Source organism: Girardinichthys multiradiatus, chromosome 13, assembly GCF_021462225.1.
Source record: "Girardinichthys multiradiatus isolate DD_20200921_A chromosome 13, DD_fGirMul_XY1, whole genome shotgun sequence".
Lineage (NCBI taxonomy): Eukaryota > Metazoa > Chordata > Actinopteri > Cyprinodontiformes > Goodeidae > Girardinichthys > Girardinichthys multiradiatus.
The window spans coordinates 10,818,488-11,106,845 of NC_061806.1; the positions used below are offsets into that span (position 1 = coordinate 10,818,488).

The following is a 288,358-nucleotide window of genomic DNA, read 5'->3' on the forward strand; positions in this document are numbered from 1 at the left end:
TAGCGTGTTTGGAGAGGCTTTGAAGACGGAGGCTCATCCATGCACCCGACGGGGATGTTTCTTCAGGGAACAACGAGTGATTTCTTGAAGGAAGGAAGATTAATCTTCAGTTTTCTTCCTCTAAGTGGACAGGCACTGATGCTTCAGGTCTCAATGGTCAAACAGGAATTTTGTTGTATTATGTCTCAGAAGACAGTTGCTTCCAGAGGCTGAAGACCTAAAGGAAACCCCAGAGGTATAAATGAGGTTGATTCAGGATTTCCAGAAGCCTGAAACCTCGAGCAGTCAGTTGTTCACCGATCAAGTTCACTTCTGTTGTCTGGTTAAAAAGGCCTTAGATGAAATCAGGTTCTTAATTTCGAGTCACAGTCCTTCCAGGGCACACAGGTTGATCCTCTTTTTAATGCAGTCGATCAGCTGGGCTGTGTCTCTGGTCCTTTGCTTTATCTGTGGCATCTTTCTCCATCCGATCTTGTTCGCTGGTCTTCTGCAAGGAAACAACCAACTAGTTCCTCTATTCTTGCCCATTTTATAGAGCATTTCTACCAAAGTCTTTGTGCTTATTGGCCAGTGGTTGTTGCCATGGCTGTCCCACTGGTCACCTGTGACATAAGGTGATCTTTTCTCTGGAATTTCCTGAGTGGTGTGCATATCAGACATGCCATCATCACCTCAGTCCTGAGCTGTTTGCTGACCTCTCCTTTGACCTGCGCCCTCGCCTCAGTCATCAGCCTTGTGCTGGAAGCTACAGCTCTCACTTCCCCAATTCCTGAACATCTGTTCTATTCCTGTCTCACTCAACATTACACTTCCTCTCAAACAGAGGATTTAGTTCGTACATCGGTGCTGCGCAAATGTTTAGTTACCGCCTTTAATTCATTTACAATTTAAAACAATTACTTCAACTTCATCCTTTATTACTCATACATCACAACTGATTAACATTATATCTCTTTCATATATAGCTGATTGAGAATTTCTAAACCTTAATATTTTTGTTAAATTATCAGTTCTCAATCATATTTCAATCATACGTGTTATAACTTGAAAAACAAAGATCACTCATTTCATTTAATACTTGTAGAAAATAGAAAATCATCATACTTAATTTATTTGATTACACTTTTTGTTCATACTTCTGCAAAAGATAAGGCACTTAATATGTGACTCCATACAGGCCTCTCCAGTCTCTCAGTCCCAGAATGTGAGAATCTGCTTGTTTCACTCTCTACTGCTTCAACTGTGTATTTTAATAATTGTTGCATGGATTACACAAAAAGATACCTATTTTAATTTTTATTGATTTAACTGTGAGCAGTTAATGAATGCTGCATGGATTACATGGAAAGATCTCACCTCATTATGACATACCATATTAGCAATGGTTTCTAATTCTTAATGAATTGTAAATAATGTACATAGTATTTAAACGTTCTGCAGTGCATTAGCAACATTTCAAATGGAATTATAACAAAAATAAATAATAACTATAAAATGTGTCTATAAATTCTACTGTGAACCTTTTTCTAACCTGTACCATTTAACCTATCACACCATTACTGCAGCTACTGTGCCATGCCTCACTGCACACAACCCTGCCCTTTAACAATCCTGGGGAAAGCTGAAAAGACCTACTCGAGACCAGGACCATTTACCCGTGACAGTAAGGCACCAGAAAAGTGAAATTACCCAAATAAATATGTATCGAAAAACGCTGTGGTCTGAATACTTTACCAGTACCACCAGTTTACCAGACAAGAGCTACACAGACATTTTTGACTTTGTTGACCGGAAACTAACCAGCAAAGATGCCAGACTGGGCCTGGTAGACATTCTGCACAAGGAATTTCAGGTCCAGGTTGTGAAGCTTGTGGCTGAGAACAAGATGCTGAAAGATGATGAAAGTGTACAAAAACTCACAGAAGGAATGAAACAGCTCTCCACTACAACAGGAAAATTGAAGGAGACCATACTGAATATTCAAGTGAAGAGCATTCTTCTCCCACATGCCCTGTTTTCTCCAGCACTCCTGAGTGGACAGAAGAAGACCCAGAGGCCACTGTGCGAGATTTCATCCAGCGACAGCTCAAGATCCCAAGTGGAGACCATCATGTTTGACAGTGTGCATTGTCCTCGAGCAAAGCAGCCAGACAACTGCCAGCGGAGACCCATTGTAGCAAAATAAGAACAAATCAAACAGAAAGAACAAGTACAAAGCTGTGGTATGGAACTTTGTGATACGAACTAAAGTGTACATGATCAGTTTCCAAAGGAGATCCTTGACTGCAAGCATGGTCTTTTCCCTTTGGGGAAGAAGCCCATCGCAGAGGGAACACGTGCCATAGTCACGGTTGACAGGCTTTATGTAAGTGGACAGCTGTCCATTATCCAATTATCTCAGCAAAAACACTTATGGAATCCAGACAGCTGAGATAATCTACAAAATGTGTTTATATGCTGATGATGTTTTGCTCTTTCTGGAAAATGCAAACCCCTCTCTTACAGAGAAAATAACCTTAATAAATAGGTTTTCAAGTATTTCAGACGATTTAACTATTTCAGTCTATTAATTGGAACAAATCAAAGACCTTTCTTATCTCCTCCAATATTCATCTCTCTCCAACTATTCCTTTAAAGATTCTAAACAGCAGGTACCTGGGACATTGATTAATCCAACAGTACAGATTTTAATTTATGGAGTAAAATTTGGTCAAATGCTTTAGGAAAGGCCCAAAATGGCAAATCCTTCATCGAACCCACCTCTCGGGACAAAGGATGCCCCAAATGGGTTCCTCACTTAGTAACACATGTCCAAACTGCATGGGAGATTTACCTGATGAATATCTACATGGTCTCTGGCACTGTACTCCTGTCTATGGCTTTTGGTTAAAAGTATGTGAAGACCTATCAACATGCCTAGAGTACACAATTCCAGTCTGCCCCTCATTTTGCTCTCTTGGTGACATCCCAAAAGTGGATTTGAAAGTGAATAGATGCCACACCTTTCTTGCACCTCTAAGCCTTGCAAAAAAAACATACTTAAAAACTGGATGAAAAAACTTCAAGAAACACATTGTAACACATTTTAAAATATATTTAACAAATGTGTTACAAGATTTTGTTTCTATGGAGGGAATGTCTGCTTGTATGAAAAACCAAAATAATAAGTCTGAATTTGTTTGGTCTCCAATAATTAAACACATCACTTAGTGGTGTAGGAGGTATGGGCTTTGCCTCCTTTGTGTCGGGGGCGAGGGGTATGTGTATGCTGGCACAGGGGTGGTACTGACCCTAGGCGGACTGAGCATTTTTGGTGGTGCCCAGGGGTGGTGGTGGGTCTGGCATGTAGGTGTTGGTGGTAGGGCGGGGGTGCTGCGGGTGCTGCCACTGAGGCAGGGTTGGGCCATGGCCTATGACTTCTTGTCTGGTCTGCTGCCGCTCCTGGCTGGTGTGGGTGGGACTATGGTTTCCAGGATGCTTGGGGCCTTCTGGGGTGGCTGCCTGTGAGGAGTTCGGATGGTGCCTCCCTGGTGTACCTGGGCTGGTGGGTGGGCTGGAGGCTGTGGTGGCTGGGGGTTTGGGGCTAGGGTGGGGTAGAATAGGGTCTGGGGTCGGGAGGGCTGGAGGAATTGGGGTATTCCTGCTGTGCTGTGTTTTGCAGGCCTTCTGCAGGCCATTCTTGTCACTGTAAAGACTGTGCAGAACATGCACCAACCCCAAACAAATAGCTTAAGGTCATACACACACATTTACATCAATTACATTCTGTAATGCTTGATCCAGGCTTGAAGTTAATTATGCCATTAAGATATTGTCTTGAGATATCCCTTCTGTAGAGCAAAAACTACCCAGGTACATGTAGGCAACCAGCTTGGAAAAAAAAGTACAGAAACAATTCTCAAAGGACATGGTACCACTGGAATGGAACCTTGTTAAATGTGACTAATAAAAAAAAAACTCATATAGATCATTACCATTGTAATGTAATTGCGATGATATACTAAATATTTAAGTGCACTGTATAAAATGAAAGTATACAATGTTCTTTTTTACCAAATTACCTTAAATCAGATCTAAGGTTTCTTTTTTAGATTAAGTTAGGACTACCCAAATTATACATATTTGCCTATGTTATGAGAGACAATTCTTTAGATTATCCTTTTGACTTTCTTCTATTAAAGAAGTGTACATACAATGAACCTAAAACAATTTAGGAGACACCAGATGAAGATGCCATGGCTTTCCCAGCTTCTGCTTGGTCAGTTGAGAGCATCTGAAGTAAATGGAGCCACACTTGTGGATTTATTTTAAGGCAACAAAAATGTAAACATTTGTTAATAATGACCATCAATGCATTTGGAGGAAAAAGCAGGACGCTTACGAGACTGATAAATTCTTCCCAAGTGTTAAATATGGGGATAGCACTATCATGTTGTGTGGGTATTTTTCCACAGAATGGACTGGTCAATCTCACAAAATTAATGGTATCATGAGAAAAGAACAATGTTTAGAAAGTCAGTAAAAAAAAAACAGTCTACTAATAAGGACTATGTAAAGACTATGTAAATTCTATCTCATTGTTCTGACATTTAGCAAACTAATATTTTTGGTAATCCTAACCGACCTAGTATACACTTTGATGTGAGAAAGGGAGACATTTGTTTTTTTTTTTACAGTGTATGTAAATATTTATTTTTAATATGACTATCTCCATGAAGAACATTTGAAACAATGGATAAGCACTGCAGTATTTATGCATGTATTTGCAATCTTATTCATCCGGTCATTAGCTGCAGCTCCTGACCAAAGGCAATATTTGAAACATAGATTAACAGGAAACTTGACAGACACCAGTGAAAATAGGAACGTAGAGTGGTGCACCATCTAGAAAGAGAGTGCCTTTCATATTTGATTACCAAAGAATAAAGCTTCGGTACAACAGGAAACCGTTGGGATTTCTGTGCCAATTCAGTCCTATTTACAAGTTTACACACAGTCACTCTCTTTCATCTAAAAGATGGCACTCTTTTTTTTTTTCTTGTATTGAAGACTCACCCTTTCTGGTTCATCAGTGGAAACCAAAATGCAGAGTGTCTTCGCATTGACAGGGGAATTCTTAAATCATGAGTAGGTTGTGATCAGAGAGCCTGTGTGGGTACAAGAACATCGTATCTTCATTTTTTTATGAGTGTAAAAATAACCTTGAAGAAATAATTTTATGCATAACTGATTCCCGAATTCTGTAAAATTTAAATGGGATCTCTGCGACAACTCTGCAGCTATGAGGACGGGGGCTTATATCTTGACTTTACACATATGAAAATACTGAGTCAGAAACTTTCTCACTTGCTTAGATGTATCATATCTATGCACCTGAGGAGCTTGTTGAGGACAGTCATTCATCATCATCATCATTTCAGTCACAGCTCCTTGCCCTCTTGTCTGCACTCATTAAGTCCTCTGATCTTGAGAACATCCTCTGCTCACACCCAAAGGAGATTAAGGGGAGGCATTATAGTGTGCCGTCAAGGCATTAGAGAGGCGTGCATTAAAACTAGCCCTCTCACTCTAGCTCTTTCTGAATGTTTAAGTCTGTGAAAGCAAAGCCAGAAGTATTATGCATCACTGAACCGGGGCTGGTTAAGTCGTTTTAAATCCTGTGTCAGTCCATCAGGCATTATGGAGTTGCTGCATCTGCCAACTGGTTGATGCATTTTAAGACATCCTCTTGTTTTTTTACTTTAGTACCCAGGTACTTTTCTTTTTCTTCTTGTTTATTGTTTTTATAGTTGTACACGTCCATGCCACTTTTTTAGGTACACCTGTTTGATTTTTTGTTTACCCAAATAGTGAATCAGCCAATCACATGACAGCAAGTGCATGCATTTAGGGGTCTGGACGTGGAGAAGACGATTGGCTGAAGCTCAAACTGGTCCTAAGAACTGGTAAGAAGTGTCAAACATACCAGACGGTGCAAAGATAAATGAAGCTCAAATAAACAAAACAACCCTTGCACACAGAACACTATCTGTAAGTGCACAGCACATCCAACCTTGAAGCACATAACTTACAGCAGCAGAAGAACTGGCTGTCACTCCTGTCCGTTAAAACATGATACTGAGGCTACAATTCCAACAGGCTCTGCAAAATTTGACAAACATAATGGAAAGATATCTGGTCCAATAGGTCTCAATTTCAGCTGCGACATTCAGACAGTGAAAACATAATTAGGTATAAGCAACAAGTAATGATGGATCCATTATGCCTTTTTAAACTACTCAAGCTGCTGGCGGTAGTTTAATGGTGTGGACAATAACTTCAGTTTGCCTTCATTTGTACCAATTAAGCATGTTTTAGTATTGTTGCTGACCAACCCCTTCCCTTTATAACCACAGTGTACTCATCTTCTGATATCTTCCTTTAGCTAAGTAATGCACCAAGTCACAAAGCTCAAATGATCATTAGTACTCCAAAAGCCCCCACAGTCACCAAATATCAATCCAGTAGAGCACCTTTGGGATGTGGTGGTACAGATTAATCACGGATGTGTGGCACCGGGTCTCTAGCAACTGGCTGACAATATCATCATGACGCTTTTCCCCAGATCAAGAACATTTGTTCTGGCAACTCTTTGCCTTGACTGAAATAAGCTCACATGTAAATGTGTAATTATACACCTTTACTGTACAATATGCCTTTAATTTAGTAACCAAACTGTGATTCTTGTGTTATATCAGTTTACTCAACATGTCATGGAGTGAAGAGACTATTTATGACCTCAACTTAGAGAGCAGATCTCTGCTCCCATTGATGTTAAAATGCAAGTAAGGCATGAAGGTTTTTGTGTTAAACAGACAAGTGCTGTCTGGAGTGTGAACAGATCACAGTAGCACAAGCTGACTGCCTTAAATAGCTTGTTGTTTTATTTGTACCTAATTGCGTTAAATGTAATAGTACAAATTAAATTGTTTATTGCAGGTTTTGAAATCAAATAATTTTTGATGTCCTATCAACTTTTACTTTGTTAGGTTGATCAGTGTTTTCATTACAGACTGAAATCTTTCAATAAAACATATGAGGCTATTTAATGAAAGAACTGTGACATTTTTTAATCCAAAGAATTGCCTATTGAAAAGTTACATTTTCAATGAGCTTGTTGTAGAGTCACAGCTGCTCCAGCGACCTCGTACAAGCATAGTGAACTGCGTTTTTTCTTCTCTCTGTTGCATCACTCCAGTGATAAGCCAAGAGGTCAACAGTGCATTGCTATTGTGCCGATGGTACTTTGTCATGTCTATGTCTGAACATTTAGCCAAGAAGTAGTTTCTAGAGACCAAGTGGCAGCATTGTTCTACCAGCTTATAAATCTGCATGCTTCATGACTGTCAGGAAATCCAAAATGGGCTTTGAAATCTGAGGGGGTCTCTTCATTTTGTGCACCACTTGTGGCTGTTGGAAACAAAAATGTAATTTTAAAGATGCCATAGAGATGTTTGGTATTAACATGCAGTCATATTCAATAAATTAGAATATGTGCTCCGATAAGGGTTGGTTGTCAGATTAAAAGTACCTTTTGAAAATAATAACCTGTTGTGCCGCAGCCATGGGATGAAACATGTACTAAACTGTACATGAACAAAGAGCCTGAGCAAAACTCTGAATCCCTAAATGTACCAAATTAAGCTACTTTTAGTACAGCCCTGGAAGGACTGGAGGATGTCATGGAGTCACTAACAAGACACTTCTCCCAGCCACACCTCTTTCTCATTACCTGCGGCAGTGAGAGTCCGTAGATGTTCCTCCCCGCCATTTTAATAGTTCATTACTCCATGTGATGGCTAGTTAAAATAACATTAAGAACAACTGTCCAAACAATTATTGATTTCTAATTGGCAATTATATTGTTTTATTAAAATAATGGTTTACTTACCCTTCTTTTTTGCATTGTGTGTGATTGTTTGAACACATACTAATTGTTACCTAATTAGTTTTAGAACTAATTTAACTTTTTCCAAATGAAATAAACCTTGGTTCTCAAACAGAAATATCCACAATGAATTGTGATATCATTGCACCAATTTTGTTGTACATAGTTTATTAGTTTTCTTTCATTCTTTCATTTGGTTTGGTAGTTTTAGTCTAATTGTTCTAGCCTAGTAAAGAGTTTAATTGAAATATTTCAACTCGGCGTTAAATTGATTTTCATTAATAAATGCTAATATTTCGAAGAGATGTTGTTGTGAATGTATTACATATGTGTGCAGAGTTTTCTGTTTTCAGAATGCCATGCTCGAATCACTCTTTCATTTATTGTTCTAATACCACCACCAAATTGGGCTGGTATTCACAGGACAATACTTGACAAACAAAAAGTTATTTCATTAATATTTAACATTATTGCACAACATACAGGTCTTTCTCAAAATATTAGCATATTGTGATAAAGTTCATTATTTTCCATAATGTCATGATGAAAATTTAACATTCATATATTTTAGATTCATTGCACACTAACTGAAATATTTCAGGTCTTTTATTGTCTTAATACGGATGATTTTGGCATACAGCTCATGAAAACCCAAAATTCCTATCTCACAAAATTAGCATATTTCATCCGACCAATAAAAGAAAAGTGTTTTTAATACAAAAAACGTCAACCTTCAAATAATCATGTACAGTTATGCACTCAATACTTGGTCGGGAATCCTTTGGCAGAAATTACTGCTTCAATGCGGCGTGGCATGGAGGCAATCAGCCTGTGGCACTGCTGAGGTCTTATGGAGGCCCAGGATGCTTCGATAGCGGCCTTTAGCTCATCCAGAGTGTTGGGTCTTGAGTCTCTCAACGTTCTCTTCACAATATCCCACAGATTCTCTATGGGGTTCAGGTCAGGAAAGTTGGCAGGCCAATTGAGCACAGTGATACCATGGTCAGTAAACCATTTACCAGTGGTTTTGGCACTGTGAGCAGGTGCCAGGTCGTGCTGAAAAATGAAATATTCATCTCCATAAAGCTTTTCAGCAGATGGAAGCATGAAGTGCTCCAAAATCTCCTGATAGCTAGCTGCATTGACCCTGCCCTTGATAAAACACAGTGGACCAACACCAGCAGCTGACACGGCACCCCAGACCATCACTGACTGTGGGTACTTGACACTGGACTTCTGGCATTTTGGCATTTCCTTCTCCCCAGTCTTCCTCCAGACTCTGGCACCTTGATTTCTGAATGACATGCAGAATTTGCTTTCATCTGAAAAAAGTACTTTGGACCACTGAGCAACAGTCCAGTGCTGCTTCTCTGTAGCCCAGGTCTGGGGAATGCGGCACCTGTAGCCCATTTCCTGCACACACCTGTGCACGGTGGCTCTGGATGTTTCTACTCCAGACTCAGTCCACTGATTCCGCAGGTCCCCCAAGGTCTGGAATCGGCCCTTCTCCAAAATCTTCCTCAGGGTCCGGTCACCTCTTCTCGTTGTGCAGCGTTTTCTGCCACACGTTTTCATTCCCACAGACTTCCCACTGAGGTGCCTTGATACAGCACTCTGGGAACAGCCTATTCGTACAGAAATTTATTTCTGTGTCTTACCCTCTTGCTTGAGGGTGTCAATAGTGGACGTCTGGACAGCAGTCAGGTCGGCAGTCTTACCCATGATTGGGGTTTTGAGTGATGAACCAGGATGGGAGTTTTAAAGGCCCCAGGAATCTTTTGCAGGTGTTTAGAGTTAACTCGTTGATTCAGATGATTAGGTTCATGGCTCGTTTAGAGACCCTTTTAATGATATGCTAATTTTGTGAGATAGGACTTTTGGGTTTTCATGAGCTGTATGCCAAAATCATCCGTATTAAGACAATAAAAGACCTGAAATATTTCAGTTAGTGTGCAATAAATCTAAAATATCTGAATGTTAAATTTTCATCATGACATTATGGAAAATAATGAACTTTATCACAATATGCTAATATTTTGAGAAGGACCTGTACATTTAATCAGGTATTAAATATACTTTTCATTAAGTAATTTCTACATAAAAAATGTTTTGTATGAGTCTGATTTAATATTCTAATCTTAAATGTCATATTTTTATTAGCAAGTGAAAAATCATCATAATTAACAGATAAAAAGGCTTCTATATTGTGTGTTTTACTTATGAGTTACTGAAATAAATTAACTTTTCAATAATATTTTACTTGATCAAATATGAATTATAAATATCAATAAGTGCCATTATTAACTCTCTGTAGACCATTGTTGTTTTTGGGATTATGAATATTGATTCATGAATATTTATCAAGAATTATAATTTAAAATCATATTTTGAGAAAATTAATTTCTTAACCAAAAGTCCTCATTTATGAATCGAAACCAGAGCTGTCCTCTGGTGTTATAATGGTGGCTCAAAGCCCTTGATAATTACAATTATTAAATTTTCAGTAATAGTTGATAATTATTACTAGATGTCACTGTTTAATCAACTGTTTCAGCCAAAACGTGGGGAACTTTAACCTTATTATGACTGACAAATCACTCTTGCACAAAATAAACACAAACACTTTCTCGTTATCTTCGTGAATATTTATTAAATCAACAGCCCTGATACAACTCACTCTTCCAATTCAATAATCTTCACCTAATCAAACATGCAAAGTTCTACTCAAAAGGGGAAAAGTTATCTAACTAAACACAATGAAACAGCCTTGAGTGTGGATGAAATCAAACCAGCAGTTATGACAGTTATGGCAAAATACAAGAGGAATATTATGTTAAGCGAAGCTTTGAGTGTAACTTCCCCCATCAGGTGTCAAGGGTCGTAAAACTTTTGGCGGCAACCAATAAAACATGAAGTTGAAGACAAAGAAAATGGTTGATTTTCACCATAAGGTTATTATAGCAGCTCAGCTTTACAGCGCACCTGCGCTCAGGTGTTCACACAGTAAAACACAACTTGCGAAGCTCGGTGGCTTCAGAGTCCAGCGATCATCAAAATTCAATAACACTTGGCATGCAAATACACTTCGAACACGTTAGACTATAAGTGGTGATTCTAAATCGCCCTAAAATCCTACTCTATCCTGCCCAAGCTATTTCTAAAAAAGAAAATAAAACGGGATTACTTGGCTGTTGTCTCCTCTGAGCAGAGGGAGAGACGGAGGGGGAAAAGTTTCCATGCGTCCATGAATAATTCAGGACAGTGGTCAGTTTCGTCCTCTGTCCTTCTTGGCGAAAAGGAATGATATGACCGACCGTCAACAGTCGACTGGAACAAAAACAAGGGTGGTGATTTCGTCTCCTTGAACCCTCCGTGGGGTTTTTCTACTGTTACGCGTTAAACTCACGTCTTTGATCGGTAAAGTGAAATTTCTGGCCTTCCTATTCCAGAAACTTCTTTCATGAATTTCTTCTCGTTGGCCAAAGGCGGAGAATAAATGAAAATCCACGTGGTATTTCTTCTCCAGAGTGCTGCGCCCCAGATGCTAGTCCGGTATCCAACTTGGAAGCAAAGTGGAAAGGTCTCAGAGTATGTTATATAGCCCACTGTGACATCAGAAGTTCTTAGGTCATAGCTTATTCTGGTAATGTTCATTACATTGCATATTTGCGCAGATATGTTAAATACTGACCACAGGGTTGCTTGGTGAGCGCTGGTTTTTCCAGTCAGAATTCTGACTTTGTGGGGTATTACTGTTTATCCTTCTGGGAACTTGGGAAATCGGACTTCTGAGTACAAGAAGGAACGCACCAGTACTACCCATTTGAAAGATCATATTCAAAGCATTTTGCCACCAGTTAATCTTCATAGTGTGAACCACATTGGGCTGCAGTTTTGTTTGATTACATACAATGATTATGTAACGAGAAAAATTGTGAAGAAATGTCTTATAAATCAATTTCAGAACCCAGGTTTTGCGATTGTGGTAACAATAAAAGTATCTACTTACCTAAGATTGGAAGTATAGTTTAGTGTAGTTTATTATGCAAAATTACGCATAATGTTGCTAATTGACATCATAAATACATCCTTAATATCTATCCATCAATCTATTTATCTATCTATCATACCGTTCAAAAGTTTTAGAAAAATTTTCTCATTTACTGGTTTTCTTTATGTTTATGACTATGACTATTTACATTGTACGTAGATTCTCACTGAAGGCATCAAAAATGTAAATAAAGACATATAGAATTATGTAGCAAACTAAAATTGTAAAAGAACTTCAAATATGTTTTATATTTTAGATTCCTTAAAGTAGCCCTCCTTTGTTGTGATGACTGAAATATTAACCTTTGCCAAAGGTACACACACTGTTCTATTTAGCTCAAAGCTCAAAGGAAAAACAGCAGGAAAGATTAAAACTTAACCTCAAATTTAAACTACCTAGACATTTTTTTTTTTACCATTTGCATCAACACTGCAGAAGGTATGCTAAACTATTGCTCAAAAAACACAATCAGGGACCCAGGAGTGTTGATAAAGGCTTACTGCTAAAGGCTGGGATCTCCAGCTACGCTGGAACGCATCTCCATCTACCCTGCAAGACAATGCCACAGCTATTGTGATTTTTGAAAAGACAAATATCCTGTTACTTGTCCAGCTGGATAGTGGGTTTTCCACATCATGGAGCTTAGGTCGAATGAAACCATGGAAAACACTCTGACACATAGCTTTAATGTTTTGTAATACTCCCACCACTTGTAAAAGAATAATGGTTACTGCCAGATAGGGTTTTGTTTATTCCTTGTTGGCTTTTGTCATTGATAAAAGCATGTAGCAGTAAACCGAAGCTGTTACCTAGCAACCTGGTTGCAGTAACCCTAGGTGTGTAACCTGGATGCAGATTTTCAAATGCACAGTGGTTGGGTAGGTTTGGCACTTGGGTTGCTGAAGACTATAACAGCATCTTAGCTCTACGAAAAAAGTTTAAACCTGAAGAGATGAATATTTAAATACTAGAAGACCAGACGGAACAAAAAAAACATTTTCTTCTGGAATACTTGCAGAGCCCCTTTTGACACAGTTTCACAGCTGGAGGTGTGATGTGGGTAGCGATTCTAGGGAACTGTTGACTACACATTTTCACTTGTTTAAACTAAAGAAAATAATTTCTTTTGGTTGTACCAGTTTCTTTAAATTGGCAGACTGCACAGTATGTTGATTTTTACAGTACTGCTATCACTAAGGCTCACCTCAACAGCATGAAAAAAAATTGTCTTTTGGATGCGCTTTCTCTATTTTTTTTGTCTTTGTCAATTTTTTTTTTTTTTTTGCTTTAGGCAGCTCATATTTACATTCCCAACCATTTTCTTCCCTCCAAACAACCCAATGTACACTGCTCAAAAAAATAAAGGGAACATTCAAATACATCCTAGATCTGAATGAATGAAATATTCTCATTGAATAGTTTGTTCTGTACAAAATTGAATGCGCTGACAACAAAATCACAAAAAATCATCAATGGAAATCAAATTTATTAACCAATGGAGGCCTGGATTTGGAGTCACACACAAAATTAAAGTGGATAAACACACTACAGGCTGATCCAACTTTGATGTAATGTCCTTAAAACAAGTCAAAATGAGGCTCAGTATTGTGTGTGGCTTCCACGTGCCTGTATGACCTCCCTACAGCGCCTGGGCGTGCTCCTGATGAGACGGCGGATGGTCTCCTGAGGGATCTCCTCCCAGACCTGGACTAAAGCATTCGCCAACTCCTGGACAGTCTGTGGTGCATCGTGACGTTGGTGGATGGAGCGAGACATGATGTCCCAGATGTGCTCAATCAGATTCAGGTCTGGGGAACGGGCGGGCCAGTCCATAGCTTCAATGTTTTCATCTTGCAGGAACTGCTGACACACTCCAGCCACATGAGGTCTAGCATTGTCCTGCATTAGGAGGAACCCATGCGGCCCTCCAAAGAAATGCCATCCCACAATATTATTGACCCACTGCCAAACCGGTCATGCTGAAGGATGTTGTAGGCAGCAGATCGCTCTCCACGGTGTCTCCAGACTCTGTCACATCTGTCACATGTGCTCAGTGTAAACCTGCTTTCATCTCTGAAGAGCACAGGGCGCCAGTGGTGAATTTGTCAGTCCTGGTGTTCTCTGGCAAATGCCAAGCGTCCTGCACGGTGTTGGGCTGTGAGCACAACCCCCATTTGTGAGAGACAGCAAACCTTCTTGCCACAGCTCGCATTGATGTGCCATCCTGGATGAGCTGCACTACCTGAGCCACTTGTGTGGGTTGTAGAGTCCGTCTCATCCTACCACAAGTGTGAAAGTACCACCAACATTCAAAAGTGACCAAAACATCAGCCAGAAAGCATAGGTACTGAGAAGTGGTCTGTGGTCCCCATCTGCAGAACCACTCCTTTATTGAGGGTCTTGCTAATCTCCAAAGATTTCCCACTGTTGTCTATTCCATTTGAACAACAGCTGTGAAATTGATTGTCAATCAGTGTTGCTTCCTAAGTGGACAGTTTGATTTCACAGAAGTTTGATTCATTTGGAGTTATATTGTGTTGTTTAAGTGTTCCCTTTATTTTTTTGAGTAGTGTATAAATGTAAAATTAAACGTTTGAAAATGTTCATTTCTTTGATTTTATTTTTTTACAGTAAACATTTAGGGTTCAGTGATTTGGTTCTTGGTTTGAATTCCAGACGGGACTTTTCTGCATAGAGTTTGCAGGTTTTCCCTGTGGGTTTACTTGTTCTTTCCAGACATTCCAGCTTCCAACCCCACTCCAAATGCACTCGTTACATTAATTTGTCTTACTTTCTGAGATATAACTGAATATATGCAAAACATTATTGTTTGTAAGGTTGCTGGTGACTTTTAAAATGTGCTGTTGTCAGGTCATTATCTTTGCAGAAAGTCTTTTTAGACCGAAATAGAGAAAAGCAAAGGAAGAGAATTGATTTAGACGTTATTACCCATTGTCTGACGGTACTGTGATCGATGGCCAGGATCTTTTGGTTCTTTTCCACCTTGCTTTTTTTAGAGTTGACATTTTGATCTTATTGTAGCATATTTTAAGGCTACAGCGGGTACTATCTTTGTTTACAGTCACTATAGCTGCAGACATTATTACTTACTCTTATAGGGCAACTGAAAATGTCACACTCTGCATGACTTTTTTTAGCAGTGGTACACCATACTCAGTGGGAATATTTAAACTCTAGCAGTGTGAACAGAACCCAGTCCTTCTGTTATTAACTAGCTGTGGCATTGCTAATACTGCTGTTACCAATCGCTGACTTTAAGAGTTTAAACAAATACCAACATTTAAAAACATTTGTCAAGTTCTTGTTGTCAATTTATCCTCATGCTATACAGACTCTCATAACCCACGGATATTCAGACTTTGGATTATCAAATTTAGCTTACCTCAATCGGGAAGAACAAAATGACCCTAATCGAGTTTTGTGTTTTGCTAACAAAAAAGTCCTGATCCATAGAGGCATGGATTACACTGGACCCCAGAAAGTGTGATATGTCACCTGGCACCAATATATTAGCAGCAGATATTTTAAATCCTGTAAGTGGTGAGGTCTCAATTGAGCCAACTCATTTATCCACAGAGGGTTGATTGGATTGAGATATAGGAAATACGTAGTTATGCTTCTCAAACCAAATTTGATCCATTTTTGCCTTCTGGCAGGGTGGTTTAACCTGCTGAAAGAGGCGACAGACAGGAGAGACATGAAAGGGTATACATGGTAAAAATGGTAAATGGCCTGCACTTGTATAGTGCTTTATCAAGTCAGACGACTCCAAAATGCTTTACACTACAATCAGTCATCCGCCCATACATACACATATTCAAACACTGACAGGGGTAAGCCACATTGTAGCCACAGCTACCCTGGGACAAACTGAAAGAAATGAGGTTGCCATAAACAGGCGCCACTTAGCCCTCTGACCATCATCAGCAGGCAAGACAGGTGAAGTGTCTTACCAAAGGACCTGGTGACTGAGACGGAAGAAGCGGGGGCTCAAAACGGCCACGCACTGGTTACAGGACAAACTCCTAGCCACTGTTGTACTATATATGTCTATAACAATGCTTAGATTGGTGGACCCATGGATTCAGACAAACAACTCTTCTATTAGATCAGACCACACTGGCTAACCTTCACTCCCTACACATCAAGGACTCATAGCCACAACTCTTGATTCATCATTGGTCCCTCGTTGAAACACCTTTTGTAAATACTGACCACTGCAGACAGGAAATGCCCTACAAGAGCTCCAGTTTTGGACTTGCTCATTTCCTTACCCTTGCCCATTTTTTCTGCTTATAACACATCAGCCCTGTGTAGAAAATGTGCTCAGGTATGGAAGCAAATCGTTACCATATTTCAAATGAAAAAGCATTTTCAGAAATGCTTTTTCATTTTAAGAATGTGGCTGCATTGTTTGACTCATAAATGAAATTAGTGATCAATTATCCTATTTGCATTTTAATTTTCTTCTTCAAGACTGCTCATTCTTTAACTTAATTAAAATGAAAAAGAAAAATACATTTGAGATTTATTTTTCAAAATGTACCCCAGCAAATAGATACCAAAATTCAATTTGAAATGTAAAATTTGAAAATGAAAAAGCATTTCTGGAAATGCTTTTTCATTTTAAGAATGTGGCTGCATTATTTGACATAAATAAAATTAGTAATCAATCATCCTATTTACATTTGCATTCTCTTCTTCAAGACTGCTCATTCTTTCACTTAATTAAAATGAAAAAGAAAAAGACATTTGAGATTTATTTTTCAAAATATGCCCCAGCAAATAGATACCAAAATTCAATTTGAAATGTAAAATTTGTAAATGAAAATGTATTTGCTGAAATGCTTTTTAATTTTTTTTTTCCCCTCCCTCCTTGAACCGTCACCTTAACGTGGTGGAGGGGTTTGAGTGCTCAAATGATCCTAGAGGCTATGTTGTCTGGGGCCTAAATGCCCCTGGTAGGGTCTCCCATGGCAAACAGGTTCTAGGTGATGGGTCAGACAAAGAATGGTTCAAGAACCCCTCATGAAGAACACAATATCGAGGCACGTGACGTCGCCCGGTACGGCGGAGCCGGGGTCCCACCCTGGAGCCAGGCCTGGGGTCGGGACTCGTCGGAGAGCGCCTGGTGGCCGGGTTGCTCCTCGCGGGACCCGGCCGGGCCAAGCCCGAACGAGAGACGCGAGGCCATCCTCCAGTGGGCCCACCACCTGCAGGGGGAACCGTGAGGGACCGGTGCAAAGAGGATTGGGTGGCGGACGAAGGTGGAGACCTCAACGGCCCGATCCCCGGATGCTTAGGCTGGCTCTAGGGACGTGGAATGTCACCTCGCTGGGGGGGAAGGAGTCTGAGCTTGTGCGGGAGGTCGAGAGATATCGACTAGCAATAGTCGGGCTCGCCTCCACGCACAGCGTGGGCTCTGGAACCCATCTCCTTGAGAGGGGTTGGACTCTCTTCTACTCTGGAGTGGCCCACGGGGAGAGGCGGCGGGCTGGTGTGGGTTTGCTTGTTGCCCCCCAGCTCAGCCGTCTCGTGTTGGGGTTTACCCCAGTGGATGAGAGGGTTGTATCCCTGCGCCTTCGGGTTGGGGAGAGGTCTCTGACTATCATTTCAGCCTACGGGCCGAGTGGTAGTGCAGAGTACCCTGCCTTCTTGGCGTCCCTGTCGGGGGTGCTGGATAGTGCCCCTCCCGGGGACTCCATTATTCTGCTGGGGGACTTCAACGCCCACGTGGGGAACGACAGTCACACCTGGAGAGGCGTGATCGGGAGGAATGGCCTCCCCGATCTGAATCCGAGTGGTGTTTTGTTATTGGACTTCTGTGCTAGTCACGGATTGTCCATAACGAACACCATGTTCAAACATAAGGGTGTCCATCAGTGCACTTGGCACCAGGACACCCTAGGCAGGAGGTCGATGATCGACTTTGTTGTCGTATCATCAGACCTTCGGCCGCATGTTTTGGACACTCGGGTGAAGAGAGGGGCTGAGCTGTCCACTGATCATCACCTGGTGGTGAGTTGGATCCGCTGGAGGAGGAGAAAGCCGGACAGACTCGGCAGGCCCAAGCGCATAGTGAGGGTCTGCTGGGAACGCCTGGCGGAGCCCTCGGCCAGGGATGTATTCAACTCCCACCTCCGGGAGAGCTTCGACCAGATCCCGGGGGATGTTGGAGACATAGAGTCAGAGTGGACCATGTTCTCTGCATCTATTGTCGATGCTGCTGCCCATAGCTGCGGCCGTAAGGTCTGCGGTGCCTTTCGTGGCGGCAATCCCAGAACCCGGTGGTGGACACCGGCAGTAAGGGATGCTGTTAAGCTGAAGAAGGAGTCCTATCGGCTGTGGTTGGCTTGTGGGACTCCTGAGGCGGCTGACGGGTACCATGAGGCCAAGCGTGCTGCGGCCCGGCCTGTGGCAGAGGCAAAAACTCGGGCCTGGGAAGAGTTCGGTGAGGCCATGGAGAAGGACTACCGGTTGGCCTCGAAGCGATTCTGGCAAACCGTCCGACGTCTCAAGAGGGGGAAGCAGTGCTCTGCCAACACTGTTTATAGTGGGGGCGGGAGACTGCTGACCTCGACTGAGGACATTATCGGGCGGTGGAAGGAGATCTCCTCAATCCTGCCATCACGCATTCCGTGGTGGAAACAGAGGCTGGGGACTCGGGGTTGGACTCTTTCATCACCCAGGCTGAAGTCACCGAGGTCGTTAAAAAGCTCCGCGGTGGCAAGGCTTCGGGGGTGGATGAGATCCGCCCTGAGTACCTCAAGTCTCTGGATGTTGTAGGGCTGTCATGGTTGACACGCCTCTTCAACATTGCGTGGCGGTCGGGGACAGTGCCTCTGGACTGGCAGACTGGGGTGGTGGTCCCCCTTTATAAGAAGGGGGACCGGAGGGTGTGTTCCAACTACAGGGGGATCACACTCCTCAGCCTCCCTGGTAAGGCCTACGCCAGGGTATTGGAGAGGAGAGTCCGACCGATAGTCGAACCTCGGCTTCAGGAGGAACAGTGTGGTTTTCGTCCCAGCCGTGGAACACTGGACCAGCTCTATACCCTCTACAGGGTGCTCGAGGGTTCATGGGAGTTTGCCCAACCGGTTCACATGTGTTTTGTGGACCTGGAGAGGGCATTCGACTGTGTCCCTCGTGATGCCCTGTGGGGGGTGCTCCAGGAGTATGGAATCGGGGGCCCTTTATTAGGGGCCATCCGGTCCCTGTACGAGCGGAGCAGGAGTTTGGTCCGCATTGCTGGCACTAAGTCGGACCTGTTCCCAGTGCATGTTGGACTCCGGCAGGGCTGCCCTTTGTCGCCGGTCCTGTTCATAACTTTTATGGACAGGATTTCTAGACGCAGCCAAGGGCCGGAGGGGGTCTGGTTTGGGGACCAGTGGATTTCGTCTCTTCTTTTTGCGGATGACGTGGTCCTGCTGGCCCCCTCTAGCCAAGACCTACAGCATGTGCTGTGGCGGTTCGCAGCCGAGTGTGAAGCGGCTGGGATGAGGATCAGCTCCTCCAAGTCCGAGGCCATGGTACTCGACCGGAAAAGGGTGGCTTGTCCTCTTCAGGTTGGACGGGAGTTCCTGCCTCAAGTGGAGGAGTTTAAGTATCTCGGGGTCTTGTTCACGAGTGAGGGAAGAATGGAGCGGGAGATCGACAGACGGATCGGTGCAGCTGCCACAGTAATGGGGGCGCTGTGCCGGTCCATTGTGGTGAAGAGAGAGCTGAGCCGAAAAGCAAAGCTCTCAATTTACTGGTCGGTCTACGTTCCTACCCTCACCTATGGCCATGAACTTTGGGTCATGACCGAAAGAACGAGATCACGGATACAAGCGGCTGAAATGAGCTTCCTCCGTAGGGTGGCCGGGCACTCCCTTAGAGATAGGGTGAGGGTTATCGGGCATCTATACCGGATGCCTCCTGGACGCCTTCCTCGGGAGGTGTTCCAGGCACGTCCCACCGGGAGGAGGCCCAGGCGACGGCCCAGGACACGCTGGAGGGACTATGTCTCTCGGCTGGCCTGGGAACGCCTTGGGCTCCCCCTGGAGGAACTGGAGGAGGTGTCTGGAGAGAGGGACGTCTGGGCGTCTCTGCTGAGTCTGCTGCCCCCGCGACCCGGTCCTGGATAAGCGGAAGACGACGAACAAACGAACGAACTTTTTCATTTTAAGAATGTGGCTGCATTATTTGACCCATAAATAAAATTAGTAATCAATCATCCTATTTGCATTTGCATTTTCTTCTTCACAACTGCACATTTTATGCCATAATCAAAAAGAAAACAAAGCAGACATTGCTTTTTCGTTTTTGTGGTCAGCCCGCAAAGTACTGCCCAGAACTCGAAAACGAAAAAGTATTCCAAGCGGCGGGCACAGCAGTGACGTCAGCAGCTGCTCTTCCTCAGCTCCCTGCTGACCGAGCTACCCATCTTGTTCGGTAGGGGGCGCTGTGCACGTCTGCATTGCATTACATTGCAAACGTGCCGAGAAATTGATTGAATTGCAGCAGGGCCGAGCTCAATTTGTGGCAGTGGCAGGCAGAACTGGCAGTTCCGGTGGCAGGCTGTGGCATCCTCGTGACAGCCTTATGGCCTGGGACATCCAGCGTGTTTTTAAGCATTTATTTATAATTTTCTGTGAGTGACAATTCAGAATAGCCGCTCGTGCTCTATAATAAACCGGCTGTTTGTGCAATAAATCTTTGTCATCCTTTCAACACGTCACACATACACATAGTGCTATTTATTTTCCATGTCAAGTAAATACAATGACCTTATGTTATGGGTCTAAAGTTGTTTATTAAATAATAATCGATAATGAAATCATTATTTAAAGGTAACAGGCTATAACAACAATGACATCCCGTTTGCCGATAATCAGCATCAGATTCCACAAAAACAGCAGCAACCGCATTGGCAAGCTTTTACGGCCAGTCTGGCACCTTCTGGCATCCTTGCGGAATCCCCTGCCACCCTGCGGCAGGCTGTGGCGGAACTGCCACAGCCAATGGAGACGTGCACATCGCCCCCTAACGAACAAGCTGGGTAGCTCGGTCAGCAAGGAGCTGAGGAAGAGCAGCTGCTGACGTCACTCTGCTGCGCCTGCCGCTCGGAATGCTTTTTCGTATTCAAGTTCTGGGCAGTACTTTGCGGGCAGACCACGAAAACAAAAAAGCAATGTCTGCTTTGTTTTCTTTTTGATTATGGCATATAATGTGCAGTCTTGTAGAATAAAATGCAAATAGGATGATTGATTACTAATTTTATTTATGGGTCAAATAATGGAGCCACATTCTTAAAATGAAAAAGCATTTCAGCAAATGCGTTTTCATTTTCAAATGGAAATGCTTTTTCATTTTCAAATTTTACATTTCAAATTGAATTTTGGTATCTATTTGCTGGGGTATATTTTGAAAAATAAATCTCAAATGTCTTTTTCATTTTAATTAAGTGAAAAAATGAGCAGTCTTGAAGAAGAAAATTAAAATGTAAATAGGATTATTGATTACTAATTTCATTTATGAGTCAAACAATGCAGCCACATTCTTAAAATGAAAAAGCATTTCTGAAAATGCTTTTTCATTTGAAATATGGTAACAATTTGCTTCCATATTCAGGTGCCATGAGAAACAGTCTATCAGGGGTATTCACTTTGTAATGTTATGCCTAATCTCTAGTGACACATCTAGAAGTAATAAAGCAGATTTTACTTTTTTTTTTACAAGCAGCAGGGCTGCTATAAACAGACTTAGATGGGTAAAATTAGTTCCACTTTAATAATCCAGTTCATGGACCTATAGAATAACGGCCCTGGGTATTTTGTTTCATGCTGGTATAATTCTCTAATGAATTATTTACCCATGTGAAAGAATGAATACACACTTCTAGACGTCTTCAGCTTATAAAAAGTTATACTTTTCATTCCATGGCGTGTGAGAAGTATGGCTTGTTGTGAGAAGAACAACTTTCTATTTATCCTTTCAGTTGCTGAATTTAACTACCCCTGGTTCTCTCTGTGGTGAATGACACTGAGAACGGCAGAAAGCTGAAGCACTTGCATCAATAAATAATGAAATAAACTCATTGTTTCCGAGTCATTTAAGAGCACCGGTCTTTGTCTAAAGCGAGAACCCGGTACGTTATCCTACTTCAGCGAAGGTCAAACAGGTCTGATGATGCTCTCCTGGTGGGAGCTGAACTGTTTTTCTACAATCCTGGAATATGAAGGTCAGATTTCTGGGCCGCCGTTTCCCTCGGTGCCCATCCCACCAAGGAAAGAGGAGATGGAGGATGCAAAGCAACACGACCGCTGCGCAGTTACGCAAGGCCAGAGAAAGTGCAACAACAGCACTGAAACCTGGCTCAGAGTAGGGAAAGTGCAAACGGTACACAAAGAAAATCTGAGGGAAAGAAGGGGAGAGGAGGAGTTGGGTAATTCAATCACATGAGTGTCCTCATTTACAGGACAGAGAGCCAGAGTTAAGAAGAACTAATGAGCAAAAAGCTGAGTCAGATGTTAACCTCACACCAAAAGAAAACAACAGTGAGAGGGATGGAGGTGAGACCAGTGCTGAGAAGTACTCTCCTGTAGGTGTTTTTCAGTTTTTTCAGCTTAAGTAATCAAGGACAGTGCAAGAGAAACACTTAAGCATTCACCACAGTTTCCATGATATGAAGAAATAGCCTGAAAAAAAGTATTGTGGTTAATCTGATGCTGAATTTTTTACCAGTGGTAGCTAGTTAAGAGCAAAACCTAATAATTTTGTATTTAATTTAACTGTACTGATCTGTTTCTGTGATTGCCTAACTGAACTTGGCACAAACAGTAAGGTAATTTTGTGTTTGCGTATTTCTAAATTGTAAGGGTGCTTCATGATAATAAATCTTAAAAAGTCTTTCTATGTCAGCATAAATTGTGCCAGATTTGTTACGAAAATACTTTTGTGGGTTGAGAGGAGAGATATTAAGGAGAAATTCTGCAATGGTTGGTGTGTTCTCTTCAGTTTTAGAGATCAAACTCTGTGCCCCAAAATGTCAATGGTCCATCCCACAATGAAGGGTTTATCAGAGACTATTTCCAGTATTTGGAATGGATGCATTGGCCTGCCTGCATTTCTAATCTAAATACAACCAAACCCATGTTGGATCCGCCTGGGTGTGCTTTTCGTGCAAGGGTGATCATTACAACCACATAGGCTGACCTGTAACACATTCTGGTTGAGAATCAGATGCCATCCAACAGAACTTTGACACCAAGCTGGTGACTATGATGAGGAGGTCCCAGGCTGTGGCAGTAAGGTACTGTCCTCCTATCCACCACTGAGGTACTTGTTTGTTAAAGGAACACAGCAAAAGTGCCAGTGTTAATTTTAACACCTACAAAGTGTCTATATGTGTACACACTGGCTAGTGTTAAAAGTAACATTTATGAAAGTGTTGAAAGATTGACACCAATTTTTTTGTTAAACACCAGCCATTGCTGAGTATGCAACACTACTGGGTGTCACATTAACTTAACAATAGTGTTAGTGTTAAAATATGTTATCACCAGTTCAGTGTTTATGGCAAAACCTAATGTGGTGTTTGAAAGGTAAATAACTGTCAATACCAAACAAATCCAGTGGAAAAAATACCCCGACTCGAATATCTAATACTCAAAACATTACACAGAAATGGAAAGTTTAACTTTCATTAAACCCATTTCAGTACCAATGTCCTCAGTGCACAGCTCATACAAAACAGCAGTGGGGCCCAAAAATGTTCTTTCTTCATTGTTGAAAACATAAGGCTGATAATATATCAGGTCAGAGACACAGATATCAGCAAACACATAATCGACAATCTCTATTCTGAAAGCACTCAGATCATCATCAAAATACTCTGTAATGACTTTCGTAGTCAAAAGAAATGCTTCATCATCCTTGATTATGATGTTAATAATTTTCTAAAAAACAGGCATTTAATTTTCAGTACTTGTACCGACAAACATTGCAATGTGGTATTGTGTTTCAAAGTTTTTCACCCATGATGTTGTGGACACACAAGGAACATTCAGTTTGGGACAAGACCTTAAGACCTCACTCCAATCAAGTTCATTTGTTAGGAAATCTTTAAGAGGGCCAAACTGAAACCTATGAAAATAATAATTCTTCCAATGAAAGGCCAACTGCCTCTGTTGCTTTTTTACCAGTGTTCTAGTTATGTTCTTAAAGTTTTTCACAGATTTCTTGAAGAAATTGTGTTTACCTTCAAATCGCATACACCACACATGGATGAGTGGTCCTATTTTTCTGATACATCCGGGATAATGAACCTTTAGACGATGTTTTGGGATCAGCTTCTTATCTGTAAATACAGACTTAAAGAGTTTATGATGGTCAGAAATCAAATGTTTTAGGAAATAAGTCATACCATCTGTGATTACTGGTGAGAACACAATATTGACACAAAGAAGAATTACTCTCCAGTAACTGTTGTCCCTGTCAATTAGATCTCCAAAAATCAAGGGTGTATTATGTAAGAGGCACTACGACTGGATAGCCTTGAGGCCAAGGTAATTTCTACCATCAAGTTTGACCGCACTAGGTCTGTTGTTTCTCTCAAGGTATCCATAGTTAAAGATCTGTATCCTTTCTGAAAGGGTGCTTAAATCTATGGATGTCCTAACATGTACTGAAAATGAAGCTGAAGTTCATATTGCATAACACCCTCTAAAAGGTCATGCATAATATCAACTAAATAGTTGTTGGAACAATGAAAATACTGAAGTGCATTAAGAGGACACACTCTTTTTACACCAAAACAGAGAACTAGCATGGGACTTTGTGCCATGGCATTGCAATGCTCTAAATAGAGTTCTTTTGTGCGAGAAATTAGGTCTCGGTAATCCTCACTGAATACTGATTGGAACTTTGTAACAATATGTTGCACTAAAAGATTCAACCATGCCAAAAAGGCCATATAATGCCAAATTATCAACATTAACCTGAATGACTGAACCCCTCAATGGCATGTCACAAAATGGCTCCTTAATACTGTCTGTTTCGAGACATTTCAAATCATTAAGAAGAGGCTGCAAGACTGGACCAAAACCGTACTTTTTTAAGTCCTCGGAATGGAATAAAGACATTAGACGACTGTTCATCAAAACTGAATTTAGCTTAGTTGGCATATTTCTTAAAATAAAGTAAATGCAGCCATGTTTGTTTGAACCCCTTTTTGGTCCCAGTGGATTTGTAGTCTCAATCATCGTAGCACAGCTGTATCTGGAGTGCATGTTCTTGCTCTGAAAACAAATGGTTTCTGAGGTAGGACCCATCACTGATGTCTATATATGCCATCTTCATGACACTTTACTTGTTGAAAGCAGGTACTGAGTTCTTGGTCGGTAAACAATGACTCAAGAGTTCCTAAAAAAGATACATACATAAATTTGTTGTTGACAGGAATCTGACTGTGTACACCTGTGGTTTTATCAAAACATGCATCATAACGTACTCTAAGAACATACTCTACTGGTTCAACGATTTTCCATTTTTTTACAAAATACCTTTGTCTCTTTGTTTCTGTATTAAGGTGCACAAATGGATTTTCTAAGTTCTCAAAACACTCTTTGTGTCACAGTGTGGTTTTGGGTTGGACCAAAGCGCAGACAAGAGCTTGGCAGCAGCATAATCTGAATAATCTTCAGCTTTATTCAAGGGTACAAGCGTAACAAAATCACTGCAGGTAAACTAGAGATCCAAAACTTACATCTGCAGGAACATGGTAAACATGGCAGTAGCGGGTAGACCCGAGTTGTGCAACGAGCAGGCAGAACAGAGTGTAAACAAACAGAGGAACCAGCAGGGAACAAAGAGCACAGACCAACTAATATACAGAGATAGAACAAAGGCAGGTAATTAAAGGAACTAAGGACAGGTGATGCAAGGAGGCAGGAAGGCAGAGGGAACAGGTGAACCTAATACAACTAATTAACAAGACAATGAGCAGACCTAAAACAAAACCATAAACCAAGATAAATAATACATAAGAATCAAGAATAAACATGAACTAAAGGAAACTGAGAACCTTGAGGGAACACAACAACCTAAGGCCTAAAGACTAAGCAAAAAGAAACCATAAAGAAACCATTCTAAGTAAATAGGGAAGCAACACTAAGGGAACAAGGGCGAGAGGAGAACACACTGGGAGGGAGAAGGAAACCAGAACAGCCAGGAAAACAAAATACCCAAACACGAATACAAACCAAAAACTTCTAGCTAAAGTGAACAAAAACCCAAAACAAGGTCCAAAATGTCACATCGTGACACTTTGACATTGTTTAAGATCTGTTCATTCAACTTAGATGAAAGGCATTTAAGAACAGCATTCTGTGCTTGAACTTGGGCCTCATTAACAACTTCCACTTTTGAACATGTTAAGACTGCACAATACTTTCATAAACTCCAGCTGCTTGAACTTGAGCAATAACAGAGCTTAACATGTCCATTAACTGCCTTTTTTCCAGAAGAGTTTGTGGACTAACAGAAGAGCTACTTGATCGGTCATTAGCAGAAACATCAGCTATCTCAACACTATCCATACCGACATTGTCCATATGAACAGAATCTGTGACAAAAAGGACTCCATGTGCTTTCAGCAAGTGTCTCTTGAACCCGGAATACAGGTCCTTCTCAAAATATTAGCATATTGTGATAAAGTTCATTATTTTCCATAATGTCATGATGAAAATTTAACATTCATATATTTTAGATTCATTGCACACTAACTGAAATATTTCAGGTCTTTTATTGTCTTAATATGGATGATTTTGGCATACAGCTCATGAAAACCCAAAATTCCTATCTCACAAAATTAGCATATCATTAAAAGGGTCTCTAAACGAGCTATGAACCTAATCATCTGAATCAACGAGTTAACTCTAAACATCTGCAAAAGATTCCTGAGGCCTTTAAAACTCCCAGTCTGGTTCATCACTCAAAACCCCAATCATGGGTAAGACTGCCGACCTGACTGCTGTCCAGAAGGCCACTATTGACACCCTCAAGCAACAGGGTAAGACACAGAAAGAAATTTCTGAATGAATAGGTTGTTCCCAGAGTGCTGTATCAAGGCACCTCAGTGGGAAGTCTGTGGGAAGGAAAAAGTGTGGCAGAAAACGCTGCACATACGAGAAGAGGTGACCGGACCCTGAGGAAGATTGTGGAGAAGGGCTGATTCCAGACCTTGGGGGACCTGTGGAAGCAGTGGACTGAGTCTGGAGTAGAAACATCCAGAGCCACCGTGCACAGGTGTGTGCAGGAAATGGGCTACAGGTGCCGCATTCCCCAGACCTGGGCTACAGAGAAGCAGCACTGGACTGTTGCTCAGTGGTCCAAAGTACTTTTTTCGAATGAAAGCAAATTCTGCATGTCATTTGGAAATCAAGGTGCCAGAGTCTGGAGGAAGACTGGGGAGAAGGAAATGCCAAAATGCCAGAAGTCCAGTGCCAAGTACCCACAGTCAGTGATGGTCTGGGTTGCCGTGTCAGCTGCTGGTGTTGGTCCACTGTGTTTTATCAAGGGCAGGGTCAATGCAGCTAGCTATCAGGAGATTTTGGAGCAGTTCATGCTTCCATCTGCTGAAAAGCTTTATGGAGATGAAGATTTCATTTTTCAGCACGACCTGGCACCTGCTCACAGTGCCAAAACCACTGGTAAATGGTTTACTGACCATGGTATCACTGTGCTCAATTGGCCTGCCAACTCTCCTGACCTGAACCCCATAGAGAATCTGTGGGATATTGTGAAGAGAACGTTGAGAAACTCAAGACCCAACACTCTGGATGAGCTAAAGGCTGCTATCGAAGCATCCTGGGCCTCCATAAGACCTCAGCAGTGCCACAGGCTGATTGCCTCCATGCCACGCCGCATTGAAGCAGTCATTTCTGCAAAAGGATTCCCGACCAAGTATTGAGTGCATAACTGTACATGATTATTTGAAGGTTGACATTTTTTGTATTAAAAACAGTTTTCTTTTATTGGTCGGATGAAATATGCTAATTTTGTGAGATAGGAATTTTGGGTTTTCATGAGCTGTATGCCAAAATCATCTGTATTAAGACAATAAAAGACCTGAAATATTTCAGTTAGTGTGCAATGAATCTAAAATATATGAATGTTAAATTTTCATCATTACATTATGGAAAATAATGAACTTTATCACAATATGCTAATATTTTGAGAAGGACCTGTATGTGTAAAAAAAAGATGAACAGCCATGTTCCCCACATCTCAAACCCAGTTTGCTTCCTGTATTCAAGGCATGACTAAATTTCAAATGCTGGAAAAGACTTGAAAATATTCTGTGCTGAACCTTACAAATGTAACAGGTTAGCATGTTCAAATGTTGTTCATTCTCACTCTGATTTCCTTGATTGTGACTCTCCTGTGCTGTGTCCACATCAATGCCATAAACTGTTGTTTGGATGAACGTGTAGAAGTTGAGGAGGGTTGGATCATAGGACACAGCAAACACAAAGTCTGCCTTAAACAGTTCGTCGAAGGCAGCCACTGCCATCTGTGCCACACAGGGGATGGGCTTCTGATCCACGATGACGTAAAACGTCTGTATACTGCTCTTCTTTTCTCCAACGCAAAGGAGAAAGGGCTGTGCAGATCTAACTCTGGAAAGGAATGTCATCATGCTTGTCCCCACCTAAGATTGAGAGACTGAGCATTAGAGAAACTGATTGCTTTAGTCCCTTACAAGTGACAGGAACAAAATGTTCCACCTTCCTTTAGTTGTAAATATGACAGAAAAAGAGGGTGATGTGATATAGTCAGAAACACTTTGGTGGGTTTATGTGAAAAAGTCAGTTATATTTGTACCGTTATTTATACCGACGTTATTTTCCCATAACCTACTGGGTTCTATTTAGTCATCAAATTTGCTTGCCTCACCCCCCAAAAATAACACTAAATCATAACAATACATTAAATAACAGCTAACAAAATGATCAACTCAACATTATGTATTTAGTTTTGGAAAACTAAGACTGATTTATTGTAAATGAAGCAAAATATTTATTCATTTCAAAAACATAACTTCATGAACTTAACCTGGTCAGCTGCCTCAGATGCACTAATTTTCCCCTGTCTCTTTCCCTTTGCAGTTGGAGGCAAGAGGTGCACCAGCAGGAGAATGGCTGCCAAGTCTTTATTCCATTCTAATCAAATCATAGCACGCAAATACAAATACAATCAGAACATGCAAATGCATATGTAGAGAAGACTGTTAGACATATTGATCCATTAACACCCACCATAGTCACTTGATTCCTCCTGAGTGAACAGGTCATCCAGATGAGCACTCTGTCGAAGACATTTGCTGACAGTGATGACCCTCAGTTTGTAGAATGTTGGCCATCTTGTAATGAACTTTACTAAGATGTCTTCCCCAAAGAGCATGAGGAAGTCCTGCTCAATCTGACAGACAAAACAAATCCCATCAAAATACAATTACTAAGCCCAGTGTATCCAAAAATCTTGGGAAGTGATCCAAGATGAGCGATGACTGTTCCAGATCATGTAACATATTCTGTCTATGCTGAAATGTTGGCCTCATTTTCTCTTTGACAGCTTCCTGGTTTGACGAATGCTTCATTATGGACATTGCTTCTTTGCATTCATCATCGAACAGATGTTCAGATGTGAAGGTCTCCCTCTGAGTTTTTGGGCCGCCTTGATAGGCCGACGTAGAGTTCCTCTTGACCTTGCTTGCGGTGTTACACTGAACACTTTTTAGCCAATAGGCCAGGTAGCCCTGCCCACTTCGAGGGGCATATTAATGCTCCTATCACAAACAGAAAAAACAAGACAAAATGTATTACATTCCATCCAAAGGACATTCACAGTACAGCTGCAACATTTAGTCAACATTGTTGGAAAAATTCTGGTTGACGAATCAGATGCCATCCAACAGAACTGTGCCACCAATCTGGTGACTATGATGTGGAGGTCCCAGGCTGTGGCGGTAAGGTACTGTCCTCTTATCCACCACTGAGGGCCCTGTTTGTTAAATATGTCTTGTTTCCTTAAGCCTCAATCATCTAATCTGATAAGCAACAATGAACAGGAGCCAATAGCAGAATAAGCTGTTTGGAATTTGCAGACAGGATTTGGCCAGTTTTCTTTCTTTGGTTGCAGCCCAAGCACTGATTTTTGACCCACAAATAAATTTGTTTGTATACTTACAAACAGGCCAAATTAAACAGACTTTCCTACACAGAAATAATCAACCAAGCACAAATTCTTAATTTTTGAGCTATGTTTATTTGTCAAAAACCAAGAAAGTACAAATGCTTACTGACTCAAGCCTTGCACACTTAACTAGTTCATGGATTATACCCCCGTAGCACTGTTGCTTATGCGCTTCACATTATGGTGTCATAAAATGATGTGCAACTTAGATTAATGAACAGTTTACTCACTAACTCACATGTAAAATTCTGCCAAATGTATGTCACAACTCTGAGACATCATACATACCACCAGTGCTTTACCAGTGTCACTAAAATGACCCAGTAATGATGCAGTAATGACATTGTGTTCTGCTACTCTATGCAGACTCTCTGCCTACTTCAAGACACTCTTCATCTCGACACACACACACACACACACACACATGCACACACACACACACACACACACACACACACACACACACACACACAATAAAAACCAACACATATACTCCATAACTGTTTTACCAAATGCACTTCATTTAGTCAGGTTTGGACTAATGTCTCATGTTTGTCAATACGTCATGATACACGGCAAGATGACAAACACTGTGACAGCAGCTTACACATTTGCTAGGTCCTTTGACAAGTAAGTTCTGGTGTCAGCATGCATGGGGTTACCTGACATACTGCCTCTTCACATGCATGACACTCAGTCCAGTCCCACTTTTAAACAGTACACAAAACATCTCCCTCTATGCCACCGGTTGAAGCAGAAGAAGAGTATAGACGAAGTACATGCCAGGAATGTCTTCTTTAGCTATGCTCAGGATCTTCCTCCTTTGAATTTGAATGTTGTTAATGTAGACAAATTATTACCATCAGCATTTTGACTGGAATGCAACACACACCATATAGAAGCAGGGGAAAATGTGTGTTTAAAGAAATGTCCAGAGTAGTGTAGCTCTTTCCTTTGCCAGTTCAGTATAACCACAGTACTTGTTTTTTTTTTAAGATTTTTTTTGCAGCACTAGTGGCTTTTATTTTTGTTATTTTTCAAAAGTAAGCAGACAGGAGACAGGTCTCCAGGGTCAGGACTCAAACCCGGGATAGCTGAGTCAAGGCGTAAAGCCTTCATATATGGGTCGCACGCTCTACTCATTCACCACACGCTGCGCCCCATAACCATAGTACTGTTGTGGTTATATTCAGCCGCACAAATCCTTGTAAAAATAGAAAACCAGAGCTGTGAACGTCAGGCTAAAACAAAAGACAGAACTCATTGTTCATGAGGCCAAAAACGACCATCCTAAAATCCTCTTGTTTGGGTGTGCATAAAATGTGCTGACATCCTTTAGAACTTTATAATTCATCTGGCAGCTTCTGTCTTCAGTTAAAAACACAATATCTCTAAGTGGTTTACAGCTTATGTGCTCGGCCATAAATCTTTTCTTTCTTGCCGTTATAATAATGTTTGTTTCAACTGCCCAAACAAAAATTATCAGGAACTTACCTGGATTTTCAACGTGCTCTTTGTGATTAATGCATTGTATTTGCTTTTTTAAGGCTTTTAATTAAGATATATAATTTGGATAATAGTATGCCTACAGCATTGAGAGATGTTTTTCCCCTCTGAGCGGCTGGGAATTTATTTTTTTTAACAATCGAAAGGCCCTAGATCATTAATCTGCATTCTCTGCCTAAGACATCTAATTTTCCTACTATCTCTTTGATGAATGAAGTGACCTAAATGGATGTGCATCGCAAAACTATTTATAGTTATTGAACTGTTTGACATGATGTTACATTGCAGCCACCATTTTTATTTATTTTATTGAGATTTAATATGATAGAAAATACAGACAATTCAGTCGTTTTTGTAATGTGGATATAGTGGAAGCCAGGGTTTCAGTTTTTTACAAATAAAATCTCAAAAGTGTGGCATGTGTTTGTGTGCAGCCTCCTTTACTCTGACACCCTGAAATAAAATCCAGTGCAACTAATTGCCTTAAGAAATCACCTAATAAGTGAACTCCTCCAGTTTGAAACTGGATCTCAATACAAAGTTAGCACAAAACGTGTTAGGGCTTGCGAGATAGAGGACCCCGGAATGCAGACTAGCAGGCAGCATGACGGTAAGTGCAAAACAATTTAATTAAAAAAACAAAACCTCACTCTCAGAAGAGGCAGGAACAAAGCAATAAACGGACTGGCAGGACAGGCTTGGCATGATCCACAAAACAAGAAATGAGCATGATCTGAGAATGTTTCCGCGAGGAATAAACAAGACAGGTGTGTATATATGACCAGGTGAAACAAGAAGACAGATTAACTAGGTGCAGGTGAACCGGATAACGTTAATTAACACACAGAACAAAACGTGGCTGGAGCAAAACAGAGACTCTTTAACACAAACTAACAGAAACTAGAAAAAACATGAAACAAAAGTATAACCAGATCCGAAAACCAAACTTGACAAAACATGAACAAGACGACAAAAGACGACTAAAGCATGACCAGAAAAACAAACAGAAACATGATTCAAAAATCTAAAAAGAACAATAATAATAGTAATAATAAACAGAAGAACAATTCAAAACCTTAACTGTTAAAAACATAAAGAAAAAACCCGAAACCAAGAAACCAAACAAGCCCAAATCATAACAAAACGTAGGAAAATGTGTGCTTGTTTGATTATTTTTCTGTTCTGACGATGCTTTTTGGCAATAACTCTTGATAGGATTGGAAAGCCTGGTAAATTCTCTTAAGCAGTAGAGTTGAGTATGAGGGTTTCACCCATCTAAAACTTGCAAAATTATCTTTACCAATGCTACGTCAATTTTGGTGAAGGCATTGGTGTGGCTGCATCTCTCTTACTGGAAAAAAACGTTTGTCGTCGTTGAAGGCATCTCAATGCAGATATCAGGGTGAAATTCCTCAACCAGTGACAATCCCTATATCTCTATTCTTAGCAACCAACGTTTATTTTCTAAGGTGTTCATTATTTCCACCACAAAGAGGGGTTTATCAGAGACTACCTTCAGAATGAGAACAGAGAGGATGGAATGGCCTGCGTGCATTCCTGATCTCAACCCCACTCTACACTTGTGGGATCAGCTTGGGTTCCCTGTTTGTTCCAGAGTGACTAGCAAAAAAAACACTTGCTGATTTCGAGCAAATACTGGTTGAAGAACGGGATGCAATCCCACGACAGTGTGTGACCAAACTGGTGACTGTTGCATGATTCTCCCATGCACTTACCTTTTTTAAAATCAATAAAAAATTTAAATGAAAATGTGTGTTGCTTCTTTTACCTTCGTCATCCAATCCAGTAAATAACACAAAACGAGTCAAAAACAGAATGATCAATTTGACACTGGCAGAAAGAACACTCAGCTCTGCTGCTCAACAAAGAGATGCATTTTCCTTACAAATGTGTCACCATTTAAGGTCAAAACAACAGGCTTTCCAGCAGTATAAGACTCATTGCAACAAAGAAATATTCAATGAAATTTCTGTATTTTTTATGTTCAATTTAGATGGAGCTGCTCTATGAAAGTCACTGATATTTGTGGTACCCTGTTCAGTCCATCATATGAACATAGAAGGAATACGGCACAACAAAAAATCTGGCATGACATAGCTGCATATGGTAGGTGATAGTCTAGACAAGGAGAGCATTATAAAGTTTAGATAGTAGAATCAGACGGGATAAATTGAGTTCAACCTTCACAGAACTACACCTAGCTTTACCTTTCACTGCCATCGAACAAACCTCTACTTTATAAATAACGCAAAAACTGATTTAAAACACCAAAGGTGGTAATTGTAACACATGACAGCATCAGTTGCTTCTAAATTCTGCAACTTACTTATCCTTACCACATGCTCTTCTCTTCGCTTTTATTTGTTCACAACTGACTGGTCAATCAGTGGTGATCAGTGATTAAATGCATCACTAATTTTACCGAGAGGTATAACTTCCAAGGTTTTGATTGTAATTTATTTCCTAGCTGCAAATTGACAATGTGCTCAGCTTCCCTTGTGAATAAATTAATTTCACAGCTTAGATCCTCACTGTAAAAAGGACTCGTCACACTTTAACAAGGTGAGTGGTGAACATAAGACACAGATTCTGTTAGGGGAATCTGTGGCCTAAAGTGAGATGAGCTTATGAGACTGAATCAAGAAGTCAATTCTCAAAGGCTTCCTCATGCAGTTTCAGTCTCAGTGTCTTTGTTGCTCCAATCCTGACATGCTCCTTTAAGGAATGTTAAAGGGTTTTTTTTTTCTGCAAAGGCTCATTATACAAGGCAGCTGTATCTTCAATGAGGAGCCAAATATTTCCCGGCGATACCACCGACTGTGACTCATCACTCACCTTTGGAGTTCATAAAACTTTCCTCCAGCTCTCTGATACTCTGTGAGGTGTGACAAAGTGTGTCTGATGTCTGGATCAGATGGCAGACCTCTGAATGTGCATGTATGTGTTTGTGTTCCACCTATTGGAAAAAGAGAGCTCACCATGCAGTTATACAGACCAGCCAATTTGTTAAGGCCCATCTGTCATGAGTTTTAAACTTTTAATATAGAAATTACAAAGGTAATAAAATGCCTTCTAAAACTGGTACTTCATTTTACTAGCGGCATTAAAAATTCTGACAGCAGAGAACATCAACACTCAGAAAAGGAACCAGGAAAAAGGCCATGTTTGGGGTGCTTGCAAAAAGAGCGTGCTAAAATGAGCATCAAGAAGCTATAGTAAAGTCGTTACACCTTTTATTACAACTACAGATGATTCCACAAAACTATGCAAAGTATGTTCGTTTAATTTTTTTTCACAATGTTTAACATTAGATCATACTAAACATGTTAGGTCAGTTTGCTAAATGGAAGGAAAATGAGCAAGACATTTTTTAAAAAGACTTCTTTATTGATTTCCACAAAATTTAGAAGTTTACACACACTTATGTTACTGTGCCTTTAAATAAATTGGGATTGTCCGGATGATGATGTCATGACTGTTAGAGCGTTTGAAAGGAGTCACACCTGTCGGTGTTTCTTCAAGACAACACCTCAACCACCCTGCGCCTCTAATCTGTTCATAGAATTATATGCAAGTATAAACACCGTTGCAATGTGTAGCAATGATACCATTCAGGAACAAGACGGCTTCTTTGCTCAACAATTGAATGTTTTGTCTCTAAGATGCTGGCTGAAACTGGCAAGAGAGTATCATTATCCACTGTAAAACAAGTCCTGCACCAACATGGGCTGATAGACCACTTAACAAGCAAGAAGCAATGACTCCAATATCAACATCAGAATCAGAATCAGAAAAGCTTTATTGCCAAGTACGTTTTTGGACATACAAGGAATTTGTTTTGGCGTAGTCGGTGCAATACAGTACTCAAATTAAACAGAATAAATATAGTTACAATATAAATATAAATATATGTGCACAGTTTTAAGTGGGTGAGAGTAAATACTGCTCTATAATGTAGAGCAGTATAAGATGCGAGAGCGGTACAACAGTGCAAGTGATCAGTGTTCATGTATGCCAGTGCAAGTAAAGCAGAAGTCCAAGCTGAGCGTTAATGTAACGCATAGAGTTGCAGCAAAAAAGGGGGGGTGTGGGGGAAAGGGAGAGTGTCAGGGTGGTTTCCAGGCTTTGTTAACAAGGCTGATGGCAGATGGGAAAAAAACTGTTCTTCAATTTAATTCAAAGATACTTTATTGATCCCCGAGGGGAAATTAGAATTCCAGTACAACCCATCCAAACACATCATGACACAAGACAATGGGGGACGGGTCACCGAGGCTTTGCTGCCCGCTCACAGGCGCTGCCCTTGCTAGATGAGAAAAGAGGCCACATTAGGTACGTAGAGGGGAAAAATCATATTTCACACTTTATCCTTAGCAGGATACAGTTTGAGATTGCAAAAAACCTCAGCACAAAGAAGCAACAAGTTTACAAAACAACATCATGCTGGGAACGGTGAAGGTGGTGTGAGGGGGTGCATATGTTTATCTTGAGCATGTGTATGTGTGCAAGTGAGTGTGTGCAAGTAAGTCCATGAAGCACTGTCCCAGAGGGCATTGTCCTTGATGGTACGTTGGAATGTTCATCAACCGGCCACAAAGTTCTGAGCAGGTCCTCAGATGTCCTCAGGGAAGGGAGGGGGAGGAGGGAGCAGAGCGTCATGTTTACATAACTTCCAGGTGAGGTTTTGGTCCAGATGGACCGCAACCTCCTGCCAGAGGGGAGAGTCTCAAAGAGTCTGTGACCGGGGTGGGAGGGATCAGCCAGAATCTTCCCTGCCCGCTTCAGGTTCCTGGAGGTGTACAGTTCCTGGAGCGACAGTAGACTGCAGCCAATCACCTTCTCAGCAGACCGAATGACACGCTGCAGCCTGCCCTTATCCTTGGCTGTAGCAGCGGCGTACCAGATGGTGATGGAGGAGGTGAGGATGGACTCAATGATGGCTGTGTAGAAGTGCACCATCATAGTCTTTGGCAGGTTGAATTTCTTCAGGTGCCGCAGGAAGAACATCCTCTGCTGGGCTTTCTTGATGAGGGAGCTGACGTTTGGCTCCCACTTGAGATCCCGGGAGATGATGGTTCCCAGGAAGCGGAAAGATTCCACAATGTCAATTGTGGAGTCACAGAGGGTGATGGGGGCAGGTGGGGCTGGATTCTGCCTGAAGTCCACAACCATCTCCACTGTCTTTAGAGCGTTGAGCTCAAGGTTGTTCTGGCTGCACCAGTCCAACAGATGGTCCATCTCCCATGTGTATGCATCACCATAAGAGATGAGTCCGATCAGAGTGGTGTCGTCCGCAAACTTCAGAAGCTTGACAGACTGGTGACTGGAGGTGCAGCTGTTGGTGTACAGGGAGAAGAGCAGAGGAGAGAGAACACAGCCTTGGGGGGAACCGGTGCTGATGGACAGGGAGTCAGAGACGTGCTTCCCCAGCCTCACGCGCTGCTTCCTGTCAGACAGGAAGTCAGTGATCCACCTGCAGGTGGAGTCGGGCACACTCAGCTGGGAGAGCTTCTCCTGGAGCAGAGCTGGGACGATGGTGTTAAAGGCAGAGCTGAAATCCACAAACAGAATCCTGGCGTAGGTTCCTGTGGAGTCCAGGTGCCGGAGAATGGAGTGAAGGGCTAGGTTGACTGCATCATCTACAGACCTGTTGGCTCTGTAGGCAAACTGCAGGGGGTCCAGGAGGGGGTCGGTGATGTCTTTTAGGTGTGAGAGCACAAGGCGCTCAAAGGACTTCATCACCACAGAGGTCAGGGCGACAGCTCTGAAGTCATTAAGCCCTGTGGTCCTTGGCTTCTTGGGAACAGGGACGATGGTGGAGGACTTGAAGCAGGCTGGCACATGACATGTCTCCAGTGAAGTGTTAAAAATGTCTGTGAAGACTGGAGACAGCTGATCACCGCTGTGCTTCAGGCTGGCTTGTGAGACAGAATCCGGTCCAGCAGCTTTCCGGGGGTTCTGACTCCTGAAGAGTTTGTTGACGTCCCTCTCCTGGATAGAAAGAGCCGTCCTCGGGGTGGGTAGGGGGCTGGTGGTGGTGGGGGGGGGGGGGGGGGGGGGGGACTTCAGGGTGGGGGTTGGAGGTGCCCAGGCCCCTCTTGAGGTTCGGGAGGTGGGGGTGGTGAATTGTGGCTGCAGCTGTTGGGGGGTGTCGTGGGGATGGTTACAGGACTGTCCCTTTGTCTTTCAAAGCTGCAGTATAACTCGTTCAGGTCATTGGCGAGACCTGAACGAGTTCTAACATAAATTGCTAGAATAGAGTTTGGCTGAATTTCTTTGAGACATGTCATGCAATCTAATGTATCTGAAATTTAAATGTTTGGCCATAATGACAACTGTTACATTTGGAGGAAAACGGAGGAAGCTTGCACCCTTGAGAACATCTTCCTGAAATTAGAAGTACAACTGCATCTTGTTGTGTGGGTGTTTTGCTCCAGGAGAAAGTGGTGCACTTCCTCCCTCCTTCCAAATAGATGGCATTATGAGGAAAGAACATTGTGTGGAAATATTGAAGCAGCATCTCAGGACATCTGCTAGGAAGGTATTTGGAGATAGAAAAAAAATCTAATTATTTGGAAATACTAACTGATCCGAAACAGGAAATGTAGATTCTAAAGGTAATATATGTTTATATACAGTGAACGTAAATATCTAACAAACCGAAAACAATTTGAGATTTGAAAATTTGTCCAGCTAACGCCTGTGTGTAAAATTAAATTAAACCAGCATTAACTTAAATACTGATGTTATGGAAACGTTTTGGAAACATAAAATAACTACATAGACTATCCATTCAACTGAAATCTTTGCCATCAATCCTGACTTGATAATTTTAATGCATTTGTAACATATTTTATCCCAGATCATTAATGAAGGCATAAACACATTATGTACTGTTTATTACTGGACTTATACTTTCAGCATTTTACCTACTAAGCACTAGCATTGAGAATGTCTTCAGTGAGATCCACACTCCTGCATATTTGGATTCATACAAGGCTTGACATTTAATCATGGCCACTAGGGCAAACTTCCTTTATTTGAAAGGCTGACTGACAGACTTAAGTCAGGATTACAACAGGATAATTTAAATATCCAAGCACATTATTACCCCTCCCTATATTTTACAGATGCGTTTTCACAATCCTCTCAAGGCTACAGATTTCCTTGTGGCTCATGCATCTTTTTCTATCATAGTTTTTCCTTTCACTCAATTTTCCATTACTATGCTTGGATTCAGCACTCTGGAAATAGCTAGGTTTTTAGCAATGCCGTTTTGGTGCTAACCTTCTTTGTGGAGACTGTCAGTCCCTGTATGCTCTACAATTGCTAGATGAGCAGTTCCTCATAATTATCTAATAAGCCACCAATATGTATATATATATATATATATATATATATATACATATATATATATATATATATATATATATATATATATATATATTCAGAAAAACTGAATGAAAAAGTTTTAATAAGCTGCAAGAGGAAAATTTATTTTCTAGAATACTTTGGCTAATTCTATGAAAGACATCATTTGAAAACAATCAAGCAATAAATCTTGATCACATGCTGTATGTATTATATGTGACAAAGGAGAAACGTGAGAAAGCAGGTGCTACTATGGCTGTCCGCCATCTTTGATCAGTGATACTTTACTGATAACCTTTTTTAAGAGGAGTCTAAATACCGGGGTTGGACAATGAAACTGAAACACCTGTCATTTTAGTGTGGGAGGTTTCATGGCTAAATTGGACCAGCCTGGTAGCCAGTCTTCATTGATTGCACATTGCACCAGTAAGAGCAGAGTGTGAAGGTTCAATTAGCAGGGTAAGAGCACAGTTTTGCTCAAAATATTGAAATGCACACCACATTATGAGTGACATACCAGAGTTCAAAAGAGGACAAATTGTTGGTGCACGTCTTGCTGGCGCATTTTTGACCAAGACAGCAAGTCTTTGTGATGTATCAAGAGCCACGGTATCCTGGGTAATGTCAGCATACCATCAAGAAGGACGAACCACATCCAACAGGATTAACTGTGGACGCAAGAGGAAGCTGTCTGAAAGGGATGTTCGGGTGCTAACCCGGATTGTATCCAAAAAACATAAAACCACGGCTGCCCAAATCACGGCAAAATTAAATGTGCACCTCAACTCTCCTGTTTCCACCAGAACTGTCCGTCAGGAGCTCCACAGGGTCAATATACACAGCCGGGCTGCCATAGCCAAACCTTTGGTCACTCATGCCAATGCCAAACGTTGGTTTCAATGCTGCAAGGAGCGCAAATCTTGGGCTGTGGACAATGTGAAACATGTATTGTTCTCTGATGAGTCCACCTTTACTGTTTTCCCCACATCCGGGAGAGTTACGGTGTGGAGAAGCCCCAAAGAAGCGTACCACCCAGACTGTTGCATGCCCAGAGTGAAGCATGGGGGTGGATCAGTGATGGTTTGGGCTGCCATATCATGGCATTCCCTTGGCCCAATACTTGTGCTAGATGGGCGTGTCACTGCCAAGGACTACCGAACCATTCTTGAGGACCATGTGCATCCAATGGTTCAAACATTGTATCCTGAAGGCGGTGCGCCAATACACACAGCAAGACTGGTGAAAGATTGGTTTGATGAACACAAAAGTGAAGTTGAACATCTCCCATGGCCTGCACAGTCACCAGATCTAAGTATTTTGAGCCACTTTGGGGTGTTTTGGAGGAGCGAGTCAGGAAACGTTTTCCTCCACCAGTATCACATAGTGACATGGCCACTATCCTGCAAGAAGAATGGCTTAAAATCCCTCTGACCACTGTGCAGGACATGTACATGTCATTCCCAAGACAAATTGATGCTGTATTGGCTGCAAAAGGAGGCCCTACACCATACTAATAAATGATTGTGGTCTAAAATCAGGTGTTTCAGTTTCATTGTCCAACCCCTGCATGTAGTTTTAATGAACACAGATTAGCTCTTGGAAACTGACTAAATGTCAGGAAGAAATGTTTCAAAATAGTGTTTAAAGCTACAACGTGGCAAGAGATTCCATCTAGATGAAGACAGAGTTTGTTATGATCCTGAGATGGTTGAATGTCATTTGCATTTTCTCTTCCTGTTCTGCTCATCTCCTTTTTGGGTGGAGGTGTGCCCAAGGAGATGCTCACTCACCTCCAGCTGATCATCTCATTATCTTGCAGTATGAGAGGACCAGCAGGACTCTCCGGCGCAGATTTTACCATCTTGGCAGTGGTAATCAAGTCTTGTAGCTGTTGCTTCTTTCAGACAAGTGACTTATTCCTTGTTTCCCTGGGACTTACCTTGAGTTTCAATACGAGCATCCTCTAGATTCTCTTGTCTCTGCCAGGTTTAGGCCACAACAACAATACCTTGAATTAAATGTACTTTCACAATACAGGAAGCCATGATTAGACAGTAGGGTAGATTATGTCTTGCTTGCATGAAGAAATAACGTTTCTTTCTCCAATATATTCTACTAATGGTGTAATCTTCATCCATCTCCACTGTATTTTTCTTACCTGTATTCATATTTAGATGTTTAACCATGGCTTGAAAACTGGCTCAGAGTTCATCTGCTTAGCTGTCTTTCTCTCCTAGATGAAGCCACTAAAGAAGCTACAACCATTAATGTTTTACTTTTCTTTTCCATTGAAAGAACTCCTTGATCAGTGCTTCTGTGTTCTTTTTGTGTCACTGCTCTGTTCTCTCAAATCCCCAGTTGGTGGTGGCAGATGGACGCTCACACTGAGCCTGGGTTTGTGGGAGGTTTCTTCCTGTTAAAAGGGAGTTTTTCTCTCCACTGTCGCTACATGCATTCTCTGTATGAGGGATTGCTGCAAAGTCAATGCAAGCAACTGTCCACTGTCTCTACATGCTTATCCAGGAGTGAATACTGCAAGTCACTGACTTGATGCATACTGTTGGGTTTACTTAGATAGAAAAACGTTTTAACCAATTTGAATAATAAACTGAATCTAACTGCACTGTTTGATAGTTAGGATTAATAGGAATGTATGTACCTGACTTGAAATCTATTGACTTTGTAAAGTACCTTGAGACAACATGTGTTGTGAATTGGTGCTATATAAATGAAACTGAATTGAATTGAAGAATGTGCTCAGATTTTGTCAAAAATAGCTTAATGCTTCCGTAAAAATAAGAGGTTTAAAGGTAGCCCTGTGCTGCTAATGAAAAGCACTTAATTACCTGGTCTTCAGTAGGTATAAGCTCCTCTACAAAAGCAGGAATTTTGGCAGTTCACAGGTACTGAGCATTCATCTGTGAAGGTAACGCAATGTCAAGGAGGAAAAGATATCACCAGTGATCTTAGAAAAGCAATTACTGCTGTCAATCACGCAGGGAAATATTGTGGTTAATGTCAAGCTAGATGAAGAGAGAAAGCTTGTTCAAAAGGAGAAAGATTCAGCATGGTGCCCAATCTTCTCAGGAGTGGATACACCAGCAGGTTGTGCCTGAGGAAAGAATACAATGCAGAAAAGATTTGCCCCAAAACAACAACAAAAGTTATATCTGTAGCTCTGCAGGCCTCAGCATCTTAAAGTAAAGTTTTTGTTCTTTAAAGTTCTTTGCAGTATGAAATATGTCTCCTGGAGGTATGGAGCAAAAAAAAAAAAAAACACAGTCAGTAGGTTTCTAATGTGTGGTTTTGTTTATGCATCATGCTTCAAATACAACAGTTATTCATTTTACGTTTAAAATATTGCAAGGTTTTTTACCTTTCTTGTCAAGCACTGAAAAGAGGACAAATCGGCTCTCTGGAATGAACACATCAACATTAAATTTGGTTTTCCAAATAGGATTCAAACAAACTATAAGAACAAAGTTCTTTAGAGTTTACTGCAACTATCATAACAAATTTGTTGTGTATTAATGCCAGTGTCTAAAACATTCAACTATAAGCCATGGTGGTGGAGACCTTTTAATATAGGCTGTTTTATTGCCATTGGACATAATGAGTTTTTTTTTTTTTTCAGAAGTATTCATACCCCGTTTCCACATTTTGTCATGTTCAAACTATATGCTTAATTGTATTTTATTTAGATTTTATTTGATAGACAATCACCAAGTACTGCATATGATTGTGAAGTGATTGGGAAAATTCTGCATTGCTTTTTAGAAAATGCTTTTACAAATGGAGCTCCACAGACATCTGCGGCTCAAGTGGGAGAATCTGACATCAGTACAGCTCTTAGTGATGCACTCCACAAATTCAGGGTGGAGATCCTCCATATGCAGCCAATGCAAATACCTGTTTTTAGATTGTCCTTTGTAGTAAACTTAAAAACCATGTATCATGATACATGATTTTTCCTTTTTCACGGTTATGCAGCATTTTGAATTGATCAGTCTCATAAAAATCTAAATAAAATACTATAATGCAGCACTAATGCAGCACTGTATCCCAGACGCATATGGGAAAATAATATAATTTATAAAAAGGTTAATTTTTAACACCTGCTTCCCAATCAGCACAAAGAGAGAAGCGTAGTAAATAACTGTATAATATACAAGGCATAGTTTACTATGATTGTGCGCTGTGACACTCCGGTGCTAAGCATCCATCTGGAAAACGGAGACGTAGGTGGGAGGAGGAGAAGGAGGGCTGTGCGCATCGTCTGTGCCAATAGGCGCAGCGCTATCTAATTAAACCCCTACCACGTAATCCCAACGACACCATCCCCCCATTTAAATCCACTCCAACGGCGCACATCACTTAAACCAACAGTGCTTCTCTCCTCTACGTCCCCGCTCCTCTGCGCTGCTGTCCCGGTGTCTGCCTCTGGAGGAGAGCGAGCGCCCCAGCAGCTACAGCAGCACCATCACGGCTGCTTGCCTGTCCGCCTGCACGGTAACATGCTCTGCAGGCTTCGGCTGCTGTAGCTCCATATATATATATGTATATATATATATATACATATATATATACATATATATGTGTGTATATTTATATGCATATACTGGGACGTGTGTTTTAGTGCGTGTGTGAGTGTGTGTGCGTGTGTTTGTAAACAATAAGGGGATCTGGTCAGAGGTTTTTATTCAGCCCCGGAGGAAAGCGTCCAGTTCCAGCCGAGCATTCCCGCATCTCCCTCCACGCTGCAGGGGAGAACCTCCGCTCCAGAGCCCGTCGCTACAACCGGTAAGGAAAGCGCTTCACATCCATTCACATCTCATTTACCTAATCAGCCTTCAGTTGGTCACTATAATATAAGGAACAGGACAATGGAAACGGAGACGTTTTGTTTACCCGCGGGGAAATGTGCATCCTGCGTGAAGACAAAAAAAAAAAAAAACGCCCGCATGAGCTGAAAGCATCCCGTACGCCCTATCAGGGTCAGCTCACCACATTAATACACGCGCTTTGTGTATCACAGCAGTTTAAGATTAAATGGGGACCGCTCCTTTATTGGCAGAGCCAGTAACAGGGGAGCAGCGTGGGCCTGCAGTTTTTATGAATGATCTTAACATGGGACGAGAGGCAGGATGCTGCGGATCTGCCACCTTTCACTAATAGAATTGCATTTTTAGAGAGAGATAGAGTGTATGAGTTGGAACTTCCGGAACAGTATATTATTATTTTAAGAAGAAATAGTTAAGTAAATAATTAATATAAATAAATAGTTAATTACATCTTTGAGGCTAGTAACCGGGGGTCTCCGCACAGCATAAACCAAACCCAGGGCTGGACTAAAGGGGCCACGGCTACCTGGGCTGTTTCTAATTTAGGTCACCAACCCACACATGTTTCTTGTATGAAAGCATGAAACTCATTGATAGATAAGGACACAATCAACTTATATAGCTCACATTGACTCGCATTGATTTTAACCCGTATTGCTTTCTAAAACATTTCTTATAAACAAAAAATCACTTCTGAAATGTTGGCATCGGCACACAGGCGCACATACAAACAGACTTAAATATACTGTAGTAACCATTCCAGGCCTGTATGTGGCGCAGTCACTGAAGTGCACCATAAACACAGAAGGAGGCGTGGAGTGTTCTTGAAGTTTGTTGGAGCTGACCTGTTTCAGCGGTTCATGGTTAGGTTAGAGGTGGGGATATGACATAATTGTTTTCGGCTAGTTACTTACTACCTTATTCCACCTTAAACCTACAAATTAAAACACTTCTCCTGATATGAGGTTGTAACTTTTTTTCTGGAATCATCAATCATCAAGTTATTACAGACAAGGCATTTTATATTGTATCTTAAGTAGTCATGAGCCGGTTAGCGATATTAAGGTATCCCGAGGTTATCGAATGGAAAAATATTTGCTATATAGCCCTTGAAAAGTGGCAAAGTTACTAGAGATACCTTTTTTGCCACCTTCTGCTGCTCACTGCCCATCAGCTGGTTTAAAGAAGGCTACTACAGTTTTCCATTGCTTACAAGAACGAGAAATTGAGCTGTTTGGAAATATTTTTGGTTGCAAAGAAGAAATGGTCGGGAGATTCAAGGAGTGCCACCTTTCACTCCTATTAAGGTAATGCTGTTTTAGAACTCAGTTAACAAAGGAAAAATGAAAAGAAAAAAAGAACAGAAATAAAGAAAATGAAGGAGAGAAAACTAATAAAATTCAGTTACCAAACTATGATCTGCTTGGCAGCAGGCTGTCTTTCAGAGCAGATAACTTGACTGATTAATCTGGTCATTACAAATTGCCAAACTCCTAGGGTTACTCAATAAAGACCAAAACACCAAAGAAGGGCAATATTCTGCAAAATATGCATATTTAAGTGAAATCTACCACTCATTTTCTAATTGTAATAATAAATACATTACCGAGTTTTACCAACTGCAGCAGTTGAAAAAATAGTTTTTTGTTTGATTTAAAGTATTTACATTGTATTATTTTATTTAAATATGTTCACGTTATATCATAAAACATTGATTATTTTACTTAAGATCATTTTATGATAATCTCATGCCAGTCCATGCCTTTTATCTTCATATTATTTTCTTATCTGAACATTCTGAATGAAAAATTAGTCATTAACTGTAACCCAAATATTTCTAACAGTAATCCAGGTTATGTTTTTTTTTTTTTTCAAACCAGTCTTAACATTAGATACTATCCTTTGAGCAACTTGTTATTTGATAGACCTCAAGTTGAAAAGATGTCTATTGATTTTTAATTGTTGTTAAAAGGTAGTTGGGGCTTGAACAAATGGGCTAACCAAACCTAACCTCTTTGTTGAGGCTAAATTTGGATTGGACCTTTTGGCTAAAAAAATCAAAATTTTAGCATATTCTTTTTGGCTAAATATAGGCAAGGACTGGCCAACCTTAAAAAGTCATAGAAAGATGTCCATGAGCGTCCAGTGTTTGGAAGGTTTTCAATATAACCCATTTTTGTAGTTGAAAACCTAACTCAGGATGTTTGGTCAGACCCATAAGCCAACCATACTGTGTTCAATCAACATATGACTCAGGATTACGTTAGCCAAATTACCCAAATTGGGTTGTTCTAACAGCTGATTTTACAGTGTACGTATAGCTAGGGATGCTATCAGCATTATCGCAACCAGCCGATGTTAGTCATTTCTTACCATATCGGTATTGGTCTGATTAGTAAAAGTGGGCTAATATTAACAACAGATGTTTGTTTCAAATCTTGTTGCTGTTTGTAGGGAAACATATATAATGTATATAATAATATCGGTAAATATTGATATTAATACCAGATATTGACATCGGCCCACATTTTCATATTGATGCATCCCTGCTCATAGCTGCTCATCCTCTGCACGCACCCTGCTAGACATTTTATCCTCATTGTAGATAAGAGACATAAGAATCTAAAGTGATTGGCAGCACTGTTAGGAGCTAGGCATATAAGCTAAGAGTTAGGGGTTCCATGGCCCCCCTCTAAGACATATAACATTGCATCTTTGAATTACCAGCTGCCAGCAAGATGTTCACAACCTGTTCCCTGTATCTCTGCAACTTAACAAGCCTGCCTGTGCCTGACTCTACCTCTGCCATGTTATGTTGCTAGCATGATGATATATTTGCACATCTTCTTTTCCTAAATGCCACCCAGCTGTTGCACGCCTTCTCTGTATAATCCTCTGGGATTGAACAAGTTTCTGTCAGGCTTTGAGTCATGCGCAGACAAGTGGAATTAGTGCTGACAGTCATCTGTTAAGTCATTTTAAAAAGCAATCAAGAGTCTCATTTTGTCACTGATCAATCTCTAGAGCGGGTGATTGTGAAAAGAACAGCAAGTGGTGAAATAATGCGCCTGTTACTGTGTCTGACTCCAGGTTAATGGGAATGTCAAGGTGTGGCCCTCGGCACAAATTGATCCGTACTCCGGCATTGTGTGCTAAGGAGAGCTGCTGGAATCAGGCAGAATTTTGCCGCCTATGCTTCGCTGGGTCGTGGCATTATTGGGCCTGCATATCCTTATGCTCATCTAGTTGTTACATAAGAGGATAAATGTGCACTGGAGCACAACTCTCTGTGTCACTTAGACTCATAAGAACAAACATGCAAACCCTTCTTCTGCTTGTATGGTACACATCAGAAGAGGGTTTAACCCAGAGGCATCACACACCGAACACATGACAGATGTTGTGGTTAAGGTGAATTGAAGAGGGCAGGTATCGCTTGCAGAGCAAAGACTGAGGGACGTGGCTTGGATTCTCAGTTATCAGTGCATCTCTCCTGGGTGTACAATGCATTTCTATCTGTGTCCTGTTCTCTAGGCTGTCACATTAACAAGACCAATGCAGCGCTTCTCATATAAATGACCTTGGTTTCATATCAGGCTGCCAGAAATCTTGACCACTACTGGTATGCATCAAATACATGATTTAGTCACATGATCACAGCCTCTCTCTATCTCTTTCAAATGTAAATTATAATTGTTGTTTATTAAGAAGATTTTTGCTGCATTTGTGAAAATCCCTGTTTTTCCATATTTTTGAGATGGGTATATCTGCAGTCTGTAAGTGGATAGTTCGAAAGTGTAGTTTCATATTCACAAACACTAATTGGTCTGTTCAGTTGGTCCTGTTTCCCCTCTGTCATTTGCGCTTTTCCCTCCATTTCCTTACTTTCAACAGTTTCAGCAAGGTACGAAAATAATGAAGGTAATGTGAAGTTGGTGTTTCAGAACTATATTTAAAATGGAGTCAGTTATGTACATGTATAAATATATGTGGAAAAATAGCTAGTCAGATAAACAGATAAGTCCAACAAAACACATTAGGTTTTGAGACTGTGACCAACATGCAAAAAGTTTCAAAGTATCCAAACATCTATTGCACATCGCAGTAGATGTTTGGACCAATGGTGACACAGAACAGACAGGAAATGGAGGCGTTTCTTTTTCCACAGAGTTATATTACATTTTAATTAGCAAACAGTGATTTGACACATTCTCATTATAGTAACACAATTGCAGGGATAATATTTGCTGTTAGGCATTAATGTACAAGAGGCTTTCAACACCAGAAAATATGGAGTTGCTATTGTCAAAAAGGTTTGAACAGCTTAGCATGAAGCAGAGCTGCTATTAGGCTCTGAGATTTAAGCTGATGCTGTGGTTTGCATCCCATTTCCTCCCAACAATCAGTATTAGCTGTCCCCTTTACGTCTTCGGACCATTTTAGTCCTCTACATTTTACTACTATATATTTGTAAAACTGTCTGACCTGTAGAGTTGAAGCACTTTTTCCTGTCAATGAAACGATACTCATAAAGATGTTTTGTTTGTTCCTGCCAAGTGTAGTTCATTCATCTAAATCTGTCCCAGAGAAATTCTTTTTTTTTTTTGAAAGGCCTTATGAAATTAGCATAAAAAGTAACAAAATTTGTGTTAGGTCCATTATTCCTTTGATGTAAGAACGCGTTGTTCAAATAAATCTCTCGTTTTTCTTTAAATTGTGACACATTTGTAAGGAAAATTAGTTGAGCAGCAGGGTTGAGTATGAGAATATACTAAATGTTCTTTGTCAATGCTACATGGCTTTTGGTGAAAGCAGTGTGATGATGTGGGGCCATATCTTTACTGGAAAAAACATGGTTTGTCATTATTGGAGGCAACCTCAATACAAAGAGATATCTGGAGGAGATTCTGCAACCACTGACAATCCCACATCTCCACTCTTAGTAACTAAATGCCATCCCCCAAGATGGTGTTCACACAGTAGGGTTTCTCAGACACTACCTCCAGAATTCTAGGGGGGAGAGATTTAATGAACACTGGACCTCTGTTTCACTGAACACTCATGAGATTAGCTTGGGTGTACTTTTTGTGCCAGGATGACCAACACAGCCACATTGGCTGACTTGCAACAAATTCTGGTTGAAGTATGGGATGCCATCCTGCAGCAGGGTGTAACAAAGCTGGTGATCAGCATTAGAAGAAGGTGTCAGGCTGTTGTGGTTGTATATGGTTCTCCCACATACAACTGAGGCCCCTTTTTGTAAAAAAAAAATAAATTGCTTCTTTGAACTTTAATTGTCCAATTCCACAACACCAGGGAAATAAGGTGTTTTGCATTGGTACAATGGATTTCTTGGGCTCAACCTACACGCTCAACTCTGTTGCTCAACCCACAAATGCATTTTTCTTACAACTGTCGCACAATTTAAAGGGAAACTGAATACGATTTATTGCCAAGAAGCATTGTTACAACAAATAAATAGTTGTAGCAATCTAGTTTTGTAGTCAACCAAGGAAAAAATTTCTTATTTTTCATTAAAAGTATATTTACACTCCTTTAACCTCTTCTCTCTTTCTATACATTACAAAAAGATCAGCACACCTTCTGCCAAAATCTAAAATGCAGAAAATGTAGAGAGATAATGGGATTTGGCCAAATGGCACTGTTTTTAAAGAACATTTAAACTGTCTAGAAAATGAGCCAGTTTTTAATTAAAATAATTTTTAATTAAGACCATTAATATTCTGCGATGGACTGGCGACTTGTCCAGGGTGTACCCTGCCTCTCACCCATAGACTGCTGGAGATAGGCACCAGTTCCCCCGCGACCCACTATGGAATAAGTGGTAGAAAATGACTGACTGACTGACTGACCATTAATATTCTGCGATGGACTGGCGACCTGTCCAGGGTATACCCCGCCTCCCGCCCATAGTCTGCTGGAGATAGGCACCAGCTTCCCCGCAACCCACTTTGGAATAAGCAGTAGAAAATGACTGACTGACCATTAATATTTCCGATTAGCATTGTTATCTAACACAAGCAAACTGTGTTGTCATTCTAAATGTTTGTCTAGATGTGTTGTGATTCTAGAGGTTTCTAATCTTCGACTGGTGCAAATGGCACACTTTCAGAAATAAGCCCCACCGACTTTAAACCACTTAGAAGAGAACGCCTGAACTCACCTAAGTTCAGTTTATTTATGTAGTTTCAAATCATCATAAGGCATTTTACACAGAAACAAGTCAAATTCATATCTAGTAATGCATAATCAAATCAGTTATATCATATTGATTGATTCAAATTCAGTTACATAAATTCTAATTCAATCCAAGCAATGATAAAATGCTGTCAAATTCTGTTTATAATGGAAGTTGTTTAAAGCTCTAAACATTTAGTATGATTGAAATGGAAAGTTAGAAGAAATGCCAACTTTCATACTTACATTAATACAGCTGAAATGATCAGTTGGAACACAGTGGTTTTAGTACCGCATCATATATTTGGTTTTACTCTGTACACCATCTGCTCTTGTACATTAGTAATCCACCAGCTACTGTATAGTTTTTTGTCTTGATCCTTTAAGTAATCTGGATTAATGTTGCAGTTCAATGGTGAAGGTTGTGATGTGCTGACTAGGACTGTGCAGTTACTCAAATTTGTTTTTGAATTTTGGCTCCAAATCTTTAGAAAGCGACTTTTAAAAGTACCTTTCCACATTCCGCCCTCACTTTAATTACCGTGATGCGGAAAACACAAATGGAGGTGTTGGTATTATGAATATCAATATATTATTTAATATTTAGTATTAATACTTTAATATTTTATTAAATAATATTTCGGTCTGTTAAGGGTTGTCCTGTGAATACCAGCCCAATAAGGCGGTGGTATTAGAACAAAATTGAAAGGGATGAGACAAGCTCTGGAATTATTGAACAGCAAAACTCTGTACTCACACAGAATGAATTCACACAATTTCTTAAAATACAAGAATTTATCAACAAAAATAAGTCAACTCAAAGTCGATCATATTTCAATCAACAAACTCTTTACTATGCTAAAACATTCCAACTAAACTACCAAGCAGAATTAAAGAATAAGGAAGACTAATGGCCTATGTACAATATAAACAAGTGAATCAAAGAAGATTGAAAACCATGACCGATAGAGTGATGCAACATTACCATGCAATGTTATTTATGTTTGAGAACCAATGATTATCTTGAATCTGGAAATGAAGTGAAGTTAATTTTGGAACTAACTTAGGCAATAGTTGGCATACCTTCCAACAACCATTCACAATGCAAGATCAGATAAAAATATTATTTTAATAAAATAGTATTTTAAAGAATGATTTGCTGAATAAAACCAACCTTCTTGATGACTAATTCTCAATGGTGTTTAATTAGCTGCCTTTATTCAGTAAAATAATATTTAAAGAAATATTATTTTGAATAAGAACCAATCCTTTTGGATAAATGGGTCTTAATAGTGTTTAACTACCGTATTTTCTGCACTATAAGGCGCACTTAAAAACCATTAATTTTCTCAAAAAATGACAGTGCGCCTTGTAATCCGGAGCGCCTTATATATGGATCAATTGGTTAATTGGTTGATCCATACTGGTTGTACACGGCGCTCTGTCAAAATGTTTCAGTACGACTGGTAAACTACAAAGCCGCACCGCTTGCAGCATTACGGCTACCGTAGTCAGGGGTGTCGCCGAAGTAATAGCGGTAAACACCTGTACTGTGCTTACTCCTAGTCCAACACCACTTGTGTGTGTATAACGACCCCAAAATTGCACCTTTCAAGAGACACGCTTACGATGCTGAGTTCAAACTCAAGGCTGTCAGCTACGCAGTCAAACATGGGAATAGAGCAGCAGCGAAATAATTCAACAGTTAACGCTACTATATTGTGAATGTACTAACGTTTGATTTAGTGCATCAAACTGTTTCTTTTACGTGTTTACTGAATCAGGGAAAAGTTCCCTTTCACGTTTTAACTAACGTTTGATTTCAACTTCAACTTCATAGACTCCAATGCATTCCTAACGTGCGGTTGGCTCTATTCAATAGAATTCTATGTAGAGGAGACCTTACCATGAGAGTGAATGGAGTTATCAGAACGCTGGTTTGTAGTGTATTAATAAAGTTTGACTGACTTATCTGACTGTTTTGTTGACATTCTCTTTAGCACAGCTCCATCTAGTGGATGCATAACGCAACCCCAGTCAAACGTTTGACTGCAGTAGCTTCTATTCTATGCGCCTTATAATCCGGTGCGCCCTATATATGAAAAAAGTTCTAAAATAGCCCATTCATTGAAGGTGCGCCTTATAATCCGGTGCGCCTTATAGTGCAGAAAATACGGTAGTTTTCACTGGGCATTGAGGGAAACATCCACTTGTGGGTAAACAAAGGATTGGCTTGCAGCTAACCTCCGTAGCTGTGGGGAAGAGCTTTTAGCTGGCCCGTCCGAATTGTATGACAAAGGCATGTTTGGCTCCTTGAATGGCCGCGATGCAGCGGGTTACTCTTGCTACCTGGATGCGCACGCAGGAGGGCGTGCGATGCCGTCCCGGCCGTGGGAAAAATCCGCTTCGATTAGGGCTGCTTCTGGAGGCCTCAGAAGAAAAGTCAAGTCACGCTTGTCTCCTTACATCCTTTATATGAATGAATGTCGGATACTCGAACAGCAAGTCATTACTTAATTTTGTTGCATGTGATCGTAGTCACATTTGGATCCAAGTTAAAGAGTCATGTCTGCTTGCCAGCAAGGAGACACGCGTTTGATGCCTCTCCTGTCCGGTTCCCGTCTGGAATCCGCATGGAAAGAGGTCTGTTTGTTGGAACGTGGGGTTTTTATTCAAACAGTGACGTCACGGGAAGTCCGCTCTCCTTCTGTTCCTGGCTGTGCTGGAAGTAGGTTAATGCGATTTATTCTGAAAGTTCCAGAAAAGTTCTTACTGGCCTTTAATGTTGTAACTCATGGCTGGGGTCCCAACAGAGAAAACATAGTGGAATTTGTTTGTATGTTAAAACTTAGACTTAAAGAGTGTTTTTGACCAAAAAAAAAAAAAGGTTCATAAGCTCCTATACTGTATTTGATGAAACTGTTTTTTTTTTATTAACATAAACAGGAATATGACTATTTTCTATAATTGAGCAGCATCTAGACTTAGCCTTTACTTATTATATTTGTATTTTTAATGAAGTAAGAATACTTACAAGATTTACTTTTTCAAAACTGCACAAGGCATACTTGCTTATGTAATCTCTAAACAAAATTTACCATTACGAACACTGGATATGTGATCATGTGTAGAAGGTTACACTCTCCATCCATTTAAAGAAAATGAAAGAATTGGTGAATATTTTAACTGTTCAATTTAAAATGAGTGCTTATGAGAAATTATTGTTTTTTTGAACACTTTGAAACCAGTGTTGTATAGCTAACTCAGGTTCATCCGAGGTCTGTGTTTCCCAGTAATCTGGCCTGATCCTCCCTGTGAGGGGCCAACATCTGCCCTGTCAGACACCCAGTCCAGTTATTGTGTTGATAAAGCTGAGAGAGCGGCTGCTCTGCAGGAGGTGGAAGACTCAGAGCACAAAAACACTCCCAACCCTAAATTCTTCCAATCAGCCTGACGTGAGGCTTGGATTTGTACAAGTTTAGAGCCAGTGGAGGGTTTACAGAGCTGTGAAAAGTATTTCCCTTTACAGATTTATCCTGTTTTCACCATTTTACCAGGCCTAAATTAATTTGACTTCAGCTTTGCAAAACTACTTGATTACTGCGAGACCTGTATGATTCAGAAATCCCTAAATTAGTTACTGTTTGAGAACATGACATAGGCAAACATTTTACAAAAAGCAACACATCATGCCCCAATTTAAAGAGCCACGGAAAAAAATAACTCATGTCTATCAGCCTGGAGAGGGTTACAGGGTCACATTTAGGGCTGTGGGACTTCAGCAAAACACAGTGAGAGCCGTTATCCACATATGGAGAAACTTGGAACAGTGTCAACCTTCCCAGGAGTTGCAGGCCGGCCAAATTACTCCAAGAGCATATCAATGATTCTTCTTGGGGAAAACCAAATAACCCGGAAACAACTTCTAAACCACTGCAGCCCTCACTTGTCCTTGACAGTTAAGGTGTTGGCTAAGGGTTTATGATTAAATTTTTTTTAAAAAGATGCTGGGCAAATGGCCTCCATGAGAAAGTTCCAAGGCCAAGACCACTGGTGACCAAAAAGAACACAAAGAGCCATCCGTCTCAGGTTTGACAGAAAAATATCACAAAGAACCCAGAGGATTTTGGAAAATGTTCTGAGGACTGACAAGATAAAACCAGAATTGTTTTTGGAGCATCAGAAAAAGAACATGACCACAGTCAAACATGTTCTGTAATGTGTGGTTTGGTGCTACATTGCTTCTTCAGGACTTAAACCATGGAACCATGAATTCTGCTGTCTATCAGGAAATCCTGAAAGATAATATCTGACCTTCAGCTCAATAACAATTCTGTTATACAGCAGGACGATCTAAAATACACAGTAAGTCCAATTCTGAATGCCTACAAACCTTGGACAAAAATGAGGCCTAGTCAAAATCTGGACTAATTGAAATGTTGTGGCATGACCATAAACAGGCTGTTCATGCTTAAAAGCCCTCCAGTGAGGCCAAATTAAATCATTTCTGCATAGAAGAAAAGGACAAAATTCCTTCATAGCAATGTAAAAGACAATTACCAGTTACTGAGCTGCAAATGCTTGATAGGTGTTCTTGACATCAGTGGTGGTATAAACAGTTATTAGGTTCATGGGGTAATTATTTTTTCACTAATGGTCAGGTTATCTTGGCTTGATATTAACGTATGTTTGATGATCTGAAACATTTAGATGTTAAAAAAGGAAAAAGTGAAAAAAATCTGTCAGGAGGAAAATGCATTTTTTACAGCTCTGTAGTTCCTGTCAGAGAATTTGCTTCTGAGTGAATCATCCTGACAAAACCAGGTATTATTATTCAGACCCCAGTTCATGAACAGACTGCGGCTGTCTGCTGTTGCATGAAACAAATGAGACATGGAGGTTGAGCAACAAAGACCTCATCATAGGGAGGTCCAGCTTCTCTGTCTCCTGTGAATTCAGAGGAAAAGACGGTGGTCTGGAATAATTTGACAGAACAATTCATAGCAGCTCAAATCTTTTCGCTTAAACACAAAAACAGATAAGGGCTGAACAAGAAAGCACAGCAAAGGGCTGTGGAATGAATGCAAGCACTGAAAGGAGTGAAAGAAATAAAAAGAAAGGGAGTAATGAGTAGTTTTGAGAGAAGGATTTAATAGGTAACAGTAATCCTGCTAGTTTGCCTTCGGTCTTCTTCTCCCATAGCCATTAGAAGGCTGAGAGCCAATTACGCTCAGAGCTCTGCATGCACTGTGGTTAATGATGCCGTGGGGGGAAAAGGTGTGTATACGTGTGTGTTCTGTTGCATAAAAGGGCCAACACCTCTGTACGGATAAGGGCGTGGCTGAGAACACACTTCTACTGATAGCTCTGCTGAGATCACATCTCCCAAAGCGGTCTAATCCTCTCTTCCTTTGGCTATCTTTCACTTTTCCTCCCCTGTATCTCTTGCACTTAATCTTCACGTCTTCCCATTCCTCTAAAAGGTGCCTTTCTTCCTCCTATTTCTGACTTGGTGAGGCTGTTTCAGATGGCTCCCTGAGAAAGAAAAAGGGGCTTAATTAGTCCCTTTCTTATAAGAAGTTTCAACGTGATTTACAAAATACGTTTATTTTCTGTCCCACTGCCGTTTAACTTTTCAAGGGGATCTCTCTTGATTTAGATGGCTCCCACATACCTGAGCAGGATGCAAGAAATTCAGCAGTGCCTGGTAAAAGTATTTGTACCCCCCTTCAACTATTTTATTTTTTTTACATGCTGGGAATTTTTAGGATTATTTTCACAAACAAAACTTAATTTAAGAAAAAAAAAAAGTATGGTTTCCAAAATATTTACAAATAAAATCTGAAAAATATGAAGTGTATTTGTATTCAGCCTATCTGAAGCAATACTCATCAGGACCACCTTTTGCTACACATTTATTTTTATTTATTCTTTTTTTACAAAATAGCTAAAACAATTTTCAAGTATAGTCACAGATTTTTAATTGGATTCAGGTCTAGACTTTGACTGGTCCATTCTAACACATGATATGGTGTAACCACAATAGGTGTGCATAGGATCAAACATGGCATTGCCTTGTTATTATTAAATCTTCTGATGACAATATCGATTACAATAAACTCACTGCTCTCTCTTTTTCTTACTCCCACTAAGATTTCTGATCTTGGTCAATAAAATGTTGTCAGTTGTGGGCATAAAGAGTTACATCAAACTTGGAAATGTGTGATTAATATTTTGATGACAATAGTGATCCACTGTATTTTGCCCCATTCATCTTCCAGTCAAAGGTTTTAGCACGCCTTTCTCACTTAATGGGTCTCTTTATTTTCATGACTATTTAAATTGTATATTCTCACCACAGGCAACAAAACTATGAATTAAAACACATGGAATTATGTATTAACAAAAACTCTAAACATTATTATATTTTAGATTCTTCCAAATAGCCATCCTTTGCTTTGCTCTCTTGGCATTATCTCCATGAGCTTCATAAGTTGGTCACCTGGAAAGGTTTTTCAAAAAATCATGAAAGAACTTCCCAGAGGTTCAATGAGAGATGGCCAAAGATTAATATTTCAGTCATTATAACAAAGGGTGGCTACTTTAAGGAATTAAAAAAATAAAATTTTTAAATTCCTTTAACAATTTTTTGTTTGCCACATAAATGCATATGTGTTCGTTCACAGTTTTGATGCCTTCAGTGAGGTGTTCTAAAACTTTTGACCGGTAGTGTAATGTCTAAAGGCAACCGGTTGCACTGGTGGGTTTGAAGGTAAAATAAGTAAATAAAAATATACACCATAGTTTAAATTTCTTTTATTTGAAAAACATAAAAAAAAAAAACATCTATCAGGGTCCTTCAACTTCACTATTATGCGTGTTAAAATGTTGCTGTGGCACTGTATGGAACAACATCCACCAGCTATGATATATACACACTGCTATGGATGCTTTACTATTTATTTTATTCTATTTTTAACACAATATAGAGAAGGACAAGACAGAATGTTCCAGGTGAAAAAAAAATTAAACTAGTGACAGCACCAATTAGGCTCCGCTTTGCCCGCCCTACTTCCACTCCTCCCAGCCACTCCTCAGGCTGCCACCCTCTCAGGGTAATAACAGAGAGCCAATCAAAAATAGCAAAATCGATCTGGCGCCGGCTGGCTCGGATGCATTTACAAGCAGCCATAATGACTGCAGACTTATTTCTCCGGGCCGCTGCTGCAATCACACGGCCAACCCTTTTCTGCCGAGCTATGAGCAAAAGAGCAGCATTATTGTGTGGAGTCTGCTCAATTACTGTAAATGTGCAGTCTGCCTCTCAAGTCACAGCATGACACTCTTGTAATGTGAAGTGCAATAACGCTTTTGTGCTTTGGCCTTGCTTGTGAAGGAGACTTTTTTATTGCAAGTGTAGCAGTAAATATGACTTTGCAGCTGCTTTCATGCATACTGATTAAAGGCCAGTGTCATCAGGGAGAAGTCATTAATGATTCTGTTATGTGTTTGCTTTGGATAAAGTCAGATGTCTTTGAGGAGGGGGCTCATATTGATTGATGGTGGTCAGGGCAGAACAATTGCAATTTAAAGGCATAGATATGGCAGAATTTACCTTGCTGCAGCTCTTATACTGCTGATGGGCAGTGGTATGAAGGTTTTACTGAAACCTTTTATAACTACTGAACGTGAATGAGTGGATTGCATGAGGGGGAAAGGTACAGTCCACCTTGAACCAAAACCTCAATGTAGTTTATTTGTATTTTAATTCTGAGGTGGAAGAAAAATGATGCATGGTTTTAATTTTTTTATGATTCTTGTATGAATATTAATCTTTAAAGTGTGATATATTTATCCCCTTTATTCAGATTTCCCTAAATCAAATCCAGAGCAACTAACTGCCTCAAGAGTCTGTGTATTATGTAATCTCTATAAATCTAACGGTTCTATGAAGGCCTCAGAGGTGTGATAGAGAAGATTAGTGAACAAACAGCTTCATAAAGAGCAAGGAACACATGAGACAGGTCAGAGAGAAAGCTTTGGAAAATAATGGAAGAGTATAGCATAAGCCTATCAAGACATGGCCGACCTGAAGTGACAGGCCAGGCAATGAGTGCATTGATCAGATAATCAGCCAAGAGGCCCCTGTTAACTCTAGCTGCAGAGATTCACAGCTTAGAAGGGAGAACTACAAATAAGGCCTTTATGGAAGAGTCAAAGACAAAAGTAATTGTTAAAGGATATCTCTAAGAAGTCTAATTAGCTGTTTACCACAAGGCATGGATGCACTAAATGGAGTATTCATAATTCTTTGTGTGGTGGAAAACTAACACTCCACATCACCCAGAACACTATCTTAAAGGTGAAACTGATGCTGGCAGCATCACGCTGTGGGGATGCTTTTCCTTGTCAGGCACATGTGAGTTGGTCAGAGTTGATGAGAGGATGGATAGAACCAAATAATGGCCAGTAGTGGAAGAAAACCTTTTGGAAGCTTCAAAAAAAAAAAAAATTAAAAATGAATAGAATAGATCAGTTGAACCCCAGTCCTCGAGGGCAAGTGTCCTGTCACTTTAAGATGCCTCCTTGGTCCAATATACCTACGCAGGTCAATAAGAACCAACATTCTGAGAAATGTTACTGGCATCTTGTTGAATAGAAGCCACAAACAATGGCAAACAATAAGCCAGTTCTGATTGCAGAATTGGTTTAAACCCAGGTAATAGCAAAGTGTACCTAATAAAGTGTTTGATATTGAAGACATGGAAAAGAAAGAAATGAGTGAAGGAATTGTGAATTAACCCCAACCAATACTGTCATGACAATGTTTAACAATATTAAAATCAGACATTTCCTAAGATCATGCAGGCATATTTCTTGAAATCACAAAAATAAGGTACCAAATGGCAGGATGGACCTGCTATTGCTTAATATAGTGGATTAGCATTAGTTTTTATGAGAAACAAAACATGTTTTCATTTCTGAGTTAGTAATTGTTGCATCTGCTGCACTGATTGTTTCTGAGAATGCTTGACATCAACTGATGTAAAGAATCGCAGCTTTCCACCACAACCTTTATCTGCAAAGCAGCTGTTGTTTAGAATACAGCAGGCAACCAGCCAAATGGAGTGCTTTAACCAATTACCAAATGCATTCTACATGTCCTGTACAACATAGAATAAACTATTAACTGGTAAAAACACAACATTGGTACATAAATACTAAAGCACAAAAAGCTTTCTTCAATTGAATGAGTCAGCTAATTGCCTATTTCTGCGTAGGGGATTATTCTTACAGCTCAAGGCATTTTGAGCACGGTTAACATGCTTTCCTGAATCTTTATTTTGAAGGTACCAAATGTAGGATTTGATCACAAATAAAGAAGCTGGCCCCGAGTCATCTGTCCACTTGTCTTCTGCTACTTAGAAATGACAATAAAGGCCAAACTTTAAACTAGACGCATTTAAGCTTAACATGGATGCATACATTTTGGATCGAAAAATGTTTTACACACCCGACTAATGTTACCTATTTGCTAACGTGCATCGGCAGGAGGTGATCATTATTTTCCTGAAAACAACACTTCTAAGAAAATGCACTTAGCTAAAATGCTAAGTCACATGATCTCATGCAATATGGTTTGAAACACATTGTAATTGTGAAGTGAAAGGACAATGATACATGTGTTTAGGCTGTGTCTCAACCAGCTTTGCAGATCCAGAAACTGAGGTTTTTCTCCTTCCTCTTTGCAAATTAGCCCACCACAAGGTGCATCTATAGGTGGCTTTTTTTTATTTTTATAGATTCTCTATTTAAGCCTTTAGTTTGACTAGGCCATCTTAACATATGTATACTTTGTTCAAAACCAGGATATCAAACTTTGGTCCTAGGGGGGCTGTGGTCCTGCCACTTTTAGATGTGTCTCTACTTCAAAGCACCTGAATCACATAACTGGGTCATTAGCAAGACTCTGGAGAACCTGACTGAATGATGAGGAGACAATCTTACTGCTGTAATAACATAACACAGTTGTACTCTATTGGATTTAGAACTGGTGACTGTGGAGGCCATTGCGAGTACATCTTCAAGAAAGCAGTTTTGGGAGGATTGGAGTTTTGTTTCATGCATGATCCTGCTGGAGGTAGCCATCAGAAGATATGTACACTGTGGTCATAATAAAGTATGGACATGGTCAACAAAAATACTCAAGTAGGCTGTGGTAGTTTAGTTATACTCAAGTGGGGCTAAGGTCCCAAAGAATTGCCAAGAAAATATTTCTCACACCATTATCCCACCATTTAACACAGCAATGTTTTTCCAATCTGCTGTTTTCCTATTTTAGTGAGACTGTGTGAACTGTAGCCTCAGTTTCCTTTTTCTAGCTACAGTAACAGCAGTTGCAGCTGGTGTTGTCTTCTGACGCTGTAGCTCAACTGCTTCAAACATGTCACCATCTTAAACTTGTCAACATTTTAAACTGGTCTGACCAAGGCGTTGTCATCCACACAACTGCTGTTCTCTCTGTGAACCTGAGAGATGGTTTCACATGAAAATAATCCAGCTGTTCTGTGAAGGCTTCAAAGAAAATCAGTGAGTAAACAGTATCACAAAGACCAAATAAACCAGAGAGGTCAGGGATAAAGTTTCAATGCTGGATTAGATCATAAATCAATTTCCCAAGCTTTGAACATCTCTCAAAGCGGTCTTCAACTCATTTTCTAAAGATGGATGGCACAACTGCAATCATGCCAAGACATGGCCATCCACCAAAATCTTAACTAGACAAGACAAGCCCTGATCAGAGAGCTGCCATAAGGCCCATGGTAACTCTGGATGAGCTGCAGAGCATAAGGGCTGAATAAGGGCAATCCACCTCACAGTTATGTGCTGCTATGTCCTGGTCACATAAGGTCCAAGGGTTATCAAAACTTTTACAAGGTGTGTAGCATCCAATTACTTTCTTCAACTGTTTTTCAGCTTTTAATTGATGTTGCTGTTGATTGTTTCTGTTCCTCTCTTTTTGTCATAAAATGGATCCCAGCAATTAGGTCATATGAATCTCACCTTTCAAACAATGTGTTTTATTGTTCTTTTTTAAATGCACTCGCTATGTATATAGCTATTTTCGTTGTCCAATGAGCCAACCCCCTCCCTCCTACTTCCCTATGTCTAGGGGATTGTTCAATCCAGCTCTCCATCCAACGGGTCCGGACTTCCCTACACCTGAAAGGTCTTACTAAGCAGATTTACTGAAAGTTCTGTTTAAGCTGGTGTCGGGAAATGCCTAGCCTCTGACAGCCTTCATACAAAAGTCTCGCCCTTCTTCAACTGGAGGTCTGGACGACCGAGTAGCCTCTCGCAGTCATCCACACTTTCAACAGTCACTTTTGTTCACGGCTGCTCATTCCCTAATTTACAACTGGCTCTTGGTATATGGGCTAGGTTAAATTTAGTGGCTCGGCACGAGCCCCGAGGGCACTGTTTTAACAAACTTGGCTAAGGCAACCTATAAAAACCTCCTAAAATATCTTGGAACCAGGCAACAAGACTTTTTACCACCAATGAAAAACCAAAAATACGGTGACTCAAATAATTGAATGTCCACGATTTAACTAGAATTTGATATGCTTTCTTTAATTAGTAATGCTTTTGCAGGAGTCAGTGACAGCTTAAATTTGAAGACACAAAATAGTTTCAATAATAGAAATGAATGAATCAACTCAACCTGTCTTTCCCTGATGCTGAAACTAGTGAGTTTGGAGAGGCTTTGAAGACGGAGGCTCATCCATGCACCTAATGGAGACGGTTCCTCTGGTAACAACGAGTGATTTCTTGAAGGGAATACGACTTAATCTTCAGTTTTCTTCCTTTAAGTGGCAGGTACTGATGCTCCAGGCTTCAATGATTAAACAGGATCTTTGTTGTCATATGTCTCCGAAGACAGTAGTTTCCAGAGGCTGAAGAGTTTAAGGAAACCTGGAGACATAAATGAGGTTGATTCAGGACTTCCAGAAGCCTGAAACTTAGAGCAATCAGCTGTTCACCGATCAAGTTCACTTCTGTTGTCTTTATAAAAAGGCTTTAGATGAAATCAGAGTCTTAATCTTGAGGCACAGTCCTTTCTGGGCTCACGGGTTGATCCTCTTTTTAATGCAGTTGATCAGTGGGGCTGTGTCTCTGTTCCTTTTCCATCCAAGCTTATTTTCTCCATCCGATCTTGTTCGCTGGTCTTCTGCGAGGAAACAACCCCGTTCCCTCCTTCAGCATTGCTTTTATGGTGCTTGATGCTTTCACCGGTCAGCCCCTTATTAGGCTTCTCAGTTATTGCGCAACCTGTTCAGCTCAGCTTCTTGGTTATTGCTCAATACTTTAGTCATGGTCATCGTGACCTACTGATGCTGTTTCTCGGCTTTGGAGATGCCGGTAATAGCCACGCAGCTGGCTGTAGTCGCATCCTCCCTTCCTCCCGTTAGCCTTGAAAAGGTTCGCTGTCAGCATGCAGCCGGCTCTCGTCAGTCCTAGTCATCCTATAGTTCTTTCCCTAATCTTCTCAGTTTTAAACTTTACACAGTATTACTCATTCCATTCTTCAGCTTTCAGCATTTACTTTAAAACACAGTTACAAAACCATCACTTCATTCTTTTTATTCATGCTTCACAAATGATTAACGTTATATCTCTTTCATATATAGCTGATTGAGAATGTCAAACCTTAATGTTTTTTTTTTTTACTTTAATTCTCAGTTCTTACCCACATTTCAATCATATATCTTTTTAATGATCAAAGATTACTGATTGCATTTAATACTTGGAAAATCATCATACATCATTGGATACTTGTTGTTTATACTCCTGCAAAAGATAAGACAGATAATATGTGGATCCACACAGGCCTCTCCAGTCTCTCAGCTCCAGAATATGAGAACATGCTTGTTTCACTCCCCACTGCTTCAATTGTGTGTTTTAATCATTATTGCATGGATTACACATAAGGATATTTATTGTAACTTTTATGGAGTTAACTATGAGCAGTTGCTGAATGTTGCATGGATTACATTGAAAAATTTCACCTTATTTTGGCTCTATGCTTTGTACAATGTAGATGGTCTGAATAAGTGGCTTTAGACTGTGATCATATAAGCTTTAGATATCAAATATAACATCAGATACCGGAGGCTTTGGTCATAAAAAAAATGTATTTCTGGGATTTCCCAACATATTAAGATGCACCGTTAGGTTTCCTCAAACACTTAGTTCCACTGGAGTAGTCCACAGTTTCACGGTGAAAACAGGACACTGAAAGAAGGCGCTAACCTGTGAGGATGTGAAGTTATGCTCAGTAACAGCAGACTGATGTATGAACTTTACAAAAATAAAGTCAAGTGACAGAACAGAAGAGCCTGAGAGCAAAAGACAAAGAGCTGTTCAAGTGTGTGATCTCTGCATCAGAGCCAAATCTTCCACCACGATGCAAGACAGAGCACTGCATTGTGGGATATCTCCATTGCGCCTCTGTCAGTTCAACACGGGGAAATGTAGAAGGGGAATTTCTTGCTGGGTTGGTTCAATGCCTCCATGACAAAAGCCAGGGGTAGTTTCACTGTTCATTATTGGTTTCCAAAGCTTTACCCGACCTGCATATCAGTACTGTCTTAACTGAGCAGAGTAAGCACACATGCGTACATGTACTGATCCAGTTTTTTCATAAAGAGAGGTTGCATGAAATAAGCAATGCCGATCCTGTTTGTGAGAACATGAAAAGGAGGTTAAATCCTCTTTATGTAACCGATGTCCTTAGGTTTACTTTAAAATCATGACTTTCTGACAGCAGATTTTTCCTCACCCCTCCCGTCTGAACACACGCCATTTCTGCGACGAGGGATACAGATCAAAGTCCAAATTGATGTAATCGCCAAGTCTGACACACTGTAGGGATTTGTGGACCTGCTCAGGGCAGATTTGCATTTTGTTATGATAAGATGTTATCTAAAGACATGAAAAGTATATACAGTGCCTTACAACAGTAATCATACAGTTCCAGTTTTTTTATAACATTTTAAACGACAAACTTCAAGGTATTTGGTTGGGATTACATGTGATAAACTAAAACTAACTAGCACTTAACTGTAAAGTGGAAGGAAAAGAATACATGTTTTAAAACATAGTTTACAGATAAAACTCAAAAATGTGAGACTTGAATTTTAGTCCCTATTCTTTTGATAAACATAAAAAACTCCATTACAATCAGTTCAAAATTCAATTCAATTCAGTTTTATTTATATAGTGCCAATTCACAACACATGTTGTCTCAAGGCACTTAACAAATGGTTTGGAATTGTATAGGGTTGTTGAGGAGGTTAGAATAAACTACTGAGTGTTAGTTTGGCCATTTTAGAATGGGCTAAGGGGGGTACTAAGTAAAATAATAAATTGATCAAGTTTGTCCATCTAGAGCCCACTGGTGGCCATTGTTATACTAACTATAGATAGATAGATAGATAGATAGATAGATAGATAGATAGATAGATAGATAGATAGATAGATAGATAGATAGATATATAGATAGATAGATAGATAGATAGATAGATAGATAGATAGATAGATAGATAGATAGATAGATAGATAGATAGATAGATAGATAGATAGATAGATAGATAGATAGATAGATAGATAGATAGATAGATAGATAGATAGATAGATAGATAGATAGATAGATAGATAGATAGATAGATAGATAGATATCTTCAGATGGTGAATATACATACCATCTGAACAAATTCTGTGCTTGTAAGATGAGAGAATATGCAAAGCACTATATCTTTAGATAAAACGAAGCAATATGGCACAAGCTCTGCAAGTGACAGAACTGCCAGAATCAGATATATTTTTCCATTTGATTCAGTCATTACAGTCTCTTTTATGTGTCACACATTTCAGAAGGAGGTGTGATCACCATATGTCGGGTGCGTGGTGGTAGGCAGCCAATGCGTACATGGCAGCGGGGAAAATTAGATCGACATCCAGGAGTGCTGGTTTGCTTTACTGGATCATTAGCAGAAAGCGAGAACAAAGGAGAGGTCGCAAAAAATTAGAAGGAAAATGAAATGGAAAAGCATGAGGGTAGTGAGGATATCAACTGAAACAGGAGTCCTAACCTTGTGTTAGTGTTTGTGCCAGCAAGCAGCTGGAAAACAAGGATGCTTCTGTCTCACCCATCTGCCTCCCACTCATCAGCACCACCCAATCAGTCACTTTCTTCTATTAATTATGAAAACCTGTTGCCCCCTCACAGATTTGTTGTTGTTTGTGAATATTTGTTTTTTGTCACACTTAAATGTTTTGATCATACGGGATATTTTAACATCAAAGATACCCCGAGTAAATAATTAAAAGCATTTTTTGAAGGACTTTATCCATAAACAAACAAAAAAAAAGCTATCCAAACCAACCTTGCCTTATATACAAATATAACTGCCCCTTAGAGCTAATACTTGGAAAACGTTTGGCTCACACTTCTTTGTAGACTTTTGTTTTTTTTAAACAGCCACAGTGGAGGATTTTTAGGCACAAATTGCCTTTTAAAGGGTAAACTACATTTCAGTCTACAGTCATTTTATATGTGGGCATTCAGAGATTGACTTGCTAGTGTGGTCATTGTGGTGCTACATACAGGTCCTTCTCAAAATATTAGCATATTGTGATAAAGTTCATTATTTTCCATAATGTCATGATGAAAATTTAACATTCCTATATTTTAGATTCATTGCACACTAACTGAAATATTTCAGGTCTTTTATTGTCTTAATACGGATGATTTTGGCATACAGCTCATGAAAACCCAAAATTCCTATCTCACAAAATTAGCATATTTCATCCGACCAATAAAAGAAAAGTGTTTTTAATACAAAAAACGTCAACCTTCAAATAATCATGTACAGTTATGCTCTCAATACTTGGTCGGGAATCCTTTTGCAGAAATGACTGCTTCAATGCGGCGTGGCATGGAGGCAATCAGCCTGTGGCACTGCTGAGGTCTTATGGAGGCCCAGGATGCTTCGATAGCAGCCTTTAGCTCATCCAGAGTGTTGGGTCTTGAGTCTCTCAATGTTCTCTTCACAATATCCCACAGATTCTCTATGGGGTTCAGGTCAGGAGAGTTGGCAGGCCAATTGAGCACAGTGATACCATGGTCAGTAAACCATTTACCAGTGGTTTTGGCACTGTGAGCAGGTGCCAGGTCGTGCTGAGAAATGAAATCTTCATCTCCATAAAGCTTTTCAGCAGATGGAAGCATGAAGTGCTCCAAAATCTCCTGATAGCTAGCTGCATTGACCCTGCCCTTGATAAAACACAGTGGACCAACACCAGCAGCTGACACGGCACCCCAGACCATCACTGACTGTGGGTACTTGACACTGGACTTCTGGCATTTTGGCATTTCCTTCTCCCCAGTCTTCCTCCAGACTCTGGCACCTTGATTTCCGAATGACATGCAGAATTTGCTTTCATCCGAAAAAAGTACTTTGGACCACTGAGCAACAGTCCAGTGCTGCTTCTCTGTAGCCCAGGTCAGGCGCTTCTGCCGCTGTTTCTGGTTCAAAAGTGGCTTGACCTGGGGAATGCGGCACCTGTAGCCCATTTCCTGCACACACCTGTGCATGGTGGCTCTGGATGTTTCTACTCCAGACTCAGTCCACTGCTTCCGCAGGTCCCCCAAGGTCTGGAATCGGCCCTTCTCCACAATCTTCCTCAGGGTCCGGTCACCTCTTCTCGTTGTGCAGCGTTTTCTGCCACACTTTTTCCTTCCCACAGACTTCCCACTGAGGTGCCTTGATACAGCACTCTGGGAACAGCCTATTCATTCAGAAATTTCTTTCTGTGTCTTACCCTCTTGCTTGAGGGTGTCAATAGTGGCCTTCTGGACAGCAGTCAGGTCAGCAGTCTTACCCATGATTGGGGTTTTGAGTGATGAACCAGGCTGGGAGTTTTAAAGGCCTCAGGAATCTTTTGCAGGTGTTTAGAGTTAACTCGTTGATTCAGATGATTAGGTTCATAGCTCGTTTAGAGACCCTTTTAATAATATGCTAATTTTGTGAGATAGGAATTTTGGGTTTTCATGAGCTGTATGCCAAAATCATCCGTATTAAGACAATAAAAGACCTGAAATATTTCAGTTAGTGTGCAATGAATCTAAAATATATGAATGTTAAATTTTCATCATGACATTATGGAAAATAATGAACTTTATCACAATATGCTAATATTTTGAGAAGGACCTGTAATCCAAGTGTGGTTTCCTTTGTGTTTTTCTAGATTCTTGTGATGGTTTACCACTGTTTAATGGTTCTCCATTAGTAGATAATGGTTCTCACTGTGGTTCTCAGTGATTAGAAACAACTTTGTAACTATTTTCAGACTGATAAACGTCAGTATCAGTGAACAGAGGAATTGTTTTAATTCTACCCTTAATCCTTTCCACATTTTGACATCACAAAATGATTGAAAAAAACTTCCTCTAGTTGTCTGCATACTGTGCAAATCAAAATTTAATGCATCCCTTAACTATAAAAAATATCAGATACATAGATGTTTTCAACACCCAGAATGTTTATTTCATGCACCTTTTGTAACACCTTCTATTTGTATCTGAATTGGATTTTTGTAGTTACACACAAGATTTTTTTTCCTTTCTTTTAATCCTTTTTAACAATATGTTATTTATTTCAAACCACTACTATGTTTTACAATTTTCACCAAAGCCTAAGATATTTGTGTTATCTTCAAACAAAACAAATTTCAAGAAATTAGCCATTCTCCATTTATCATTGATGTAAATAATTGTGACGCAAACACAGACCCCTGTGGTACACCAACCACAATGTGCGAACATTCAGGCCTACATGCAGCCATTTTCACAAAGTGTCACATGTTAGCTAAATAACATTTAGTCATTTCCACTGTTAGGTCAGTTGTTGCTAAAGTTGATACTAGTTTTCCTTCCTTCTTGATCATTTGAAACTGGTTTGTCTTAGGTTTTTTTGAGAAATCTGAAAGCAGCACAGAAAAAAAGGCCCGTAATTTGTGAAGTAGTGTTTATTGATGTCAAGTTCAACACTTAAGTAGAGGTCCCAGAAAGCAGTATCGCTCAGCTCAAATTAGATTATTTATAAGAAAAATATGGGAAGGGTCACATCTTGCTGAACGCTGTGATGCCCAGATGCTCCGCTGTGTCTCTTTTCCCCACTCTCATCACAGAACAATCCTTGCCCTAAATAAGCCACTAATTGCCTTCAGCAACAAGAGAAGGAAGGCGATGCTGAGATAATAATTACCATCTAGATTTTCAATGGTGAGTCCTGCACATGGCTGTTACTGTGTCTTGGGGGCTCTTGCCCCCTGTGCCAGAGCACGTTGCTGCTCTGGGACACAAGCTAAAATTCGCTCTGGTGCCTCGAAAGCCCTTCACCCAGGAGGCCTCCTTCAGTAAGGGATGTCCCCTTTTTGAGAGCCCTTGGAGAGCTGAAATGCGGTGTAGTAACCCTTTAATTTCTCGGGGCCTGTGGGACAATTCACTTCCCTTGCAATGTGACACTGGCGGCAGGCTGGAAAGAAAGAGGTTTGATTGAGTGTCCTCTTAAACTTGCCCTTCCAATATCACTTACACTGGGGCTATAACTAAAGCTAACCTCAAGCTTTTCTGTCCGTGAGAGGTATTCAATGAATAACATTTGTCGCATGCAGGTTTGTGTTTGAATTCAATGTTAAAGCAATTTTAAATGTCCTTTCTTACTTCTGACTATAGTGAAGCAAAAGTACAAAGTATCTCTCCAACACAACATGGAGCATCTAAACCCACTTTGAGGCAGCAAAAATAATATTGGAAAGGTCAAATGTTGGTGTTCTAGTGGTCCAGCTGACATGAGTGGGACCAAAAAAATCTAGAACAGCGATACCAAGGGAGCGTAGGCAGCGGCAAGCTTGGCCCAAGGCGTTTAGCAAAGATCAGGGGCTGTTAAAAATGACAAATTGATGTTGGGACTGGTTCAGAGAGGACAGAAGGTGGATGGAGGTGGGAGGAAGAGGAAAGAAGGGAGGGTTAATGGCAGGATTGGGATAACTGCTGTTGTGTGTCAGCAGATCGATGGCTGCAAAGTATAGAAACTGTATCAGGATTCTCCTTCACCTCAGCTGCAGAAATAGCTGCTGTTGAGGTCCCCATTGGGAATCAGTGGATGCTATAGATTTCCTTGAAAGACAGTGTCACTGACACAGTATTTATTGTGTTGTATTGGAATCTTACAATTTTATTTTTTAAACTACCATATCTAATATGGTTAGTTTTACTTTGTTCATAACAAGTCCACATGAATGCCATACCACGGTGGTAATCACAGTCTGTAATTAAATTGTCTAAGGTGTCCCATATTTTAGGTTCTAAGGAAGCAGATAATAATAATAAAAACATTCGCTGTGTTTTGTATCAAGTGTTGTTTTATGTCTTTGCTTATTGCTTACTTACAAAACTGCATTTGCTTAAATGATAAAACCTATTTTTGATGGCATGCCCGTATGAAAATAAGAGCCCTGGGGCTAGAACCTTAAAATGGCCCCTACAGTCAACTGTTACTTCATCCAATCCACTTATACATTAGTTGCATTTTCTGTTTATTGCACTGTGTTAACAAATGTGGTATGCATTGTTTTTTGCAACAAAAAGTAGTTTGTAAGTTTATTTTTGGTTTCACTTTGCCAGCCACCTTATTCTACATGTTTGCTATGTCCTCTACATGTCCTTTGGCAAACTCTAAACATGACTTATTCTAATCTTTTGACAATGACTTTGTTTTGTCCCTCTTACATAAATGTCAAAGTTTTGGAGTTACCATGAACTTTCTAACTGCCTCTCTGATTAATGCTAATGTGACCATGTTTTGGTAGGTTTGCTGTTGTGTGATGCTCTTTCCATTTTCATATTCTGTGAAACGTTTAAAGCTTAGGATGTTGCTTTCTAACCTAACCCTGCTGGAAACTTCTCTATTACTTCCTCATTGACCCGTCTGCTGTGGTCCTTGGTCTTAATGATGCTGATTGTCCACACAATTCTCTAACAAACCTCTCAGACCTTCTCAGAACAGCTGTATTTATATTGCAGTCAGATTACAATTTTCCACCACTTCGTGTTTATAAGATACTTTGCCTTTGGTCTATCATATAAAAGCCCAATGAAATACACTGTGGTTGTAACAAAATGTGAAAAAAAGTGGAATAGGTGAAAATACTCTTGCAAGCCACTGTATTTAGGGCCTCCCTCCTTTCTGAATGGGCACGCTTTCCTTGATGATGTATATTTAATAGGGGCCTGTCTTCCTGACAATGAGTTCTCTCATTATGGGGTTATGTCTTAAATATTCCATTGGGCCAGGCTTAGCTGCTGAGGTCAATCTATCTCCAGCAGAAAGATGAGCAAACCTGTAGCCGTATGGGATTCTCATGGGAGCGTGTGGGCTGATGCTGTTATAATAGCATTCCTGTGGGGGGTTTGCACAGCAAGCAGCAAACCCTATGGATTTTCATATATCGTTTTGCCCTGTCTACATGCTAGAATTACACACTTGCTAAAGGTCATAGAGCTGCACAGAGCAGATACTGAAACGAACACAGAAGGAGGGGGGAAGGAAATTAAAGGAAGAGGAAAAAGTGGCATTAATTATCCATCAGTGCTCCTCTTGTTTTGTTTAATCTCTGGTTTGACTGCTCTTTTTTCCCTTCTCCATCTAAATACTGCACATTTACAACCCAAACCAACCCTACCAACATTTTCCACCTATGTTGCCTGTTATTCACCCAAATTATGTAATCAACATAAGTTTAAATACCCCTTGATAAGCCTGTTGTGGAGGCAATCTGCTCCTGGTGTCCTCAAAGGCCTTCCCACACAAGACACATGGTGCGCTGCAGTCAAGGAGCTCGCTGCAATACCCTTCCTTCCTCACTGTGAATTAATAGAAGAACTTGAGCTGAACACAGGTCTTTCTGAAACCAAGAGTTTAGACATCCAGCTGCACTTAACCAAATGCTTGGATCTTTGCAGCCATTTAAAACAATTTGAGTTACAATGTGGCCAAATCTAAGCCATTCAGTCAAACAAAGCAAACAAAAAGGTTGTTAATGCTTGCCACACTTTCCTGTTTGCGAGCACTCGACTTACTCTATTACTGTGCTCTTACACAAATTACTAGCAAAAACATCTAGGGGATGCATTAAAATATGTTTTTAATGCCTTGTTAAAGTCTTTAAAGTCTTGTTTGGTGTCAGAAGTGGGAACAGAGAAGTGTTGCAGTGCTACCTTGTTTCTATATTACTTTTGTCCTTAACTCATGACTTTTACATCCTGAATTCATAGATTGTCTTTTCAAATAATGCATGCAAATATCCAGTGTGAATCCAGTGTCCTTGGCACATAAAGAGAGGAGCAGCTTCAACCTGTTAATGAATGCACTCCTGCCATAGCACATTGAATTTGGTGTTACCAACCTGGGAGATGAGCTTTCCACTGTAAATATTTCATGAGGAACTGCTCAAAGAAGGCTTTCTACAAGTCTGCTTGTTGAAAAACGTTAGATGAATATTATATACATGATATCCCCTTGTGCTCATTTCTAGCGTGCAAGGCAAGATTTCCAGATGCTGACATACAGAGCTGTGAAAAAATATTTAGTTCCTTACAGATTTGTTCTGTTTTTAATTTTTTGTCACTCCTAAAATAATGTAGATAATGTAGATCAAAAATAATATCAGACAAAGACAACTTGAGTAAAGAATATAGTTTTCAAACCCAGATTTCCTTCATTAAGGGAAAAACAGCAATCCAAACCATCCTGGCCCTATGTAAAAATATATTTGTCCCCTTATTAAATCATTAGTGAAATTTTAATTTACCACATTTATTGGCTTGATTACAGCTAGACCTGTTGAATACATACTTCCTTTAAACATAACCTGTTATCAGGAAGTAGGAAAGACATCTCATTATGCAACATTTTATGCCCTGATTTAAAGAAATTCAAGAATAGGTCAGAAACAACAGCTCTAGGACTCCAGTGAACCCCAGTGATAGACATTGTCCACAAATGGAGAAAACATGGAACAGTGGTGAACCTTCCCAGGATTGGCTGACCGACCAAGGTTTCTACCAGAGCACACCAATTACTCATTCAGTGGGCCGGGAAATAACCTAGAACATAATCTAAAGCACTGTAGGTCTCACTTGCCTCAGTTAAGATTAGTAGTTATGATTCAACAATAAAATGAGAATGGGCTAAAATGGTATCTATGGAAAAGTTCCAAGGTGAAAATCACTGCTGACCAAAAAACAGCACAAGGCCTGTCTCACATTTGCTAAAATACAAAGATTCCCAAGACGTTTTGGACATTTTTCTGTGGACTAACAAGAGGAAACATTTTGAAAGGTGTGTTATACATCACATCAACATTTTACAGCATTTCAGAAAAAGAACCCCATACCGATATTGGTATGGTTGTTTGAGTGAGATGGTCTGGGACTCCTTTGCTTCCTCAGAATGACTGTTTTCTATTTGATAAATTCAAATATTCTGCTCTTTACCAGAAAATGGCGAAGGATAATGCCTGGCCGTCAGTTTGTGGCCTTAAGTTAACTTTGTTTATTCATCAGGACAGTAAATGGCCTAGTCAGAGTCTGCACGTAAATTTGATTGGCATGAATTGAAACAGGTGGTTAATGCTTAAAAACACTATGCAAAATTCCACCACAGTAAGGTAAACACTCCTTGGCAGTTATCAGAAGCACATGATGGTGGTTGTTGTTTCCAAGGGTGGCACAAGCAGTTATTAAGGTTAGGAGACTATTAATTTAATACACAGGGCTAAGTTGGTTTGGATAGCATTTTCCCTTAATTATAAATTCAATCATCATTTGAATTAACTCAGGTTATCTCTGTCTAAAATAAAAAAGTCGCTTGATTATAGAAAACATTAAAGAATGACAAAAAAAAAGCAGAAACATAAGAATCTGTAATGCAGAAAATGTTTTTCATCAGTGCAATATGTAGTCCTATGCACATTTGATTCATTTTGTGTTTCTGCTTAAATCTTTATCGGCATTAAAAGAAGGGAACGTTTAGAGATTTTGGTCATTAGAAAGCAGGATGTGACCTTTGAGCTTGGAAGGCTTTGCTGTGTTTATGTAACAAAGAAATCGTGTGTTCCTTGGGTTGTTTTTGCTCTTGGCAAAAGGTCCCCATGCATCCTGATGAGTTCCAAGCAGAACAGTGATCAGTGGATGGTTGCTCTGGATCCAAAATAATGAATGCCTGAAATATTCTAGCACTTATTGAGCCTCCTCGATGGAGGACGTTATGTTTTGCCTGCGAGTTCCTTCAGGAACAGAATTGTCCTAAAATGAATGTGTTGTTTGCGAAGTCAGCCTCATCTCAAAAAGAGGTGTATGTGAAAATCGTATGCATAAAAAGAGTCCCCAAAAATCTTTTTTTTGCCTAAGCTAAGAAATCTTAAGGAACAGCTTTACTTGTACCAATGTCCAGTTCTTTGAGGTCTGACCTGCAAATTCTGATTTTGACCAATTTTCTATTCTTTATTCTTAGTACTAAACGATAACAAAATGTGCTACCTGTTTCTTTGATAGATAAAGTAGTTTTAAATCACAAAAATTTATGATTTGTAAGACTAGCTCATATATGCATCAAAGACTATGTCTGTAATCTTTAAAAAATACCACAGTACATGGTGTTGTTCATATGTATGGAAAATGGTGGGAGTTCTCAGTTTTGATGGATTTTTATTATACTTTTATTTACTGGGCCTCGCAAAGGTTTTCATTCCCCTTCGCTTTTTTTTTATTTTTACATTCCATCCTGTAATTTAAAGTTTTTCTTTTATCTTTTTATGTGATCAGTCTGCACAAAATAGTCTAAGTTGGTAAAGTGAAATAAGAAAGATATATATAAAAATGAATTATTTAAAAAAAAAGTAAAAAAATGGCATGTGAAGATGTATTCAACTCCTTTGCAATGAGGCCCCGAAAGTTCTGGTGCAACCAATTACCTTCGGAAGTTACATAATTAGTGAAATGAAGTCCACCTGTCTGCAATCTAAGTGTCACATGATCTGTCAGTATAAACACACCTGTTCTGAAAGGCTCCAGAGCCTGCAACACAACTAGGCAAGATGCACCACACCATGAAGACCAAGGAGCTCTCCAAACATGTCAGGGACAAAGTTGTTGAGAAGTACAAGTCAGGGTAGGGTGATAAAAAAAATATCCAAATCTTTGATGCTCCCCTGGAGCACCATCAGCTCCATCATCTTCAAGAAAGCACAACAAACCTGCAAAACTTACAGACCAGGCAAAGAGGGCATTACTCAGAGATGCACCAAAGGTAACCCTGAAGGAGTTGCAGAGTTCCACGGCAGACACAAGAATATCTGTCCATAAGATCACAATAAGCCGTTCAGTCTATAGAGCTAAATTTTATGACAGAGTGGCCAGACAAAAGCCATTACTGAATGTTAAAAATAAGAAGGCAAGTGTTGAGTTTGCCAAACAGCATGTGGGTGACCCCATGTGAAGAGGAAGGTGCTCTGGTCAGATGAGACTAAAACTTAACCTTTCAGCCACCAAGGAAAACATTATTTCTGGCACAAACCCAATAAATCCTATCAACCCAAGAACACCCCCCATCCCCACAGTGAAACATGGTGGTGGCAGCATCACGCTGTGGGGATGTTTTTCAATAGCAGTGAAACTGGTCTGAGTTGAGGGAAAGATAGATGGTGCTAAATAAAGGGATATTCTTATGCAAAACCTGTGTCACTGCCTGTGATTTGAGACTGGGATAGAGGTTCACCATCCAGCAGGACAAAGACCTCAAGCATACTGCTAAAGCAAGACTCGAGTAGTTTAAGGGAAAACATTTAAATGTCTTGGAATGGCCTAGTCAAACTCAAACCAATTGAGAAGCTGTGGTTAGGCTTGAAGATTGCTGTTCACAAGCAAAAGATGATAAAGCCATGGAAAGGAAATTCATCCATCCGTCCATCCATCCATCCATCCATCCATCCATCACTTATTTGAAATCATGTTGCGAGGTGACAGGTCCATGAGGGGAAATCCCTCATAGACATCCTTCTCCCCAGCAACAGTCTCCAGCTCATTTTAGAGGAACCCAAGGTCAGCTGAGATATAATCCCTTTTCTGTATTGGCTCTCTGGGAGATATGCAACCTGTCCTCTCTGTGTACCCTGCTTTTTGACCGTGTTATGATATTGATGGATGGATGCTCTTCTTTCTGCCCTTGAAGTGAGTTGCAGAAATTCGTTTTATGCCTTTACTTATGTGACCTTAAATGTTCCCCCATAATATTATTCAAATTTTTCTGTCAATTTTAAAATAACCTTTTTTGACTGTAAGAAAGAAGATTGCAGACCAGACAGACTTATGACTTATGCCTGCACAGATTTATGTGAAGAGCAATAAATGCTTTTTATTTAATAGGAAGTTATTATCAGGATTTGCTCCGAAAACCCTCTGTGCAACAGAGGAGAGCTCCACACTAAGGACCAGCCCTCATTCTTATTTTTATCCATGCCATTAATGTCTTTTCTTTTGCTAACTCTATCTTCATCTGTCTTCCCTCTTTTCTCCTTAATTTTCTCATGTTTCTCAGTCACTGTTCTTCATCACTCTCAGATGATGACTTGATTCTTAGTGACCAGAAACAAGGACAGGTTAAGAATGTATAAAAGGGTTGTGCTGACAATTTGTCTTAAAAGTAAAATTTCTGTAAAAGAGAAAATGAGTAATACTGATCTATTTTCTTTTTGCATAGTCTAAGATATTAAAGCAATATTCATTATGATGTTTTCATGCTGTGAAAAAGTATTTCCCTTCATGTAGATTTCTTCTGTTTCTGTTTTTTTTTTTTTTGTCCCACCTAAATATTTTAGATTAGATTTAGATATAAGTATATGAGACCTGTTTTAACACAAAAACAGAAACCTGGTCATATTTAAAAAGTGACTGCCTCCTAAACGGTCAACTGGTTATGCCACACTTCATGGCAGGATACACTGCTATCGACCTTTTGCAATAACTGGCTGTGAGTCTTATGCATCGCTGTGGAGGAATTTTGGCTCACCCTTTTATTTAGAAGTGTGTTAATTCAGGCCATATTGTAGGGTTTTTGAGCATGCTGAGGATCACACCATGGTGTCCAGTCAAAGTCCGGACTTTGACTAGAACATTCCAAAAAGTAAAATTTGATTGTTTTTTTTTAAATCAAATAATATCCCTCGGGATTTTCCACTACTCATGATACCTTCATTACCATCAAGTCATTAAGTTCCTAAAGCAGCTAAAAATACCCCAAATAATCAAGCTAACCCCATCATGTTTGACTGTTGTTTTTCTAATATACTTTTATTTATGCCAGATGTAATAGAACATACATCTTTCAAAATGTTTTGTCCCATCAGTCCGTAGAAAGAGCTTTTTTGTCCGGCGGTGGTTTGCACTTTGACAGCCTCCTGCTTTTGGCAGCCTTAAGGCCATAGTGTGGCTAATGAAGTTGAACCAAAACGTAGTTAACCACAATTAATTCTTTATTTATCAAGGGGGCGGATATTTTTTCACAGAGGCCAGGTCAGTTTGAGTATTTGTTTTCCAATATATATAAAATTATGTCTTTTGTATTTACTCAGGTTACCTTTGTCTGATAATCTGAAACATTTAGATGTGACAAAAACAACAAAACAGAATAAATCTTTAAGGGGGGGAATTCTTTGTCAGTATTTGTAGCATTGTATATTCAGTTATGTATTAATCAATATGTCACTTAAGTTTCTGCATAGGACCCAGTCTGTCATTCAAAGCGCAAACTGGCATTTAACTAGCACATTTAATGAGGTGTTGAGTATACCATTTGTCTTTTTATTGGCCAACCCAAACAGTTTCATTGTTAATAAGGTGTGAAAAGAGCAGATAATATTGGAGACACCTTCTAGTGGGTGCAACCTAACCTCTAAGACTCTCTGTTAATGCCAATAATCACTTTTTTTAACAGTATTTGGGATTCCTTTCTTTTTTTTCATGGCAGAATGCACACCAAACTATTTTTGATCCATCAGTTTGCCTCCCGTTCAGTGAGTGTCCGCCAGATCATCAGAAGCCTTTTGCATGTAGCGGTTCTTCCATGCCCGATTACGATCTCCTATTTATTACCTAGTTTTGTTTCCCTTGGATTTTTGCCTCTCGTTTGGTCCCTTTTGGATTCCCCACTTGATTTTACTCCCTGGTTTCGGATCAGACTACCATCTCTGGTCTCCTACCTGCCCCTATCTGGTTTGTTGTTACCTGCTTCTGTGATACTTGACCTTCGCCCTGGACTAGATTTGTCAGCTTTGTGGATTTTTGTGTGCCGAACCTGGACTGGCCAGGATTGCCCAGTTAAGGCAACTCCCTCTCTGTGACAGGCGCTCCTCGAGGCTTCGCCGTTGGCCCAGCTGGCTGAAGCCTCCCACACACTCAGGACGGAAGCTCCCGTAACATCTTTTAAGAAGTTGGTGAATCTCTCCTCACCCAGGTTGAGGTCATCATCTTGTGATTATTTCAGTAACCCTCCACTCTCCAAGTCCCAACATCATACAATTTTTTATAAAATCAGTAAACCGTATTTTCCAATTACTTGTTTTTTCGGGTCCTTTTAATAAGACATTACAAAAACATATCTATGACAGTTGCTACATCCCACAAACAGTATAGAGAAAGCTAAAGTGTTTCACTGATTTATTAAAATTAAAAGTAAAAATAACTATCAGCTCACTGGTATTCGTTCTCTATCATGTTGTATTTTGTTTACACAATAGACACTCCCACTAAAAGGCAGTGTCCTAATTGTGTCACAGTGAAACCATGTTTTATTTTAGATGGAAAATCAAGGTTTTGAAGGCACTGATATCTTTTTTTGTTGACAGTATTTGTAGAGTTGCTTTGAAAAGAAGATCATTCAGATTCCCCAAGCAGGCTGGTGTCATCAACAAAGTACATGGATATTTTTGATTAAACATTATAAGGGTTATCACTTGATATTGCAGTGATTTTTATCAGTTTGTGAAGAGTCACACTTTTAAAAGATTGTAATCCAATCCAACATTTTAACTTTAAGAGCACTGCCTGAATGTTTAAACACTGATCACTATCGGTAGCAGACTGTCTCTGAGGTTTTACTTCATGCCTCGCCAAAGGTTGAAGATTTTCCATATCACTTTTTTAATTTACATTCCACAGTATGCTGTTTTGGATCGGCCTCACAGCTCTAATTCATCGTATTTTTCTGGGAAAGCAGACAGCTAAGCTAAAGCTACAAACTTAACAGCTGTAAGGCAGCTACAGTTGGTCATAAGATATTTGCCCCCTTACATTTTCTGTTTTGCCTTTTTTTGTCAGTTAAATGTTTCAGATCATCAGACAAAGATAAACCCAGGAAATAAAAAATGCAGTTTTCCACAACATGATTTCATTAATGAAGAGAACAGTAAGAGCACCAACTGTGCCACTGTGCACAGATAGTAGCACTATTGCCTTGCAGCAAGAAGACCCTGGGTTTGAATCCCGGCCTGGGGCCTTTCTGCATGGAGTTTGCATGTTCTTCCTCTGCATGCATGTGTTCTCTCTGGGTACTCTACTTCTTCCCACAGTAAAAAAAAAACATGACAGTTCGATTAATTAGTCTCTAAATTACCCATAGGTATGAAAATGTGTGTGCATGGTTGTTTGTCCTGTGTGTTTCTGTGTTGCCATTGTCAATCTTCCCTGGATGACTGATAGAGATAGGCACCAGTTCAATGTCTGGGGCTGCTTTGCTGCTTCAGGAGCTTCAGGATGGAATCAGAAATTCTGCTCTCTGTGAGGAAATCCTTAAGGAAAATGTCTAGCCAACAATCTGTGACCTTAAGCTGAATCGCAATTGGCTTATGCAGCAGAACCATGATTTGCTGCACACCAGTCCACCGGTATATAATTGGATGTTTGATATCAGGATTTCTGCTTTTTGGAGTTAGCGGTTACCTGGCATATCGGGAAATTCGGAGAATGTCAGCAGCTGTTCTGGCCATTGTAAGGCTGCCTGGCATGTGTGATGGGATCTTCAGAGCGATCAACACTCAGACTGAGATGTTACGTGAGCTGAATCGCAGACTGGATGTGATCCTTACACAGGATCGCAAGCGGGTTGCGGTTCCTGGACTCAGGGGTGAAATGGTATAAATCTTGGAGAAAGTTGTTCGCTTGGATCTGGCAGAAAGACCACGAATTTGTCTATTTGGATTCGCCTTTGAGAAGCACCAGTGAGACTCTCAAGGCTGATGGAAAATTAAGAGTCAGCCTAATCCAAATAATTATTGTTTTTCTGAATCTGGCTCCCCTGCGCGGCCTTGATGGCTGGCTATCTTCAACTTCTCCTGGAAGTTATGTAAACATGACGCTCTGCTCCCTCTGCCCCCTCCCTTCCCTGAGGACACCTGTGGACCTGCTCAGAACTTGGCCGGTTGATGTACATTCCAACGAACCATCAAGGACAATGGCCTCTGTGACAGTGCTTCATGGACTTACTTGCACACACTCACTCGCACACACACACATGCTCAAGATAAACATATGCACCCCTCACACCACCTTCACCGTTCCCAGCATGATGTTGTTTTGTAAATTTGTTGCTTCTTTGTGCTGAGGCTTTTTGCAATCTCAAACTGTATCCTGCTAAGGATAAAGTGTGAAATATGATTTTTTTTTCCTTCTACTTACCTAATGTGGCCTCTTTTCTCATCTAGCAAGGGCAGCGCCTGTGAGCGGGCAGCAAAGCCTCGGTGACCCGTCCCCCATTGTCTTGTGTCATGATGTGTTTGGATGGGTTGTACTGGAATTCTAATTTCCCCTCGGGGATCAATAAAGTATCTTTGAATTGAATTGAATTTGAATTGAAAAAGACCACAATTAAGGTTTTAGAGTGGCCTAGTCAAAGTCTGGACTTCTGATTATAATGCTGTGGTGTGGCCTTAAACAGGCCCTTCTTGCTGGAGTACCCACCAATGTGCCTGAATTAAAAGATTTCTGCAAAAAAGACTTCTGCAAAAAATAGAGGACCAAAATTTCTCAACAACAATGCAATACAACCATTGCCAATTATTGGAAAAACTTAATGGTACTTCTTGCTGACAAGGATGGGGCAAACAGCATTTAGCAGCTAGAACAAATGGTGGAAACTGAATAATGTCGAAATAAGATTAGATATCAGACATTAGTTTGATGGCCAAAACTCTGCTCTGCAGGAACTTTCACATGTTATTGTTAGTAAATTCACTAAATTAACACAGCGTTTCATAAACACACTGATGCAGAATTTAATTAGCGGATGACTTTTTCCTCATGTTGTGGATGCCTTCAGCCATGCTGCACAAAATGTTTTGTTCTCATGAATAATTTATTTTCCTTTTGGATGACTTGAAGAATTGTATAGCAGCATCAGAATCTAGATTAAAGCACATTGGAAAGAAGGAAGAAAGGCTGATTTGTGCCATATTTTCCTATAGAAATTAAATTTTCAGGAAGATCTGCTGGGTTTGAAACACATTTGCCCTCCAGAATCATGCTGACTTGGGAGATTCAAGCTAAGGTGGTCCCATAGATCAGTGGTTCCCAAAGGTGGGGTTGGGACACCATTAATACACCAAATGGGGAAAGGAGGGTAATGAGGTATCTTCACAAAATTTCCAGAAATGAAATAAAACTAAAAGGTACTTGCTAGAAGCATATTTTTCATATAATTGTTAAAAGAGAGAAAAGAATTACATTCCTAAATGAATACAAAAAATACAGTGGGTGTCGAGGTTGTTTGTGTACCTCGGACACTGATAATTGGGGTCACAGATCTTTCACAATTACGTTTGTAGGCAGAAAACTGGAAAGTTTGAGAAAAACTCCTGTAGAAACTGGGGCAGTCGTTATTAACCTTTTGTCTTTGAGCCTTTAGACCATGTTTTTGTTGATAATTACGGCACAGTACAGAGCCTGACGGAAAATCAGAAAATATTTATTTAATTCTTACCGCATTTTTATTTATTGTTATTAAACATGCTGAACAAAAAAGACAGAGGTGGGTTTCATAGATAAGATGTTTAGACAGGTCTGTTTGATTTAGTTTACTGTTCCCGCTACAGAAGGACATAAATCTGTTTTAGGGTTCTCTCTTGGGCTCAGAAATTATTTATTACCCACTGTGGCTAATTGCCCTATGACTCAATTAACCACATACAAAGTTGATTAGCAACAACCCGATTACAGCATTAGTTAAAAAAAGAAACTTCAATTTTTTAAACAGAATTAAAATGTAAATTATTACAAGCTTAGACAAAGAACTTTAATAAATTCAGCAGACTAAAACAAGCAGTAGTGTAGTGCTGGTTGTAAAAATAGTATAACTACTCAAATGTTCATGTCACTCGGTCTAGCTGCCGGTAACTAGGTCCTGCTTCCCACTGACCAGCAGCGTTCTCTAGAAGCCAGATGTTGGTTTGGTTTGGAAAAATATTACACTCCCTGATTTAACTGAGCAGAAGATCTCCCACAATGTACATGCGACGGTAGCTCCGTTGTCTTGCAATCCGAATGTTGTGGGGTCAATTCCAGCTTTCTCCGTGCATGTGTTGATGTGCAGGACATTTAAGTTAAAATTGTCCACTGATCTGCGTATTGGTGTGTGAATGTGGCTCTAGTTTAAAGGACTTTGAGTGGTCGGCATGACTGGAAAAGCGCTATATAAGATCAGTCCATTTACATTAAGTGCTGGTGTCTTAAAACCCAAATTATATATTTTCTATGAAATGACATAAACCAACATATTGCAGAACTTCCATTCACATTCTAGAAATCATAAGACCAAAATCTAGAACAACAGTTATTTTAGTTTTACTGTGTGTTTAGTGTTACTATTTGCACTCAGTCATACAGCATGTTAATTCTTTGTTTCTCCTTCCAGAAACAGGTGTTCTAATGAAATACCCTACCTGACCGATACACGTGGCTTGTCAAGGAGCACCAAAGTAGGAAAAGTTAATGACGTAGCTCAGTTCATCAGGACTCCCTCACCCTTAACAGTTTCTGTGGCAGCGGTTCATCACACATTAAAGACGCCAGCATTTTAGGATTAAGTTAAATCACAAGCAATCACTCACCAATGTGGCAAATTGCAGCCAAACTGAGCTTGCCACAGGGCACTTTTATTCCATGCATGATGTGATGAGCGCCATAACACCCCTGTTGTTTGATTAACACACCCTCATCTCACACTCTCCAGTGACCCAAACATTGATAATAACAACATACTGTAGGATTTACGACACAAAGACTCTTTGACTCTGTTGCTGGGCAGTTTTCTTAAATATCACATTTAGTTCAAATCACACCAAAACAGCTAGTGACAAAATAAGATGACTGTTAAGTTTGGTAACCTCCATGGTAATGTCTTTACAATGACCTTCTAAAGCAATCACACTCCTTAAACCTTTTTTACATTTTGTCACAGTACAACCAATATGTTTTATTATCCTCATCAAATCTGTCGTGCGTCCTTGTCCATAAGGAAAAACATCCCCACAGCATCATATGGCTACCACCATGTTTCACCATGGGGATGGTGCTCAGGGTGCAGCCTCTTACAAAATATGATTAAAAAGGACTCTGATTTGACTAATGAACAATGCTGAGGGACTTCCTTCTAATAGATAATATGGAGTTGATTATAGATAGTTACTTGAAATTGTCATTTGTCAAAGTTGGTACAAAACATTTCCCCTGGTGGATACGAATTGACGCATGGAAGGTACACACGTGACGTGACACACATGTTCAATTATTAGATGGCAACACAAAAATGAATAAAAGATATACAATAACAATGGATCAATATGACCAGGACCCTTGATAAGCACCACAGATAAAATTCAGATGAGACTTCCTTGTTTTCTTTTAACAATGGCTTTCTTCTTGTCATTTGTGGAAGCCACAGCTAATAGTTGTTCTCTTCTAGAGTTACTATGGGTCTCTTGGCTGATTCTCTAATTAATGTTTTCCTTGCTCATCCTGTCAGTTCCATGTATTGGTAGTTTTTGCACTTGTGCCAAATTCAGATGATGGACTGTGCTGTGCTCCATGAGATCTTTAAAGCTTAGCATGTTATTTTATACACAAACAGCGCTTTAAACTTCTCCACAACTTTCTCCCTCACCTGCCTGCTGTGTTCCTTGGTCTTCAGTAAGCTGTCCACTGATGTTCTTTGAGATTACGTTACACACAGCTGGACTGAAAATTACTGACGACTGAAGCTAATTTAGAGGTAACAAAGGAGTCTGAATAACAATGTGAGCCTTACCTTTCAGCCTTTTATTAGTAAAAAAAAGATTGAAAATGTATTTATTTTATTCGTTCCACTTTTCTAAGGTACTGTTAATTACTTTATATCTATGAACTACTTTTGGTTGAAAATAAATGCAGAATAAAATGCTATCTTGTACAATGAGCAAGCTTGGACCAGCAAAACATATAGTGACCTGCTGGGTTGACTATTTACTCCATGGCCATGCCCTCAGTTTCAGTAGGCTTGCATGTATGATCCAGTTGGTGAGACTGTAATCGGACAGAGCAATGAAAGATTTTATCTAACTGTAGAGGTGGATGTAACAAGCCTATCTGTGGGCCACAGAGCAGGGCAGATAAGTGGAAGAGGACCAGAAAAGGTCACACAATCTTCTACAAATCATCTCTGAGTACATTCAGAGTAATACAAGGCAGACAGTGAACGGCCATTCATTCTGTCCTGTGTGACAGAAAGAATCGGCAGGTCACCAGGAAGCTGCGAGGAAACAAAAGCCAAAAGTGACAGGAAACTGCGGGGGAGAGGGATGGGGGAGAAGAAGAAAGAAATGGGATAAAAATAAAGTAAAATGTATGAGCTGCCCTTCTTCTCAGGTGGGCTCTCAAAATGCTGCGCTTACAGGGCAACAGGAGGCAACAGGTTGAAAACACTCAAAGAAGACAAAAAAGAATCAATAGCACCCGCTAGTTTGTTCCTTTTTCTTATGTGGCCTTGTTGCTTTACTTCAGCCATGCATACAACTTCCAGACCCCCTCCTATTGCTGTTTGCCTTTTCTCTCGTCGTTCAGCCTTTTCTTTTCCTCTTTTCATCCCTGCTTCTCCATTATGTCTGAGGTGCTGGCGGGAGAAATGAATGCACCGTTTTATCCTCCTATGAGCACATTAAACAGCTGACTGAGAGGCTTTCTGAAGTCTTAAACTGTACTTTTGACTTATCTCTTCTCCAACTTTTCTCATTTTCATATTCCTCTTCCTGCCTCCTTTCTTCATTCCCCACCAAATCTACTGCTCTGTAGCTTTTTTTTTATAACATAGTACAACCTAAGCTGGGCAGGTGAGCCATATCAGTCTTTTTTCTTAAGCATCTGATATTGGCCAGCCTCGGTCATCCTACCCAATGGCAGTACCTCTCTGTTCACAGTTAGTCAATATGCCTGATGTTATTCTTTCACAGTGCGATCCAGAGAAATGATTTCAGCTGGTTGTGGGACGATTTCACTCAGTTGACTGGAATAATTTTCCTTGAAACCTGCCTCATGTCTCCTTAAGGAACAGCTTATGCAACTCCTGAAACTAAATTACTTTTTGTGTCCACTTTTGGGCTTTAGGCTTCTCTGGAGGGTTCCCAGGCAATAAAGTGGTTTCATCCAAAAAAAAATCTAATTATAAAGTTGCAAAAAAAAAAAAAATATCACAGCTACTGGTAGCTAAAATGAAAAATAAATTGCAAAGCTATTTGTCATTGCCTGCATTAAGATTTTCTGTTCTTGTCATGTGAGCCTTCACTAAAGTAAGTAAACTGTTTTAAACATAAACAGTTTCCCTGAATGGGCAAACATATGTAGACAATTACAAAAAAAGGTACTGGCCCAAAATTTTAATTGAATTAGGCATTATTTTGTTACAAAAAAGCTAATAAAGGTCTCCATACATTCCCAAACTCATCTGCCTTTCCTCTGACAATATAGGTCAGTTTCTCCAATATATTTAAACCTCTTCAATATCAAAGAGACACGGTTCTTTGGGTAGTTACCCAGTAGATGACGTTTTGCATAACATGAGCCCTGTACTCCAACAATGTCAGAAAAAGTATGCGCTACCACCTTCCAGTTTCTCTGGGGTTTGGGGCAGTCCCATACACAGTGAAATGATATGTAGTTAGTTAGGAAACGTTAGTTAATTAATAACAATAATTTAAAAAAAAAACATGTCCGGCCCCTAATTTAGTCAGAGTTAAAGGTCTTATTCAAAAACAAAACTGAGAAAAAAAAGTCTCTTCGGGCTAGTTTTATCGAAGCACGCCAAGGTTTCAAAATAAAAAGTTTCTGTCAAAATCCCTTCAATGAGATGCCAGAGAAGAGGTTACCGGACTTTTCTCTGTATGGAGCATACAGTAACACAGCACTGCCCCTTCCCCACTTGTTGCTGTGCACTGCTGGTGAGTTAGCCAGAAGAAAGCGCCTATATTTTTTCCTCGCTTACAACAAAGAAAAATTCAGCCACTCTTATCAGTGTTAGAAAATTATGTTTTTTTTTAAACCTAGAGTTAGCAAGCTAGAGCAACATGTCTGTTAAGCAGCTGAATGCGGGCCGGCTGCTACCTGAGCATATAGACTGACTAATTAGCCAGCTTATACAAACTGGTTATTCTTGTTTTACTCTATAAAGAGCACAACGTCAAACTAATATAGTGCGCAACACTAACATGAAGCACAATAATAAAAAGGTGGTGCAAATATAATCAATTTATTTAAAAAAATGAAATTATGACAATAATTGGATATATATATATATATATATATATATAAATTACTTTCCTTTCACTACACAATTCTTAATGGCTCTGCATCGATCTATCACATAAGATCCTAAAGAAAATACTTAATTTGTTGTTGTAATGTGACAAGATCTATGGGTATGAATGCTCTATGATGCCAGTTGTCTATCTAAGGAAGCCCAGCTGATTATAGTGCTCATTGTTTTAGAAATGATGCACAAACGACAGTCGTTAGTAAACTGCTGAAATAAAAAGTTACTACAGTACTTGAAAAATTGAGTAGCTAAAGAACACTTTTACCATCCTCACTGTCCATGATCTTTTGTTCTTAAATTATCTATCTGTATGTCCTTTTCTTTTTTTTCCTCTTCCTCCTTTTTCTCCCCTTTTTGTGGGAATCATCAGCCATAAGGTCACTGACCTGCTTAGCAGCTGTGGAGCACCATAACAGATGTTCAGAGTCTGCTTTTCTGTCGACTTACAACAGGGTTGAACACCAACAGCTGGGCACTCAGACGGGAAAGATGGATTAATGTTTTATGCGCTGCAGGATGGAAGGCTGGGGGAGAAAAGACCTGTTTCAAGAAACTGGAAGTAGGTTCTGGGGGCAACAGTGGGATTAAAACAAGTGTGACTGGTGAGGACAAAAGTGTTTTTACAATGCAATGATTGCCAGGCTTTCAGCTTCCACAGGTCAGAGCCAGTTTTAGAAAGATTAAAAACAATAAAAAACACAGGGGGTTTGAGGGAGGCAGCAGTGAGTACACTGAAAAGGTTGCTGTGTTTAAACAGTATTTGTTGTGTAGTTTTAGCTTGTGGACTTCTGGCAGACTGCCTGTCACTTTACACTCTGTTAATTCCTAAAATCTGTCTTTTGGGCTCTGTTGAGTCCGTTACAGAGCTTCAGGAGAGAGAGTCTATTTAATGTTTGAAAAGGATCACATGGACAATGAAAACAACCAAAAGCAATATTAATATTAAGGGTTAGAAATGTGTGATGAAATGTAATGTAAATTGGCTGATGGTTAGGTAACATTGTACCTAGATAAATAATAACCCACCATTAAATGCTTGCAATGTGATTTTTGTATTGTGCAGCCCTAGTTGTGATTAAAATGTATTAAATTTGTGGTGAACTTACTGTAAAAATTGCAGTGAGAAGGAGAGACGCACCGATCTGGATTTTCCTGGTCAATACCAATTTTCTGGTCTAAACCCGATTTTAAGGTCTGAACCCGATTTTGACTAACTCAAATATTTTATTTTTCAAGAGCATATAAAGTAAAAAAAAAAAAACATTAACTGCATGTTGTTTGATAGATTTAGTAGTTTTAAATGACCCAATATGTATACCTATATCTGATTATTCTTCAATTCAAAAAAACCTTACCAAACTACATCCTGTTAGCTGATGTACTATTCAATCCTAGTTCTAAAACAATGCATCCAAAATCAGTTCATTTTTCCAACTGGTAAGAAGCATTCTATCTAAGGAAACCCAAATAATTGCATCAAGTGACTGACATTGCAGCAGTCTCTCATACTGAGCAATGCTCAGTGTGAGAGATTTAATATGAAGAAACCTCCTGCAGAACTTGGCTCAGTGTGAGCGGTTATTTGCCCTGCAGAAGCTCTGGTCCAGGAGTACTTCTGCATCAAAGAAAATTTAAAGAGAAAACAAAAAAAGTAAAGTATTGAACAATATACCATGCTGTCAGCAATGCAAACCAACCAAGACATTGCTGCCCACCTAAACTGACAGGCAAGTAGAACATTACCTAAAGAGAAGCTCCAATAAACAACAGCTCAGATGGGAATAAAAGTTAAAAGGAAAACAACAGATTGTGCATTTATTGGATTGGCAGTTAGAAAGCTCATTGGTGAAAGAAAACAACAAGAAATTAATTTGCCACAAGCCATGTAGAGGACACAACAAATATATGGAACAAGGGGGTTTGGTCAGATGAGATCAAAATTGTAATTTCTGTCCAAATGTAAATGACTATATGCCAACTTACACTGAACATAATTGTCCCCATGGTAAAACATGGTGATGGCAGCATATTAATGTGGGGATGCTTTTTTTCAGAGGGGAGATGGGAGTTGAATGGAAGAGTAATGGAGTTAAATATAGGCCAAAACAGGGAGAAAACATGTGAGGCTGTGAAAGACTGGTGGCTGGAATGGAGGTTCGTCTTGTAAAATAGAAAGGTTTAGATGAAAACTTCGTGATGTGCTAGAATTGTCAGTCAGTCAGTCATTTTATACCACTTATTCCATAGTGGGTCGCGGGGGAGCTGGTGCCTATCTCCAGCAGTCTATGGGCGAGAGGCAGGGTACACCCTGGACAGATCGCCAGCCTATCGCTGGGGAACCCACAAACAACCAAGCACACACTGATTCATACACCTAAGGGCAATTTAGAGTGACCAATTAACAGGCATGTCTTGGACTGTGGGAGAAAGCCGGAGTACTCGGTGAGAACCCACGCATGCATGGGGAGAACATGCAAACTCCATGCAGAAAGATCCCTGGCCGGGAATTGAACCCAGGACCTTCTTGCTGCAAGGCAACAGTGCTACCAACTGCGCCACCATGCAGCACCATTTTTTCTTATTTTCCATATCCATGCACAATCTTCCTTCCATTTCTCACTTTTGAACTAGTTTGGTGTTGGTCTATTGCATAAAATCCAATTAAAACGGTGCATTTTTTAATTGTAACAAAAAGGGAAAACGATGAACAGGTAGGAATACTTTAGGAAGACCCTGTGTTTAGGAAAGTAAATCCAGAACGGAAGTCTCAAACACTGATTAAAGATCCTTAAAAGACTGTTTGGGATTTGTGGAACCTTTTTTTAGAATCAGTAGTTCTAGAGCTTAAAGTTTACCTAGAATATAATCATAACATCCTGCCTCGTCTCCTCTTGTTCTTATTAATCCATTATAATATATGATTTCCTGCCCTGACCTGAATGGGCAGAGAAGCTGTACTCGACATGGTTCAAAGCTAGTTTACATAGGATCTTAACATTGTTGTTATCCTGTTTCCTGAAACCTCTAAACAATGAGTGGGAAAGTTATCTCTTCCATTGCTTGAAAAACAACGGCTGAGAAACATTTGCTTTGTTGTGACATAATTCTTGTTATTTCAAACTACAATCATTACACTTTTCTATAGTATCCTCAATCCAAGCGTATTAATGTGGGTAAAATGCAGGCATGAGTTATGATTTCAGGCCACCTATAGTATAACTTTGAATGCCATAAAGAAGCTAGTTAGACTAACTAGGAAGCCTTAAATCAGTTATAATTCCTGTTACTTTATCAAGTGCAGAGTGGAAAAAAAAGTTTAACATTCTCAGTAGTGATTACTTGAAAACGTCTTCTACATTTAACAGCTCTTTATTCAATATATTTTACTCTAACAATAAATAAGCATTATTGATAACCTAAAGATGCACCAATCAGAGTTGATCAATGGAAAATTGGCCTATTCCGATCTCTGGCAGACAAAGCGGTTCTTTTCTAATTTTAAATGAAATAATCAACATAAGTGTGTTTCCACTGCAAGGACCTTAACCAGGAATGCAAATGCTACATCGAATGCTACATTTTAGATAGAAAAAATGTTGAGTCATACCATGAGAATCTCATACTGGCCCATAATTAGGGTTGACAATAAAAATAGAGCTCTATGATTGAGTTCCTATCTGAAACTTACCAAATAAAAAAGAGAAATCTGGATTGTAAAACGCAAAGTGTCAGAAATGAACCGGAGGGAACATATAGACCTGCGTATTTCAGGATTTTTATCATACACAATCCCACTGATGGATGTAAATAATTTTGTTACTTGTTTTGATCTTGTATTTCTTTAGACCAGAAGCAGGTTTTGTAGCTTGTTGAGGTATATTAGCCTACTTCATATTGTCAGACAGATTCTATTTGAGTAATTTGGCAGTGATCATGCCTGGGTGTGGCTCGTGAGAGAGGCAATTATATTTTCACTTATGCTCAGATTGGTTTGGATAGCTTTTTTCCATTAAACATTAAATCAATATTTTAAAACTTTTAGTATTTGCTCTGGTTATCTTTGGCAGTGATGCACAACATTAGGAAAACATGCGATATGTTAAAATATTGGTGAATGTTGTGAACGGTGTGACTTCCAAACTTTTTATGCTACATCAAACAATTGTCACCAAAATATATAACAGATATAGAGAGCCTGAATGTATGGTACTTTGATAATTAGCTTACATTTATTGCAGTCCAGGGAGTTCTTCGCGATGTGCAGATTGCATACAGATAGGTTGCATAACGATAAATATTTGGATCCCTAATCTTTGGAATTAAATATGGTTCAGGAAAAATCTAATATCCTTTTATTCTGTTTGCAAAAACTCCCTGTTGTCATTTGATCATGCTCAGTTTTTCCGTTATTAGGCCAAGATTCTAGTAACTTAGTTTACTCAAAGATTTTGTTCCTGGCAAACCCCTTTTGAGTTTTCCACAACTCCAAATCAGTTTAAAAATCAGGTGCTAACAACATATTTTGCCTGAAATTATGCAAAGGATTGTTGCTGTCCTTAGGATCTGCCTTAACTAACTAGATAATTTAATTCACATTTGACCACAATTAGCCCTTACATAAATTAAGTCGGTATCACAAAACTTATAAAAGGCAACAGACCTACTGGCTGTGTTGGAAAGATGAGATTGGGGTTTTAATGTCAGAAAGGATAAAACTCCACCAATGCTTAGACTAGACCAAAATGTCTTAGGAATGTTTCCAACACCTTGTTGAATCTAAACCATGAAGAATTAAAAATAGTTCTGAAGGGCTAAATTGGGTCCATCTGTTGGTGACAGTTCTCCCTGCAACAGCCTGAATATGCGCTCCTAGCAATCCTGTCAGTACACCTGCATTTAACTGTTATGCCTTTGGGATGAGCCTTTTAATATGAGTCTAATTTTATTACCCGGGCGAAGAGGCATAGGGACGTGTGGGTTTTGTTTCTTTCTGCGCACGAAGCGCCCGCCAGGCATCAGTAAACACTGGTACCACCCACACTGCAACCCTTATGTATTGCACATGATCTTTGACTTTTTTCTAAACATCTAGGGTTCCTATGTAGTCTGGAAAAGTCTGGAATTTAACTATTTTCATTTCCATCCATCCATCCATCTGTTACAGTCTGTGGTTTTTGCAGGTTCCTCATTCAATTCCTGACCTTTGTCAATAGATTTGCAGTAAACTCAGAGAGAGTATTTTTTGTATTAATCCTTCAAAAATAGGCTGAACAGGAAGGAACATCATAGAAACTTTATCTTGGAAAAGTATCAATGTTGACTTGAAAAAAGAAACAGTTTCTGTAATGACTTTCTGTCCCAGATTGAACTAAAACTGCTTGAGTTGGGGTGGTGAGATACCAATCATTGGCTTCCGGACCCACCGATGCTGTTTTAAAATGACCAGTTGCTTCTGGGTTGCAACATTTAGGTCAGTTTCCACCGTGTTTACTAGGATTCTTTATATTAATCAATTCAGAACCTCACTACAATAAAATACATATGAAATTCTTGGTCTGCCATTACAAATAAAAGACATTTTCTTTAGCTGTGTCATTGCATAATCAAATCACTGAAATCGCATTTTGTCCGACAGGTTGTGCTAAGATGAGGATTAAGAGACATGAACACAGCAGCTCTCGTGGCAGACAGCTGATTTACCAAACATACACTCAGCTGGCCAGATAAACCCTGTCCAAATGTGATCAGCGAGTTTGTGCTTGACGTCAGTGGGTGCAGGATTATTTAATGTTTTGTGCCAGCGAGGCAGCAATTCAGCACTTGCTGACTTGCATAATATCTGGTGTCATGAGGATTTTGAGATTTTCCTATAACAAAGCTTGGTTTGATTTCATTACAGCATAAAGGATGTCATTGTTTGATTAGTGGCTGTGCTTTATGAAACAGTTTTACAAGTTTACTGTGCACTTAAATTATTTATTTGCACAAATTTATGTCCAATGCAGCTAGATTAATCTTAAATTAATCTTTCTTAAATTAAACTATCTCCAACTATGCTTGCTCTAGGAATCGTCATCATCTTTATTCATTTGTAACACAAATATAATGGAATAGCTTTATTGACCAGAAGCTTTGTGTCTCTGACCTCCTGAGCTCCTCTGTTGTTATGTCTGACCAGCAGGTGTGGAACACTGCCTGGCTTTTGCGATAGACGGCGCCGTTGACAAGTGAAAGGACGATAAAAACTGTCCCATTGCCATGGGGAAACAAAACAGCAAGCTGCGGCCTGAGATGCTGCAGGACCTCCGGGAGAATACAGAGTTCTCTGACCACGAGCTGCAGGAGTGGTACAAGGTAGGGATGCTCTGTGTCACCAGCTGTTTGCAGATTTAGGAGCTACAACAATAGCATTTGTTTAAAAGCTTGATTCGCCCATGAGGAATATAAACTGTGTGATTATCTGTTTTTAGTTTTGTTTTGCACTCTGAAGGGAAAGGGAGGGGGTGCATTCTTTGCAAATCACCTCTAGCTTAGTCAGACTGAACGGAGAGCATCTAAAAATCTCAATTTCTATCCTCAGTTTTCCTCAATCCTCAATTTTCTTGCCACTAATTCTATATTAGATCTAGGTTTGGACTTTGACTGTGCCATTCTAACATGTTATTATGCTTGTGTCTAAACCATTGCATCATAGCTCGGTCTGTATGTTAATAGATGTTTTCCTACAGGAAGTTTGTAATCTTACAGCTTTAAACAGGTTTTCTTCCAGGACTGATTTCTATTTATCTCCACCACTTTTCCATTTTCCTGGTTCTGCTGGAGGTTTTTTCCTGTTAAAAGGGAGTTTTTCCTCTCCGCTGTCACCACATGCATTCTCAGTATGAGAGATTTCTGCAAAGTCAATGCAAGCAACTGTCCACTATCGCTACATGCTCATCCACAAGGAGTGAATGCTGCAAGAGACTGACTCAATGCAATCTGCTGGATTTCCTTAGATAGAAAATTTTTAAACCAACTTGAATAATAATCTGAATCTGACTGCACTGTTTGATAGTTAGGATTAAATGGAATGTATGTTCCCAACTTGAAATCTGTATGAATCGACTGAATTGACTTTGTAAAGTGTAAATAGCACAAGTGGGAGGATAAAGAAAAATTGCGAGCAGCAGTGTCTAAGGTTTAAAATACAGTTATACAATAGTCACAATGCAACTCATAAAAACCAGGCTTCATGGGACCAGCTAACCTTTACCATCAACACAGTTTTTGGATTTTGTGCGCATAATTCCGTCTGAGTGTACTGATGTGCAATGAAAATGGCTTGAAATTATTGAGCAGGATGGCATTGTCGACATTGTGCAGCAATCTCCAACAAAACCGCCATCACTTTGTTGGGGGTTATGATTATTGATTGATTAATCTTGATCAATAATTATAATTACAAATCATAATTTGACAAAATCAATTTCTTAACCAAAATCCTCATTTATGAATCGAGACCAGAGATGTTTCTGGTGCTCAATGCCTTTAACAATTACAACCGTTAACTACTCCGTAATAATTAATAACTATTGCCGGAGATGTCACTGTTTAATCGACCGTTTCTGCCGAAACGTGTGGAACTTTACCTTATCTTGACTGACAAATCACTTTTTGCACACAATGAGCACAAAACGCTCTCTCTTTAGCTATGTGAATATTTATTAATCTTCACCTACTTAACATGCAAAATTCTACAAACACAGGGGTAACACATCTAACTAAGCAAAATTCAACAAAAGGCAGTGGGTCTGTATTGAATCAACCAGCAGTTTATGGCAAAAACAGAAGAAGGAATGAGAATATGAAAAGGGGTGTGGTGGCGAGTGGGGGGGGTTGGAGCGCAGCTCCGACTGTATTCAGTGATGTCCGATCATAAAACTCCCCCCCCCCCAACTCCTGAACACAAAGGATTCTAACTTTTGGCGGCAAGCTAGCACAGTGAGGTTGAAGACAAAGGAAAATGGTAAAATTCACCACGAGGTTATTTTAACAGTCCAGTCTTGGGTTGCGTTGACTCTCAGATGGTGAAACACGAACAAAGCTAGGAACACAGCGGCTCCAGACATCAACACATCAAAGTTTCAATAACAAAGTTACATGCACATATCATTCAGAGCACATGAGATCCTAACTAGCGATTCTGATCGCTGTACAACCTCTGACCCTGCCCAGGCTTTCTAATAAAGAAATAAAAATAAGGATAGTTTTTACTCGTTGTCGGCTCTCCTCTGAGCGGGGTCGAGCAAACAAGGGGGAGTTGGTTAATTGCACGTCCACAGTTAACTTTAGGGAAAACGGTCAGACGTCGTCCTCCGGCTTCTTTGGCGGAAAGGAAGAATATGATCTGACCATCAAAAGTCGACTTGAGATGAAACACGGTGGCGGTTCGACTCCTCGAAACTCCGTGTTCTTAGTTACGTGTTAAGCTCAGGTCTTCGATCGGCAAAGTGAAATTCCTGGCCTTCTCATTCCAGAAACCTCAGTTATGAATTGTTCGTTGGCCAACGAGAGAGAGAGAAATAAATGAAGACTCCACGTGGGATCTCTTCTTCTCCAGAGGATGCTCCAGTTGCGTGGTAACCGTGTCAAGATTTCCAGCTGAAAGCGAGTTTTCAAAAATGTCCGCCTTCCTATATAGCGTCTCATGACGTCAGACTTGGGACGCCCCGTCATATCAGTCATGATGCTTGATGGGATATGGAGGAGTGGACTGTCCTGGATACAAAATGGCCGAAAGCATCAGGAGGCCTGGTGTCTGTGCAAGTAGTCCAATATTCAGCAACAAGTGGTCCAACAACTTGCCCCCCCTTAGTCGTTAATAAGTTGATGACAGTCCTGATGGCGGATTGTCCTTTTGAAGAGCCTGAAACTGATGGTGGACATGGGCAAACCTCCCATATATAAAGAGGGAAATTAGCCAGTCAGATAGGTAACATTGTGGTATAGACAACATGTCTGTCCTACTGTTATAGGGGCGATGAGTTGTGTACCTGTAGAGCGAGTGCACTGTATACATAAGCTATAAGTCTGGGATTCGATTCCCGACCTTGGGACCTTTACTGCATGTTTTCTCCCCTTCTGCCCATTCCTGTTTGGTAATTGTCAATAAAGGCCATTAGTGCCACAGTTTCTCAAAGTAATATTAATAATAATTTTAATGACCTTTGCAGTAACGTTAGATTTTCCAGGGATGTTTGAAATTATGTTCGATTATAGGATCATAGGGGCCTTATGTCATCAAGAAAGCTTTTTTCCACTAAATGTTTGATCCAATCTCTGTTGAATTCAGAATTTCTGCAGAGAAGGGAAACAGTTTATCTAGACAAATCACTGGATTAGACTTATTCTTGCAGGCAGATGTCTTAATACCACCTTAATTTAATCTTCTTTTATAGCATCTTTTAAACAAATCAGTGTTTTAGATGGCTCTCTAAAATCCATACCAGATTCTTATCTCTGGTTGATTTTTAGAAGCATCATTGCAAACAGCAGTTTATTAGCACCATCATGGCCATACCAAAGGACCTGCCAGTGTTTATGAACACAGTCCTAAATGCTGTTTATAGATTCAGCTGTAAATAGTGATTGTGCGTGCAGCTTCAAACAGTGCACTGACCTACATTTACGACACGACGGGATGATAAGAGACTGCTTAAGTTAGTCCAGCGCTAAAGCTCTAAAGATGATTGTTTTCATTGAATTTTCCATAAATTTGTAAATTTAAAAGGTTTCAACATGTCGCTCCCAAAATTAGAAGTAGTTGTTGGTGTCCATACACTGACATCCAGCTCCTTATAAAAGCAGATCTTTCCTTAGAGTTGGTGCCACGAAGGAATCAGTCTTTTCAGGACTGGACCCTAATGCTTTACTGGTTGAGAAAGAAACCAACTAAGCATTCACTAGTACCAGTATAGCACTGGAAATGGTCTGATACAAATTCCCTTAAAGTAACTGCACTATTATATGATTAATACTCCACTGTGTTCAGAACTAGTTATGCATGTCATCCTGACTCTGGTTTTATTTTTTCTTTCCTGTTTGTCCCCTCTGGAAGCAATCGCTGCTCAGAATGAATAAATCAAATTTGAATTAAATTTCTGTCATGTAAAATCTTACATGGTCAGCTTTATTCATGGTAAGAAGAAGGCACAGCAGGACACCAAGTGATTTTGGTCTTTTAAAAGTAAATTGTATGAAAAGTACAAAAACTATTAAAGAACAGATGCACTGACACATCATATAATGTGGTTGAAGTGGCAGTGAGAATGCTACAGTGAGTGTGCCTGGATGGCCTTGCTTCCTCTGAAGAGCCACAATTCATCAGTGATCCGGCAGCAGCCTTGAATTATTTGTCTCTGTCAGTGGCAGAGCAGCATCCTCTAGATTTACCCTTGGAATGACCAAGAGCCAGTGTAGCCAGGCTGATCACATCAGTTATCTCATTTTGTCCACATATTAGGTTTCTTTTTAAACATTCTTTCAGGCTCCTGACATATATTGTACAATAATTCAATATAGTACAAAACAACAGCATACAGATGTTGCATATGCACCTTTTTATTATATATGTGTATATTGTACATTGTAAATATTTATATTCTGTAATGCAAAAACAAAACCAAAGAGCAAAGTGTACCGGAGTCAAATTCCTTGTTTGTATGTACGAACTTGGCAATAAAGCTGATTCTGATAATATGCAAAAATATGTCAAGATTTGCATGGAACTAATTGGTCATCATCATCAAGTTACAGCAAAGCAGAAATCAGTTAATCACTCTCATAAATACCTTTAATAGGTGACCTTACTGGGAGAGTTTAACTTTTTTTTTTGGTTTTGTTTTTTAAGTAGGGTTGTGGTGAGTAGTTCTAAGTAGTCATGGGCCGGTATGATAACATTGGGTAAAACTAACTTGGTTTTATGGTGTCATTCACAGCTGCTGCTAAAATACTATAAAATACTGATTGTTATCTGTAATGGATGGTTGTTATTTGGAGTAAAAACATAGAACAAATTAAACCCAATATGTTGCTTTCTGTTTCTTTTTGCATGCCTCAGACAGCTCTTTGGATCTCACCATGGTCTTTATGTTTAGTCTCACTATAACAGTCAGAAGCACATCAAACAAAATGTCTGACACTGATACAGGGCAAACCTCCTTTAAAATGCTAAATAACCATGTTCTAAATGTGTGCACCTGTTTTTTATTGATTTCAATTGAGTTTCTTAGAATTGTTAAACTTAATACCAGTTAATACTAAATACCACTATATCCAAATATGTTAGAAAAACACAGGCCTTTTTCATATGGCTACATATTCAACAGGATGTTGAAGAATTGGAGTTTTCTGAGAATGTGTCCAGCTTGTCTTTTTTTGGAAGGGAAGTTCATTGGCTGTAAATCGGAGCCTCGGACCGGAAAGCCCATGCAAACACTGATGATCTTTTACAGCCCAGAAAATGTCACAGACACGGGCAATAAAAAAGACGGATTAACTGCGCAGCCACTGGGACTTTCAGCCATCACTCAAAAAAAATTCTTATATGATGTTCGGAACCTAATTCCAGGCTGCAAATGGAGACAATGAGTTTGTCACCTCATTGCTTTTATCCTGAAGGTCTGTTAAAAGAACGTCTCTAACGAAGACTGAGACTGACCTGACTTTTACTTCCCTTTGCTTCCAGAGCGCAATCAGGCTTTATTAAATGAGTTTACTTTTTGAAACAATGATAGAGCTTTTGCCCTCAGCTATTAAACTAAGCTAGGCTAAGCTCCTTTTCAAAGAGGTCTTCTGAAGTCTTTTCACATTTCTTACAACTTTTAGTGCTCAAACGCTTTTTACATCAAAATGGTTGTTGGAGTTCTTGTTCAAACTTAGAATATTAGCCTGTATTCCATTGCCCAGTAGAATAACAGAATGTGTTAAAGGTCTTGTTTGAACTGATGTCTGAAATAAAGGGTTAATCTCTTTACTCCAGGGTTTCTTGAAGGATTGCCCCAGTGGAACTTTGAACGTGGAGGAGTTTAAAAAGATCTATGCCAATTTCTTTCCCTACGGAGATGCCTCAAAGTTCGCCGAGCATGTCTTCCGGACTTTCGACACCAATGGTGACGGGACGATAGATTTCCGGGAGTTCATCATCGCCTTGAGCGTCACGTCGCGGGGGAAGCTGGAACAGAAGCTGAAATGGGCTTTCAGTATGTACGACCTGGATGGAAACGGATACATCAGCCGTGAGGAGATGCTGGAGATTGTACAGGTCAGCAGTCAAAGTTTGAAAGTAGTACTGAGTATTTTGGTTTATGCACTCAGGTGCTTTTAGAAATGTGTCACCTGTTGACTATCCCAGTTGTGACATTGGAATGTTTTGGGGAACATTTACTTCTGAATCATCACCAAATTTGAACCAAACCAACATAAATTTGTTTTTACTTTTTTTACATCTGGTGTCAATTTTGGTCGGTATATAGCTTTGTTAATACCGAGCTTTCAGGCAAAGAACAATGCAATATCTGAGTTCCTGTTTCCAAAACACAAATGTTTTCATACAGATATTTTCTGCTGTGTTTTCACTTTCAATTTATATTGAGTTTTGAAAAAAACATTTGGATGAAAATGCATTGCCAACTAAGGATTTTAAGGGTATCTGTCTGTATTCAACAAATAAAGATTTTAGGAAAACGACACAGTTGAAACCAGATATTGACCAAATATTTTATAAGCTTTTCTCCTTGTGTGAATTTAAATCAGACTAACATATTTCCTGTTAAAGGCCAGTTAGGATTACCGGTAAATGCCAGAACAATAAACAAGATATTTTTTCAAACCTTTTTAAAATTTAAACTTTCTTAAAGTTTAAATTCATTTCCCTAGTATTTTAGCATATTTCCCTTTAATCACTATCACTTGGGTCAAACCTTTCGGGTATTCTTCCACAGGTTTCCCACAGTACTTTGCTAGAATTTTGACCTATTCCTCCAGACAGAACTGAGTCAGGTTTTGCAGAGTCACCTTTTCAGTTCTGCTCACAAATTTCCTATTGGACTGAGATCAGTGCTTTGTGATGGCCACTCTAAAACATTGAATTTGTTGGTATTTAGCCACATTGTAAATAAAATCCTAATGTGCTTACAGTTATTGTCCATTTAGAAGACATATTTGCCCCCAGTTTTTAACTTCCAAGCTGATGTCTTGAGATGTTGCTTCAATATTTCCACAATACTTCCACCAGTCCCTCATGCATCAAAACACCAGCACATGATGCTGCCACTGCCATCCTTTACATTTGGAGTGGTGTTCGTTGCATAATTTCCCATTTTTCCTGCATATGTAACTGCATCGTTATACAACTTTAGTATCATCATGCCCCAAAAATTAGGGTCTTTGCCCCTGAGTGTATTTTCATCAAAGTGTAATCTGGCTTTGTATGTTGCTTTGGGTGCAATGACTTTGCTCAAATGTGAGTAAACCCCATCAAACCTATTGGGGTTGATACATTTCACACCAAAAAGTGTTCATCCCTGAGACACAGAACTTGCCTTGGAATAGACGTTCCTATGGTCTTTGTATTTGTCTATAATTGTTTGAGAAGATTAAAGGGACACCTTTAGGCATTTGGAAATTGTACCCTAGGAGGAACCAGGCTGGCGGAGGACCACAATGCACTTCCTAATATCTTGGCTGATTTAATTTGGTTTTCCCATGGTGCCACACAAGAACGCAGTGTGTTCGAGGTGTTGCCTTAAAATACATCCACAGCTGTGCCATTAGAAGCTTACGAGGCTATGACATCATCATCAGGGCTTTTCCAAATTACTTAAAGACGTAGTCATTTGAATATAAACCTCTGAATTTAAAGAAAGCCTTAAAAAGCAATACCAAAATTCTGTCTATCATTATTCTAGAATTTAGCAAATACAAATAGTTTTGGTGCTCCAATCTGCTCTGAAACAGTAAAGGTTTAATCAGACAAAGAGAAAAAAATGGTTTCTTTATACAGTGCATCTAAAAATCTTGTTTCAGCTGTATCACAATTACAGCTCTTAAACATGAGCTACAAAATCACAATTTTAACACATTTTGTATTATATTTATTTTTTACATCTGTCAAGAGTTTCTAAAATCTTGATTTATATTTGGATGTGTGCCGTGAACATTAATTTCGAGTAGACAAGAAAGGGTGTTGTAAGCCTTTATTCAAAGTAAAATATAGGTATTTTTGACAATAAACATTTTATTTAAATGACAGGATTCTGTGGTGTGATTACCATAGCACATTAACCATGTTTTAAAAAATGCTTTTCACTTTTCATTCATTCACTTTTCCTCATTTTTCTGATGTACTCAATAGAATATTTAGCCTGATTTATTTATAAACGTATAGGTAACCTCCAATAGGGAAACAATATTCTGTTTGATCATCTGTGGCTGCAAATGAGCCCAAACCATCACTCCTATACCACCATGTTTTATAACCGGTATAATATAATTTGCTAATATGTTTATTTTTTAACAAACAAGTATATTTGATTAACAGCAACGTAGCAAAGGGCTTACTTATTTATCCCACCACCGTAAAGACAGTCATAGAAACGTTTCCTATGAGTATCCATTTTTCACAAGGCCATCTAACTGTACTGTAAGGCTGTAGTCCTTCTTAATGCTTTTATTAATCAACTGACTATTACATAAACTCTGTGTAGACGTTGCAAAAATAGTTTCATAGATCTTCTTGCTTCCAATATTAAATTTGCTATAACCAATCATATGATGAAGCCCAATAAAGTGTGAAAAAGCACACCTAAGAATGGTTTGTATGCCATTTCTATAAAGGCTTGGAAAAATGTCCTCTCACACTTCTTTGTAATATTAAACTGCCTAAATTGTATCAATCTTAGACTATAGGACATATTGTTTTGTTACCTCTGTGATATCTATTGAGACAATGTGTTGTGTGTGTCTGTGTGTCTGTTTTATGGTTCTCATGGATTAGCAAGTTAAATTTAACCAGTGTTTATCCCTGAGTGTGCAGAATACCAGGATTATCCCCGAGCTCATAGAGGTTATGTTATATAGAGAGGAGGGAGGAGAGGGGCCATTGTGTTATTGTGGGCCAACAAAGAGTGAAAATGCTCCCACTAACCTGTCTGGCTGCTCATTAGCCACCCACCTTTTCACATCCTAACCTTACTTAGTGTGATCAACAGACACATCTAGGCTATGATCTAATCACTTCATTGCCATGCTGCTCAACATCTCATGGAGAGGTGAGCTCATCTCTATCCCCACAACATGTCTTCCGCATGGCAGGAATTTAGAAGAGGGTATTGGCCCTCAGATCCGAAGGGGATGATGGGGTGGCGGAGGGGCTGAAGGCAACCAAGCAGAAGTTGGCTACAGCAGCAGAAAGCAGACAGGCAGCAGTAGCACAGAAAATGCAGAGTGCAGCTGGAGATTTTGCAGCTTAAATGGTCAACTCAAATCATCAGGGTATGCTAGATATTTTCTGTAAACTGTGAGAAAAATCACATGTGAAGCTTGCAGGCGTTGCCTCATTTAGGTCTTGACTTTGACTGATTTACTCTAGTCATTCTTATGTGGCTCTGGCTGTATGTTTGGGGACACTGTTCTGATTCAAAGATGAACTTCCACCCTAGCCTCAAGTCCATTGCAGACTCTACTAGGTTTTCTTCCAAGATTGTCCTTTGCTACCTCAATCCTAACAAGTCCGAACAGCTTGCCTATCCCTTCCGAAGAAAAGCATTCCCACAGCATCATGTGATATCCAGTGTTAGTTTTCAGCCACTCATAAAATTTTCCATGTACGCCGAAAGGTTTAGTTTAAGAACCAGTGCTCCTTAATTCACACGTGTTCTGTGTCCCCTACATGGCTTCTGGCAAACTTTAAACAGGGCTTTCTTTCAAATAATTACGTCATTCAAGCCAAACTTCCATAAAGACCACATTTGTGGAGAGGACTGCTAATAACTGTCCTTTTAACAGTTTCTCCCACCTGAGCTGTGGGTCTCCACAACTCCTCTAGAGTTTCAATTAGCCTCTTGGCTGCTTCCCTCATTAACGCTCTCCTGTCACGTTAGGTGGGCGGCCATGTCTTAAAAGGTTGACGGCTGTGCTGTTCGCTAATTTTCTCTGACAAACCTCTGGGGCTTTCACAGAACAGCTAGATTTATTCTGGATTCTGCTTAACAGTTGGGGGACTATGAATGCATTCAGTTGAACTGGATTTTATTTGGTGGTATCACACTTTCTGATTTTTGTAGAAACCTTTAAAACTCATCTATCAGTATCCTTCTACTTGATAATTATGAAGTACTTTGTGTTGGTAAAAGATGGGGAATGATGGGAAATACCTACAGAATCTTGGTATGACATTTTTCATATTTTCAGTTTTCTATTTGGAAATCTCGTACTTATAAATGTGTTTTCTTGCAAGCTTCCCTCTTCTCTGAGGATGCTGTGACACTGATCTACGGTCTGTTTTACACCCTACCCTCCCAGAGGTGGAGTATTAATGGGCACGTAAACTGATTCTAAATCCGTTTGTGAGGCCAGCTGGTACTCTGGGCTTTTTCATGCCTCCATACAGAGTTTAATTTAATGCCAACAGGGGATGGGAGGCGGTCAACAGACAAAGATGTATTAGATCAATACTGTAAGCTCTGCTGGTAAGCCCCCAGCCTTTCATGGACACAGACATACACTCCATGCTTGCACATGTAATTTATGTAATCCTCCTGGTATGGTAGAACAAATATTCTCCTGATTGTTGCAGAGGCTCTAGGAGTTAAAAATGTGTTACAAGCGAATCTGTTGTTGTGGGGTTTGTTAGCACCCAGAGATCTGCATTGACCCTATTTTTCATCTCTGTTATGCTTCTGCTTAGTCTCTGTAATGGCTCCCTGCTGGCTCAAATTCACTCTGTTTTCTCCTCTCCTGCCATCACCCCCTCTGTCTCTCTCCTCCTCCACTCGCTCTGCCTTTCAGGCCATCTACAAGATGGTTTCATCTGTGATGAAGATGCCAGAGGATGAATCCACGCCAGAGAAGAGGACGGATAAGATCTTCAGACAAATGGACCTCAATAATGATGGTGAGGCCGGGAAATAGCACAGAGGCTTGGGTGAGAGATGAAGGATGGGAAACAAGAGTTTATTTTCAATTGGTTTTGTGAAATGAGCTCATTTTACTTAGAGCAAGAGCTTGTGCAACAGCGTATACTTCAGATTTCAGTCCACTATCCAACTATCCAAGGCTATTCATAAGAATAGATAAACGCACAACAAATCAAAGTAAAAAACTACATTATTTTCTTCTTCTTCTTCAACTTTTTCTAAGATGTTTATTTTTATTAAACAAAAAACAGAAACAGTTATTATGATCAAACATTTTTTCTGTCTTGGTTTCGTCAGTATAAACATTCAATAGAGCTGGGTTCACAACCACCGTTGGAATAAAAAAATCCAGGGTGTAGCCAGAAGCAGGTTTTATTTCAAATAATCAAAAACATGTTGAAGATTTCTTTGTTTTGAATTCATTAAACCTCTAATCTGAGAATTGAGGCCAATTAACTACGTTGTCTTTTTTTTATTAATAATCTGGCCTCAGCTTACCTTGTTGATGTTCATTTAGTTCATTCTATTTGGGTGTGAATGTCTGCTGCAAAATGAGACCTTTTCTGGAGAAGTTTCTCACTTTCTTTTTAAATATAAAGTAGATGCTATGCTGTAAGGGGAAAAATATTAATCCCCTGCTAATTTTGTAAGTTTGCTGACTTCCAAAGTAATAAACAATGTTTAATTTCTTTAGTAGTTTCAATGTATTGTGGTCAGACAAATCAGCCAAAATTTCAGAAAAACTGAAATAGACAAAAGTTGAAAAAAAACAATTTAACACTGACAACTTCTCTGGTAGGTTTACACACATCTTTGGCAAGATTTTGGCATTTCCCAGAAACTTTTAATCCTTTAGGTCACCTGGCTGCCTCTTAGGAACTTAAAGCCTCAGCTCCCTAAACAGATCTATAGGACTGAGATCTGGAGACTGGCCTCTGTCACTCCTTTGTTGCCCTGGTGTTGCATCTGTAATTATTGCCGTTATTGATTGAAGATCAATCCACAACCCACCTTTGGTGTTTTGGTTGAGGAATGAATGTTCTCCAAAATTTTACGTTACATGGCATCTACTACAGGCGCCTAAGTAAGATTAAGTAGGACTGTACCATTAGCAGAGTTTACCATCCACACTATTATTGACATGAAATTCACTCCAGATGTTGGTTAAAGTTAAAGTTATCCATACTAAGAGATCAAAATATATTAGTGCAAAACCTATGTATAATAAGGTGGAATTACACAGGGAACAAGTACACCGGCACCTGGAATAATTCCACCCCTCAAGGATTTTACCCACATTTAACACTAAATACTACTTTTTCTAACCACAGTGTCAAACTAATCTACCCTTTGAGTAGATTTCTTTAGAGAATAAAACACTTGTGATTCAGGTGTGACCTCAGGTAGACCTTATGCAACCAATCAAGAGCATGGTTGGTCACATCAGTTGTGCTTGACATAGAAAACCCCAAATATGTGGATGGTTGGCTTTTAATGTCTCATTGCATGTTAGAGATATGGCTTCTTCTTAAGAATTGTCCAGAAATTTCAGAGACAAGATCATTGCCTGGCAAAAGCAAGAAAGAAGAATGGAATCAGCTAGCAAAGGCCCTGATTGTTCCTTGAGATGCAGTGGGAAGCATAGTTCACAAGTTTACAGTGAAAGGAACAGTGGTTACACCACCTGTTTAGACCACTAAATGCTGAAGGCTCCATGCCTGGACCGCACCACTGACCCAAAAGCCAAAAACAGGTCAGCTCCAGCTGCTCACTATATAAGTAATGCAAATAGGTTTTGAGATTCTGTACTCTAGCTTTTTGGTAATCATTAACAGTATTTTCTTGAGGAGGAAGAATAAATCACACAGTGTAGAAAACACCATGCCCACAATGAAGTAGTAAATCCTGGGAGAAAATGTCATGTTGGATGTCAGGAGGCTGAAGCTTGTGCATCATTGGACCTTCAAACATGACCATAGTCATAATAATATCTCAAAGACCACCAGGATTAGGTTTTCAGAAGAGGTCCTGTAACATACTAGAGTGTCCATCATATGTCACCTTACTTGAACAGTGCTGAAAACATGTGCTGCAATCTGAAAAAGGTGGATGACGCACACAAATCCAAGAATAATAATGAATTCGATTTGAAGTGGAAATGAAGTGGCTAGGAACACTTCCAGGAGTAAGTAAGGAAAACGTTATTCATATAGGACCTTTCAAGATAAAAATCACTGCTTCAACAATCAGTGCTTCAACAAAAAAGAAATACATAAGATAAAATTAAACAAAAGCAGTTTAAAAAAAAGAAGTTTTTAGCTGGCCTTTAACAGAAACCCCTGAGTCTGCTGATCTCAGAGTCAGAGGAAGGGAGTTCCAAGGTTTTGGAGCCACAAAATAAAATAATCTGTCTCCTTTAGTTTAAAAGTTTGTATGGGGGACAATCAGCAGGTCCTGATCACAGGACCTTAGTGCCCTAGTAGGGGTGTAGGGATGAATTAGATCAGAGATATACACTGGTGCCTGTCCATGCAGCACTCTCCAAGTCAATACTAGGATCTTGAAATGCACTCGATAATGAACTGGGAGCCAATGAAGTCACATGACAAAATTTAGAGGATCTAATCAGGAGCCTAGCCACAGCATTCTGTACAGACTGCAACCAGTCTAGGGAGGTTTTTGTAAGACGTGTAGAAAGCACTGCAATAATACAAACGAGACAAAACGAAAGTATGAATTAAGATATTAATCTCAGGACGAGAAACAAAAGGGCTAAGTCTGGCAATATTTCGCGAATGGTGGAAACAGGATCGGACCAGAACTTTGACATGATTTTCAAGCATAAAGCCAAAGGTTATCCCAAGGTTTTTAACAGAAGATTTAGCCAAAAAACCAAGAGTCCCAAGGATTTGCTTTATCTTTCCAGTTATTTTTTCTGGTGCAAAAATGATTACTTCGGTTTTTTCTTCATTCAAATGAAGAAAACGTCCTGTCATCCATCATTTAATTGACTCCAGGCATTTTCATAATATGTGCAGTTTCCACACTTGACTTGGAAGAAAATAAATATACAACTGGATATCATCTGCATAGCAGTGATAGGAAATATCCTTAAAATATAACAGAATAGGACAAAGAGGAAGCAGATAAAGCAACAACAACAGTGGCCCAAAACAGAGCCCGGTGGAACACCAAATTGAACAGGACAGAAATGGGATCTGTAAATAAATGCAGCCAAAAATGTTGATCTATCAGAGGCATGACTGTGGCTGAGTGATGCTCTGGGGCTGCTTTGCGTCCACTTATGCCAGGAACTGTGCAGGAAAAATGTTGATCTATCAGAAGCAATATAAGAATAAGAACTTGCAATATTAGCTGTGTTGAGCTAGTTAAATTGTTATTGTGTGATTTGTTTCTTAGAAAAGATGCTAGTTTCAGACACACACTGGAAAATTATACAATTAAGTAAATAGACAGATAAAACTGATGACTATATTGACAATACAACAATTAAGAATTAAAAGTGAGAGAAAATCAATCAATTATAAACTATGAGAAACTGCAATCTCAATGGTGTAAATTAGCAAGGAAACACTGAAGATGTATGAATATTTTAGAAGTTATAAATAGATAAAATCCATAAAAACCTTATATAGTAAACACAAAACTTTTAATCAAAACAGTAGAGAACAATGTTTTCATATGACAGTACTTACTTAAACAAGATCAAATAATGAGATATTCATAGGTAATGCTTATATTTGAACAAAACAATACATTACAAGAGATACTCACCAACAGAAGACCGCTTTCCAGAAGACCTCAAGGGTCTGGAGGGGCTGTTTGACAGAAACAAGCCTGATGAATAGCGTTGGCTGAGACCATTAAATAGTAAGATGACCCTAAAATATTTTCTAACATGGAAAAGTAGCTGATGTAGAGACTTTCAAACCTGTGTGATGCGAGCTAACTTTCTGGACTAGACTATTAATTTAATTCAATTTAGTTTTATTTATATAGCGCCAATTCACAACACATGTTGTCTCAAGGCACTTCACAACAGTCAGGTACATACAGGGGTTGGACAATGAAACTGAAACACCTGGTTTTAGACCACAATAATTTATTAGTATGGTCTAGGGCCTCCTTTTGCGGCCAATACAGCGTCAATTCGTCTTGAGAATGACATATACAAGTCCTGCACAGTGGTCAGAGGGATTTTAAGCCATTCTTCTTGCAGGATACTGGCCAGGTCACTACGTGATACTGGTGGAGGAAAACGTTTCCTGACTCGCTCCTCCAAAACACCCCAAAGTGGCTCAATAATATTCAGATCTGGTGACTGTGCAGGCCATGGGAGATGTTCAACTTCACTTTCATGTTCATCAAACCAATCTTTCACCAGTCTTGCTGTGTGTATTGGTGCATCCTGATACACGGCACCGCCTTCAGGATACAATGTTTGAACCATTGGATGCACATGGTCCTCAAGAATGGTTCGGTAGTCCTTGGCAGTGACGCGCCCATCTAGCACAAGTATTGGGCCAAGAGAATGCCATGATATGGCAGCCCAAACCATCACTGATCCACCCCCATGTTTCACTCTGGGCATGCAACAGTCTGGGTGGTACGCTTCTTTGGGGCTTCTCCACACCGTAACTCTCCCGGATGTGGGGAAAACAGTAAAGGTGGACTCATCAGAGAACAATACATGTTTCACATTGTCCACCGCCCAAGATTTGCGTTCCTTGCACCATTGAAACCGACGTTTGGCATTGGCATGAGTGACCAAAGGTTTGGCTATAGCAGTCCGGCCGTGTATATTGACCCTGTGGAGCTCCCGACGGACAGTTCTGGTGGAAACAGGAGAGTTGAGGTGCACATTTAATTCTGCCGTGATTTGGGCAGCCGTGGTTTTATGTTTTTTGGATACAATCCGGGTTAGCAACTGAACAACCCTTTCAGACAGCTTCCTCTTGCGTCCACAGTTAATCCTGTTGGATGTGGTTCGTCCTTCTTGGTGGTATGCTGACATTACCCTGGATACCGTGGCTCTTGATACATCACAAAGACCTGCTGTCTTGGTCACAGATGCGCCAGCAAGACTTGCACCGACAATTTGTCCTCTTTTGAACTCTGGTATGTCACCCATAATGTTGTGTGCATTTCAATATTTTGAGCAAAACTGTGCTCTTACCCTGTTAATTGAACCTTCACACTCTGCTCTTACTGGTGCAATGTGCAATCAATGAAGACTGGCTACCAGGCTGGTCCAATTTAGCCATGAAACCCCCCACACTAAAATGACAGGTGTTTCAGTTTCATTGTCCAACCCCTGTACATTCCAATTAATCCTAACCATTTAACAGTGCAGTCGGAGTTAGCTTTTTATTAAAATTGGATAAAAAGTTTTTCTATCTAAGGAAACCCAGCAGATTGCAACCAGTCAGTGACTTGCAGCATTCCCTCCTCCCAGATGAGCATGTAGAGACAGTGGACAGTCACTGGCGTTGACTTTGCAGCAATCCCTCATACTGAGCATGCATGTAGACACAGCGGAGAGGAAAAACTCCCTTTTAACAGGAAGAAACCTCCAGCACAACCAGGCTCAGTGTGAGCAGCCATCTGCCACAACCGACTGGGGGTTTGAGAGAACAGAGCAGAGACACAAAAAGAACACAGAAGCACTGATCCAGGAGTACTTTCTATGGGAAGGAAAAGTAAATGTTAATGGATATAGCTCCTTTAGTTGTTTCACCTAGAAAGAAAGAACAGATAAACTCTGAGCCAGTTTTCAAGGTTAGAGTCTGAAAGAGAGCACATAGAGTTTGTTACAGTTAAGCTCAGTCATTCGCCATGTCTAGGAGAGAGAAAGGGTTAAACACTAAAAGACAGGGCTATGTGGATCATCGGTAGAGGGTGAGCATTAAGTTGTTGCCAGCAGAAGCTCGGACGATTCCCCTCTCCAGAATGGTGTCACAGGTAGACACAGAGCCAGGCCAGGTGTAGCTTCTAGGAAGAGAATAGAAAGAACAAGGTTAAAAGGTGAAATAACAGTCAATAATGCAAAATTGGAGTGTAGTGTGAGAATATAGCGAAGAGGGTGAAAGTGGTCGTTATGTCCTCCAGCAGCCTAAGCCTATAGCAGCATAATTACACAGATAGTTTCAGTTCAGATTATTTAGTTAAACGCCGCTTATTTATAACAATGTCATCTCAAGGAACCCCACAAAGGGTCCCACTGATGGTCATTGTTATACTAAAAACCACAAGGATTGGGATACCTTTCTCTGTCAGACTGATTATAACCATTGGAAAAGAGAAGGGGTCACACAGGTAGCAGAAATGGAGGGTGTGTTTGCACCTCAACCATAACTGAGCCGGTTTAGGCTAAACCTGACTCCCCTTTACTCCAACCAACAGGGAGGGAGGAAGGCTCCCTCCCTGATAAACTAAGCCACTCTAACTATAAGCTTTATCAAAAAGGAAAGTTTTAAGCCTAGCCTTAAAAGTAGACAGGGTGTCTGCCTCATGGACTAAAGCTGGGAGCTGGTTCCACAGGAGAGGAGCCTGATGACTAAAGGATCTGCCTCCCATTCTACTTCTAGAGACTCTAGGAACCACCAGTAAACCTGCTGTCTGAGAACGAAGTGCCCTGTTAGGAACATATGGAACCATCAGATCTCTGATGTATGATGGAGCTAGATCAATAAGGGCTTTATATGTGAGGAGGAGAATTTTAAATTCTATTCTAAATTTAACAGGGAGCCAATGAAGGGAAGCTAAAATAGGAGAAATATGATCTCTGTTTTTAATTTTCATCCGAACTCTTGCTGCAGCATTTTGAATCAGCTGAAGGCTATTAACTGCATTTTGTGGACATCCTGATAGTAAAGAATTACAATAGTCCAGCCTTGAAGTAACAAAAGCATGGACTAGTTTTTCAGCGTCACTCCTGGATAGGATATTTCTAATTTTGGCAATGTTCCGGAGGTGAAAGAAGGAAATCCTAGAAACCTGTTTAATATGAAACTTAAATGACATGTCCTGGTCAAAAATAACACCAAGGTTTTTTACTTTACTACCGGAGGTCAATTTAATGCCATCCAAGTTAAGTTATTGACTAAGCAGTTTCTTTTTTAAAGACTCCGGTCCAAAGACGACAACTTCTGTCTTGTTTGAAATTAGAAGGAAAAAATTTAAAGTCATCCAAGATTTTATATCTTCAAGACATGCTTGTAGTCTATCTAACTGGTTGGGCTCATCAGGATTTATGGATAAGTAAGCTGAGTATCATCAGTGTAACAGTGAAAATTTATCCCATGCTGCCTGATAATTTGACCTATTGGAAGCATATATATAGTAAAGCATATATATAGTAAAGATGGTTCTCCACAATTAACCCTGGAGTTTAAAGATGATTTATCATTTACATGAACAAACTGGAATCTGTCAGACAGATAAGATTTAAACCAGCCTAGCGCTGTTCCCCTGATCCCTACAGCATATTCCAGCCTTTTTAAGAGAATATTATGGTCGACTGTATCAAATGCAGCACTGAGATCTAACAGAACCAGAACAGACACAAGTCCATTATCTGAGGCCATAAGAATATCATTAGTGACTTTCAGCAGAGCTGTTTCAGTGCTATGATGAGCTCTGAAACCTGACTGAAACTCTTCAAACAGGTCATTGCTGTGTAAATGCTCACACATTTGATTAGCAACTATTTTCTCAAGAATTTTAGATAAGAATGGAAGATTGGATATAGGTCTGTAATTTTTCAAGTCATCTCGATCAAGCGAAGGTTTCTTAAGTAAAGGTTTAATTACAGCTAACTTAAAAGCCTGTGGTACATATCCATTTACTAAAGATAGATTAATCATATCTAAAATGGGGCTGGTAATCAGAGGGAACACTTCCTTAAATAATTTGGTTGGGATTGGGTCTAACATACAAGTTGAAGGTTTAGATGAAGCTAATATTTCTGATAACTCAGGAAGCTTCACAGGATCAAAACAGTCAAACACAAATCAGGTTCTGCAGTTATTTCCAATGTTGTCTCACTTGCTCAGGATGAAGTAATCATCTTCGGGAGTATGTCAAAGATTTTCTTTGTAATAGAATCAATTTTATTTAAGAAGAATCCCATAAACTCATGGCTGCTATGAGGTAAGGGAATGGATGAGATGAGAAATGATGAGAAATAAGCTGTTCTAGCTTGGCGAAGTGTCTTTTTATACAACAGTAGGCTATTTTTCCAGATTAAGTAGGAATCCTCTAGGTGTGTAGAGCACCATTTTCTCTCCAATTTTCTAACACTGTGCTTTAAAGTACGCAGCTCTGAATTAAACCAAGGAGCTAGCCTCCTATTAATGATTACCTTCTTTTTCAAGGGGGCTGCATTGTCTAATGCATCACGCAATGATGAAGAAACACTATGAACAAAATAATCAATTTGTGAAGGGGCAGAAACAGAATTATTGCCCTCCATTGTGCTTTTCAGTGATAATGAGGAAATTAAAAGTGGAACAGATTCTTTAAAGGTTGTTACAGCATCGCCTGATAATGATCTACTATAATGAAATTTTCTTTCAGGTGTGGAGTACTCGGTTAAATTAAACTCAAAGGTTATTGAGAAATGGTCAGACAGGACAGGGTTATGAGAGAATATTGTTATGTCTTTACACTCAATGCCATATGTCAGCACAAGGTCCAGAGAATAAAGACAAAGGTGGGTAGGTTTGTTAATGTTTTGAGCAAAGCCAATTGAGTCTAAGATAGCATTAAACACTATATTTAGGCTATCACATTCAGTGTCAACATGAATGTTAAAATCCCCCACTATAATAACTTTATCTGTATTTAACACTAAATCAATCTGATTGTCACAAATCAGGTCACTAACTAGCAATGTCTTTGAAGGGAGAGATCATATGTTCAGTAAGCCACATTTAATTGTTTTATTTTTCTTTTCGGTCTGAGTTGTGTTTATTTTTATGAGATTTTCCTGATTTCCTCCTTTTAGATTATTTTTTAACCTATTCAATTTTGGCCGTGGGCGAGACACTGTCTTAATAGGGTAATGGGTGGGTAGCAGTACAGAAGCTGCAGAGAGGAGTGTTAAACTACAACCCTGCTTCCTGGTCTGAACCCTGGGTTGTCAGAGTTTTGGAGAACTAATAAATTCGGCCAGATTCCTATTATCTCCCAATATTTCAAACTTACAAGAATTACAAACAAAAAAGCTACAACATGCTTTTTCTTCATCAGTGGAGTCTTGAAAGGTGAACAGACATTGAAGTCGTTGCCGTTGAGTGTCATACTTTTTGTTACTTTGGAAAAATAGACTAACTCCAGGTCTTTCTGAAGCCCTCCAAGTGGTCTTTGAGTTTTGCAAAACTCCTCTGATAAACCTTTTGAACCATCTCTCATGAATCTCTGAGGAGCTTCTGGTCGTGGCTGGTTTATGGTGAATGGATGTTCTTTTAAACTTTGGATTTTGGGACATTCTGAGGTTTAGACATACATTTGTATGCAGTGATATCAGTATGCTTTGCAAAAACAAGGTTATGAAGGTCTTGACTGAGGTCTTTGCTTTTACACATCAGGAGATGCTCCTTATGCGACAACTTGGTAATAAGAAACCTTTTTAGGCCATAAGTTTGACCTAATAAACTGATATTAAATAGCTTAGATAGGGCGCAGGATTATTTTCAAAATACTGACTTTCTTAGTTTTCTGCAGATTCTTTTGTTCATATTATTAAAATATTTATTTCCCTACATCGTTGATGAACTATGAATTGGATGGGATAAGTTTGTTTTTTCTGCATTCTGTAAAGCAAACTCTGGCGCACCCATGATTTCAAGCCATGACCTCAGATGTAAAATCTGCACAAACACAAAAAGCAATTTCAACACCATAGTGACTCATTCAAATTGGTCTTTTTTGTGGTCCTTTTGTTGTGAATTATACTTAATAGCATCATCAGTATCATAGAAAATAATGTCTGCATTCTTGTTCCTTTCTATCCGTATCTGTTTGCAGGCAAATTGTCCTTGGAGGAGTTTATCAAAGGTGCCAAAAGCGACCCCTCCATTGTCCGGCTACTCCAGTGTGACCCCAGCTCCGCCTCCCAGTTCTAAACCCATCCTGCTCCAACCCTGTTTTTATTCGCCCTGCTCTATTTCTGTTGCTACTCAGAACGTCCCTGAAATCAATGCATGATGGTTCACATTTCTCATGTGTTTAGTTCTTGTTTAGCCGAGAGGTTGAGGAGGGTAGGAATTTCACTTTACTTTTGTATTTGGGGAAAATGAAGGGACATGCTTTCGTACATTTAATGCTGGGTCCAGGAGGCACCTGTCATTGTTCCTGACTGTCTCCATCTGTATCTGGAACATGAGGCTGTTACGGAGCTTGGATGCTTTCTGCTGCATGGAGAGGCCCTCGGCTTCACCTCCAACGCATGTGTATATCATGTACATACTGTATGTGTATGTATATCATAAGTCAGTTTGTCTTCACTCACTGTGTGGCACACATTCTGTGGCATTGAACAGCAGTATTATGTAGCGTTGCTTCCTGTGCTGATCTCAGTGGGAGTTTTGGGGTTGGTGGGATTTTATCGCTGCATGATCTTTCGCTGTGAAAAAGAAGGCCTAAGATCCCTTTTGATTATTTGTGAATATCTACTGGTGATCTTTTTTTGTTTGTTTTGCTTTTTTGTAATTTGTACATAATTTTTTCCTTGTTTTTAATTTGATTTAATTTATTCATTTATACTCTAAATGTGCTTTTACTTTGATATGTTTGAGACGTCTATATTCCAGTTTACAATGGCTGAGTGAAAGGCGTGATTTTATGGATTTGGTCAAAATGAAGGATATGAATTTCCAGTGAAATAAGAGGATCTCATAATGCATTCGATCAACATCACCAGTAGAACATATCGGTATTTTGCTGCCATGTATTCACAGAGTATGGCTGTGCTTTCAGTCTGAATGCATGTGTGCACGTGTGAATTCCCACTGAATGCTTGAGGCTAACTTTTACAGTATTATGTTGTGTTCTATATGTACAGTACCTTGCAAAACTTATTCAGACCCCTTAAACCTTTTCACATCTTCTCATGTTTCAACCAAAAAAGGTAATGTGTTTCGTTGGTGTTTGATGTGGTACACCAACACATGGTAGTGCATAATTTGTGAAGTGTAGATAAAAAGAATATGTGATTTTCATATTTGTCATAAATAAATATCTGATAAGGGTGACACCCCTATTAATGAAATCTTTGTAGAACTACTGCACTTACGCTGCTATTACAGCAAGTCTTTTGTCTTTCTGACATCTCTGAACAGAAGTGCAAATGCTATAGATTTTTCTTCTGCTACCAGTTTTAGAATAGATGTACATTTGATCTGCAGCAACATCAACAGTTTTAAATAGGAACTGTAGTAAATGCTGGTGCCGCAAGAAAGCGCATGAAAGTCAGAGGCATTTGCCATTTTTCTCAAGACATCTAGGGCATGAAGCTATAACCCAGACTTTAGCTTTCCCGTTAACAGTTTTTCCCACCTGAGCTGTGGATTTCTGTGTTCTGAGTTACCATGGACTTCATGGCTGCTTCTCTGATTGAGGCTCTTCTTTAATTGTCAGTTTAGGTGAATGACAATGTGTTGCACAATGTACATATAGTGTTGCCACACTGTTTCCAAAAAGAGAAGCCTCCCACAGTATAATGCTGCCACCACCGTCTGTCAACGTAGGGATGATCTGTTCAAGGGTAATGAGTGTTCGTTTTCCTGCATACAGCGTTTTGCATATATGCTAAAATAATTGCTATTTTGTCCTCGTCCTACATTTTTTATCCACTCCACAATTGTGCACAACTTTGTCTTGATCTGTCACTTAAAATCCCAGTAAAGTACATTGAGGCTTGTGGTTTTATTGTGACAAAATGTAAAAATGTTCATCAGATATGAACAGTTTTGCAAGTTATTGTTAGTATCTTAGAATTCTTTAATATTGAGCAGTAAACTTAAGATAGTTGTAACCTGTCACTATAATGCATGATCCTACGAGCAAGACACAGGCAACTTTCACAACCACAGTTTACGCAAAGTGATACCTTTTTGGAGCTCTGCAGCCCTTTCAGAAATGAGCATGTCTCCAGCTGTGGAGCAACCCCACCATCCCTCCCTCAATCTTTTTTTTCTTCTGACAGAGAACTCACTAAGGGCTTGTTCATCACTCTTATGCAGAACGCTGCTTGCAGAGCAGTCACATGTAGAGGCATGCTTCATGAGAGAGCAACAAGGTCATACACTTGTTCAGATTTCATAGGGTGATACAGGGAATCAATTTCTATTGGCACTTTAAAGTCTATAATTAAAAGCACCTACTTTATTTGATGATAATAATTGGAGCACTATTGTCTGGTATTTAGAGAACTGTCTCTCATCAGAAGAAATAAAAACATATGTTTTGAGACAGTGGAGCCAGCACTACTCTGAAATGTCTCACAATAAATCCAGTTCACTGTTGCCCTCACCTGGTTTGTACACTTTTAAACCAACTGAAAGAGAAATTAAATAGAGCAAAAATGTATTTAAAGTCAATAAAATCAATTCATCCTTATTTGTTATAGTTTTACCCAATATCGAATTGGTCACACATTAAAAAAGATGGACACAAGTAAATAGCCCATGTATACCTGAGAGCTGTCCTGGAACCCCTGCATCCAACTACTCTGACATGGATCTAAAGAATAAATGTTGTGAACAGGAAATACCTATCCAGCAGCGTCTCTGCTTTGGGGATCCTTACGTATCACTGCCTTCTGCTGGTAGAATAAGAAACAGTCAGAATTTCCTGATTTACTAGTTTATTCCTTTTTCTATTATCACTGCCTCTTATGATAAACTGGTATCTTGTCTTAAAGAAATCAAACCCCCCTCCTTTATTTCTCCCTCCTTCCCCTGTTCCTGCACTATTTTTCTGTTGCATGAAAACCTCATGTGAGGATGCAATGTTTGTTCTGTTGAACCTGACAATAAAGTTATCAAAATATACCTATGTGTTTCAAAGCATGTGTCGACCACGTCCTCATTTCCACACAAAAGGATGCCAGCAAAATGTTATTATACCAAACTTAAAAGAATTAAGGACCTTATTAACAAACACCAGGCCGGACTAAATATAGCAATGTGTCAGCATTATTACCTGTCTGTCTGAGTCCAACCAGTCATACCTGTTAGGTCACCAGCCACTGTTTCAACAGTGCGCCAAAAGAAAACAAGGTTCAGACACTAATCACATGCAAGGGGAATCTGAATCCAAAAAAACATATTTACATAAGAAATAAATATTCAACACTTGCAGTATTGCTTTTAATTGATGAAAGAGCAGAAATAATAAACATACAAATATTAAATCACCTAAATCTCACAAGCAACAGAAAGTACAAGTTATTTTGGTTTAAAAGTGTAATTAACACATATTTGGAAAGTCATGTTTCAGTGCTTGTTTATAAGCTCAAATGTTATGGAAAAAACATTCATTATATTTGGGAATAACATTGGTGAGAATATAGGCTGTTCACATAACACTCAATGAGACAGTGGTAGCCAAACAGCACAACACTACTCATTTAAAACATGTATGCCTGAGACAACACAAATAAAAGTTAGAAAACACTCAAGTATGTTCACAAGTATGGTTCAGCACTGCTATCAGGCAGACTTTCTTTCCGTTTTGACTTAGTCTGACTGTTTGTGTATCCAGTTATGCTGAATAGCTCAGCTATCATATGTCAAGCATCAAAAAGCAATAAACACAACATAAAACTAGACAATGCTTCTGTGATGTAAAAATAAAAATCAAATGTTGCTTGTTGTAACACCTGTACATGCTCTGCATGAATAGAGAAATTTGTTCTTTTACTCAAGCTGGCAAGATCAAGAACAAAGCTTGCTTTCTAGTAAGGACATTTACAAGATCTCAAGTACAGAACTCTTAGTAATTCCTCATTGGTCCTTCCACTAGTAGCATTTGCCAGCATAGTATTCACATCCACTTCCAGTATCCGACCAATCACACAACAGTTGTTGACGCCACACAAGAAAAACGTTATGCTCAGAAAATGTGTTGAGAACAAGCCGCAAGAACAGAATGATGTTTTGTTCTCACAGCCCTGGGTAAGTGAACAAATTTTGTTTTTTTTTAAGATTTACTATCTACTAAAGCCTCCATTATCGGAGTTGGAGCCTACCATTTGCTCAGTTTGTTTAAAGCAGACATAGAAAGGCTTTTACAATTTTAATTCATGGTAAGAAAGTACAAGTTATACGTTGGCCGTTTATGCTTAGGACAGCAAAAAGTTACATACAACTATTAATAAAGTGCTTTAATCGCTTTAACTTTGGTGCTGTAAGACCGTTTTTATTGGGTCTGTACATGGTCCTCCAGAGCAGAAAATGTATTCCCTCTCCCAGAGCTTCCTGAAGACCCAGGTCCTGGTTCTGGAGTTCTGGCAGGTTGTTCTTGACATAAGGAGTTTTGCACCAAAAAAGTCTTCACCAGACAGAACTTTGCTCAGGTTCTTCCCACATCAAGGAAAATAACATATTTCTCCATTTTTTGCAGACCTTAGCCAGACTAGCTTTTTGTGCGTCTTGTTAAGCTAAGTTTAGTTGAGTACAGCTCAGCCATTTTTTAACAGCATTTGGTACAACTTTAAATAAACTTCAGAAAATGTTTCCATGATAAAAACAAATATGTTGCTGGTTATGTTCTTCCTTTGAAAGAGAACTAGCTTGCTAACATCTAACGTTAGCTTAGAGGCTTTACTGTCTGAAACCTTTTCAACTTCGAAAAACTGCTCGACATGCCCAATAAAATATAAAAGGTTCCATTCTCCAAGGATAAAGCTTTTGATAGCTGATTTACTACAGACACACTGAGACATCTTTGATCCTGGACTCTTTGAAGGCTACTGCAGTAACAAACAAAGTGTGTACTTCAAGAAGATTTTGCATTTGAAATGCAACTAGATCCAGAAGCTGGACCTGTTGGCTGTACCCCTCATCAGGTCGTGTTGCTTCTCACGTCCCCTTTGTTGATTGCCACTCGTTTCTTTACGTTTTATGTCTGGCAATTCTCTGTCAGACTGCTGAAGAGGCCGCCTCTCTGAGGTGGGAAGACACTGGCTGTGGCGAGGGAGATGCCACGGAGGAGCTTGGTGCTCCAGTCTTGGGGGCGCAGTGGTGTGCCTTGATGGTTTATAGTTGCTTCTTGGGGGCAGCGTATAAGGTTTGTTTGGTTTATTGTGGTTTCCCGGAGGGTTAGTGTAAAGTCGTGAATGTTCATCTTGCCGTCTTGAACGTTCATCTTGCAGTCTTCCACGTTCAGTATGACGTCTAGGCAGCATAGGAGGTTCAGTGTACACTCGTGAAGTGTCATGGTGCCTTCTTAGGGGCTCAGAGTAGTGAGGTTGGGAAGTTTCTATTGCTGGTTTCATCACATTGATCTAAACAAACAAAAGTTAGGAACACCGCCCAAATAAATGGTAAAAATGGTAAATGGCCTGTACTTGTATAGCGCTTTATCAAGTTCCCAGATACCTCCAAAGCGCTTTACACTACATTCAGTCATCCATCCATTCACACACTGACAGTGGTGAGCTACATTGTAGCCACAGCTGCCCTGGGGTGGGTGCACTGACAGAAGTGAGTCACCAAGCCCTCTGACCACCATCAGTAGGCAAGGCGGATGAAGTGTCTTGCCCAAGCACACAACCACTGAGACAGACATTGCGGGGATTCAAACCGGCAACCCCCTGGTTACAAGACGACCCTGCCACCATCGCCACAGTCGACCCTAATAAAACTCACTGAAGTATGACATTACCTCTGATGTTTACAAATTTAAACAAGCACATGTGGTAGAAAACTTACTGGTCTGGTGAGTCTCATTCTGTTGGGGCAACCAGGCAGTCCCAAGAAGGAAACACAGGCGGCGAGGCAACGGGCAGAAAACACCATCTGAATGCTACATGATAGAATCAGACCAATCCAAAGGGTCATAGTGGTACTCTGAAGAGAAAAGGAAAATACATTGGTGGGATAACACAACCTGGACCATTCAGAGTACAATCTAAGGAAAAGCACCGAAGCTGTCCGACATAAATGAGGATGCTGTTTGAATAATGGCGCTAAACAATGCCATCATCCAATTCATAGCTAGATAATGAAGCAGGAAAAAAACAAACAGCTTGCAAAGGCGAGCACGCATTGCGAGCTAAATATGTGCCAGACAATGCATCTTCAGAACGACGAACAGAGGGGATTATAAGCATAAAAGCAGCCTTTTATTGTTAGGCATGTTTTAAGAACTACAAAGAATATAAGAAGTTTTTTTATCTGCAAGTCTGGAGGGTTTTTTTTGAAAATCATGATGAAACATACAGGAACAGGAGAAAAATCTTGCACAATCATCACACCTACCCAAGAGTAAAATGTGTAAATCAGAAATTAAACCCCCAACAGACACTATCAGTGTCTGTTGGGGGTTTAGGAGGGATGATATCTAAATTACCAAGGATGTGTGCCTTAGGGCATCCTGTCAGAACTGTGATCCAGGATTAAAGTCACACCCAAGTTTATTTTCTTACAGCTGCAAGTCAGGAAACCAACAAGACTTAAGATAATTGTGCTCTGGAACCAGGCAAATGCCAACTAGCAAACAAACAGTGTGTTCCATTTGTCTCGGAAGTACATGTTAGATTTGGGAAATGACGCCACACCCGGGTTGAGAACATTCTAGTTAGAGGTCCAAAAACCAGACAGATTTGCTGTTTGTTTAGGTGCTACAGTCAGAAATATGAGCCAAAATCTGTATTTCTCTCCATTTTATGCATTCCACCACTAAAGAAACATGTTCCTTAAGGTAACACCAATAAGGTTTTTACTGTACTGTTTGTGCTGATGGTTAAATGAGACACAAACTGTCATAGGTGATGAGAAGTTGCACACCAGCAGAAATAATGTTTGGCATAACAGTGGCCATGTAATAAAAACTAAACCTTAATTTTTTTATTTAATTTCTTTTCTGACAGTTGTGTGTTGAACCTAATCTTTTAACGATATAAATAGTGACATAGTCATGTTCATAGGGCAGTAGCCTTGCAGTGTTTAATTGTCCTAAATTAGAATAGTAGAGTAGTATAGTCAATGTAGCGTTAAAAGCAAACCTTCAACTAGAGAACTCATGGATGCTTAGAGTGAGTAAAAATATCAGCAACAGAAGTCTGACCTGGGGGTACAACTGCAAAGGCAAGCATAAAAAAAACAAATAAAAAGGAAATTTAGACAAGCAGAAATAAAAACTGACCTGAGAGCCATAACAACCTATTAAAATCATGTAGGTATCTGGAGATTTACTCATTACAATGCTAGACATTACTACAGTGCTTCAACCAACTCCAACCTAGAGTCAAAATATTTTCTTCACCAAGTAATGAAAAAATCTGTTTTTAGTTGAGCCTATAAAGCTTTTATTTAATCCTCTGGAGAGTCAGATGGTCCAAACTTGATCAATATTTATTTGTTTTTGTCAGCTCAAACTGCAGAGCTGCTTCTGGTAATCTGGATCAGTCAGTGGGCTGCTCTTTGGAAATGGTGGCGGGGTAGGTATGTGCATGGCTGTGAAAAAATAATTTCTCTCTTACATTTTTCTTCTTTTGTCTTTTCTCACACTTAAATGTTTCAGATCAAACAAATGTTAATCATATGAGCATATGATGCAAAAATACAAAATGTGGTTTTATACAATGACTTCATTTATTAATGGAAAAAAGCTATCCAAACCAACCAATTTCTTGATTGGTCTAACAATCAGACCTTGGTGTGGATAGTGACACTTAACAGAGCATTCCAAAAACATGTGCTTGATCACAGTTAATCAAACAAGGAGGGGGGATTACTTTTTAACACAAGACACGTTTCCTTTGAATAGCTAAATAAAAAAATAAAACAACAGAAATAAAAAAACAGAAACAAATCTGTAACGGTGCAAAGATATTTTTCACAGCATCATATAAAAGTTCCAAGCAAGAAGTTCAACGCTCAAAAGTTCCAGCACTAAAAAGCAAACTAGATCTGGGGAGGACATCTGCACCGTGTCTTTAAACTGCATCATTTACTTCTATATTAATACGGAAGAGACTACATTCAACCTCAACCTTGAAATTGCTACTCTATCCCTAGATGAATGCCAGCTGTACAGTAAATACAGCTTTGGTGCAAGTAAAGCACTACAACTCAAAGTAGAAAAACACAATGGCTTTAGAGATTGTACATCTGTCCGGTTCTGGCCTTGAGCTATTAGCAGCTGAAATCCGACTGAGCTATAAAATGCTGTGTGAATCTACAGCTGCTCTGCCATTAACCACTACCACCAAGAATAAATCCAGCTTAAGACAAAGGTCCTATAACTGAAAACAAACTGTCAACACCATGTTTAAATGCCACAGTGCAGCTGATGTGTGTCTGCAGCTATGAAGCTGAGCAGGCCTGACACTCCATCTGTAGCACAAAGGAACAGGAAGCTGCCTGGAGAGCACCAACAGGGTCAGGTCAGCATTTCTGCCAGCAGTCCATCAGCTGCAAAGCATGACCGACTCGGTGACAGTGAGGATAGACATCAAACCTCCCACTCCGTTTTTACACATACAGTATACTCACAGAGAGAGAACACTGTTAACGTTCCTGCTGGAAGTCCAAGTATTGCCAAGTAAAATGTTTGCATGAAAAAGTATTTACTGCCTTACACATTCCTTCTGTTGTTTTTTTTTTTCTTCTTTTTTTTTAATCAGACACAGGCAATACAGAAAGTTGTTTTTAAAACAGAATTTCATTTTATCAAAAAAAATAATAATAATAATCTGTCCTAACCAATCTGGACCTATATAAAACCCTGGCAAATAATGACTGATAAGAAACATTGGTTCAGTCTCACAATCTAAACCAAGGCCGGACTATTGCCAGTCCCACCAGATCAAGAAATCACTTAAACAGAACCTGTCTGACAAAATAAAAAACACCAACAGATCTCCAGAAGCAAAACATCTTACTGCAGTCCTAAGAAATTAAAGATGGGTAAAAATCAATTTCATCCATCATCCTAGAAAGGGTTCTAAAGTCATTTCTAAGGCTTTGGGGCTCCAACAAACTGCAGTGAGAGCCATTTCCCACCCATAGAGAAATTGCTGACCTTTCCCAGGAGTGGCCGGCCTACCAAAATTTCAAGAGCACATTAATGACTCATCCGGTCAAGCGGACCCTTTTAGCAAGTGTTCAACCTGTTACATCTGGCATAAAATTGACATTGAATTTCTGAAAATAAACATCATACCAACAGTCAAACAAGGAACTACACCATTTGCTGCAACTGAGGAACCGTGAATTCTGCTCTCTACGAGAATATCCTGAAGGAAAATGTCTGGCCATCAGTTCAGGACCTTAAGCTAAAGCAGACTTGGGTTTTGCAGCAGGATAATGATATAAAGCACACTAATAAGGCCAAAAACGTAATAAAATAAAGGTTTAGGACTGGCCTAGTGAAAGTCCAAACCCAAATTTTATTTAGATGCTATGGCGTGACCTTAAACAGGACATTCAAGCTCAAAAAGCCTCCAGTGTGGCTGAAACATTTAAGTGTGACCAAACAAAAAAAAAACTGAAACCTGTGAGGGGACAAATGCTTTTTCAAGGCACTGTACATTGCCACACCTCAAACAAACTATGAGCACCTACCTCTCCAACGCAGCTTTACCTGTTCAAGCAGGATTTAAAACAAAATGAGCCTGTAATGGAGCTTAATATGGATTCTTTATGCAAGAGACAAAGGTCAGCAAACCAGTGACCCAGCTGCAGTTTTATTATTTTCAATCTGACTTAGCAACACACTCACGTAGACACGGGTGGGGTCAAAGGGGCACTTGTTGGTAATGCTGGAGAAGTCAATGGCATCGGGAAAGCGGCAGTGGGTCAGGAGCATCCGTCCACCGTTAACAATGGTATTCACTACGGACGCGAAGAGGCCAATGGTGGAACCTCCTGCCATGAGTGATGAAACCAGACTGATGGAGAATAAGGACCACGTCTGTTGAAAGAGAAGAGAGGCTCAGCTGAAATATCTCACACTAAAACTGTTCACTATTTTTTAAAATAAGGCTTACAGTGCTAGAAAGTATCCTACAATTATGAAGTGAAATGAATATAATGCAAGGGTGCAAAGATTTTTTATGTAGAAAAATTTGAACTGCCTGATTTCCACTTGTGTTCTGCTCCTTTATTCTGATATCTTAAAAAAAAACAATGCAGTCAGTTGCTTTCAGAAGTCCCTTAAGTAGTTTGTCTTTGTACTATTTAATCTCTGCATAAATGCAGCTGTTCTGTGAAGACCTTAGAGGTTTGTTAGAGAACATTAGTGAACAAACGGCATCAGCAAGACAAAGGAAATATTGACAGGTAGGGTGGGTTTAAAACAGGGTTGGGTTATATGCTTTAAATAAGTAATGCATCCTAAAAATCTGACCTTTACGGTAGTGACTACAGACGTGACTAGGTGAAAGCCACTGCTAGACGAAAACAAAAAAAAATATATTTTTTGCACTTGTGTTGCACACGTGTTTTATTTTAGATTCCTTAAAGTAGTCACCCTTTGCTGTGATGATTGAAATATTAACCTTTGGCCGTCTCTCAGTGAACCTCTGGTTCAAAGTCACTTAAATCTCCTTTCTTTCCCATTGTGATGCTCGGTTTGAACTGCAGCAGATCGTTCTGACCATGTCTACATGCCTAAATGCATTGAGTTGCTCCCATGTGTTTAGCTGATTAGAAATTTGCATTAAGTGAGAAGGTGTATCTACAACTTTTGACCGATAGTCTATATTTAAATTTGAGACGGATCCTGTCACAGTCCAGGTCTGAATGAGCTTAAGCTCTTTTGCAAAGAAGAATGGGCAAAAATAACTCCAAAAGACTAGCAGCTGGTTCTACAAAGTAGAGCGTCAAGCAGTCTAAGTATAATATAATAGATTTTAAACAGGTGCATTAATGATGGCAGCTGGTCAATGCTGACTCACTGTTGTGGCTCTCTGAAAGCTAACTGAAATTGCCATCATCATTTACCATCTTTTGTTCTGTTGTAGAGAGTCATGAAATTGGTAATCAGCACAAACAAGACATTTGGCATAATCAAGACCGTACTTTGAACAGGTAGGCACCAGTCAGAGCTTTGAAATATGGCTTGGACGTTTTACTTTTATTAAATAAAAATTTTAAAGTGTTAGAAAACAAGCTTCACAGCAGGTTTTTAAAAAAGCAGAATAAAACAGACGGACATAGCAACCTTGATATTCTTAACTGATTTGCAGACTGTCTAAAGGACAAAAAACATTTTGTTATATGATACAATAAGTGCTGTTTTCTTTAGTGTTGTTGTACTTAATGTTCTCAGTTAGAAATGTAGGAAAAGTTGTTTTTTTATTGCAAAGAGGTTTTAGGAAGTATACTATGTATGAAAGAGCAATCAACTGTTTCTACTTATAGAGGAAATAATATTGACACTGATATTGACATCAAAAAAGGTACAAATTAAATAAAAACACACCCACACACAAGATGCAGTATTGAGCTCGGGTGACTGGGGAACTTATATTTGACAATAAAACAAAATCAGTTTGTAATACAGACTTTAGAAATCTTTAGTAGAGCCAAAGATAATGCATACATTTGAGTAAGCTCCTAATATGCAACACAGAAAAGATTAAGTGAGATATTTTACTTTCCCCAAAGATCATCTATACAGGAACAGTGGGTAAGCTTTTTTTGAAAATAATTAGTGAAGAGTAACAGTTTCTTGAAGGACGGAGACGCATCACAGTACGTGCCATGACTGACAGAAAGCTCTAGCTGAGTAGTAAGCCACTTTATCAAGACAATCACAGGTGTTACAGAACACAAAGTTTCAAAAGATAAGGAAATCTGTTGCTTTCCTGGTTTTTTCACTTATGTCACAAGACATCTGCTGACTTCCACTGTTCACACTATTAAACAAATTAATAACCAAGCTCTACAGACATGTTTCCTCACGATAATTAGCTGCACCAGAAACTCGGTGTCCGAGCCAAATAAACAATCAATATTTTGAGTTTGTTTCTAACCACCATCTGTAGCATTAGCTTGAAATGACTTTTAGGACCAATTGACATGTCGTGTAGCCATGTTTGAGTGGTGTGACAGTGTCCACAGAATGACATGTTGAGAGCTCCTTTACTGTAAATTCTCATGAGTAAAATGCTGCCCATGAGTTAAAAAATGAAATTCTCAGCAGCATCCATTGAGTTCTACCACATTTAACATTGAATAAATATCTAATATAAAGTAGTTTGGTGACAAAGTTGTTGAGAGAAATGGGAGTGCTGGCACATTGCTGTGTACATCAAAGTACTGGGGCAGTAAATAAATGTACATGAATGATTCCAGAATTTAACTTTTTTTTATGTTTTTGGCACTAATGGTCTTTCATTACTCTGGTGTTTTACAAGCAGACTGAGCTCGCCTCAGAACCCTTTTAAATCTATGGATAGGGGACTGGTCTGTTAGGTCTCCCAGCTACCACTCTAATTATGAATGGCCATTGTGGTGTGCAAGGATGTCTGAGTTTAGTGTTCTACACGTAATGTAATCACTCTTTGGCAAATGTTGTTTGAGTCCTTAGGTGCTGTGTTCTTGTTTGCTTTCTTTTACAATATTTCTATTTTAATTAACTTTTAGTGAGTTTAGCACAAAACTGAAAAAAACAAAAATCAGGCTTTTTGTTTGCACAGTTTTTAAACAGGATAGATTGTCGCTCCTTAATGTTTAAGCATAAAAAGTTAACATTCTAAAATAACATTTAAAAAGTTTGATGGTCTTAATAGTGACTATGTACATAATACATAATAGATAACACACAGCCTAGGTTATCTTCTAAAAAAGTGTACACCAAGTGAGAATGCTATTAGCATTTTTTAAAGTTATGAGTCACACAAGGAGGAAAGCTGAGAAAATAAAGTAGCGCTGTAAAACATAAATTTGCGCATGCACACAACAGGAAATGAGCAATCTAAAGAAAGTAAGATTTCAGAATCTTCAAGGAAGGTGAATGCATACTCTGCATTCTTACCTGTAAGAACAAATAAAAGTTGAAGTAATACTAACCAGGTGTTTGCTCTTCTTGTTTTTCGACAGGATAATAGCTAGAATCCCAACAATGACACCCTGCAGGAAATGGACTGATGAGATTCAAGAAAATTACCAAGAGCACATGAAAAGCACATCATCTGCCAAGACCAGTGATGCATTTGTCACATTTATCACAAATAATGCTGATGTACCCCAAAAATCCATGGTTTCTTTTTCTTTCTCATGTTCCAACTCTCGTTTATCAACATTCACAGAAAGGTAGTTTGTAACTTGTAGATACTGCCAGTGGAAAAGAAAGTACACCCTTTTTCAATTTTAGTGGTTTAACCTACCGAGACATAAGACAAACATCTGGTTCAGTCATTCTCTAAAAATTCTTAAGATCTAAGTTCACATTCATACAACAGATTACACAAGGTAATTATTAATTAAATAAGGATGAAGCCTTAAGAACCCCAAATCATCACCAAAACACTATGCCTGACAGCTAACTGAAACTGAACAGGCTTTAACAAAGCAGCCTGAGAAAAGTCAAGATGGGTTCTCTTCACACCTTATCTGTAGAATTCCAACTTGTCTTTTATAACTCTAGATTTAGAGGAAAAGAAGTAAGAAGATTAGACCCAAAAATTAAAGAAACACCTAATAAGCCTTTTTCGGATCTACAAATTTCCTTATAAGACTTAAGAGGCTAAGAAATTATTATGTAAGCACAAGTTTATGTGTTGAAGAACCCGCAGACAGATAAATAAAGCAAAAGCGAAAAGTGGAGTTCAGCAAGTTGAGTCTAATTACATTTATTAACTATCAAAAAAAACAATTACATACACAACATGCAACATTCCAAAGGAAACATTTTTGCTGCTTCACTGTCTGCTCAGTACTCACCAACATCCCGGAGATTAGAGTGACCACGTTGGAGATGGCATACCCCATGCCTCGGGTCTTATCGTGCAGGTTGATTTGCCTGAGCACGATGCCGTGCACCAGCGCTCCCAGCAGGAAGTTAACATGACCGACGAGGATCACGCTCAGACCGATCTTCATCAAGGCCGGGGGTTCCTCTAGGTTGTCACAACACATTCCTAGAAGGGAGAGATTGGGTTGCACTCCAAGTGAGAGAAATACCAGAAAACACTACATCACATACATAAACATTGTCATATTGATCAGGGGCAAAGCAACTGGGTCAAAAGTAGAAGTCACTTGTGTTAATGATTGGCTGCTGAGCACATAACTACAGTACAGACTATGCAAACTGACAGTCCCTAACAAGACTATAGAATGTTCTAATAAGCTATCTTAAAGCAGCATGTTTTGGCTTGTACCATGAAAACCAGGTGCATATTTGGGACAGTAATGCAAGTTCTTAAAACATGTTCAAAGCTTCAGAAAACATTTGAAATATCACTCACAAAGAAACCACAGTGATCTCCAGGCATTTACACCATAAAAACTTTAGTAGGTTACTAAATACTAGCCATAAAAAACTACATATATTTTGATCAAGCATATTAGTTTGAAAAAGTAATGTTCGGTAATGGTAAATTCTGACATTAGCTATTTTGGGGATGAAATGCTACCTAAATATTTTGATAAGAATTTGACTGAAGTTGTTGGTTTAATCTACTTTTATGCTCTTTCATTAAATGTTAGCCGATATCTCTCTTTCGGTTGAATAACAAATGACTATATTAATCTCATAAAAATTAAAATAGTGTCCATGGTGAAGCTATTATTTAAATTCATATTAGGTTTAAGCTTGTCTAGTGATAGCGCTAATGCTAAAGTCAAACTTCCTGGCAAGCTGAAGATCCTCTACACCAGTTTTTAGCCCGATTTCTGCCCTTCCTACTTCCATTTCATACCTTTAAAGACAAAATTACTTATTGTAAATCATGGCATGTCAGTTTATTTAATTTTTATAGTCTTTTAATGAAATATAGATATGATTATAAAATGCTCCAATTTGATGTTTTATATAAATCATCTGTATACATTATTATCTGAAAGCTTTTACATTGTTGGTCTCTTTTACATTGGACCTCTTTTACATTGTTGGTCTCCTCCTCATATTCAGGATGTTCCAGAAACATTTCTGTAATATGCACAGGGCTAATGTGATAAGATCCCCTGCAGTGATTATTTCTAGAAAAGGCGGGGGTCCCCCATGAGAGAATGCTGTAATATCTCTTTGCTAATACTTCACAGAAATAACAAAGTTAATGAGATAAGAAACAGTCAGTCAGTCATTTTCTATACCGCTTCTTCCATAGTGGGTCACGGGGAAGCTGGTGCCTATCTCCAGCAGTCTATGGGCGGGAGGCAGGGTACACCCTGGTCAGTTCGCCAATCCGTCACAAGGCAACACACAAACAACGATACACACACTCATTCGCACACCAAGATAAGAAACCACAGACAGAAATTTTACTTATTTATTCCTTGTCAAGCGCAACTTGGCCTTGAAATAATACCAGCCACTAAGTCACTTAAACAGGCTCTAATAAACATTAGATCAATGTCGCAAAAGTAATTTTTAACCAATGACTTAAGTACTTAACATAATCTTGATGTTATGTTTTAGCAGAAACATGGTTAGATGAAAATAGTAAAACACATACAGTGATAGAGCCAACACCTCCTAATTACAATTTACTAGCTGAGAGCAGGGAGGATAAGAAAGGGGGAAGGGTGGCCACCTTGTTAAATGATTTTACATGTTAAACAGCCAACACACAAAAGAGGACATATTTTGGACCTAATCATCAGTAAGGGTCTGAAAATGTACAAAGGTATTTGTAACTGATTTTGCCCTATCCTGGCCCTTTCCATTATCTTTGAAAGCATCATTTTTATCGACTCGATTAGCCAAATAGATAAAGGAAAACGCTTTTTTAAAGTGCAATTGAAACCTTTAACCAAGTTTACTCCTTCATTTCAACTTTGTCCTGTGACTCAGTAGATGAGCTGGTAGATAACTTCCATTCTAAATTTATAGACATCATCCTCACGATCCTCACTAAAACTAAGAAAGTAGAGCAGATCACTCCAGTTTTAAAGTCCTTACACTGGCTCACTGTATCTCAGACAATAGACTTTGAAACACTTCTTAGTTTATAAGTCACTGAATGGCTTAGCACCAAATACATATTTATTGTTGTTACATCAACCTTCCAGACTACTCTGATCTTCTGGTTCAAGTCTACTCTGCATACCCAGCATTAGATTCAAACGTGGAGAAGCAGGATTCAGATCTTAAGCTCCACTAATCTGGAACACACTTCAAGAAAACTGCAAAAATGCTGAATTCTTTTAGATCAAGGTTAAGAACCCTTTTGTTTAGAGTTGTATTTGACTGTTCTATCTGAACTGTTAACTTTCAGCCTGTAGTGCAACGTTCCTTGACCACACAGACGAGGGCCTTCAGCCATGAGGGATGCCCGCTGCAACATGTCAACATTGCCAGCTGCTGTTTGAAGCCCTTGCACAACAACTAGACTTTTTTTGTGCCATAACCCTCAAGATCTTTTAAGAAATTCAAAATGACCGTCTTACTGTGTTCAACCTCAGCAGCGATGGCACGTTGTGAGAGGCCTTGTTTATGCTGATCAACAATCCCACCACGTTCAAAGACACTGAGCTTGTTTTCCTTTACCATGGTTCCCACAGTGTGAATAATTGACAGAAAATGACATGGAATAAAAATTTGTGCACAGATTTTGGCTTTTAAAACTGTGATCTTAAACTTTTGATCAGCTGACCAAAGCATGTTGAGTGTAAATGTAGTTGTCAATAATTGTCTGCTCAAAATATTTTGTCTCTTGCTCCCATTTCTTCTTTTAGTATTGTGAAGCTATTTTGGTTCTAATCCCCGTTTTTGAACCTCGACATTTACAGAACATGTTAATCAAACCAAAATAACTCTAACTCCTGGTAGATATTATTTATTAGTTATATAATCAAACTTCATTTTGGCAAACTATGGAATATAGACCATTAATTGAATTAGTCAGTTTTCAAATTAGGTATGAAACGCCCCCCTGGCAGGTATGAATTGTTAAACGGTCGGTGCGAAAAGTCCTGCGGTAGAAAGCACATACAAAAACTGGTGAAAACTGCAAAGGTACAAAATGGCCAAGGTAAGAAATGACCAGTTCCCATTCTTAACCCTGAAGTATTCATTGCCACTCAAAAACATGTGGTGAGGGCAAATGTCAACTTGCTGGAATACATTTACAATGTTTATTATTGTTAAAGTAATAACTTATGCCTAAATCACAAGCTTTTATTTTTATTTGTTTTATTTTAACACACTATTTAAAACCAGAGGAACAAATGATCTTGATAACTAAAATGAACTAATTTACACACTGCTTGGAATTCTCCCTTTTGTTTAGATATTCTTTAGCACATAAGATTTGTTAAATTGTACTCAGACATATTGAATGAATACAGATGAAAACAAATACTCAAATAAAGTGTTTGCACACTGTTGAGCACAAGGTTAAATTCTAACAATTCTTTCTATCAGTGTAAGTCATCAATCCAATCTGAGTCTGACTAAATATTTCTGACTACCTTTCCCATCTTGAAATGTTAGGAACACCAACTCACATTCTTTCTAAACTATGGCTAAGATGGTTAAAACAGCTTTAAGATGATTCATTAGTGTCAAAAAGTACTTTGAAAGGTGTCTGCCAAATATTTATATGTGTAAACCCACCACCAATATCTAAATAAACAGTGAAAGTGTTTCACACACACTGGTAGCTCAGCGGACAGGTGAGCCTTTAGTTACCTGCACAGCCCATCTCTCTGTTAGGTCACCATGCGGTTTGACTGACGCCGGATCCTGTGTGATCTGCTTGTCAGGGTGTTTTCAGCTTCTTTTCGCCCAAACGCCTCCTGAGTCCGGCCGGGCGGCAACCGCGACACTTGTGCTTGTGAGTGTTTTCAAAATAAAACAAACACCTGTGGAAGAGTTTCAGTTTTCTCGGTCCAGGAGAAAAAAAATGGCGTTAATTTTGTGGGATATAGAGCAACTAGTAGCTTTTCATTTCAAAGCACATACAGCATCGGCTCAGCTTTATTGAGAAGCACTGTGCTTTTATTTTGACAGTGTACCTGCTGATTAGCAGTCTTTTAAAAACTTTTTTGCTATGGTGTTATTTTTTGTTTATTTGAACTTTGGATATGTAGACATGCAGCTGTTAAAATAATAACCGTTAGTGTTTAAGAACATAAACTGGTCCAACAATTTATACATTTCTTTTTAGATGATTCTGTTAAGTCTAATAACAATATGACAAATAAATGAGTTAAATCCATATGTTTGTTTTTAAATGTATTTAATAGACAAAATTACTTTAAATCTAATAACTAATATGATTTTATTCTAGTTAATTTTGTTCAGTTACCCAAGGTTTTAACTATTCTGTTTTATGTTGACGTTAGACAGAATAGGCAATATTTGCCCATATACAGTACAGACCAAAAGTTTGGACACACCTTCTCATTCAAAGAGTTGTCTTTATTTTCATGACAATGAATATTGTAGCTTCACACTGAAGGCATCAAAACTATGAATTAACACATGTGGAATTTCAACAGGGCAATGACCCCAAACACACCTCCGGGCTGTGTAAGGGCTATTTGACCAAGAAGGAGAGTGATGGGGTGCTGCGCCAGATGACCTGGCCTCCACAGTCACCGGACCTGAACCCAATCGAGATGGTTTGGGGTGAGCTGGACCGCAGAGTGAAGGCAAAAGGGCCAACAAGTGCTAAGCATCTCTGGGAACTCCTTCAAGACTGTTGGAAAACCATTTCAGATGACTATATGTCAGGTTTAAACAACCTAACAATATTTATAACAACACAAAAAGAAGAGAGAGAGACAAAGTGTTAGTTATTTTCTCGTACAAGGAGAACGATCAGAGATATGTTCAGTTACAAGTCCCCAACCATTCTGAACAGCATCTGTCCGCCTCCTCTTTTTATTGTGTTTCGGGGGTCCCTAGTTTACAAAAACATTGTTCTCTAAAGGATGGGGGAAAACAACAGCTGCATCGTAAACAGGTCATAAACAGCTTTATACATTAACAACACATTTCCCACAGTCTCCTCCAACTGGTAGGGTCAGTTGTGACTTTTTGTCGAGTGTAATCAGCCTTCATCTTTATGACCTCCTTCATCTTTATGACCTCCTCAACTGGACTGCTTCCTTCTCTGCTAGTTCAGCTCCATTTATGATCTTTGCCTGCAGACAAACTCACACATCCTTTCTCACACATACATCATGAAAGGTTATATAATCAAATAGTTAAGTTAAAGAATAGGAGAAAATATAAGATAAATCTATATTCAATTATTCCAACACTATACATGTTGAGTTGTAACAGGAGGAGTACTCAAGTACAGGCAAAACCAGGACAATGAGGCAGAGACTGATGAAAAGTTTAAGTGAAGTATATTTTCAAAGGGTGGAAGTAGATTTGTCAGGCGTTGGGAGAGAGGTAAGCTTCGGAGGAAGCGGCAAAGGATATCCAGGAAGAAAGTGATTCCGTCTTTGAGGTAAGTTTGTGTTCCAGGTCCGCGAGGGAGAGTGAGAGTGGCAGGACGGAGGATTGTTGATCTCCAGGTGAGAGTTTCCAGGAGAGTGAGTCCACATCCACGAGTTCTTAAGCTCCAGCAACAGGTGAGTTCCAGACTCCACAAAGTGTCCTTCAGAAAAACAAAACACAAGGTTACTCGAGAAGATCTCCAGGGTGAATTGTCGGCTGTCTTATTCAGTACCAGTGTCAATGAATAATCCGGCGAGGAATGGATCACAACCCAGAGCTTAAATGCCAGCTGCACTCATCAGCAGGATCCAGGACAGGTGTGTGAGGAAGGCTCCGGCCTTGCCACTCTGACTCTGAAAGGTAAGGAAACAAAAACATATCCTCCAACAGAACACAATCCTAACAATACATAACAATGTAGATCACTTCAAGACATTTGTAGGCCATGTGTAGGATTCATCCACACATAGTGACTCTTGATGTGCTGACTTCAGCTTCAGTCTACTCTGTGTGAACCTCCCTCAAACTCTAGAATGGATTTTGCTTGACAATCCTCTCAAGGCTTTAGGTTTCCCTGTTGTTGGTGCACCTTTTCCTATCAGACTTTTTCCTTTCACTCAACTTTTTATGTACAGTACTGTGCAAACGTTTTGGGCAGATGTAAAAAAATGCTGTAAACAAAGAATAGGTTCAGAAATATAAATGATGATTGTTTTTTTTATCAATTTACAAAATGCTAAGTGAGCAAACCCAAACATACAGCCAAAGTCATTAAGAACTATCTTTAACATAAAGAAGAAAACTAATTACTGGAAGTGATGGTATAGCCCCCACAGAGCCCTGATCTCAACATCATCGAGTGTGTCTGGGATTACATGAAGAAACAGAAGGATGTGAGAAAGCCTACATCCACAAAAGGTCTGTGGTTAGTTCTCCAATATGTTTGGAACAACCTACCAGCCGAGTTCCTTCAAAAACTGTGTGCAAGTGTACCTAGACGTTTTGAAGGCAAAGGCTGATCACGCCAAATATTGATTGATTTAGATTTATCTTTTGTTCATTCACTGAATTTTGTTGATTGATGACAGTGAATGATTAACACTTCCATTTTTGAAAGCACCCTTTTGAAAGACTTTACAGCATTTTTTCACACCTGCCTAAAACTTTTGCACAGTACTGTATATACTTGGATACAGCACTCTGTGAACAATCAGTTTCTTTAGCAATGACCTTTTGTGGCTTACTCTCCATGTAGAGGGTGTTAATGACTGTCTTCTGGACATCTGTCCAGTCAGCAGTCCTCCCCATGATTGTGTAGCTTACTGACCCAGACTAATCTGTGTATAAATATGGGCGGCTGGGTGTATGTGGCTCTGGAGTAAAATGTATTTGAGTGTTCAGTATAACTGAAAAAGATCTAAATAAGAGGACGCCCTTTAAAGCATCATTTTACTCTAAATAACAATTTATTTTCTAAAAGAGAATCTACTAGAGAAGTGTTGAAGCCTATGATTTACACTGGAAATACTGGAAAACAAAAAAATCTATATTTTGAAATAAAAAATGTGTAAGAATTCTTGGGCTGTGTTTCCTACCTCTCAAGGATCAAATAATAATGACGTTTCTGCCACCAAGTGGAGAAATGAAGCTATGAGTTGGTGAAGCTGATCATCAGCATCAGAAAACACATTCTCTGGTTTTATATTGCCTTAACACCTTTATCTTGGGTACTCAGGTAGTTGGTTAGATTACAATTTAAGTGACACACTTTTTTAGGGTTGTCTTCAACAACTGATAAAGGTTTTTATGTGTGTAAAACCAACCAATAATTGGTCGATTTCCAAACTTACCTTTCAGCTCTGATGTAATGGATGACTTGCAACTACCAAAGTGCTCCCCCTTTCTTGACCTGCTGGTCCAGACACTGCGTAATATGTTTTTAGAATTTGCTAATCTGAAAGCTAACAGATAAAAACATATACATGCTTATCCTTGTCATTGGGGGTCTGAGGTCTCTCTCCAGCAGTTATTGGGTGAGAGGCACAGTCGTTATTAGGTGTTTTTAACTAAAATTAAGTTTATGAGTATTAGCAGCCCTCTATTCTGTTGTCACAGACTGGAGAGGCTAAAGCTGGCCCACCAATAGGTTGCAATGATTAATACATTTAATAAATGTGATCAACAATATTGAATAAAAAATTCTCAACATGACATTTTATTGTTGTCGCACAACATAAAACTACATCAATGTTTTTTTTTAGAACTGTAATACAATACAAGAAGTTGTGGCAACAGTGTTGTCTCCTTTATTAGAGCTAGAATTGCGCCGCTCAAGGTGGCAGCAGGTTGGAGTAGCTCTGTTACTTTTGATTCTGATTTATTCTTTTTTGGGAACTATTCCTCTTGTGGTGGATACAGTTGATTTTTTTTTGGATGACTGTCCACTCCAGTGTCGGATGCTATGCAGCTCGGAAGATTTTTCTTAATACTTTCTATTTTTGGACATTTGTTATGATGCATTGCCATGGCAACGGGGTTGTTTCTTACAACCGGGAGCAGCAGATTAATATCTCAAAAGCTCAAATAATACTTCAGCTACAACCCCAAATCCCTAATGAATTGAAAAGGAGACGCCGTGGATGCAGAGCAGGAGCTAAGAGAAGAGAGAGAAGGAGAAAGTTCAAACCATCTCTTCCGTCGATTTTGATGGGCAATGTGAGATCGTTGGGAAACAAGTTGGATGAACTCCAAGCCCTACAAAGGACCCAGCCAGAGTACCGGGCATACAGTATCATGTGTTTTACTGAGACATGGCTGCAGGATCATATCCCCGACTCCAGTGTCTCTGTGCCGGGCTTTTTAACCATACGAGCAGACAGATATTTAAGGAGGAGCGGCAAATGTAAAGGAGGTGGACTGGCAGTACTTGTGAACAACAGATGGTGTAATCCAGGACATGTTACTGTGAAGTGTCATCTCTGCAGTCCAGATATTGAACTGTTGGCAGTAAGTTTTCGTCCATATTTTTTACCCAGAGAGTTCACCAGTGTTATTTTGGCAACAGTTTACGTTCCACCTTCCGCTGTTGCCGACACTGCATGTGATGCCATCAGCTCAGTTATTGCTAAGCTACAGACACAAAACCCCAATGCTTTTGTGGCAATTTCTGGTGATTTTAACCATGCTTCACTTTCTGCTACACTTCCAACGTTTCAACAATTTGTCAGCTGCTCTACCAGAGAAAACAAAACATTGGATTTGTTTTATGCAAATGTGAAGGACTCATACATCTCTACAGCAAGACCTCCTCTGGGCAAATCAGATCACAATCTTGTTTTTCTTTGCTCGAAATATAAGCCCCTTGTTCAGAGGCAACCTGTAATAAAGAGGACTGTGAGGAAATGGTCACAGGAAGCTGAAGAAGCTCTGCAAGGTTGCTTTGAGGCTACAGACTGGGACGCACTGTGCCAGCCACATGGAGAGGACATCAATGCCATGACTGAGTGTGTAACCGACTATATAAACTTCTGTGTGGATAACATCATCCCCACCAGAACCATGAGATGCTTCCCCAATAACAAACCTTGGATCACCAGTGACCTGAAGAACCTGCTTAACAAGAAAAAAAGAGCCTTCAGAGAGGGAGACAGATAATTATTGAGGAGTATACAGAAGCAACTTAAAGTCAAAATAAGAGACAACAAGGAGGTGTACAAGAAGAAGCTGGAGAGCAAGCTCCAGCAAAACAATATCAGAGATGTGGAAAGGGATGAAGAAGATCACAGGCTTCAAGCAGAAGGATGATCAGACTGATGGAGGTCTGGACAGAGCCAATGAACTGAACACATTCTTCAATAGGTTCAGTTCAGAAACAAGCTTCGAATCCTCCTCTCCTGCTCACAGCCAAACAGACATTCCACCTTCCTTTGACCCACAGGACCCACAACTGTCCAGGAACACCTCACATTTTTTATCTTCCACCTCAGCCCTAGACCCTTCTGCTTCTACATGTTTGCCTTCAACCATATCAGAAGATGCTGATACTTCCTTTGCTTCCCCCTTCCACCTGTGTGTCTCAAGAAGTCAGGTGAAGAGACAACTGGAGAGACTGAATAGGAATAAGGCTGCAGGTCCAGATCATGTCAGCCCTAGAGTCCTGAAGGCCTGTGCAGAGCAGCTCTGTGGGATTCTGCAGCACTTCTTCAACCTTAGCCTGGCCCAGAAGAAGGTTCCGGTGTTGTGGAAGACCTCCTGTCTTGTTCCGGTACCAAAGAAAACTCACCTATCAGTCCTCAATGACTATAGACCTGTTACCCTGACATCTCACATCATGAAGGTCCTAGAGAGACTCCTGTTGGCCCACCTGAGTAAGCAAACAGTAAACCATCAGGACCCCCTTCAGTTTGCTTATCGCTGTGGAGTTGGAGTTGAAGATGCCATCATACACCTGCTTCAACAAACCCACTGTCATCTGGACAAAGCCAGTAGCACTGTGAGGATCATGTTCTTTGATTTATCCAGTACATTTAATACAATCCAACCTGATTTGCTTCATCAGAAACTCCAGAAGACTCAGGTGGAGGCCTCAACAATCTCCTGGATCAAAGACTACCTGACAAACAGACCACAGTTTGTGAGACTGAAGGGTTGTGAGTCTAACCAGGTAGTCAGCAGCACAGGAGCACCACAGGGGACTGTACTCTCACCATTCCTTTTCACTCTGTACACCTCAGACTTCCAGTACAAGACAGACTCCTGTCATCTGCAGAAATACTCGGATGATTCAGCACTCGTGGGGTGGATCAGAGATGGACAAGAAGCTGAGTACAGGAAGGTGGTGGACCGCTTTGTCGCATGGTGTGGAAACAATCATCTCATTTTGAACGTGACTAAAACAAAGGAGATGATTGTAGATTTTAAGAGAAACAGTCAAAAACTATTTCTATCATGGGAGAAGAAGTGGAGGTGGTGGAGGAGTATAAATACCTCGGTGTTCACCTGGACAACAGACTAGAGTGGAGATGCAACTGTGAAGCCATCTACAAGAAGGGACAGAGCAGACTGTACTTCTTGAGGACACTTAGGTCCTTTGGTGTTTGCAGCAAGATGCTGCATATCTTCTATAAGTCTGTTGTGGAGAGTGTGATCTCTTCTGCCATCATCTGCTGGGGAAGCAGCATCAGAGCCAGGGACTTAAAAAAGCTCAACAAGCTGATAAAAAAGGCTGGCTCTGTTCTGGGGACTCCTCTGGAACCTCTGGAGATCATTGTGGAAAGACAGATTCTTCATACAATAAAATGAAGAACATTATGGAGAACCCTGAGCATCCTCTTCATGAGACTGTCCTACAACAACAGAGTGACTTCAGTCAGAGGCTTCTTCAGATCTGCTGTAAGATGGAGCGCTACAAGAGATCCTTCCTGCCCACAGCCATCAGCATCTACAACGGCTCTTTGAGGAAACCTTCATAATATGAGCTATAACAACATTTAATTTCCCTTTGGGATTAATAAAGTATTTTCGAATTGAATTGAATTGAATTTACCCTGCACACTGTTTTCTGCTACAAAGCTAAATGCAGAGCTTAACTAACCTTAGTACAAGTATTTTACATGTATTTTCCAAGGCTATAGAGAAAGCTGTGCCCAATGTTTTACAGTTAGTTTAATAGTCATTGTTGGGACCCACAGCCATGGTTACAACGTGAAAGGCTAGTACAGACTTTCCAGGAACTTTCAAAATTAATTGCATTAACCTACTTCCGGCACAGCCAGGAAACGGGGTAACTGCGGACTTCCTGTGACATCACTGTCCAAATAAAAGTACCGCTCTTGCTACATCCTGCCTCTTCTACGCGGGTCACACAGGGACCTGGACAGAGAGATCCAGCGCGCGAATGTCTCTTTGCTGGCAAAAAGACATAAACTCTTCAAACTGGATCCAAGGGTGTCATAAGATCACGGGATCATATGCACAAGTTAAGTACTGATGAATTACTGTTGAAAGAATCTGGTATTCATTCATAAAAAGAGGAAATTACGGTATAAGCATTGCTTTACTTCTCTCTCTGAGGCCTGCAGAAGCAAACTGTGTTCCAGAGAAATCCCCAGTAGAGACGCTGTCTCTACAAGCCGAGTCTGAAGGAAGGACAATGGTTACGGTAATGTGCAGTTGGTTGGCGGACAGAACGAGCCGTCTTTCATCCACAGCTACGGAGGTTAGCTGGAAGCTAACACTTTGTTCACGGAGCTTTCTTCAAACTTCGTCGTCGCCCAGACAACTCCTAAGCACGGTTCATGAGGTTAGGTATTGGGCAGAGAGAAGGAGTTAGATTGGAATTATCTAAACGTTTTTCATTTTATGAAGTTTGGTTTTGTTTGTGTGAAACTCAGCTATCTTGGTGCTAGCAGGCTATCTGCAGCACATGTGCTCATCTTTGTGTTCTGTGTTTGTGTGTTTTTAAAGTTAAGACAAACTTTATTTAAAGGGTGATTTTAAACACAGAAGATCGGCCATAACGCGCTGTCCGCGCTTATGCATTTTAACCTTTTTATTGACAGTATTTTTAAAGGTGTGTGTTTGATTCTGGTGATAAGCTATCAGCTTCTTTGTTAGCTTTAACTGCTAACGGCTTAGGACACGTGCTTACCTGCTAAAGAATATTTAACAGAAAGGTTGTTAGTTTTCAAGCTAGTAAATAATAGTCCCTAAACATTATTTTACTAAATCTGATAACTAAGTAAACACCATTAAACCCCATTTATCCAGAAAGATTTGGCTCTTTCCAAAATTTTCCCTTAATAATATTTCTTTAAATATTATTTTAATAAATAAAGGCAGCTAATGAGACCCCCTTGAGAATTGGTCATCCAGAAGGTTGGTTTTATTCAGCAGATCATTCTTTAAAACATTATTTTATTGAAATAATACTTTATCTGATCCTGAATTGTGAATGGTTGTCTAAAGGTATGCTGATTATTCCCTAAGTTAGTTCCAAGACTAACTTAACTTCACTTCCATATTCTTCAAGATAATCCTTGGTTCTCAAACATAAACTTTGCATGGTAATGTTGCATCACTCTTTTGGTCATGGTTTTCAATCATCTTTAATCAACTTGTTTATATTGTACATAGCCCATTAGTCTTCGGAATTCTTTAATTCTGCTTGGTAGTTTAGTTGGATTGTTTTAGCATAGTAAAGAGTTTGTTGATTGAAATATGTTTGACTATGAGTTGACTTATTTTTGTTAATAAATTTTTGTATTTTAAGAAATGGTGTGAATTCATTCCATGTGTGTGCAGGGTTTATGCTGTTCAATGATGTCAGAGCTCATCTCACACCTTTCTATTTTGTCCTAATACCATCACTTTACTGGGCTGGTATTCACAGGACAACCCTTAACAGACCGAAATATTATTTGATAAAATATTAAAATATTAATATTAAATATTAAATAATATTCTGATTCATAATCACAATATCATGTTGTGGTTATGAATATGAATATATTGGCAATAATTGGCAATAATTGGAATGTCCAGTAGCAGAAGAAACATGAGAGTTCAGAGCATATTCAACCCATGGCAGGTATGAGCACCAGTCTGTTGGATTAGTAGAAATGAGACAGCGTAGTGGATTCAAGTCGTTGATTGAGTCTTTCTGTTTGTCCGTTGGATTGAGGGTGAAGGTTAGTGAAGGTTAGGTTAGTGAAACTCTAGCTCCCAAAGTTAAACAAAACTGCTTCCAGACCTGAGAGATGAATTGCAGACCTCGGTCAGACAGGATGTCATATGGTATGCCATGTAAACAAAAAATATGTTTGGTGAGAAGTTTGCGGTTTGCAAAGCTGACGGAAGTTTCCTGAGTGGAATGAGATGGCATGTTTTAGAGAATCGGTCAACAATTGTGAGGATAGTGATCATACCTGAAGATGACGGTAAACCAGAAACAAAGTCCAAAGCAATATGCGACCAGGGATGACCAGGGATACTGAGTGGTTGGAGGAGACCTGCGGGAGGTTGATTGCTGGTTTTGTTTCTGGCACATGTGGAACAAGCCTGAACAAAATCTTTAACATCCTTGTGGACTGAAGGCCACCAAAACCTTCTCTGTATGAGAGCTATTGTCCTGCTCACTCCGGGATGAGCAGAGAACTTAGCTGTGTGCAACCAATCAATGAGTCTATGACGAACCTGAAGTGGGACGTAGGTACAATTGGGTGGTCCTGTGCCATGGTCGGGTTCCTGTTGTTGTGCTCTGAGGTTTACGTCTTCCATCTCCCACCTGAGCGCCCCTACCGTCCAATTGGGCGGTAGAATGGGAGCTGGCTCCTTTTATAGAATCATCAACTGCAAACTGTCTGGAGAGTGCATCAGGTTTACTGTTCTTAGTTCCAGGTCTGAAAGAAATACAAAGATCAAAGCGTGAAAAGAACAAAGACCACCAGGACTGACGTGGGTTCAATCTTTTAGCAGACTGTATGTAAGCCAAGTTCTTATGGTCCGTCCAGACTTGAACTGGATGTTCCGCGCCCTCAAGCCAGTGGCGCCATTCCTCAAGAGCTAATTTAATAGCTAGTAGTTCTCTATCCCCGACGTCATAGTTTCTCTCTGCATTGTTCAATCTGCGTGAAAAGAAAGCACAAGGATGTAATCTCCCATCCTCAGAGTTCTGCCTTAATCTTCTCGGGGTTAGATTGTACCTGTCCACCCTCAAGAATGTATCCTAAAAAGGTGACTGAGGTTTGGTGAAACTCACACTTTTCACCCTTTACAAAGAGAGGGTTTTCCAGAAGTAGTTTAAGTACTTGGCGAACATGGTGGCTATGCTCCTCAATGTTCTTAGAATAGATCAGAATGTCGTCTAGATACACAAAAACAAAAATGTTCAAAAAGTCTCTAAGCATGTCGTTAACAAGGGCCTGAAAGACAGTAGGAGCATTGCATAGACCAAAAGGCATGACCAGGTATTCAAAGTGACCAAGTGGAGTCTTGAAGGCTGTCTTCCACTCATCCCCCTGTCGGATCCTAACAAGATGGTAAGCATTTCTCAGATCTAGTTTAGTAAATACTGTGGCACTATGAACCGGTTCAAAAGCTGAGGAAAGTCGTGGAAGAGGATACTTGTTTTTGACAGTGATTTGATTAAGACCCCTATAGTCAATAAAGGGTCTCAATGACCCATTCTTCTTCCCTACAAAAAAAAAAATCCGGCCCCAAGAGGTGAAGAAGATGGTCGGATTATACCTGCAGATAAGGATTTACTACTATAATTCTCCATAGATTTCTGTTCGGGATGAGAGATATTGTATAGTCTGCTAGATGGTAAGGGGGCGCCAGGGAGAAGGTCGATAGTGCAGTCATAAGGCCTATGGGGTGGTAAGGACAAAGCCTTGTTCTTACTAAAAAGTCCCTAGAGCAGAGGGGTTCAAGCTTAGGGAGTGAAGCATAGAGTCCAAAGTCATAAATTAGTGAAGGACAAGTAATCACCGATGGGGGAGAAGAAGACAGGGGAGAACAGGGCACAGAGAGGGCCACGTCATAAATTGGGGAAGGAGACAAGGCTGGAGCCAGACAGGATAAGTTTGTTAAAAGAGAAGAACTAGAAGTACTCCTTATTTGGATATGAGGATATTGTTGCTGGGGAGATATTCACAAATAAAATGATTGTGTATGTGTTCTGCATAGCAGCGAGGGGTATATAAAGGTATTGTGGCCCCTCCAAAACGGACAACACACCGACGTTTCCAGGTACCAGTGTAAGTGTGTGTCCCCTCTCTGAATTCAGATTGGTTTTTTATAAACTTGTGGAAACGTACAACTGATCTCGGACTGAGGATTGTCCTTTGGGTGCCAAATAAAAAGAGTCGGGGAGAGGTGAGGAGTAATGTAAGAGTTAACTGACGGCCAGTAAAGTTTTCCTACCTTAACACTTACTATACACACACACACACACACACACACACACACACACATCCATGTTTTACTATCTTTATGATGACTTTTCGGTTACTTCCATTGACTTCCATTCATTTTCCTTGATTTTTAGTGCCTAACCCTGACCCTAACACTAACCCTAACCCTAACCAGTTAATACCTAACCCTAACAATAACTCAATTCATACCCTAGTCCTAAACCTAACCCCTTTCCCAAGAACGGAATTTGAAAAAGCGAGGACCAGGAAAATGTCCTCACTTTGTCAACATTTCCTCACTTTGCGATAAAAATACGAAAAATGGTTCTCACTCAGCACCAAGTACAAGAACACACACACACACACAGACAGATTCAGACTCTGACACTCTCTGCCCAAAGCACAACCTCTTACGTGAACCGTGCTGAGGTTTAAAAAAAATCAGTGAACAATAAAACCAGTTCAGGCTTGAGTAAAGCATTTTAGGTTTAGAGTTAGAGCTACTCAAAAGTATTTCTGAATTCTGGTTTAATGTATCTAACACTAATTCCTTCTGAGAATTTATATAATCTACAGTACATACCTGAGTAGACTTGAGAAAGTTCAGTAAAACATGTACCATTACCTAGAACTGAAAGTGTTCTCACAGAAACTAGAGATAGAGTTAAAAAAAATAATTGACTATCTGACTATTCAGGAAAAAAAATTGAAGGATTAGCTGATTTTCGTAATAATCACTAGTTGCCACCGTAGCTGGTCACATAGCCATAACTATAGTTATTTTTATAACTATAGTCATTTCCAAATGTTTGTTGATCTCGAGACAGCACTTTCATAGTTTTGTACACGTCTTGGAATTGATTAGATTTTTACTTTGCCTTGTCTTGGTCTTGGACTTTCTGGACTCTGGATTTTTTGCCCAACACCAGTCAAGTTTACAGCTGCACAATTTTTTTTTTTTTACTGCAACTAGGAGTGAAACTCCTGGCTACACTCAAATGCTCCATGTTTTATACTCTGTAAATTTCCATGCTCCGTATGTGCAAGGAAGAGCGGGAAAAATTTCGTATGCAAGTATACTCACTGTTTTTCTTTTTGTACAACACAGAAAAGAAAGAATGCAGCATTATTTCAGCCTTTGGCATCCACCTGTTTCCTCCATTCCTCTGACTGCAGCTTGTACTATGTCATTTAGCCTTTAGCATGATGTATAATCATTTCCTTAAACTGCCTGTTTAAGTTGTTACCAGCTTTTCAGTTTTTTATGGCCTAGTGGTATGTAGAAGAGCAGGGTCTCTAACTTCGTTCCTTGAGGGTCAGTTTCCTGCAATCTTTAGATGTGTCCCTGGTTCTAGTCACCTGTTTTTGTATTTTGTCACATCTAAATGTTTTAGATAAACTATTTTAAAATCAGTAAAAAAGGAAACCTGCTAAATACAAAATTCATTTTTCAAATAATTGTTAAATGTAATTGCTTCACTTGTTAAATCACAAATTTACCATAATTAACAACATTTTTTGGTTCAATTAAGTAGCCACACCTAGCATGTAGAGTTAAGCAATTATTTTACACAGGATCTGTCTGACAACATGAAATTGGCTAAACAAATTTCTAAAGTCAGTACATCTTGACCTGCTTGTAAGAACAAATAACAAACAATGTTAATGACATTTATTAGACTTAATGAAGAAAACATGCAAATGAGGTGAGCTTTGCCAGCAGTGGCTGGCCAGCAATAATTACTCCAATGGTGCATCAACGACTCACACAGGAGGTCACAAAAGAATGTAGAACAACATCTAAAGAACTGCATATCTCATTTGTAGTAGATTAGTTTAAGAAGAATTTCAATCTTCATAATGTTCATATTTTCAGCTGAAAACCAAATATGTTGTTCTAAGCAGCTAAACGTTGGTGGTGTTGAAAGCTGACGTCCACAAACAGGAACTTGGCGTACGCCCGTGGGTGTTTGAGTTGGTGCTGTGTAGTTCAAAGTTACTGCATCATCTGCTGACCTGTTTGCTCAGTGAGCAAACTGCTGGGGGTCCAGCAGGGAGCCTGTGATGTCCTTCTGTCGCTCAAAGGATTTCATGACCACAAACATCAGGACGACAAGTCTGTAGTCATTTAACCCTGTAATGTGCATTTCTCTGAAAGGCTTAAAATCAGAGGGAACCTCACACAGCTCCAGAGACTTAAGAAGATCTGAGTAAAGATGGGGGTCAGTTGGTCAGCGCAGGCTCTCAGGCATGCGGGTGAGACATTGTCAGATTCTGGAGCTTCTTCAGCATCTTGTGACACTGAGAGAGCATATCTATATCTTCCTCAGACATCTTAAGTCCAGGCAACCTCACATCTCTCCTTAGAGAGACGTGAGGTTGGTGCATGGGAAGCTTTTGTGCCAGAGGTATGGATGAGTTAGTGGGAGGTGTGAACGGCTGATTTTCAAACCTGCAGTAGATGCCGTTGAGGTCATCTGACAAGGATTCTTCTCAGGGTGCTTTTAGCTAACTTGATCTCTTTGATCAGTTTGTTGTCGGCCTGTATGTTTGGGTTCGCTCACTTTGCATTTTGTAAATTGATTAAAATAAACAATTATCATTTATTCTTTGTTTACAGCATTTTTTCCACACCTGCCTAAGACTTTTGCACAGTTCTGTATATATACTTACCGGCCACTTTATTAGGTACACCTGTCCAACTGCTTGTTAACGCAAATTTCTAATCAGCCGATCACATGGCAGCAACTCAATACATTTAGGGATGTAGACATTGTCAAGACGATCTGCTGCAGTTCAAACTGAGCACCAGAATGGGGAAGAAAGGTGATTTAAGTGACTTTGAAGGTGGCATGGTTGTTGGTGCCAGACGGGCTGGTCTGAGTATTTCAGAAACTGCTGATTTACTGGGATTTTCACGCACTACCATCTCTAGGGTTTACACAGAATGTTCCGAAAAGAGAAAATATCCAGTGAGTGGCAGTTCTGTGGGCGCAAATTCCTTGTTGATGCCAGAGATCAGAGGAGAATGGCCAGACTGGTTTGAGCTGATAGAAAGGCAACAGTAACTCAACTAACCTCTCGTTACAAACAAGGCACGCAGAAGAGCATCTCTGAACGCACAACATGTGGAACCATGAGGTGGATGGGCTACAGCAGCAGAAGACCACACCGGGTGCCACTCCTGTCAGCTAAGAACAGGAAACTGAGGCTGCAATTCGCACAGGCTCACCCAAATTGGACAATAGAAGATAGGAAAAACGTTGCCTGGTCTGATAAGTCTCGATTTCTGCACGACGTTCGGATGGTAGGGTCAGAATTTGGCGTCAACAACATGAAAGCATGGATCCATCGTGCCTTGTATCAATTGTTCAGGCTGTTGGTGGTGGTGTAATGGTATGGGGGTTATTTTCTTGGCAAACTTTAAGCCCCTTTGTATCAATTGAGCATTGTGTCAACGCCACAGCCTACTTGAGTATTGTTGCTGACCATGTCCATCCCTTTATCACCACAGTGTACCCATCTTCTGATGGTTACTTCCAGCAGGATAACGCGCCATGTCATAAAGCACGAACCATCTCAGACTGCTTTCTTGAACATGACAATGAGTTCACTGTACTCAAATGGCCTCCACAGTCACCAGATCTCAATCTAATAGAGCACCTTTGGGATGTGGTGGAACGGGAAATTCGCATCCTGGATGTTAAGCCAACAAATCTGCAGCATCTGTGTGATGCTATCATGTCATTATGGACCAAACTCTCTGAGGAATGTTTCCAGTACCTTGTTGAATCTATGCCACAAAGGATTAAGGCAGTTCTGAAGGCAAAAGGGGGTCCAAGGTGTACCTAATAAAGTGGCCGGTGATTATATATATCCCCCATGGCCTCCAAAAGAAGGCCGGGACCGCATCGCGCGCCTTCCGGCGGGCATGTCCAGGTAGCAAGAGCCACTCAAGGAGCCGAACGTGCCTTTGTCGTATGGTTTGGCCGGGCCGGCTAAAAGCCAACCCCTTTACAGCAACTGAGATTAGTTGCAACACTAGTCCCTTTCAGTCACACGTGGATGACCGGACTTCCCTCATTTTGTCACCTGGGAACTTTTTCCTCAGCACAGTTCACGTAAGAGGTGGTGTTTGGGCAGAGAAAATTAGTATAGAATGAAATGATCTAAACAATGTTCTTTCATGATGTTTGGTTTTTGTTTGTGTTGAGAAATTCAGCTATCTTAGTGCCAGCAGATTTACTGCTCAGTTTACATGTTCTGTGTTGTGTTTTCAAAGTTAGGACAAACTTTATTTAAAGGGTGGTTTTAAACACAGAAGATCAACCATAATGTTCCGTATTAGTGGTATTTTAAAGGTACATGTTTGATTCTGGTAACTAGCTAAAAGTTTTTTTGTTAGCTCCAACTGCTAACATCTCAGAACACGTGCTCACCCATCTTATGAGCCACCCACAGATCATTTACACAGAAAGGTTGTTTCCAATCTAGGAAATAAGCATTCCCTAAATATTATTTTACTAAACGTAATAACTAACTAAATACCACTAAAGATCATTTACCCAGTAAGGTTGCTGGTCGTCATTCAGAATAATATTTTCTCAAATATTATTTTAACATTTCCTTAATGATATTTCCTTAAATACTATTTGTACTAGACAAAGCCAGCTAACTAAACACCATTGAGAGTTAGTCATCCAGCAGGTTGGTTTTCTTCAGCAGATCATTTTTTAAAATATTATTTTATTAAAATAATGCTTTATCTGATGTTGCCTTGTGATTTGTCATTTGAAGGTACCAATTATGACCTAATTTAGTTCCAAGACTAACTTAACCTCATTTCCAAACTCATCAAGATAATCCTTGGTTCTCAAACATAAATAACATTACATGGTAATGTTGCATCACTCTTTTGGTCACAGTTCTCAACCATCTTTGATTCACTTGTTTATATTGTACATAGCCCATTAGTCTTCCTTATTCTTTCATTTTGCTTGGTAGTTTAGTTGGGTTACCACCGCCTTATTGGACTAGTATTCACAGGACAACCCTTAACAGGCCAAATTATTATTTAATAAAATACTAAATATTAATATTAGATTTTAAATAATATATTCATATTCATAATCACAACAAGATAGTACAGAGAAAATTTAATAAAACTCATGAGCGACTACAACAATATTAAGCGGCAGCAATCAGGCAAACTAAAGATATGAAAGCCATGAAATGCATGAATATTGAACATAAAATCAGTCTTTATGTGGATGATGTATTACTTTTCTCCAGCATTCACAAACCTCTCTCTCTCAGGTAACTGGATTGATAAATTATTTCTTAAGAGTTTCAGATGACTATAAATTGGTTAAAATCTACAGTTCTTCCAATGTATTGTTCTTTCCACAATTCCCCTAATACACAACTACAGTCAATGAATATTCCGTATTTGGAAATTAATGTTTATCCTAGATTGGCAGATTTAACAAAACTAAACCATATCCTGCTTTTTAAAAAAAGTTGAAGATGATCTTGCTAGATAGAAATCTCTACCCATATCACTCATGAGCAGGGTTGCTTCAATAAAAATGATGGTCCTGCCAAAAATCAATTACTTATTTTCAGTGATCCCAAATAAACCGTCATCTGATCGGTTTAGATCTCTAGATTCCTCCATTACTAAATTTCTTTGCAAAAGGTTAGGGTATTAGCTTAAAATCACTACAGAGGACCAAAGATAAAGAAGGACTAGATCTGCCTAACTTTGACTATTTCTTGCTACAATACATCTTAAAGTGGTTTAAACACAGTCCTCTAGATGAACCCTGGCTTGATGTTAAACTGACATTTTGCAATAATATTAAGGTTTCAGATTTACCATTTATTAGCTCAAATATGAAACAACATGTATGCTTTAAAACCCTCAATATCAGCTCCTCTCCTGTCTTTGCTAGTCCATTGCAGACGTACACCCATCTGGAACACCTCTGACATCTTACAAAAAATAATATGATAAACATTCCAGATTGGAGGAGTAGAGGAATTGAATACCTGGAACATATATTTGAATGAATTCGGTTTATCCCACTTAACTAATTAATTATACAATATGGGATGGACAAGAATACATTTTTAGAATATCAACAAATTAAACCTATAATAAAAGTAGGTTTAGGCTTAATAAAGTTGGGTTACAAATGCCATCAAGTGTACAAGAGTTCCTTAATCTCAACCCCCCAAATTACTGTTTAAAATATACAGGACACTGTATATTTAGATTAATCAATATCCCTTTCTATTACGAAATGGAAGGTGGATTTATCAGTCAACTTTGACCAAACATTTTGGCCTCAGATATGTTTGAGAACTTTTAAAATGACTAGAAACCCCAGTTTACAATTTATACAATGTAAAATCCTTCTTAGAGTACACTAAACAGGTTGTTCAGGATGGGTTTTGCAACATCTAATATTTGCTTACAGTGCACAGGCAATATACCTGACCAGGGGCGTTTTTAGGGTGTCAAAACATTGTGGGCTTTAGCCCAAATCCAAAATACTTAGATTTCAATAAGACAATTTATAGGTAATTTAAAATGAAAATAATATACGACATATTGTACCAGTTTTCTGTCTTGGCCGGTTTTAGACTGAATGTAAATTATTGTGAATCAAACAAAAAAGGTTTGCAATAATTTTACTTTTTATTTTTTTTAGAAGCTGAATGAAGGACAAGGAGAAACAGAGTTTAGGCCTGATGAAAAACCATTTGGCTGAAGCAAATAATGATACATTTTGAGTTATTTAGAAAAGAACTTAATCAGAATTTTTGCTGACAAACGTTTTTCTTAAACTCAGAGATGTTTACTTTGGGCCAGATAAATTATTTTGTCATCTACAGAAATTACCTTTTTAAACGTTACATTCTCATCACAGTGTTCCACTCCTGAGGTTCCATTGTCTTTATTCTTATTTCAAAAAAGGAAAGTGGTATAAAGTTGATTTTCCTAAATCTTAGTCAAATGGTAAAATCCTAAAACACATTTATTTTATTATGCCAAGAGCTTTTGAAACATTTTATTAAAATTGTTCCTTCTTTTATGAACCTGTTCTCTTTTATCACCATCTTTTCAGTCCTTCATTCCACTTCTGAAGAAATTTGGCTGCCAAAATTAATAAAAGAAACATTTTACAACACAGTCTTTTGTTCTGCACTGAGCGTGTGAGACATTAGTGCAGTTCTTACTATTAAACACTTTGAAAGGAAAGGGTGTTAACTTGTGGTGTTTAAAATATAGCATAGAGCCTCATCCTGGACCGTATCAGTACTAATATTACAGTTATTAATAACTGTATAAATATGGTATGTATGCCTCACCTTCAGTAAAACTGTATCCTTGTTTAATTAGTTTAGTTTATATAATATTACATGTGTAATTCAGAAAAATAAAATAGTTAACTAATCAATGGTCACACCTAAAAGACATCACCGACCCCCTCCTTGACCCCCTGCAGTTTGCCTACAGAGCCAACAGGTCTGTAGATGATGCAGTCAACCTAGCCCTTCACTTCATCCTCCGGCACCTGGACTCCACAGGAACCTACGCCAGGATCCTGTTTGTGGATTTCAGCTCTGCCTTCAACACCATCGTCCCAGTTCTGCTACAGGAGAAGCTCTCCCAGCTGAGTGTGCCCGACTCCACCTGCAGGTGGATCACTGACTTCCTGTCTGACAGGAAGCAGCGCGTGAGGCTGGGGAAGCACGTCTCTGACTCCCTGACCATCAGCACCGGTTCCCTCCCACCCCGGTCACAGACTCTTTGAGACTCTCCCCTCTGGCAGGAGGCTGCGGTCCATCTGGACCAAAACCTCACGCCACAAGAACAGTTTTTTCCCATCTGCCACCAGCCTGGTTAACAAATCCCGGAAACCACCCTGACACTGTCCCTTTCCCCCACACCCCCCCTTTTTTTGCTGACAGGACACCTGTAACCTGTAACTCTATGTGTTGCATTAACGCTCAGCTTGGACTCCTGCTTTACTTGCACTGCTTTACTTGCACAATGATCACCTGCACTGTTGTATTGCTCTTGCATCTTATACTGCTCTATATTTACTCTCACTCACTTAAAACTGTGCACATATATTTATATTATATTGTAGATATGTTTATACTGTTTAATTTGTACTGTATTGCACCGACTACGCCAAAACAAATTCCTTGTATGTCCAAAAACGTACTTGGCAATAAAGCTTTTCTGATTCTGATTCTGATTCTGTGATTAATTGCTATGATTTATTTCTTAATTATACTGCATCTTTAAACCCAGAGCTGAATGTTTAGAATCAGCACAGAAGATATGAAAGAGAAGAGGGAGGCTTACTTTTGTACTTTCTACCACGTCTTACTGGAACCAGGAGATATTTTCCTGGTTTATTGAACAACACCTGGTTCTGTCTACATGTAGAACTAGACTGTAACACTGGCTGCTGCCATGAGACCAATGTGTTGAACTGAAGGACCTTTTAATGTGTTCAGCTACATTAGGATTGAATGCTTTTATTTTGTCTGAAGTAAAGGACCAGATATTTTCACATTATGATGCAAATCCCGCTAGAAGCCCACAGAGAAGGTTGCTACTGTTTTCTATCACAGACAGATCATTTAATTTCACCTGTAGCTCAGGTGAAAGTTCCTCATCATGACCCTGAAGATGCTCATTAGAGTGAATCTAGTTCCACCTCATGTCTTGCTGGGTGAATAAGTGATTAGCTGTAACTTACAATTAGCCCATTCGGAGTCAGCATTCAGGTTTTACCGTTATATCTTCTCCTGGTTTATACCACTCTGCTTCCACCTGTTCCTGAACACACACGCACCAGGCTCCCACTCTCTGGTTGGCTCCGCGGCTGCTCTGAAATGAGCCCTGTTTGAGGCGCTCAGTGTAACCTTTCAGGTAATGAAGGAGGCAGGTTGACCTGGAGTAAACTGCTGTTCTGGACTTCACCAGGATGGAGTCTGTCTCTGGCTGTGTGCGTGGTTGCGCATTAGCGGTGCCGCGAGTGCGCAAATAACTATTTTTTGTCTTCTCCTTTTAAGTCATTGTCAGGTTAGGTGGAGCAGGAGGTGATGATATGGAACAGAATTGAAAAAATCGGATTGTTTTTAAATAAAAATGTGAAGTCCAACACCATTTTGTGACTGCATCTTTTTAATACTTCTAAATTTCTTCCATCAAGAAGTCCAGGGCTATTCAGAAAACATCCTGGGCTTCTGCCCCGGAAGCCCAGGTCTAACTACGCACCTGTACCTGACCATTACATAAACGCACTATGGTAATGTACATCTGTTCGAAGGTTCTGGTGCTACATATGTGAAGACTTATCAAAGTATCTGAAATGTAATATTTCACCTTCCCTCTCAGTTTTTTTTTTTTTTGGGGGGGGGTGACATCTGGTGGCTGCATGTGATGCTTTTGGGGGGCCTGTGCCGGCGGACATAGGTTCCTAGCCTGGTGGCCTTGCTGCTCCTGGGTAGGTCTAGGGTGGGTTCGGGGGATCAGGGTTCCTGGGGCGTGTTGGTGGCTTAGGTGGGCTTAGGGGCCTTCTTACCTTAAGGAGTGCATTCTGCTGGCAGCACAGAAGGTCTATGGGAGGGGGTGGGCCGAAGTCAACCTGGGTGTCAAATGTCTTATGTGTTCTGTGAGTTGTTTGAATGTTTTTTTTCCTGGCGTGGGGGTGGGTGGTTGGCCTTGGGTAGGGATAGGCATCATTTGGATCTGGGTGGTTCCAGTTTGGATTCTGGTTCCTTGTCTTGGTTCCGGTTCCAGCTCTGTCTAGAGGAGAGGTCAGAAGGGTCTGCATGGTTTGGGCGGGATGGAGTGGTCTCGGCTTCTCGTGGGTTTTAGTATTGACTCTGTGGGCTCTTTGCCTTTTGTGGGCTTCTGTGTGGGTTTTTTCACAGGGACACTTCTGGCTGGTGTATGGGTGTCAGGCATGTGTTCTTGGGTTTGGATGCTGTGGGTCTTCTTTTTGCTGAGGTGCACTTTCATGGGGGGGTATTTTTGGGAGGCTGATGGGGGCGCATTTGCTCAGTGTGGGCTTTGTGCATGGATTTTGCTTTGGGTGCTCTTTGCTGCGTTATGTCCTCCTCTGTATGGCGTGCTGTGGTGGTGAAGTGATGGTCCTGTGCAGTGCGGCTCTGGCCATCATGTGTGGTTCCTGCTGGGTGGGCGTCGCTGCGCTTAGCGGTTGCATCTGGCTTCTTGGCCTTGTACTGGGGTGTGGTTTGCTTGTCTGCTGGGTGGTTCCTGGTGGGTGGTGTGTGCTTGGGATTGGTGGTTTTCACCATGTCCCAATGGACGTATGGAAGGATGTGTGGTGTAGCTGTTGCTGTGGCGTTGGGGGAACTGTGGCTTGGCGCTATTGTTTTTGCTTGGGTGGCCTACATGTTGGTGGTTCTGCATCTGGGGGTGGGATGCAGCCTCTTTGCGCTGTAGGCTGTGGCCTTTCTGTGGCGCCCTTCGGCTTGCTAGGCTGGCGTCTTTCCCTTGGGCATGGTGCGGTCGGGTTGTGTATCATGGTTTCTGCTCGACTGCTTGGCTGGCACTGGTGATTTCAGTTCATTTGTCTATGGGGTTGCATGTGCCTATGCTGGCTTTGGGTGGGCCTGCTGTTTTGGGTTGGGCGTGATCTATTGGCCTCCTTAGTGTTGGTGCGGGTGTGGTTGTGGCTGCGGTCCGGTGCCGGGGTGGGGGCCATCAGGAACTGGGTGCTCTGTTGGCTCTGCCCCGTGGGTTTGGGGGTGTTTGGGGATGTTGGTCGTGTGCCATCCTTTGTGTGGCATATTCTTGTTGCGCTGGACTGGCTGGTTTGCTCTTTTTCTTGGAGTGGAGCCACACTTTTGATCATCAATGCCCGCTTCTGGCTGGCTCCTCTTCATTGGGGTCGGTGGCTTCTTCGAGTGGGGGACTGGGTGTCAGGGCTGGGGATTGGGGTTTGAGTTGTTCCGAGGGGCCTGGGGGTGTTGGTCCTGGTTTTTGATCAGTTCACTGGGCCCGGTGCCTCCCCTAGCCTTGGGCCCATGAATGTGCCTGTGCCTCCCTCCTTTGTTGGAACTCAGCGAACAGGGGTGCCCTTTTGGGGTCATCCGGGGAGCCGGCTCCTTGCCAGACCATTTTGTCCCCTAGTCCTTCTCTCCACATGCCTAGACTCCTCCCTCTAACCCTAACCCCACTGACCCCACTTCATCACAATACCACTCTTGTACGGCCTTGGGGTGCGGGTGTGTCATTGGAGTTAGCACTGCAATCTGTGATCCTTACAATACTAAAGTCACATGGTAACATTACCAGCATATCTCTTTTCAAATTCAATTATTTCCTCTGGTTAGTTTGTGCGAGTATCCAGTCTATGTGCTGTGAGCCTAATCTGAAACACAGTCAGTGCATTTAGGATAGCAGATAGCAGCATCGTGATCAAGTCCGATAAAATCGGTCAGAAAGATCCAGAATAATATCATGTTACTCATGTAATATTGTAAAAGCATGTTTGTACAGTCGCAGTTAGTTAACAGTATTTTTTCATGGAGATCCAGATGTACCAAAATAATTGATGTATCCAAAAATATAAAATTTTTAAATGATTTTAAAAGATGATTTTAAAAGACTTGAACTTAACTCGGGACTCGACACAAGACTCAAAAAAAGTTGACGAGGTAAAGATTATACCAAAATACTGTTATGATGTCAAAGTTCCATGAAAGTGGAACTTCCTTTGATGATGTTCATACTCCACATACCACTGAGGCAAGAGGACGTTTGCAGACAGCTCTTAGCAAAACTGCTTGGAAAGTTCACAGATCGGCAAAAATTGTTTAATCTGCATTTGAGAAAAATGGACATTCAGACAAAACAATTACCCAAGGAGGCTCACTCCCAGGAAAGTGGATGGATGAAAACGGAAAATCAAGATGCCGTGATTTAGGCCAAAAATTCCCCATCTGGTAATTGTATTGATGAGGAAATTAACAGGCTCAAATCTCTTTTGGATGTGGAAAGAGCAAGATTTAATGAAGAAAAACAAAGAGCAAACAGTTTGGAAAAAGAATTGCCTGATACCAAACTCCAGCTACAAAAATCCAATGGGTTTAATAAAACGCACGTTGACACAGGCAACGAGACTAAAAGAGGATTGCAGGAAAGTGGGGACACGTTTTCTTCCAATGAGGAAAGTGAACAGGTAAACTCATATGAAGGAAAAGAGGCACTTTTACAGAGAGAGTTGGAGCAAATGAAGGTTTTGCATCAGGAAATTACCACTAGGCTTCAATTGGATGTTCTTACTCTGAGAGACCAGGAGGAAACATTGGAGAATGATCCGAAAATGGAAAGAAAAGCTAACTCTCACCCAGCCTTGAACTTTTTTTTTAAGAACCAGAACAAAGCTCAATGTGAAGAACTGAAGCAGGAGATCACATTGCTGAGAAAAACATCTAAAGAGGCTGAGATGCATTTACAGGAAGAGCTGAAGCAGATGAGGATATCATATCAGGAACTAAACACTCGTTACCAAACTGATGTTGAAGCCCTAATATTACATGCAGAAACACTAGACCAGGAGCTAAATGACAACAAAGAAGCTCACTCTCAGATGATAAAGATGAACAACATGCTTTTCGTTGATCTAGAAACTGAGAAAGGTGTCCTCCATGAAAAATTGGCCTCCCTGCAAAACGCCTATAAAGAGACAGAGACAAATCTCCAGAGAGATCTGGAGCAATTAAAAGGTGTGCACCTGGAAATCATGGGGAAGCATGAAACAGATATTTCAAACTTTATGAAACAGGTGGATACACTGGAGCAGGAGTTAAAGGATGAGAGATATGCTCATGCTGAGACAGACATAAGGGCCATCAATGATATAAAACGCCTAAAAGCAGAGAAGAAGATGCTACTGCGGGACATGGAGAAACTCAAAAACACAATCTACGAAAACCAATTGAAGTTTAAACAAGAGCTGGATGCTCTGAAACTTGAAAATGAAAAACAAATCGCACGTAATCATCAGTTCTCGGACGAACTAAAAGAGAGAGATAAGAAGACTGTTGAACATGAGGAGGCAATCCAACAGGTACAAAAGAAGAAGTCACTTTTTAAAAAGGTACGACATGCTCTCGGTTTGAGGAAACCAGACAAATGGAAGAAAAACAAGGCCACCCACAATGGAAAAACCTTTACTCCCCCAAAAATTGTTGACACTTTCTATTCGAAAGGGTAAAACTCCCACTCATTTAAATGTGACAAAAAGGTACATTTGAATATTTCTTTAAACTTTTACCACCCCAAATTTTTAAAAAAAGGTGCCATAGTGGAGCTGTAGTTAACTATCCAACTTCACAGAAAAACTCAGATTCAAATAACTGCTGGGAACGTCTTTCTGTGTGTGGAAGTTGCTAAATCTCCCTGTGCATTCTGGGTGCTCCAGTTCCCCACTCCAACAAAAATGTGAAAATAAAATGGAAACTAAAAACCAAATCACACATAATCATCAGCTCTCTGACAACAGCCCAACAGGTACAAAATACGTCACTTGCTCTTGGTTTGAGGACACCAGACAAATTGAAGAAAAACAAGGCGCCCTAAACCGGAAAAACCTTAACCCTTAAAAAATATGTAACACTTTCTATTCGAAAGGGCAAAACTACCACCTATATTTAAATGTGACCAAGAAGGTACATTTGAATATTTCTGTATAACTGTCAACATCCCAAAAAAATAAATGAATGTATAAAAAAAGGTGTCATAGTGGAGCAGTAGTTATCTCTCCAGCTTCACAGAAAAACTTAGATTCAAACAACTGCTGGGAACGTCTTTCAGTTTGTGGAAGATGATAAATCTCCCTGTGCCTCCGTGGGTTCTCCCTGGGCACTCCTGTTTCCTCACAGCAGCAAAATAATAATAATAATAATAATAATAGAAAAGTAAATAAAAAAGTAAATAAATAAAAGAAATAACCCTACATTATGTATACATAACTACATGTTACCAACTCTGACTGGTAAGTTCTTCTTGGAAAATAATGAAAGAAACACTAAAGTTTACATTTACCTAACTTTGTTGTATCGTTTAAATATTCAATAATGCATGTTGATTTACCCCTCCTTGAACCGCCACCTTAATGTGGTGGAGGAGTTTGAGTGCTCAAATGATCCTAGAGGCTATGTTGTCTGGGGCTTAAATGCCCCTGGTAGGGTCTCCCATGGCAAACAGGCTCTAGGTGACGGGTCAGACAAAGAGCGGTTCAAGAACCCCTCATGACAACTACAAATATACTTTTAGGGACCAGTGCAAAAAGGATTGGGCGGCGGATGAAGGTGGAGACCTCGGCAGCCCGATCCCCGGATGCTTAGGCTGGCTCTAAGGACGTGGAATGTCACATCGCTGGGGGAGAAGGAGCCTGAGCTGGTGCGGGAGGTCGAGAGATATCAACTAGAAATAGTCGGGCTCGCCTCCACGCACAGCGTGGGCTCTGGAACCCATCTCCTCAAGAGGGGCTGGACTCTCTTCTACTCTGGAGTGGCCCACGGGGAGAGGCGGCGGGCTGGAGTGGGTTTGCTTGTCGCCCCCCAGCTCAGCCGTCTCGTGTTGGGGTTTACCCCAGTGGATGAGAGGGTCGCATCCCTGCGCCTTCGGGTTGGGGAGAGGTCTCTGACTATCATTTCAGCCTACGGGCCGAGTGGTAGTGCGGAGTACCCGGCCTTCTTGGCGTCCCTGTCGGGGGTGCTGGATAGTGCTCCTCCTGGGGACTCCATTATTCTGCTGGGGGACTTCAACACCCATGTGGGAAACGACAGTGACACCTGGAGAGGCGTGATTGGGAGGAATGGCCTCCCCGATCTAAATCCGAGCGGTGTTTTGTTATTGGACTTCTGTGCTAGTCACGGATTGTCCATAATGAACACCATATTCAAACATAAGGGTGTCCATCAGTGCACTTGGCACCAGGATATCCTAGGCAGGAGGTCAATGATTGACTTTGTTGTCGTATGGTCAGACTTTCGGCCGCATGTTTCGGACACTCGGATGAAGAGAGGGGCTGAGCTGTCCATTGATCACCACCTGGTGGTGAGTTGGATCCGCTAGGGGAGGAGAAAGCCGGACAGACTTGGCAGGCCCAAGCGCATAGTGAGGGTCTGCTGGGAACGTCTGGCGGACCCCTTGGCCAGGGATGTATTCAACTCTCATCTCCGGGAGAGCTTTGACCTGATTCCGAGGGATGTTGGAGACATAGAGTCCGAGTGAACCATGTTCTCCGCATCTATTGTCGATGCTGCTGCCCGTAGCTGCGGCCGTAAGGTCTGCGGTCCCTGTCGCGGCGGCAATCCCCAAACCAGGTGGTGGACACCGGCAGTAAGGGACGCTGTCAAGCTGAAGAAGGAGTCCAATCGGCTGTGGTTGGCTTGTGGGACTCCTGAGGCTGAACCGCAGTTTTCTTCTGTACAGTTGATGTCTCCTCACTGAAGCGACGCTGCAAGCCGTGCAGTTCGAGCGGCCGCTTTAGTCATCGCTAACCAATAGGAAAACGTCTTACAGCGTTCGTCTTTAGGCCCCGCCCAGGATGTTCATGTTTCCAGCACTCACAATTTGTTGAGTTCAACCAAAAACAGAGAGCGTCAAAACCAAAAGAGCGAGAGTCGTAACCAAAGATTTATGACATGCGCAAATAAAAGTTTATGTTCTGCAAATAACTTTTTTCTCTTCGTGAGAAAAAATTTGTCATTTTAATCAAAAAAAGTTTTTCCAAACAATTTTTTTTTCTCCCCAAAATAAAATATTCCATTTAAAAAAAAACATTTTTACAACACCGAAAGTTTTGATCACAACTTAATATTTTTTGATTGAGATTAGTTTTTTTTTATTAAATATTCCAAAGGTTTTGACCACACTTTATTTTTTTGATTGACATTAGTTTTTGTTTTTTATTGAGATTAGTTTTTTGATTGAATGAATAATATTGAGACAAATTTACCTCCATAGGGACTCGGGGTTGGACTCTTTCATCTCCCAGGCTGAAGTCACCGAGGTGGTTAAAAAGCTCCGCGGTGGCAGGGCTTCGGGGTTGGATGAGATCCGCCCTGAGTACCTCAAGTCTTTGGATGTTGTGGGGCTGTCATGGGTGACACGCCTCTTCAACATTGCGTTGCGGACGGGGACAGTGCCTTTGGATTGGCAGACTGGGTTGGTGGTCCCCCTACATAAGAAGGGTGAGTTCCGACTACAGGGGATCACACTCCTCAGCCTCCCTGGTAAGGCCTACGCCAGGGTATTGGAGAGGAGAATCCGGGCGATAATCGAACCCCGGCTGCAGGAGGAGCAGTGTGGTTTTCGTCCCAGCCGTGGAACACTGGACCAGCTCTATACCCTCTACAGGGAACTCGAGGGTTCATGGGAGTTTGCCCAACTCATCTACATGTGTTTTGTGGACCTGGAGAAGGCATCCGACTGTGTCCCTCGTGATGCCCTGTGTGGGTGCTCCAGGATAATGGAATCAGGGGCCCTTTATTAGGGGCCATCCGGTCCCTGTACGAGCGGAGCAGGAGTTTGGTCCGCATTGCCGACACTATGTCGGACCTGTTCCCGGTGCATATTGGACTCCAGCAGGGCTGCCCTTTGTCACCGGTCCTGTTCATAACTTTTATGGACAGGATTTCTAGACGCTGCCAAGGGCCGGAGGGGGTCTGGTTTGGGGACCAGTGGATTTCGTCTCTTCTTTTTGCAGATGACGTGGTCCTGCTGGCCCCCTCTATCCAAGACCTACAGCATGTGCTGGGGCGGTTCGCAGCCAAGTGTGAAGCGGCTGGGATGAAGATCAGCTCCTCCAAGTCCGAGGCCATGGTACTCGACCGGAAAAGGGTGGCTTGTCCTCTTCAGGTTGGAGGGGAGTTCCTGCCTCAAGTGGAGGAGTTTAAGTATCTCGGGGTCTTGTTCACGAGTGCTCGTGAGGTGTTCCAGGCACGTCCCACCGGGAGGAGGCCCAGGGGACGGCCCAGGACATGCTGGAGGGACTATGTCTCTCGGCTGGCCTGGGAACGCCTTGGGCTCCACCCGGAGGAGCTGGAGGAGGTGTCTGGGGAGAGGGACGTCTGGGCGTCTCTGCTGAGCCTGCTGCCCCTGCAACCCGGTCCCGGATAAGTGGAAGACGACGAGTACGAGTACGAGCAGCGTTTGCTTGCATTTTTTATGTGGCTCCAGAGGTTCATGTGCATCACTTTATTACAAAATATAACTTCAACTTCTATCCATGCTGTCATAAACATTTATATATAGATATAAGTAAATATTCTTTAAAGATGTAAGAGGTCTTAAAAAAAGCATTCATCCATCACTTTTATAGTCATCAAGAAAATTTACAGTCTGTACAGGTTCATTAGGTATTCCCGGTAAGTTAATGCAAGCTGTGGTCTTCTGAGTTGCGATAGGATTTCACTCACTTCTAGTCTCTTGTCCCTAATTGTAAGCACAAACTATGAAGCATGATGTTCTAACTGTGCCACTTTTATAAGAAAAATTCATGTCTTCTAATATTCCTAACCATGGATTGGGCCTGCGAATTAGCCTTTGGCTAGAGGGCCTACAGACAGGACAACTAATTGTAACATTGTTTTATATTTTGTCCCCGCTCAGATACATTTGAAATAAATATATGAATAGGTTAAGCAGCAGAGTTGTGGGTTGTGCCCATAGAAAACTTCTCCCTGTCAATGCCAAAAAGCCTAATCTGCTTTTGACTCTCATTTGACTGGAATGCAGGGCTGGAGAACAAAAATTTGATCTAGGCAAAGGTGGCCCACTATAATTGGTCAGACGTGACCTCTCTGCAGTATGGGTAAAACCAAGTTTGGGTGCCTACATTGGTATTAAGATGTTGATTTTTTTTTAAAGTAAAGAAGACCTGTATAACTCTTTATGCACACTCTTTGAGAAATCAAAATAATGCCATTTGTTAGAACTAAAACATAAATAGTAAACTGTTTGTAAATACATACAGGAAAACTCCCTGCAAATTTAGTTTTAACAAACAGTATTAAACTGTACTTTATTTCTTTGTGCTATGGGTTTAAACATTGCTGTATTACTGACCTGCAGATTTTTCCTGTTTTTAGCGCTGCTTTTTTGCACCCCTCTTCCTATAGTTGTGGTTCCTGTCAGGGAAGATAAGATAATATGCTGCCTCTTCAGGATTTCTCACTTTAATAGGAATACATGTTTTCTGCATGTATAATTGTAATTAAATATAATAAAAATAAAATGTGGACTATTCAGGGACCTCAGGGACCCAGAACAGCATGGGATGTAGGTTACTCTTAAGACGTTCTTTTAATTGTATGGAGATCCTCTTTTCAGCTACTTTAGAGTCGAGAGGTGAGGTGTCTAATTCATATCAGCTTTATCATTTGACTTCATAAGAAAAGAATAGGCTTTCTAGTGGTTTAGGATTTCTTGCTGAGAAGCAATGTTATAACAAAGAAATATTCAACCAAACAGATATTGCCTTGTTTACAGACGTTTATTTTATTATTTATTATCCTATGTTTGTGCAGTTGTGAACCGGAAAATAACTGCCCACCTGAAACAGTTAGAGTCCTGCATGAACCGGAAAGGGTTTCAGACTGTGGGGCCTAACAGTGGTGTTGGGTCTGTTCTTGAGAGCCCTAGGTAGTGGGACAGCTACACACCGTCCCCGTTGCTAGCTACCGGCTAAAATTAGTCAGCTAGCAGGCTAAGTTATTATGAGTCGACTGCGTTTAAGCTCTTGGCAGGTATGCGAAGAGCTTAAATATATGGTTGCTTACAGCTAAGTATAGATATATAGATATGGGTTGCTATTAAAATATTTGTATTAATGCACTTTAATCCACAAGGCATAAGTTTTGGGTAGTTAGCTGAAATAAGTCAGTGTCAAGTTGTTTACAGACTAAATTGACATTTCCGTTCCCCTACAAAATAAAAGCATACCGTTAGGACCAAAACAAGTTTTATAGCGTTAACGTTAACAATGTGAAAGCACCTACACTGTATGCGCATCTAACCGATATCTGCGGTGCCAGGCTACATACGACGTACAATATTTTATTTTTTTTAAAGCTCGAAATCTCCATCAACACAGCGAAGCAACTATAGGAGGCTTGTTTTTGTCGCTCAGGGGAACCAACCATAGTTTGTGTCGCTAGCTTAGCTATCCCAGCCTGCTAGCGAGTGATTTACCAGCATGCTAATGGGGACAGTTTAACCGCAGCACACTGCAGTGAGTCTCTCCTGTCGTAGTCCGTAGAGGTTCCAGCAGAGCTGAAATCCGCCGAGCCATGCGACAGTGGTCTGTCCCCACTGCGACCCCCCGCGCCGAGCCACTCCCGGGGTGCCTGTCCGTGTCACCCCCTCCATCAGGTAAAGGGGGAACGTCGGAAAGGATGAGAGGGCTGTCTTGTAATTTTTACGCCAAACTCAGATTGTCGCTCATAGTTTTCTAGTGGAAAAACATATTTAGAGTACTAAGAACCTAATATACAGTCGCGGAGACTGGGCAAGCCAACACTGCCTTGTTTATTTACAAAGTTTTTCTTTTGTTTCAATCTTGAAGTTCACTCGTACGTGTTTGTTAAAGGTGATTTAGTTATGAATTGCGAGAGGCAGTGTCAAATTTCCAGATATACTCCAAACGAGTAGCATAATTTCAACTCATTTAGAGCCAAGCAGAAAGAAAATGACTGGCCACTATGTTGAGGACAGTTTATGATAATTTATGCATGCTGGGAGGATGTTACTTTAATTCTAGCCTGGACAAATTGACCAAGGTTAGTCTCAAGTGTCTGTGCCAAGTGTTTGAATAGCTGCCAGAACTTTGAGTGACCCACTGGTTCCACAGAGGTGAATGCGTCTATTTTGTGCATTTCCTTAAACCAGTGTTAAGTTTATCTTACAGAGCCTTGCAAAAGTCTTCCATCCCCTTGAACATTTTCCTCATTGTTACAGCCACAAACCTCAAGGCATTTTATTTAGGTTTTATGGGATAGACCTACACAAAGTGCTTATTGGCGTCACTCTGTTTATTCAAAGCTGTAAAAACAACACTTTGTAAACATAGGTGTAAGTCTTGCCAAAGATTATCAATTGGATTCAGACCTGGACTTATTGGGCTTTCATTGAAACCCATTTCGTTATAGCTCTGGTTGTATTTTTAGAGTCATTATCCCGCGTGGACGTGTTCCCTGTGCCTTAAGAAGAAAGGTATCTCCCCAGCATGATGCTGCCACAGCAATGTTCATGAAGTTACACAGAGCTGTGGTGTCCCCATGTGGTAAACTCCAAACAAGACTTCTTACAGTTTTCGTTCATCATTTGCTTTCTTCTTGCTATTCTTCAATAAAGCCCAGATTAATGGAGTACACGGCTCACAGATGTACTATCGCAGATTCTCCCACCTGAGCTGTACCTCTCTGCAACTCCTCCAGTGTTACCATAGCCCTCCTTGGGTGCTTATTCTTGCCCAGTTTTGTTGATGACCAGGCAAGCCTTGTCCTGATATGTGTTTATTTGGGCTGTTTTCCCAGTTGTTGAAAATCTTGGGTATTGTTTTATAACCTAACACTGCTTTAAACCTCTCCACAACTTTCTTTCTGACCAGTCTTCCATGTTCCTTCGTCTTCATGTTGCTGTTTGTCACCAATGTTCTCTAACAAAATATTAAACCCTTCACAGAATTGCTGAAATTTTACAGAGACAAAATAACGCATGGATAGACTTTACTTACTAATTAGGGGACTTCTGAAGGCAGTTTCTCACACTGGATTTAATTTGATATCAGGGTAGGGAGGCTGAATACAGATGTGTGCCACAGTTTTCTCATTTTATAAAAAAAGTTGAAAACCATAAATCCTTCGTCTTCCATTTCACAAAATTACACTACTTTTGTCTTTTACATAAAATCCCATTAAAATACTTCAACAAAGCTAGGAAGGTGTTTGAATTCAAATGAGCATGTCTTATCCATTTCATCTATTAATAATCCTTTGATCGATGGCCAGAGTGATGGAGCTAAATATAGCAGTGTATGTTTTGGTAACACTTTAGAAAGTCTTGTGTCGCTCATTTATATAGTAAGAAATCAACTCTGCTGTTTCACTCATTTGCGAGTCTCAAATTCACTGCACACCCTTGTTGTGTTTGCAGTCCCCAGGATGGAGGGAGGCGAGGTGGAGCCACGCTACACCATTGAGCAGATCGACCTCCTGCAGCGCCTACGCCTCTCCGGCATGACCAAGCCTCAGATCATCCACGCCTTGGAATCCCTGGAGAGGCTGGACCCGGAGCATCGCCTGCCACACTGCGACTCTCACCCAGCTCCGTCCAACAACGGCGCCCCCGCCACAGCAGCTCCGGCCCAGTCCTCGTCTTCGTCGTCCTCCTCTTCCTCCTCGCTCTCCCTGGCCTCTGCCACCACGCAGACCTCTGGCCTGGATGGCGCCGCCCTATCCCCCAGCAACAGCTACGAGGCCTCGCCGCCTCCCCTGTATCCCCCCAGTGTGGTGGTGCAGCGGGCGTTCAGCTACGACATCATGGGGGAGGAGGAGTGGGACCTGGAGGAGAAGGTGGAGGAGTACATGAGGTGAGGAGAGGACATCGATAGGATGTGCTGGAAAGACAGAGCAAAAGAAGAGAGCAAGAAAGACTATTATAACATCAGTTAATGACAGCTACTGTCTCCAGAGCTGCAGGCTTATTCTCCAGAACTGTAGTGGAGTTAATTCAGGTCAGGTGTTCAGGGATGGCTGAAAAAAGCACATTCTCAGTGAGTAAGGTTGGTTAGAGCAAAGGCTGGTGCTTCAACCACCGGGTAGTTTTTCAGTTAACTTGAGGAGCTTTTATTCCTTGTTTGCAGGAGAGACAGCAACCTGGTGAAAGAGGAGATCAAAACTTTCCTGAACAATCGGCGGATCTCTCAGGCAATCGTAGGCCAAGTTACAGGTATTTTTCCTTCCTAGTGTTCAACAGAAATGCTCCAGTGTATTTATCTGCTAATCCCAGCAGTTCATTGCCTCGTTAAGGTTTTCATACTCCTTGAACTTTTTCAAATTTTGTCCCCTTACAACCAGAATTTCATGGTGTTTTTCTGGGATTTTCTGTGATTTTCTCTGATAGACTAACAGAAACCAGAAGAAGGAAGATGATACATGCTCTCTCTCATTTTTTTTTTGTTTTTTTTGTTTGACAAATAAAGATCTGAACAGTGGATGTATACTTCTCTCCAGCTACCTGAGTCTGTGCTTTCTAGAACCACTTTTCAGTTGCAAGGTTTTTGCTGTATGTCTCTACCAATGCTCGGCGCATTTAGACTTTTAGACAGTTTCTTTAGCTTTTGCAGAATGGCTGAAACTCCATCAGATTGGATGGAACACATCTGAAGCCGTTTACCACTGGTGTTCTACTGGATTCTGTCTTTGACTGGGCCACATGAATATGCTTTTATCTAAAGCATTCCTTTTCAGCTCTTGCTGCATGTTTCTGTTCATTGTCGTGCTAGAAGGTGAACCTCCACCTCAGTCTTTTGCAGCCTTTTCTAGGATTGCCCTGTATGTAAGGTGTTGTTTGCCCCCTTACAGATTTCTTCTCTTTTTGCTTTACTGTCAGACTTAAACATTTCAGATCATCAAATGAATGTATATATATATATACAAAGAGCAGTTTTGAAATTATTATTTCATTCATGAAGGGAAAAAAGATATCTAAACTTTGACAGCACAGTACCACCACCCATCTTCCTACCAACTGACCATCTTTCCTGACCCTGCTGAAAAAGGCATTCCCACAGCATGATGCTTACACCACCATGTTTCACTAATCTCTGGGTGATGTGCAGTGCTAGCTTTCGGCCACATAGTTTTATATATAGGTCAAAACATTTAATTTTCCCCTCATCTGACCAGAAATGACCACATTGTTTGGATTGTGGTAAACTGAAATTCTCATGATGTTCTTTCAACGATGTCCTTCTTTTTGCTACTCTTCCATGAAAGCCAGATTTGTGATGTGCACAACTTCGAGTTGTGGTGTAAACAGATTACCCCACCTAATCTTTGGATCTCTGCAGCTCCTCCAGAGTAACCATGAATCCTCTTGGCTGCTCCTTCGAGTAATGCTCTCCTTGCCCAGCCTATCAGTTTACTTGGACGGCCATGTCTTGGTAGATTTGCAGTTCTGCCATACTTTTTTTTCACATTTTTAATCTATTGATAATTAAACTGTGCATCTTGGTGTTCAAAGTTTGGGACATTTTTTTATAACATAAACCTGCTTCAAGCGTTTCTACAACTTTCTCTCTGAACCGTCTGCTGTGTTCCTTGGTCCTTATGATGCTGATGGTTCACTAATGTTCTCTAACAAGCCTCGGAGGCCTTCAGAGAATGGCTAGGTAACCTCTAAAGGCAATTGGTTGGATTTCATTTGGAGAGACCCCAGTAAAGGGGGCTGAAAACACATGTTTTGTATAATTTTCCTTCCACTTCACAATTATATGCTTCTATGTGTCAGTCTGGCACATAAAATCCCAATAAAATACTTTGAATTACATTGTATTTGTGATGTAAAAACTGTTCAGTGTGGGTGTTGATTCCTTACGGGTGAACTAAATTCAATAGAATAGCTGCATCTACGAACTACCTTTAACACAATAGGTTTGGTTTGAAATCAGTCTGAAATGTGAAGACAGAACTGGGCATTTGCCACAAAATACTACAAATCTGGACAAAGAGGGATGTTTTGCTTCAAAAAAACACTAACTGTAAGCATAGCCGAACATTGGACAGTATCTTGACTGGCCATCGCAGTAGTTCTTAATATCAAATTGCTTTTATCGTTATTTAAAATTCCCAAAAAAACACTTTCCAGTTTGTTCCTGTTCTTAAGATATTAAGTCTGTATTTTAGTTTTTTTTTTTTTACCAATTAAAATATTTTTTATTTGTTCAAAGAGTAAAGAAAGCACTGGTATTGAATTCCAGCATCTGGTCATTTTGCCAGGTCCTGGAATTCAGTACCAGTAAATCTTTCCTTTTTCTGGCATTCTGTAAAAATCCAAGTGTATATGTAGATGTTGAACAGTTTTATTGCTAAACTAACCAGTGTTGCCATCTCTACCTGCAAAGACCAGTAACCAATCAAAATGTTGTAAAAAAAAAAAAAAAAAGTCCTGTAAACGCATGTTTAAAACTCCGGAGTTTTTCTTCTAGCCTGCCATTCAAAAAAAACTACTTAGCTTTATCTGGCTTCTCGTTGTCTTTAATATCACAAATCATGCAGTCGCTGTTTCTAATTTTTTAATTGAACTGGTTCTGTATTAGAGCTCACTTTTTATAAACACTCTTTGGTCTTTGAAGGCCTGCAGCTGGTGTCTATAAATCCTGTTCAAACGCTGTTTAAGAGACTATTTGTTTCAGAACAGAGTTTATAAATTAGACCGATTCTCAGCCATCTCTTTGCAGGGATAATAAGATATTTACAGGGAGTTTTCTAGATCAGCTTCCTGCACAAAATTGTCAGAAACTCACAATCTGAGGGAGGGGAGGAGGAGGAAGGCATAACAAACAAACACTGTACAGTTATTAAAATAGCATACTCAGATTAAAAGAAATCTGCAACTGAGTGGAGTGACAAGACATGCATTATATTTGCGCATAAAAAAACCAACAGACCATTTACAAGAAATGTGAAAACTGCAAATAACAGCAGGGATGTAAACACCTATTGAGACTGTTGGGAGCAGTGATGATTTGGACAGTAGAAGTAGTAGGTTAATAACATAAAAGTAAAAATTATGTTGACCGTCAGTATCTGTATAACCATTATTAGGGTATTAGGGTAAACATGATGAGAAACAAAACATGAAAGATGTTTTGTAAATATGCAGTACAAGAATAAATGAACCAGTGTTTCCCCAAAGTGTTTCACAAAAAGTACGATTTGCATTAATATCACCTTTAGGTCTCTGGAGGTAGTGGTTAGCTCGATAGAACATATAAAGCATTTGAATAGAAACTTTTTTACTTTGTCAGTCATTTTCTATCGCTTATTCCATAGTGGGTCGCGGGGGAGCTGGTGCCTATCTTCAGCAGTCTATGGGCGAGAGGCGGGGTACGCCCTGCACAGATCGCCAGTCCATCGCAGGGCAACACACAAACAACCAAGCACACACTCATTCACACACCTGAGGGCAATTTAGAGTTACCAATTAACCTAACAGGCATGTCTTTCGACTGTGGGAGGAAGCCGGAGTACCCGGTGAGAACCCACGCATGCACGGGGAGAAGATGCAAACTCCATGCAGAAAGACCCCCCCGGCTGGGAATTGAACCCAGGGCCTTCTTGCTGTAAGGCAACAGTGCTACCAACTGCGCCACCGTGCAGCCCGTTTTTTACTTTGTGCTATGCTTAATTACCAAAGAGACAGACATTGTACAGCGGTGTTGCTGTTCTACTGTTTTGTAGAGGTGGGTAATCCAGGTCCAGATAGTAAAAGCCTGTACAGAGATTAGTTCCAACCATTTGCATTTCCAGCACCACAACATATACAGGGACTAATCTGGTTAATTGAACAGAATGAAGGAAAACTAGGCTAGTTTTTACTTTCTGTACCTGGATTACCCACTTCTGCTGTTTTGCAGAGAAGTGAAACTTTTAAATTATAGTATAATGGTATCAATAAAGGCTAAATTGTTTCATACCTACTGGGTTAACCCTAATAAAGGAAGTTAAAATATTGTTATATATATATATATATATATATATATATAATTTATTTTTTTACTTAACTATAGAAAGAACCCTGTACCTTTTTGAAAAAATAAAAATGTTGCTGCATAGTGGAAGATGGTATAGAGTATTTTTCTAAGTATCAGTGTCAGGTTTGACATTTTAGTGTCGTGACAACACTATCTAGGCTGGAACTACTTTGGTTGAAAATACTCTATTTTGGTGATGATGGAAAAGGGGTAGGGAGTATTTCTTGGCAGTCAGGACCAAACACCATTTATGTTGCAACTGGAAACCAGAGAAATGCATCAATATCCAACAAACTATAAGAGCTTTTATTCTATAATAAAACACACTGCAGTCAGAGCTAGTTTTATGTCTTTTTAGCACCTGTTAGAGCTAACCTCCCTGACAGACAGAGTCTCACAAACACAAATGACTACTGCACAGTTTTCACCAGGCAAACTTACATCCCTAATTCCAATAATGTTTGGACATTGTGTAAAACTTAAATAAAAACAGAGTATAGTGATTTGCAAATCCTGTTAAACCCATATGCGATGGAATACACAACAAAAACAAGATATTTAATGTTCAAACTGGTAAACTTTTTTTTGCATTTTAAATTTGATGCTTGCAACATGTTCCAAAAAAGCTGGAAAAGGGGCACGTTTACCTGTTACACACAGGTTGACTGGCAGGTTCAAAAAAATCCTTTCTCAATCTATTTTTACCCGTCACTTAAATTGTTTAAAATGATAATAATAAAACATTCACTCGCATTTATTGTCATTCATTTTATTAATATTCAGTCCAAACAAGCTGAACAGAGAATCCACATCAACCAAATGAATGCATGTACCTTGTGACAAAAAACACTGACTGGTCCCAGTCACTACATATCAACAATGAAATTTAATGATTGCACTTAAAATATGAGCAGATCACCTACCATGGCCTGAACGCACAGTCTCACAACTTCCTCCTGGCCCTCATGGACCTGAATCGCGCAGCCGCTTATGGATAACCAAATGTCTGGAGTGGGATTGCTGCAGAGGATATTGTCATGAGGTTTTGGACTTTTGCTTCGGACAGATGACTTCTCGTGGCTGTTTTGATGTTGTTCTGGAGGCTGAATCCGCGCTCTGTCGCCACACTAGAGAACGGAATTACAAGCGCCGCTTCAGCCAAAGTTTTAAAATTTCTCCAAATGGAGTGATCAGAAGTCAGCAAGACTCTCAGAACGAGGGGCTTGTTCGGAGAGCCTGATCCCGGGAAGCACTCTGCTTCAGTACCCGGTGGGAGCAAACATCTAATTAAAATGTGAACTCCCAAGTGGTCATGGGTGTGAATTGCAGTCTATCAAAATGACCGATGGCCTTCAGATTTTTCTGTCACTGTTTCAAAAAAAAAAAAAAAGAAACGGTCAAAAACAGAAAATGTCTGACGCAACCACCTTTCCTTTTAACGGCACAGGTCAGGGAGACACTTACAGGGAGGTTTAAGCAGGGTTACCAATGATATACCAAGCTTTCAACGTCCCATGGAGCACTGTTCCATCAATCGTTCCTAAACCGAAGGGGCCGGGCAAGTAAAGCCTTTGATCAGAGTAGCAGCCAAGTGGTGTGCTCTGGAGGAGCTGCAAAGATGGTTAGATCCGCAGCTCAGGCAGGAGTATCTGTCGACAGGACAACTCTTAGTTGTACACTATTCACATCTGGACTTAAATACAAGGAGAAAGGTCCCATTTGTAGTTCGCCACAAGCCATTTAGGGGACACAATGAAAAGGTAGAAGAAAGTGCTCTGGTCAGATGAGACCCAAATTGAACATTTTGGCCTACATGCAAAACGCTATGGGTGGCAGAAAATTCGCACAACCCATGTGCCTGAACACACCATCCCTACAGCGAAGCATGATGCTGGAAGCATCGTGGTTTGGGTATACTTGTCCACAGAAGGGAGCCTTCCTCCCTGTTGGTTGGAGTAAGGGGGAGTCAGGTTTAGCCTAAACTGGCTCAGTTATGGTTGAGGTGCAAACACACCCTCCATTTCTGCTACCTGTGTGACCCCTGCTCTTTTCCAATGGTTACAGGTCCTTCTCAAAATATTAGCATATTGTGATAAAGTTCATTATTTTCCATAATGTCATGATGAAAATTTAACATTCATATATTTTAGATTCATTGCACACTAACTGAAATATTTCAGGTCTTTTATTGTCTTCATACGGATGATTTTGGCATACAGCTCATGAAAACCCAAAATTCCTATCTCACAAAATTAGCATATCATTAAAAGGGTCTCTAAACGAGCTAAGAACCTAATCATCTGAATCAACGAGTTAACTCTAAACACCTGCAAAAGATTCCCGAGGCCTTTAAAACTCCCAGCCTGGTCCATCACTCAAAACCCCAATCATGGGTAAGACTGCCGATCTGACTGCTGTCCAGAAGGCCACTATTGACACCCTCAAGCAAGAGGGTAAGACACAGAAAGACATTTCTGAACGAATAGGCTGTTCCCAGAGTGCTGTATCAAGGCACCTCAGTGGGAAGTCTGTGGGAAGGAAAAAGTGTGACAGAAAACGCTGCACAACGAGAAGAGGTGACCGGACCCTGAGGAAGATTGTGGAGAAGGGCCGATTCCAGACCTTGGGGGACCTGCGGAAGCAGTGGACTGAGTCTGGAGTAGAAACATCCAGAGCCACCGTGCACAGGCGTGTGCAGGAAATGGGCTACAGGTGCCGCATTCCCCAGGTCAAGCCACTTTTGAACCAGAAACAGCGGCAGAAGCACCTGACCTGGGCTACAGAGAAGCAGCACTGGACTGTTGCTCAGTGGTCCAAAGTACTTTTTTCGGATGAAAGCAAATTCTGCATGTCATTCGGAAATCAAGGTGCCAGAGTCTGGAGGAAGACTGGGGAGAAGGAAATGCCAAAATGCCAGAAGTCCAGTGTCAAGTACCCACAGTCAGTGATGGTCTGGGGTGCCGTGTCAGCTGCTGGTGTTGGTCCACTGTGTTTTATCAAGAGCAGGGTCAATGCAGCTAGCTATCAGGAGATTTTGGAGCACTTCATGCTTCCATCTGCTGAAAAGCTTTATGGAGATGAAGATTTCATTTTTCATCACGACCTGGCACCTGCTCACAGTGCCAAAACCACTGGTAAATGGTTTACTGACCATGGTATCACTGTGCTCAATTGGCCTGCCAACTCTCCTGACCTGAACCCCATAGAGAATCTGTGGAATATTGTGAAGAGAACGTTGAGAGACTCAAGACCCAACACTCTGGATGAGCTAAAGGCCGCTATCGAAGCATCCTGGGCCTCCATAAGACCTCAGCAGTGCCACAGGCTGATTGCCTCCATGCCACGCCGCATTGAAGCAGTCATTTCTGCAAAAGGATTCCCGACCAAGTATTGAGTGCATAACTGTACATGATTATTTGAAGGTTGACGTTTTTTGTATTAAAAACACTTTTCTTTTATTGGTCGGATGAAATATGCTAATTTTGTGAGATAGGAATTTTGGGTTTTCATGAGCTGTATGCCACAATCATCCGTATTAAGACAATAAAATACCTGAAATATTTCAGTTAGTGTGCAATGAATCTAAAAAATATGAATGTTAAATTTTCATCATGACATTATGGAAAATAATGAACTTTATCACAATATGCTAATATTTTGAGAAGGACCTGTATAATCAGTCTGACAGAGAGAGGTATCCCAATCCTTGTGGTTTTTAGTATAACAATGACCATCAGTGGGACCCTTTGTGGGGTGCCTTGAGACGACATTGTTGTAAATAAGCGTTGTTTAACTAAATAATCTGAACTGAAACTATGTGTGAAGTTATGCTGCTATAGGCTTAGGCTGCTGGAGGACATAATGACCACTTTCACCCTCTTCGCTACATTCTCACACTACTCTCTAATTTTGCATTATTGCTGTTATTTCAGCTTTTAACCTTGTTCTCTCTATTCTCTTCCTAGAAGCTACACCTGGCCTGACTCTGTGTCTACCTGTGACACCTTTCTGGAGGGGGGCACCGTCTGAGCTTCTGCTGGCAACAACGTAATGCTCACCCTCTACCAATGATCCACATAGCCCTGTCTTTTAGTGTTTAACCCTTTCTCTCTCCTAGACATGGCGATTGACTGAGCTTAACTGTAACAAACTATGTGCTCTCTTTCAGACTCTAACCTTGAAAACTGGCTCAGAGTTTATCTGTTCTTTCTTTCTAGGTGAAACAATTAAAGGAGCTATATCCATTAACATTTACTTTTCCTTCCCATAGAAAGTACTTCTGGATCAGTGCTTCTTTGTTCTTTTTGTGTCTCTGCTCTGTTCTCTCTAACCCCCAGTCGGTCGTGGCAGATGGCCGCTCACACTGAGCCTGGTTCTGCTGGAGGTTTCTTCCTGTTAAAAGGGAGTTTTTCCTCTCCGCTGTGTCTACATGCATGCTCAGTATGAGGGATTGCTGCAAAGTCAACGCCAGTGACTGTCCACTGTCTCTACATGCTCATCTGGGAGGAGTGAATGCTGCAAGTCACTGACTGGATACAATCTGCTGGGTTTCCTTAGATAGAACAACTTTTTATCCAATTTGAATAAAAAGCTAACTCCGACTGCACTGTTCAATGGTTAGGATTAATTAGAATGTATGTACCTGACTGTTGTAAAGTGCCTTGAGACAACGTGTTGTGAATTGGCGCTATATAAATAAACTGAATTGAATTGAACTGAATTGAAGATGAATGGAGCTAAATATGGCCCAACCCTTTAGCAGCTACAAAAGACTAGGGACCGGCACCTTCCAGCAGGACAATGACCATAAACATGTGCCCTGTGCTACCATGGAATGGTTTAGATGAAAGCATACAGTATTCCTGTGTTAGAATGGCCCAGTCAAATCCTACCAAGGTTCTGTGGCAAGACTTGAAAATGGCCATTCACTGATGGAGTTTGGCCTATTTTACAGGGAACTGCATGCTGTATTTTAAATATTTGATCATATTTTATCTATTAAGGGTAGTTGGGCTAAATTTGGGAAGCAATGAACAGGCAAATTGTAAACGACATGGAGAAAGCTGGCAGAAGAAGTGAGGAAACATTCCCATGATGTCAGTGTGAGTTTTAGCTTTGACAATGTTCAATTCTGCAACCTCTCACAATGCTAATACTCTTTTTATTTTAGTCTATTAATACTAACTCTAATAATAGATGTGAGAATGCTGGAGTTGCTTGTATGTGTTGTTAATGTATTAAAACGGAACAAGACATTCTTCGCAAGTCAAGCGGGCACACAGAACCACACATCTTTTAATAAAATGTCAACGTTGAGGTAGCTTCATTAAATGAACAGGGAGATCGTTGATCTGAAGCACTGCTCATGTTCACTGCACAGATGAAATAAAAGAAATAAAGGAGCGTGTGCTGTTTTGAAATGATTAGCTTGACCTCTGTGTGCAGGCATCAGCCAGAGCTACATCTCCCAGTGGCTGCTGCAGCAAGGGCTGGAGATGAGCGACTCCAAGCGCAGGGCCTTTTACCGCTGGTACCTGCTGGAGAGGAACAATCCAGGTGAGGCGGAGGAGGACTTTCACACACAGGAATAATCAACCCTAGCTACAGAAGGAATATGTATGTGCAGCTCTCTGGCCTAAGGCTAAATGTCAGGTTAATGGTGATAAATTGGATCATTCAAGACTTATTAAACAGAGGTAACACGCCTTGTGTTTTTGTGAATTTGACCCACTGCCTGCTCATCTTTTCCCATCCATCTGCCCCCTAACCCTCTCCTCATCCTCCTGCATGGCAAACCCTCCTGCCTCTAATTTCTTCCTGCTAGCTCCCAACCTGCTCCTCAAGGGCTGCGAGGTCAAGGAAGGACTTGGGACAGCTCTATAGTTTCAGAGATAAGACAAAATGATAAAGGTAGTCCCGTCACAGGAGATTCTAATCAATAAGCCCTCTGGTTTGGAAATGAAACTAATGTATGAAAGCGGTTTGTCCAGGCTGGCTACAGTAACAGCTTGGATCCATTCTGACCTCTCCATGTCCTACAAAGCAGCTACTTAAACACAGAAATCTGCATTCAGCTTGAACAGCTGGCCCCCGGGATGCTCACAGCTCTTCTTTGTGTTGGATTTAACAGCATGTTTCCACAATAAATCATGTTACACTTTATTTTAACGCTAAAAAGAAACAAGTTCTCAGACAGAGCATCTCCTGTCAGCCTCCATGTTACTGCTTGTTTTATTTATTTTATTTTTTTTACCAACCAGCCAAAGCTTTGCTTAAGCTCCTCTACAGTTTCCAGCCCCGATGCTGGAGGTACTCTGGTGCTGGTTTTCATCCCTACATGGCTAACAGTCTTTAACAGGAATTACTAACAAGAATGATGTTTTCTGTAGTGTTTCCTAGCCAAAGATGGCTGCTGTCCTTTGCTTCTCACAAACTCCTTTTGACCAGCCTGTCATCGATCAGTTTTCTTAGTTCAAAAACCTTCTAATCCGCCAACAGACTGAAGATTGTTGCACGCGTTTATTTTCAGATAAACAGGGAAAATTTTACGGCAGGTCTACAGGAGTATGTCAAAGAAACAAGCATAACATCTAACTCCACACCTGGTGTCTAACCCCAATCAGTGGCCTGCCTGACTATTGGTTTTGTCCCAATGAAGGCCTGAGGTGGAGTGAAAGCCAGCACAGCGTGAGTCCTATGCCCAGGGCCAGGGGAGGGGACAGAGATGGGACGGTAGCAGGGGCGAGCGGCAGCCTCCCCAACATCTTCCCCAACCCCAACACCAACCTGATGCCCAACCACAACCCATCGTGGAGCAGGCAGAGGGAGCTGCTGATGCACCTGTTGCCGTGGTACACAGCTGCTGCTGCAGCAGCTGCCCAGTCCCAGCCAGGTAACTCCCCCGGCCGCGGCTGCAAGCTGCAGAGGACACCTTTGTACACTGACAGCTGTAATCCTGAAAGTACTGCCATTGTTTCTGACAGGAAGTGGCTCCAAGGAGTTCATATTCTTCTGACTTTATTTATTGGTAAAATGCTGCTGTACAGTTTTGGCCAGTGGTTTAGAGATTGAAAGAATTGTTTTGCATAAACTTTACTGCTTCGGAGTTAGAAAAGAATGTATGGTATACAAAAATTCACTAATAAGCATTGTATAAGTTGCTTTTCTAGAGAAATGCAGCATACTTGTACAAAGTCTCAATAAGTTCTCAGTGGCATAAACATCAGTTTTTCCTGACCTATGAACATAAAATGTCAGTGTTTTGCTCAAGGACATGATGCTTCATTGTGATTGAAAAGCATTTTTCCTGTATTGTTAAGTTGCTAGTGGAGGATAAATTGATCTTTATCATTTTTTATTTATTTATTTAGGATTTGTTGGGTAACACACTCCGCAGTCATGTTTCCGAATGTCCCATACACTCTGAGGGGACTTCATCAAAGAAAATAGTACCTGGTACTACTAGCAGCATGTCAGTCTGTCCTCAATGTTTGTTTTTGGAGGAATGTTGTTTCTTTGCCACTCTGACACCAGGCTACCATTCAGAAACCACTGCCTCTGTGTGTGTTCAGAAACAACCATAGCTTCCTATTGCTATTTCTGAGCGAGCTTTGCTCTGGTGGTGATCCCTTGGTTGTAGCTTCTTCAGGGGAAGGTGCTGGCACTTACTGGGCTTTCTTAGTTCCCTGAAGCTTTCTTCACAACAGCTGAACCTTTCTCCCTGATGTTCTTGATGGGTCAGATGTGACATCCCTGCCTGTGAAGCCTTTTTGATGCAAACTGATGGTGATGGAATGTGTTTCCTTGGTGATAAAAAGGCTTGACAAAGAAGAAGGATTTCAAGCACCACCTCCTTTTGAATGCAACTTGTCCACTCTTCAAATTCAGTAAAAATGACAATGTGAAATTAGCTGCCAGGCCCTCTTTGTTAATGTTTTCCTCCTAGCTAACAATAAAACAATTCAAATGACAACATTTCAAATTGTGGCAGGACTAAAACACAGTGCAAATGAGATTTGTGTGATTATGTAAATTTTCAATAAGTTTTATAGACTTTGTAAGGAATCTCATTATGTCTGATCTCTGTTCACGGCAGCCTATAATCCAGGCAAATTTCCATCATCATACAATCAAGCAGTAAAGCAACCAAAGCAAACACAGTTTGGCCTATGGCTTTTGGCCATGACTGTGCATCAATTCAAACAGATCTGGTTATGATTGGGATTCAAAGTAAAAACATTTCAGTCAGCACCCTCATAGGGGAAATGCAAGCTTGTTCCACTGTTTCCAGCAGTACCAAGAACACCTAAAGAGAACATTTATAAATAAATGTATATTTTTGGATTGGCTGGTGGGTCCAATGAACCATTCTGCACCTGCCTTTAGTTCCGATCCTTGTACTCGTACTCTACTCGTCGTCTTCCGCTTATCCTGGACCGGGTCACGGGGGCAGCAGACTCAGGGCAGATCAGGGATCATTTAGTGGATTTTGTGCAGCTCTAACTGCAATTTAAGGCTGGTACAAAGTTGACCTGCCACCGCAGGACGTTACTGCAGTTTAGGTGAGAGAAAAACCCACAAATATACCTTTAGAAATAAATCAACATGTACTCGTACTCGTCGTCTTCCGCTTTATCCGGGACCGGGTCGCGGGGGCAGCACACTCAGCAGAGACGCCCAGACGTCCCTCTCCGCAGACACCTCCTCCAGCTCCTCCGGGGGGAACCCAAGGCGTTCCCAGGCCAGCCGAGAGACATAGTCCCTCCAGCGTGTCCTGGGCCGTCCCCGGGGCCTCCTCCCGGTGGGACGTGCCTGGAACACCTCCCGAGGAAGGCGTCCAGGAGGCATCCGGTATAGATGCCCGAGCCACCTCAACTGGCTCCTCTCGATGTGGAGAAGCAGCGGCTCTACTCCGAGCCCCTCCCGGATGGCCGAGCACCTCACCCTATCTCTAAGGGAGTGCCCGGCCACCTTACGGAGGAAGCTCATTTCAGCCGCTTGTATCCGGGATCTCGTTCTTTTGGTCATGACCCAAAGTTCATCGCCATAGGTGAGGGTAGGAATGTAGACCGACCGGTAAATTGAGAGCTTTGCTTTTCGGCTCAGCTCTCTCTTCACCACAACTGACCGGCACAGCGCCCCCATTACTACGGCAGCCGCACAAACCTGTCTGTCGATCTCCCGCTCCATTCTTCCCTCACTCGTGAACAAGATCCCAAGATACTTAAACTCCTCCACTTGAGGCAGGAACTCCCCTCCAACCTGAAGAGGACAAGCCACCCTTTTCCGGTCAAGAACCATGGCCTCGGACTTGGAGGAGCTGATCGTCATCCCAGCCGCTTCACACGCGGCTGCAAACCGCCCCAGTGCGTGCTGTAGGTCTTGGCTAGAGGGGGCCAGCAGGACCACGTCATCTACAAAAAGGAGACAAAATCCACTGGTCCCCAAACCAGACCCCCTCCGGCCCTTGGCTGCGCCTAGAAATCCTGTCCATAAAAGTTATGAACAGGACCGGTGACAAAGAGCAGCCCTGTGGGAGTCCAACATGCACTGGGAACAGGTGCGCCTTAGTGGCGGCTATGCGGACCAAACTCCTGCTCCGCTTGTACAGAGACCGGATGGCCCCTAATAAAGGGCCCCCGATTCCATGCTCCTGCAGCACCCCCCACAGGGCACTACGAGGGACACAGTCGAATGCTTTCTCCAGGTCCACAAAACACATGTGGACCGCTTGGGCAAACTCCCATGAACCATCAAGTACCCTGTAGAGGGTATAGAGCTGGTCCAGTGTTCCACGGCCGGGACGAAAACCACACTGCTCCTCCTGAAGCCGAGGTTCGACTCTCGGCCACTGGTCCCCAAACCAAATGGACTATCGTTCCGATCCTTTCTCGGTGAATTACCTGGAAAGCATGAAGATACATCTTGGCAATTATCGACTCATCAGTCCGTTGAAAGAATGATTTTCATTCAGAGATATTTGTCCCATTCTCCTTTATTCAAACATCCTGGAGGGGTGTGCATTATTTGCATTCCACTGCACTGCAGGGAGGAGTGTTGTTTTCATCAGCTTAAAAGTTAAATTTATTTTGTACTTGTGAACGTTGCTCTAATCAGGTTACAGTCACTGAGTTGTTTTAGAAGAAATGGCAGAAGATTGGAGAAGGAATTATTCACATGTAGCCAGCTCATAAGAACGAAACAAAGAAAACAATGTCCCGCTTCTGCAGCTAATCCTCCTCACCTGTAAAACTGTGCATATCTATTCAGCCCTCTTTCTGATACCCCTAAATAAAATCTCTGTGTATCGTTTGTGGTGGTAAACTGTGAAAAGGTCCAGGGGGCAGAATTATGGCCGCCTGGTTGTGGGTCTGCAGAAAGCAAAAGCACTGCAGCTGCAGCAGTCGTAAAAACTGTCTGAGGGCCAGTAATTACTGCTTGATGGAGCACCTTTAGAGAACATGCAGCTGCACACAGTTTAGGTGTAAAAGCAAGGAGTACAAAATAAAATCATCGGTGAAAAATGGATTTGTATGTTTCTCATTTTGTATAAAATAATTGAAATGCTTAGGAAGCAGGGTGGGTTAAATAATGAAGTAACAAGCAATATGCAGAAAGTAGTAAAAGATGACTTTACGCTTCAAATAAAACTGTCAGCCAGCAGGGTTCTTAACGTTTGCACAAGTGAAATTGATCTATGTTCTCTGTTCCTCAGGCGCGACCTTATCGATGCGCTCTTTGGTGAAGGAGGAACCTGACTGGAGAACGGGGATCATAGCCAGTGACAGAGTGGGGATCGTAGGCGGTCCTCTGAGGCTGCGTAGAGGAAGCAGGTTCACCTGGAGGAAGGAGTGCCAGTCGATCATGGAGAGGTGAGCATATTTTAAAGCAGAGTATTTTGCCAAGGGTTCTACATGCTGTCCATGGATACAGCATCTCCTACATAGATTTGTATAGGCCCCACTTAACTTTGGGTTTTCCAAAGTCCCTCTTCTTCTGTTTTTTCATTTTACCACTCACAAACCATGCCAAATACATGGTTTTAGTTGGAATGGCCACTAAAAGGAAAAATACTAAAGTATTAGTATCTGCTGTTGTCCTGTGAAGGATATGATCAACTAATACAAGCGATCTTCTTGAGCTGCTTCATAGTGACTGATGAACAGTTTGATACATCACCACCCCCTTGTTGCAAGGTTCTGGTGGATGTCTCATCCTGGAAAAAGGCCTTTGTTGCACTTCAATGTTTTCTTCTGCCCTTCTTTCCTTGTGTCCTTCCCTTCTTCCTGGCTTAAATTCTCCTTTCCTTGTTTTCTTCTGTCCTTTCTTCCTAGCTCAAAACCTTTCATGGTTAATTTCTTCCCTCTGTTCTTTATTCCTTAAGCCCTAACGTCATTCTTTCCTTGCTCAAATCTTTCTGTATTTTCTCAATTTCTGTCCTTCATTACTTGTCATAACTCCCTTACTTCTTTGTGTCATTCCTTCTTTTCTTAGTTACTTTCTTCCTTCCTATGGTTCCATGTTTCCTTTATCTGCCCATACTTCCTTCTTTTCATGACATTCATTCCTTTCCTAGTTTCTTTCTTCCTTCCTATATTCTAGGGTTCTTTCCTTCTTTCCCTTCTTCCTTCCTAGTCCAAGTCCTTAATGTTTCCTTCTTTAATTATATCATTTGTTCTGTCCTAGTATTTTCTTGTGACCTTCTTTCTTTTTTTCCCTTCCTTTCTTTCCTTTCTTGTTTTTCCCTTCTCAATCAGATCGTGTTTCTTTAACTCTTGTGTAGTTTTTTTTTTTTCATTCTTCCCTTCAGGTGTCTGTTTTTTTGCAGGTTCTGTATTTAAAACCTGTAGAAAAATATGCCTTACAGTGAGTTAGGAAAAGTGTGTTGTTTCACATCAATAATGTGTAGGAGCCCCGGCCTGTATGAACACAGCAGCGATACATTACAACTAGCTGCATGTAAAAGCAAGACTTTCATCATGCAAATATCATTTTTACGCCTAGAAGTCTTGAAAACTCCTCCCTGCCCTTCGCTCTTAGACCATGGTCATCTCACTCTGGACGCCTTCGTTAAAATAAAGTCACTTGAAATAAGTCAGAGTGAATCATTTATTTTTTTTACAGCTTTTTTATGTATTTTATTTTCTAAAGTTAGTGAGTCTGAAGGAAGAGGATGCTTTAGGGTGAGGAATGTAACGGCAATAATAAATACTGCCCATGTTTAAATTCTTTATGTAGATCTTTAAACTCTTTAACAAAGTCAGAAAGGGTTCCCCCTTTGTTCACTTCTCCATGTCAATGCAGCTCTTTCCCTCCATCCCCTTTCCACTACACATCCATTCGCCCTGCTTCTCTTTAACACATTCGCCCCAGCTAGTGTCGCTGACAGAAAGGAGCAAAGCACCGACCGTGTACAATTGATTTCTCTATGACTGTAAGTTAGTGCAGTCTGGTCTCTCTCTGTAATAAGAGCAACACAGACAACTCTCAGCAGCAGCTCTGTGGATTACGCAACTCAGCTGCAGTGCTGCTCCTTACAAGCTGGTTTAGACCCAAGGACGAAACAGCAGAGGTGAAGATGGTGTGTGTGTGTGTGTGTGAGAGAGAGAGATGAAGTGAGAGGATGTGGAGGACTGAGAAGCATTGATCCCTGTGTGTTTTGTAATGTGAGATGATTTAGCCATGCAGTGACAGAATGAATGCATGAATTTAGAGAGAACAGAGGAGGAAAGAAACACTTAGTCTTAATGTAGCTAAATACAGTTCAGCTTCTACTAAAAGATCTTTGTTTATAGGAATAATATAAGATTTGTTTTAAAAATCTAAATGAATCCACTAAATACACGTATTAATGTATTGGTTTCCTGTAAGGAGCCTTCCTTATGTTCTCTGTGTGAAAGAGACTAAAAAGTGATGAGGTGTAAAATGGGTAAAACTAGTCTTGTTATTGTCACATCTGCAATATGACATAATTCCCCCGTTTCTGGAACCACTGTGATGCTCTCTTACAGCTTCTTCATGGAGAATCAGTATCCAGATGAGGGAAAGCGTGAGGAGATTGCCAATGCCTGTAATTCTGTCATCCAGAAACCAGGTTGGAAGACCTTCATTTTCACCCAGATAATTTCTGATTTAGGTTTTACTCGGTGCATCTCGTCTTTATTTATTTCCTCACACGGCCGACAGAGCAGGAGATTCAGACACTTCACACTATATTATCAAGCTAGTGAGAATGAAAGCAAACATGGCTTTGATTAGATTTTGTTCCTATAATCTATGGAGACCATTGCTGCCTCTTATTGGAAAGAAAATACACTTCCTCCCATTTACTGCACAGATATATAGTTTATCGTCTAACTTGTAGGTGTGAATATTGTTTTCATTGTATCCTAAAGTACAAAGTTTGAGCACGGACTCTTGTGGGTTCTTGACATAACTTTGGTCCATAAGTGCTTTAACCATCTGGAGGGAATCCAGATACTTTTTCAACCTTTATATGGGAAACAGTGATGGTCAAAAGAAAGTACACTCAGTTTAAAATTCTAAGGTTTTACTCATTAGGACATAAAACTCATCTGGTCTTTGCAACACCTTCATTCTTTTCCTGTTCAGCAGTTCTGCTGCAGATTTACTGCCGGGTTTAGCATCATCGTTCTGTTGACCCATTTTGGGCTCCACTTCAGAGGAACTCATAATTGACTCTGGTACACTTTAGTATATAGAGGTCATTGTCTCTTCCAATGACCCTGTGGCTGCAGAGGGAAGCAAAGCAAACACTGGGTCTCTTAGGCAGGACAGACTAGTATCAGCCACTAGATGGCGTTTCATTCTAATACACAGATCTTTCCATTTAGATTTTATATGAATACACTTTTATCTTTTCTTGGCCCGGCAACTGTTTAAGCAAGTCTTTAAGCTTTTGGATTATTAGTTAAACTCATAAAGCAGTTTAATGACTGCAGTTGCTACGACAAAATCGTATGACTTCCTGTTGGTCTTTTATAACATTTAATGAGTTTATTAATTATTATAAAAAATAAATTCTGCCATTAAATAGCAGAAAACTGATTTCCATTTATTCACACATGTTCTTAGTGTGCAGTAAATATTGAACAGCTCCCATGTGTTCTTCATTCCTCGACCTCTTTCAGGCTGTAAACTCTCAGAGTTTGAACGGGTGACGGCGCTGAAGGTTTATAACTGGTTCGCCAACCGTCGGAAGGAGATGAAGAGAAGGGCAAACATAGGTGAGAGCAGTTGACCGGAACTGGCCGAGGGTTCACACAGAAACACATACACCCAGCGAGTAGTCAATCTCTGCTCTGTTCATCTCAACCAGAAGCTGCCATCTTGGAAAGCCATGGGATTGAGGTTCCAAGTCCAAGCTGCCACTCAAACGGTGAAGAGGGAGAGCTGCAAGAGTTTGTAGATCAGGTGAATCATCGGTTCTCAGAGAAGGTATGTGAATACTTTGGCAGAAAGGTGAAGCTATTTTACACACACAGAACCACCTGCATAGTCCCTTACCAACAGTGTCATGCAGAACCATTCCTTTCCCCTAAAAATGTTTACATTTTGTCACGTAACAACCAGAAACTTGTATTTTATTTGGATTTATTTGTATATATACCACTGTTGGACCTCAGGAGTTCCTGCTCTGCCCTTTGTGTAGATTTGTTGTGCCAGCCATGAGTTTGCTACTCTGTACAGATCTGTGGGAGTCACAGGGAGCAGCAGTGTGTCAACAGCAGCGACACATAAACACACGCAGCTTACAGCTGCTATGATGGTTTTAACAAGCCGGCCAAACCCAAAGCTGCCAGTAGGGGGCATATGCGTTTATAGCCTGAAACTTTCTGAGCTGCTGTGTAGACAGACAAACCCAACCTTGCCATCTAATTACCCTCTGCCTTTCACAGGAGGACACCACTTCCCAGAAAATCATTGACCAACAAGATCGTTGCTCACTGACCACTGGAGAGGCGTTGGCCCCGCCCAGTCCTCAGGGCGTGAAACAGAAGGATGATGATTCAGAAAGGAAATCTGTCGATGAGGAGTGACTAAACCCAGCCAAACTTTCAATCATCATATCTGATTTTTATTCAGCCTGAAACAGAACGGTAAATGCCTCCTGCTCCACCCATGTGGGACCTTTTGGGCCAATGGTTGGAGGGTGTTGACGCTCTCTTAGGTGCCTCAGAAAGTGAGGAGGCAACTGCATTTATCAACAGTATTCCTGCTTATAATAATGGCAATATACAGTTTATGTGTAGGTATATAAGGTCTACGGTATATAAATCAATATATATTGCATTCCAAGATGGTATCAAAATGCCTAAATCCTGTGAGAGGATCATATGTAAAGGATACCTCACAACATAAGCTTTTTCCTGTTTTCTTTGCTACTTGTTTAGTTTCTTCCAGTGTGTGGCTACTGAGTGGAACATGTTGAGCCTGCAGGTCAGGTTTTATTGGCTGTTGGAGAGGGTGTGGCTTCTGTCTTCTAATGAAACAGAAAAATGCCCCCTTCTTGCTGAGATGTTTATTCAATCAGCATGTGCTGTTGACACTAAATCTGTAAAACCTAGAGGGATAACTGGAATCTCAGGTAATCCCAAAGTGACAAGTTGCACCAGATTTCTTTTTTTTTTTGTCTCATTATGTGCATCCTTTATGAAAACTGTGTTTTAACGAACGCAGTGTTATTTATACTTTCTTTTGTTTTTAATGGTGTCCAGACTTGAGATGCTCCCAGGAAATCAACTGCTGACCATAATCAGGCATCTTTCAGCTTGGTTATCCCTTATAGGTGAACAGCCAGTCCAAAATTACCCCCACTACATGTACCATTGTACATACAATCATATGTAAGCATGTAGGGCTGAGAGCTACACTCTTCAGTGTGGACATTGTTATTGTGGGAAGTACTCAGTCAATTATATATATTATCAGTCAGGAAGTTAAAATGAAATCAGAGAAGGCTCTGAGATTTACGAAGCTTTTAAAAAGGAAATTTAAATTTTTTTAAAATGAAATCTTGAGACATATCTGCTGTTCATTCAGGCTACGAGAGAGAGCAAGACTTTCAGAACATAACAGGAAGGCTGAATAAACTGGTGAATTGAGCTGAATAGAGAGTAGGGCCTCACCCAGTCATCCCATCCTTCCCGTTTGACACTGTATCCCCCTAATTCAGCGAGGTTATGGAAGTTTTCTGGAAAGTGAAAGCAGCATCAGCCCCCTTCCCCACTGGATACCATTACACCTGTGCAACTATTGCCCAGGGGTCCTAAAACACATGTTGAACCTCTTGAGAGTGGCAAAGGAGGGTTTCAATCTTTATTTCCAAGGAGCTGAACTCCACTACTCTCAGCCAGTTCAAGAGCATTGCACTCCTTAATGTCAAAGGAAAGATCATCTTCTCCATCCTAGCCAAGAAATTGACTAGCTACCTCACGAGCAACGGGTGCATTAATGCCAGAAGGCTTCCCACGGTGCGCGGAACTCTCTGCAGTCGTCTTGGAGCAGATCCAGAGGGCGAAAGAGAGAGAGGTGACCTGAATATGGTGTGGCTTGATCTTGCCAATGCATATACAGGTCCTTCTCAAAATATTAGCATATTGTGATAAAGTTCATTATTTTCCATAATGTAATGATGAAAATTTAACATTCATATATTTTAGATTAATCGCACACTAACTGAAATATTTCAGGTCTTTTATTGTCTTACTACGGATGATTTTGGCATACAGCTCATGAAAACCTAGAATTCCTATCTCACAAAATTAGCATATCATTAAAAGGGTCTCTAAACGAGCTATGAACCTAATCATCTGAATCAACGAGTTAACTCTAAACACCTGCAAAAGATTCCTGAGGCCTTTAAAACTCCCAGCCTGGTTCATCACTCAAAACCTCAATCATGGGTAAGACTGCCGACCTGACTGCTGTCCAGAAGGCCACTATTGACACCCTCAAGCAAGAGGGTAAGACACAGAAAGAAATTTCTGAACGAATAGGCTGTTCCCAGAGTGCTGTATCAAGGCACCTCAGTGGGAAGTCTCTGGGAAGGAAAAAGTGTGGCAGAAAACGCTGCACAACGAGAAGAGGTGACCGGACCCTGAGGAAGATTGTGGAGAAGGGCCGATTCCAGACCTTGGGGGACCTGCGGAAGCAGTGGACTGAGTCTGGAGTAGAAACATCCAGAGCCACCGTGCACAGGCGTGTGCAGGAAATGGGCTACAGGTGCCGCATTCCCCAGGTCAAGACACTTTTGAACCAGAAACAGCAGCAGAAGCGCCTGACCTGGGCTACAGAGAAGCAGCACTGGACTGTTGCTCAGTGGTCCAAAGTACTTTTTTCGGATGAAAGCAAATTCTGCATGTCATCCGGAAATCAAGGTGCCAGAGTCTGGAGGAAGACTGGGGAGAAGGAAATGCCAAAATGCCTGAAGTCCAGTGTCAAGTACCCACAGTCAGTGATGGTCTGGGGTGCCGTGTCAGCTGCTGGTGTTGGTCCACTGTGTTTTATCAAGAGCAGGATCAATGCAGCTAGCTATCAGGAGATTTTGAAGCACTTCATGCTTCCATCTGCTGAAAAGCTTTATGGAGATGAAAATTTCATTTTTCAGCACGACCTGGTACCTGCTCACAGTGCCAAAACCACTGGTAAATGGTTTACTGACCATGGTATCACTGTGCTCAATTGGCCTGCCAACTCTCCTGACCTGAACCCCATAGAGAATCTGTGGGATATTGTGAAGAGAACGTTGAGAGACTCAAGAACCAACACTCTGGATGAGCTAAAGGCCACTATCGAAGCATCCTGGGCCTCCATAAGACCTCAGCAGTGCCACAGGCTGATTGCCTCCATGCCACGCCGCATTGAAGCAGTCATTTCTGCAAAAGGATTCCCGACCAAGTATTGAGTGCATAACTGTACATGATTATTTGAAGGTTGACGTTTTTTGTATTAAAAACACTTTTCTTTTATTGGTCGGATGAAATATGCTAATTTTGTGAGATAGGAATTTTGGGTTTTCATGAGCTGTATGCCACAATCATCCATATTAAGACAATAGAAGACCTGAAATATTTCAGTTAGTGTGCAATGAATCTAAAATATATGAATGTTAAATTTTCATCATTACATTATGGAAAATAATGAACTTTATCACAATATGCTAATATTTTGAGAAGGACCTGTAGGTTTGTTCCCCAGCAACTCACTGAGTATGCCTTGGATTTCTTCTACAGTTCTGCCTGTATTAGACTTCTGCTAGCCAACTACTTTAAAGACCTTCAGGCATCATAACAGGCTGGTAACATCTGGATGTAGGTATTGCCATGATTTGCTCAATCTCTCCCATCCTGTTTGTGGCAGCCTTTGAATTCAACATGATGGGGACAAGGAAGGTGGTAGGAGGAGTGCAGCCACCATCAGGTCAAAGGCTACCACCAGTGAGAGTCTATATGGATGATATTACCACCATTCTCCAGAGAGTAGCATGTACAACAAGACTGCTGAAGAGGATTGATGAGCTTGTAGGGCGGGCAAGGATAAAGATCAAAATGGCGAAGCCTGTTTCTCAGGAAAGGGGTCATAAACGAGCATACCTTTGTTGCAGGAGGTGAGAAGGTCCCATTGCTGGCAAGTCAACCTGTTCAGCTCGCAGACGGCCCGGCCAGAATTAATCAGAGCTAGTTCCCTGGCAAGTACACGCTACCAGGTCATACTTGACCCGAGGGTGTTGTGGCCTTTCAAGATGAGCAAAGTCCCCTCTTCAGTGGCAGACATAATGGACAGGCTGGCAAACATGTTCATCAGGAAGTGGCCGGGACTGCTGAGATGCCTGTCAGATTTAGTCCTTGTCGGCAGAAACGTACTGCAACTGCGTTCCTTCAAGCAGGAGAAGGCTCAAATGATGCTGGAGCTGATGGAATCCACCAACCAGTGGGTAAGAGCTGCTGGCCCTCAAATCCGAACAGGGAGAAAGTGGTTAGCCCAAGAAGAGGTTGACAGGGCACTTAGCAGGCTAAAACATCGTGAGGTAGTTGACAGAACCCAGGAGAGTTGAGCAGGCCTTCAGAGGAGCGAGACCTTCCAAGGAAGAGCGTAGAGCCATGGTAGTGGCAGAGATGGCAAGGAAAGAGCAGGAGCTCCTAATCATCAAAGCAGTGTCTTAGAACCAGCAAGTGTGCTAGATATCATGGATAGATGTCACAAACTGATCTGCCATGATCTGATCTGTGGAAGGTCACTCAAGCCAGGCTTGGCTTCTTGATTAGGTGTTCAGGCACCTTTTGGTTTAATTTCAGCCTCCAGTTTTCTTTAGACAGGATTCTATCAGCATGCCCCATATCTTGACTTGGTAATGTCTGTCCTCTCTGTCTTGCAAAAGCTGTCCAGGTTTGTCAGATTGTGAGGAGAGTTTGTGTTCGCTTTCTGGTGAAGGCATTGTTTTTGCTGATTTTAACAAATGTTTGGGCTCACTGTGATGCTGAAAAATGACATCCCTCTTCAGTTTTCCTGCAGACAGTTCATGGTTTTCTGCCAAAACAAACTGGCAGCTGTTCATGATTTCATCCACCTTGACAATAAATAGGTCCATCCGAAGAAAGGTAGCCCCCACACAGCATGATGCTGCCTGGCCTGTATGTTTTCTTTGGAAGAAAATGCTTCTGTCTGTCAGGCCTATCCTTCTTATTCTTAGAACAGACATACGGAGAAGACAGGAGATTGACCAGAAGTTCCTACAGCAATTCGGTGGATGTTGTTTTCTGTTCCTGATTGATACCTTTGTGCAATAAGATCATTTTGTGATCATTTCTCTGCCAACTCTGGCTTTAGCTGAAGGGTGCAGGCCTCAGAAATTTCCCAGGACAGCTGAAGTTTATTTCAGGTTATATATTCTCTATAATCAATCGCAGGTGAGAACCCAGATACATCTTTTTTTTTTTTTACATTTTTCCTTTTAACATTTTTGTTTTTCAACCAAATGATGGAGAATATATGCTGCATTAAGAGTGTAAAATGTTTGGGAATAATAGATTATGTTGAACATCTCAGAAACTTGGCATTTTGACAGGGATGTGTAGACTTTCTATCCACCGTTGTTGTTAAAACGTAATTGTTAAAATGGCTATCAGCAGGTAAAAGTAAAAAAAAAAAAACAGATTGTAAATTTGCCACAAATTTCTGATAGGTGCATCTTTAGGCCGTACATAACTAAGACAAAATATGTGTGTTTTTTGTTACACTCATTGGTGTCATTTGATGTCATATCAGAGTCTTGCCAAAGAGGCCAGGCTGGTTACACAATTGTAATAATTCTTCTTTTGATGTATCTATATATGTATATCGTTTCAGAAACGCTAAAACTTGCTTATTGTGTGACCAGGAAGGCTACGAACACCTTCTCTTTACTTGGATAAGCTAAAGCTGCTAAGCTCCTGTAAGTTTGTGTGAACGCAAAGCTGCACTTCAAAGTGAACCTCACTCTAACTGTAATCTCCCAGAACCTCACTGGGTTGCATTCTTTCAAAAATACTGTCACATGTCCATCCCCACGGCCGCTGGAGTTAAGTCTTTAAAATTGTTCATATAAAGAACACTAAAACGTTATTCTCAAAGGAAGCCACCATTGTTGCCTCCTGATGCCAAAGCTTTGCCAGATAGAGCTGATCTACAGATGCCCGGTGCAGGGAGTAGGTTTATTTGCTCCGTTCAACACTAGCCACCTCAAGCTTACCTCAGAATAACTGTGTTATGAGTGATTTCCTAGCTGACTGTCAGGGAACACTGACAGCAGTGTTATGTAGCATTTTTGGCAGTGGGCTTTGTCCTGTGTTCTCAGTATCCAATCACCTCCTCAGACAGTTCTTCTGTCCGGCTTTGGACAGGAATCCCCAAAGCTGCTGCAGTTTCTTATAACTACGCTCCTCTGTATAAGCTTTAATCTGATGAGGGAAAATGATAATAAAAGTATACACAGTATGTGTCGAGTTTCTCAAATCATTCTTGAACAATTAAAGGTTTGGAGTTTATTCAGCCAAGAGGCAGAATGTTGACTTTCAGTTGCTGAATGATTGAAGTAAGGAATTGGATTCGATAAATGCTGACAAAAAGTTGAGTTTGTGCTGTTGATGACTAGTTTTTCTTGTTGATACAAAATTCTCAGGCAGACAAGATAAATGGACCAAAGGTCCAATATTAGTTATGTCTATACATTCATGCTACTCTGTTGCCTAATGTCCAGCGGTCATGAATGTGTCACTTTCTCTCTCGCTCTCCTCAAAATGCTATACAGAAGTAGAGACCTACCAACTGTGATTAAGGATGGGTCACTACTAGCTAGAACTTCGCCCAGAAGTTGATATCCAGCTTGCAAGAGATACACAACTTAAATATTCATTCTTCATGTGAATTTAAAGAATTTGCTAACAAATTTAAACTAGTGAAATGTGTTCAATTCTTCAAGTAAAATCACAGAAAGCTATAAAACGCAACTCTTCAGGATATCGCTGCCAAAACTTTGGGTATTAACTCAGGCAGATGCAGGACGTCCTGTTGTATTTCACAGCTAAGAGTGTCGTTGCCACACAGCAAAGATTTGTACCTTCAATCAGAATAACAGTGGCACAGAATGAAACAGTTTGATTTGATTCAAGTCAGTTTTTCTATTTATTAAACAGTATTAAATGAAAGACGTACTTCAAAATTGCCTGGGCTAACTAAAGAGTCAGTGTGAATTCAAAGAGTAAACATTGTCACATTTTAGAGCCACTAAAGCTATAAATATTGAAAGTATAAAACAAATCAATTATAATCAGCCTCTTCTTTTTTCAAGGCAGATTTATTTTAAAAGCACTTTTTGAGAACAACAATAGCATGTGAAAGTACCATATAGATGAGGTGCTTTATGATTTGGGCATGAATTTCTGCTTTTTGAGATTTATTTAGGAGATTACTTAATTCTCCAGGTCCAGTGGTAATCAGGCTTAGGTGTGGCTTGTGAAAGTGAACTCAGCTTTGCCAAAAAAGTAAAGTTGTGATATAAGGGGAATTGATTACTTTTGGCATGGAGGTGGGTTTGTTAGGATAACTTCAATAAAATCATTTGAAAGCAGCATTTTGTTTTCACTTGGGATACCTTTGATATTAAAGTTTGTTTGAACTGAAATATTTAAGTGTGACAAAAAAAAAAAAAAGCAAAAATTTTATATGAAAATACCATAGGACAAGTACCAGTTATCTGCATGGGCTGGGTTTTGATTTATTGTAAATTACTGTGAATCAAACAAAAAAGGCTTTACAATAATTTTACTTGGTTGTAATTTTTTTGTTGGTAGTTGAAGTGAAGGATGAAGAGAAACCAAGTTCAGGTTTGATGGAACACAAGACATTTACTGAAGCAGGTAATAACATATTTTGTGATACTTAGAAAAAATTTACCCCGGATTTCTGCTCAGTCTGTTTGATAAAAGTTGTTCTTAAACTCAGATAAACAATGTTTACTGTGAGTCAAATAAATCTGCTTCTTTTCTCATCTACTAAATGACTTTTTTTTAATGTTTCCCTCATCAAAGTGTTCCACTCCTGAGGCTCCATGTTTGTAATTTCTTACATGTTAAAAAAGGAAGCTGAAATAAATTAGATTTTCCTAAATCTTAGTCAAATAGTAAGATCCTAAAAATACATTTATTTAATTTAATTATTATGAGAGCTTTCCAAACATTTGATTAAAATTAAATTTCTTAATATTCCTGCTTTCATGAACCTGTTCTGTTTTACTGCATCTTTCCAGCCCTTTATTCCACATACGAAGAAACTATTTTCATTTGGCCCTCCAAAAATAAAATATTTCACAACCCTGTTTGTTCTCCACTGAGCGTGTGAGTCTTCACTATTAAACACTTTCAGTAGAGAGATAGGTGTTTAAAATTTAGCATAGAGCCTCATCCTGGATTCTCATCTTTTGTCCTGTTATCAGCATTAATATTGCAGTAATTAATACCTCTATACATAAAATGGTATGTATGTATTACCTTGAGTAAAACTGTGTTCTTGTTTAATTACTTTATATAATCTTACATGTATTATTCAGAGAAATAAAACAGTTAACTAATTATTGGTACACCTGTGATTAATTTGTTATGAATACTGAACCTTTAAATAACCCAGGAACGTTATGTTTGGAATCAGCACAGAAGATGTGAAAGAGAAGAGTAAGACTTAGTTTTACACTTTCTACCGTGTCTTACTGGCACCTGGAGATGCATTAAAATCTAAAAAACATTGAACAATTTGACATGCACATAAGATCTCAATTGGAAAATATCCATACTCGTATGGAATGGGTAATGTATTCGGAACAAATGGATGCCATCTCATTTGATGAAGATGAGAATTCTCAGCCCACAGAAGGCTTAATCTGAAGTCAACAAGAAATTTAAACCGAAAAACTGATGCGGCAGGCTGGTCCAGTTTGCTGAAATGTCATTGCAGCAACTCAAAGTGCAACCTGGTGGTGTGGGGTGGAACTAAACATGAAGTCCCAGAGAAGTTCTATTGGATTTAGGTCAGGGGAGAGTGGAGGCCAGTCAATGGTATCAATCCATTCATCCTCCAGGAACTGCCTGCATACTCTTTAAAAGATGAGGCAGGGCGTTATCATGCACAAGGAGGAAGCCAGGACCCCCTGCACCTGCAAGGGTCCAACAATGGGTCTAGGGATTTCATCCAGATACCCAATAGCAGTCAGGGTCCATTGTTTATCCAGTACAGGTCTGTTCGTTCCTCCATGAATGTGTCTCCTGAGACCAACACTCACTTACCACCAAACTGATCATGCTGAACAATGTTGCAGGCAGCAAGACGTTCAACACAGCTTCTCCAGACCTTTTCACGTCTGTCATGAGCTCAGAGTGATCTTGCTCTTATCTGTGAAAATAACTGGGCTCTAGGGCTGAACCTGCCAATTCCGATAAATTCTGGCAAATACCAGTCAAGCTCCACGGTGCTGGGCAGTGAGCACAGGTCCTACTAGAGGATGTTGGCCCACAGGTCTCCCTCATAAAGTGTGTTTCTAATGGTTTGGTCAGAGACATTCACTCCAATGACCCACTGGAGTTCATTTTCTAGGGCTCTGGCAATACTAATCCTATTCCTCCTTGCACAAAGGAGCAGATACTGGTCCTGCTGATGGGTTAGGGACCCTCGACAACCCTGTCAAGCTCTCCTAGAGGAACTGCCTGTGCAAACTCTGTAGGGTCCAGGTACCTCCTCATGCTACCAATAGTGACACTGACCCTGGTCAAATGCAAAACTACTGAAAGGAGTCAAAAAATATGTGGCCTCCACCTGCAAAACCATTGCAGGTTTTTGGGGTTGTCTCATTGTTGCTCCTTTAGTTCACCAGTGGTTAATTTCATTAACACCAGAACAGCTGGCACTGATTAACAACCCCCATCTACTACTTCACTAACCCAATCAATATTCAGGTCAGGTTCAGTCAGTTTAACTGACTCCATATTATACTCTGATTAAAAAGAGTTGCTTTCATTTTGTTGACCAGTGTATTTTCCCGGTTTATTGAGCAACACTTTTTTTCTGTCTACATACTGAATTGGACTGGCTTCAGCAATGAGATGCGATGTGGTGGTCTCAAGGACCTTTTAATGAGCTTAACTACTTTATGATTAAACACTTTGATTTTAACTAAAATGAAATAGCTTTGTGAACTTCTAGCTGCAAATCCAGCTAGAAGCTCGCAGAGATGGTTCCCACTGTTTTCTATCACAGCCAGGCCATTTAACTTTACCTGTAGGTCAGGTCAAATCCCTCTACTCTCTGTCACTCAGCATGACCCTGATGATGCTCTTTAGAGTAAATGTCCAGCTCATGTCTCATGTCTGGGTGAATAGGTGATTAGCTGTAACTTACAATAAGCCCATTCTGAGTCAGCAATTAGGTTTTACCTGAATTCAGCCCTGGTTTAGCCGTTCTCCTTTCACCAGTTCCTGTGCACACACACACACCAGTCTCCTACTCTCCGTTTGGCTCCGTGGCTGCTCTGAAATGAGCCGTGTCCCGTATTGTAGCCCAGTTCGAGGTGTTTGATATAACTGTTTGATTAATGAATGACGTAGGCCGAATGTGGAAAATGTGTAAACTGATGTCATTTTGGGGCTTCATGCATCTTTTTAACAGATATGCACTTCTAAATGTGTTCTTTTGTGAGATCAGGGACTATTCAGAACATTTGGGGCCTCAACCCCGGACGCCCAGCTCTATCGACGCGCCTGCTCTAGAGGCTTTTTTGGTGACATTTATTAAGATGAACGTTCTGATCCACATCTTTGCACATCACAGTAATAATGCTGGTCAGAACAGAAACTGCAGCTCCCTAAATACTGTCAGAAATTTTAAGTTAAGAATTAGATTTTTTTAGTCACCAGCAGTCATTCCTGACTGCAGTGAATTCCAGGCAGACAAGGGTCATGATGCAGCTTTTAAATCCCTCTAATCCCCCCCTTAAAAATACTGCAGCGAGAGAAAAGTTCTCCTGACTTCCTCGGCTTAACTAGATAAATCGCCATAGTAATCGTCATCTTATGAACTCAAAATTGAGCTGGAGACTTTGCTATCACTAGTATTGTTTTAAGTGCCGTTGTGTTATGCACCGATCGCCACCGATCCCCTGGCATTCCAAGCTTAACCTTGGCAACTTTTGGCTGTCTTCTCAGCTTCCTTGTGTTCGCTTTTTTTGCTTTCACATTTCTTTATTTTACGCATTTCTCCATTTTGAATATATAAAAATATATAGATATGAGTTACATGCCTAAACACAGCTGAAAAGGAAATGTTGTGCAAATGACATGCACTTTAAAACATATTTTGATTACAACCAGGTACCAGTTTGTATGACACAAAGATCGTACATGAAGGGATAAAGTTAAAAATAAAGTTTTTTTTCTTTATGACAGTCCTATTGCAGTTCTAATGTGGTAGACAGTGGTAGAGGTCCTGTAACCAGTGGGTTGCCGATTCGAACCCCCGCTCTGTCTGTCTCAGTCGTTTTGTCCTTGGGCAAGACACTTCACCCTCCTTTCCTGCTGATGGCGGTCAGAGGGCTCGGTGGCAATGATGTAAAGCAGCCTCACTTCTGTCAGTCTGCCCCACTGTCAGTGTGTGTATGAATGGGTGGATGACTGATTGTAATGTAAAGCCCTTTGGGGTCTCTGGGGATAACGTGAAATAAAAGTGCAGGGCATTTACCTTTGACAAACCTGTTGGTTTGATGGTAAAAGGAAATGTTCCTTAAACCCCTATGATGATTGTTACTGTTTGAGCAGCAAGATGGTGTTGAGGCAGGAGGTTGGAAAAGTATCACATGTTTTAGTTCCTGCATGTTTCAATGATTTCAGTGTGTTTGCTCTACAGACCTAAAAACACCAAACTGTGGAGACCTGATGTAACATTTGTGACGTACTTCCTTTTACTGTTATTTCTCCTATACACCACACGAGGGAGACATTGTCTGCTGTTGACGGGTGAGCTCTTGAATGACATTTAACTCATTTTGTGTTTATCTGCAGTCATTTGTGGAACTGAGGAAGCAAATGAAAAGCAAAAATTAATATTCTGAATGCTAATATCACACATGGAAAGCAGAAGGGTTTCTTAACTTAAAGCGCAGTTCTTAAAGAATCTAAAAGGTTTTGCAGAATAAAACATGATAAATGTCACGCTGATGTATTTGCAAGAAAAATTCCCGCAGCTTCTTCTGGTTTTCCTCTCTTTCCGGCAATTTCCTGAATAATTGCTTCGCATCAGGCTCTCAGCCATCTGGTACCCTGAGCCTACTGAGGGTGCTCTGCATCTGTATATGCACTGACTTAATGCAACTTGTGACAGGGCTTCTCTGCTTTGTTCTGTGGTTTTATTAAGCTAATTAGTGTGATACAAAGGTGTAAAACTGCCACCCAGCTCAGACTCATAATGGCCCAACTCAAAACTACTTAAAAGGTGCATTAAGAGGATGTATAACAAATTTAGAAAATATTAGCATTTTACCGGGTGTTGTTTTAGAAGAGCATGTCTGGTCTTCCAGTCAAACGTCAGTTTTTAGTCTGGTTTCATTTCTGAATCTACATCCTTTTGTATTGAGAGATGCTCAGAATTAAAGTTTGCACTGATATACAGGTCCTTCTCAAAATATTAGCATATTGTGATAAAGTTCATTATTTTCCATAATGTCATGATGAAAATTTAACATTCATATATTTTAGATTCATTGCACACTAACTGAAATATTTCAGGTCTTTTATTGTCTTAATACGGATGATTGTGGCATACAGCTCATGAAAACCCAAAATTCCTATCTCACAAAATTAGCATATTTCATCCGACCAATAAAAGAAAAGTGTTTTTCATACAAAAAACGTCAACCTTCAAATAATCATGTACAGTTATGCACTCAATACTTGGTCGGGAATCCTTTTGCAGAAATGACTGCTTCAATGCGGCGTGGCATGGAGGCAATCAGCCTGTGGCACTGCTGAGGTCTTATGGAGGCCCAGGATGCTTCGATAGCGGCCTTTAGCTCATCCAGAGTGTTGGGTCTTGAGTCTCTCAACGTTCTCTTCACAATATCCCACAGATTCTCTATGGGGTTCAGGTCAGGAGAGTTGGCAGGCCAATTGAGCACAGTGATACCATGGTCAGTAAACCATTTACCAGTGGTTTTGGCACTGTGAGCAGGTGCCAGGTCGTGCTGAAAAATTAAATCTTCATCTCTATAAAGCTTTTCAGCAGATGGAAGCATGAAGTGCTCCAAAATCTCCTGATAGCTAGCTGCATTGACCCTGCCCTTGATAAAACACAGTGGACCAACACCAGCAGCTGACACGGCACCCCAGACCATCACTGACTGTGGGTACTTGACACTGGACTTCTGGCATTTTGGCATTTCCTTCTCCCCAGTCTTCCTCCAGACTCTGGCACCTTGATTTCCGATTGACATGCAGAATTTGCTTTCATCCGACAAAAAGTACTTTGGACCACTGAGCAACAGTCCAGTGCTGCTTTTCTGTAGCCCAGGTCAGGCGCTTCTGCCGCTGTTTCTGGTTCAAAAGTGGCTTGACCTGGGGAATGCGGCACCTGTAGCCCATTTCCTGCACACGCCTGTGCACGGTGGCTCTGGATGTTTCTACTCCAGACTCAGTCCACTGCTTCCGCAGGTCCCCCAAGGTCTGGAATCGGCCCTTCTCCACAATCTTCCTTAGGGTCCGGTCACCTCTTCTCGTTGTGCAGCGTTTTCTGCCACACTTTTTCCTTCCCACAGACTTCCCACTGAGGTGCCTTGATACAGCACTCTGGGAACAGCCTATTCATTCAGAAATTTATTTCTGTGTCTTACCCTCTTGCTTGAGGGTGTCAATATTGGCCTTCTGGACAGCAGTCAGGTCGGCAGTCTTACCCATGATTGGGGTTTTGAGTGATGAACCAAGCTGGGAGTTTTAAAGGCCTCAGGAATCTTTTGCAGGTGTTTAGAGTTAACTTGTTGATTCAGATGATTAGGTTCATAGCTCGTTTAGAGACCCTTTTAATGATATGCTAATTTTGTGAGATAGGAATTTTGGGTTTTCATGAGCTGTATGCCAAAATCATCCGTATTAAGACAATAAAAGACCTGAAATATTTCAGTTAGTGTGCAATGAATCTAAAATATATGAATGTTAAATTTTCATTATTACATTATGGAAAATAATGAACTTTATCACAATATGCTAATATTTTGAGAAGGACCCGTATCAGTCAGAGGTAAGCGTTCAAATAGATCACGTCACTATCCCCACTGTGACATGAGCTCTTTTGCAAAAAAGAATATGTGAAAATATCCGTCTTTGGGTGTGCAAAACTGGTAGGTGCATACATTAGTAGATTTCCAGCTGTAGTTGATGCAAAACGTGGTTCTACAAAGTATTCACTCTGAGTAGCTGAGGGGCCTTATTATGGATTGGACTCTGATTCTCAACTGATACTGTACAGTATACACACACCTAATAATACAGACAGCAACAAGAGCTGGGCATAAGAGCCCCTCTTTGTCACACACACTCACACACACAAAACCCATCTAGCATTGGGTTTTGGCAGCGTCAGGCTTTAAGACCATCATTGCTCTTCTATCATTCATTTCCTCAGAAGTGGTTTTCATCCTTTTCTTTTTTAGCAGCAACTTGCAAAACAGAATTCATGACCTGCCACTTTTTCTTTTTTTTTTTTTTTGCTGACTGCACGCAGCATCCTCTGGCTCGGTAAACGATTTTTTTGCCCAGCTATTTTAACTGCCTCACAAAACACTTGATGACACGAATGGCACGAGGAGGACGCAGCTCAATTTGTCAGAGATTGTTACCGTGCAGCGCAGACGCTTCCAGAAAGGTGTTGATTGTGGGCAGTTTGTGTCAAGCCGCCAACCTGTTCCTGAAGAAAAGCAGAGCCAAGGTGTTTACTTCTTTCCCCTCGGCGAGCCATTAAAGGCCCCCCCACCACCCCGTCTGATTAGATTCCATCTCGTCGCCAGGCATCACCTTTCAGCCAGCTGTCCTTTTGTTTGGCGAGAGAAAGGAGGTGAGAGGAACGACGACAGAGGAGAGGGGCCACACAGATGAAGATAAAGGAGACGAAGGGAAAGGTTACCTTCAGACTGAGAGGAAAATCCCAGTTACTCCTGTTTCTGCAGCACGACGCTGCAGGAGTGTGTCTGATCAAATAAAGCCCCCACTGCAGCCGAACAGATTATTTGGCCTTTTATGGAACGACACAGGAGCAGATGAAGAGAAATCTTTTTTTTTTTTTCCTCTTCTTACCATGTCCTATTTCACAGGACAAATGAAAGGAAAACAATGTCATGCTGTGCCCTGAATCTGTCATGGCCTTGGTTTCACTTCCACAAGTCAGATAAGAATTCCTCAAAGGTCTTGTTTGCTGTCGCACTGCGATGCTTTTTTCCTCTGCTGACTTTTCTTTCCAGAACTCTTCTCAAACAAACACAACCAGGTTCAGATGCATTATTTTTTTTATCCAGGTTCAACAATAACTCTAACTTTTAATGACTTCAACCCACTGAAAATAAATCTTCATTAGAACACATTTGCAATAAAATGTGGTCTCATGCAAACCTGATGCAACCAGTCACGATGGTTGATGGTTACTTCTCATTGTATGTTAGGTGTATGGCAAAGTCAAGAGAATTGTCTAAAAAATTCCGATGAGGCATGGATGCCTTGCGCATACAAGGAAAAGTTAAAGGATGTGACAGAAAGTGGCAGCTGTCAATGGCTGCCACCAGAGTCCTGAGAAGGCAGGTGGCCAGAAACTCTCGACTGTCTGCAAAAGACCTGCGGCAAGACTTGGTGGCATCAATCAATGAGGTGAGTTTCCACATTAAGGCGCATAATAGACACTGAATGGCTGCATGCCCTGGCTCCAAGACATTGCCCACTGCTGACCAAAAGTCATAAGAAAGGTTTGATCCAATTTACCTGAAACCAGACCGCAGTTGGGAAACCTGATATGATACCAGATTTGCAAGGAAAAGTGATATGAGTTGAGCAGCAGAGTTGAGTATATGGATTGTGCTCAAGAAAAACTTGCCTAATCGCCTTTGCTAATGCCAAACAGCTGATTTTGGTGGAAGTGTGAAGTGGGGCTGCAACTAATGATTAGTTTGCTGATCGATTAATCTGTCAATTATTTTTTCGAATTATTGATTAATAATCGGAAAGCAAAAGGTGCTTAATAGGAGATATTTTACAGAATTTGAACCAGGTGATGCTAGAGCTAGGCCACTTGAAGAGTTCTGGAAAGAACATATTTACAGACAAAGAAAGTTTTTCATCTTAAATGCAAAATGTATATATTTTTTATTACATTTTGGCCAATTATCGCTCTGAATGGTTTGTTCTTTGATTAAATGGCATGTTTTAGAGTCTGTAAACGCCATTTAACGATTATTTGATTACTAAAGTTTCAATAATTGATTATCACAATTAATCACATTAATTGTTTCAGGCCTAGTGTGATGGCATGGAGTGTTATCTTCCACACTTGACAAACAAGGCTTCTCATCACTGATGCCAATCTCAATACACCGAGATATTGAGATGAGATTCCACAACTAATGATATTTCCACACTTGGACAAAATTGTTGGTACCCCTCCGTTAATGAAAGAAAAACCCACAATGGTCACAGAAATGTCTCTAATCTGACAAAGGTAATAATGAATAAAAACTTCTATGAAAATGAACAAATGAAAGTCAGACATTGCTTTTCAAACATGCTTCAACAGAATTATTTAAAATAATTAACTCAAGAAACAGGCCAGGACAAAAATGATGGTACCCTTAACTTAATATTTTGTTGCACAACCTTTTGAGTCAATCACTGCAATCAAACTATTCCTATAACTGTCAGTGAGACTTCTGCACCTCTCAGCAGATATTTTGGTCCACTCCTCATGAGCAAACTGCTCCAGTTGTCTCAGGTTTGAAGGGTTCCTTTTCCAGACGGCATGTTTCAGCTCCTTCCAAAGATGCTCAATAGGATTTAGGTCAGGGCTCATAGAAGGCTACTTCAAAATAGTCCAATGTTTTCCTCTTAGCCATTCTTGGGTGTTTTTAGCTGTGTGTTTTGGGTCATTATCCTTTTGCAAGACCCATGACCTGCAACTGAGACCAAGCTTTCTGACACTGGGCAGCACATTTCTTTCTAGAATCTCTTGATAGTCTTGAGGTTTCATTATACCCTGCACAGATGCAGCAAAGCAGCCCCAGAACATAACAGAGCCTCCTCCATGTTTCACAGTAGTGACAGTGTTCTTTTCTTCATATGCTTCATTTTTCTGTCTGTGAACATAGAGCTGATGTGCCTTGCCAAAAAGTTCAATTGTTGTCTCATCTGACTGTAGGACGTTCTCCCAGAAGTTTTGTGGTTTGTCAACATGTAGTTTGGCAAATTCCAGTCTGGCTTTTTGTGATTTGTTTTCAACAATGGTCTCCTTGGTCGTCTCCCATTAAGTCCACTTTGCCTCGAACAGCATCGGATGGTGCGATCTGACACTGATATTCCTTGAGCTTGAAGTTCAACTTTAATCTCTTCAGAAGTTTTTCTGGGCTCTTTTGTTGCCATTCGTATTATCCGTCTCTTTGTTTTGTCATCAATTTTCCTCCTGCGGACACATCCAGGGAGGTTGGCTACAGTGGATCTTAAATTTCTGAATAATATGTGCAACTGTAGTCAAAGCAATATGAAGCTGCTTGGAGATGGTCTTATAACCTTTACCTTTAACATGCTTGTCTATAATTTTCTTTCTAATCTCCTGAGACAACTCTTTCCTTCGCTTCCTCTGGTCCATGTTGAGTGTGGTACACACCATGTCACCAAACAGCACAGTGACTACCTGTAGCCCTATATATAGGCCCACTGACTGATTACAAGAATGTAGACACCTGTGATGCTAATTAATGAACACACCTTGATTTAACATGACCCTTTGGTCACATTATTTTCAGGGGTACCATCATTTTTGTCCAGGCCTGTTTCATGAGTTTCTTTTTTTTATAATTCTGTTGAAGCATGTTTGAAAAGCAATGTCTGACTTTCATTTGTTCATTTTCATAGAATTTTACTCATTATTACCTTTGTCAGATTCAAGTTATTTCTGTGACCATTGTGGGTTTTTCTTTCATTAACCGAGGGGTACCAACGACTGCACAGATAGACGCTAGGTGGTGCTAGAGCACCTGCCCTTTTATCCTTTGGAGAAAAAAGTGCCCTCCTGAAATCTTTTTTTTAATTTTTTTTTTATGTTACAGTGTATAGTGTGGGGCCCAAGGTAAGATTTCTAAATTTAAAGGCCTATAATACCAGTGCCCCACGTTTTGAAATCCCACCCCCTTCACCAACACACATACGTGTCCCGCCTCGCGTGTCTCTCAACGAAGACGGGCTGCGTGCAGAGCGGAGAGTTGGACCTGCGCTGGTCCAGTTTACCTCTTCTCTCCTCCCCTCCGCCGTCAGATAGAGCCCTGCCCTGCCGACAGGCCGGCTAACCCATCCAGGAAACAAACAAAACGAATATACTTGCTTCCTAAACTTCAGATGAAAAAGTTAAAACTTCACCTGCCAACATTTTATCTAAACAGAAGAGGCCAATCAATGGCATACCTTTACCCGCAATGTCTTCTATGGCCGCCACCATGTGCCAGGAGAATGTCTACGACTTAACTCTTAGATTAAATTAGAAGAAAAAAATTCAAATCTATCTCATAGATGTCAGCATTACATTTGATATTATGGTCCCTGATGACTTCTGTTTGACTCATGTTTTTTTGTATTGCAAATACGTCCAAATGAGCTGGTTAACATTACAATTCATACACTACTAAAATACCTTTAATAAAGTTCAGTAAATGTGGGGCATGTAGGCTAAGTTGTATTTTCTACTTCTGTGTGTGTAAAAATGATGATGTGATCAGAGTATTTTAATTTCTAAATAGCAGACATCGTATCAGCTCTCAGGACTTGTAATCTCATTCATTTTTATTCTCTAAGAATAATTTCTGTCATATATCACTCTGGCTACATGCAGAAGTATAGAGGATTCTTATGATCATATTCTCTGATGTTGGTTTCATTTTGACTATCCAGATTTTATAACTCATTTTCTGGGAATAGTTGATTTACGCTGTAGAAAGGTCACTGGTTACTGAAGATAACTAATTTAGTGTGACCTACCTGGTATATTTTGTAGTGTAACCTGCTTTGCTACAACATAAGGTTATTTGGTGCAGAGGACATTTTGTGATAAAAGTACAGAATGATATAGTCAAGACAAACACGCTGTGTAAAAAGAAAAGAAATGAAGGATAACGTAAGTTTCAAATTTGATTCAGGAAGTTCAGGTTGTGAATCAGTAATCTAACTTTAAATCAGTCTATAATAATTTTGTTGCCTTATTAATTTAAAGAATTTTGTCAAATGCATTCTTGTTTTGAGTTTTTTTTTCTGGGTGGTCATTCCCCTTCAACCCACAGGACTGTTTTTTTTGGGGGTGCTTAGTAATACATATAAATTATGTTCATGTTGTGCCTGTAATAAATCTCACACTACAAAGGCAACCGACAGCTCCATGGGCCGCACAAGGTGCCCTTTTTTTCCACTTGAGCACCTGCCCCCAAAATGTCTGTGCACGCCACTGGGTACCAACAATTTTGTACACAGGTTGTATGTCCAATCGTAGGGGTCAAACTCTATCTTCTAAGATGCCAATGCTTGCCCCACAGAAAAGCATTTGTTAAAGACAAATTCCAGAATTTGCAAGTGAATAGGATGGAATGGCCTCTCAGCATTCTTGATCTCAATACCATCACACATTTTAAACTCAGCTTAAAGTGCTTTTCATGTCAGAGAAACAACACAACACCGGCCTACTTGCGAAAAATGCTGGTTGAGGAGCTGGGTGCCATCCCACAGCAGTGTGTGACCAACATATGAGCATATGTCTTGTTCCTTCAAACTTCAATCGTCCAATCCAGTAAACGACACCAAGCAGAAGTAAGTTGTAGATTTAAGGTGTTTAACTTTGCCAGACAGGATCTAGCAACATTCTCAACTCCGCTGCTCATTTCACCAATGCATATTCCTAACAAATGTGTCACCATTTAAAGGGAAATAAACAGGCTTTTTACCAGAATGAGATTTATTGCCAAAAAGCACTGTTTAAATGATGACATAATCAACCAAACACAAATTTCCTTTGTTTTTATGCTAAGTATATATATAAATAAGTCAAATAGTTTTGGGGATTCTGTTCTGTGGGGTGTTAAATCTTGAAATTTCTGGACCTATGGATCAGCAGTATATCTGGAAAAGGAATGAAGGGATTGCTGAAAAGAACACCATGTCTACACTGAAGCATGGCTGTGGCTCAGTGATCCTCTGGGACTGCTTTGCTTCCTCTGAAACTGGAAAGCTTGGATTTAAGCACAGTAACCCCATGGTCACTGAACCAGCTTTTGGTACCTTTGGTAGAGCGGACAAATACTGAGTCCTGTAGGAAATTGAAATCAGCATCCCCATTAAGCTCGACAGCAGAAGGAAGCATGAAGTGCTCTAACATTTCCAGATAGATGGCTGTGGTGACTCTGGAGACCAACACCAGCAGATGACATGGCATCCCAAACCATCACCGACTGTAAACATCACACTGGACTTTGTTGATGCTGTGCCTCTAAACTCTTCCTCCAGACTTTGATTTCCAATTAAATACAAACTTCACTTTGATCTGAAAAAAGGACTCTGGAAAACTGAGCACCAGTCCAGTTCTTTCTCTCCTTAGCCCTGGTAAGACGCTTATTACATTATCTGTGGTTCAGGAGTGGCTTGACTCAAGAAATTTGTGGCCCATGTGTAGGATTTGTCTCTAGCCTCAACCTAATTCTTGTGAAGCTCCCTCACATTCTTTAATGGATTTTGCTTGACAATCCTCTCAAGGCCGCGGTTGTCCTCGATGTTTGCGCACCTTTTTATATTTCAACCTGGAAAGATACACAAAGGAGGCAAACAACGAAATTATGATTAGCAGGTTTATTAATAACAAAATATATCTGTTTGGCGCTCAGACCCTGGAGGGAGACATATGCTCTGAGGATGAAGAGAGCTAGTAAGAGCATTAGGATTAGGATAAGGTATGTCTTCCCCCTGGGGAAACCGATCCTGGTGGTGGAGTGGCCTGAAGAAGTCTGAAGGAATTGGGGAGCCAGATGGAGGAGAAAGTGGAGGAGGAGGGTCGAAGCTTAACAACGAGCAGTGATTCCCGAGTTGAAGGTCTTTAAATATAATGTCTTGGTTGTTGATTGGACGAGGAGAAGAGTGGACCCGTCTCTGATTGGAGCGCTATGGCAGAGTCATCAGGTGGAGCGGAGGCGATGATGGTGAGTCTTCCACGTTGAATTTTCATTAAAACTAATTTCAACCTGGAAAGTCTCACAAAGGAGGGAAACAACGAGATCATAATTAGCAGGTTTATTAATATCAAAATATATCTGTTTGGTGCTCAGACCCTGGAGGGAGACATATGCTCTGAGGATGAAGAGAGCTAGTAAGAGCATTTTAGGATTAGAATTAGGTATGTCTTCCCCCAAAAGTCGAGGCCGAGCTGAGGCTGAGATTAGAGAGGGAGTTATGAACTCTAGAAATTACAAGCAGGATGAGGTGTTCAGTCCTAGGAATTTAGATAGTTAAACCATATAAAGGTTGTCTGACAAGGCGTAGTGGGAGTTGTCTGACAGGCAGATGAACATGATAACTAACTGAGATGCCTGCCGAGGTATGATGGAACGAGCCTGCCAATGGAGGTAAGAGTTTAATTATCTAGGTAGGAAAGCCTACCTACTGAGTAGAGATGCTTGTAAAGGCATGATTGAAAGCGCCTGCCAATGGCGGAGATCATGACGCTTAACATCTAAATGAGAATGCCTGCCATAGGATGATTGAAAGCGCCTGAAGATGGCAGAGATAGAAAAGCCTAACCATCTAAATGAGATGCCTGTCAAGGCATGATTGAAGCGCCTGGAGATGGCAGAGATAGAGAAGCCTGACCATCTAGATTGAGATACCTGTCAAGGCATGAATGAAAGCGCCTGTAGATGGCGGAGATAGAGAAAGCCTGACTATCTAAATAGATATGCCTGTCGAGGCATTAGAGAAAAGCGCCTGCCAATGGCGGAGATCATGAAAGCCTAACTAACTAAATGGAAATGCCTGCCAAGGCGTGATTGAAAGTGCCTGGAGATGGCGGAGATAGAGAGAACCTAACCAACAAGATTGAGATGCCTGTTAAGGCACTAATAAGAGCACCTGGAGATGGCAAAGGTAGAAAAGCCTTACTAACTGAACAGATATGCCTGTAAAGGCATGAATGAATGCGCTTGCCAATGGCGGAGATCATGAAAGCCTAACTATCTAAATGGAAATGCCTGCCAAGGCATGATGAAAGCGCCTGGAGATGGCGGAGATAGAGAAACATAACCATCGAAATAGGAATGCTGGCAAAGGCATACATGAAAGTGCCTGCTTATGGCTGAAAATAATGAAAACTTAACTACGAAATGGAAATGCCTGTCAGGCATGAATGGATGCACCTGGCAATGGCGGAGATAGTAAAGCATAACCGACTAAATTGAGATGCTTATTGAAGCATGCATGAATGCGCCTGCTAACGGCAGAGATAAAGATGAGTTTACTTTACTTGAAAGTAGCCTTGCCGTGGTTTAATGAACTTAAAGAAATTGAATAAATGAAGAGCAAATACGTGACAGGATGCAGCATCTAAGATGGAAATGAGAGAATGGAGCAATCGGAACTGAGTGATTGAGGATGAGAACCTGAGATGATGAAGGAGTCATGTTATAATGTTATTTACATTAAGAGATTTGAATAGAGGCCGACCACCACCAGTTGATGAGGGAGCTCTTACCTAAGAGCTAATGGATCATTGTGCAGATAAAACAGATTGAAGGTAAGGACGAATGTAGGAAACAAATGCTGCAGAAGACCAGCAACCTAATCTCTGGAGAGATGTTGTTGAATCTCCGTGGGAGGCTGCAGTAGTAGCAGCACCGATGCAAAAAGAATGACTTGAGAACTGATTTGGGGGAAGTTTACATGACGCTAAGCTTTGTCTCAGATAACTGAGGAACCAGGAAGCGGTCATGGGGATGCCTTCAGGCGTGAGTAAGAGGGGTAAACAAAATGGGAAGAGTTTGTGTCGTTTAAGAGCAAATTTAAACATGGCTTGAAAGGGGCAAAATGGGCCGTCCAGGCGAACGATGGAGATAATACAGGGACCTTTTTCTTTCGAATGTTTGAGATGGATTTTAAAGTGATCAGGATAAAATTTAAGGTCAGAAAAAGAGAGATCTCTAGCTGGATCGAATGAACTTGAAGGGGAATTTAATTCACTTATTCTTAGAAAGCCATAAAAGGCTAGAAGCCAAGTGTTAGGAAGAAGAGATTTTAGATCTGAGGAATAAGGACTTGAGAAGAGCGCTACAAGGAGTTTTTTTAAAATGGGAAGAGTAATTGGTCTCTTGGAATCAGACTGAGGGATGCTGTGATTTTTTAAACCTTTAAGTAAAAGCTTAATGGAAGGGTTTGAAAAGAGGCTTGGAGAGGGTTCGGAAAAAGAGTTTTTTTGAGAAGAAATGTATTCCGGCTAATAAGCTCTTAATATAAGGGAGGCTAAAACGGCGATGATCAAAACAGTAGGTGATGAATGCTACAACAGTAGGAATGAGCAGGGGGAAGATATGTGTATTATGGGCTGTACAGAATTTTGAGAAAGTTAGCCAGGCAAAAAAATAGGACCTGCGCGTGGAGGGAGCTAAACCTGAATTGCAATAAAATTTAGCAGATAGGAGCAAAGGAAAAAGATATTAATTTATTTGAGTTTCAGGTCTTCGAGAGGTGGTATGGAGTTGGATGAGGATTGGCAGATGGGCAGAGGCAACGGAAAACCTGAAATTTGGAACGAGAGAGAGCATCAGCTGCTGTGTTATGATGGCCAGGAATGTGACGAGCAGTAATAATAAAGTTGTGAATGACAGCTTGCCATGTAATACGCCGCAGAAAAGGCATGATGGATTTAGATGAGGAGCGACCTTTATTAATCGCGTCTACTACTGCTGAATTGTCACAGAAAAATGGAATTAGCCAGATCCAGTAAACGAGAAATGAAAGAACGGCCTTGGAGAATAATGCGCATAGCGAAATTCAGATGGCCGAGGAGGGACAGAAGTTGACGCTTGGAAACGACAGAGGAATAGAGAAAAGACTGGGAAACTTCACGAATACGGGACAGCTTATCTTCAGGCAGAGAGGCGACCATGACATGAGTGTCTAGGAAGATGCCGAGGAACTCAAATTTTTTAACCGGGCCTTCTGTTTTTTCCCCGGCAAGGGGGACACCGACTTGGTGAAACAGCTGAATAAGCTTTGGGAGAGAGGGGCCGGGGCGAGGGGTGGGGGGAACGATGAGGAGGAAATCGTCCAGGAGGTGGAGGACAGAAGGGAACTTGCAAATGTTTAGAAGGATCCAGCACAGTGCTTCAGACAGTTTATTAAAGAGGTAGGGGCTACGTCTGCAGCCGAAAGTGAGCCTAACTGTGAAGAAGAAACGGCGGTCCCATTTGACACCGAGGAGGTGCCATTGAGAGGGATGAACAAGTATGATTTTAAAAGCATTTGTGATGTCGGCTTTTGCTAGCCAGGCGCTGCGGCCCACGATTTTAATAAGTGAAATAGCATGATCAACCGTAGCATAATACAGGGCGAAAGGGGGCTTGGGAATGATTGAGTTAATGCTGAAATGGGGGCCTGAGTGAGGTGCTGAAAGATCAATGATGAGGCGCTTTTTTCTGGAATATTTTCTAGTAGCTATACCTAAAGGGCTAATGCGAAATGAAGAAAAGGGTAGAGTCTTAAAAGGACCTATCATATAACCTTTAGAAACCTCTTTTTCCAGAAGCTGAGATACGGACTGGAGAGCGGACTGGAGATTAATGCAAATGAATGAGGAAGGGGGCAGAAGTGGGACGCCAATGAAAAACCCTTGAGAAAGACCAGTGATAAGGAAATTAACAAAAGGACGATCTGGGTTAGACTGAAGAAGAGCAGCGAGTTTGGGAATGATGACAGGGGTGGAAAGATGACGGGATATTAACGTCTGCGACCTCGACGGGTCCTGCTGAGAGATGAGCGACAAGGACAAACAGACTTGGGTTGTGCATCCTTGCAGAAGCTGCAAACATGAAGGAAAGAACATGTCTGAAATGAACAAAAGCCTTCATTAAAGTTATTACAGATAGGAGTGTTGTTAAAAACCTCAATATTTCTCCCTTGGCGATCTTGATTTGGAGGGACTGAGGAAGGGAGAGGATGAGGATGAGAAGACGAGGCGGAGGAGAAAACGAGAGCAGGACAGAGAGAGCTTTGGTGGCCAACGGAACCACAGGAAAAACATGAAGAAGCCTGGGTGAGCATAATTAGAATTTCTGTATCTAGAATTGACCAGTCCAAGCGAGTTCCTGATTGAGCTAGAATAGTAGCTGCTTTTGAAGAAAACATTTTATGATATTGATAAAAAAGGGAACGGCTGTATTTCAGGTGTATGTCGGTGATGAGAGCTAAATATGTGTCTAGTTCAGTTCGTCTGTCTGGAAACAGAGCAAATGACGTTCCTGAAAATACCAAAGGCTGCCACAAATTCTCCGAAAGAGAGATCTTTAGAAAGGCAAGGGTCGGAAGATTTGAATATTGTTATGAACTCATCAGATGTTGCAATGCGGTGGTTGATTTCAGGGGACAGTAAAATGAGAGAGGGTAAATTAACAAGCTGACCCTGGAGGATTTTTCCCCGCAGCCTAGGTGACATGTTGGCGTGCATGGAAACGTAAGGCCTGCCTGAATAAAGAAGAAGTAAGAATACGAATTTAGAAATTTAATAATTACCTAAAAGAGAAAGAGAAGGAAAAGAAGGAATAAATATGTCTCACCTAGAGATGGGCCCGGCCGGGCATTGGCGAGAGTGAATGGAGAAGGTAGAGACCGAGTGACTGGCTGCGCAGTCAGCTGAGCATTGGGTGGGGCAGGAGGCAGGTGGAGCACCGGCGTGGCAGAGTCTGAAGAAACTTGAAGATGCTGAGTGAGCAAAGCGATAGACTGCTGAAGCGAATCCAATGAAGTCAAAAATGAGTCGGGAATCAGCGGAGCTGTAGAATATGAAGCCTGAGGTGTAGGGGAATCCAAGGGAGGGACCGAGACGGCCGCGGATGAGCAGGGAAGGGAGGAAGCAGGAAGTGTTGTGGACGGAAGGCGGCCACGGCGTCTCTTAGCAGGGGGATTTGCAGTTTTGCTGGAGCGTTTCCTTGAAGATGGAGGAGGAGGGGGTAAATTGGGAGGAGAATCGAGAGGAAGCAGATCAGTGAGCTGAACGAGCTGGGAAATATCCTGATCAGATCCAGGCGTTATTCCGCTCGCTATGAGCTGGGAAGACGGAGAAGGAGTAGCATGCCAGGAAGCCAAACGAGAGCTTCTTCTGGCAGAAACTAGAGCGGGAGGGCGAGGAGCTGACAAAAACTCTTGCGAGGAGCCAGCAGGATCGTCTGATTCGAAATCGGACATCTTGATCAAAGCTTAACAACGAGCAGTGATTTCCGAGTTGAAGGTCTTTAAATATAATGTCTTGGGAGTTGATTGGACAAGGAGATTCATTGCACACTAACTGAAATATTTCAGGTCTTTTATTGTCTTAATACGGATGATTGTGGCATACAGCTCATGAAAACCCAAAATTCCTATCTCACAAAATTAGCATATTTCATCCGACCAATAAAAGAAAAGTGTTTTAAATACAAAAAACGTCAACCTTCAAATAATCATGTACAGTTATGCACTCAATACTTGGTCGGGAATCCTTTTGCAGAAATGACTGCTTCAATGCGGCGTGGCATGGAGGCAATCAGCCTGTGGCACTGCTGAGGTCTTATGGAGGCCCAGGATGCTTCGATAGCGGCCTTTAGCTCATCCAGAATGTTTGGTCTTGAGTCTCTCAACGTTCTCTTCACAATATCCCACAGATTCTCTATGGGGTTCAGGTCAGGAGAGTTGGCAGGCCAATTGAGCACAGTGATACCATGGTCAGTAAACCATTTACCAGTGGTTTTGGCACTGTGAGCAGGTGCCAGGCCGTGCTGAAAAATGAAATCTTCATCTCCATAAAGCTTTTCAGCAGATGGAAGCATGAAGTGCTCCAAAATCTCCTGATAGCTAGCTGCATTGACCCTGCCCTTGATAAAACACAGTGGACCAACACCAGCAGCTGACACGGCACCCCAGACCATCACTGACTGTGGGTACTTGACACTGGACTTCTGGCATTTTGGCATTTCCTTCTCCCCAGTCTTCCTCCAGACTCTGGCACCTTGATTTCCGAATGACATGCAGAATTTGCTTTCATCCGAAAAAAGTACTTTGGACCACTGAGCAACAGTCCAGTGCTGCTTCTCTGTAGCCCAGGTCAGGTGCTTCTGCCGCTGTTTCTGGTTCAAAAGTGGCTTGACCTGGGGAATGCGGCACCTGTAGCCCATTTCCTGCACACGCCTGTGCATGGTGGCTCTGGATGTTTCTACTCCAGACTCAGTCCACTGCTTCCGCAGGTCCCCCAAGGTCTGGAATCGGCCCTTCTCCACAATCTTCCTCAGGGTCTGGTCACCTCTTCTCGTTGTGCAGCGTTTTCTGCCACACTTTTTCCTTCCCACAGACTTCCCACTGAGGTGCCTTGATACAGCACTCTGGGAACAGCCTATTCGTTCAGAAATATCTTTCTGTGTCTTACCCTCTTGCTTGAGGGTGTCAATAGTGGCCTTCTGGACAGCAGTCAGGTCGGCAGTCTTACCCATGATTGGGGTTTTGAGTGATGAACCAGGCTGGGAGTTTTAAAGGCCTCAGGAATCTTTGGCAGGTGTTTAGAGTTCACTCTTGATTCAGATGATTAGGTTCATAGCTTGTTTAGAGACCCTTTTAATGATATGCTAATTTTGTGAGATAGGAATTTTGGGTTTTCATGAGCTGTATGCCAAAATCATCCGTATTAAGGCAATAAAAGACCTGAAATACTTCAGTTAGTGTGCAATGAATCTCAAATATATGAATGTTAAATTTTCATCATGACATTATGGAAAATAGTGAACTTTATCACAATATGCTAATATTTTGAGAAGGACCTGTACTGGTCTTCCAATCCAGGTTTAGGTGAGTAGATCTAAGGCATAGGCAAACAACTTAAAGGACCATAGCAAGAGTTGAGTTAGATTACTGCACCTATGGTGAGACAATCTGCTGCTAATAGCAGCAGCTTCCAGGTAAGGAGAGAAGAAGAAAACACCACATATGCACACCGACATCCATTTCACTACGGTGTGTTCCTTTGCAGCCTTGATCATAGATCACCAGACTTTTTTTGTGCTATTTGACTTTTTTAGGTACAAAATTGTGCCATCCACTGCAAGATGTTTTGTGCCGACCATGTATGAATTCGTACCTGCCAGGAAGATCTTTTAACCCCACAAGTTTTTATATTTTTTTCATAGTCTGCTGTATGGAAATGTAGTCATGTGACTCCAAAACATTTTTCAAGCAGGCGGGCAGGGTTCATTCTCTTTTCTCTCAACATCCCCAAGCCCAAACAGGGATCAGAACCAAAATAAATGGGAATTCGGTGTAATCAGATAATAGCGCAAATGAATCAAATTATACATCAGATATAGGCATTTCTATAATAATTTATGCCCATATTTTTTTAAAATACTCAGCTAGAGTGAAAAATTAATTCATACACAATGCTTTATGTGCATGTGTACTAAATGGTTTCTTTACATGTATGAAATGGAGGAAAGAAAAGAAAGAATATCTACAAACTGGTGAAGGGGCAAATCAGGACCACCTAGAATCAGGACCAAAAGCAGAATTTTATTAATCAAGATTCTCTCACACAAAAGAATGTTAATAAAGATGTACAAATGTGGGATAAAGTGAACGGTGGCACAGCTGGCAGCACTGTTGCCTTGCAGCAAGAATGTCCTGGCTTTAAATTCCAGCCTTTCTGCATGGAGCTTGCATGTTCCTACCGTGCTTGCACGGGTTTTCTCCAGGTACTCCAGCTTCCTCCCACAGTCAGAAAACATGGCTGTTAGGTCATGAGTGTGTGTGTGTGTGTGTGTGTGTGTGTGTGTGTGTGTGCACATGATTGTTTGTCCTGTGTTGCCCTGTGATAGACTGATGACTTGTCCAGGGAATGCCCTGCCTCTTGCCCAATGATTGCTGGAGATAGGCACCAGCTCCCCGATGACCCTGTATAGAAGAAGCGGGTATAGAAAATGGATGGTTCCTCTGCTCTTTAAACAAAAACAAATGCAGAACTGCAACAGGAGGAGAGGGAATCAAATATCACACTGGAAAGATCACTTCTCTTATCAGCAGAACAGTCCTCCACTGCACCTTCAGAATGACACATTGCATATATCAAATATTTCTCCAGATCTAAAAATACTGACTGTCAGTCAAACACGCTGTCATAATTCATTGGTTTTTCCATTTTTCCCATTACGGTCTGTGCCCAAGGGCTTCTGATTATATGAGTTAATCTTTTTTCCCCTTTAATATTTTATGTTTTAAACAAATAGCCTGTCCTGGTACATTTGTGTAATAGGCCAAATTACGTTTTGTCAGTTAAGCAGCACCGACTCTTCTTCATCTAATTAAGCACAAAGATTTGTGGAGCTCTTTATTTTCTGGGCATCAAGTCAGAAAAAAGTTCCTGCCTACATTAAAGTTTTTTCCTCAATTGCTTAAATTCTATTTCCAGGCTTATGAGCTAGAAATTCCAAACCACTCTGCCATCTATCAAAAACACAGCTATTTCTCTAAAGTGCCGGCACTTTCCCCCCAGTTTTGACAAATGATTCAGATTCGTTGAACTGGTAGTGCAAAAAAACACAAATCCCTTCATTTATCATCGCCTGCACCAGGTCCTCATTTATGTCAGAAGGCAAAGCTTGCTGTTTTAGGAAAATTGTCTGATTGTAAGCAGAGGCTTTGGTTCTAAAAAGAAAACCGGAGATTTTTGGAGTTGGGTGTGCATCTGTGTGTTCATTTGTCAGCATACGCCTTTCATTTGTTCAGTACCAGACCATTATTGCCATGCTGTTATAAGTTCTTTGTACATGTTTTTTTATTTATTTCACTGTTTTGCTATTATTCGTCGGCCTTCCTGCTTCCGTTGTGCTTGGAAATTTGCTTTGACCAAGTAGTTATTACACATAAGCTATTTGTCACCTGTCGCCTTCTTTGTTCTGCGTTTGGATCCTCCACCTTCACCAGTGAAGGTGGAGGATCAGTTCTATATTAATGATGAGGACAAAATCAAAATCGAGTGCATTTTCATGTTTCATTTCAACCTTCAATGCACACGAAAACTACAACCATTTTTGACTGAAGCAAGTAGACTGTGAGTCAAAATTGAGCCTTGAGTCAGTTGATGACCCAGAACACGTTTATTGGTTTTCTTTCAAGTAACGCTCCGTGAGTTCAAAAAGGAAGTTCGTTTCCTCCATGTTTGCCTTCATTGTGCATGGAATAGCATGTGCTATTATATCTCACGCATTTTTGCACACGGTCAAACTGCAGGGTTTCAGTATTTTAGATAGGTATGACAAATGGTAAAATAGGTTATGAAAAATATTTTCCAGGGTTTATTTACTATCCAATTTCTAGTTTTTTATATGTTTATACTATACAGGATGAAGTATAATCAGTATAATGTCATAATTTGGCACTTAATGTTTGAACTAAAAGTATCTTAGTTTATGAGGTACAGTCTTGCCACATTTGCCACTGGGATTTTTGCCTATTCCTCATGGCAAAACTGCTCCAACCCCTTCATGTTGAATGGTTATTGCTTGTGAACCGCGATCATCAAGTTTAATGGCAGATTTTCAATTGGATTAAGGTCTGGACTTTGATTAGGCCACTCCAACAGATTTAAACAATTCCCCTTAAACCACCCAAGTGCTGCTTTAGCAGTAGGCTTGGGTCATAGTCTTTTAGAAAAGGTGTGTTTATACTGACAGATCATGTGATACTTAGATTTCACACAGGTGGAATTAATTTCACTAATTATGCAGCTTCTGAAGGTAATAGGTTGCACCAGAACCTTTTAGCAAAGGGTGTGAATACATATGCACAAGCCAATTTTCAGTTTTTTCTTTTTTAAATAAATATTTCTCATTTCACTTCACCAACTTAGACAATTTTTTGCAGATCCATCACATAAATAAGTAAAAAACACATAAATTACAGGTTGGAATGTAAAAATAGGTAAAAGCCAAGAAGGGGTGAATACTTTTACAAGGCACTGTACATAGTGTAACTGCGGTAGTAGGTATGCTTTACCTTTACTGGCAGAACACACGCAAATGTTATAAATTAATGTTAACGTCATTAGCAACAAGAGAGGCGGTTTAAAGCATTGACCTTTGAAATGAAAAATGTACAGCAAACCTGATGTTCATTCCTTTTTTATTACGTCATCAACACTCATCCAGTCTTCATGTTCATCTTGTTTCCAATCACATCATGAGTACCATGTCTCAGGCTATGTTGCCAAACTCAGCCCTATCAAGCATTTGGACTTTGGTCCAAATGCTCTGGTAGTTATAAAGAAAACTGGAAAATATTATCAAGTAATTTGGAGGACTTCTGGGATCTATGTCTGGTCTTCTGTTGTTTAGTTTGTATGGTAATAAACTTCCCTTTGTGTTTGAGTCTAAAAATGTTTTCATTTGTGGATTATTAGAAATATTATTATAAATATTGACTACAGAACTAATATTAATCAGATCTGAACAGACTTCAATTGAATACAAAAAGGGTCACCCACCCTAATTTGGCTCCCTTCGTTCACGTGGGACTTCGCTTTTCTGCCGTGCTTCAACAAATCAAAAGGAAATGAAATTAAAAGGTGTCTCAGCTCATCCTACTGGAAAGGAGAATCGAATCAATTAACTTTTTTCAAAAATGGCTCGCATTAAAAAATAACTACCAAAAACTGCCAAAATTTGCTTTGTGTTATCTCGGAGGCATGGACACAAGGAGACAACGCAGGCAGACACTCAGACCAACTCTGATACTGGAAAACAATCAGTGTCATCCTAAACACAGGAGGATAGGTTTCAGACATAAAATAACAAAACAATTGACATAATAAACTAATCACCGTTTATATAACCTCTAATTCTGTGCACAGATATAACTGGCACTGCCTTTTATTTCTCAAGGGTTTAAGCTTACCTGCAGAGGACACATAAAATTAATCAGCTGAGTGCATTTCAGGGAGTTCTTCTCTGCCCAACAATAGATAAGTCGCCGTTTCCTGCAGCTTCCTTCAATGCGTACTCAGCCCTCAGTGTAAAAGATTCAAATGGAAGATTTCTCAGTAAATTTCAAAGCAGCAAACAGGATCATCAGCTTAGGTGCCTTTTCGCTTCTCAGCAACTTCCACATGTCTGATGTCTTTGCTCTTGTGTATATTTTTTTCAAATGCAGTTTGTGTGTGTGTGTGTGTGTGTGTGTGTGTGTGGGTGTGTGTGTGCGTGTGTGTGTGTGTGTGTGTGTGTGTGTGTGTGTGTGTGTGTGTGTTTGCATGAGATGGGGTGGCCCAGTGTGGGAATTTATTCAGCTTGTGTACTGGTCTGTAAAAGATGCCAGATTGCTGTCTTTCAGTTCGCTGATTATGTGTAGCAGCCATGTGAACAGAGAAAGTGCCCTCACGCATGCAAACACACCCACTGTAACTCCTGGCTACATAAATACCTCATCTTTGTACATTATTTTTTTTTTAAAGCCTATTACACTCTGTCTTTTTTATGGCCACTGCTCAGTGATATGAATGCAAATGAGAGAGCAACAATCCAAAAGGCAGAGCAGACACTCAAACACCAGCAAGCTCAGGCTAGAAAGCTCCTAGCAACAAATGCCAAAAGCCTGGCGGGCATGTGCCTCTTCTTCCTGCTAGTAATTCCTCTGTGTCTGCATTGTTTGCTTGATAAAGTTGAAGGAGCTTAGCCGCTTTGCGGCTTCATAAAGGATTGAAGCGGCTTGCTAGATGGTCGATGTTTGTGCAGGATCTTTCCCTGAAAGTGGTAAATTCCTCTTTCTTGCCAGAGGCCAAAACTGGATCGATCAGAAGCAGAAGCATGCTAAAGAGAGGGATTAGGCACAGCCTCAATCCCAAATCAAATTAAGTTGTGGACAAACTAGAAGCCACGACTCAACTTGGAACAAATATTTCAACAAAGAGGCTTGCTGCAAAGATGCTAACCAGAAGACTCCTGTAAACAACCACAAAACTTGTTGCTTCCACAGCTAAGAAGGCTTTTACTGTATCTGTCTTCAAAACGTAGTTGCAGACTTTAAAGGGATAGTTTTAAATTTTTGAAGGTTATGGGCAGTTAATATCATAACTGTAGTACATCTTGGCGTCTTCATTCAGTTTAAATCTAGACTAGTTGAAACTGAAGGCTGAAGATAGTGAGTTGAAGAGGGTCCAAGACCTTAGAGGACTTCTACCATCTTAAAACAACTTGTACAAACACTGTTTTATGAACCTTTAAACCATCAATATGCTTGCACTTGATTAGTTAGACAGAAGATGATGATTATTTACATGTAAAAAATAAAGGTAAGAGGAGTTGCACCACCAAAATCTTCCTGCATGAACAGTGCATCATTCTTTAGATTTTCCTTACATCCTATTCAACCAACCACCACTGTTTCTTGTTAAGTTTTAAAGTTTATCTGTAGGCACAGTTTTATTTACTGGTTGTAATTTCTGTTTTTAAACCTAATCTGGGCTACTTGACAAGGTAAAATGGATCTGCCAGCACCTATGGATTCAACTGCGCACTCTTGTTTCCTGCACTGTAAACACCTTATTGTACTCTTACCTGTGTCTTAGTCTTTTTTGGATTTATTAGTGGTGGGCACACCAATTTACAGGTGCATTGTCACCAACTGGGTGTTGATTAGTACATTAGTTAGAAAGAAATTCAAAAGATGCTCTCCTCTATGGTTACACACGTGGACAAAATTGTTGGTACCCCTCGGTTAATGAAAGAAAACCCCACAATGGTCACAGAAATATCTTGAATCTGACAAATAATAATGGTAAAGGTAATAATGAATAAAAATTCTATGAAAATGAACAAATGAAAGTCAGACATTGCTTTTCAAACATGCTTCAACAGAATTATTTAAAAGAATTAACTCATGAAACAGGCCAAGACAAAATGATCGTACCCTTAACTTAATATTTTGTTGCTTTTTGAGTCAATCACTGCAATCAAACTATTCCTATAACTGTCAGTGAGACTTCTGCACCTCTCAGCAGATATTTTGATCCACTCCTCATGAGCAAACTGCTCCAGTTGTCTCAGGTTTGAAGGGTTCCTTTTCCAGACGGCATGTTTCAGCTCCTTCCAAAGATGCTCAATAGGATTTAGGTCAGGGCTCATAGAAGGCTACTTCAAAATAGTCCAATGTTTTCCTCTTAGCCATTCTTGGGTGTTTTTAGCTGTGTGTTTTGGGTCATTATCCTTTTGCAAGACCCATGACCTGCAACTGAGACCAAGCTTTCTGACACTGGGCAGCACATTTCTCTGTATAATCTCTTGATAGTCTTGAAGTTTCATTATACCCTGCACAGATTCAAGACACCCTGTGCCAGATGAGGCAAAGCAGCTCCAGAACATAACAGAGCCCCCTCCATGTTTCACAGTAGGGACAGTGTTCTTTTCTTCATATGCTTAATTTTTCTGTCTGCGAACATAGAGCTGATGTGCCTTGCCAAAAAGTTCAGTTTTTGTCTCATCTGACTGTAGGACGTTCTCCCAGAAGTTTGTGGTTTGTCAACATGTTGTTTGGCAAATTCCAGTCTGGCTTTTTGTGATTTGTTTTCAACAATGGTGTTCTCCTTGGTCGTCTCCCATTAAGTCCACTTTGCCTCAAACAACGTCGGATGGTGCGATCTGACACTGATATTCCTTGAGCTTAAAGTTCACCTTTAATCTCTTTAGAAGTTTTTCTGGGCTCTTTTGTTGCCATTCGTATTATCCGTCTCTTTGTTTTGTCATCAATTTTCCTCCTGCGGACACATCCAGGGAGGTTGGCTACAGTGGATCTTAAATTTCTGAATAATATGTGCAACTGTAGTCAAAGCAATATGAAGCTGCTTGGAGATGGTCTTATAACCTTTACCTTTAACATGCTTGTCTATAATTTTCTTTCTAAGCTCCTGAGACAACTCTTTCCTTCGCTTCCTCTGGTCCATGTTGAGTGTGGTACACACCATGTCACCAAACAGCACAGTGACTACCTGTAGCCCTATATATAGGCCCACTGACTGATTACAAGAATGTAGACACCTGTGATGCTAATTAATGGACACACCTTGATTTAACATGACCCTTTGGTCACATTATTTTCAGCGGTACCATCATTTTTGTCCAGGCCTGTTTCATGAGTTTATTTTTTTTAATAATTCTGTTGAAGCATGTTTGAAAAGCAATGTCTGACTTTCATTTGTTCATTTTCATAGAATTTTTACTCATTATTACCTTTGTCAGATTCAAGTTATTTCTGTGACCATTGTGAGTTTTTCTTTCATTAACTGAGGGGTACCAACAATTTTGTCTACGTGTGTATTTCTCTTTAGCAGCATACCTTAGCAGGCTTTGGGCCAGCAAGTACACCCCATTTCAAACCCATATGGTTCCCATTATATACTTGTAAACAAACCTTTTTGTACTCGTGTAGATAACCCTTGTGCATCAGTTTATGTATGCTGAATTATGAAGACAAATCTTCATTATGCAGAGTTTAATTTACTTGTATGCTGTTTTGTAAAGATTTTATTTAACACCCTATTTCCATTTATAATGGTTCTGATCCCCATCTGAGCCAGTCGACTCTTAAGAAAGATTATGACCCTTGATTCAATCAAAATAACAATAAACAACCTCTTGTCAGTATATGTTATTTATAGGAGACATAACCACACTCCCTTACACTAGACTGATAGATTAAATGAAATTACTTATTTGAACTGTCAAAGCAGGTTCAAAACATCGCTGCAACTTGTACTAATTGATGTACGATCAGTATGAAATGTAGTGGCTTGCCATGAAACGTTTTGTGCTGAAAATGTATCAATTTGTTCCATTCATCCATCCATCCATCCATTTACATCCAATCTGGGGTATCTTAAGGCACGCCGAGAAAAGAAGATATGTATGTGTCAGGTGCGGTGTAACGGAGGACCCCGGAATGCAGACGGACAGGAAGCATAGGTGGTGAGTAAATGGTTTAATAAATAAAACTTACTTCGGAGGGTGGTGGCAAAAAAAAAAAAAAGGCATAGAACGGCTTGGCATGAGCAGCGTGAACTGGCTGAACACAGAGTGAGATGATCCAAAATATTTTCGCGAAGAATTAACAGGATAAGGGTGTATATAAATGGCAAGACACAGGTAAAAAACAAAACTGATTAACATAGTGCAGGTGAGCCAAATAAAGCTGATTGATTAATAGAGACAGAGAGAACAAAACGTGACTGGAGCAAAACAGAAATTCTAGGATACAAACTAATTAGGAAAACATAATGTACAGAACATGAACTAGAGCACAAGAAACTATAGAACAGCCAGGAAAATAATAAACAGAAACAAGATCCAAAATGTAAACTGAAAAGAATAACTAGAACCCAAACAAAAACCCAAACACCCTCCAATCATGACAGTATGTATATATAAAGTCTTTTTCATTTTTTCATTTCAATGGTTTTCATTATGTTTATGATTATTTACATTGGACGTAGATTCTCACTAGACGCATCAAAACAGTGAATGAACACATATGGAATTATGTAGTAAACAAAAAATTGTAAAAGAACTTCCACTGCGACGAGTAGGAGTAATGAGCCAGTTTGGAAACTGTAAGCAGTAGAAAATGCAAATATTTGGGTTCAAACGGTGGGAGTAACAGTGAAAAGTCACTGAAAAATAAAAACTTGAGCAAACTACAGATTCCTGAAAAAGCTACTTAAGTATTTCTACTTTGTTACTTTCCATCTGCTGATAACAATAATTTGGTACAAAAAATAACAAAACTGAAAAGTAAAGTAAATGTTCCAAAAGGGACAAAAGGACCAGGACGTCCTTATTGTAGCATTCTCATTTAATTTTCAACTGAATGGAGTGGAAAATTTGACACAGAATATGAATTTAACAAACAATTGGATTAAATGTAACACAACTCATAGAAATTAGTAATTTCAGCAGCACTAGTAGCATTCATAGGAGAAAGACTGCATTAGAGAAAAAGAAAATCTGCAGTTTGTTTGACTTATTTGTGCTCTGGGGTGCTCCTGTGAGCTGGCCGGGGCTGACCTATTCTTCACACCGTGCACACTGAGCCACTGCTTCTCACATTTTCACGTTGGTCGCCTCAGTTGGAGCTCTCTGTTGGAAATCACTTCTCCCCGGCACGCTTGAAGCATCAGCTGCATACATGTTGAGATGTGTTGAAGATATCGCATTCATTGCACAGTGTGTGGAGGTGAGACTGACAGATGTGTGTGTCCTGACATACGGTCTAGCAAATTTATGAAATGTTCACACTTATCTTCCTGAGAATCCCAGTAATGTTGAAGAGTGAGGATACTTTCTGTGAAGCGTGTTTGCTGAAGATTCGACTCTCTGCTCCCTCTGTGTTTCCACGTCCTGAGCCGTCCTATGTGACATTGCATTATTCTAATTATTCTCATTATCGAGACTCTTTAGAGACTTCCAGCAGAAAGTACAGTGCTTATAGAAAGACCTCAGCTGACCTTGGAGATGGGGCTGATGGTGGCTGGGGGAGGTGTTGAATCATGGCTCGTTTAAAAACCATGGTGATGGGGATGTGTGGGAGGATAAGGGGAGGGAGAAAGGGCTGTTGGTTTTCCCCGGGTGCTGGTTTGCCATCCACACAGGTAATTAATACGCTTATTAACTCCTCAGCTCATATCACTCTCAAAACCACAAGACGAGAGTGGTAGGGGTGGAATAGCTTTTGCTCACAAGGTTGAACGTGATGGTAGAAGTAGGAAAAAGTTTGGAGGTAAGTGAACTTAACTGGATGCACTGTGTTTCTGGCAGCGGTGGGCATTGAAGCAGTTTTTGTATAATAAAGTGTGGGCAGTTGCCAGAAGGTAACCTATAAATGATCTGCGACCAAGAGGGGGCTGAGAGGAAAGCAGATATTGCCAAACAATTGACATGAGTACACTGGTGGGCTGATTTAAGCAACATAAGTCAATGCAGCTGAGATTTACAGGTTCATTTGTTGCGCCTCAAGCTTATTGTGGGAGTTCCAGTTGACATTGTAATGTTTTTTTCATAATTCTGTTGTATAGCACTGTGCTAAAGATTTAAAATACCTGATACCTTCCATGGCCAGACTTTCTTTAAATCCTCGAAAACTGTCTTTAGTAATAGTTCTCAGTTCTGTCTTACAGGTTTTTTTCTGGAGTTTGACTGCTTTTCCATCATTTTCTGTCAGGACCTTGGACCCATAAATCATTTTGTCTAGAATGTTCTTTAGACAAAAGAAAAGGACAAAATAAGTGACCTTTTCCAATAAATATATGGAAAGGTGTGCAAGAGAATCATCTGTGAAGGGTTACATTTGCATCATTATTCTACACAGTAATATAGTATCATCTCAAGTATGGCAAGTTTTCTAGTAATATCTTTTTAAGAAGCATCTTTGTACAAAAACACAATTTAACGTGTCAGACCATTGTTATGTTTGGTTTTTTTTATAGATTCAACAAAACAAATGAGAACAAATTGTGTCTTTGGCAAGCTACGTAATACTAACAAAGTGCATAAAGCTGGTGTCACATTGTTTCCTATTTTGCCATACATGCTGGCAGATTGAAAAACACATATTACACAGGTCTAAATGTGAAGAAATGATTGGGATTTTGTGGCGCATCAATTCTTGTGATGTGTAGGCTGTTTTTGAGGATTAGCATAAAGCTGCCAATAAACTGAGGAAGAAGTGACGTAATGGAACTCTCCTGCATTATGCTGCGGGAGTAGTATTACAAACGTATTGCCCTAAGTGATTTGCAGTTGAAAAAAGTTTTAAATGTGGACATCATTGCATGCTTGAGTATTTATTAACTAAAGAGAAGTCATGTAGCATGTGCAATCTAGTACAGAAATATTCAAGGTAAATGAACTAACAGCATCGCAAGCAGTTCAAGAAAGTATAAGAGCTTTCTGTTTTTTTGCATATTTTTACATGAACTTTATGTATTCTTTCCAATGCTTAGTTAGTGCTACTGCGCATATTTTAATGAAAGTGTTGTTCCATAAAAAATGTGGTTATGTTATGACATATTGAGCAGTACACAGTCAACTTTATTATCCTGTCAGTGCATAATACACAGAACTATGCAAGACAGTTGTAGCAAAAACACCAGCAGTACTTTTTTAAGCTTGGTTGCAGAGGTTGGATGAGCTTTCTGACCTCTATGCTGCAGGGTACACTTCAGGTGGCTGAGCAATAGCATCAAGGATGCAGAGCTGCAGACACATATCAGACCTCATCAGGCCAGCTGTCGGGATGCAGGTGTTGTTTGAGTCGAGAGGGCTCTCCCTCCACTTCGCCCACAGCTCGGGTTTGAGTATGTCTTTAATTCTGGTTCTGGTGGGCAGCGTTTGTGATGTTTGAGTGTGGAGGCTCTTAACAAAGGTCAAGTTGGACAAATCTGACCTGACAGCCAAGAAGGACCTCTTAACCTTGAAATGGGGAGGGGGGAGGGGGGGGGGAGGGGGGGGGGGGGGGGGTGAACCTGCCAAACTGAGCAGAGCTTTGAGGTACATAAGAAGACAAGATGATAGAAAAACTCTCTAACTGTAGTGATTGGTGGACTCTTTGTTATTTGCACTGGCTTCACTTAAAAAACAAATCATAAAAAGAATGTGAAGTTGAAAAGAAAAGATACATGGTTTTCAAAAAGTCATTTTTGTTCTATATATATTTTTATTTTCTGGCCTCCAACGTCAATAGTTAGTAGAACCACTGTCTTACAAACAGTCTTCTGGGACATGTCTCAGCATGCTCTTGAGACTGATTTTTCAGGTAATTTCAACACATGAATGTGCTTTGATCTAAATCCATTTATTGTAGCTTTGGCTGTATGTTAAGACTCATTGCCGTGTTGAAAGGTGAACCTCCACCCAAGTCTCCCAAGTCTTTTGCAGCAGCTAACAGATCCTCCCTGTCCCCACTGAAGAAATACATCCTTGCACCATGATGCTGCCACCACTATGTTTCATCAAGGATGATTTGGTGTGCAGTGTGAAGCCTAACTTATGTCAAGCAGTTCGGTCTACTGTCCTTCAAAGCCTGTGTGACGTAGATTTCATCATCCGTACCAGCACACAAAGGCCCGATAAGGCTCTAAGTGAGCATCCACATAAAGCATAGAATTGTTTGACAAAATTAAAAACAATAATAACACTCTTATTTAGAAGGTGTGACATAAACAAACAGCAGATAAAGAATTAAGGGTCAGATAAGAAGCAGCAGAACAATAAAAAGACCACTGAGAAAAGTTGCATCTCTGCATTTAAGTGCAACCTAATTGGAGTTAAGAAACTCAACAACACATTACTACACTGATTTCTACCAAAGAAATTGATTTATTCTGTTTTTTTGGTTCTACTCTTCTTCTTGCCAGTGTGATCCCAACCACTCGTGTTAATGGAAACAGGGAGATAAGTTGAGGCCTTTAGTTTTCTTAAACCTTCCTCTTCTGGAGATTTGTGCACAGAACCTTAGTTTAGGTGGGCATTACTATTTAGTTTTTTGATAAATGGATAAACTTAGATCATCATAATTTCAAAATCAAGCACAATTGTTAAATCTGGACTGGATTAATCTACAATAATGTCCAGCTAAAAACCATTGAAATGGGAATTTTTTTCTCAACTCAAAACCCCAATTGATTAATGAGTTGGAAAAAAAACGAATTTTGATGTGGCAAATGAAGACAAGAAAGTAATCTAAATATACATCAATGTAAAAAAAAAAAAAACCTTATTTATTAGAAATTCAGACTTTTCTTTTTCAAGCAATGGAAAAATTTATAAAGTCCAAATATTCAAGCATTTTTCTGACTGAATTTCCTTTTTTAGATACTTATCCAGAGTTTGATAATGGTCTAATTAAATTCTATACTTTTTTCTGACTTTTCAAAATTGCAATGGAGCCCTGCATTTCCTGCAATGATGCACTACTCTGCCTGTTAAACAGAATCTCAAAAAAATACATGATATTTGTGGCTGTAATGTGGCAAACTGTTTAGAAAAATTAAGGAGTAATTAAGGAGGTGGGACCAGAATTTTCTGCTGCAGGGTTTATTGGTCACTCAACTGAATGTACAATTATGAATAATAAAGGGTTAGAACAGAAGAAGGAGAAAGTAGATATACTCATGTCAGATGTGACTGTGATAAGCTTTGTGTTAGTGTAGAGTCGCAACATCTTCACATAATTAGTTTCCAGGAATCATTCTAAGTGATACGTGGAGCATTGAGGTTACAAATTGTGTCTCTGTGTTTAATGTATGCAATGAGCTATCTGAGCGAAAGGTAATGAGGCAGGGAGGGGTGGAGGGTGGGGGGTATTCTGATGGGGAGGTAGCTGAAGTGGCGCTTTCCATTTTTTCCCTCAAGTTTGCTTTCGAGTTCTGTCTGATCGTGTGAAAAGCTAAAGGGTGTCATTTCCACGACCCAGAGGCTTGCTTTTGATCACACATCTTGGGCTTTGAAGAACACACTGTTTTTGCTTACTGTGCATATGAACACATGTTCAATGACACAAACATAGGTACACATATGTGTGTTTGTATGCACACACCTTCACGTGCCCACTCCTCGATCAAAGACGACCCTGAAAACCAGCTCAAAGGCAGTATTCTTCTCCTCTCTTTACCGCTCCAATTTACCTTTTAAGAACAGAGGCTTTGAAGAAGCTCTGTGAAGAGAGGTGTATCATTTACAATCATTAAGAAGTAAATGTTGGATGAATTACGACTTTATTCACTTAAATGGGCTTAAAGGTAGACAGCAGGTGAAGAGGAATGAAAAAAAAAACCACCCACTTCGGCTGTCAATTTTTCTTCCCCGGAAGCTTTGAAAGCGAAAAAAGGCCAGTGGTTTCAATCGGCAGAGAGCCTTTGAAGGCCTAAATGCGTTTCAGATTATTAGAAGTCAAAAGCAAACGCTAAATCTTGTTTTGGTTTGGGGGATTATTTCGAGTATTTGGGCTATCTGTGCACTGTTCAGCTGAAAGCAACTGTAGGGACCGGAGACAGACAAATAATATGGGCTGTTAGCTGTGTTTGATGTTGCAGAATCACAGAGGCAGCAGAGAGGATGAGGTCTAACTGTGAGAAACCACCTGTTGTAATGGACAGAAGACAAAGGGAAAGCCAGAACTTTGATTGATTGGTTTAGAAGTGCGTGAATGGTGAGCGTTGGAAATAAAAGGGACATAAGGAATGTAAATGGTGCTATGACAGCTCCAAAGATTGTTTCATAATTCAATTTGCATTAACATTTGTGTTTGCACATGGGGTGTGATGGAACCATTGACAAAATCAAGTATGTCCTGCAAAGTGTTTCCCTCTTGCTGTCAGCTTTTACTTTGTCTCGTAAGGTAAGTTTAAGCTATTAATACGAGCCTTGGATATGAAGATGAGTGCTTCAAGATTGACAGCTGTTGTATCTACATTTGACACTCTTATTTTTAAGTAAGACAGGAAGTAATTCTTGAGTTGTCCTGTTTTGTTGACAGAGTGGGCTAAGAAAGACTTAGGCTAGAAGTCAACACTTTACAAAAGCATTATACAACCTTTACCTGGTTTTAAATAATCTGTGTGACAGTATTTTGGGTACTCAATAGAAAAAAGAAATGTTCATAATTGAGATATGAACTATTTCTAACAGTAAGAATGATGCCAGTGGCTAACGATTAGGTGCTACTGACCTGGGCTCTACTTTAGAGTTTTTAATTGCAAGGGCTAATTTGCAGTTTTTTTTTTACACTCAACAGAGATTTGAGGTTTATTCAACTTTAACTGTATTTGTGAAAACACAAAACCTTTTAAACAGTTGGACCACTTTAATATTGGACAATCATAAAAACTACTATGATATATAAGCTTGTTAAACTTGGACTGGAATATTCTACACTGATTGATGTCAATGAGACAAACAAAACCAAGAAGTCATACTTTTTCCAAAAGTCTTGCTTAAATCTTATTATTGTAAACCAATACCTGCTTTGGTTAAACCCCTAAGCTTTAAGACCTATTCATTTGCAATTTCTTCTAGATATGCTTCTAGATTAATTCTAGATATATCTTGCCTCCTTGCCTTTTATCCGTTCTTTAAGAAATAACAGTCTTCAAACTAGATAATAGATATTACTGCCGGGCTACAACATTAAAGCAGCTCCAATGAACAATTTTTGATTGATTTTTACACTTTATTATATTTAAATAAGATTAGCAAATAAGTAATTTCTTTGTCTTTTCATATGTAATTAACAGTAAACAGAATGAAACTACCTGCAACACTTATTGATGCTCAACAGTAGTAGGACCTTGGAAATCAATCCATGTTACTCCTCCAGGCTGCCTCCAGAGTCTCCATGGTAACCAACAGCTTTACTAGTCATTGGGTAGCTGTTCTCACCACTAGATTACTGCTTTCGGTTTTAGCTCAGATACGCACCATAGACCCAGAAGAAGTGTATGTTAGCTCCCTGCACTACTAGCTCATCAAGCTGCTTAAATGATGTTGCTAATAGAGACAGTCAAAAACAAAAACACTGCTGTCTCTTACTTGCAGGTGTACATGCTACATATACCACCGCAGCTGTTAGTAATTCAGAAATGATGGCTTCTGCCTAGTTATACATCACAAGCTCCATTTTGAAATGTGTTGTGTGCTCGCTTTACCTCAGAAGTAGGAACTCCAACCTGGATGTGAGGTCACACCCAACTGAACCGCCTTCCTAGTTGGAAAACCTGTTCGATTTACTTAGTTGTGCTTAGTGAACAAGATAACTACCATTAGTGATACAACCTAATAACAATAAATTTCTCTGCCTTTCTAAGCGAGAGTTTCTTGGAGATGTTGTGCTTCAACATGTGTGTGTGTGACTGGTAAAATAAAACTCAAATAGAAGTAAAAAAAGAGCAGTTCATTTCTGCATTAATCACTATGTTTCATAAGCGTGGAAGATATATTGGATTTGGAGGTGAGGGTTAGTTAGGAACCTTAAAAGTCAAAAATGGTTTTGCCACTGAAACTGAGAAATTGATTAAAAATATGATGCTTTGTTACCAAAGACTTACATATAAATAACCATTAAATGCCAAAGTAATGGCAGGGTAAAGGTTTTGAAAACAGTGTTGATGTGACATTTTTAATATTGAAGCCTTTTTAACAAAGCAGAAATCTGTTATGGTCTTGCACCAGCTCTGACCAGTCATTACCTTGTCTCGGAGGTCAGGACATTTTACATAATGAGATTTAGAGAATCCTCTGATGGAGATAAAATATTACATGACCATAGCTTCTCCACAGAATTCAACTTCAGTGTCAGGGTGTGGACATTTTGGACTTTGTGTTGGTTTTGTGTTTGTTTTTTCCTTCAATTATTTTGGTGATAGATTGGTTTCCTCTTGCCCTTGTTCCTTTAGTGTTGCTTTACTTAGAATAGTTTCATGATTATTGTGATTTTCATAGTTCTGTATCTTCCTTGGATTCTCTGTGTTTATTTATGTTAGGTCAGCTTTAGTTTTTGTTTACATCTTTGTTTGTCCTCACGTTCCCTGCCTGGTTCTAGTTTATTTAGTCAGTGTGGTTTTAGGCTTGTTCACTTTTGTATCTGGATTCCTCCAGTTTTTCTCTTTCCTTTAGTTCTTGGTTATTCTAGTTTTCTTATGCTTCTTTGATTATTTCATCTAGGTCTTTAGTTTGGCTTAGGTCTGTGTTTCTGTCTATTTGTTACCTTGCCCATGTTCAGTCTTTGTATTTGTTTTCACCTGGTCCTTCTGCCTTCTTGTCACACCTGTTCTCAGTTCCCTTGATTACCTGCCTTTGTCTTCCCCTTTATATTAGTTAGTTTTGTTCCATTGCGCTTTGCTGGTTTCTCCGATCACATTACCTGATTATGCTCAGTGTTTGCAACGTTCCTGCAGTAAGTTTCGATTGTACTCATGCCTTGCACCTGCGGTGAGTTCTGCTTTGTTTTGTTTGCTCATGACTTGTGAATAAAGCTGAAGATCATGATGAAAATGCAGCAGCCCAGCTCTTGTCTGTGCTTCGGTCCACCCCAAAACCCCACTGTGACATTCAAAACATCTTAACTGAACTTATAAGCTCTGGGTCCAGCACTTAAGAATGCATTAAATATCAGAGCTTTAAAAAAAGAAGAAGTAATAAAGTAAAGAATATCAAAAGAATCCAGAGAAGGTAAAGAATAAAACTTCTTGCAGTTTTAGTTAAATTCCTTTTTTATTCATAAGAGGAAGAAGTGACTACAGTTGGTAGTTATTTCAGACTCTAGAATATATGCAGTTTTAATGTAATCCTACTTAATTATAGGTAAGGTTTGAGATGTTTTTTATATGCAAGCTTAAGGGATTTATCAAGTGAATATTTACATTGGCTCCATCACACTTTGTTTTATAATTTGGCAGAATCTGCACAGATTGCACAGGGCTGTCATTGACTCTACATCTCAGGACAAATAACTGTGACAGGAGCAGAAGTGATATGATGTAGAGTGTTTTCCATCTCTCACTTTTTCTGTATCTCATTAACAAAAAATTAACATTTGTTTGTGTGTTACCCTGCAATGGACTGGTGACCTGTCCAGGGTGTACCCCGCCTCCTGCCCATAGACTGCTGGAGATAGGCACCAGTTTTCCCGCGACCCACTATGGAAGAAGCGGTAGAAATGACTGACTGACAAACACAGCCTAGATGAATACAAAAAAGAGAAAAACATTAAATGATCAAACAAAAGCAAACCACCCTGGCCTTTGAAAAAGAAATCCTCACACCCTTTGATAAATCAGGAGTTAATTGTGATTTACCACATTTTATTTTGGCTCCGTCACAGGGGAGCTGGTGCCTATCTCCTGCAGTCCACAGGCGGGAGGCGGGGTACACCCTGGACAGGTCGCCAGTCCATCGCAGGGCAACACAGAGACACACAGGACAAACAACCATGCACACACCAAATCACACCTAAGGGCAATTTAGAGAGACTAATTAACCTAACAGTCATGTTTTTGGACTGTGGGAGGATGCCGGAGTACCCAGTGAGATATCCCATGCATGCACGGGAGAGAAGATGCAAGCTCCATGCAGAAATACCGCAGGCCGGGAGTCAAACCCAGGACCTTCATGTTCAGGAGTGGTCACTATCCTGAAATTAAGCCAAGAGCTAATCAGTGACTCATCACATTTGTCAAAAAACATCTTGATAATCCCCAGGCATTTTGTTAGGATATTCTGTGCACTAGTGAGGCAAGAGTGGAACTTTTTGGAACGTGTTTATCCCATTATATCTGGTGTAAAACTAATGCAACTGTTAGGGTTTGAAAACTTTTGTATTGTTTATCACTCATGTCTGCTCTAAGTGTCTTTCCCTCCTTACATGTCACAGAAAGGGAGATGGGGAGAGGAATGAGTTATGCTTTTATCAGCAACATCTAGGGACTGGTACGAGTCCTCACTCACTCTCTCTCTCTGTTTAAAATCAAGACACATGAACCCTAACCTTTCTGACCCCACACACACACACACACACACACACACACACACACACCCTGAATGTTTGTTGAACGGTGTGTGAACCAGCATGTATAAATAAAGAGAGAGAGGTGCCAACACTTTGTAGATTTGCACTGCAAAGTGTGAGCTACCCTTGCTGCAAGTACATCTGACTCTGTGTCGTTCCTTGCCTCTGAGTTGACTAAATAATACCTAACAGCAACATTTCAAAAAAAGGATATCAAACTGACAGTTAAACATGGTGGTAGTAATGTAACGGTTTGGGGTAGCTTTAATTCTTTAACATCTGTAAAACATGCTGCAACTGAGGATCACAAAGTTTGCTCTGTATCAGAACATTTTTGGGAGAATGTCCAGCAATTAGCTTATAAACCTTAAGCTTAAGCACACTTAGGTTAGGCAGCAGGACAATGATCCTAATAAGATGAGCAGGTCTACCTCTGAATGTTTCCAAACCTCCAAAGTCCCCCCAAACCTAACCCCCACCTCGACCCAAAAAAGGGTTTTTGGAGTGGCCTAATCATAATCTTGCCTTAAATCTGATTGAAATGCTGTGGTGTGACCTTAGACGCACAGTTCATAATCAAATACCTCCAATGTGGCTTAATTAAAGGAATTTCCACCAGCAGAATGACCCAAATTTCCTCTACAGAAATACAAAACTGTATGTGATGGGAGTTGTGGTTACAACTGGTGGCAAATCAAAGTTTTGCCACCTGTTGCCACCAACGCAATTCAAACCTAGTTGGTTTTGAATTGCGTTTACTCTTAAGAAAGGAAATCATTTAAAAAGTGTGAACGAAAAAACAAAACAAAACAGGTGAAATCTGTAAAGAGGCAAGTGTCTTTTCACAGCACTGTATGTCAGAAACAAAAGATGGTGTAATCTTACCTGACATGCTCTCTAGACCCATGGTTTGGTAAAGAGATAAAATAATTTTTTTCACCTGCTGAGTCAGTTCTAGCATTCTACTACTCTTGAAACTAATACTTAGGAGCCTACACTAATTTGAAGTCTTCTAACAGGCAATCAATATAATGATCATCCAAAAGGAAATGAACTGAAAAGGTCTACAGGGTGTTGGGGCAGGCGTTGAAAGAGTGGGAGAGGGGAGGTGGTCAAGACCTAATCAGGTGTGACAGTTCTGAAAGCTTTCGAGTGGAATAAAAGGTTATCCTGGTCTTGTAGCGATGCTAAACTGAGCATAACCCTCATGCAGACCTCCAGTCATTCTAACCTGCTTGTTTTCACTTGCCTTCTTGCCTAAACCTCTAGAGTAAAGGAAAAGCAATTGCTGACACAGTGTAGAGAAGAAGATTTAAGCTTACGAATTTCTGTTCTTCTATTTGTCGCACCACTGGTTTCACCTTATCTCTATTTCCAAGCAACTGTTGACTGAGGGAATGCACTGCAGGAGAAAAAAACCTCTTTAAAGTTGACTATCATGAAAACTGCCATAGTTTCCTCTTCAGTTATATTCAGCCAATATATTTTCAAATCACTGCCTGCTAACCGATTGACTGCCAGGGTTACCAACGGTGTTAACACAAATTGCAAGCACTGCTGTGAAACTGTGTGGCAACATACCTTCATTTATCTATTTTATTCATATTAACATTTCCACCTTTGAAATCTCAACATCTAAACAGTGTCCTCATTACTTTGATCTTCTGACGTTTTCTCTAGCGCCACCTTCAGGCTGTCATTTGTTGTTTGTATTTGAAAAAAAAAAAACATTTTAAAAAATATTGGTTGATTTGTTGTGATATCTGGATCAGATGTTTGAGGTTGTCAGCAAATGATATTATTTTCATCGCAGGAAGCTGTAAAAACCCAAGATGTGCATTGGACCAGCTAGCTGCAGACTCAATCTGATCTATCCCATGTTTTTTTTTCCCACTGAGTGAGATTATTGTTTCACTTCTTCAAACTCTTAAAGATTTTTCTTTTAAAGAAAACATCTAAATCATTGGATTTAGATGATTTAGAAAACATCTAAATCCTCGCCAGCGCCTTTCTGCATGGCGTGTAAATGTTCTCGTAGTGCATAAATACTTGCTCCATCTCTGGGTACTCTAGCTTAATCTCACCATCCCAAAAATGCATGTTAGGTAAATTGGAACTTCTCTCAGTGTGTGTGCATGGCTGTTTTTTCTGTCTTGCCCTATGAATGACTGATGATTTCTCCAGTGTTAACTATGCCTCTTGCCCACTGGCCACTGGAGAACCCCCCGCACTGCAACGCTGCAAGGATAGAGCAGATATAGAAAATGCATGAATGGCTATGTTTGACATATAAAATAAATGACAGTACTATTTGACGTGTTACATTTTTCAGTTTGTGTCACAAATGCTATGTGAAGCAGCTAGAATTTCATTAGTTTTACTTCAGAGGGAGTTTCATGCTCTCGTGATGCTGTAAATGCTGCTCTAATGAGGGTGAGCTCTGTAGGCACATTGAATTCTTGCCTTTTTGTTGGAACCTAGGGAGCATGAGGAATGGTAATAAAGATCTGGAGCAGTGGTGGCTGCCTTCAAATGGAACCCCAGCTCCCTCCATCTGCCCTTGTTTACCCCAGACTGTGAACCTGTATGTTAGGGGACAGCAAAGATCCACAAAGGCAGAAGGCAAAAGTTCAAGCTATCAGGTTGGAACCTTTGCACCTGCCAAGAGACGTAAGTCTTCCTTTTATGAGCTAATTGAAATTCAGCTCACAGGCAATCCGTTCTGTCAATGACAAGAGGAGCTAGAACAACCTTGGAAACCCCCAAGCCCCCCCCCCCCAACACTACAACACTAATAACACTGTAATGGTCAGAGATAGATCAAGCTGAGCACTGATGGTTAGAATAGATCTTAGGTCTCTCATAAGTGTTTATTGCAGACAAGTTTTGCCTTCATTTGTTTTGAGCAGATGCACGCCCAGCAACACCTGCGGTCGATTGTAACAGTTTTCACTCCGGCAGCGGACTGACAAACGACCTGCAGTTTTCTGCTGTTTGCTCAAGGAGCAACCACCTGCACTAAATGCATACCGCTACTTATGCCAAAGGCTCAACATGCGCTAAAAAGAGGTCTTCTTTTGGTTTGTATGCCCAGGCCAGGTCTAACCTCTGACCCAGTGTGCTTCACTGAGCAGGAAGGCAAGTTCATTACAGGTGCCTGAGTGGTAGAAATCAATCATTAAAATGTGTTTCCCAGTTATTCTTCTCACAAAGCTTTTTACTCACAGGTAAGCATTTTTTAATCAATACAGTATGGGGAGAGGAAATTGTATGAGTAGGTTAAAAAACGACTGCCTCTGCTCATGGAGGAACCTTCAGTTGAATCCATCAATTGTTTTATGTTATGCTCACTGAATACCACTAAGGGGCAGTAGAGAGCCTCGATCAGAAGTGCAACACATACCATATAACATGTTATCTGGGGTTAAATTCACCATCATCATCTGACATTCTGCGGTTCACACCTTCTTAATAGTATGAGAAAAAGTCACATATAACAAAACATGCGGTTCAGGGAATATAAAAATCAACTTAAACTAATAACACTTGGAAAAATAATTTTCTAGTTTGGATATGTTCTACTAATTTGTTTTTACTGTATTAACAATTGATAAATACAGTATAATAAAAAACTACTTCTTTATAATACATGTATTTGTTAACTGTGTTTTACTATGCTATTGTTATATAGGTTAGGATATTCAAAGTGGCACACTATGAAAAACAAAATGTAAATAAGTAAAAATAATAAACTTATATTCTCCTGTTTAAAGTATATATTCATAAAAATGCCTAAAAGACTTAAAACTATGCGGATATAAGACTGTTTGTCCAGCAGTGATGTAACCAAGATGCAACATTTCTTTATTTGTTTACTATATGCTTGTGTAATTTATTTTTTATTTTATTTTCTGGTCCTAGACCCACTTCCCATCACCCACCTCCATATGCAATAAATGCAACAGCATAATTAGTACATTGAAAAACTGTTTTAGGCCAAAACAAATTGAATAATCTGCAAGAGCTTCTAAACAATCTGAAGTAATACAAGGATGACTAATATAGGTCAAACGTTCAAAGAGTGACACCATTTTAAAGTTATGGAAAAAAATGTTTTTGAGGGCTAGAAGGGCATCAGAAAACAAATTGACTGATTTTTTTTTGTTAGATTGTTAGAAAAGGTTCATTAGGTTGCTTGGAACAATCCAAAGAAATATTAGGCATTTTTTATTGTAGCTAATTTAGAAACTTCCACCAAAGTAACATTCCTAAATAAAATTATGTTTTTTTGGTTTTGGTGTGGAATTTGTTTCATTTAAGTCTAAGCCGTCACATGTGAAGTTACTCAAGGGTCCAAACTCGGCCCACTTATATTTAAAATGTAGTTGCTTCCCTTAGCTCTAATTATAGAGTATTACAATATGTCTTGCCATACAAATACTGACACCGTCTTTTTATCTCTGTCCCCGAATGAATTTGTCATTTACAGTCACTAAGTATGCCATTAATATCAACACTTTCTTGAGCTCATTTCTGTTATTTTTCTGTGAAGCATTTTGAATTACCTAGTGTATAAATAGTGTTGTCTGTCTATCAAATGCACAGAGCTTTTGTGGATTTTACCACCTTAACAGCACTCTAGACAGTTTTCATATTTGACTTTAATTTGTAATCCAGTGAACGCGCAGTAGGCGGTGTCAGACCAAAGAGCCACATCCCTCTGAGCTCACTTCCGTCTGTTGGAGTCGTATACCCTTCATTGCTTTTGTTCTCCCATTTCTAACCAGTCCGCGCTTCCGATAGGAGGTTGGCCTGACGGTTTAGGGAACCAATACGAGGCAAAGCGCGGAGCCGTCCGACGATAAGCCACATGCGAAGCCCCGTCTACTCCTGGGATACTCAGCACTCCTTAGTAACATAAACGGACTACTTTTGTGTCTTCGTATTGGAGTTTTTCAACGCTTTTTCATCCTCCTCTGCCATCCACACCGACTGCCATCCCCGAACTCAACAAGATGGAGAACGACGATAAATATCTCCCCGAACTGCTGGCGGAGAAGGACAGCCTGGACTCGTCGTTTACGCATGCCATGAAACTTTTAAACGCAGGTAGAGAACTACTAAATTGTGTTTTATCGTATTCTGTGTGCTTTGACCAGCGGCGCTAGGAAGCAGAGCTGCACACAGTTGCATTCTTGTAGCGCGGTGTGCTGTTGCACAAGACCTAAAATGCCCAAATAACTGCAGCATCACCACAGAAAGCTCCTGTAGCTCTGTAATGAAGAAAATGGCGGTTAATGAGCTGTGACTGAAACAGAAAATAGCCCAAACCGTGGAAAACATCGCACACTATCAGGTTAGTCACCTGAGTGGTTTCCGTTTTCCCTTCGCGCCGCTGCGACGTGTAGCTACTGACGTCGGTCACACATTGGAGGCTCGAGCTGAGTTTAAACTTGGAAACTTTAATGGCTCATCGTCGTTGTGTTTCTGTTGGTTTCACTAAGTGTCTGACGGCTTTGTTGTACAGCCATGTACAGTTGTAGGTCAGTGTCCGAGACACCGCTAACCTCAACATCTGAAAGCCGAGAAGCGGCCCCTATTAACGGTGTGAGCGAGCTCGAGGTCCCGATGTGAGCCGCTGCCATGGCGGATCTGGGACTGCTGTTCTCGTCCCTGCGCTAAGGAACGACCTTCTCTGCCTATGGTAGTCCTTCACTCTGGTCTCTCTGTAACTACATCTTGTCATGGTATTTAAGAAGGTATTTTTAATGTATATATTTTTTCAAAGTGTCGAAAATTAGCTTATGATACCCAAACATAGTATACTATTGTGCAGTATTCTGAAGTTTTACGAGGCCATTGCAGGACGCTGTTGAAAATAAAACAATTTTAATAGAGATGCACTGGTCAAGTTTTACCGACTAATGCTACTTCACCATTTAAAAAAAAAAAGGAACCTTAACTGTGTAAACATTTTAAAATTGTGCAGGTTTCTTGCCAGAAGTAGTAGTTTTTAATGGAAAACAAAAGGAAGGCGTCCATAAATCCATATCCTTAAGGGGTATTGGCCACCAGTTCCCCACTTTGTTTTATATCTTTTTTTTGTTTTGTCTTTTATTGGGTGCTAAATTGATCTGTGGCAGATGGGATGCATCATAGTGTACTGCCAGGTGGACATTTCATATTTTCTGTAATTTACTTGTATTTAACTTTTAACTAAATGATTATGATTCCAATAAATGTCAGCAGTGGGCTGTTTCCATTTGATTAGATGTTATGATTTCAGGTCAAGTTTCAAGCCAACTATCCTGAAAAGGGAACAGAAAAAAAACAAATGGAAATGGATCGTATGTCTCGCATAAAAATAATATATATGAAATGTGAGCATTCTGATTAGTTATCTTTCACAATTTGTGAAAATACTTATTACAAAGTAAAATGAACTAATATGGAATGATTTGACTAGATGGGCACAAAGGGATTTGTTTGTGGAAATGAAGTTGAGGAAAGAAGGAACAAGTGAGGTACGAAGGGATGAGTTGACCTTCTGCAGTCCTAACCCTTAGGTGATTCTTACTAACTGCAAATTAGAAAAACAAAAAATATGTTTATAGATGGCAATAGAAGTGGTAGAACACCTCAGAGGAAGAACAATATGTGAAAAAGTTTTGAATTCATCAGAAAATAAAGGAATGATGGCATTATCCTTTATGTATCCAAGCATATGTCCCTAAGCAAAAGATTTTCAATCAGAAAAAGTTTATCGAAGTACAACTGATGAATCTTTAGAGTGAAAGATGGTTCCGATGCGCTTAAATCTCAAAGGAATAAACCCTCCACCCCAACTGAGTGGTGATCTCTTTGGGAAGAGGCAGATTTCTTTTATTTGCCCTACTGATCCCTGTACAGACAGATAATGGAAACATTTGAAGAAAAAAGATTTCTTAGTATTAACACATCAATTAGGGGAAAATTGGCCGATTTCTCCTCTAGATATCACCGGCCAATTAATTGGTGCATCACAAACATTTGACTTTTGAAGACATTTGGCCTAAATTTTGTCTGCTATGCATTAGTTTGTGTTCCACTCAAGCATCTCACATTTCCAGATAATTCAGATGGGGCAAATCCAGGCTTCTCTTGTCTGTGCTGTAAGGTCTGACACGAAAACGTGTCACTGTGATAAACGAGTTCTCCTGCAGTCGTTCCCTGTTGCATTCCTTGGTTTTGCCGCTGCTGGACTGCGGTGCAGCTGACATGTTTGCACATGCAGTGTGCAGGAGTTGTCATGGCCAGGTGTGAGCTGGTGGTTTGAGGTGAATTGTTGTGAGCTGATGTGCTGCAGGAAAATGTAGGCGGTGAGATTGCCAGAGCAGCTCTGATTCACTTTGAGAATTTTATACGGAGCCTTTCTTTTTCAAGATTTACCTCATTTCATTTCAAATTTGGATGGGGTGTCTGTAACCTGTTTTATCCCGGTGTTTATTCCACATTAGCAGACCAAAACCCAAATAGTATTCACAGCAGAAAAGCAACATTTCTCTACATTAAGGAATCAGTAAAAATTTTAGTGGACCCACAGCGGAAATTATGAATTATCTATAAAGTAACAGAGTAAAAGATTAAGAAATGCAATTGAAATAACATCAATGTGTGCAATATCTTAATCACCACGGACTGGATGCAGTATTTTTTATTTTCATTGTAATATTTAAGATGTCTTGCATCACTTCATGTCTGCAACTGATGCAGATCTTGGTGGCCAAGATCCTAAAGCTCCATATAAATCGATATTGTCAGTTCAATATTCAACAATAAAATCGCAGTGGCATGTTTATCTAACACCATGCAGTCCTATTCCACAAAATATTTCTCTTTTGATAAATATCACGAAATCGCAGAAAATGAACGCAGAATTTTGGGATTTGTGCATCAAAATAAAGCTGAATATTACAAACATCATGCAATATTTTTTTATATATGAATATATTATTTTTAATACTGTCTTGCAGATAGTCCTTTAGAGCATACTAGTATTGTAGTGATATATTTGCGGTTTGGTGGCATATTTCTATTTGCATAATCCCCTCATAAAATACAGCTTGGCTGCATAAATGGTTTGCCTCTCCTCTCTAGAAATCGATAGAGTGCAGAAAGGAGAGACTAAGAAGGAGACAGAGACCTACCTGGACCTTTTCACAACAAAGAACATCAAACTCAAGGAACGAGTGCTCATACCGGTCAAACAATACCCAAAGGTGAGTCCATTTGGTTTTTTTTTTCCCACCTTGAAGTAATTCCTTAAACGGCTAACCCGTTTAGCTTAATGTTTTTCTGCAGCTGTGTTTCCATTACACGAAGCCGAGGGTTAATCAGTCGTCGCAGATCTTTGTACTGGACTTTACTTTCTAAGGTCCACTCTATAAAAACGCCTGATTCTGGTGTATTTTAATGTCACCAAACGAACCGAAGGGTTAGTTTTTACTTTGATTCAGATAGTCTATCCCCCTGTGTTCAAATCTCTTTTGTTTTCTTCAGAGTTCTGCATTGATTTTATTATTATTTTTTGAATCAATGCAACAGTTTGAAGCCTGTAATCTGGTTTTTAGTATGAATCAGGTGGACAAAGTAAGTTCAGGGGAGGCACAGACATGTAGAGATGTCTGCTGTTCATTCAGGCTGAGCAAGTACTGTTCTTTTAGCAGGTAACAGGAAGGCTGAGTGTATTACAATAATAACGCTAGGTTTTATTCTTTCTAGCTTTACGTATTTGTCAGGCAGATGATGGCAGCCTTTTGGAACATCTTCCAGCTAATGCACACAGGCTGCTCTTTCAGTACTACTAGCCATCCTAACCACACTAATCGCTAATATAAGATGCTACGGATGGTTTAAAATGATGACCGTAATCATTTTATTATTGATCTATCATCATTTCCAGTGTAGGCAGGATCAACAAGAAGTAGGATCGTGTTCTGTGTGGGAGTGACAGCCATTAGATTTTTTTAGACATGGTTTCATTTGCAACATAATATACCAGCATTGAGGATGACGGCGCTAATTTGTGTTTCAGTTTGCCAAAAACCCTTCAGAAACCAAAGCAAGGGCTGCTTCTTTTCAGGAAGCTTTTGTTTCTCAAAGCATGGTTGCAATGACAGCTAATTGTAATACATAGTCATGATTTAGTTCAGAGATTGAGGAGACAAAGATTGCAGCTTTTGATCACAAGCAGGGTCTGGCTCAGTGCGTGGATGATTGCAGCGGATAGCAGCTGACAGCGTTACAGCCCTCAGGGGCTTGTATTGACTCTGTCTGGTAAATGTTAAGGCCCTGCAGTGTGTTAACAGAGAACCCCTGACAGTGATTGCTCCCTCAATCTCTTGGTATTTAACTGGGCCCTACTTTGATTGTCAGGCTAATTTTGCTCTGCTTTGTTGTTCTGTTAGTTTAATTTCGTGGGGAAGATTCTGGGACCTCAGGGCAACACAATCAAACGTCTTCAGGAGGAGACCGGAGCCAAGATCTCCGTGCTGGGCAAAGGATCCATGAGAGACAAAGCCAAGGTACAGCACATGCACGCATAGTGAGTAAAGGACTTGTGAGCACAGCACCTGCAGGACTAACACATCTGGAGTTGACATAAGGCCAAGGACTTTTGAGTGCTGCACATCTGCTTTAGAACATCCTTCTAAGCCTGTTACCTTACACTTTGGTACGATGATTGGGCTACATAAAAGCAGCAATAAGGGCTTGCATAATTCATGTAATATGTGAGCAAAGGTATGCCTCCTCCGGCTTGTTGACACTTATCTGATGTTTCTCTTGTCTCAGGAGGAGGAACTGAGGAAAGGCGGCGAGCCCAAGTTCGCCCACCTTTCCATGGAGCTGCATGTGTTTATTGAAGTATTCGCCCCGGTGCCGGACGCTTACCTGCGCATGGCACACGCCATGGAGGAGGTCAAAAAGTTCCTGTTCCCTGTAAGTTTACTGTTGTACTCTGCGAGCCGTCCACTTCATAACAGAGCTGAAAGACTGGTTTTCTATTCTCAATCATCAAACTAAGTTTTTATTTGTGTGCTTTATGAGATTTTTCTTTTTCTTGCCTTTTTATATTTAAACCTCCTCAGAAATTAAACTCTGCAACCAGTAATTATTGCAGATAATCATTCACTAGTTGAGTTTCTTGGGGCATGTTGACCTGGAATAAAAACACTAGTTTCACCTAAAATGATCTAATCTAGTTTATTTCAAACAGAAAAGCAGTAATTATTCCTACCTGAGTTCAAATAATATATTGATCCCTAGATCTAACAGTCTTATCTGTTACTTTTGTTACTTTGATCAAGACTAAAGCAAAAACGTAGAATAAACACAGTCTAAATGTAGCGAGTCAGCAGTTGGGTGATTAACAGAGATGCTGGTCGTATTTTGCCAGTGATTTAGCTCCATACCATGACTGTCCTGTTTTTACACCGAAACGTTTGTCCTTGTAAGAGAAGGAAAAGTGTGTTGGCGTTCTTTCAGCCAGCTGGCGATGTACAGAAACATGTTGGTGAAGGTTTAGCACTATTGCACTTTATGCTCCAGTCAGTGGGAGAAAACCAGTCCTTCTAATTGTGTGGTTTCCTGATTAAAATGACTAAACCTTAGAAACTCTAGAACGAAAAACTCTAGTGATTTTAAAACTGTAACTTCTAGGTAAAGCTTGTAAAATAACTGCAATATATAACATGATTGTAAAAAAAAAACACATACAGGTCCTTCTCAAAATATTAGCATATTGTGATAAAGTTCATTATTTTCCATAATGTCATGATGAAAATTTAACATTCATATATTTTAGATTCATTGCACACTAACTGAAATATTTCAGGTCTTTTATTGTCTTAATACGGATGATTTTGGCATACAGCTCATGAAAACCCAAAATTCCTATCTCACAAAATTAGCATATTTCATCCGACCAATAAAAGAAAAGTGTTTTTAATACAAAAAACGTCAACCTTTAAATAATCATGTACAGTTATGCACTCAATACTTGGTCGGGAATCCTTTTGCAGAAATGACTGCTTCAATGCGGCGTGGCATGGAGGCAATCAGCCTGTGGCACTGCTGAGGTCTTATGGAGGCCCAGGATGCTTCGATAGCGGCCTTTAGCTCATCCAGAGTGTTGGGTCTTGAGTCTCTCAACGTTCTCTTCACAATATCCCACAGATTCTCTATGGGGTTCAGGTCAGGAGAGTTGGCAGGCCAATTGAGCACAGTGATACCATGGTCAGTAAACCATTTACCAGTGGTTTTGGCACTGTGAGCAGGTGCCAGGTCGTGCTGAAAAATGAAATCTTCATCTCCATAAAGCTTTTCAGCAGATGGAAGCATGAAGTGTTCCAAAATCTCCTGATAGCTAGCTGCATTGACCCTGCTCTTGATAAAACACAGTGGACCAACACCAGCAGCTGACACGGCACCCCAGACCATCACTGACTGTGGGTACTTGACACTGGACTTCTGGCATTTTGGCATTTCCTTCTCCCCAGTCTTCCTCCAGACTCTGGCACCTTGATTTCCGAATGACATGCAGAATTTGCTTTCATCCGAAAAAAGTACTTTGGACCACTGAGCAACAGTCCAGTGCTGCTTCTCTGTAGCCCAGGTCAGGCGCTTCTGCTGCTGTTTCTGGTTCAAAAGTGGCTTGACCTGGGGAATGCGGCACCTGTAGCCCATTTCCTGCACACGCCTGTGCACGGTGGCTCTGGATGTTTCTACTCCAGACTCAGTCCACTGCTTCCGCAGGTCCCCCAAGGTCTGGAATCGGCCCTTCTCCACAATCTTCCTCAGGGTCCGGTCACCTCTTCTCGTTGTGCAGCGTTTTCTGCCACACCTTTTCCTTCCCACAGACTTCCCACTGAGGTGCCTTGATACAGCACTCTGGGAACAGCCTATTCGTTCAGAAATGTCTTTCTGTGTCTTATCCTCTTGCTTGAGGGTGTCAATAGTGGCCTTCTGGACAGCAGTCAGGTCGGCAGTCTTACCCATGATTGGGGTTTTGAGTGATGAACCAGGCTGGGAGTTTTAAAGGCCTCAGGAATCTTTTGCAGGTGTTTAGAGTTAACCTGTTGATTTAGATGATTAGGTTCATAGCTCGTTTAGAGACCCTTTTAATGATATGCTAATTTTGTGAGATAGGAATTTTGGGTTTTCATGAGCTGTATGCCAAAATCATCCGTATTAAGACAATAAAAGACCTGAAATATTTCAGTTGGAAAATGGAAAATAATGAACTTTATCACAATATGCTAATATTTTGAGAAGGACCTATATATATAAATAACTGTATATTAAAAAAAAAGAAAATGGACATGAGTGACCAGATGGAGATGGAAGTACGACTTATCTGACCAAAGAAAATGCAAGATAAATGGTTTAAAACATTTCTGATTTTAAAAACCTCAGTTTCCATCATACAGTTTAAAACCACATTATATTAAAACAGGCAATTATTACAACATATTCAGTTGTGATTAACCTACATTTTACTCATCCTGTTCTTTCTTTTCTGTCATCAGTGTGTCTTCCACTCTTAATGAGCTTCAGCATCTTGGCCTCAAAGTTCAATAGAAGATATGGGCTTCGAGCCCAGTTAGTTCATCCAGCTGCCTGCATTCATTATTGGCTTGCAGAGCTTAATTGTGTCTCACTTGATAAATAACGGCCCACCGGAAAATGCATCAAAGCAATCCTTTGAGATGATGATTTTGTACACATTGATATTGCAATTCAATATGTTCAATATGTTGAGCAGTTCTGACACTGTTTCCATGGTTTCAAGTATTTTTAATGAAAGACCAGAGAAAATCGGAGTGACTGGAGGTTTTTCTGGCTTAATGGAGCACAGAGGGCTGCCCCTCCCCCGTCTACTGCCAGTTCAGTTGGCTGGAAGAAGGGTGCCGTTCTTTACTTGCTCACAAATTCAGCTGTTGTGAAGTTGCTAACAATGCAGAAATTCAGTACATGCAATAAATGACAAATTGACTATAATTTGTTTTAGCAGTAGGAATAATTGCTGCTTCTCTGTTACAAATAAAAGCAATTGGATGAGATGTATTTTGTTTTTGTACCATGAAATGGGGGGTATTTAGTTTTTCTTATTTTTGCTGCAATAGTTGCCCTTATTTTTGTTATTTTTCAAAACTAGGCAGACAGGAAGTGAGGTGGTGAGAAGACATGCAGTCTCTTGGGGTCAGGACTGGAACTTGGGACGGGACTGAGATCTCCGCATTTGGGTCACATACTTTATCCCTACGGCAAGCACCATATCTTATAATACATTAGTAATAAGCAAACCTTTTTTCAGTTCTGAATTGATCCCAGATACAAAAGCCTCCACCTGTACGAACCCTTAATTCAGGGTTCGTACAGGTGCTTAAAATCCTTGAAAATGCTTAACAAGGTTTTGAAGGTGCTTGATATTCTAACTGCACAGTTCTGCAATAAAGAGCACTGTAACAGTTTGATGAAAAACATCAATCTGATATTTTTATGTTAAAGCGACCAGTTTGCCTTTAATGAGGCGTCAGAAAGCCTTGCTGCCACTCGGTGAGAAGACGGCATACCAAGCGGTAACCGTTTTTAATGACCGCTGGTTCGAAAACGTTGGATACAAAACATAGTTGATCAAATCTTCAAGTAGCTTCCTGCAACATATGCAAGAAGCACCTACAGCTTTTCCCGACAGTAGAGTCTGCGCTATCGAGCGGTAAACCATAGTAGTGGGAGGGAATCTTAAATTTAAGCTAGCTTCCGACTTTGCAGGTAACTTTCAAATTGATTGTTTTAAGGATGGATCGAGTTAGGGCTTTATGTCATCTACTGTGCTGTAAAATGTGCAACAACAAAATATTTTTATTGAAAACACTAGTAAAGGGGTTAACTAATGGTATATTTACACAGAAAGTAGCTGTGGCTTGGCAGTGTTTCATCATGTGTGCTGTGCCTTCGATGTCTTTTGTTTTCCTTCTACCTTTATGTCCATTTCATATTGATGCAATAGGATAATGAATTCAAACAGTCTTTGTTAGTTTTATTGTCTTTAAGTGTAGTGTTGGAAAAGTTTGAAAATGCTAGAAAAGTGCTGAACTTTACTTTGGGAAAAGTGTACGAAACCCTGTTTAATTGCGTGCAAATCTTAGTTGTTAGTTTCTAAAACTCGAAATTGGGAAGAAAGAGATTTTGTTGTTCATACAAAAAATAACATTTCACCACTGCATTTCTAATTGCTAGAATCTGAAAGCTGTTTGCATGTAAACCTGAATCCTAAAGGGGTTTAGGACCTAGCCAGGGTGAAAGAACGAGCTCTAGGACAGGAGCCCAGCAAGGGAGGCTTGGAAATGGACTGGATATTTACCTTCAGCAAACACAATCCATGGCAGAGTCCAGACATGTAAAAGGGAGGATTTGGTAATGCGTTTTGGCCTTCATGCGTTTTGCCTGCATGTCTGTCCATCCCTGCACCTTCAACATAGTCTGAGCCTGGAGATGTGCAGCTCCCGTACATATAGACCTATTCACCCTGCACAGCTGACACCAGCTTTATTGGTTTAGAGCTGCTATAGTAGAGCCAGAAAAGGGTCTGCTAAGGATTAGAACAGTCTAACAGGGGCGAGTCAGGACAACAGGCCCTGCGGTTGTACAAGCCAGGGTGCTATAGAAGACTCATTCTGATAAGAACTGCGATGAATAAGCGAGTGAAAGAGTTGCAGTGTTAGTATTGCTGTCTTGTAAAGAGCCGTCCCCTACAGCACCTGTCGCAACAATTAAAGCTTGTAATCTGTCGGGCTGTCATTTGGAACAAAGCTGGAGAAACGTTGCAGGAAAATATGGGGATGATGATGGCTTATTTTTTGTTTTGTTTGTTTTCACCATATTTCCAGTATTTGTGCTCAGGTATTTAGAGTATTTGACAGTTTGTTCTCCCTCATCCTTTCCGTGTCTGTGCAGCCTTATGTTCACCACGGCTGTGTTCCTGTCCTCAATAAAAACATTCATGTTTTTAACAGCCATGCTTCTCTTCTCCTAAGAGGAAAGAACGTTTCTCTGCATTTTACTGCAGCTGAATCAGAAGCTGTCATCTACGCTGCTTATTCTTTCACCCTATTCCCCGTCATTGGTTCCCTGTCGCCATCCCAGGCTGGGGTTGATCAACGAACAAGAATTGATTGGGTCACAGTGCAGCTTTTTTGAGCTTTCGAGGAAAATGGCAGATTGTGTCGCTGGATTTGTGCTGCTCAGACATGCCGCTTCACTAATCCAGCCCAACTTATTGATTTGCAGATAAAATAAGGTAATCGCTGATGCAGTCACACTAGACTTGTCAAGGCTGTGTAGAGAGACGAGATTTACATTTTCTGCATGATGGAAGAAAGGCGTGGAGTGTGGATGGAAGCTTTCCAGCCTCCGCCCTCCCCGCTTCTTCTCCTTAACAGTCTGAGTCCCCCCCCCCCTCTTGCTCTGAGCTTTCTTATATGATGTATAGAGCGGACGTTTTTCCCCTCTGTGCTGTCGTTTTTTCTTCTCCTGACTTTCCAGTGTGTGCTGCTGTTGTCTAACCGTTTCTTTCCGTATTTTCTTGCTGCACACGTGTTTTTGCAGGATATGATGGATGATATCTGCCAGGAGCAGTTCATGGAGATGAGCTACCTGAACGGAGGCCAGGAACATGGAGGCAGAGGCCGAGGGGGCATGCCTATTAGGGGCCGTGGTGTCCCCCCTGCTGGTGCACACAGGTAAAGGGATAGGGGTGTGAATAAAGGCATCTACAACCTTGTTTAGACACTGACTTTAAGGGTTTCAGGGCATAGGTGTCTTATTTTTTGTATTGGAAAATATTCCCTCATGTCTCTAGCTTTGTGTACCTGTTAAACTAGGCATATCCCTGATGCACACCCCACACAGATTTGAAAAAAAAAAAAAAATCAAACAATTTAAACCATCCAATAGTTCTTTTCACTTTGGAATTGTGCAATTTTTGTGTTGGTCCCATAAAATCCCAATAAAATATATGTTGTAACAAAAGGTTCAGATATTGTTAGTTTGAAAGGAACTCAACAAATGTTCGCTCTGCCCTCTTTCCTCCAGGGGAAGGGGGATGCCTCCTCACGGTGCTGCTGCCAGAGGAGGTGTGACTAGAGGAGGCCCAGCCAGAGGTGGAGCAATGAGGGCCCTCACAGGCAGAGGAGGACCTCCTGCTGCACCCTCAAGAGGGGCTGTGGCACCACGCGCCAGACCGCCAGCTGGCGGACCACCTCAGAGGATGGCGCCACCCCCTGCTCACCAGCACACAGCCGGTGCAGTTGCAGAGAATTACGATGAATATGTACGTTTATTATAGAAATGATGCACGAAAAATTTCTATTATGTCCTAATTCTTCCAAGTCCTCATTTTTCTAAGATTGTTTAGGGCTCAAGCGCAGCTTAGAAATGTCTTTTAGTTGACAATGTACAAGTAAGTCATTTTAGACATGAGCATAAGGCAGCATGTCTGCTTTAGTACTAGGATAGTTACTTGAGGACATCTTGACGCTCATGATTCATGAACAAGCCGCCCCTTAAATCTCTCCGCTTCTGTTGCTTCTCCTCTCCAGGGTTACGATGAGAGCTACACAGACACGGCCTACGAGTCTTACGACAGCTATTACAGTCAGCCGCAGGCGTAAGTGAATCAGACGTCTCTTTGGTTTTCACCTGCTTCTCATAAAATGAGCACACGTCATCCGCTATCCCTTAAAATCACTGGGAGTTGTCAGAAATACTGCACCGTTTCAGTGCTTTGTTACACATTTGAGATTGCAGCGTTGTTTAGAGAAGAGTTGATTGCACTCAGATGTTTTCTGAGCTTTGATCTTATGTGTAAAAGCCAAATATCCTCTCCCTGGACATTGCAGTCAGCAGCTAGTGATGTTTTCCAAAGATTAATCTTTCAACCCTTTCATGTCTGTTTTTATTTTTTTATTGTAACCACCAGAGAACCAGAATATTATGACTACGGACATGGAGAGACAACCGAGTCATACGAGTCATATGGTAAGAGTTGACCTTACTGAGCTAAGGTCTCTTTATTTGTTTGGTTGCAAGGAGGAAATATAAACGGGTACAGAGCGTTTGTGAAGTTTTTATTCCACCTTAACGTTTTCACATTTTATCATGTTATATTCACAAACTTCAATTCATTTTATTTGGAATTTATGTCATAGACCATAACAGAATAGAGCATAACTGTGAAGTGGACTAAACGATACATGTCTTGTTTTAAGAAATGGAAATCTAAAGTGTGATGCATTAATCTTCAGCTCCCCTGAGTCAGTACTTTGAAGAACCACCTTCTGCTCCAGTTACATCTGTAAGGTTTCACCAACTTCTCGTTACCTGACTGAAGAAGAGCATCCCTGCAGCATGAGGCTGCCGCCACCCTTCGTGGGAATAGTATATAATAATTTGTTTGCATGTAGGTCAGAGAGTTTAATGTTGGTCTCATCTGATCATAGCAGCTTCTTCCTCTTGTTTGCTAGATCGCTAACTGCAACCAAGGCTTATGAGGTATCTGACTAGAACATGAGAAAATGTGAGAAAGGTCATGGGGTGTGAAAACTTCTGCATGGCGCTGTATATGTGGGTGGGTTTTTGTGTTGATTCTGGTGTCTGGTTCTTTTTTAGTCTGGAAAAGTATGGAATTCTAGTTCTGTATTTTTCAGAACTGGATAAATATAAAGAGTTTAGAAAAAAATCTTTGTATTTCCCGACTTTATTCTCAAAATGTTGCTGCTTGTCTTTTTCTGCTTCTCCTTCCTTTCCTTAATACAGGTCCTTCTCAAAATATTAGCATATTGTGATAAAATTCATTATTTTCCATAATGTAATGATGAAAATTTAACATTCACATATTTTAGATTAATTGCACACTAACTGAAATATTTCAGGTCTTTTATTGTCTTAATACGGATGATTTTGTCATACAGCTCATGAAAACCCAAAATTCCTATCTCACAAAATTAGCATATCATTAAAAGGGTCTCTAAACGAGCTATGAACCTAATCATCTAAATCAACAAGTTAACTCTAAACACCTGCAAAAGATTCCTGAGGCCTTTAAAACTCCCAGCCTGGTTCATCACTCAAAACCCCAATCATGGGTAAGACTGCCGACCTGACTGCTGTCCAGAAGGCCACTATAGACACCCTCAAGCAAGAGGGTAAGACACAGAAAGAAATTTCTGAACAACTAGGCTGTTCCCAGAGTGCTGTATCAAGGCACCTCAGTGGGAAGTCTGTGGGAAGGAAAAAGTGTGGCAGAAAACGCTGCACAACGAGAAGAGGTGACCGGAACCTGAGGAAGATTGTGGAGAAGGGCCGATTCCAGACCTTGGGGGACCTGCGGAAGCAGTGGACTGAGTCTGGAGTAGAAACATCCAGAGCCACCGTGCACAGGCGTGTGCAGGAAATGGGCTACAGGTGCCGCATTCCCCAGACCTGGGCTACAGAGAAGCAGCACTGGACTGTTGCTCAGTGGTCCAAAGTACTTTTTTCGGATGAAAGCAAATTCTGCATGTCATTCGGAAATCAAGGTGCCAGAGTCTGGAGGAAGACTGGGGAGAAGGAAATGCCAAAATGCCAGAAGTCCAGTGTCAAGTACCCACAGTCAGTGATGGTCTGGGGTGCCGTGTCAGCTGCTGGTGTTGGTCCACTGTGTTTTATCAAGGGCAGGGTCAATGCAGCTAGCTATCAGGAGATTTTGGAGCACTTCATGCTTCCATCTGCTGAAAAGCTTTATGGAGATGAAGATTTCATTTTTCAGCACGACCTGGCACCTGCTCACAGTGCCAAAACCACTGGTAAATGGTTTACTGACCATGGTATCACTGTGCTCAATTGGCCTGCCAACTCTCCTGACCTGAACCCCATAGAGAATCTGTGGGATATTGTGAAGAGAACGTTGAGAGACTCAAGACCCAACACTCTGGATGAGCTAAAGGCCGCTATCGAAGCATCCTGTGCCTCCATAAGACCTCAGCAGTGCCACAGGCTGATTGCCTCCATGCCACGCCGCATTGAAGCAGTCATTTCTGCCAAAGGATTCCCGACCAAGTATTGAGTGCATAACTGTACATGATTATTTGAAGGTTGACGTTTTTTTGTATTAAAAACACTTTTCTTTTATTGGTCGGATGAAATATGCTAATTTTGTGAGATAGGAATTTTGGGTTTTCATGAGCTGTATGCCAAAATCATCCGTATTAAGACAATAAAAGACCTGAAATATTTCAGTTAGTGTGCAATGAATCTAAAATATATGAATGTTAAATTTTCATCATGACATTATGGAAAATAATGAACTTTATCACAACATGCTAATATTTTGAGAAGGACCTGTATGTCCTTCCTCCCTTCTGTCTTCTTTCCTTTCTTTTTTTTTGTAAGTGGTTTTAAACATTTGTTTATTTTTTCTGCATCTTCTCCAGGCCAGGATGACTGGAACGGCACCCAGCGGACGGCTCCAGGGAAAGCACCTCCCGCCTCCAGAGGTGGCAGCACGGCTTACCGGGAGCACCCATATCGACAGTACTGAAGCAGACACTCCACCGTTAGTGTTGCCCTGATAACGCCTGTCTACCACGGCAGCTCTCGCTTTAAGAAGCCCGACAAAAGTAATTGTCCGTTTTGTCTTTGGTCTTTTTCCTTCACTGGACTTCTACCTGACAGAGCAAATTGGGAACTGGAAATTGGAACTGGTTTTTGAGATTCGACCACAAACGCCCCCCTCCCCCATCCTTTTGTCATACTTCCTGTTCAACAGACCCAGCAGTCTATCCAGCCAACTAAAGTGGCTTTCCGATTGGTCAGGATTCGTGGGCACCCTTTCAAGTTTCCATTCTGATTTTTTTTGTTTTGGTTCCTGCTGTATATTCTTCTCTTACCATTCCTATCCCCCTTTGGCTTTTTTGCATTGTTTTTTCTAATGTTTGGGAATAGTCAGTAATAGTAGAATTAGTGTCTCAAGAACTAATTGTCTAAAGAATCACTTTTAATTGTTTTAAATATAAAGAACCTGTTAAGGGTCAGTTGCAGATTCCCATTTAGGCTACATTTCAAAATTCTGTTAATATAGCCTATTAAAAGACCTTTCTAACCTTTTTAATCCTGTCATATCAAAACCAAAACCAAAAATCCTAAGTTAAGGCTAAAGCAAAGTTAATGGAATCGGTGCAATTCATTCTCTATAATGGTTTGTTTTTAAATAGTTCTAAAACAATTGTCCCATTAGTCTTAGGCAGCAATATTTGTTATTGTGCGTAGAGTTTTGAAATATAGCCCTAATAGACACTGTTGAGATGGAATGTCCTCATATCCTCATTTTTTAATCTACTAAAAAAAAAATAACAAAATAATTGTTTAATGAGAATCTGGCCGTTAAACGGCCACTTGGTAATTTAAATACAGTTCAGGTCTTCATTGTGATTTGATTCTATACAAACTGCATGCACAAAGTCCAAAAAAGGAAGGATTGGGACAAAAATCTCCACATGGGTCTTCTCTTACTGTAGAGAAGGGATCCTGCAGCTCAATCCGAACTCTTGTACATATTTTAAAATATCTTAATTGTACTTACTCTGCCACTAGTATCTGTACCCTCTCCATAAAATGCATTATGCTCCATGTGTAAGCTTGGCTAAATAGGTTACTAAATCTGTCCAAAAGATGGTTTTTGCAGCAGTTTGTCAATAAAGCTTAGTTTGTTTTTTTATGAAATCTAACTGGCTTTATTTGTTTCCTGTCCTGTTAAAAATATTCTGAGCTGGCCTTTTTTTAAACAGCAATCAGATGTAGGTGTTTTCCTTTGTTTCTTATTCAAAAGCGCTTTTTAAATCTAAATGAATGTATTGACGTCTGAAGGCTTTAACCGTACTAAATGATGTCTTGAATGATTATCAAAAGAGCACAACTTATTCTCTCTCTCTCTTTCTATACTTTTTAAAAAGGAGCCAGAGGTAAGACCTCTAAATTAACCTGGATAGCTTCCTAATGTGTATAGAGTTCTAAAGCATTGAATGCCTGGGTATGTATGAGACTTTTTCAATCCTCTTACCTGTGGTCGTAATCGTCAATGAGAATTGCTTTTATAGCAGGTGAAAATTAACTGAATTCAAACCACCATTCAGGTCTAGGCCTCATTGTCATGAATGATGCGGGCGCGATGGCTACTTTAGTAGGGCGTAATGGCAGTGCAATGGAGAGGATGCTTATAACCTAGACAACTCCACTGTAAAGGTAACCTAACCCTAAATGTTTAATTTCTTAGTGTGTTTATCCTTTGACTTAAACCTGCTGGTAAATCCAAACACTTTCTTTTTAAAATATTCTTACAATCATGAGAACAAAAAGATTCAGTTCAAAAGTAAAGAAAAAAAAAAGTAACTTCTAACATCATACACTAGTGTATTTTATGTACCAAAATAACTGTTTGTTTTTCTATTAAAATATGTTAGGGTAGTGTTAATGCAACTCCTGTTAAAATGAACAGAGCCAAATCTGTGTCCATATCTTCTGCTGTTACTTTTTATTTGCTTTGTAAAGCTCTACCGTAGGGTTTAAAATGTTCCACGTAAATTTAACTTAAAACAATGTGAGTTGCATGATTTTATCTTCTCTTGTAGATGTTGCATGATCTGTTTCAAGTTTCTCCCAGTGTTTTTAGACAAGGTGCTGATTAGTGCTTTGTCCTTCCTTCAGGAACAGTTACTGGTCCCTGAGCATCCAGAGAAAGGGTCTGCTGGAGACCAAAGCGCCCTCAGGTTGGTCTGCTGGCTGCATGCTGTTTGTTTTAAAGGCTCATTCCAAGTTTAACCACACCGTTCTTACTTATTTACATCCCTTGAGCTTTTTTCATTTTGTCACGTTACAACTGCAAACTTCAATGTATTTATTGGGGTTTTATGTACCAGACCAGGGGTCCCCAAACTAAAATAGCACTACCTCCATCATCCAAACAATTTGGGGTTTGAACATTTTAAATCGGCTGATTAAAAATATTTTCTTTCATTTTTCTTGAACATTTAATTAACACTAGAGTTTTTGTTTTTTAACTACTGATCAGTCATTCATATGCAAATGAAATCATCTGCTGAACGGAGAAGTGAAACGCCCCATAAATGGCACCGTCAAGCTGGGTCAGTACATCTTGGTATAACAGTTCTGCTCTCCTTTGTGGGCCTGTGGAAGGCAGGGCAATTTGCTTAACGTTTTCCTTAAGTTGTCCTTTTTTCCATCTAAAAGTGTTTCTGCCACAGCTTCCATGCACTCTTTGATATTTCCCAGTCAGTGAACAGCTTTTTGTGTTTAAACACTTTACGTATTTTTGACAAAGTGTCTTCTTTTACTCGCTCATCTGTGCACCACCAAGTCATTGTACTGTCGGCAAGCGTGAGCTCCCAAGCTACTAATTTAGCAAGCTTAGCTCCTTCTTTGTTGTTTTCTGGCGGTTGGTATATAACAATGTGATGCATTACCGCCACCAGCTGGCTTGGAGTGTGAAGCAGAATTTCGCTGACCCACATAGCTGTTCAAAAGCCAGACACAGCAGCCGGCAGGGATAAAGTGTCTATATCTATATATTAAATGTGAAAATACTTTGCGGTCTGGACAAAATGCTCTCTGGGTCCAGATTTGGACCGGGGTTTTGGGGACCTCTGTGTTTGGCCAACATAAATTACTGGGCAGTTGTGAAGCATAAGAGAAATGGTGCATGTTTTTTTTTAGAAGTTAAGAAAACGTCTGAAAAGAGGGTTTTGCATTCAGCCTTTAGAGTCAGTTTATTTGTGACAGCATAATGCTGTTGGAATCCTTTATTTTTTTGAGTGGCAACAAGGGAAGTGGTCAGAGTTGATTGGGAAGGTAGATGGACCTAAATGCAAAACAGTTCTGGTAGAAAAACCTGATAGAGGTTTCAAAAGAGCAGAGCTTGGGGTGGATTTTCACCTTTTGTCCACCATAAAGAGCCAGAGCCATAGGTGAAAGGTTTAGATCCCAGAATGGCCCAGTCAAAATCCAAACCTAAATCTACTTGAGAGTCTGTGGTGTAGAGGCTCTTTAACCCAAACTCTGAAATGAGCCAACGACAAACCTAGGTCGCACTTTTTAAGCGTGGAAAAGTTGAAACCTGCTCAGATCAGTCACATCTACTAATCATGAAAGTGATAAGCTTTCTATTAGGGGTTTTTACTTTAACAAAATGACGACTTCATTTTTCAGTTGCGTTGTGCATCACTGGATTTAAATACTTCATTTGTTTGTGTCATCTTCAGTTAAAATGCACAATATTTTCAATTGGAGGCTTTAAATAATTCAAAACTACTAGTGCAGTCCTTTAACTTCTCCATTTCCATAAAGACTCATGCATAACAGTGTCAACGCCTGCGGGCTTTTCAGCCAGTGTAACATTATTCCACATCTCTGATATTCACAGCCTTTAAAAGGTTGGCTGATTCTGACAATTACCCAGCTATCTGGAAGTGGCCTTGCTTTTGACTGGGCCTGTGATTTGGTGTGTGGCCGGGGTCGTACTACACCAACCACCCCACCCCCATTGGGGGCACGATGGCAGCATTGCTGTGGATAAAGGGGAAGTGACTAATGAAGGGAATGGGAGCTCGAGGCTTGCTGACACGAGGAAAACAGAAATGGAATAAGCAGGGGCAATATGGGATTTCTCATGATGTCCAGTCTGAACCTTGAATGCAGGGTAAAGATGAGACAGCTGGAGTAATGTTCAGAGTTTGCTTTGTCGTTGAATGAGATCGAATGCCTGTTGTTTAAGCGTATACGTCATTAGGTCTGTTTCCTTTTGGTTGTTTGGCCTTGTCGCCCATGCTTGTTATGATGTCTATCAGTAATAACAAATATAAAAAATAAAGACAAAAGAAAAATCAATGCACAACACCGTGAACACCAAAGACAAAAGTGGTGCTGGTAAAGTCTGCAGTTCATAAGGGGGGCATTTTTATGCTTAGTAAAGAGGAATGTTCACATAGTTGCATTGTGCAGCATTTCCATTTCTTCCAACAGCTGTTACCACAATATTGTAATTTGTATTAAATCCTTCTGGCAGTGAATGAAAGCAGCCTAAAGTCCCACTTTTCTACGTGTATGCGTTGAGTGTTGTACTCCTCACTGCACCACAGAAACGTACCGATCAAAACTGGAGACACAAATTTGTTTGCAGCTTTTTCACAACACGTTGAAAGTCACCTGAAGCTGATGTTACACATGTGGTAGTTGGAAGAGAAGGTAAAATGTTGATATACAATCTGATGATCATTTGGCTCAGACACTGAGAAAAACAAGTCGCTGCTGTAGCTAATGATGCTTTGGAAGCATGTAGGATGAACATTTGGAGAGACTGGTGATTGATTTGACAACACTGTGTGTGGATGTTGTATTGATGAGGGACACAAAATCTAAAACCCACCGTAAACTGTTCATTATTTTAATTGAGCATCTATCTTTGCAAACACAGGCAGTCACAGATGGTCTGGCTGCTGACCCCCATAGAGCTATCGAGCACTGCTATCGCATGTGTACTGTCCCTCAGCCTTGGGCTGTTCCTTCCTTTGAAGCTAAGAATTCAGTTGTCCCATAATTTTGGGGCAAAAGGTTTTTTTGGGGTTTTTTTTGTCTTTTTTGATGATTTTTGAAAAATAACAATAAAATTAACTTGGGTGCTCTAGTTCCAGACGACACGTCATCGACCATAAATACCTTCCCATTAGACATAGATGTAGCTCCAAAGATGGTGGCAGAAAAATGACTGCTTAGAACAGGACTTCAAGTTTTTCTGCCTATATTATGTATTTGAGCTTTAATGATGTTGAGATAGAACTCAACAAATCGTCTCATTTTTAATAAACGCTGTCAGTTTAGCTGCTTGCCTTCTGCATGTGCAGACTTCACAGTAACCTTGATTAATAAATGATGTCTGGCATTTTGCTCTCACTTGCTCGTCGTCTTTATGCTGCTCAGATGCCCAGATTTATGAACACATTTACTGTTAATTGAAACTGTTAACGGAGTTGTTCAGAAGTACCAGACCTGCCTGTAATCACATCCTGCTTAAGAAAAAAAAAATGTTGCTTAGCCTCTGTAGAAAAGCTGTGCAGCTTGGCAGGAGAAGACCTTTAATTAATGCAGCTTATGAAAAAAAAAGTTTTCTTCTTGGCAACTTGTATCTCCTTTCTCTAAATCTCCTGTGGGTTTTGTTTTTTCCCTCTGCAGAGAAACAGGAGCAGCTCGCCGTGAAGGAAGTGGTCAGATGAAGCTCTCGGGGGGGGTGGGGCATCCCGATGGGGAGGAATAAAAGACATTGGAGTAAACAATTCTCTTCTTTCCTGGAAAGGTGGGGGTGGGTTTGAATGTGGGTGAGGGAGGGTGGCCATGTCACGCAAAGATGGCAGCTGATTTGGGGCCAAACAGGACCAAAAGCAGAAGCTGTTCATGAGAGACAAGAACTGTTTAAAGGTATATGACTTATCTCTGGTGAATTACCATGCATTAGTGTTTTGTAATTTTTTTTCTCAAGTGAAAGCTTCTGTACAGTTTCTCTGCAGACCACCCCATCTACAAGCAACTGGAAAGCTAGCTTCCCAATTTCCCATTAAATTAGCACTTCTTTTATTGAACGATGTGAAACAGATTTTTTATTTTCTTTACCCCCGAATCCGACCTAAAATGGTTTCTTTTGACTTTGAGTAAGACGTGCCTTTCACAGAGGGTAGGGTCATAAAAACCCTTCAAATATAAATGTTTTTTTTAAGGAATGCTTTAAAAAAAAAATATGCCTCCTCATTGCAGGAAATTATACTGAGCGGTTTGAGCGCAGATCAGAATGTTGAGTTCATGGCAGGCGCGCACAGATGCTGCGGGACTGCAGGATTGCTTCAGCCTCCAGGATGTCCGATGCTAATGCAGAAGCACATTTGCATGCGCTCACATGTACCCTGCCCGCAAATGTAAAACACTTTCATATCCAACGGCGCCCTGTTCTCAGCAGTTTCACATCCAAGTATTATAATTCAGCGAGATGGAGCCAAGCGAAGCAGCACGAGAGAAAAGGACAGAGGGTGAAGACAGACATTGCTAACATCCCTCCCATTCATCCATCTATCCATCCACCATACTTCTGTTGATTCGATCCCCCCCCTCTGCCATTTTCAGCCATTATCAGTGATGATATTACAGCAGCCTGTGGTGCCAAGTTACATCCAGAGGTCAAGATTCTACTTTCCTGTATTAAAAACAAATTTCCCAGTGCCAATCCACTGGTCAGAGGCAGCATTAGCTCCATTTGGCTTATTGGAAAAGCTTGCTGCTTATAGAATAGAGCATTAGATATCAGGACTGAAACCATCACAGGAGATGAAACGTCAACGGGCCATATCCAAAACAGACCATTTTTCAGTCTTTATGTGCTATTATGTCTGAAGTAATGATTCCTGCGTCTCCTATAATCTAATGGTAGATAAGTGATGGTGTGGAAGCAGTCTCGTTCTGAATCGATGAACTGTCAGAAAGCATAAGGGTGTAGAGGAAAGTAAACGTTACTGTGCATTGATCAATAAAGGTAGACTTGACTATGAGTGAGCCACAAATCCGTCATTCTTGATGTTTTCCTCACCGTTAGCCATCAGCGCGCCCTGCCCACGTCTGTTCGGTGCTGTCTCGCCTTGTGGAGGGGGAGATGTGTTAAAATGCTGAGATTGTGCGGGGGGGTGCAATGGACAGCTGGATTGCTTCCCCTTGGCCTGAGAGATTCACACCATCAGAAGAACATCGCATGTTGTTGCCTGTTTAAAAAAGGTGATTCTGAGCCTCCCTTCCAGATGCATCAGGATGGGCTGTAAACTGGGTGGCTTAATGTATGCTCACCTCATGCCCAGTGTCCTTGATGGTCCAGGGGAATTGCAGGAAAAGCTCTGAAGATTTATATTTATGTGGCTTCTATGAATAAATCCACCGTCTGTGCACTGTTGTTTACACAGTCTATGTTAAAAAGAAAAGCTCATAACTTGTCTGGAAGATACAAAGTGGAGGTCAGTGGCATGATTATTTCTGAATTTTAATAAAAGGTAGTAGAATAAGGTTGTTTATTTCTATGTATTAATGTGCTACAAAGACCCAAACCTACAGTGTACAGCGCCTTGCCCAAGTATTCATTCTTGAACTTTGTCCCGTTATGTCACAATCTGACTGCAAACATCTTTGTATTTTATGTGATAAGCACAAACAGTATATATGAAGTGGATAAAAAAATTGTGCTGTTTTAAAAATGTTTTACAAATAAAAATCCCAACTATGGTGTGCATTTGTGTTTGGCCCTTTTTACTCTGATGTATTTAAATTAAAAATGCTCTAAATAGCCTTTAGAAGTCAGTCAGTATAAACTCGGTCTCATAAATCCAGCTGTTTTGTGAAGGCTTCAGAGGTTAGAGATTGTACAGCATCGTGAAGACCCAGGAGAGCAGCAAGCTGGTCAGGGAGGAAATTGTGGAGAAGTTAAATAAAATTTTGGATTATAAAGTAGTATGCCTAACTTTGAAAATCTCAGAGCACTGTTCACTCCGTCGTCTGAAAATGGAAAGACCACAACACAACTACAAACCAGGACATGGCTGTCCATCTAGACTGACAGGCTGGGCAGGGGGAGCAGTGATCAGGGAAGGAGGCTAGAGGTCCATCATCACTTTGCTGAGATGACTTTTACAGTTGTGCATTCCACAAATCTGATATTTATGCAAAATTGGTAAGAAGAAAGCAGTTGAAAGAAATAAAGTTACATTTGTCATTTTGCGCAAGCCATGTAGGGGACATGGCAAACGTGGGTTAGGGTCCTCTGGTCAGCCAAGACTTTGTAAAACGATGTGTGGTGGGAAACCTACACTGAACGTACCATCCGTACTGCGAAACATGGTTGTGGCAGCATCATGCTCTTCAGGAGGGACAGAGAAGCTGGTTGGTTAGTGGATATTTGGACAGAGCTAAATTCTGAGCAAACCTGGAAGAAAACCAGTTGTATGCAGCAAAAGACTGGAGCATCACCTTCCATAGTTTAGATCATTGTTTCTAAACCCTTGCCCACAAGGCCCACTGTCCTTCATCTTTTAGATGTTTCTTTGCTCCAACACACCTGATACAAATGATTGGATTGTCCCCTCAAGTCAAAGTCCAGACCCAAACCCAATTTTGAACCTGTGGCAATACTTTAAAATTAATATTCACAATACTCCAGTCATTCTGAATTTGAGCTAACATAAATATTAATTTTAAAAGGTTATGCAATACAGTCTGGTAATAGATATGGTAATTGGATGGAAACTTGACATTTGGGGATTATTTACACGGATTATTTCCCCAAATAACACCTTATTACAGTAAAAATATTTTAACATTTGCCAATGTGTTTCCAGAACTATTAGATACAAGGAAATAGTGAAAGACCAGTACTACAATACATTTATAAAAACCATAAGGGACAAACTTTAACAACAAACATATTTACAGCCAAGTTCACTTCATGCATTTTCAATCTCGCAGTGTTCCCTTAGTTCCTTAAGATATGCAACATTTTGAACCATATCAATGTCGTTACATGTCCAAAAATGTATCTGTAAAACAAAATAAATGTCTAAATTGTGCCCAAGTTGTCAATATTTTGTTTTCCAGCACTGCCTTCGATCTCTTAGGCATGGAGTTCAATAGAGCCTAACAGGTTACCACTGGGATCTTCAACTCCTCCAGGATGTCATCACACAGCTTGTGAATATTAGAGACCTTACACCTCTCCACCTTCCGTTTGAGGATGCCCCACAGATGCTCAATACGGTTTAGGCCTAGAGACATGCTTGGCAAATCCAGCTTCTTTAACCTCAAGGCAAGGCAATGCAAGTTTTTTTATATAGCAAATTTCAGTAGCAGGACAATTCAAATTGCTACCCTCGGTTTCTTTAGCAAGGCAGTGGTCTTCTTGGAGTTGTGTTTGGGGTCGTTACATTATTGGAAAACTGTCCTGCTGCCCAGTTTCTGAAGGGAGGGGATTCATGTTCTGCTTCAGTATGTTATAGTACATGTTGGCATTCGTGGTTCCCTCAATGAACTGTAGCTCCCCACAGCTGGCACCACTCATGCGGCCCCACACCATGAGGGCTGACCTCCACCCCTTCCACTTCTGCAGCAATGATGGCAGCAATCCTGTGACTATTTTTAAAAGACAACTTCTGGATATGATGGTGAGCACATATAATCAACTTCTTTGGTCAACCATGGCAAGGCCTGTTCTGAGTAGAGTTGCCAACCGTCCCTTGAAAAACGGAATCGTCCCGTATTTAGAATAAAAAGTACGCGTCCCGTATTGAGCTGAAACGGGACGCACGTAGTCCCGTATTATTAGGTGGATCAAAAATCTTCACTAAAATGTCAATAGAATTAATAAATGATGGGTTGCTTTATATTTAACATTACGGTAAATTCATTACCAGCCATATCCTGCTTTGTGACCAATGAGCTGACAGAATATTTCGGCTCATCTCATTGGCCAGCAGGTACCGTTGCTAAGGATAGATACAGGTGTTACGTCGATTCGCGTTTTCCCATCAGATACGGTTTCCCCAGCGTCTCCTCGCCGCTTACGTGACAAAAAAGGCCCGTGTTTGTTCAGCAGATAGATAGATAGATAGATAGATAGATAGATAGATAGATAGATAGATAGATAGATAGATAGATAGATAGATAGATAGATAGATAGATAGGAACAGCAGAGAGGTAGATGCAAGTTCTTCAGCAGCTGACATCCCCAACATCCAGGCTATTGTACCCTTTGTCCTCAGCATCCCTTCTTCTAGTGGGTTTGCGGAAAATATTTTCTCCATCATGAAAAATAAGTGGACTGATGTGAGGAACAAATGTTCTACAGAATTAATGAGAAGTGAGCTAATTGTCAGTCTAATTAATGAAATGTCCTACTCAGAGTTTTACTCTGTAGTCTTGAAAAGCAAACAACTCCTTGCAGCAGCAAGAGCTCAAATGAAATATAAATGGAAAAAATAGGTTGTTTCTACATAATTCACTACTGCATTTTTTTAGTTCACTAGTTCAATATTTTTTTCACTACAACTGTACAGTCATGGCCTTTAAGGCACAAGTGTTTATGTTTACAACTTTTCTACAGACTTTGTTTGCACTAAATGCACTATTACGAAAATGTTTTGCATTATACTGTTATGCTTTTTTATATTGTTTTAAGTTAAGCAGGATGGAGGTCTTTTCAATAGTGGTTTATTTATTTTAGAAGGATATTTGTTTTTGTCTAGTAATTTTATTTTGCAAAAAGAATAAATTATTTTCACACAAAGAAAAAGGGTGAAAAAAAATCACCAGGCCGGTAGAGGTGCAGACAGTGGAGTTGGATAGCCCTACCAGGAGGTGTCCCTTATTTATTTATCAAGGAGTTGGCAACCCTAGTTCTGAGAGGAACCTGTCCTGTTAAACCCCTTCATGGTCTTGGCCACTGTGCTGCAACTCAGTTTCAGGGTGTTTTATGTAGAACATCAATTCTTTTTTTCTTTGTCATGAGGTGCCATGTTTAGCCTCCAGTGACCAGTATGAGAGCAAGCCTAACACCAAATTTAACACACCTGCTCCCCATTCACACCTATGATTTTGTAACACTAATGAGTCATATTGACACTTTTGTTGCCAGTGGTTTGGACATTAATGGTTGTGTGTTGAGTTATGTTGAGGGGACAGCATATTCACACTATTATACAAATTGTACATTGACTAAATGACATTATATCAAAGTGTCATATCTTCAGTGATGTCCCATCAAAAGATATAAAATCTTTACAAAAATTTGAGGGGTGTACTCAGTTTTGTGAGATTCTGTATGAAGCTGATCAAGCTGGGGTTACATTTCCTCTCGTGCCCAAAATCAAGAACAGATGAGAAACAAAGTCAGTGGCATCTATCATTCTGCACAGGGGTAAAAGAGTGGTTTCAAAAGCTTTGGGACTCCAGTGAAGCACAGTGAGAGTCATTGTCTACAAATGGAGAAAACATGGAACAGCGGTGAATCTTTCCAGAAGGTGTCGGCCTACCAAAATTGCTCCAAAAGTGCATCATCCAAGAGGTCACAAAATAACATACAACATCTAAAATTCTTTACAACTCACTTGCTTCAGTTTATGTGTTAATGATTTAACACTAAGAAGGAAGCTGGACAAAAATAGCATCCATAGAAGAGTTCTAAGGTAAAACCGCTGCTGATTGGAGAGAACATAAATGCTAGCCTCACATTTGCTAAAAATCATCTTGACCCCGAGACTTTTGGAAAAATGTTCTGTAGACAGAATTTTTAGAAGGTGTTGCTGGTGTGACATTTTGGATAAAACTACACAGAGCATTTAAAAACGGATGACGATGATCAACGAATGCTCAAATTCGGCTCCCTACCAGACAGTCTGAAATCAGAATGTCTTGCTATCAACTCATGATTTTAAGCTCAAGCGCACTTGGTTATAAGGCGGGGCAAGGAGCACACCAGTAAGTCTGCCTGTGAATTGCTAAAAAAAGAGAAGATGTTGGAGTGGCCTAAGTCCAGACCTAAATTTGACTATGATGCCCTCTCTTCTGTAAAGATGAGGGCCACACTTTCTTGACAGCAATATATTGCCAGTTGTTGCAAAAATTGGTGGCACTTGTTGCAGCGCAGAGTATAAAAATTAAATTAGGTTGATCTGAAACATTTAGTTGTAACAAGTGTTGTAGGAAAAAACACCTTATTTAAATGTAGGAAATCCACAAGAAAGCAAATGCATTTTCTGCTGTACTAAAAGCAAGATGGTATACGTCAGACAACTCCTGTTCAGGATTCAATTCAAGTCAGTTTATTTATATAGCGCCAATTCACAACACATGTTGTCTCAAGGCACTTCACAAAAGTCAGGTACATACATTCCAATTAATCCTAACCATTGAACAGTGCAGTCAGATTCAGTTATTTATTCAAATTGGATAAAAAGTTTTTCTATCTAAGGAAACCCAGCAGATTGCATGGAGTCAGAGATTTGTAGCATTCACTCCTACTGGATGAGCATATAGCGACAGTGGACAGTCACTGGCGTTGACTTTGCAGCAATCCCTCATACTGAGCATGCATGTAGCGACAGCGGAGAGGAAAAACTCCCTTTTAACAGGAAGAAACCTCCAGCAGAACCAGGCTCAGTGTGAGCGGCCATCTGCCACGACCGACTGGGGGTTAGAGAGAACAGAGCAGAGACACAAAAAAAACAAAGAAGCACTGATCCAGGAGTACTTTCTATGGGAAGGAAAAGTAAATGTTAGTGGTTGTAGCTCCTTTAGTCGTTTCATCTAGGAAGAAAAAACAGATAAACTCTGAGCCAGTTTTCAAGGATAGAGTCTGAAAGAGAGCACATATAATTAGTTACAGTAAAAGCTCAGTCAATTGCTATATCTAGGAGAGAGAAAGGGTTAAACACTGAAAGACAGGGCCATGTGGATCATCTGTAGAAGGTGAGCATTAAGTTGTTGCCAGCAGAAGCTTGGACAATGCCCCTCTCCAGAAAGGTGTCACAGGTAGACACAGAGTCAGGCCAGGTGTAGCTTCTAGGAAAAGAAAAGAGAGAGAACATAAAGTTAAAAGCTGAAATAACAGAAAATAATGCAAAATTGGAGAGTAGTGTGAGAATGTAGCGAAGAGGGTGAAAGTGGTCATTATGTCCTCCAGCAGCCTAAGCCTGTAGCAGCATAACTACAGAGATGGTTTCAGTTTATTTATTTATATAGCGCTTATTTACAACAATGTCGTCTCAAGGCACCCCACCAAGGGTCCGGACCAAACCACCGAGTGCCAGAGCCCAGCCACCCCAGAACAGGCCACGTGTAGGGGCACTAAGTAAAATAATAAACTGATAAAGTTTGTCCATCTAGAGCCCACTGATGGCCATTGTTATACTAAAAACCACAAGGATCGGGATACCTCTCTCTGTCAGACTGATTATAACCATTGGAAAACAGAAGGGGTCATACAGGTAGCAGAAATGGAGGGTGTGTTTGCACCTCAACCATAACTGAGCCGGTTTAGGCTAAACCTGACTCCCCCTTACTCCATCCAACAGGGAGGGACGGAGGTAAAAAATAAGGAAGATAGCTTTGGATAACCTAAGCCACTCTAACTATAAGCTTAATCAAAAAGAGAAGTTTTAAGCCTAGCCTCAAAAGTAGACAGGGTGTCTGCCTCACAGACTAAAACTGGGAGCTGGTTCCACAGGAGAGGAGCCTGACAACTAAAGGATCTGCCTCCCATTCTATTTCTAGAGACTCTAGGAACCACCAGTAAACCTGCAGTCTGAGAACGAAGTACTCTGTCAGGAACATATGGAACTATCAGATCTCTGATGTATGATGGAGCTTGATCATTAAGTGCTTTATATGTGAGGAGGATAATTTTAAATTCTATTCTGGATTTAACAGGGAGCCAATGAAGGGAAGCTAAAATAGGAGAAATATGATCTCTGTTTTTAATTTTCATCCGAACTCTTGCTGCAGCATTTTGAATCAGCTGAAGGCTATTAACTGCATTTTGTGGACATCCTGATAGTAAAGAATTTCAATAGTCCAGCCTTGAAGTAACAAATACATGGACAAGTTTTTCAGCGTCACTCCTGGATAGGATATTTCTAATTTTGGCAATGTTCCGGAGGTGAAAGAAGGAAATCCTAGAAACCTGTTTAATATGGGATTTAAATGTCATGTCCTGGTCAAAAATAACACCAAGGTTTTTTACTTTACTACCGGAGGTCAATTTAATGCCATATGATGAGCTCTGAAGCCTGACTGAAACTCTTCAAACAGGTCATTGCTGTGTAAATGCTCACACATTTGATTAGCAACTATTTTCTCAAGACTTTTAGATAAGAATGGAAGATTGGATATAGGTCTGTAATTTTTCAAGTAATCTCGATCAAGCGAAGGTCAAGCATTGTTTCAGTCAGCTGTAGGAACACTAACATATTTGTCTGCATCTGTACATATAAAAAGCGGGACTGGACCATCATTTTACATGTCACTGTTTCACTGGAGTCATTTTGCATGTTCTTTATTTCCTCATCCACTGTCGTAGTTGTCTGCAGCTCCAGCACTTCAGAGCTTAAACAGCCCTTTTTGAATTTTTATGTATGTCTCTTGAAGGCTTTGCAAAATAGAACACATAACTTTTAAGACAAAATGTTGGCATTTGCATTGGGATTTTGCCCCCCCCCTCTGCTATGTAGTCTGCAAACGGCCTGGATGGCAGTGCTCAGCGGGGGCTGCGGTACACAAACTAGGCCAGCTATATAAAGTGGATGAATCTTACTTTTGAAATGGTTGCCATGGAGTATGTACAAGATACTGCAGTGAAAGATTAGTGCATTAGTGCATGTCTGAATGTGACCATTTTGGGTTGTTTACAAGATACAGATGCAGCCAAAGAGAAGAAGAGTCTAAATCAGTGTTTCTTAACCACAGGTCCTCGGGGTACACAGTCCTTCATGTTTTAGATGTGTCTCTGCTCCAGCACACCTGATTCAAATGATCGCATTACTTTCTCAGCTGCCCTCAAGAGCTGCAGAAGCCTCTTAATCACCCCTTCAATTAGGTCAGGTGTGTGGCAGCAGGGAAACACCTAAAGCATGCAAGACAGTGGGATCTGAGGACCAGGCTTAAGAAACCCCGGTCTGATTGCATGAATGTATCAGCTTCTGCTCAAAGATGAAAGAGGGGCTGAGGAGGGCTTTTTGTTCATGAGAAAATCCAACCAGAAAATGCCATGCCTGTCGTGTTTCCTAAGTAACATTTATCAAAATGCGAGATTACTTCTAAAGAGCAGCGCAGGTTCTAGCCTGAACACTCCTGACAGCCAGACCTTTAAGTAATCCCGTTGATATTCAAAAACACATCTTTGTGCAGGCACGTACGGAGGCAGGTTCACATGTTCAATTCTCCCGTCCTCCAGGAAGCAGGGATCAATCAGGACACACACTTTTCTGAAGTCCACCTTCTCTTTAATGTACAGACAGCTCAGGTACAGAGTAAAGGAGAAACAAGGAAACGTGGTCCAACTGGCCCCGCTCATCCTCGTGCCTCTACAGCATCTCTGCTGTCAAAAACATTGAAGGTCCTGACTCTTCTGCAAATGCATTGCTGCAAAGATCCAGAGTTTCAGAAAAAGAATTCAAGGTGTTTATAGCCAAAATATATATTTGTATGACTGGTCACCTGCAATTTTACATTCTTTAAACTAGTCCCTATTCTCAGTATTTGGACCCTCCTACTAACTAAAGGAGTCAAATTTAACTTATTTAGTTGCTTTATTGTTTTGACAGTTTTAATCATGAGGTTTGGTAACAAAGTAACTGTCTACTGATTCTAATTTAGCAGTAATGAATTATTAAGCATAAGCTGGCTAACTAAGCTCTGACCCATTGGCCACACAAACAGTATGTGTTGTGAAAGTGACATTTAATGACTGGTTAGTTAGAAGCTTGTTATCGACCTGTATTTCCTCTGTTTCACTGTATAAAACCAGACATAATGCTTGCAGTCATTTGATTTTATGAATTAAGGGATGTTTTTTAATTTAATTTTCAGATTATTTATAGCAACAACCTGAATTGATTAAAGTTTCCTAAAATGAAAAATGTATTTAGAACATCTTCAAGAATTTGTACCTCTTGGAGTTTTTGTGATACAACCACAAACCTAAATGTATTTTACTGGGATTTAATGCAAAGAACAAAACAAAGTTGATCAGTTTTGAAATGGATGAAACATGATTTATGGTTTTCATAAACCAGATCATTATATTTTGGCCAGAGCACCTTTTTGTTAGTGTCTTTCATATGCCTTGTGGCACACAGGGGTTTTTGTTGGCTTTCTTTTAACAATGGCTTTCTTCTTGTATAGTGCACAACTAATGGCTTATCTGTCGAGTGATTCTCCCACCTGAGCTGTGTATCTCTGCAGGTCCTCCAGAGTTACCATGGGCCCCTTGGCCACCTCTTTGATTAATGTTCTTACCTTGCCTGGCAGATTTTTTAACAACATCCCAGAAAGTAGTGTTTCAGAGGAATCAGTCTGGAGGCAGAAGGTTACCAACATGTAGTGAAACATAATAAAAGATGTAGCTTACAGAGTTTTAGACTAGCAGAAACAGAAAACATTAATTTGACGTGTATTTATATGGATCTTAATAAAAAGTCTATCGCTGCCATGTACTTACTAACCTTGCATTTTGACATTATCAATTCCAAAAGCAATACTTGCAGGATAATAGCTTAATGTCATGTCAAGATGAAGTGTTTATGCCCAAGTCTTGAGAGTGTGAGTTTTGCATGTGTGTGCATCTACGTATGCGTACGTTTGTAAAATGTCACCTCTCTGCAAAACATCCTATCTGAAACTTCATGTGCAGGTAGGTAGAAATTAGAGGAAGTCATTCTTCTGAATGACCCACAGACCTTAGCTTCACACCCACACACATTCAGAGCACTTTCATTTTATCACCACCATCATCTTTATTTATTCCTCATCTTGTAGTTGGCTAAAGTTCAAAACTCTAAAATTACAAAGCCCTACTTCTCCCCTAAACTCGTCCTGCCTCATCTCATTGTTCTCTCTGCTGTTCTTGTTAGCTCTGCTCAGTTCGCTCACCTCTCATTAGCTTCTCCTCTGCTGACTGGAGGCACCTGTCCTGAGGTCCCACTGTGGATATCTCACCCTCTGTTTAAATCAATTTCCATGTTAAATAGCTGCTGGAGGGATCAGGAGTCCCTCCAGCAGGGGGTGTTTAGGTTAGGGAGAGACAGAGGGAGGGTGAGGCATTGCGCCGAACCACGACTCTTTCACACCTCTGACCCTCCAGGGTGATCCGCGGCCCCTGTCGGCTTTTCTCTCGCTGCTACCCCCATTCCCCTTTGCTGGTTCAGCCTTTTATCACTCTGTGTTCTCCCCTTTGGCTTTTCTCTTTAATTTCATTCCCCTCTCCATCTTTCTCTTTTTTTCCTTTTCTTTTTTTATTTTGACTTTCATTCCCCCAGTGTGACCCAGGGCATGTTCTCATTTCAGATTAGAGCTCTAAAAAGGCTTGTGACAAGGTGGTGCTAGTGTGCATTTATTTGTGTGCTGTGTGTGTGTGTGTGCCCCTTTATGCTAGCAGCTGATGTAAGGACACTGTAAATATCAGCTGTAATTAACAGTCATTTAGATGACTGAACTAAATCATTATTGTGCAAATGCATAAAACCAGGGCGACCTCATATAACCTTAAGGGCTCATGCTGGCAGAATTAGGTGTGAGCATGAATATCAATATTATCTTAATGTCTTGTTTTATAAAAGGGAGGTGGAAACCATTGCAGTCATGTTAGGATGTTTGTTTTCTGCAAATTGAACGATCCATTCATCAGCATTTTATTAAACATACTAAGGCGGCAGGCTTTTTGTAGTAAATTTCCCTCCTCATTTTTAAATAACTGAAATGAAAATAGTCACGATGTAGTTGTCTGCTGTGCATGCTGTTCAGTAAGAATGTTACACATCTGGGAATTTCTTTTATTATCTTGAAATTCCTGTATAATAAAATTGGTGTCTTTTAGGCTCACTTTAACCCCTACTGCTTACATTTGTGATACAGTTATATAGAAAAGTTATAGTTTTTGCTGTCAAACATATTCTAAATTAAGTAGAGATTGTTGATGTAAATATAATGCATACAATATAAACAAATTTATAATATCCATTAATAATTGGGGATTTGGGGCAGTACTTCAACAAGTAAATGGCAGGAAAGTGTTTGCAATACAATCCTTGCGCGGGATATGCATCAACAGGCATTAGTGGTATTTATGCATAAATAGGGTTCTGTTGAACTTACTTTCCCAGTCAAACTATCACTCTGCATAAGGTAGTCATTTGTATTTTTTTGTTTTTATTTACATTTGTTCTTCAGTGTTGTTTACTTATATTCTTTATGGCTGCAGGAAAAAAAACAAAACATATCTCACAAAACTGCACAGGTTTCAAAATAATATGGCAGCATGATACAGAGTGAAATATTTCAAGCCTTTATTTCTTGTCATTTTGATGAATATGGCTTACAGATGATGAAAACTTAAAATTCAGTGTCTCTGAAAATTTTAATATTACATAAGATAAATAAAATATATATATTTTAAACAGAAATGTCAGACTTCTGAAAATGTTTGGACCACTGAGCAACTTGTCTATTCTAAAGTCTTCTAACATGGTCTCTGGTTCAGGAGTTGCTTGACACAACAAATGCAACATTTGTAGCCCAGGATTTTGCTTGACCATCCACTCATGGCTGCAGTTATCCCTGTTGCTACCACAGTTTTTCTTTCCAATTAACTTTCAATAAAAAGATATAACCTTTTACCAATACTCAAATTTTCTGAGACACCTTGAATTGTGGGTTTCATTATTTGTAAGCCATAATAATCAAAATTACTCAAAAAAAAAAAAAAAAGGATAAAAATATTTCACTGTGTAACAAATCTATGAAGTAAATATGAGTTTTACTTTTCCACTTTTTTCAAAACATTCTAATTTTCTGAGCTGTACCTGCATGTGCCTTGAATGTAGTTGTTTAACACTAATCTACTACTCTCGGTCCTTACATCAGCCTGTGACATCACGGACCCAAATGTTCACCATGTGAAAAAAGTTGGTTTTATTTTTGCACTTTTTTAATGTTCTCTTGTGTTGCACAGGTTTTCATATTCTTGTAAACAGGTTTTTTTTGCACAAATATGAAAAAAGCACCACTTGTACAGTTTCACATAATTATAACATGGTTTATCCAATCCAATCTGCTATTTATTTAAAAAATGTATAGTTTGCTTTTCCTTATGCTTTGTCACAACTGTACAGTTCATTTTTATTTATTATTGTTTACTTTTTGTGTGTATCTGTGTGCCTACATTTGCCTGTCACTTTGCTGCTGGTACAATGGAAATTCCCAACTGAAGGATACATATATGATTTTTGTTTCCTTTTCTATTTGTCAGGGATTTTACAGTGTACTCTGGTTTTGCATTGTGCATCCACAAGCATGCACTTTGTGTTAATTAGTAATTATGTTTTCTGAAGTGATATCTTGCTCTGTCAGTCTATAAAATGCACACTAATCAAATGGTAGTGAGCTTTTCAGACTTGAGAACTGGGCAGCTTCTGAAGGACAGCCTTTTTTTAAATTAGCTAGAAAAACTGCAAACCTAACAGCAGTTCTTTATTCTCCCTTAGCAGACACAAGTAAAATAAGCAAAAATACCTCCTTTACGTCCTGAAGAAACTATGAGGATCTTTAGGAAACCTCCAAGAGCACTCAACTTCTCACACAGAATACTTCTCAATGTTTCATAAAATTTAATAGGTTTTAAAACTTTAAATTTGTAATTAAATTGTTTCAAATCATTTAAGGTTTAATAAATAGGACTATATTTTATAATTTTTTTTATGTTGTTAATTAAATGTATTTGGGGCTTCAAAGAACATACCCTTTATGTTTTTCTTACAACTAGCTGCAGTCATACTGAGGAAATAAAATACTAATAGTTTGATATCTGTGTAAATGGTCATAATTTAAAGTAACCACTTCATTGTTTTGTGAATAGTTTTTTTATGCCTGTGTCTGTGCTGCAGTTGTTTCCTGCATGCTATAGCACCAAATTAATCAACCAACAGATGACCCAACTCTCCCAAGTCTGTATTAAAACGCTATACTCTGGACAACATTGCAAAATCACATGAGTAAGTCAGAGGAACAAAGTTCTCTTGTTACGGCCCAAAAGGTCACAAAATATTTAGAGAGGACATGGATATAGAACTTGCGTTCAATCATTTAAGTTTAATTAAGTTTAATATATCTACTGCTATTTGATGAAGAAATAATGTGAATCAAATCATTTTTAGGGAAAAGCAAAGCAAAGCACATTCTGTGGTTAAGTGACTTTCAGTGATGTCTTACTAGTAAACCATAAGATTTGGGATTGTTAAGTGCACAACACACCGTCAATAGGCTTAAATGAAAGCAGCTTCCCAAGTCAAATTCTGCTCATAGAGTCCCATACAATCTTGGCCCGGCTGTGGGCCCAGATTATGAGCGAAAAAGCCTTTTAAACTGCTGAGTACATCTGTATTTTTCTTTCGCTCACAGATACTGACAGCCCCTCAGACTTTCTCTTGTAATTAGTAGTCTGACAATGTTGCGCTATTGCAACTTGATGTAATTATAGCCTTGTTGCAGATTAGTACATTCACATTGCAAATTACTCATTAATCGGCCAACTATACGTATGTGTGTCAGTGCCTGTGTGCATTCATGGCATTGTGGATTAGGGCTGCAACTTCAGTACATTGTTAGATGCCAGTAGGAACACCGCATCTGATGAGATAAGAGATTAATCACTCTGCCTTAATCTCCATATAAAGGAAATGAGCCTGCTTGCAGATAAGACCATCACCTAAAGATTAATGAAATGGTGAGTAAACTCTGGTGTTATGCTACTATAAAACAGACACACACACACACACACACACACACACACAAATGCAACACAGTGACAGGATATGATGGATGATGACAAGAGATATCCTCACTTGATCATTTAGCATTTACATGTACAGTGTGTTTATTGGCCGTCATGCCTCCTGGGGAGAATTCATTATAAACTGCTGTAGCTCAGCTAAACTTGTGCCCTCACACTGCATCTTCCACAGAGTGCTGGATTTGGATGGCAAGGCGCTGCTTAATATTCACAAGCTGAGCCGGCATAAACAGTCACATCTTTAATTTCAACTGAGGCCTCTTTATATGCCTGTGTCGTCATGGGTCGAAGAAATGTGCTAGTCACATGTATCGTCGGCGTAGAGCATGATCTATGATCAATGATGCTGTAAATGAGTGGCAGGGGAAGACAAGGGATCATGAAGCTTTACAGCATATTCTGCCTCCTGGTACGTGCTGTTAACATGTAATATACTGGATCAGTCTCATAATAAACTGAAAGTATTGCAAGCGGCTGCACATTTCCCACCATCTCTGGTTGTTTTATAGTTTCAATTATAGCCAACATCTGTAAAATGCACAATTAAATGTAATTAATAGCCAGAATTTATTTAGATCATGTATATTATCCTTTGATATTTATAAAACCATTAATCTTGGAGTATGGGCTGCACGGTGGCGCAGTTCGTAGCACTGTTGCCTTGCAGCAAGAAGGTCCTGGGTTCGATTCCCAGCCTGGGGTCTTTCTGCATGGAGTTTGCATGTTCTCCCCGTGCATGCGTGGGTTCTCACCGGGTACTCCGGCTTCCTCCCACAGTCCAAAGACATGCCTGTTAGGTTAATTGGTCACTCTAAATTGACCTTAGGTGTATGAATGAGTGTGTGCATGTTTGTTTGTGTGTTGCCCTGCGATGGACTGGCGACCTGTCCAGGGTGTACCCCGCCTCTCGCCCATAGACTGCTGGAGATAGGCACCAGCTCCCCCGCGACCCACTATGGAATAAGCGGTAGAAAATGACTGACTGACTGACTAATCTTGTAGTTTATTGATGCAGGAAATAGACAATTCATTGCCAAAATATTCACAAACCTGGAACTTGTTCTCGTTTACGGAAATCTTGCAGATTGTTTTTTCAATTACGAAAAATTTACCCATTACTTTTTTGGGATTTTATGTCATAACAAACACAAAGTAGTACATAATTGTAAAGTGGCAGCAAATGCACACAGAAATTTAAAAAGTGTGACATACTATTCAGCTGTTATGTAGAAGCCTGAGAGGTTTGTTAGAAACATAAGTGAACAAACGGCATCATGAAAGGATTAAAGCAAGGTTAGGTTCTAAAACAATATGCCAAGCTTTTCATCTGAAATGGAAAAAGTATGACACAACTGCAAAACGTACCAAGTCATGACCACCCACCTAAGCTGACATTTCAGGAAAGGAATTAATTACAGAAGCAGGGAATAGATTTAAGGTATCTCTGAGGGGGCTTCAGATATCCACAGCTGAGGTGGGGGAATCAGTTTTATTCTGAGCTAACACTGTACATCAACATGAACATGTAATTTCCATGGTGAGATGTGTTGAGAGCATCATGCCGTATGGGTGCTTTACTTCAGTGGGGACAAGGAAACCTATGGTGGCACTGCCAAAAATCTGTGAGCAAAAAAAGAGATCCTCTCGCAAGTGAGCAGGGTTTATCTCCACGGGAGCGAGCAGGATGTCTGTTCTCGTGCGCTAGGAGTGAAATCCTGCTCGCTCACGTGTGAGCAGTTGTTGCTTTTTGGAAGTGGGTGGATGGATGCAGTCGGTATCATATCTACACATAATCATAGCTACACATGATTAGTTAGTGTCTGTCCTCTGTGATTAGCCATCAGAAGAACAAGCAGTGGTAGTGGAAGAGCCTGGACAGCTGCATGGCGGACCATCGGGAGGTAAGTTACATATGTCTTACACTGCATAATTATCTGTGTACTGTACATTGGGTGTAACAGAGCTTATCATTTCCTTAGCTCAACATTCAATTGAAATATTTTAGTAACTTCCCTGACATTGCTGCCACTGTCTGCCGGCAGCATGTAGTTATAAGCTAATGCTAGCTAAGTAGCATATCTTTTTGTCTTGTTTATGTCTATATAACAGGCACAGTTACAAAATGCTGCCAGGTGGGTGGTTGCCTCATTACGGAGTGCCCTGGCTAATGAAGCCAAACCATCTTTACACCACCAGTTGCTACTCATTTGGCACTGTGGGTAGGTGCCAGGTCCTGCTGGAAAAGAAAACCAATATCTCCATGATGTTTGTTAACAGACAGAAGCATAAAGGACTGAACCAGAGAGAGATTAAAAGCTCTTCGCTGGTCAATATTTCTGTATTGTTTATTCTACTATTTTGAGATATGGAGTTTTGATTTCCATGATTTGTAGGTTGTAATCAGTGGTAGAACTATTAATGCTAATTTACTTAAGTAAAAGTGTAAGTGTTAAGCCTGAAAAAAATACTCATTGCACAGTAAAATGTTGCCTGTCATTGTGAAACCATTCAATCTCATGGTTTTATATTAATAAGACTGCTGCATTTGCTGCTTTTAGGGAACCTGGGTTCCTGATGCGTGTCGCCCCGGGCTGGGTTCCTGGCTCGGCCTGGGGGGCTTGGGTCCAGGCGGGTATGTCGCCGGAGTTCTGAGCCGGCGCATGCTCTGGCACCTGGCACCGGCTCGGGGGCCTGTGGTGCATCGGTGGTCTTAGGGGCCTCCTAAACTGGCGGGTAGGTACCATCTAATTGCAGGTGCCCTCTCCTTCAAGGAGTGCATTCTGGAGTGACCGGGTGCCCAGTCCATCGGTTGGGGGGGGGGTGCCGGGCTCCAGTGAAGGGCTCTTGGCCGGGCAGTGTGCAGTGGTGATTGAGATGTGGCTACGCTTTGGTGGAGGGGCTGGCCAGCCAGCCTGCTTGGTGTGGTGGGGTGTACCGTGCTGGAATGTGGGTGGCCGGGATGCTGGGACACCTCCGGGGCCTGGGTGTGGGGTGCTGCTCTGTTGGCTGTTGTGCCCGGGAGGGGAGCATTGGGCTTGAGGGTGGCATGGAGGGGCTGCAGCATGTGGGGTGGGGGGGTTGTATTCTCTACTTGGATGTGGAGTCGGCGGCATTTGGATCGGCTGTGTGGCAATGGTAGAGCTGGGCTGCATAATGTTTCTCCCTGGGCTATTGTTGCTGTGGCGGTGATGTGGTGTGTTTGTGTGGTTGCAGGGGTTCCGTTGTGGGCATGGTGCTCAGTGGTGTCTGCCCTGTGCGCCAGTGGGCGAAGGCTGAAGTAGCGTTGCGCGGGGCCCTTGCCTTGCCATCACGGCACGCTGTGTGGTAGGGGCAGGATGTGGCTGGGGTGCTTGGAGCGGGGCTGCGTGTGGAGTTTCCACTGTGTGGGTGTGGCTTTGTCGGCTTTTTAGGGATGGACCTTACCTGTGGGGGTGTTCCCCTGTACTGTGGGGAGGGGATTCATGTGTTCGATATCTGTGTCTTGGTTGGGGGTGGCACTGTGGGGAAATTCATGTTGGGATTCATTGGGGGTGGGGGGCTCATGGGGTTAGGATCAGAATTAATTGGGGGGTTGGGACTGTTTCATCCTGTGGTGGCTCTGGTTGGCAGCCTTGTTTGGACTATGTAGACCCCATTTTTGTACATTGCCCCCTCTCCGGATGAGGATGGGGGGTCATTGTGGACTGGGGTCGGAGTGGGGGGTCGGGTTCCGTGCCGGGGTCGCTCAGGTTCAGGCAACAGCCCAGGCTAGCCCAGCCCTGGTTCAGGTGCTGGGGCGGTCTGCATGTCTTCACCCTCGGAGAGAAGGGCACAACCTCCTTTTTTGTATCAGGTTGGGTCTTGGACTGCTCCCTCTCTTGGGTCAATTTAGGCCCCCCATCAAATGGGGGGCCTATTTCCTCCCCACCACACTACCTGCCGGTGCTTGGTGTCTCTGCCCGCTGGTGTACTTGTGGTTCTCGGTGTCCGGGGCTGGTGCTTTGGTGTGTGCCAGCTCACTCCCAGTAGCTGCTTGCCGGGGGCCTGGGCTCTATCGGGCCTCTGCTTGGGGAGTGATATGTCGCGGGGTCTTGGGTCTCTGGGTCAATGGCTGGATCTGCTTGGGCGTAGAGGGCTGCCAGTGGGGCCTGTGGGCTTGTCGCTGCAGCTTCCTGGGGCTTCTGCACTGTGGCTGCTGGGTGGTTCCCCTGGGACTCTCCCCTGCTCTTCTCTGGGGGGGTTACAGTAGTCCCGGCAATGGTTATCCTGGGTTTCCTGTGCTCTGGGGGGCCTTTGGATGTCTATGGCTCAGATCTCCTCCATATTTGTCCCATGTCCAGTGGGGCAGGTCTGTGGCTCCTCACACTTGTTATTGCATATTTTTATGGAGATACCTTGTATACACAAGCGCGTTCACACTCAGACCCACAGGTGTTTAGATTCAGGTGTTAACATATACACAAATATTCTATATTGAGCCACATTTACCACTAAATACATCTAGCATTCATAAGTACCGTGCACTGTTTGGTAAAAAACCTGTTAATACGAATGTTTCTGCAGGTGTAGAAGCAAGCAAGGTGTTATCTTGTATTCTCTTCATCCTTCATTCTTTTCTCCTTCTCTCCCCTTTTCCTTTTTGCCCCACTGCTCTTTTTTTTGTGCTTCTTATTTTCTTCCATTTCATTTCTGTCTCAGTGTCCATAAAAATTGAAATAATCCCAAAGCAGTTTGTAATAAAGTTTATTTTATAAATATCAAGCAGAGCTTTAAAGCATTAGCTGTAATGCTCCACTTGTGAAACTAACTACTCTGCCGGACAGGACATGGTTAAACAAAATAAAATAAAAAGACTGCTGCATTAATGTGTATGTTGCATTTTCTGGGTGTAGATGTACTGTTGGGTAATCTACAGCAGTGCATCATAATAAAGATCTTGTTTGTAGTATCACTGTCCATTGAGAACCAAACCATGTAACTCTATAAAGCCAACTTTTTATGAGCTTGGGGAACATCTTGTTTATCCAAGAGTGCCAAATTTATTTTAAGTAGGAGTACGAATTTTCTCAAACATAAAGGAACACTTTATCCTTCAGTCACAAACATTCATAATCAAAAAATCTAGAGATACGTCGTGTATACATGATTATTTTAAGATGCAGTGGAGTATATGGATATAATTTCATTAAAGGCAAATACAAAAGCACAAATACCTCAAATATGTCAGAAAATGGCTGTTCTTTGTGGTTTACTACTCACAATTGTAGAAGAAGAAATTGACCTTATGGAGGTTTCATTTTTTATTTCTCACTTGAAGCACCTGGGTTTTCTAATCTTGAAAAAAGAGAATTGTGCACATGTGGCAATGGCATCATTGTGCACTGCACAATATGTGGTAGAATTCAATTTGAAGCCTGAATCCCTCTCTCTCCTCGTTGAGGTGATGGGCCTGTCCAGTAGGCAAATGACAGTCCTCTTATGTTTTTCCATGTCTCTGAAGCTCATCTACTGTTTCCCAGGTCCATCCAGAGGTCTTTTCAATGGGAAACTGATAAGTTAAGGGAAATATGTAATATAAACAAGGTATTTAAAAAGTGCTTATATAATACAAATTTTTTAAAATCCCATGTTCCAGTTCAAGACGAGCCTTAAGTTAAATGCAGAGCTTTTACAGTGATCATCCAGCTCTGGATCAAAATAACGTTCCATTACACTGATCATGAGAACACATTTTTTTGTGTACAACAGATCCAAACCTGGCCATATTGTATATTATTTACTGTAGGAGCAGTACAAAAAAAGTCTATTAAGTATGAGAGTATTTCAAAATGAAAAAATAAAAACTTTTACCCTAACTTCTTGCAGTTACTGTTTTAGTTTACTGTTACTGCCAAATAGTTTCACACATTGTTTACAGTGCACTTACAGTGTTATAAAGATGGTTTGGCTTTGTTAGTCAGAGCACTTGGTAACAAGGCAACCACCCACCTGGCAGCATTTTGTAAGTTGTCCTATTATATAGACATAAACAAGAAAAATAGACATGCTACTAAGCTAGCGATAGCTTACGTCATGTATACAACTACATGCTGCCAGCATCAGCGGTGGCAATGTAAGGTAAGTTACTAAAATATTTTAATTGAATGTCAGGCTAAGGAAATGACAAGATGTGTTACACCCAAAATGCACAGATAATTATGCATTGTAAGGCATATGTACTTTTCCTTCCGATCTGCCATCCAGGTGTCCTGGCTCTTCCACTAACACTGCTTGTTCTTCATCTTCAGACGACCAATCCCAGCGGACTTGGACTAACCAATCATGTAGAAATATAATACCGACTGGATCTGCCCATCCACTGCCAAAAAGCAACAACTGCTCGCTCGCTGGCTCGCAAGGAGAGACAGGGGAGGAGTTAGGTTTAGGTTCGGACTGGTGCGGGTCGGGCAGGCAGAGTAACTGTGCGAGGGAGAAAACAGACAGGTTAATAATCTAGTCAAACTTTACTGAATCTAATGAATGGCCTGAAGGTGTTACCATGCAGGGTTACATGACATCTAACGCTTAAAGTCAAGGGTCTGTGATAACACTTGAAAATTGATTTTCACAAAGGCTCTCCATAAAAATGTACTTAGCTTAAGCTATTTTGCAAATAGCCTAAAAGCTTTGCAGCTCTAATTGCAGCATCATCCAACCATTGCCCATACCTTATCTATGAAAGGTCATAGATAAGGGAGGAGGAGGGGCCGCTGTGCGATAACCAGCGATCATTAGGCGCGAGGCAGAGTCCACCCTGTACAGGTCACAATTCCATCACAGAAAAACACAGAGGGATAAACAGACAGGATAAACCACCATTCACACACACACACTGCTTCTTAAGAGCAATTTAGTTAGACCAATTAACCTAACATCCTCTTTTTTGGACTGTTGGCCAAAGTGAGAGCACCCGGATTGAACCCATGAGTGAAAAGGGAGACCATGTAAACTCCATGTAGAAAGTCCCCATTCGAGATTTGAACCTAGGACCTTCTTGCTTCAAGGCAGAGGTGCTAACAATTGCATCACTGTGCATCCCTCTAATTGCAGCAAAGTTCTACAAAGTGTCAGAAGCTCAGAGGGGTTGAATGCACTACTTTTTGTTGTCCTATCATGAGTTAAAGGGGTGTAAATGCTCCCTCAAAGGATATTTCCATTTTTCATCCAACAAAGCTTCTGCAAAAGAGATAAAGAAACAGCTTACTGTGATTCCTCCAGTGGCTTGATGTTAGGGGTACACCCTCAGAGAAGAGGCAAGGAAGCAGTGAGGGGATTGAAGAGGCATTTTTGGGGTAATGGAATGCAACCTGCTCAGCATGCTCTAAAAATGTGACCATAGACATGCAAGGCAAAAAATAAATCTGTATGATATCTTGCAGAAAAGGCTGGAGACAGGCGCATGTTTTACCACTTCTACCCTGCTGGCTTTTGTTTTCTTCTTTCAGACTTGTCAGGCAGAATAGTCACATCTGCTCATCCTATCTCATTCAAGTCAGAGGGACACAGCAAAACTGCCAGCTGCTGGCCAGAAATGTGAGAGTATACACAGTTTCTCTTGAGCATGTGTCTGTGTGCCTACAATGCTGAGTAGTTAACCAGCGCTTGTCACATGGGACATCATTAGACTCAGCTTGACAGAAATCTGGATCGAAGCTGGAAGCTGGAGAAGAGACGGAAATTCAGGTAATTCAGATGAGAAGCTTGTGCTTTCAGCGTGTTGTGTTGATTATGAAGTTTAGGTAGTTTAGTTATCCTTCCTTTGCTCTGTTCTGCTCTAACACCCACACAGCTTACTATTGCTCTAGCAACAGATTCCGAGCTCCTAACTATGTTTCACCACTTACATTTTAAACTTTTATGAGAACAAAATGCCAATTTGGCCCTACTGGCTGCACCTAAAGAAGATGGGAAGCTAAGATTTGCCATCTAATTGTAACAAATAACAATAAAAAGTGAGAAAAGGCCTTGAATAATTTGAACGTTTCATCAGAACTATATAAAGAACATCTTCTCACCAGCAGGTCTTATAATAATTCCACTCAGATGTTTAATTATAATAAGCACCAATGTCATTCATTTGAGGCCTTTAATGATTTGCTTCTGTCTTTCATGATGAAATGAAATACAACAGTAAAAAGTGATGTAATATGCTAATCTGTAATTGAAACACTATCAAAGTCAACAGAAATAAAGGCTTGAAAACATTAGTCTGTATGTAATTCATCTATATAATGTGTTTCATTTAGTTTAGATATTTTTTTCTTTTTGTGGCACTGGTGGCCTTTATGTTTGTTACTTTTTGGTGAAGAGAGGGGGAAGACATGCAGCACATGTCTCCGGGGTCAGGACTCAAACCCAAGATGGCTGTATCAAGGACTGAGGCCTCCGTACATGGGTCGCACACTCTACTGCTACGCCATGTGCAGTGCCATTGTTGTATATGTACAAAATCAGGTTTTCCAACAGAACAGTAATCCCAAAACGTATATCGACATGTTTTTGGAATACATACAACAGGCATCTGTTGAGCTTTCAGAAGCCTCCACAAAGCCCTGACCTCAACCACTTTGAAAACTGACGTATAAAGCCAGGTCTGTTCCACAAAAAGAAGAAGAGGTGTCAAATATCCAGCCAGAATCATGCCAGAAACTTGTTGATGGCAACAAAAAGCATGTAGCCGAGTTGAGGCTGGCTAAGGAACATTTAACTAACTATTATTGGAGATGTATTCACGTTGTTGAGCTTGTATCTTCATCATACCAACCTGAACAAACTTTCCTTTTACCTCCAGAATTCTTCAAACTCTCTTGTTGCTGAGAAGATGCCACCTACATTATGTATGACTGTGGCAGAGTGGAGACAGGACAGGTGACAGGTCCATCAAAGGACAAACAGGGACACAAATGAGACAAACCACAATGCACCTTCACTTACAGCAACCTATAATCACCAGTTTACCTAACATGGATGTTTTTCTTGGAGTGGTTTCCAGCTGCAAACCTTATCACTAATGGTGCTGAACACAAAACCACAATGCATCTATTGTTCTATTATTTTCTGTTTCTTGAAAATATGCTTGTCTTTATTGTCTCATTGCCCTGTTATTCATTTTAAGATACATTTATGGACAACACAGTGTAATAAGCAATAGAGGCTAAATTCATTTACTGATTTCCTGTAATAGATTTCGGTTTCTTGCATCATTTTTCTCTACCCGAGTCACAGGACATCAGATTCTGTTGTGCCGCAATACATCACAAAAAAGGTCTGTTCTTCAGTAGTCCAAACAGTTGATGGAGAGGTGAGAGTTGAAGGATGCTTGATGAAAAATGTCCAAACTGTCAAGTTTGAAATGACTGAGTAAGTGGTCAGTACATGTCAGTCTTGTCATGTCAAGAAACCAATAATGGAGAAACTCTATAAAGAAAGTCAGTTATTTTTTACATTCCTACTGTCATACAGTGCCTTGCAAAAGTATTCATACTGCCTAAACCTTTTTGCCTTTTTTGTCCAGCTACAACTAGAAACCACTTTTGGATTTTATTTGATAGACCAACACAAAGTAGTACATAATTGTGAAGTGGAAGAAAAATTGTACTGAGTTTTTAAAGCTGAAATGTGACACCTTTAAATAAAACAGCAGTTCAGGGATACAACTGTTTTGAAGTTTAAAGCACAGTTAGGTGGTCTGTCCACCTACACTGACAGAAATGGCAAAAAGAGGTTTAATCAGAGAAGCAGCCAAGAGGAGCATGGTTTCCCTGGAGGAGCTGCAGAGATGCAAAGGTGGAAACACCAGCCACATTTAATAAGGACAGATACTTTTAATGGAATTAATTATTTTTGCTTCGCTACAGCAAAACTTTTTCAGCAGCCAACCAGTCTTGCAGTACTGGACTAGAGAATGGGGGCATGCAAGCAGATATGAGGACAAAACAGCTTTTAAAAAGAAACTATGTATGTAAAAGAGTGAGACTGTGGATTTGTCCTCTTTGTAGTTTGTAAGAAAGCACACTGAGATCCACAAAGCTACTCTGCTCTCCCCCTCATTCTCTTCTTGGTTTGAAATCAGGAGTATTCAGATTTGAGGACCATAGCAAGCTCCAAGGCCCATCTTTCATCCCTTGTATATGAGAAGAAATGAGGCTTTGTATTATAGTGGCACAGCTTAGAAGAGTATTACTTAAGCCCATGCACACAGACAATGCCTGACTATAAATAAATAATTCCCATCTCACCAACCAGCGCAGTGCTAAGAAGTACAGGAGGAAAACACTGAGAACCGAGGAAAAGGCTGGGAATAAATGGAGGGGGAGTCGGGCTGGAGAAGATATATGTATGCAAGGAGAAAGAGATGGAGAGAGGAAATTAAAAGCCAAGCCCAAAGACAACTTAATGACATTCTGTCTTCCTTTCTTTTTTTTCCCCCCATCCGATCTTCTCCTGTTCTCTCCAAATCTTCCTCCTTGCTTCAGACTTTATTTTCTCCATGTTTGGCTATTTCTCTAAACTCTCTTGAGTCTGAGTTTATTGTCCTCTCCTGAAATGGAGCAAACATTCCATTATGTTTGTCATTATAATTGGGCATTGTTTTGGATGCTTGTGCTAATTAAATGTTTAATAATTAATGTCCCTTCAAGTCTACTGCTCTGCTCAGCTTCACATTTAGAGATTCGTATTGTGCTGGAAGAAAACCAGTGGAAAATCAATTGTTTACAACTTCTGTAAAAACTTGTCGAGGTAATGTCAACTTAGCCATCTGGAGCTGGAATACAGTGGGGAACTGTTAGGAAAACAAAAGTTGCTAAGAAGCTTTTACCAAAACATTCTGGATTTATTTTCTCTCTAAACGTCTCAGAGTATTATATTTCCTAATAGTAATCTATAGTCACATGTGTTACCATGTATCAGGAGGCAAAGCCCATCTCATACAGATTCAGTTGAAGAGAACGGATAAAAAAAATAGATGTATCATTTTGGTCAAAAAATTAAAATGTGTGTAAAATATTTTTGGTCAACAAAAAACGTAAACATGCTTTCCTCGTAGCTTCTGCGTGCGGCCATTATTAGGACTTTACATAAATCCATTGGGGGATACAACCTACCTCAAACAGTCAAACGCCAGAGGTGAGTTACGTCCTTTGGTAAAACCAAACTGAGACAATACCAGATTGAAAAAATGTTACATGGTCCACTGGGTGGTACGGTCAGAATTTGGCATAAACAGGATGAAATCATAGACCCATCCCGTTTTATATTGACTCATCACTGATTGATGATGTAATGGTGTAATGATTCTTCTACAGGTAAGTCAACTGTTACCAATAATAACATCACAGAACCTTGCTTCAAAAAATCTAAACCCTAGAAGTAGCCATGTTAATTTTTTCATAAATCTGAGTGGATGTTGGACCTGTCCAGGGTGTACCCCACCATTGCCTACTGATTGATGAGGGCCCAAGCTGCCAATGCAGCCCTTAACTGGATTAAATTGGTATGGAAAACGGATTGATGGATCAACATGAACATATAGAGTGCCATGTGTTCTGCACAAGTTCAAACTGGAAAAAATAAAGGCTCTCACATATATGCGGCAAGATTGAAAGCAGCCTATTTACATCTATTAGTTTCAGCTTCCTTCGGTTGTCTGCTTATTTTACTTTGTTTGCACTTTAGCAAAAGCCTAAGGTCATTTGTGAAATTTACAGCACAAAGTAACAGCAACAGAGGCTTGTAACTCCAAACATTACCAGCTGCTTTATGCAAACATTGGTAAAAAGTCAATAAACCAAGGATATATAATCCACACAAACTTCCTCAACAACCTCTACAACAATCTCTAGTAAGAATGATAGCAAACCTATGTTATAAACTTAAAAATGTAGTTATATTCCTCTTAACAAAGTCACCTTAGTATTTCATGTCCCTTATTTGAGTCATGACCATAACATAGAGGATCTGCTGAAGTCAGTTGATGATTGTTCAGATTCACCTGTACTCTGTGGACTAGAGAAGGAGCACTTTGACGTCTTCCCTACTCCTTTCTACAAAATACAGTACCATGCACATCTTATACCAGAATCATAAATCCTGGTTTGATCAATAGAAACTTTACTGGTCTTTGTGTGTCCTTGGTTGCCTTGGTTAAAGGTAAAGAGAGGTAAAGTAACCGGAGAGTTTAAGACCCTGCTATTGAAAAAAGGGCTGCTGTAACACAGTGAATTTCATGCAGTGCCAACAAGGCTTGCTGTTTAATCGATATGCTGTGCAGGTTGGACTTACAGCACTTAAAACTTCTATTGATCCGTGTTCCTTTTGGCTTCCATAATTCACTATGAACCTGGACAGCCTTAAGGTCTGTGCAGTAAGGTTTGAAAAGCAAGGGCAAAAAAGTTGGATTTGGTACAAATTTGGCATTACTTTATCCTAACCTGTGTGTCCTTGCTTTAACATGCAATGCAAGGAAATGTTGCACCATTGTGATAAGATTCAATATGACTTGGCATCTTAATGTCACAATATCCCATGACACTAGCTGAAGGATTGTTTCACATCACATTTAATTCATGCAAAACCTAAAATGTTTTGTACTGGCATGCAACATGACATAATTTCTGTAAATGCCCAAAATCCCACAAAAACTCTATCACCTTGATTTGACCCCTTCCAATGACTTTAGAGGGTCTTTGCTGAACTGTTTCTATCAAAAGAAAAACACAAACCCATTTTAGTTTTCCATGGCAGGATAGCCAACTTGAAAATCAAATTGAAAAACATTCTTTGCGTTTGTTTATACTCTTTACAGTACCAACTGGCATTTTTCATCCCTGATCCATATACAGTGCCTTGCAAAACCCTTTATACCTATTTACTTGTCCATATTTTGTTTTCTACAATGTATTTCATTGGGATTCTGGGTTAAAAATAAACTCGAAATAATGGATCATTGTGCAGTAGGTAGAAAAAGCGTGGTTTTTAAGGTTTTTTATAAGTAAGATCTGAAAAGTGTGAAATGCATATGTTCTAGCTTAACCTGGAACAATACTTTGTGGAATAACCTTTTACTGCATTTTCAGCTCCAAATATTTTTGTGTTATGTCTCTACAAGCTATAGTCTAATATTTGCCTAATAGCTCAAGCTTGGTCAGATTGGATGGAGAGTGACTGTGAACATACGTTTTCAAGTGTGTTTATAAAGTCTGAACTGAATTTAAGTCCTTACTTTAATTAGGCTATTCTAACACATGAATGTGCTTTGATCTAAACCATTCAAAGGCATTGTTGCTTCCAGTCCCTACAAAAGAAAAGCTACTACACAGTATGATTTAGCCCTCACCCTGTAGCACAGTGGGGATGGTGTGTTCAAGTACATATACAGTATAACGTTTCCTCCAAACATGTTTTGCATATTGACCAAAAAGTTAAATATTAGTCTCATCTGACCAGAATATTTTCCTCCACGTTTGCTGTGTCCACGACACTTGTGGCAAATTATAAATAGCATTGTTTTTATGGTTTTCTTTTAGCATTACTTTATTACCTGCTGATCTTTGGACCACTTGGTATCTCCTCTGATTAATTTTCTCCTTGTCAGTGAATGTAGACAACTGTGTCATGGTGGATTTGCATCTACAATGGGTAAAAAGGGTATGGAACACACCAATGTTTTTCTCAGTTTAAATATTTCTACTGAGGCCAATTCAATAATATTCATACCACATGTCGGCAACAACAGCAAGTAATCCACACATACAAAGAAATCACAGCTAGTTCACAAATTAAGTTATGGGTAAAAATTAAAATGACAGAGAATAAATAATAATAAATAAATAAATAATAATAATAAAAGTCTGTCTTTTTCATGACAGCTTTAAAACATCTCCTGTATGGAAAATGCACATGCATTGCAGTAATGTGATTTCAACCAAGTTATTCCACAAAGACCTTCTTTAACTCTTGAAGGTTCTGAGGCATCTTTCTATGTACTCTAATCTTCTGTTCATTTTATAGATTTTAAATTTGATGCAAATCAGCTGATTGATGGGGCCATTTTGCAGTTTTACTTTCTTCTTTGAAACCTGTTTAGAGGTTCCTGGGCTGTTTGGGACTTTTGTCTTGCTTGTAAATCCACACATGCTGGTACATTTCTCCAATCATCCCCTGTTCAGATATATGAAGTTTGCCAGAACCATGTGCTTTAAGACAGCCCACACCATGATGTTCCTACTTGCAAGCTGCATATTTGGCATGGTGCTTCTGGCTTTATGTGCAGAAACATTCTTCCTCCAAATATGGTGTGTACAATCACATCCAAAGAACAGCTTTGTTCTCACCTGACCACACCATACTCTCCCAGTTTTCATTGGCCTGTCCAAATTGTCTTAAAATTTTAAACAAGCTTCAACTAGATTTTTCTTCAACAGTGGAGTCTTGTGCATCGAGTGTTTATAGAGGCTTTAATTGGAAAAACTGTACCTGATATTTCCATGTCTTTCTGAGGCTCTCTGCGAGTGCTCCTTCAGTCTTGGACAACTTTTTTGATTATTCTTATGACTTCACTGTCAGAAATCTTATGAGTGGGTTGTGGCTGGTTTATGGTAAAATGACATTCATTACTTTTCCAGTTTAAGAAGTTTAGAAAGGCAGTTGTACCCGTTTTCACCAGTAGGTTTTGCAACAGCACCTTTTTTTAAAAAAGTTTCTACTTTTCCAATCGTACCACTCTTGTGCAATACTTTGATCATTTGATAATTTTCTAGGTCAGTCAGTCAGTCAGGCAGTCAGTCAGTCAGTCAGTCAGTCATTTTCTTACCGCTAGGTAAATCAGTTAATATAATTCCAGTTGATGCTGATATGCACATAGCAGTAGAAATGTTTTTTGAATACTGACAGATTTCAGGAGATTTTTGGACTTTCTATGTGGTCTTGCACATTCTTTTCTTCATGTGTTCAATACTTGCTCTCTGTACCATTTAAATTTTGTGTGCGTTACTTCATATTTGGAGCTAATTTCCCTTGCTTTCTTTGCATGTGGGAATTACTTACTTTTTTACAAACATCTAGTGTTCATTTTATTTCAGTGACCCCATTCAAATTGAAAGATCAGCTACCTTTACACTGAGGTTAAAGTACATATAAGAGGACTTCATTAATAATGCTAATACTTTAGTTGACTTCTGTAGGCAGTTGGCTACACTAGATTTTATTTATGGGGATCCGAATCAAAGGGTTGTATACAAATGCACGCCACACTTCAGACTTTTGTTTGGAAAAAAACTTTAAAAGCTATGTATGATCTTTCTTCCACTTCATAATTATGCACTATTTTATGTTAGCCTATTGTAATATTTTTCAATAAAATTCCTTGCAGTGTGTGGTTGCAATGTGACAAAATATGAAACAGTTTAACCAGAATGAATAGTTCTTTAAGGCACTGTAAGGAAACTGAAAGCAAAACTAACTGGCGGAGTTTGAACATGTATGCGGGCCTGAGACACTAACTAAAGCGGCTCTTTAGCTCAGGAAAAGGTTGGTGCTAGCAATGAAACAGAAAAACAGAAAGAGAAGGAAATGGTTTTAATCCAGCATAGTTCACTGTTTTAGCACTGGAAATAGTTTGGTGGAAAAACCCTAATAAGACTTTTTGAAAGCATGGTTGCATTGCAAAATTTTTTCACTTAAAATGCTGTTCAAATGTCTTTTTAACCACTGTTAGTATTCCAAAAATATCTTGCAATTATCATACTACCACTATCTTTCCGCTAGTAATATGCCGTCCAATTACCTGGGTGCACGCCGCGCTGAACATAAATTCATCTGCTGTACAAAGGTAATTACCAGGCTTCGTCATTACTGAGTTCATCTCGCGCTGAGCACACCCTCTGGCAGTAAACTAGAAGGCTCAGTTTGATGTGTAGTGATAAGCTGAGTATAAAAAGAACTGTTTTTGATAGCTCAGTATGTGACTGGCGCTGCCTGACAGGGACCGTTTAATTCAACTTCTACTATCATCATGGTCAACAGCACAGGACGCAGTCTTTCAGCACCATTACCCTCACTAATGGAATCGCATGCAATATATCCTCCCTACGCAAACCTTTCTCTCCCCTCCACATGCTGTCTGGAACATAGAATTATCACTCCACTGCCCCCTCCCTCGCTTTCACCAACCTTGCCAAGTCTGCCCGTCCCTCGGTCGATCATCTTCTATCTCCTTCCATCTCTTTGTCAGACAAAAAAAAAATAACATCCACTTACTGTAGTTCTGCTTGAGTGCTGAGTGGGAGAGTCTAAACAAACTCCAGTTCAACTTATCTAAATTTCTCCTGAAGCCTTTGCCCTTCGCCTACAAACTCCCGAGTTCAACATTACATATTAGAGTGCCGGCAAAGCTCCTGTGTTGAAACAATAAGCACAGGGTCTGAAAGTGAATCCACAGATGTATCTCAGTTCCTCTGTGGCCTCTTAACATATAACCACAGGTTTGAAACATTAAAGACAAGACTGGATCCAGCTTCATGAGATTCCCAAGGCAACTTGCAGTTAATGTTTTCTGACTCATCCTGAGCTCAGCTTTTGTAAAAACGTGTTTGCTGATCTTTGATGTGTTATGCATAGACAATTACCTGTTTATGAAACCAGCATAGGTAATTAATCATAATCTTCATAATTCAAACCAATGTTATAAAAAGGCTCTGTGGATTGGTTCTCCACCCATAAATAGGGTTCTTTATTGTTAATGTTTTACTATTCTGAGTGATGATACTAATGCTGCCTACTAATACTGATGTTTATGGGTAGATCCAATAATACTGGTTAAAATTTGAGAATAACAGCATGTAATCAAACATATCATTATTGTCTATGACCACTGAAGGTTCTGTGCTGAACTATCTTCACTGTTCCTAGAACTGTGCTCAGCTGGACAGAGATCTTAGAGATAGTTCCTGGGAAATCAGTAACTCAGTTTCAGGGGTCACAGTCTCAAGTTCACAGGAGGTGACTGGTACCACTGAGGCCTTTAATTTTCACAGCTTCTCTATTTTCTCTTTAAGACTTTGGTCGTTTTCAGCCACCT

At 40.4% G+C, this 288,358-nt stretch overlaps 4 protein-coding genes and 1 long non-coding RNA gene across 16 annotated transcripts; 3 read left to right on the forward strand and 2 right to left on the reverse strand.

The window, feature by feature from the left end:
- The first annotated feature begins 43,498 nt into the window (after window positions 1-43,498).
- LOC124879290 (hippocalcin-like protein 1) lies at window positions 43,499-116,437 on the forward strand. Of its 3 annotated transcripts, none has more exons than XM_047383766.1 (6): window positions 43,499-43,934; window positions 86,640-86,746; window positions 92,369-92,541; window positions 98,207-98,488; window positions 103,234-103,339; window positions 113,412-116,437. In XM_047383766.1, the coding sequence occupies exons 3-6, from the start codon at window positions 92,446-92,448 to the stop codon at window positions 113,507-113,509; spliced, it is 582 nt and encodes a 193-aa protein (XP_047239722.1). In that variant the 5' UTR covers window positions 43,499-43,934; window positions 86,640-86,746; window positions 92,369-92,445; the 3' UTR covers window positions 113,510-116,437. The 3 variants fall into 3 exon arrangements, with proteins under 3 accessions (XP_047239722.1, XP_047239721.1, XP_047239723.1); XM_047383765.1 differs by lacking the exon at window positions 86,640-86,746 and having other exon boundaries at window positions 43,501-43,643; window positions 43,771-43,934; XM_047383767.1 differs by lacking the exons at window positions 43,499-43,934; window positions 86,640-86,746 and adding an exon at window positions 86,766-86,789.
- A 290-nt stretch (window positions 116,438-116,727) lies between these two features.
- On the reverse strand, window positions 116,728-131,612 carry LOC124879289 (keratinocyte-associated protein 3-like). 2 transcript variants are annotated; one of them, XM_047383763.1, is made up of 6 exons: window positions 131,418-131,610; window positions 127,505-127,701; window positions 126,632-126,691; window positions 123,336-123,527; window positions 119,321-119,458; window positions 116,728-118,893 (listed from the first exon to the last, which is right to left on the reverse strand). In XM_047383763.1, exons 1-6 carry the CDS (start codon window positions 131,428-131,430, stop codon window positions 118,414-118,416), a joined length of 1,080 nt encoding a protein of 359 aa, XP_047239719.1. In that variant the 5' UTR covers window positions 131,431-131,610; the 3' UTR covers window positions 116,728-118,413. The 2 variants fall into 2 exon arrangements, with proteins under 2 accessions (XP_047239719.1, XP_047239720.1); XM_047383764.1 differs by lacking the exon at window positions 126,632-126,691 and having other exon boundaries at window positions 131,418-131,612.
- Window positions 131,613-133,403: 1,791 nt separating this feature from the next.
- On the forward strand, window positions 133,404-185,592 carry zgc:91944 (uncharacterized protein LOC436941 homolog). Of its 6 annotated transcripts, none has more exons than XM_047382925.1 (10): window positions 133,404-133,541; window positions 164,322-164,757; window positions 165,031-165,116; window positions 174,370-174,480; window positions 175,583-175,816; window positions 179,639-179,795; window positions 181,935-182,017; window positions 183,075-183,170; window positions 183,263-183,381; window positions 183,843-185,592. In XM_047382925.1, exons 2-10 carry the CDS (start codon window positions 164,330-164,332, stop codon window positions 183,981-183,983), a joined length of 1,455 nt encoding a protein of 484 aa, XP_047238881.1. In that variant the 5' UTR covers window positions 133,404-133,541; window positions 164,322-164,329; the 3' UTR covers window positions 183,984-185,592. The 6 variants fall into 6 exon arrangements, with proteins under 6 accessions (XP_047238881.1, XP_047238882.1, XP_047238880.1 ...); XM_047382926.1 differs by lacking the exon at window positions 133,404-133,541 and adding an exon at window positions 161,757-161,914; XM_047382924.1 differs by lacking the exon at window positions 133,404-133,541 and adding an exon at window positions 161,926-162,539 and having other exon boundaries at window positions 183,266-183,381; window positions 183,843-185,588.
- A 27,164-nt stretch (window positions 185,593-212,756) lies between these two features.
- On the reverse strand, window positions 212,757-216,094 carry LOC124878842. The gene is made up of 3 exons (XR_007040867.1): window positions 215,901-216,094; window positions 215,491-215,538; window positions 212,757-212,903 (listed from the first exon to the last, which is right to left on the reverse strand). It is a non-coding gene; the product is annotated as an uncharacterized LOC124878842 (long non-coding RNA).
- Window positions 216,095-235,312: 19,218 nt separating this feature from the next.
- khdrbs1b (KH domain containing, RNA binding, signal transduction associated 1b) lies at window positions 235,313-257,949 on the forward strand. 4 transcript variants are annotated; one of them, XM_047383706.1, is made up of 12 exons: window positions 235,313-235,655; window positions 238,683-238,804; window positions 239,993-240,109; window positions 240,378-240,524; window positions 246,195-246,328; window positions 246,681-246,918; window positions 247,187-247,254; window positions 247,567-247,625; window positions 250,058-251,652; window positions 251,756-251,864; window positions 252,327-252,388; window positions 255,864-257,949. In XM_047383706.1, the coding sequence occupies exons 1-9, from the start codon at window positions 235,562-235,564 to the stop codon at window positions 250,162-250,164; spliced, it is 1,086 nt and encodes a 361-aa protein (XP_047239662.1). In that variant the 5' UTR covers window positions 235,313-235,561; the 3' UTR covers window positions 250,165-251,652; window positions 251,756-251,864; window positions 252,327-252,388; window positions 255,864-257,949. The 4 variants fall into 4 exon arrangements, with proteins under 4 accessions (XP_047239662.1, XP_047239661.1, XP_047239660.1 ...); XM_047383705.1 differs by having other exon boundaries at window positions 250,058-251,864; XM_047383704.1 differs by having other exon boundaries at window positions 251,756-252,388.
- Window positions 257,950-288,358: the final 30,409 nt, after the last annotated feature.

What these genes read in the sequence shown, in the direction of transcription:
- LOC124879290 (XM_047383766.1), top strand. Translation starts at nt 92,446, where the DNA reads ATGGGGAAACAAAACAGCAAGCTGCGGCCTGAGATGCTGCAGGACCTC. An exon ending in AGATGCTGGAGATTGTACAG is followed by an intron (nt 98,489 to 103,233) that starts GTCAGCAGTCAA and finishes TCTGCCTTTCAG; the next exon opens with GCCATCTACAAGATGGTTTC. An exon ending in AATGGACCTCAATAATGATG is followed by an intron (nt 103,340 to 113,411) that starts GTGAGGCCGGGA and finishes ATCTGTTTGCAG; the next exon opens with GCAAATTGTCCTTGGAGGAG.
- LOC124879289 (XM_047383763.1), bottom strand. An exon ending in ACAAGAAGAGCAAACACCTG is followed by an intron (nt 123,528 to 126,631) that starts GTTAGTATTACT and finishes CTCTTTCAACAG; the next exon opens with ACGTGGTCCTTATTCTCCAT. An exon ending in GAATGAGACTCACCAGACCA is followed by an intron (nt 118,894 to 119,320) that starts GTAAGTTTTCTA and finishes TTGTTTGTTTAG; the next exon opens with ATCAATGTGATGAAACCAGC.
- zgc:91944 (XM_047382923.1), top strand. Translation starts at nt 162,458, where the DNA reads ATGCGACAGTGGTCTGTCCCCACTGCGACCCCCCGCGCCGAGCCACTC. An exon ending in AAGGTGGAGGAGTACATGAG is followed by an intron (nt 164,758 to 165,030) that starts GTGAGGAGAGGA and finishes CCTTGTTTGCAG; the next exon opens with GAGAGACAGCAACCTGGTGA. An exon ending in ATCATCGGTTCTCAGAGAAG is followed by an intron (nt 183,382 to 183,842) that starts GTATGTGAATAC and finishes TGCCTTTCACAG; the next exon opens with GAGGACACCACTTCCCAGAA.
- khdrbs1b (XM_047383703.1), top strand. Translation starts at nt 235,562, where the DNA reads ATGGAGAACGACGATAAATATCTCCCCGAACTGCTGGCGGAGAAGGAC. An exon ending in CGGTCAAACAATACCCAAAG is followed by an intron (nt 238,805 to 239,992) that starts GTGAGTCCATTT and finishes TTGTTCTGTTAG; the next exon opens with TTTAATTTCGTGGGGAAGAT. An exon ending in TATTACAGTCAGCCGCAGGC is followed by an intron (nt 247,255 to 247,566) that starts GTAAGTGAATCA and finishes TGTAACCACCAG; the next exon opens with AGAACCAGAATATTATGACT.